Here is a 288,358-nt window from a genome sequence, read left to right as displayed (position 1 = left end):
TATTTACCTGGAGTGAAATCTGAGTCTGGGACCCTAGCACCATATTCACAGTGAGGTTTTAGGATCTGCCCAAGAACCATGGAAATAGGATTGGTCCTGAATATGACTTTATGGCTGGACCTTTAACAGAACTCTACATTCTAAGCTCAGAATAGCCTAGACACATACAATAACCATTCTACATGAATGTCCAGCTAATCATTTGAAAGTTGGGCAAGCATAAGACCATTCTTCATCATGTGGGGATGTCCTGTATCCTGCAGAACACTTAGCATCCATAGACTCTGCCCATAAATACCAGTAGTGCTACTAATCATTGGGACAACCAAAAATGTCCCCATGGATTTCCCAAATGGCCCCTTGGAGGCAGAACCATCCATGGTAAGTGTCACTGAAATGAAGTATTAGTAATAGAGATAAAAAGAAAGAGTAGACTCAGAATGTGTTTTGGAGGGACAACTTAACTAGTTAAGTTTCCCAAGGATTTTCCCTGTGAAATGGGAGCTAAGAATTACCTCTTTTTCTCTCTTATTTGATTCATGTAAATACTGAAAGTGACCATGCTTGTGGAAGTGAACTTTTGAACTTTAGCTTCTAATATGCCATACAAATGTACTGTAATCCACCACAGGTCTACTCTTGCCTTCAGTGCCCGGTGCTCCTGAGCCCCCTCATTTCCCCAAATGAAAATTTGCAAGTCTTGTGTCCCATTTTCTTTGGCACAAAATTTCAGTCAAGTGACCATTTGGAAAGCAACCTAATATAATAAATATTAAGCATAAAGGAGTGATAATTGCTCTGTGTCTCCCAAAGAATATTTGCATCTTAAGAGAGTAGTAGTGGAGTTAAAATTTGCTGAAACAAAAAGGAGATTCTCTAATGTGGATGTGCAAACGTATAGGAGAAATAACTGGGTTTCTGCTGCTGCAGAGGTTGGGAGGTATACAGGCTCAAGTGGACAGAGTCTGAATTTAGAGGCAGCTAGCCTTGGCTCAGAGGCTTCTTACTTCCGCATCTATTAGCAGATCATTTATTCTTTTTATGCCATAGCCTCCTCTTCTTCAAAATGGGGGTAAATAACACCCAGTCTAAAGGTTTTTTGAGATAATTGTATGTAAAAATGTTCTCCAAATACATACTGTAATTAAGAATAATAATGCTATATTACATGGGGAAACTAGCTACTTCATGTAGAAATAGAATGTTTTTGCTTCTCTGGGGAAATGCATATGGTAAAATTATATACAAACTGTTTATTCATTGGTGTCTATTAATAGTCCTGCTTAAACCAATCCCATGTATGTATTGGATATCCAGTAGGAAGGTATTAACAAATATTCTTTTAATGATTTATGATGACTTTACCATACAGCCATTACAGGGGGTGGGGGAGGTCAGCTTTAGAAGACACCATGATGCCCTGAGGACATTCAGAATGATGCAGTGGAAAGAGTCACAGGACCTGGTTTTCAATTCTGGCAAACTCCAAGTGGCTGCTTCTTCTCCTGAGAATCTGTAGGTTTAAAAGAGAAAAATCATGCAGAATGTATAGTGTTCCCACACTGTGCCCCCCACAGTTTCCACTATTATTAAGTTTTGCATTTGTGTGGCAACTTTGTTACAACTGATGAAGCACTCTTATTATAATTATATTATTAAATGTAGTCCATAGTTTATGTTAGGATTCCTTCTTTGTGTTCTGAGGTTCTATGGCTTTTAAAATTTTTATTCTGGGAACATATATGCAACCTAAAATTTTTCCTTTTTTTTAACCACTTTTAAATATATAATTCAGTGGTGTTAATTACATTTCACGACATTGCACTTCCATCATCACCATCCATTACCCAACTTTTCCATCAGCACAGAAAAGAAACTCTGTAACAGTTAAGCATTCAGTCCCCATTCCCCTCCCCATCCCAGCTCCTGGTAACCTGTGTAATCGATTCTGACGCTATGAGTTTGCTCATTCTAATTATTTCCCATCAGTGAAACCCTACAATATTTTTCCTGTTGTGTCTGACTTATTTTATTCAACATTATGTCTTGAAGTTTCATCCATGATGTTGTGTGTATCAGAACTCCATTCCTTTTTATGGCTAGATAATATTCCACTGTGTGTATATACCACATTTTGTTTATACACCATCAATTGATGGGCACTTGGATTGCTTCCATCTTTTACAAGGCTAAGCCTATCTATAATTTTGTATAATGCCACTATGAACATTGGCAATTGTGAATAATGCTTTCAGTTCTTTGGGTATATACCTAGAGGTGGGATTGCTGGGTCATATGGTAATTCTATGTTTAACTTTCTGAGGAACAGCCAAAATATCTTCCAAAAATGGCTGCATGATTCTACATTCCCACCAGCCATGCACAAGTGTTCCTATTTCTCCACATGCTCCCCAACATTGTTGTTTTTCATTTTTTGTTTTTCAAGTAACCATTCTAGTGGGGGTGAAATGGTATCTCATTGTAATTTTGATTTGTATTTCCCTAATGGCTAATGATGTTGAGCATCTTTTTATGTGCATTTGGCCTTTTATATCCCTTTTTTGAAGAGATGTCTATTCAGTGTTTTGCCTTTTTAAAATTGGATTGTTTGTCTTTTGTTGTTGAGTTGTAGGTTTTCTTTATATAGTCTGGATATTAAACCTGTATCAGATATGTGATTTCCAAATATTTTCTCTCATTCTTTAGTTTGTCTTTTCACTTTCATGATAAAATCCTATATACATAAAAGGTCCCTTTTTATCTATTTTTACTTTTTGTTTATATGTTTAGTATAAACTCATACTGCTTTTGAACCATGGGTATATTTCTTAATGTTTCTCAGTCCCAGGTTTCCTCATCTAAAAACTAGGGATAATTATTGCCTCAAAAATAATACCTAACATACAATGGAATATTGTGTGGCTAAAGAAAGGAATGAAGTCTTGTGAGGTATGCAACAAAGTGAATGAACCCTGAGGACATTATGTTGAGCAAAATAAGACAGAAACAAAAGAGCAAATATTATATGGTCTCATTTGGAAAATACTTATAAGAAAATTAGGGCCTAGATTGTAAGCTCTTACAGCAGTCACATTTATTACTTAGTTTTAAGTGTTATCTCTAAATTCTGAGATACTGTGCCCAAAGGGTATAACTTGCTATTTCCCTGGAACTTTGGGTATCTGTGTGACAATTAAAACTGTGAGTTAGAGTTCTGCAGCTCTGAAAGTCAGCATTACTCCATACAGCAACTGTTAAAGAAGCCAAAAAAAGAGATCAGTCTTCAATTAGAGATGCGAAGGAAGGTGATCTGGTTGGGACTAAGAATTCAGGGTAAAGGATGTTAATATCTATATTCTAGAACTTCACCTTCTGTGTAAGACCAAAGGAAGAGATGCTTATTTTGTCCAAAATTTAAATTTTCTGTAGCACACTATCTAACTTAACCTGTCTGGCCAGTTTATTTGAACAACCTAATTGCATGGAACTTAGAATAGGGAATGCGATTTTGTAATTCCGGATAGCTTAATGTAATACCATGATACATTCCAGAGTATGTTGAGTAGATAGTAAAAAGTTTTTGCAAAGTGCCTTAAGGACTGGAGAGAAAAAATGGATTAAACTTCCCCACCTGGGAAATTCCTGATACTTGGGAGTCAAGCATTAGGGACTCCCAAATTAATAGGCCAAGTCCTCAGTCTTGAGTCTGGCATCTACAAAATTCATTCTGTAACAGGGATGCTAAGCATACCTATAATTATGTCTGAGTAACTTCCAGAGAACCTCTTTTGTTGCTCAGATGTGACCCCTCTCTTTCTCTAAGCCAAACTTTGCAAATAAACTCCTTGCTCTCCCCACTACACGGGACATGACATCCATGGGTGTTAGTCTCCTTGGCAGCATGAGACAAGACTCCCAGGGATGAGCCTGGCTCTGGCATCATGGGATTGATAAAGCTTTCTTGATAAAAAGTGGGAAAAGAAATGTAGCAAAATAAGGTTGCAGTGGCTAAGAGGTTTGAAATAGAGTCAAAAGGATATCTTGGAGGTTACTCTTATGCAAATTCAGCTAGAGATTGCAAATCACCATGGTGGGCCAAGCTTCAACCAGTGGTATTCCTGAATACCCTAAAGAATACCCAGGGGTCTATCTGAGACTCAATATAGTTTCATTCAGTTTATTTTTCAGAAACCTAAAACCTCCAGATTGTTTCTATTCCAGAGAAGCCTTGAAACCCAGAGGTATCAGTCTGTCTAAGAACATCAAGCAGTTGCATCCCTATACCCTTCTCAACATGTGGAAGTTAGAATGGTCATTGTCCAAATATCTCTAAAGACTGAGAGAAGGATCAAATGAGAGGGAGGAGTTGTAGTAAAGAAGATAGGATTTAACAAATGAGTATGACTATGCATCATTATATTGATATTTCTTTTAAGTCTCCAGTGTATCAGAGAAGCTAGAAGGAAATATCTGAAATTGTGGAACTGTAACCCATACCGAACTTTGAAGTTTGTTCTATATCTACATGTTAAAATGTACCTTGAAATCTATCACTTTTCTACATATATGGTATATTTCATAATAAAAAATCTTTTAAAAAATAATAAGTGCTTCTTACTGTTGTGAGAACTAAATGAGATAACATATGTAAAAATTTTGAAGTAAAATTCGATCTTGCATAGAAGTATTTTTTTTAGCTTCAAAGCAGTGGTCTACAAGTATTTCGGATCTATATTATAAAACATACCAAAATAACATTTTTAAAAGAATCAGTTAAAGATTAGCTATATAATACTTTAAAATAATTTGGGTTGTTAAATTTATGGTATAGAAAACCTTTTTACATTGTACTAAAATAATACTATTATTCATATTAATATTTTTAATGGAGAGCAATCTGATTGAATTCTCTTAACTATTCTTGAGAATCTTGGTTTAACATTTTGTGGTACAGAATTTGAAGGTTTTAAATTTTAAATCCGGTTTATTTAATGCTTGATTTTAATGGCAGTCAAATTGTAAAAAGTACTTCTCAAAGATACACAGATCTAAATAGTAATGAATAATAGACTTTCTGAATTATGTTACTCATTTTTCAATTTCACCCGCCAATTATGCGTACTTTTTTGCTGAAACTCAGCTGGTAAATTTCCATCTTCTGTGATGTCAATTAGTTGTTCTTAAGATTTTTCAGAAGGCGTTACATTTTCATATTTTTAAACAAATGAACTCATAACCCACCGTTGTTTGGAAGAGTGTTAGAAATAGTAGAAAACGGTGTCTCTATTTTTTCAAGTATGCAGACACAATCATTTTAATAATGGCACACTATTTTTGGCAGCAATAAACCTATTAACATATCTATTTTCAAAAGATTCTCTCAAATTTCTTTAAAAAAAAGCTGTTACCTTCTTACTCATTCTTTTTTAAAACATCACCTTTATTTTGAAAATACACATTAATAGTGGGTTTTTTGTATCTGCAAAGATGCATCCTTCTGATAGCCATTCACTTTCCCTACAAAAGATCACAAATTTTGAGTAACTATTTGTTTTTGTAAACGAAAACTATATAATTCATCTTTAAATTTAAAACTTTTAAAATTACTTTGCCACAATTTAACCAGAGTAATTCTGTGTGGAACAAAATATTTTCATGACCACCCTGTACCTCATTATAAAGTATTATAAATATTCTTTTGTATTTTAATGTCTGCTTTTAAAAAATCCAAATAATAACATTAGTGATATCTTGTAAAAGCACGTGGAGCATTTCTGGCTCCTCAGCTTGGTTATTATAACTTGCTTATGACAGAAACCATAAATAAAGTTCATACAGGTTGTTATAACTGTAAACTTACCCCAGAATCTTTTTCTTTTCTCACTCTAGTTAATGAAATTCATTGCAGCTTTTCTATAAAAAATTTTACTTTAATAGATAAGCCATTTACTGTTAAGGATATATAGTTCACAGCACATCTTTCTTTAGAGATACAGAGAAAAAAGTAGATCTTTTATAAATATAATTTTTGAAATAGAATATAGCAACTACTGTGAGTCAAGGCAAATTGGAAACATATATACTTTAATGAGAAACACGATATCTGCATAGTCTCAAGTTGTCTACCCACAAGACACTTATTAATTACAAAAGGTAAAATATTAACTGTACAGGAGAAAACCTGACAGACAGAACCTTAACCAAGTAATTAAGTCTAACATCACCAGTAATGAGACATATCAACATCATGTATGCCATGAAATGATGCAATCATGCAAGGAAAAGGGCACAGCGTGGCTTCTTTGGTCTTTTTGCCAAAAATGCATATCCTCAATCAGTTTATGAGAAAATATCAGAAAGCCCAAGGTGAGAGACATTCTAAAAATTAACTGGCTAGTCCTGTTCAAAAGTATCTGTTCTAGTTTGCTAGCTGCCGGAATGCAACACACCAGAGACAGATTGGCTTTTAATAAAAGGGGATTTATTTTGTTGGTTCTTCAGAGGAAAGGCAGCTAACTTTCCACTGAGGTTCTTTCTTACGTGGAAGGCACAAGATGGTCTCTGCTGGTCTTCTCTCCAGGCCCCTGGGTTCCAACAACTTTCTCTGGGGTGACTTTCTGCATTTCTAAAGGCCTAGGCTGAGCTGCAAGTGCTGAGATGAGGAATGCTGAGCTGCTTAGCTGTGCTACGTTGCGATCTCTCATTTAAGCACCAGCCAATTAAGTCAAACGTCACTCATTACAGCAGACATGCCTCCTAGCTGACTGCAGATGTAATTGGCAACAGATGAGGTTCATGTACCGTTGGCTTATGTCCACAGCAACAAGACTAGGTATGCTCACCTGGCCAAGTTGACAACTGAATCTAACTAACACAGTATCAAAGTCATGCAAAGACAAAGAAAGACTAAAGAATTAGTGTCCCAGACTGGAGGACACAAAGGAACCAGGACCACAAAAATGCATTGTGGGATTCTGGATGGATACTGTGGTGGCTTGAAGCTATGCGTCCCCAGAAAGTTATGTTCTTAAACTTGGTCCATTCCTGTGGGTGTGAACCTATGGTAAGTGGGACCTTTTGATGAGGTTACTTCAGTTAAGGTATGACTCGCCTCATTCAGGATAGGGCTTGATGCTATTATTGGAGACTTTTATAAGGACAATGAAATTCAAACAGAAAGAGAAAAAGCCACAAGAAGCAAGAAGCTGAAATTCAACAGAACCAAGAAGAGGAGGGGAGAAGACAAGGAGAAACCACCATGTCCATTGCCATGTGTCAGAGGAGCCGAGGAGTGAAGATTACCACTAGCTAGCCCCAGGACGCCATTCTTCAGGAAGAAAGGATTGCCTTAATGATGCTTCAGTTTGGACTTCTGAGTGTCAAAACCATGAGCTGATAAATTCTTGTTGTTTTAGGTAACCCATTTTATGGTATTTGCTTGACCAACCTAGAAAACTAAGCAGCTCCTGATAGGAAAAGGACGTTAGTGGGACAACTGGCAGAATTCAAATAAGGCTTGTAGATTGGTTAATAGTATTATAGCAGTGTCAATTCCCTGGTTCCAATGACTGTGCCATGATTATATGTGTTAACATTAAGAAAAGCTGTTGACAGGTATATGGGAACTCTCTGTATGATTTTTTGCAATTTCTCTGTAAATCTGAAATTATTTTAAAGTAAAAAGTTTAGCAAATGTTTCACACTGTGTGATGTGTTCTAAAATATTTCTTTCAGTCTTCAGCTATGTTTTCTATATACATTACAAACACTATTTTATGGCAAAGGAATGCATTTTAGTCTGCTGCCATATGCATGTTCTTTGTATTTCAGCTATTTTAACCACAGTTGGAAGTGGTCAATGGTATTTGACTAAAATTTCTATGAAGTTAGAAAACTCAAAAGAGGTTTCTGGAAATTTACCAACCATTTAGTGAAATTTAAAAAGGTGCTGTTTTTAGGATCCTCTAAAATGCTAAAAGTTTGTCTTCATGTTCAGTATTAGCTCTTAAATGTCTTGCTCATCCTTAAGAGTTTGTAATATTAATAGCTATTATTTCAAGACATATTTTATACTTAGGGTGAGGTGAGGGTTGTTATTAATGATTGTGGATGTTAATCCATAATTCAGATAATCTCAATACTTTTGATTTTTGTGGACTCCTGGTCAGATATTATTAGATTGTCATTGTTTTTGCCCCATATAATAATGAACCAAGGAAAAGCTTGCCCTGGTAGAAGTGTCACCTTCAGCATTGTCTTGTTGTTTGTGTGGGTTTGTTTCCTTATAATTATCATCAATCTGTGATGTCTGTCAAGGAGTCTTTTCAAGTCAATGTTCCACTTTGTAAGGATTAGTTTCCTTAAAACCAGATAATATAATTTGTAAATCTAGTGAAAACAGATGCTACTAAGCTATTTACAAGATGCTGAGTGGAAACTGTTAAGATACCACCACAAACCACTTCTCCCCCAGAAAACTGGACAGCTATTGTGACAAATGACCCTCTTACATACTAACCCAATGAGTGTCCCAGGGCCACTCAGAATAGTAAACATTGGTAAGGTTAACTTAACTTTTTTAGATAAAAATGAAAAGAAGTCCAAACTATTTTCTCCCCGTTCTACACATGGCTATTAAAATTTAACTAATTTAATTGTGACCTTAAAATTCGGTTCTTTTTCACACTTGTCACTTTTCAAGTGCTCAATAACCACGAGGAGCTACTGGTTACCGTATTGCACAAAGTGGACATAAAACATTTCCATCAACACAATATTCTAGTGGATGATCCAGGTGTTGTCCTTGGCCCTGCACTAAGTGGCCAACTGCTCTAGAGTGGTGCTAAAGATCTACTTGGCATGAGCCCCAAGCTGATCATAGTCACTGCACAGAATGGGTCTGAAAATCCAGGGCTGGAGAAGTCTTCCATGCCAAAGACACTCCCTTTCACCCACTCTTTCCTTTGGAGTGTTTTCTTCACTACTTTTCAATTAGGAAGCCAGACAGCCCTACAGGACTCTCGTAAACTCTCTGCTGAGATACGGAGAGCCAGGCACACACCGCGAGGCTCCCTCTGATGCTAATTGGAAACTAGCATCCGCTTTAGAAACACCTGAAAGGACTCACAGTTAAGTTGGGTTCAATTCCCAATAAATCAAGGCAAAATAATAGCTCTAGTGGCCAAAGCAGAAAGGATATTGTCATAATTTGTCCCATGGTTTATTAAGGGGCAGTTTATTAAGATGTCAAAGAAATACAATTCCGGGTGGGAAACTTTTAGAAGGTGTGATTGAGTCAATGATATGGAAGGAAAAGAGTGTGTGCCAGGCACTTACCGGAGAGGGTAAGGATGGGGGCGATGAGGAGGTAATTTTAGAAGATGTGAGTGAAAGCTGCAATTACAGAGAACCAGAGGGAAAGGACAAGTTGAAGTATTGCCAAATAGACTCTGCCTACTTTACAATTTAGCTAAGGGCTGGACCCATGGTAAGTTTTTCAGGTGATTGAAAGTATCAAATTGGTATATTCTCATCTGTTTTTCCAGCATAAATTATTGTTTGCCTGGGCAAGGAGGCAAATGACACTTTCCGAAGCTGGAAAAATTAGATCTGTGGAAGCACAGGAACCAATCACACAATCAGCCAGCAGCCCCAACCCCACGCCTCATGAAAAAGCAAAGTCTTTCTCTGAATAAATGACTCATTCTCTGGAGTCCTTCTCTGAACATTCAGTAAAGAGAAGTCTTAGAACACTCAGTCATTACATTTCCATCTGTAGGGTGAAGGAAATGGAAACAATAATGAAATATAGTTCGGTAGGGGGAAAAAAAAAACAACTGTCCTGCTCATTTCTCATAAGGCAAACGACAGAGAATATGATGAAATTGGAATTCTCTTCTTTCGCTTTTGCCTTGTAGAGCTGATCCTGGAGGGAGAAAGAAATAAGTGAGATTTGAATGTCTTGCTGCTGGTATATGTCAGAAGATTTATAGTTCATTTCTGTAACAGGAAACATCTGTTTTTACTCAGGAACCAAACAATATTTTTCAAAATCTGGCTGAGCAACTGGGTTTTCTTTTACTGGCAAACCCAGCATGTTGCCTTATAAATTTGAAGCTAACACCTTTTTCCTAACTTGTCTTTTAGGCTGATGTATTGGAAAACAAAAAAGTTTACATTCTTCCTTCCATGAGTGGGGCTATAACTACCCTTCACACTAAAGAAAATATTCATCAGCTCAGGGGAGGAAAAATCCCGCTATGAGGTGGAGAAATCCATGCTGTCTCCAGCCTGTCTCCCAGGACCCGCGAATCTTTCCTTTGACCTTCTCCTCTCTCAGACCCCTTTTCTTCCCTGATTCCACTTTACCCTTCCTCATTTAAAATCACAGTCCCCTAGCTGACAGGGACCTTGTGACCAACTGGGGAAGAGAAAGGAAATTGCTTTTTTTATTTAAATCAAGTATATGACATGTAGTAGACTACATAGAGTGTACTAATGTAAGCGTACAACTTAGATTTTATGTATATTCCAAGCCAAGAGACAGAACATTTTTAGTATGAAAAGTTTCTCTCTTGGACCTTCCCTATTACCCACCCCACGCCCAGAGGTAACCACTATTCTGATTTCTATAAACATTAATTACCTGACAAGGTGCTCTGCCAGGTGCTTCACATACAGCATCTTATTTGACCTTCAACAAGCCTGTGAGATGGGTGCCATGTGAGGCTGAGTCATTGGCCCAAAGCGCCTCCACAAGATTGTGGCAGAGCCACGTCCCAAACAGAATTAATGGTCCTCACCCCATAATGGCAGCTTTGTGGCAGCATGAATCTCTGTGATAACCTTACCAGGGAGACACTTGTTATGTCCATTTTACATGGGAGAAAACCTGAAAGTATGGGGCTTTGCCAAAGCCACTCCATAAGTGGTAGATCAGGATTTTTACCCAGATCTGATTTACTCCTCCCCAGGCCCTCCTGCATTTGCATTCCTGGCTTCAGTTTTCTTGCTTTAGAAGGCACTGACCCTTCCACTGGGCCTCAAGGAAAGCCCCAACCACCAAGGAGATACTTAAGTGCCAAGAGGGAAGTGAGGAGCGCTCTCCCAGCTCCGGAGAGCTCAGGCTCGCTTTCTAACTCCTCTAACTGCAGTCCCTAGGACAGCCCCAGCAGGTGGAGACCAGAGGTGGGCTGGAGCCAGCTTATATAGAATCGCCAGGACTGAGTCTTAGAATCGTCTTGACCCTAAGTCAAGTTCATTGACTTCAGGTTGGGAGCTTGAAATCAGTAAATGCTGTAAATCAGGGCTTTTTGTTTGCTTTTTTCTCCCTCAAAGAGCCTGCAGTTAATCAATCAGGGCATACCACTGTGAAAGCCCCACCCAGTATGATGGTGAGCCTGAGGCCATGAGGTCAGTATCTCTGTCAGGAAATGCCCAAGTCTGATCTGAGATTTAACTCTCTGTGGACAATGGAAACCTGCTCACCAGTTTGCAGATTCTTTCCCACACTCCCCCATTTAAAACATTTGTTCTGGTCCAGAAATTTATCCCATGCTTTCCATAACCCAGGTAGCCACCCACCATGCAATCGTGTCTCAAGACACTGCCATCTTTTCCCCAACTTCCTTGGACTTGTCCTCATTCCTTAGTACAAGGCTTTCAGACACAAGTCTCCCAGCACTGTTCTCATACTGGAATTGAACCCCACTCTCATCTCACCTTTTAATATCAGCACATACCTCAGTTTCCATTTGATTCATGGGTTTCATCTGAGAGTCCCTGTTACTGTAAATGAGGACTCCCAGCAGCTCTAAGGACCCCTCTAGCCCTACCTCACCAAGCCAGTCAGAACCCCTTCACCATGGAAGGAAAGGAACTTTAGAAGCAAGAAGTTAGCTTAGGGAGTGGTATGTTAGTGGAATAAACTTTGGAGACACGCACAACCCACAACCATGTGGGTTGGAACACAGGCTTTGTCATTTTCTAGCTGTGAGAACTTAGGCAACATATAACTTCTCTGAGCTTCAGGGTTTTTATTGTTGTTAAAATAAATGAATTAGAATAACTGTTTCATGGGATCCTTGATAGAATTAGTTATGATGATCATTATGATATGATATGATATGATATGATATGATATGATATGCTTAACATATTCAATAGTTTGAGTAAATGGTCGTTATATTTCCTACTATTAATCTGTCTAAACATCTATTACCACATCTGTAAAGCAGGAATAATAATGTACAGAAAAATTCAAGATAAGAAATACGGTAAATTTGAAGCCCATGGAATGGGCTATGTGTAATGAAAAGGCATTTATTTTTTATTTTTTATGACCATTCCATTCTATATATATAATCAATAATTCACAGTATCATCACATAGTTGTGTATTCATCATCATGATCATTTCTTAGAACATTTACATCAATTCAGAAAAAGAAGTAAAAAGACAACAGAAAAAATTCATACATACTGTACCCCTTACCCCTCCCCTTCACTGATCACTAGCATTTCAATCTAAATTTATTTTAACATTTGTTCCCCTATAATTTATTTTTATTCTACATGTTTTATTCATCTGTTGGTAAGGTAGATAAAAGGAGCATCAGACACAAGGTTTTCACAATCACATCACATTGTGAAAGCTGTATCATTATACAATCATCTTCAAGAGACATGGCTACTGGAACACAGCTCTATATTTTCAGGCAGTTACCTCCAGCCTCTCCATTACATCTTGACTAACAAGATGATATCTATTTAGTGCGTAAGAATAACCTCCAGGATAACCTCTCAACTCTGTTTGGAATCTATTAGCCATTGACACTTTATTTTGTCTCTTTTCACTCTTCCCCCTTTTTGTTGAGAAGGTTTTCTCAATCCCTTGATGCTGAGTCTCAGCTCATTCCAGGATCTCTGTCCCACACTGCCAGGAAGATCCACACCCCTGGGAGTCATGTCCCACGTAGACAGGGGAAGGGCAGTGAGTTTACTTGTTGTGTTGACTGGAGAGAGAGGCCACATCTGGCAACAAAAGAGGTTCTCTTGGGGGTGACTCTTAGGCCTAACTGTAAGTAGACTTGGCCTATCCTTTGTGGGGTTAAGTTTCATATGAACAACCCCCAAGATTGGGGGCTCAGCCTATAGCTTTGGTTGTCCCCACTGCTTGTGAGAATATCAAGAATTCAACTTGGTGAAGTTGAATTTTCCCCCTTTCTCATCATTCCCCAAAGGGGACTTAGCAAATACTTTTTTATTCACTGTTCAAATCACTCTGGAATTTATTGGGGCATCACTCTGGACAAACCAACAAAATCTCGTGCCCTACTCAAGTTTCCACGTACTTATGGTATTCAATTAAGCTATATAACAACTACAGAAGTTACATTAGGAACTGCATTAGTCAAAATATAAATTTGTATCAAATAAACATTTTTTGCTTTAGTCTCATAAGTTAAAATTTTAAATATTAATTACCATCTATTTTCAACACCCTGCAGTAATGATATTCCTTTGTTCTTCCTCATACATGAAAAGGCATTTATTATTACCACATTTGGACTTTACCAGTACAAGTTTTAAAAACTTGACTTTATCAACTCATTATGTATGGACCAATGAATCTCTCAGGCTGAGTTGATATTAATCAAGTTCATAAGGCAGATGTATAAAATAGTAATGCCAATTTATTGATTTGTAATTGGAAACATATTTTTGCAGGAGTTTATTCCCTGTTGGCAAAGCCTCTTGCTCTCCAGTAGTACTACAAATACTAAAAGCTGATTTTCTAAGACTCTCATTCCCCTAGGGAATGTCTAGGTAAGTATTGCAAACATTTGTTACAGTGATTTACTTTTTGTAAGTTTATATACAACCAGTTATTTAGAAATACAATAGACCTTGTACAAGCAGGAAAAAGAGAGTTGGTGAGGATGTGGAGTAATTGGAACTCTCATACGTGCTGTTGGTAGAAGTGGTATAAAATGGTGACGTTTTGAAGAAACCGAATAGATGCCTACTCTATGACGAGAAAATCAATTCCTAGGTTTATACCTAACGAAAATGCATGTCCATGTTCACCAAAAGACATGTACTAGAATGTTCATAGCAGGCTCCAAAAACTGGACATTGCCCAAAGACCCATCAATGACAGAATTGATAAATATAATATGATACTGTATCGAAGCAGAAAGGTGATCGTGAAACATCTAGTAAGTGGCAGAACCTGAGTATATGGTGCCAGAAATTTGCTTTTAACCATTAAACTATGTTGCCTGTCAAGATAGTGAAATGTTCACAATTCTTTTAGCTATAAGCCAAAGAAACTCAGGCTAGCCCAAACCAGAGGGGGATTTATTTGGTGGATAAAAAGATCTATAAAAAAGAAAAGAAAAAGGAAAAAAGAGGATGCTTGGTCTCAAGGGAACATGGATGTAGGAAGCCATCCGAAGGGACTGCAGATGCTCCTCTGATATCTCTGGTCCCCTGGTTCTCCTTCTCGCTGTCACCTGCTCCCATTGCCTCTCTGTGGATTCAATTTCTTTCCTAGTCATGGTTCCTATGCCCTGTAATCCATTCGCCGTCTTGCTATGCTGATGGTTCTCCCTCTGAACCTGTACCTCCTTACTAAGTAGTAGTGCCCAGGAGTGACCAGCCTCAGTCATCATTGTTTTAAAGTATTAATGTTTTCATTTAAACTGTGATTGCAAGCATGTGATTTTTTTCTTTTTGCAATCAGGGAGATCTACTGTCTGATTCCAGCCCATAATTCCCTTCTCCAGAAGTGCAATTGAGTCCAGTAATTTTAAACCTTTCTGAAGATATTCTGTGTATGCAAAGACACTTTTTTTAAATGAAAAAAATAGTTTTATTTACACTCTTTGGGGAATACACTGAAATGAGCTGGAGAAATATCTTGTTAGCACAAATCTTTCAGAATTTTAACCACAAATGCAGTGACAATCTAAAAACAATTCATTTTGGGGTGTCCTGAAGGAGGGGGTATTATTTCAGAATAATCAGAGAAGATAACTTTGACATGCTTTATAGGCACATTAAGTAAGATCTTACCCTTTAACTCTTTTTTAATGCAATTTTATTGAGATATATTATATATTCACATACCATATAATCATCTCAAGGGTACAATCAGTGGTTCACAGGATCACCATATAGCTGTGCAGTCATCACAATTGATTTCTTTTAACATTTGTACTACTCCAAAAAAATAAAAATAGCAATAACAATAAAGTAAAAAAGAACACCCAAAACATCCTCAACCACCTATTATTTATTTATTGTCTTTTTTTACTTACTTATCTGTCCATACACCAGATAAAGGGAATGCAAAGGCACTGTTTTTTTTTTTTTGACACCCAGGTTGGTGGGAAGAAAAATACAGGATGGCCAATAAAAAGTTGAGGGGATGCCCTATTGGGGAATGGCAAATTAAAAATAGAAGAAGATTCCACTCCATCAGATAAGTAAAAATTTTAAATCAACTGTTAATGAGAATGTGACCAAAAACAGAATTTTATTTATTGCTGGTGGATATGTTAATTGAACACTCTTTGAAAAAGTGAGTTGGCAGCCTGTAACAAAAATATAATTGCTTTTATCATAAAATCTAGCAATTGGTCCACTGAAACAGATCCTAACCAACTCTCACAGTTTACAAAAGACATATATGACAGGATAGTTATAATAGAAAAAAAAGGATAAATCCACTATGGTGTAATCATGAGATGGAATACTGTCCACTCATTAAAATAAATAAATCCAATCTACATATGATTATTCAAAACATGTCAGAAGAAACCAAAAACAGAGAAAGGATTACCTAGGAAGAGTGGGCACAAGCCTCTTTTCTGATAAAGTAAATTCTTATGACCTACACAGGAGACTCACGAAGTTCTCGAGAACATTATATGGCTAGTATGGACTGAAAGGGACAGAAGGATCTATATTGTAAATCCTAGCTCAATCACTGAAAAGAGTTTTAAGGTATAAATAATAAGTCAACAGTGGAAATAAATTGGAATCACAAAAAATGCTGAATGAACCCAAGAAAAAGGAAATCAGATGGAACAAATAGAGAATAGCTTAATAAGATGATAGATTTTAATCCAAACATATAAATGATCATATCACATATGAATAATCTTAACACACTGATTAAAAGACAGAGACTCCCAAATTGGACAAAAGGCTAAACCTGGCCATGTACTATCTGCAAGAAACTATTTTAAATATAAAAGCACAATGTTGAGAGTAGAAAATATACTTGCAGAAAGATATGTACAATATGATACTATTGGTGTAAATTTTTAAAAATACATAAAATTATCGTACATTGTTTTTACATATGTCAGTGTATATTTATTTAGTAAAATTATAGAAGCGCAGACTGGAAGGATTTACACACCAGATACATGATAGCAATTGCCCTGGAGAGAGAAGGATGGGCATGAGATTGAAAGGCGATTTCAACTATATAACCATTAGTAATGTTTGTTTATTTTATTTTTTAAAATTTGAAGTACACGTTATGAAATGCTCATTTTAAATTCTGGGTGGAGGACAAAAGAATATTTATTATATTATGCTTAGTACTTTCCGACAGTTTAAGAATTGCTTCCAGGTTAAGAGAATAAAAGAAAAACAAATGGTTCTTGCTATACATACTCTTTAGCATGTTTTGATTTTTATTTTTACCTTATTTTTTACCATCAAAGCTTCAGGTTTATTGAAAGAGAAACTGCTTGAGCAGGAATATCTCAAACCAGGGGCAGTGAGAGTTTAAAAATTGCCAGCAGTTTACAGAGGCTTGTAGAGGCAATTAGGGGATTTCCAAGTGGGAAATTATGATTGGTTGATATTTGGTTCTTCATTATATAGGAGATCTTTGCATGTGAAACAGATGTACATTGGTTAGTATAGTATTCTTGTTCATTTTTAATAGGCTATCCCTACCAGAGACCATCTTATCACTAAATGTTATTCAAGTTGAGCATCTTTTTGTTTGTTTAATAATATAGCTTGGGAATATTTCCAAATAAGTATTTATAGAGTTTCCTCATTTTTAAGAGCTGCATAATATTCTATTATATGTATGTATTATAAACAATTTACTCAATTTCATATTAATGGCTATTTGAGTTATGTCAAATATATTATTATTTAAAACACAACACAATCCTAGTATATTCTTGACAAAAAAAAGAACTTATCAAACCTCTGAATCCAACTACCAATATACACAAAATACAGAGGACAACAGAATCTGTTAAGTGAAACAATGAAGATGCAATAAGCAAAATACAAACTGTGGGAAACTCCGTAAGACAAGCAACTGTTTTCTTAAAAAAAGGTGATTTAAAGATTTATAGTTTAAAAGAGACTTAAAAGTCATAAGAACCAATAAGAATATCTGGAATATTTTTGGATTTTGATATACAAAAAAACCTGTTAAAATTAATTGACATTTATAATACAATTAAAAATTCAAATGTTGATAGGATATTTAAAGGCATTAAGGAATAATTATAAATGTGTTGAGATTTCATAATGGTATGTTATTATTTTTAAGAGTTCATATTTTTTGAAGATACATTAATATCTAAAAAAGATACACTAAAATTCTAAAAAATATAAGGGGAAAAAGATATGATATCTGAGATTTGCTTCAAAATACTACAAGAAAAGTAGAAGTGGATGAGGGAAAGATGAAACAAGATAGCCTGTAAGTTGATAATTGTTGAAGCTTGGGTATGTACACATGGAAATTCATTGTGTTATTTTGTCTACTTTTGTACATGCTAGACATTTTCTATAATAAAAGTTAAAAATTATTTTGCAATAAACAGCCTTGTACATATATTTTTATCACTTGTGTGATTAAATCAATAAGATAAATTCCTAAAAGTAGAAGTGATGGATCAGATATTAATATAAATGTTGTTTTTTTGTTAAATGATCAATTATCCAAATATGTACTCCCACAAACAGAATTTGAAAGTGTCTGTTTCCTAAACCATTGCCAGAACCATGTGCTATGATATTTGCAGACCACTGACTATCCAGTAGGTTAAAAAATGCTATCTCTTAGTTTCAATTCTCATTTCACCAATTGTGTAAAAGTTGAGCCTCTTTGCATATGTTTAAAAGCCGTTTGTATTTCCTTTTCTAGGAATTGTCTGCTTGTGTCTTTCATATATTTTCCTAGTCATTGAAACTGTCCTTATTGGTTTCATTCAGCAGACACTGATATACCATGGAGGTATATGATGTTTTGGAGATGCAAAAATGAACAAAATAAAGCTCTATTTTAGTGAGGGATTAACAACAGCAAGCAATTACAGTAAACTAGTCAATTTATAATATATCTAGAGGTGATCAATTCTATGAAAAAATAAAGCAGGGAAAGACAGTATTGGAGAGGGCTATGTGTTTACTTAGAAAAACTGATCAGCGAAGTAGACACTTGACCAGAAAACTGAGTGAGGAACAAGGATATGTAGAAGTTGAGGGAAAGTTCTTTTCAAGGAGAAAGAATAGGATATGTGAAGGACTAAGGAGGACAAGCAGAAAAGCCAATGAGCATCAGGGAGAATGATAGGAGATGCAGGGAATCTTTATATATTAAAAAGCTAGCCCTTTGTCTATGACAGCCTTTGCTTATGATATTTTTCCATCCAGATGTTTTAAATATTTTATGATTTATTCATCTTTTCTTTTACAGCTTAGGCTATCAAATCCCAAGCGAGCTTTCCTTTCTTTTCCCAATTGTTCCTATTAATTGCAAAAGTAATACACTCTTATTAAAGTTCAAGCAGCACAAGATACAATACATTGATAAATGATATGACATATAAAGTATATAAGGCTTCTCCCCCATCAGTACCCATGCTATAATCACAATGAACCTCTTGGCAAAGTTGTCAAAAGATGGAAGGAGCCCAAGTATCCATCAATAGATAAATGGTTAAACAAAATACACACACACAAACACACATACACAAACATATACACACACACACAAAATGGAATATTATTCAGCTATAAAAAGGAATGGTATTCTAATATATGGAAGAGCATGGGTGAACCTTGAACATATCATGTTGAATGAAATAAGCCAGACACAGGAGGACAAATATTGTATGATCTCACTTATATGAAATAACTAGAATATATAAATTCATAGAGTCAGAGTGTACTGTTAAATGACTTCAGAAAATTTCCAACACAAACCATGACACAATTCTGACTCTTATCCACCTAGAGTTAGGCAAACTCTTGTAATTTTGTAATTCTCTACAAGACTGCCTTAGGACACCAGCTGTAAGAACCAGGATTTTAAGAACCACCTTCAATTCTGACCACCTGGCTACAAATTTGGGGATTCCCATCACAACCTCAGGTTTGATAATTCATTAGAATAACTCAAAGAACTATTGCAGAAAGGATACAAATAAGGGAAGCATAGGACAAGGTCGGGGAGGGTCTAAAATGAAAGTTTCCATGTCTTCTCCAAGTGGAGTCAAAACAAGTAACGCCCTCCTGCCTCCAGCACATGGATGTAAATTACCAATCATGGACAAATGCTGGAGCTTCAGTTCTCAAGACATATTTGCTTTGTTTTTTACTTTTTTGTGAGAAAGTACTTGTATTTAATTGTGCTAACATATCTACAATATAAAATTTCCAATTTTAACCATTTTCAAGTATGCAATTCAACGTATTAATTACATTCACAATGTTGTGCTGCCGTCATTAACCATCCATTATCAAAACTTCTCCATCATCTGAAACAGAAACTCTGTCCTCATTAAGCATTGGCTCCCCATCCTGCACTCCAGCCCCCACACCTGGTGACCTGTAATCTACATTCTGCTTTGTATATTTACATATTCTAGTTACTTATGTAAGTGAGATCATACACTTTTGGGTCTGGTTTATTTCATTCAACATGATATGTTTAAGGCTCAACCATGCTGTTGCATATATTAGAATGTCATTCTTTTTTATAGCTGAATAATATTCCATTGTGTGTGTGTATGTGTGTGTGTGTGTGTGTGTATACACCACACTTTGTTTAACCATTTATCTGTTGATGGATAAACATCTTTTGGAAACTTTGCAAAATAGTAATGCCTCAGTATATATTGCTGTGCAAATATCTGTTGGAGTCTCTGCTTCCAATTCTTTTGGAATACATACCTAAAAGTGAGATTATTTCTCTTTCTGAGGAACTGCCAACTATTTTACACAATGGCTGCACCATTTCACATTCCCACCAGCAATGAACAAGTGTTTCTATTTCTCCACATGCTCCCTATACTTGTTATTTTCCATTTTTTAAGCTGCCTTTGGAGTAGGTGTGAAATGGTGGTTTTAATTTGTATTTTCCTAATGGCTAATGATATTGAGCCTCTTGTCATGTGTTTTCTGGCCATTTATATATCTTCTTTGGGGAAATGTCTATTCAAGTCTTTTGCCCATTTTTTAAATTGAGTTTATCTTCTTTTGTGTGTATTCTAGGATTTCTTTATGTTTTCTGGGTGTTAAACCCTTATTGGATATGTGGTTTTCCAGTAACATACTGTAGGTTGTCTTTTTCCTTTCACAATAACGTCCTTCTTTTTTTGAAGATAAAACAGGCTTTTATTAAATTTAGCATGTAACAATAAGGCAAAAACATTGCTTCCTTTTTTCCATAGGACTTGCAAATAGTACACCATGAATAGTATATAATCACGGAGACAAAAATATTAATGTACAGCATGACCATGTTGATAGTGTTTTTCATATCCCTAAACTGATTACATGATTAGAATGTATAAAACAGCTGAAATATAGCCTTAATTGAGAAAATTAAAATTACAAATAGCTGTTTTCTTTCTTCCTTAGCAAATACCATGGAGGGATCAGAAATAATTTTTTTAATGTAATAATTAGAGTAACATTAGCTGCAATAACAAATACCCAAATTTCAATTACTTAACATATCAGTAGTTACTTTTCACTCATGTAATAGTTTAACGTGGGTGGTCCAGGTAGCAGGCAGCTTTCCTCCGTGTGGTGCTTTAGGGACCTTCAGTCCTTCCCCCTGTAGCTTTGCCATCAGAGTCCTCATCATCGTCTGTGTGATCTGGAAAAGTTCCTTTTCCTCTCTGTGCCTTAGTTCCTTCATAGTTTTAAAAACTGTGAATATTTTTCTTCATGCAACACTTGCCCAATTACCGCAATCCGTTAACTATTTTCCAGCATTTTGAAGTAGCAGGCTCTGTCAGTATTTGTTATTAGCGCAAAGATTCCGTGGAGGGATGGCACCCTGGAGTGTCTTACGCTGCCATTTTGGCCACCTGGTGGCCGGGCCGGCGTGGCGGGAGACCTGGACCCCCAGCAATGCCGAAGCTCTGCTCTTGACCCTGCGGGGCATCTCCGGCATTCGCCCCCACCCTCTAGCCAAGACCGAGCCTCTGCAGCCTAGAGACCCGCCACCTGAGAGCGGGATCAATCTACCCCACCACTGGCTGCGGCCACCGCTGCTGACCAAGGAAGAGCCATCTGACCACATTGCCACCCCCACGAGCCCCGCCTCACGATAAGGTCTTGTTATTTTATTTTTTCCTGTAATTTACAAAATAAAGTGCTTCTGGACTTTTTAATGTAAACAGACATTCGTGATTTACTAATTTTCAGAGCAGTGAAACAAATACAGATTTTCCTAGGAATGGGAAACTTGCTCGCTAGTTACTTCATTCTTCTTTCCTTTTTCAAAAGTGCATCTTGTAACGCTATCCATTTTCCTCTGAAGCAAAGTTTATTTTTTGACTGGACTTTCTGGCTATACATCATCATCATAAAATTCTTCTGGTTTTTTTCTTCTCTTTATTTATGGAGCTGGAAAATGGATTCATTTTGGCTTTCTTCCTCGCAAATTCTTTACAGTCTGTCTTTCCAGCCATTGCAATTGCTAGTCTCGTCTCCTTGTCAGACTCTGGCTTTTTATGAAGACGTTCACTATCCCCAAGGGAAAGTAATATCCCCATGTGCCCTGGTGTTCCTCATCACTGTCTATTCTGATATATTTCCTCCTTTCGCCTTTCCCAGGGGCAGCTATGAGTTCTTTCCATGTGGATTTTCTGGAAGTCTTCCTGAATTAAAACCCAACTGTGCTGACGGCTGCAGTTTTGACTTTCCGGTCTCCCATGGGCATGCTGTTCAGCTTCCTGGAAGTTTGATTTTGTTCTTCCTTGGGAGAGTGGTGCATGTGTACTTATTCACCGTTGGCACCCTCCTCCTCACTCACTGAGGCTGGCATTTTCCCACCCATTGTCATCATTTTCAGTATTCTCTTCCTCTTTCTCAACTTTCATAAAGCCTGCTCCTGGAAGGCAATGTTTAGCATGTAATTCTCCATATTCATGCTGTCTTTCTTCAGCTGAGACTTCTGAGGCTTACTCTGGAATTTCTTCTGCCACATTTGAGGATTTAGTATTCAGAAGAGCTGAATCAAAGTTCTAGCAGACATCTTCGCATTCTTGTCTTGGTGTGTTTTATATTTCACCAGATCTTGGAGAAGTTCTTCATTCATGGCTAGAGGACACCGAGCTGTAATCGATTTTTTTAACTTTTTTTATTGTATAGTATAACATATGTACAAAGCAAAGACATAAAAAAGCAATAGTTTTCAAAGCACTCTTCAACAAGTAGTTACAGGACAGATCCCAGAGTTTGTCATGGGTTACCATATGATCCTCTTATATTTTTCCTTCTAGCTTTTTCAGAATATAGAAGGCTAGAGGGCTTAAATATTTTTTATCATCACGATCGACTTATTTTCCTTCTTTTTTTGTGAAAAATAACATATACAAAAAAGCTATAAATTTCAAAGCGCAGCACCACAATTAGTTGTAGAACATATTTCAGAGCCCAATGTGGGCCACTATTACACAGTTTTAGGCCTTTATTTCCAGCCGCTCCAAAACACCAGAGACCAAAAGAGATCAATTTAATGATTCAGCATTCACACTCATTTGTCAAATCCCATCCTCTCTGTACAACTCCACTATCACCTTTGATCTTTCCTTACCTCTCTTTAGGGGGGTTTGGGCTATGGTCATTCTAAATTTTTCATATTAGAAGGGTCTGTCATTAATTTGGGGTAGGGACATGGAACTATCTGATGTTCTGGAGAGGCTGGGCTAGGTTTCAGGACTTATGTGGACCAGGGACCCATCTGGAGGTTGTAGGTTTCTGGAAAGTTATTCTAGTGCATGGAACCCTTGTGGAATCTTATATATTGTCATAGGTGTTCTTTAGGATTGGCTGGAATGGTCCTGGTTGGGCACTGGCAGGTTATAATAGGTGGCAAGGTCTATCTGAAGCTCAACTCTATTGGAACTCTCTGCCACTGATACTTTATTAGTTATACTTCTTTTCCCCTTTTTGGTCAATGTAATTGTTGATCCCACAGTGCCAGGTCTGGATTCATCCCTGGGAGTCATCTCCCATGTTACCAGGGAGACTTTCACCCCTGGATGTCATGTCCCATGTAGAGGGGAGGGCAATGATTTCACTTGCAGAGTTGGGCTTAGAGAGACTGAGGCCACATCTGAGCAACAACAGAGGTTCTCTACAAGTAACTCTTAGGCATGCCTATAGGTAGTGTAAGCTTCTCCACTATCTACATAAGCTTCACAAGACTAAGCCTCGTGATCAAGGGCATGACCTATTGATTTAGGTGTCCCTAAAGTTTGACACAGTATCAGGGGATTCCCTGATGGTAAGGTTTAATAGTTCCGTATTCTTTCTCCCATCCCTCAGGGGACTTTGCCAATACTTTTTGATTATCTGCTTAATATACTCTAGGATGTTTCCAGGCATTACAATAATCTATACAGGACCAAATGGCCTCTTTCTTATTCTGTGCTCCCTGTGTTTCAATTGTTCAAATGAGCTATACAGATAGGTTGAATTAGATTATGCACTACAGAAAATTTCAGTTGCGATCAAATAAACCTTTCTTCCATTGGTCTCAAAGTGTATGTGTGGTTCTAAAATATAGACACTGTCTTCCTTACCCCTATGTTCTGAATTACTTTAACCCCCACCTGTTCAGCTTCGTTCTTATCTCTAAATATCAGGTCTCTCAAAATCCAGAAATATTAATCACCACTCCAGGCTTACTGTGTCTGCTCTAAAAGCTTACAATCTAGGCCCCTGTTTTCTTATAAGCATTTTCTAAAGGTGACCATATCATTCTTGTTCTTTTGTTTCTGGCTTCTTTTGTCTCACCGAATGTCCCACATGTTCATTCACATGTTGCATGCCTCACGACTCTGTTCCTATTTGTAGCAGCACAACCTTCATTCATACGTATACAGCATCATTTGCCAATCTACTTCTCTGTCAGTGCATCCTTCAGCCGCCTGCATTCATCGGGCATCATGTAGAGGGCCCAAAGCCCACAGTCCATCAACATTCTCAGTTTTAGATAATTTCATTATCTAAAGAGACAAAAAACCAATAAACACACCCTCACCAAACAGGAAATCTAAACCTCCTCTTAACTCTTGTCTCTCCCCCCATTATTTACCTCTGCTGTTGCTGTGGTAGTGCTGATGGTTTCCTTTTGAACATAGCTCACAGCATGCAATAGCAGTTTTCCCCCTGTACTCTGGACTTAAGCACTTTTTCTATAAGAATTCCATCTTTGAAATAATTCTTGTGAGAACTCATTCATATGTCTAGTGTGAGTCAGTGGAACATGTAGGTCTATACAACCCTTTCAATCTTGCTCATCTTCAATATGGTAATATTACTTCTAGAACCACTAGAGAATCACCTTCACTTCTATCTATTCCCTTACATTGGAGTTCAACCTCATTAGCTAATGGTTCACCCATCTCTAGTTTCTATGTATCTCTAAGTCCCCTATATTCTATACTATAAGCCTCTGATTATATCTTTATGCTGGTCATAAAAGTGGAATCATACAGTAGACCCACTGATTGCTTAAGAGTATATTATTTAATCCCCTTATATTTGTGAATGTTCTCATTCTTTGGTGGTTATTGAGATGCAGCTTCATCCCATTGTGATCAGAGAAAGTGCTTTGAATAATTTCAATGTTTTTAACTTTATAAAGACCTGTTTTGTTCCCCAGCATGTAATCTATCCTGGAGAATGTTCCATGAGCACCAGAGAAGAATGTATACCTTGTGTTTTGGGATGCAATGACTTATATGTGTCTGTTAGGTCTAATTCATTTATCAAGTTATTTAACTTCTTTATTTCCTTGTTGATGTTCTGTCTGGTTGTTCTGTCTATAGAGGAGCATAGTGTATTGAAGTCCCCTATTATTACTGTTGAAACATCTATTGCTTCCTTCAGTTTTGCCAATTTGTCTCATGTACTTTGAAGTTCCTTGATTGGGAGCATAAAGATTTAAAATTGTTATATCTTCTTGATGAATTGACCCTTTAATTAGTATATAGTGTCCTTCATTGTCTCTTATGATGTCTTTACATTTAAAGTCTATTTGCCAGATATTAGTATAGCTACTCCTGCTTTTTTTTTGGTACAACTTGCATGGAAAACCTTTTTCCATCCCTTCACTTTAAATCTATTGTATCCTTGTGTCTATAAGGAGTCTCACGTAAGCAGCATATAGCTGGATTATGTTTCTGAATCCATCTAGCCAATCTGTATCTTTTAATTGTAAGTTTAGTCCATTAACATTCAAAGTTATTACTGAAAAGTCATTTCTTGAATCCACCATCTTATCTTTTTTATTTTATTTGTCAGATCTATATATTCTTTTCCCTATTTCCCTTTGTATTGTGTAGATTACCCTTAGTGGTATTCTTCAATTCTGTGCCATCCTCCTGACCTCCCTCTCCTGTCTCTTTTTTCAGCCAGCAGAATTCCTTTTAGTATTTCCTGTAGGGCCGGTCTCTTGTTGACAAATTCTTTCAGGACTTCTTTGTCTGTGAAACTTTAATCTCCCCCTCAGTTTTGAAGGACAGTTTGACTGGATACAGAATTCTTGGCTTGAAGTCTTTCTCTCTCAGGATCTTTTTTTTTTTTTTTAAAAAAAAAAAAAAAGACTTTTATATAAGAAAACAAACAATACACTTAGAACCACCAAAAATGGATGTCTTAGTTAGCTTGACCATAGGCATATTTAAATAAAGTATCCATATAATTGTTGTAAAATCTGTGTTGGCGCAATGTTTCATAAACCAATTTAAACTTATGATAACAGGAAAAATCTACAAGTTCAGATAGCGAAGTTCTTAAATTCTAAACAGTAAACTAACTTAAATACAGCTTGATCAGCTGTCAAAACTGTGAAGGTTGTCAAAATATCAAGTAGAAAGTTCTCACAAATATCTACATTGCTATAGTAATGACCTAGGTTACTAAACATTTTCCTGACTTCAGGAAAATATGAAGATACAAATATTTTTACAATTAACATATGAAAATCTTCACTGCCTAAAACAGATATCTTAGTTAGCTTATCCATAGGCATATTTAAATAAAATATCTACGTAATCATTGTAAAGCCTGTTTGTCTGTTTCATGAACCAATTTAAAATTAAAGCAAGGAAGGAAAAAAATCTATAGATACAGATATCAGAGTTTCTTCAATTCTAATGTTAAACATTATCTTTTTTTTTATTTTTTTTATTTTTTTATTAACGGAAAGAAAAAAAAAAGAAATTAACACAACATTTAGAAATCATACCATTCTACATATGCACTCAGTAATTCTTAACATCATCACATAGATGCATGATCATTGTTTCTTAGTACATTTGCATCGGTTTAGAGGAACTAGCAACACAACAGAAAAAGATATAAAATGTTAATATAAAGAAAAGAAATAAAAGTAGTAGTAATAGTAAAAAACAACAACAACAAACAAACCAACAAGCAAACAAAAACAAAAAAAACCCTATAGCTCAGATGCAGCTTCACTCAGTATTTTAACATGATTACTTTACAATTAGGTATTATTGTGCTGTCCATTTTTGAGTTTTTGTATCTAGTCCTGTTGCACAGTCTGTATCCCTTCAGCTTCAATTACCCATTGTCTTACCCTGTTTCTAACTCCTGCTGAACTCTGTTACCAATGACATATTTCAAGTTTATTCTCGAATGTCCGTTCACAACAGTGGGACCATACAGTATTTGTCCTTTAGTTTTTGGCTGGATTCACTCAGCATAATATTCTCTAGGTCCATCCATGTTATTACATGGTTCATAAGTTTATTCTGTCTTAAAGCTGCATAATATTCCATCGTATGTATATACCACAGTTTGTTTAGCCACTCTTCTGTTGATGGAGATTTTGGCTGTTTCCATCTCTTTGCAATTGTAAATAATGCTGCTATAAACATTGGTGTGCAAATGTCCGTTTGTGTCTTTGCCCTTAAGTCCTTTGAGTAGATACCTAGCAATGGTATTGCTGGGTCGTATGGCAATTCTATATTCAGCTTTTTGAGGAACCGCCAAACTGCCTTCCACAGTGGTTGCACCCTTTGACATTCCCACCAACAGTGAATAAGTGTGCCTCTTTCTCCGCATCCTCTCCAGCACTTGTCATTTTCTGTTTTGTTGATAATGGCCATTCTGGTGGGTGTGAGATGATATCTCATTGTGGTTTTGATTTGCATTTCTCTAATGGCCAGGGACATTGAGCATCTCTTCATGTGCCTCTTGGCCATCCGTATTTCTTCTTCTGGTAGGTGTCTGTTTAAGTCTTTTTCCCATTTTGTAATTGGGTTGGCTGTCTTTTTGTTGTTGAGTTGAATAATCTCTTTATAAATTCTGGATACTAGACCTTTATCTGATATGTCATTTCCAAATATTGTCTCCCATTGTGTAGGCTGTCTTTCTACTTTCTTGATGAAGTTCTCTGATGCACAAAAGTGTTTAATTTTGAGGAGCTCCCATTTATTTATTTCCTTCTTCAGTGTTCTTGCTTTAGGTTTAAGGTCCATAAAACCACCTCCAGTTGTAAGATCTATAAGATATCTCCCAACATTTTCCTCTAACTGTTTTATGGTCTTAGACCTAATGTTTAGATCTTTGATCCATTTTGAGTTAACTTTTGTATAGGGTATGAGAGATGGGTCTTCTTTCATTCTTTTGCATATGGATATCCAGTTCTCTAGGCACCATTTATTGAAGACACTGTTCTGTCCCAGGTGAGTTGGCTTGACTGCCTTATCAAAGATCAAATGTCCATAGATGAGAGGGTCTATATCTGAGCACTCTATTCGATTCCATTGGTCGATATATCTATCTTTATGCCAATACCATGCTGTTTTGACCACTGTGGCTTCATAATATGCCTTAAAGTCAGGCAGCGCGAGACCTCCAGCTTCGTTTTTTTTCCTCAAGATGTTTTTAGCAATTCGGGGTACCCTGCCCTTCCAGATAAATTTGCTTATTGGTTTTTCTATTTCTGAAAAATAAGTTGTTGGGATTTTGATTGGTATTGCATTGAATCTGTAAATCAATTTAGGTAGGATTGACATCTTAACTATATTTAGTCTTCCAATCCATGAACACGGTATGCCCTTCCATCTATTTAGGTCTTCTGTGATTTCTTTTAACAGTTTTTTGTAGTTTTCTTTATATAGGTTTTTTGTCTCTTTGGTTAAATTTATTCCTAGGTATTTTATTCTTTTAGTTGCGATTGTAAATGTGATTCGTTTCTTGATTTCCCCCTCAGCTTGTTCATTACTAGTGTATAGAAAAGCTACAGATTTTTGAATGTTGATCTTGTAGCCTGCTACTTTGCTGTACTCATTTATTAGCTCTAGTAATTTTGTTGTGGATTTTTCTGGGTTTTCTACATATAGTATCATATCGTCTGCAAACAGTGATAGTTTTACTTCTTCCTTTCCAATTTTGATGCCTTGTATTTCTTTTTCTTGCCTAATTGCTCTGGCTAGAACTTCCAACACAATGTTGAATAATAGTGGTGATAGTGGACATCCTTGTCTTGTTCCTGATCTTAGGGGGAAAGTTTTCAATTTTTCCCCATTGAGGATGATATTAGCTGTGGGTTTTTCATATATTCCCTCTATCATTTTAAGGAAGTTCCCTTGTATTCCTATCTTTTGAAGTGTTTTCAGCAGGAAAGGATGTTGAATCTTGTCAAATGCCTTCTCTGCATCAATTGAGATGATCATGTGATTTTTCTGCTTTGATTTGTTGATATGGTGTATTACATTAATTGATTTTCTTATGTTGAACCATCCTTGCATACCTGGGATGAATCCTACTTGGTCATGATGTATAATTCTTTTAATGTGTTGTTGGATACGATTTGCTAGAATTTTATTGAGGATTTTTGCATCTGTATTCATTAGAGAGATTGGTCTGTAGTTTTCTTTTTTTGTAATATCTTTGCCTGGTTTTGGTATGAGGGTGATGTTGGCTTCATAGAATGAATTAGGTAGTTTTCCCTCCACTTCGATTATGTTGAAGAGTTTGAGGAGAGTAGGTACTAATTCTTTCTGGAATGTTTGATAGAATTCACATGTGAAGCCGTCTGGTCCTGGACTTTTCTTTTTAGGGAGCTTTTGAATAACTAATTCAATCTCTTTACTTGTGATTGGTTTGTTGAGGTCGTCTATTTCTTCTTGAGTCAAAGTTGGTTGTTCATGTCTTTCCAGGAACCTGTCCATTTCTTCTAAATTGTTGTATTTATTAGCGTAAAGTTGTTCATAGTATCCTGTTATTACCTCCTTTATTTCTGTGAGGTCAGTAGTTATGTCTCCTCTTCCATTTCTAATCTTATTTATTTGCATCCTCTCTCTTCTTCTTTTTGTCAATCTTGCTAAGGGCCCATCAATCTTGTTGATTTTCTCATAGAACCAACTTCTGGTCTTATTGATTTTCTCTATTATTTTCATGTTTTCAATTTCATTTATTTCTGCTTTAATCTTTGTTATTTCTTTCCTTTTGCTTGCTTTGGGATTAGTTTGCTGTTCTTTCTCCAGTTCTTCCAAGTGGACAGTTAATTCCTGCATTTTTGCCTTTTCTTCTTTTCTGATAAAGGCATTTAGGGCAATAAATTTCCCTCTTAGCACTGCCTTTGCTGCGTCCCATAAGTTTTGATATGTTGTGTCTTCATTTTCATTTGCCTCTAGGTATTTACTAATTTCTCTTGCAATTTCTTCTTTGACCCACTTGTTGTTTAAGAGTGTGTTGTTGAGCCTCCATGTATTTATGAATTTTCTGGCACTCCGCCTATTATTGATTTCCAACTTCATTCCTTTATGATCCGAGAAAGTGTTGTGTATGATTTCAATATTTTAAAATTTGTTAAGACTTGCTTTGTGACCCAGCATATGGTCTATCTTTGAGAATGATCCATGAGCACTTGAAAAAAAGGTGTATCCTGCTGTTGTGGGATGTAATGTCCTATAAATGTCTGTTAAGTCAAGTTCATTTATAGTAATATTCAGGTTCTCTATTTCTTTATTGATCCTCTGTGTAGATGTTCTGTCCATTGATGAGAGTGGTGAATTGAAGTCTCCAACTATTATGGTATATGTGTCTATTTCCCTTTTCAGTGTTTGCAGTGTATTCCTCACGTATTTTGGGGCATTCTGGTTCGGTGCGTAAATATTTATGATTGTTATGTCTTCTTATTTAATTGTTCCTTTTATTAGTATATAGTGTCCTTATTTGTCTCTTTTAACTGTTTTACATTTGAAGTCTAATTTGTTGGATATTAGTATAGCCACTCCTGCTCTTTTCTGGTTGTTGTTTGCATGAAATATCTTTTCCCAACCTTTCACTTTCAACCTATATTTATCTTTGGGTCTAAGATGTGTTTCCTGTAGACAGCATATAGAAGGATCCTGTTTTTTAATCCATTCTGCCAGTCTATGTCTTTTAATTGGGGAATTCAGTCCATTGACATTTAGAGTTATTACTGTTTGGATAATATTTTCCTCTACCATTTTGCCTTTTGTATTATATATATCATATCTGACTTTCCTTCTTTCTACACTTTTCTCCATGTCTCTCTCTTCTGTCTTTTTGTATCTGACTCTAGTGCTTCCTTTAGTATTTCTTGCAGAGCTGGTCTCTTGGTCACAAATTCTCTTAGTGACTTTTTGTCTGAGAATGTTTTAATTTCTCCCTCATTTTTGAAGGACAATTTTGCTGGATATAGGAGTCTTGGCTGGCAGTTTTTCTCTTTTAGTAACTTAAATATATCATCCCACTGTCTTCTAGCTTCCATGGTTTCTGCTGAGAAATCTACACATAGTCTTATTGGGTTTCCCTTGTATGTGACGGATTGTTTTTCTCTCGCTGCCTTCAAGATCCTCTCTTTCTCTTTGACCTCTGACATTCTAACTAGTAAGTGTCTTGGGGAACGCCTATTTGTGTCTAATCTCTTTGGGGTGCACTGCACTTCTTGGATCTGTAATTTTAGGTCTTTCATAAGAGTTGGGAAATTTTCAGTGATAATTTCTTCCATTAGTTTTTCTCCTCCTTTTCCCTTCTCTTCTCCTTCTGGGATACCCACTACACGTATATTTGTACGGTTCACATTGTCCTTGAGTTCCCTGATACCTTGTTCAAATTTTTCCATTCTTTTCCGGATAGTTTCTGTTTCTTTTTGGAATTCAGATGTTTCATCCTCCAAATCACTAATTCTATCTTCTGTTTCTTTAAATCTGTCATTGTAGGTATCCATTGTTTTTTCCATCTTTTCTACTTTATCTTTCACTTCCATAAGTTCTGTGATTTGTTTTTTCAGTTTTTCTATTTCTTCTTTATGTTCAGCCCATGTCTTCTTCATGTCCTCCCTCAATTTATGGATTTCGTTTTTGAAGAGGTTTTCCATTTCTGTTCGTATATTCAGCATTAGTTGTTTCAGCTCCTGTATCTCATTTGAACTATTGGTTTCTTCGTTTGACTGGGCCATATGTTCAATTTTCTGAGCGTGATCCGTTATCTTCTGCTGGCGTCTGGGCATTTAGTCAGATTTCCCCGGGTGTTCGACCCCACAGGTTGAAAGATTTTTCTGTGCAATCTTGGTTCTGTTTTTCTTATCCTGCCCAGTAGGTGGCGCTCATGGCACACGTTTGTCTGTGGGTTCCACCAGTGAAAGTTGCTGTAGGTCCTTTAACTCTGGAAAATTCTCGCCGTAGGGGAGGTTCGGCAGCCGAAGCGTCTTGGAAGAATGCCAGCCGGCCTGGGGTTCCGAATGCGGGGAGGGTCGCCGGCCGTCGCAGCACAGGAGAGCGTCCGGCCAAATTAGCTAGTCGGCCCGGGGCACCAAGCGTGGCGGGAGGGCGCCAGCTGTCGCAGCCCGGGAGAGTGCACTGTTCCCAGCCGACGGGGGAGTCACGTGTTTGGAAGGGATCCCCCGGTCACTGTTCTCCTCAGTCTGGGGATTTCCGACCCAACTATCTCAGTTGTTCCGGGGGGCCTCGTGTGGTGGGGGCACCAGCCGCCGCGGCCTAAGGGGACCGCCTGTCCAATTCTACCAGCTGGCCTGGGAAGGTGGAAGGGAGGGACTCCGGTCGCTTGCCGTCCCACCCAGGAAAGCCCGTGCCCCTTGGTGATCTCACCGGAGCTGGTTCTCCCAGATAGTCAGCCGTTCCAGGATGGGGTACGCTGTCCCTTTGATCTCCCTCGTGGCTCCGGGAGCTGCTCTGTATTATCTCCACTCCCCCAGTAGTTGTTCTGGAGGAGGAAAGGTGAGGGCGGCAAGGCTGTCGAGGCTGGTGGCAGAGGAGCACGGTGAAGGCGGGGGAAGAGGGCACCGTGGTGGTTGGAGAGCAGCCGGAGCAGGAGGGGGAGGAGGGGGGGGAAGGAGGTCGGGCGGCTCGGCTGCTGCGGGGCGTGGGCGCCGTGCGGCGGGCCGGCGGAGAAAGAGGGGGGAAGGAGGTCGGGCGGCTCGGCTGCTGCGGGGCGTGGGCGCCGCACGGCGGGCCGGCGGAGAAAGAGAGGGGGGAAGGAGGTCGGGCGGCTCGGCTGCTGCGGGGCGTGGGCGCCGCGTGGCGGGCCGGCGGAGAAAGAGAGGGGGGAAGGAGGTCGGGCGGCTCGGCTGCTGCGGGGCGTGGGCGCCGCGCGGCGGGCCGGCGGAGAAAGAGAGGGGGGAATCTCTCAGGATCTTGAATATATCATACCACTGCCTTCTCGCCTCCATAGTGCTGGTTGAGTAGTCTGAACTCAGTCTTATTTGGTTTCCCTTGTATGTAGTAGATTGCTTTTCTCTTGCTGCTTTCAGGATTTTCTGCTTCTCTTCAACATTTTACAGACTGATTAGTATGTGTCTTGGGGACGGCCTATTTGGATTTGTTCTGTTTGGAGTTTGTCGGGCTTCTTTGACATCGTTTATTTATGTCCTTTATAAGGGTTGGGAAGTTTCCCCCCATTATATCCTCAACTACTCTTCCTAATCCTTTATTCCTCTCTCCTCCTTTTGGGACACCAATGATCCTTATATTTGTGTGCTTTGTTTTGTCTGTCGTTTCCCTGAGATCCAATTCAAGTGTTTCCATCTTTTTGCCATTTGCTGTTTTGAGTCTTCGAAGTCAGTTATTCTGTCCTCTATATCACTTATTCTTTCTTCTGTCTCTTCAAATATGGTGTTGTGTGCATCCAGTATGTTTTTAATTTGGTCAACAGAGTCTTTAAACTCTGTGATATCTGCTTTTTTTTATTTATTCTTTCAAATTCCTCTTTGTGCTCTTCTACTGTCTTCTTGATCTCCTTTATGTCATTTGCCATCCCACTTATTTTTTTAAGTAGAGTTGTGTGAGCATCTTTGATTAGTTATTCCAATGCCTGTGTCTCTTCTGGTGTTTCAATTTGGTCATTAGACAGGGCTATATCTGTCTGCATTGTGATATGCTTAGTGATCTTCTCCTGTCTTTGTGGCATGTAAATATCTTGATAGATTTACTTTGGGAGTTGATTTCTTTCAGTTATCTAAGGCCTTGTGTTTGCAGGATGGAGGTACAGCAGGGAGCAGTTCATGGGGTGAGGCACTAAGTGTGGTGATATGTTCGAGGACAGGTATAGGCAGGTATAGATGCCATTTGCACATGTTAAGCTGATGCTTGTAAATGTGGGCACCCAGTGACCAGGGAGGATGTAGCTGTCCGGGTGCACTGGTTTGGGGGTCATAACCCTAGTGTGTGCTGGTCTAAGGCACGGGGCCCTTTGTGCACGTGTGTAGAGCTGTGGCAGCAGGTCAGTGGTATGCCTTTGTGGATTGGGGGCAGATGTGATCCAGCTGCCCAGGTCAGCACTTTCTCAGAGTTGGGAAGTGTGGCTGAGGGTCATACACATGTGCAGTTCTAGGACTGCTGTAAACTGAGGTTCTCAGAGCTGAATGTCATGATTGGGGTCCCATGTGCATGCGTGGGTCTAGGAGGGCCAAAAACTGATGCCCTGAGCTCAGGGATGGGGGTGGGAGATGGGCAGGGTAAGGCTGTGCGACACTATGGGCAGGGGGGCTGGGGTAACCTGGGTATGGAGGTTAGTGCCTGCAGCCTTTATGTGCTGGCAAAAGCCTGCAGAAAACAAGGAGGGGGAGGTAATGCTTGGGAGGGGTGCAGGAGAGGTGGGTTGGGCTGCACATGGTGTGGGGGTGTGGGGCTGGTACATGCACTAGGGGCTGGTCGGGTGGGGGCACCTGGAGCGCAGGGAATGGGAACGGGTGATGGGGTTCGGGTGCAGGGGGTGTGGGGTGAGTTGCTGGTCACAGGGCTGCGATGGTGAGGGTAGCATACCCAAGGAACACAGTCTCCTTACTTCCTAGTCACTGGCTCCCGTCCATGTACTCCTGCAGGCTCTGTGCCTCTGCACCAGACTCTAGCTTTCTGCCTCTCAGTTCTTCAGCCTCTGTAAGCAGTGCTGCCCTGTTTGCTGCACAGGGCTCTCCCAGGTCAGCTCCACTCTCCAATCGCCACCTCAGTCCCCCACTTGTCTCTTCTCTATCTTTTCTGTGGAGCAGGGCTGATCTCGAGCTACTCTATTCAGCCATCATCCTGGAACTCCTGTAATCTGTTTTATACATTAATTCCTACTGTCACAACTTCCCCAGTGTTCTTGTTGGTAACAAAATTAGTGGCCACATTCATGAGCAATGACTGATCTGTGGGGTATCAGATAATGAGATGCTTGTGCAGCAAACAGAAGGATCTTTGTTACTTCTTTTTGGTGGGGCTGCAGAAACCTCTGCACAAAGGATAGATGCTAAGGAAAAAAGGATCATGAACTCCTACCAGTCTGGAGATAAGATTCATGTGCATCATCTTCACTTCAAATCTTTCCTTAGAGGTCTCTAGTTGCTTTAGTAGTTTTTCTGCAAAATCTTGGGGATCATGAATCAAGTGAATAGCTAAAAAGTTAAACACTTTGGCTTTTTCTTCTTCTGTTTCTTGAGCACTTTCATCACCTTTTCCAACCTTTTCTTGTGTTTGGAGCTTTTCTTCCCTGTGGAATACTGCACTAGTAGGTCTCTTGCTGTTGTTGGTCTTTCATATTTGGATTTTGAATCATGTTCTGTTTCTCCTCTTCATCTTTCCCTAGGAAGAGTATCAAAGCAGCAACTATATCTTGGTGACTTTGTAGAAACATGCAATTGTGCTAACATTGACAGTTTTGGCATCTTTCCAGATGTTTCTTCTGCAGAGTTCAATCATCATAACTAAAGATATTTTGGCTGCAGTTGCACTACTGTCTCTTAACATGATGTACATGAAATTCTGCTGTGCCCGTCTGAATCTGTGGTGGATCCCAGGAAAGCCATGCCCTTTGATCCACATTCAATATTGCTGGGTGGGAGCATTATGATTGTTTCCATGAAGATGTGACCCACCCAATTGTGGGTGGTAACTTTTGGTTAGATGATTTCCATGGAGGTGTGTCTCCACCCACTGAAGGTGGAAGCTGCTTGCTGGAATCCTTTAAAAGAGGAAACATTTTGGAGACAGTCCCTTTTTGGTAGAGCCACGTGAAAGCCAGCAGATGCTGCCATGTTCGCCACGTGCCCTTCCAGCTGAGAGAGAAACGCTGAACTTCATCGGCCTTCTTGAACCAAGGTATCTTTCCCCAGATGCCTTAAATTGGACATTTCTATAGACTTGTTTTGATTGGGACATTATCTCGGCCTTAGAACTGTAAACTAGCAACTCATTAAATTCCCCTTTTTAAAAGCCATTCCATTTCTGGTATATTGCATTCCAGCAGCTAGCAAACTAGAACATCTGTGAATACCAAATTCACCTTTCTATTTATACTTGGGTTTTGTACTTATATTCTTGATATCAGTCACAATATGAGTGTATAAAGTTTTTCAAAGAAGTTTATCATGGCAATGCAGAAGTTCAAAGAAGAGCGCTAGCAAACTTGATGGATTGATGAGACTGTTTTTTCTCAGCAAGATTAAAGATTTGCAAAATGTCATTTGCAGATCTGGATCCAAGACAATGTAATTGTAAGAGAGCAAATCTTTCAGCTATTGAGGAAAGTTACTTAGATGTTCTGGATAGCAATGACCAATCTGTGCCATAAGCATCACTAGCTCTCCCAGTTCTTTGCTGGGTTTATTTGGTTGTAATTTGAAAATCTCTACATTGGATTTGTAGTGATTATACTGCTATAGAAACTCCTCAATTTAGGCCAGTAGGTCCCGCTTGAGCAGATTCTGCAACTGTAGCAGGTTGTTGGGCAGCTTGTTGTTCTTATTGCTGAACACGCTGACTACTACAGACTGACTCGGCAGTGAACAGGTCTCAGAAATCCCACATCACAGACAAGCCTCCTCAGTTGCAGCTTGGAATGGTGCATATGGTACAACCAAAAACAGCATGTGGGACACTTGATAGGTGAAGCTATCTTAATTTTCAAAGAGCATAATAATGTCTTTTGATGCACATAATTTTTTTATTTTGATGAGGTCCCTATTCTTTATTTTGTTGCTCAAGCTTTTGATGTAAAGCCAAAGAAACCATTACCTAACACAAAGTCCTAAAGATATTTTCCTATGTTTTCTTCTGGGAGTTTTATTCTTTGGTGTGGTAGTTAGATTCAGGTGTCAACCTGGCTAGGTGAAGGTGGCTAGTTCTGTTGCTGTGGCAATGAGCCAATGGCATGTGAACCTCATCTGTTGCTGATTACATCTGCAGTCGGCTAGGAGGCATGCCTGCTGCAATGAATGACATTTGACTTAATTGGCTGGTGCTTAAATGAGAGAGATCAATGTAGCACAGCCAAGCAGCTCAGCAAACCTCATCTCAGCACTCGTAGCTCAGCCCAGGCCTTTGGAGATGCAGAAAGGAATCAGCCCGGGGAAAGTTTTTGGAACCCAGAGGCCTGGAGAGAAGGCCAGCAGAGATCACCCTGTGACTTCCCATGTAAGAAAGAACCTCAGTTGAAAGTTAGCTGCCTTTCCTCTGAAGAACTATATGTTTTTAGCTAAATAAATCCCTTTTATTGGAAGCCAATCTGTCTCTGGTGTGTTGCATTCTGGCAACTAGCAAACTAGAACATTTAGTCCTTATATTTGGGTCTTTAATCCATTTTTAGTTAATTTTTGTATATGATGGAAGGGTCCACCTTCATTCTTTTGCATGTAGAGTCTGCCCAGCACCATTTGTTGAAGAGGCTATTCCTTCCCAATTGAGTGGACTTGACATGCTTGTCAAAAATCAGTTTATTTATTAATTTATTTTTGTTTATTTTTGAACTCTCAATTTGATTCCATTGGTCTATGTCTGTCCTTGTGCAAATATCATGTTTGTTTGTTTGTTTGCTTATTACTGTGGCTTTGTAGTAAGTTTTGGTTTGTTGTTTCTTTATTTTCATTCAGCTCAAGATCCTAATGTTCCTTTTCATTTCTCCTTTGACCCATTGGTTGTTTAAGACTGTGTGGTTTAATATCCACATACTTATGAATTTTTCCACTTCTCCTTCTGTTATTGATTACTAGCTTCATTCCATTGTCATCAGAGAATATATATTGTATGATTTCACTATTTTTTAATTTAGTGGGACTTGTTTTGAAGCTTAATGAATGGTCTGTCTTGGAGAATGATCCAAGTATACTAGAAAGAATGTATATTCTACTACTGTTGGGCAAAGTGTTCTAGATATGTCTGTTAGGTCTAGTTGGTTTATAGAATCATTCAAGTCTTCTATTTCCTTATTAATCATCTCTCTAAATGTTCTATCCATTATTGAAAGTGGTGTATTGAAGTCTCCTACTATTAAAGGAGAACCATCTATTTCTCCCTTCATATCTGTCAATATTTGCTTCATATATTTTGGGTTTCTGCAATTAGGTACATAAATATTTATAATTATTACATCTTCTTGTCAAATTGATCCCTTTCACAGAATATTGTGACCTTCTTTATCCCTCCTAATGTTTTTGACTTAAATGTCTCTTTTATCTGATGTTGGTGTAGTTACCCCAGCTCTCTTTTTGATTACTATTTGCATTGTACATTTGTTTCCATTCTTTCACTTTCAACCTATGTGTGTTTGAGTTTAAGGTGCATCTCTTGCAGTCAGAATATGGTTAGGTCATGTTTATTATTATTATTATTATTATTATTATTATTTTTCTCCATTTTGTCAACCTCTGTCTTTTGACTTAAAAGTTTAATCCAATTGCATTTAAAGTCACTAATGATAATGCAGGACATACTTCTGATATTTTGTTATTTAGTCTTTGTAAGTTGTATGCATTGTCCCTCAATTCTTCCATTAATCTCTACATTTATATTTGTTTTATTTTTCATGTTGTACTATATTGAGTGTCTTCTCAAATCTTTCTGTATCTATTTTTCATATATTTTCTTTGTGGTTTCCATGGAATTTGTATTTAACATCCTAAATCTATAACAATCATATTTGATTTGATGCCAAATTAACTTCAATAGCATACACATACACTGTTCTTGTACCCTTCTCTGCCCCCAACCTTTTTGTTGTACTTGGTACACATTATATCGTTATACATTGCTTGTCAAAAAACATAGGTTTATCATCACTTTTTATGTATTTGCATTTTAGAAATTGTGAGAAGTAAAATGTGTGGTACACACAAAAAAATATAATGGTACTGGCAATTATAATTACCCACATGGTTGCCTCTACTGGAGGTCTTTATTTCTTTCTGCTGCTTTGATCCACTGTCTAGTGTCCTTTCCTTTCAATCTGAATAACACCATTTTGCATTCCTTGTAGGGCAACTCTAGTGGTAATGAAGTCACTTAGCTTTTGTTTTTCTGGGAATGTCTAATTTCTCCCTCATTTTCAAAGACAGTCTTGCTGGATATAAGATTCTTGGTTGGTAATTATTTTCTTTCAGCACTTTATGTATTTAGTCCCACTGTCTTCTTGCCTCCATGGTTTCTGATGAGGAATCAGCATTTAATCTTATTGGGATTATCTTGTACATAATATTATTTTTTCTTTTCTAGCTTTCAGAACTCTCTCCTAGTCCTTGACATTGAACAGCTTGATTACTATGTATCTGGGCATGGTTCACTTTGAGTTCATCCTGTTTGGGGTTTGTTGGGCTCTTAAATGTGCATATTCACGTCTTTCATTTAATTTAAGAAGTTTTCTGCAATTATTTCATTGACTATCCCTTCTGCCCCTTTCTTTCTTTCTTTCTTTCTTTTCCTTCTGGCACTCCTGAAATGCATATATTGTTAAGTTTTATGGTATCTCACATGTCTTCTATGCTCTGTTTACTTTTTAAAAATTATTTTTCTTTCTGTTCCTCACTGTGAATGTTTCAGTTGTCTTGTATTCAAGATCACTGATTCTTCCTTCTTCAAGTTCCTATGTGCTGTTGAAATCCTCTAGGAAATTTTTTATTTCATTTATTGAGTTCATTATATTGTTCACTCATTTTTTTTCCTAATGTCTTTTAGTTTTTCTCTGTGCTTTCCTTTATCTTCTTGAGAATACTGAGGATCTTTTAAAAAAATCTTTGTCAAGTACGTTTAAAGATCATTTGTTGATGGTTTCTGGATTTTTACCTTGTTCCTTTGGATGAGCCATCATTTCCTGTTTCTTTGTCTTATACTCTTTTGCTACAAATTTTAATATTTTAAAGTGTTAACTCTGGGATTTAGTCCTTGAGCTGCCTATCGGTTAAGTTTGTATCTACCTGGTGATATGACAGGAATTTCCTTGAGTGTCAGAGGCTAACAAAAATAAACTAACCAATGCAAAAAAACATCTTTCAAAGCCTTTGCACACTGGCTCTGCTTTGGCTGGTGTTCTCCTTAGCCCTCCTTTCAAGAAGAACTGAGTAGAGCCTTCTTGTTCTGGAGTTGTGCTCACTGGTGGCCTTAGGTATTTCCCCACTTATAGGAATTTGAGTCCCCCTCTATTCCATATAAAGTTGGGGGATAAAGGCTAACGCAGGTAATCCTTTGCCCCAGCTCATTTCGACTTGCTTGTTTCTTACACCGCTTTAGCTGTCTTGAGTTCTTCTGCCTGCAGCGCAAGTTGTGGGAGGTTGAGCCTGAGACTTGTTTCCTGTTTCGTTAGCTCAGGTTTCTACCCAATAGACTGGCTCTGACTTATAGACTTCCCAGTATGCACATAGGGGTTACTTTGATCCCTATGCTCTCTAGAAAAGAGTTAGGGGCTCACAATTGGAGCACAGGTTGGCTTCACAGTGCACTGGGTAAGAGCTGGGAAAGGGGCAAGCAAGAGCTCATGAACTTGACCTACGTTTATTTTTTCCACCTATCATTTTTAAAGCTGCATTTTCCTGATTCAGTACTGACCCAAATAAAACCATTTAACTGTTTTCTGATGTTTTGAAGAAGATGGCTATGCCAGTTTTTCTTAGTTTTAAGATTCTATAGGGAACAGCACTCTCAAGCTTCTTATGGCACTATCTTTGTCAACTGGAACCCTGTCTCTCTACAATTTTTAAGGTGCTTGTTTCTTAACTCAGTGCTTTTATTGCAACTCTTTATCTGTTTTATGGCACTCTGAGAAATATGATTATACCAGTTTCTGCTTGTTACTTAAAAATTCTGTTGGGAGACAGAACCCTGGGACATTTCACTCCATCATCAGGTGACATCATTCCTCCCAAGGGTTTTTATTGGAGCTTCATTACATAGGAATCATTCATGGAATAAATGTCCATGCCCCCCCACTTTCATCCCTGGAGGTCAGGGAGGAATGAAAGATGTTATGAAAGAATCCTGAGTTCTTTTGTTAGCATGATTTTTTTAAGGGACTCTGGGGACTACCATGAATAACAAAAGGCACTCTTATCACAGGAATTTCCAAAGATTTAGAAGGTATCTCCAGGTACTCAGGACAGACCACCCAAGTTCTTTATTATACAACTCACTGTATTAAATTTTAAAATAACAGCTTTATTGAGCTATAATTCACATATCATAAATTTCACCATCTTAAAGTGCACAATTCGATGGCTTTTAGTATATTCACAGTTGTGCAATTACTACCTCTAATTTCAGAATATTTTTGTCACTTCCAAAAGAAAACTTTTTCCCTTTAGCCATTACTCCCTAATCTCATTTTTCCATCCCCAGTCCTAGGCAACCACTAATCTACTTTCTGTGTTTATGGATTTGACTATTATGGATATTTCATATTAATGAAATCACACAATATGTGGCCTTTTGTGACTGACTTCTTTCACTTAACATAATGTTTTTGGAGTTCCTCCATTTTGTGACATGTATCAGTACTTCTAAATAATATATATATATATTTATTGCTGAATAATATACAATTGCATGGATAAGCAGACCTTTTCTATCGATTCATCAGTTAATGCACTTTTGGATTGTTTTTACTTTGAGGCTATTATGAATAATACTGTTTTTAAAAATTGTGTAGCAGTTTTTGTGAGAACATATGTTTTCAATTCACTTGGGTCTATACCTAGGAGTAGAAACCCTGCTCATGTGATAATTCTACATTTAGGTTTTTGAGGAACCACCAAACAGTTTTTCACAGTGGCTGCATATGGATTAATCTTTTTTTCTTTTTCCAAAGGGGGAAAATGTTTTTTACTAGGCACATAGTAGAAAAGCAGATGGCCTATCAGGCCAAAATCTGTCTCCCCAAACTACAGTAATTCTGATAGTTTTTTTAGAGAAAAAGATGGGCAGGGTTTAGGTTAATGAGCACAGTGGCCCCAGATAAAGTAATTAGAGGTGATCTAATTATTGAGCATGCGCAGATTGATTACTTGCTTGGCCATAGAACATAGGTAAGAAAATGGCGGAATGAGTTATGGGTGATTTGTAGGTTAAAATCTAAGGTTGGCCCATTTTAGTTAGATCCAATCTGTTATTAAGATAATTTTGGACTTGGGGTGAGTTACTTCTGGGCTGACCCAAGATTCATAAACTTTAGAGGCTGTCTTTAGTGATTATAAGACTCTAAAATTGAAAAACTGGATAATTTGGTACAAATGAAAGTTACTCACAAGGTTTTTGCAATCATAGAGGCAGAAGATAAGGGCTATAGAAGTATTATCAGCCGTAAAGGCACCTGGATTACAATTTAGAGATTTCAGCTCTTTCCCTCAGTCTGCTATAATATACCAGAAAGCAAAAAGGAATATCTATATAATGATTTAATAATCAAAATCATCCCTTAAATCCTGATTACTTGGTTGCAATTCTTCCCTCTCATTTATCTCATTTGATAATTCTCTCTCAGTCTTGAGGGATATTTAGGCAATGACCCTTCTAACTGCTTCAAGGCTGAAAAGGGGCACTGTCATTAAGGGCAAAGGGGTGATACAATTAGAATGGTTGTTCTTGGAGAGTCCAGTACTTCTAGGTTTCAGGGTTTCTCTGACATTGGAACAATCTGAAAGTTTTAAGTCTCTGAAAAACAAAGTTAATAAGTAAAATTTTGTAGAGCACAGGTTATCTTTCAGGCTTTCTAGGAATACTTTGGTTGGGGTTTGCCATACTGTGGCAGTTGGTAATATCTAGCTAAAACTCGCATAAGGGTAACCTCCAAAATGACCTCTCGACTCAATTTGAAATCTCTTAGCCATTGAAATTCTATTTCTTTCCCCTGTTTTGGTCAACTTATCCACAACGCCAGGGTCAGGCTTATCCTTGGAACCTATGTCCCATGATGCCAGGGCCAGTTATGCTTCATGATGCCAAGGCCAGGCTTACATCTATGGAAATTAAGTTGAAATAATCTTTAGTTTAGTTCTATCACAACTTTTCATATGAATTCTTATTCTTCTTGACAATTGAGCAGTATTACTTAGTGTGAATGTATAAATTTTATCATTTTCTTTATTAATGGATATTTAGATGATACTAATTGCTTACTATTATAAGTAATGCTTCAATGATTTGGGCATGTATCCTTGAACAGTTGTATAACTGTGTTTTAGTATAACAGAAACCTAAAATGACTGAGTTTAAATATGCATTTAGAATTTTGATGATTACTAATTGGCTTCAAGTCCTTTTTGATTCAAGGCTTCAGGAAGCTTGAAAAACTCTCACATACAGAAATCTTATGCTTTCATCCTGGGAGTGAATTTAGATTTCATGACTTCAACAGGGTTATTCATAAACTTTGAATAAATCGACAATGAATTGTTCTGATCTGAACACAGGTTTAAAGAAATTTAGCAGTGAACTAAAATTCAATTCAATTCTAATCCTTTTTTGTTAGACTGTATATTAGATGACAAAAATATTCAGTCTCTTAAAGAGAAGCTACAGTGTTTTGAGTCTGAATTGAAACTGGAGAAGCAGTCAACTCATGATGATCTGCCTTTCTGGAGCATGGACCTTATATACTAATCTAACATAATATTTGTTGACTCAAATAATATATAGACTATCTACTATAATGCTTGCTTATTCACAAACATTATCAGTCTAATAAGCAAAGAAACATTCACAAAGCAAACCTACCACTGACACATCCAAATGGTGTGTTTAAAGCATGTAGGAACTCTTTCACTGGGAATTGTCTTCTGAACCTATGGGGCATTCAAGATAGTTGTGTAGCTGCTTTCTTTGAAGTTAGGTCTTATTTTTTGAAATAGTCAAAAGTAATTGAGAATGAAATCTGGGTGCACAGGTGGTTCAAGAGGTAGAATGCTAGCCTTTCCCGCGGGAGACCCGGTTTTATTCCCAGACTATGCACCCCCCCCCCCAAAAAAAAATGAAGTCTGATAAATAAGGTAATTTATTATACAAAAGAAGGCATTTTATTTGGGAGCAGAGGACCTGGGAGAGAAGGAAGAAATGTAAGAATACAGCAAAAAGAGTGCTGTTTTGAAGATTTGCCCTGAAGAAATTTTCCAATGAAGAGTTTATAAAAAGCTGAAAAAAGGTATATATATCTTTGGAATAAATATGTACCTTTGCAAGCTGACCACTTGACAAAAAAATGCAATGTTTACATTTGTTCAAACCATCTTTACTTGTTTTTTACTTTTTAAATACTGAATATGGATGGTGGATTCATAAATAATGAGGGACTAAAATATTTTAGTGAATGACTTTTGCTTCCAAAAATGACTGTCTGGGTAATTTGCACCAGACTTTCTGAAAAGCATAGCTAGAAAAACTGGCAAACCATAAAATATATGCTGTATGGCTTTGGAGAAGTAACAAGTTACTGTACAGTAACTGGGCCAGTGGCGAGGTCTATACAGGTGAACCTGGCAACTAAGAAGCTAACAAAAGAATGATAAAATAAAAACAAAGTAGGTGGGAGAAAATAATAAAGATAATAGAAGTTCATGAAATAGTTGACACACAATAAAGATAATTAATAAAACCAAAACTTGATTCTTGGAAAGGTTACAAATAAGAAAAGATGGTGAGACAGAGAGGGAAGACACAACATCAGGAATGAAAAAGGGGACATCACTAAACATCCTGCAATAAGACAACATTTTGGACAATTTTATAACAATATTTGAAATTTAGAGATAATAAACAAATTCCTACAAAAATGCAAATTATTGGTTGTAGAATTCAACTTACTTGTGATATCTACCAAGTATTTGAGGTAAAAAAACAAAGCCAACTGTGTTGGTTTGCAAGCTGCCAGAATGTGATATACCAGAAATGGAACAACTTTTAAAAAGGTGCATTTATTAAGTTATAAGTTTATAGTCCTAAGCCTATAAAAATGCCCAAATTAAGACATCCGGGAAAAGATACTTTAATTCAAGAAAGGTCAATAGGTCCGGAACCCTTCTGTCAGCTGGGAAGTCACGTGGCTGGCATCTGCTGGTTCCTTGCTCCTGGGCTCATTGCTTCCAGCCTCTGTTCCTGTGGGGCCTCCTCATTTTGCTTCTCCAGGTCTGGCTTTCATCTCTTGACTTTCCTTGGCTCTCTCCATGTTCTAGTTTGCTTAACATCTCACGGTGATGTCTACTAGGCCCCAAGCTTCTCCAAACATCCGTGTCTCTGTTCTCCAAGTGTCGGCATCTATGCCATTTCTGCTCTGAAGTTTCTGTTGGCTCTTTCTCTGGCAGCTCTCTCTGTTCACTCTGAGGTTTCTTTGTTTCTGACTCTTTCCAAACTGTTTCCTCTTTTAAAGGAGTCTAGTAAACTAATCAAGACCTACCTGGAATGGGTGGAGTCACATCTCCATCTAATCAAAGGTCACACCCACAACTGAGTGTACCACCTCTCCGTGTAGATAATCTAATAAAAAAATTCCAACCTATAGTATTGAATCAGGATTAAAAGAAATGTCTGCCCCACAAGACTGAATCAGGATTTAAAACATATTTTTTCTGCAGAGTGTCTGGGGTAGAGTTGGATGGTTGGCTCCTGGTGATCTTGTGTGAGGGAAGGCCTGCCCCACTTGGGGTTAATAGACCAAAATGAATGAGCCCTCTTGAGGCTATATTTACATGGAAACATCGATATTATTTTTCCATACAAAGTTTCCTTTCCATTCCAAGTCTAAAACAGCAACTCTCAAGGATCAGTTGATTCTGAATCTTCTTAAGGAAGAACATATGCCTCTGAATAAGATTACAGTTGTTGGAGTTGGTACTGTTGGCATGGTCTGTGCCATAAGTATCTTAATGAAGGAACTGACAGATGAAGTTGTGCTTGTTGATGTCACAGAAGACAAATTGAAGGAGAGATGGTGGATCTCCAACATAGCAGCCTTTCCTTAGATACCAAAAATTATCTCTGGCAGAGACTATAGTGTGACTGCAAACTCCAAGGTGATTATTACCACAGCCAGGACATGTCAGCAAAGGGAGAAAGCCATCTTAATTTGCTCCAGCATAACACGAACATCTTTAAGTCCATCATTCTTAATGTTGTAAACAACAGCCCAAATTGCAAGTTGCTTATTGTTTCCAACCTAGTTGGTATCTTGACCTATGTGGCTTGGAAAATAAATGGCTTTCCCCAAAACTGTGTCATTGGAAGTGGTTGCAATCTGGATTCAGCCTGGTTCCAGTACCTAATGGGGGAGGGGCTTGGAATTCACCCATTAAGCTGTGGTGGCTGGGACCTTGGAGAACATGGAGACTCTAGTGTACCTGTATGGAGTACAGTGAATGTTGTTGGGGTCTCCTTGAAAAATCTGCACCCTGATTTAGGCACTGATGTTCATAAGGAATAGAGGAAAGAGGTTCACAGACAGGTTGTCGACAGTGCTTATGAGGTGATCAAACTGAAAAGTTAAACCTCTCAGGCCATTGGGTTATCTGTGACACATTTGGCAGAAAGTACAATGAAGAACCCATCCAATTTCCACCATGACTACGGGTCTGTAAAGAATAAAAGATGACATTTTCCTTAGGGTTTCTTACATTTCAGGACAGAATGGAATCTCAGATATTGCCACGGTGATTCTGACTTCTGAAGAAGAGGCCGATTTGAAGAAGAGCGCAGACACTTTGAGGGATCCCAAAAGAGCTGCAATTTTAAAGTCTTCTAATGTATCACTTCAATGTCTAGGTGACAACGGGATTTTAGTTGGGGGTTGTGCATGTTGCCCTTTTTATCTGATCTGTGATTAAAGCAGTGATATTAAGATGACCTAGTGAAAACAATTTCTTAAAGTTAAAAGTAGGAACGGTTCATAAAACCTTACAGCTGTATCCTGATGCTGGAGATGATACTTATCTTGGGTAGTCCCACCTAAGATAGTTCACGTCTGAGGCACCCATGCCAATGTTGCACATGCTGCAGTTGTCTTTCAAACCAGAAGAATGCATGGTTACTATTGTGTTATATACTTTCTGGTTCCTTCATCCAACATGCCTAGCCCAACTTCTTCCCCTCACCACATCAATCACATCCTGGACTCTAATGTATAAATCCAACATTGCATGTCTTGTGCGTAACTGCTCTAAAGATCTTACTTTGTGTACCAAATGTATCAAAGCAATACATTGCCATGTAATATGCAAAGAGATATCTTCCTATAAACAAGGCAACCAACTATCCCATGCTTCATTCCACCTAAAACACCAAATAAATCATGAACAATGACTACTCTGGAAAAAAAAACCCTGCTGTCACCATACCTAGTTGTGAAATATTGAATTCACAATTCAATATTTTGAGATTAGAAGGAGAAAAAAACTGCTCCAACCACTTCTGTTAAAATGTGCACTGAATACCTACCAGTGCAAGAAGACAGGAAAGGCATTAAATCCATAATCTCCCTTTCTAATCTATTTGGAAGGAACAAATAAATTGCAATTTTTCTCAGATAATATGATTGTGTCTGTAGACAAGCAAAAGTAATCTACAAATAAATTACTATAATTGATAAGTTGTTTAACTGGATATAAGTCTAAGAGGCAAAAATAAGTTTTTTTTCAAAATATCAGTAGCAAATAGAAAATCTAAGTTTTAGAAGATACCATTTAAAATAGCACCAAAAGAACATACTAAAGCTAGAAATAAATCTAACAATTGATATGTAATACCTCTAGACAGAAAACTGTAAAATATCATTATGACAAGTTAAAGAAAAACTAATAAAATAAGGAGTTCATCTACTGGAAGTTTCATTTCTGAAAAGATACCAATTCTCCCCTGAAGTATTCTATAGAATCACTGAAATTCCATCAAATTCAAACACCTTTTTGTGGAACTTGACAAGCTATGTGACATTCAGATCCTGGTTTTTAAATAACATTCTCCACTCACAGAAACCTGTGCTACTTGGAAAAATTGACTGATTTCAGGTCAGAGGGAAAAAAACGTACCATAAAGAAAAAGATGCTTCTTCTGGTCTACATTAGACTTAAGAACTTAAGAACTTCTGCCAATTATGAGAAAACTTAAGAGAGCAAAAAGGCAGGCCACAGAGTGGGAGAGATCCTTAACTGACAAAGAGATTGCATTGCAACTTTATAAAGACCTTTACATATAAGGAAATAGACAACCCTATGGGGGGCGGGGAGAACAGCAAGGGACTTCAACAGGCGCTTCACAAAGAAGAATATCAAGATTGCCAATAAACAAATGAAGACGTGCTCAGCCTCATTATTCTAGTTTGCTAGCTGCTGGAATGCAATACACCAGAAACAGAATGGCATTTTAAAAAGTTTAATAAGTTCCTAGTTTACAGTTCTAAGGACGAGAAAATGTCCCAATTACAAGTCTGTAGAAATGTCCAATCTAAGGCATTCAGGGAAAGATACCTTGGGTCAAGAAGGCCTATGAAGTTCAGGGTTTCTCTCTCAAGTGGAAGGACACATGGCGAACACAGTCAGAGTTTCTCTCTCATCTGGAAAGGCACATGCTGAATACAGTCAGGGTTCCTCTCTCATCTAGAAGGGCACATGGCGAATATGGTATCATCTGCTAGCTTCTCCTAGCTTCCTGTTTCATGAAGCTCCCTGGGAGGCATTTTCCTTCTTCATCTCCAAAGGTCGCTGGCTGGTGGACTCTGCTTCTTGTGGCTACGTGGTTCTGCTCTGCTCTCTCTGAATCTCTCCCATTCTCCAAAATGTTTCCTCTTTTATAGGACTTCAGAAACTAATCAAGACCTACCCAAATAGGTGGAGACATGCCTCCAGCTAATCCATTTAACAACCGCTCTTAATTAAATCACATCTCCAGGGAGATGATCTGATTACAGTTTTAAGCATACAATGCTGAATAGGGATGAGAAGAATGGCTGCCTTTACAAAATGGGATTAGAATTAAAACATGGGGGTGGGCCATGGTGGCTCAGCAGGCTAGACTGCTCGCCTGCCATGCCAGAGGACCTGGGTTCGATTCCCAGTGCCTGCCCATGTAAAAAAAAAAATTAAAAAAAATTAAAAATAAAAGAATTCAAACATAGCTTTTCTAGGGTACGTACATCCTTTAAAACCAGCACACCTAGGTTGGATGTTGTAAGGAAATAGAAATGTTCAGACTCTGCCAGTAGGCATGTGAACTGATACTACCACCTTGTAAAAGCTATTGGGCATAATCTATTAAAGTTGCAGGCGTGCATACCCTATGTTGAAGCAATTCCCGTGGTGGATGTATTCCCAACAGAAAGACGGACGTATATCAAGGTGAGAAGGACACACAGCTTGTGAGCTATTTGCCAAAATCCATAATCCCTGCCTAAACAGGAGAAAGATAAAACCCAAATAGAGAGACATTCTACTAAGTACCAGACCAGTGTTCCTCATCATTGTTAAGGCCTTGAAAGAAAAAGGAATGTCCAAGAAACTGTTAGAAACCAGCAGAGGCTAGGAGGTATGATGACTAAAGGTAGCGAAAGAACCTGGATGGGATCCTGAAACAGAAAAAGGACACTAGTGGGAAAAAACTAATGACATCTGAAGGAAAAGCATGAACTTTGGTTAATAGCAATGTACCACATTGGTTTCTTAGTTATGACTAATGTATCATTGTAATCTAAGATGCGGTGTGTGCAGAAACTCTCTTTGCCATCTTTGTAACATTTCTGAAAATGTAAAGCTACTCCAAAAATTAAAAGTGAATTTTAAAAAATGGGTTAATATGGATCCACCTTTATGTATGTATTCTCTTTGGATTTAATTTAAGGAGATAATTTCTTTCTTTCTTTTTTTAATCTCCACATTCATGAATGTTGTGAAATTTCACTATTAAGTGAAATTTTGTGGAAGGGTATTCATCATCTCACATTCGGGAACCATCTCAAATGCATGAATTTGTAAAAAGGACTTTCTACAGGTTTACATAACGATGCCATTTCTTTTTCTTTCACAATGGTAAACCCTTAATTCATAATTTAGAGAAAGGAAGCAGAAACATTTACACTGAAATCGTGTGAGCATTTGGGGATTAGAGGAAGAATTTCCAAAATGGGGACGTTCTCAAAAATCTGGTCAATAAAACACCAATTCCAATTAAGTGCATGAATGAAGAGAGACTTACAGCAAACTGAAGACTTGAGTCATTTAAATAATATTAAATCTTTTCCTGCAGTGAAAATATGACAGAGGGCCTTGTCTGTCTAAATCTCCTTTTATAAATCCCAGTAAAGGATTTCAGGATTGTTGTTGTTTCTATTGTTTTTCCACGTAGAACATCTACAGACACTCAAATAGTTGCAGCTCCTGATATTTTAATCATTCAGGGGCCTATTTGGATTTTCAGCCAGAAAAAAATAGGAACAAGGTTTTATATTAGAATCCAATTTCCTTTAACACATGCCAAGTTCCCGATGGTATCAATCAGGCATAGATACCTGGGCACAGTCCTGTCAGGGTCATGGCGAAAACTGACCTGTTATCAGCGTAAGGAAGAGCTTCCTGTGCTCAGTATCTGACCGTGAGTCCCTTAAGCCTCCTGTCTTGTCCAGTAATGGCTGTCGGAGGTTTAATTGTCAGCTCCAATTACTGAACCTGACTAGCGTTCAGAAATAAGCACCGTCTTGAGCTCTCTTTCGAATAAGAAAACTGGAGCACAATTTTCAGTATAAGGCTGGTCAGAGAAAAATGTTCCTGAGAAGGTCAGAATATTCTTTTCATTGGCACTTTGCAATTTTCCCCGAGAAGGAAGACCTAGCAAATTAATTCATATAATCTGCATCTGGATATGGATGAAGAACTGAATTTGGCTTGTGCCCAACACCTCTGAGACCTTAAAGGAGTATTATTTACAAATTCACATGCTTTTTAAAGTCACAGAACAACTGATAAGGAATGCAGCTAATTTAACAGCTGTACATGCCCAGCGAGGATAGTTGCAAATTTAAAAATAAGCTTGCTCTGGTGGTTCTCATACCATGTGCTAGGAATTTTGTTTTGAAGAAACACAGGAATTTTTGCAGGAACTACTAGCTTAAGGCAGTTTGCAATTTCAACATTAGATTGCAGCTGTGTGCCTCCAGATGACATCACATCTTTGCAAAGCTGAGTTTTCCTCAGCTGCCGTGAAAAAAAAAAAAAACAAGAACCAGGGGAAAATCAGTGGGGAACTGGAAACGAGTAAGTGGCTGTGCCCAGTGATTCCCAGGGTTGAGAAATTGTTAGAGCCCAATAATTGCATTTGTCCCAATGGAAAGTAATTGTGGTGAGGAATGAAATGAAACTATTATTTTTTCCAATGGCTTCTAAGTTGTGAGGACATACATACTTATTAAGTTGTTTGGACCTTACTACTTAATAAACAGAACTGTTAGGTATTTCTTTTGGCTTAGGGATGCTTGAACTGAGAAAGGTTTGGAAATTTTGGAGCAGGCTAATGTTGTCTTCAAACTACTAAAGAGAGTGAAAAGTGACTTTCTTATTTATTTTTGAAATTATTCTTTTTATTTTATCCAAGTTGAATGGCTCATTAAACTTTACCTCTCTATTATCCCAACCCCCAAAATACACTTTAAAATGTTATTAAAGAAAAACATCTCTTTAAAATGGAGAACATTTCCCAGTGAATAAAGCATAATAACTAGAATCAGATTTGAAATTTCTATTCTCTAGTTCCCTATTAACTAACTGGGTAGCCTTAGGCCAGTTATTTAGCTGAAAATCCCTTTTGCTGAAGACCAAATATATTCTTTTTCTTTCTTTTTTTTGTAAAATCAGAGATCCCTTACAAGTCAGAGGCAACAGAAAATTAACACCTGTAGCAAGGTTATAAATGAAAAGCAAACAAACACGAAAAACCCATAACCGTTTAGTGACATCTCAATTGTCGAGTTCTCTAGGAAAATATTCTTCAATGTGTAAACGTCTCTGATTAAACAACAGCAAGAACTAGAGATGGTAACCAAAAATCCCTCATGAATCATGTATGACAATGTTGGGTTGCATTTCATTATAGTTCAAGGACACTGTGGGTGGATTAACAAAAGCTCCTCCTTGCATGCCCTACAAGTATTTATGCACAGCTAAATGTGGGTTAGTAGCATTTAATTGTCCTCACCACATCTCCCTACCCTCCATCTATCTTGGAATTCAATTTTCAAGTCTCAGGATCCTCCTGCTTTGCAGACTCCAAATTCTATCAGAACTTGAGAGGATCTGCCATCAAGCATGTAGTCATATTGACTGATTGATTCTTTCCCAAGAAACAGTTACTTTCTGGTTGTGTGGCTATGGACAAATTCTTTGACTGCTCTGTGTTTCAGTTTTATTATCTGGAAAATGGGATAACAGTAATTTCTATCGAATAGTGTTGCTATAAAAATTAAATTAACAAGTACATGTAAAGCAACCACAATAGTCCTTGTAAAATTCCATAAGTATTTATTATTTTTTATTAGGATAAATATCTGATATAGAGTTGTCAAATAAAAATGCTATGGTTTATCACTATTCTAAGTGCTTTTTATATAATAAACTTTATGTTTAGAGTAGTTTTAGGTTTGAAGAACAATTGCACAGAAATTAGAGTTCCCATACACATATACATACACACACACAGTTTCACCTATTACTAACATCTTAGCATTTGTGTGGTATATTTATTACGACTGATGAACCAATATTGAGTTGCTATTAGTAACTTAAGTTCATCATTTACATTAGGGTTTGCTCTTTCTGTATACAGTTCTATGGGTTTTGTCAAAGGCATAATGTCGTGCGCCCACCATTATAGTATCAAACACAGTAGTTTCACTGCCCTAAAAATGCCCTGTGCTCTACTTGTGCATGTCTTCCTTCCATGCCCCTAACGCATGGCAACCACTGATATTTTTGTCTCTTTTGTTTTGCCTTTTCCACAATGTCGTGTAGCTGGAATGATGATATATGTAGCCTTTTCAGACTGGCTTCTTTCTTTTATCAGTCTTCATTCAAAGTTCCTCCATGTTTCTTCATGAGTTGATAGCTCATTTCTTTTTATCACTGAATAATAGTCCATTCTATTGATGTGCCACAGTTTGTGCATCCATTCATCCATGGAAGGACAACTTGGAGGCTTCCAGTTTTTGGCAATTATGAATAAAGCTGCAATAGACATTTGCATGCAGGTTTTATTGAACATAAGTTTTCAGATCCCTTGGGTAAATATTTAGAAGTTCAATTGCTGGATCAAGAAGTAAGTCTACGTCTAGCTTTGTAAGAAACTGCCAAACTGTCTTCCAAAGTGGCTGCACTATTTTGCATTCCCACCAGCAATAAAAGAGTTCCTGTTGCTCTACATCTGTGCCAGAATTTGGTATTATCGGTGTTTTGTATTTCAGCCATTCTAATAGGTATGTAGTTATACCTCATTGTGGTTTTAATTTGTTGAATCAAATGATGGGTGTATGTTTAGGCTTTTGAAATGTATATCCAAATTTTCCTAAATAATTTTTTTGGGGGGTGCATGCTCCGGGAATGGAACCAAGGTCTCCCGTATGCAAGGCAGTCCACCCATGCACCCCCTAAATAATTTTTAAACCAATTTACCTTTTTTAGAAAGGTCTGTTTACCTGAGCCCTCATCAATATTGTATATAGTAATTTTTTTAATTTTTGCCATTTGGTCTTTAGATCATTCTCTTCTATTGTGCCCTCCTCCCAATTTTCAGAGATTTTCTACAATATATTGAGGTCATTTTAAGTACTATACTAAAGTATTTTCTACCATGACTCCAGCCCCCATTTCTGATCATCTAGAACATTTCCTTGTCAGTTGTGTTCAAATGGAATCATAATGATGATTTGTAAACTTTATCAGTTTTAATTTCTAACAAAATAAGTATCAATAGATATAACCCACAAAATCTTTGGGATCCTCGGTAATTTTTAAGAGTTTGAAGTGGTTTTGAGAAAAAATTAAAAAAAACATTTTTATTGACAAATCTTCACACATACAATTGGTATATGATGTACAATCAATGGCTCACAATATCATCACATAGTTGTGTATTCATCACCATGATCAGTTTTAGAATATTTTCCTCATTCCAGAAAGAGAAATAAAAAGAAAAAACTCATATATCCCATACCCCTTACCCCTCCCTCATTGACCACTAGTATTTCAACCTGAGAAACATCTTATTTGACAATGAGTCTGACAATTTTGTTTCTCCTCCTTATTGCTCCAGGGCTGTTTCAGACTTGGTGTAGCAGACTCTGAGGACACATCAACAATATCTTCTTCTCTTAGATATAACCCCAAAATCCTTCTCAGATATTCACATCTCACCACTCTTCTCCCTTATACCCCCAATCCCCATAAGCCCTATGCTCTGAGATTGGAGGAACTCCAAACCCCACCCCTGTAACCACTAAGCAATATCATCTCAATTGTGCAAGGGCTGGGGGCACAGAAACAAGCACAGCAAAATGGGCTATTTCTATAAGGAGACAGAAAAATTTTAAAAATTACTACAGACCAAGGGAAGATACTAAGGAAACAATATGAATTTTTAAAAAATGAGAAGTTTTTAACTGAGAAAAATATATCTTATAGTAGCAAGGAAATATAGAAAATTTAGTTAAATATAAAAGGAGAACTAAATCAAAAGAAGGAAAGGCTCTGGGATTTGTCCTGTAACTACTTGTTGAAGATTGCTTTGAAAATTACTGCTTTTTTCTTTCTTTGCTTTGTATTATGTTATGTTAAAAAAAAAAGAAAGGAAAGGGAAAACTATACTATAACACATGCATACATAGATAATGGGAACCTTTTTATCAGGTGTTAAAAATGTTTAAATTATATGAAATAAAGAAATGTTGAGGTGAAAGGAATAAAGTAATCTCTAAAATATTTTATATTTCAATTCAAATAGTAGTCTATAAATAAACAGCCTTAACAAGAGGAGGAAAACCAGACTTAAGCTAAGGAACAGAATCAAAAATACAAGGATAGGGAAAAAACAATTGATGGCTAAGAGATATAAGAGAAGTTAAACATCTAATCCTTACGTAATGTCAATCAGAGAAGCACAATAGAGTTTGCATACTCTTAGTAAGTACCAAATAAGATGTTTCTCAGGTTGAAATACTAGTGGTCAATGAGGGAGGGGTAAGGGGTATGGGATATATGAGTTTTTTCTTTTTATTTCTCTTTCTGGAATGAGGAAAATATTCTAAAACTGATCATGGTGATGAATACACAACTATGTGATGATATTGTGAGCCATTGATTGTACATCATATACCAATTGTATGTGTGAAGATTTGTCAATAAAAATGTTTTTTTTAATTTTTTCTCAAAACCACTTCAAACTCTTAAAAATTACCGAGGATCCCAAAGATTTTGTGGGTTATATCTATTGATACTTATTTTGTTAGAAATTAAAACTGATAAAGTTTACAAATATTTATTCAATAATTCATTAAAAAATTAAAATAATAAACCCACCATGTTAACATAAAATATTTTTATGAAAACAACTATATTTTCCAACACAAAAAGAATTTATTGAGAAGAGTGGCATTGATTTCCATTTTTGTAAATCTCTTTTAATGTCTAGTTGGATAGAAGACAACTGGATTCTTCTATTTCCTCTTCATTCACTCTGTTGCAACATGTGGTCTTGGATGACGTATATGGAGAAAATCCAGCCTTACACAGCTATTTAGTTGGAAAAGAGAGGGTTCTTTTAATAGCTTGTTAAGATAGCTGTGGGTGTTCTTTGATATTATCCCAAAATCCAGCAAGTGGTAGTTTCTTAAAGGTTAGGTGCAGTATTGAATCTGAAACCACATCAATGAACATTTTGTGGTCTCTTACCTTTAAGTCTATAAGTCTGTTTTGCACTTTAAATGTATCTATTAACCCATGCATGATTCTGTAATACCATGGTCGTTTCTAAAATGTTGGTTCGCTAAGTTTTGCAGATTTTCCAAATGTCAACACACTTCATTACACAATGTCAAAAATCACATTGCTTAATATCACCACCTAGCTCATCATAAAATTATTTAAGGATTGGGAGGCTATCAAGCTCACAGTGCAGAATAACAGGCTTTCCAAAATTCTAATTTGGAAGGCTCAAATTTTATCAATGGTAACAATACTGTCAGTTATTTTCCTTCAACTGGCAGGCTTACTTGATATATTTTTGAGAAAATGGCTGCCAAGTATCCAAGTTGGAATAAATATAGTTTGTCATCAATTGTTCTTTCATGTAAAAATGGTGCTCCATGAAAAAGCTCAGCTTGCAACTCAGGCTATTGCATAAGTGCTTTTCCTTGAGACAACCAGTGTTCTAGTTTGCTAGCTGCCGGAATGCAACACACCAGAGACAGATTGGTTTTTAACAAAAGGGGATTTATTTTGTTAGTTCTTCAGAGGAAAGGCAGCTAACTTTCCACTGAGGTTCTTTCTTACGTGGAAGGCACAGGATGGTCTCTGCTGGTCTTCTCTCCAGGCCCCTGGGTTCCAACAACTTTCCCCAGGGTGACTTCTTTCTGCATCTCCAAAGGCCTGGGCTGAGCTGCAAGTGCTGAGATGAGGAATGCCGAGCTGCTAGGCTGTGCTACGTTGTGCTCTCTCATTTAAGCACCAGCCAATTAAGTCAAATGTCACTCATTGCAGCAGACATGCCTCCTAGCCGACTGCAGATGTAATTAGCAACAGATTAGGTTCACATACCATTGGCTTATGTCCGCAGCAACAAAACTAGCTATGCTCACCTGGCCAAGTTGACAACTGAATCTAACTAACACAACCAACATCCTTCAGAATTGCTTTTTGCACATTTCATCATGGAGGATACTAGAGTGACCTGTACTCAAAGGTTGAGATTTAATGAAATTATGTTTACTGCTTCATCAAGATATCCCTTAGTTACGTTGGCATGGCTGTTTAACTGCAAGTGGGTGGCAGTGAAGAATACAGCGAGTATTAACACAATTTGGTGCCATTACCTTGATTTGTGCTAAAGCACTGGCAGTTTTACCCATCATCAGGGCAAATGTCACATGGGGAAGAATGCAAGTGTTGTCTCAATATTTTGAATAGTTTTGACCAGCACTGGTTTCAGGGATCCCCAGGGCTCTGCAAATCACACCTTAAGACCTTTTGCCTGAGTATACTGAAAAACAAAATTGACTCAAATCTGAACTTGGGCAGAGCTTTATAGTCTACTGTGATTAGCAGCTCCATCAGAAAGAAATGAGCATCTTAGTAGAGTGTTTGTTAGACTGTTGGAATTTAAGAGCACTTTTGGGGTCTCAGGGAAGCAACCAATGATTTGGTCAGTGATTTTTTAAAACATTTTTAATTGTGAAATGTAACATATATACAAAAAGCAATAAATTTCAAAGTACATTGTAACAAGTCATTTTCGGACAGATTTCAGAATTTGCTATGGGTTATATTTCCACAACTTTAAGTTTTTCCTTCTTGCTGCTCCGAGGTACTAGAGACTAAAAAGAAATATCAGTATAATGATTCAGCAATCATACTCATTTGTTAAATCCTAACTTCTCTGTTATAACGCCTCCTTTTCCTTTGATCCTTCTCCCAATCTCTAGGGATATTTTGGGCTACGCCCATTCTTTTTTCATGTTGGAAAGAGATGTTGACAATATGGGTAGGGGGATGGAACTGGTTAATGTTCTTGGAGAGACTGGCACCTCTGACTTTTAGGGCTTATCTGGCCAAGGAACCATCTGAAGGTTTTAGGTTTCTGAAAAGTAAACTTAGTGTGTGCAACTTTTGCAGGATCTCAGATAGAGCTCTGGGTGTTCTTTAGGGGTTAACAGGAATAATATTGGTTAGGGATTGGCAAACCATGGCAACTAGCAATATCTTGCTGAAGCTTGCCTAAAGAGGAGCCTCCGGAACAGTCCCTTGACTCTACTTGAAATCTCTAAGCCACTGATACCTTATTTTGTTACATAACCCCTCCCCTCCTGGTCAGGAAGACATTATCAATCTCATGGTCCCAGGGCCAGGCTTGTCCCTGGGAGTCATGTCCCACATTGCCAGGGAGACTCACACCCTTGGACGTCCTGTTCCACATAGTGGGGAAGGTACTGATTTTACTTGCAGAGTTGGCCTTAGAGAGAGAGAGCTGACCAGTGATTTTCACAAGACTCTGGATATTTTGCAAGACATTTTTGTTTGTTTGCTTTCAGTCTAAAAACAGTTTTATCACCTAGCTACTCTCTTTTTCTACAAACATCTCTACCACAAGAGAAATCTCTGACTTGTAAGCCATTAACAGAGCTACTGGCCAAGGCAGAAGCAGTTTGCATCCAGAGGGAGACTGGAGCAGTCCTTCCTAACCTTCTCTAATCTGTGCCTATATTAGAGGTGTTTTCATCTCTTTATTGTCTCTTCATGTCTCTATTGAGCCTGGTATTTTTGACTAATCAATTTTTGAATTTTTGAGGGGAAGGAGTAGGAATGGATTCTTAAAGTCACTCTCCTATGTCTCAGGGCATTTCTGGTTTCTTTCAAAGTTCTCTTGAAGAGTGGCTCATTTGGACTTGGCATCTCTGGGGCTTCTCTGGAGCTTACTAATCAGAGAATGCAGAAGAATATGGCCTGAGAACCAGTGTGAATTGATTGCTAAATTCCTCCAGAAACAACAGCATGTAAATCTGAGCAAGACCAAGGCTTAAAGAGAATTTATTTAGGTGAGCAGTCACCTCACTGACCCCCTGTCACCCAAAGGGTTAACACCTCCTGTTCTAGCAGCCAGAATGCGATATACCAGAAACAGAATGGTTTCCCCTTTTAAAAGGAGAATTTAATAAGTGGCTAGTTTATAGTTCTAAGGCCATGAAAATGTCCCAATTAAAGCAAGTCAATAGAAATGTCCTATCTGAGGCATCCAGGGAAAGTTAACTTGATTCAAGAAAGCCGATGAAGTTCAGGGTCTCTCTCTCAAGTGGAAAGGCACATGGTGAGCACAGCATCTGCTAGTTTCCTTTCTGGGCTTCTTGTTTCATGAAGCTCCTCCAGGAGCATCTACTTCATCTTCAAAGGTCACTGGCTGGTGGACTCTCTGCTTCTCCTGGCTATGTTGTTCTGTCATCATTCTCTGCTCTCTAAGAATATCAAAGGAACTCTCTCCAAAAATGTCTCCTCTTTTATAGGATGCCAGTAAACTAATCAAGACTCACACAGAACGGGTGGAGACACATGTCCATCTAATCAAGTTCAATACTTACAATTGATTGAGTCACATCTCCATGGAGATAACCTAATCATGTTCCAATCTATAGTACTGAATAGGGATTAGAAGAAATTGTTGCTCCCACAAGATTGACTAGGATTAAGACAAGGCTTTTGTAGGGTACATAAGTCTTTTCAAATCAGCACCCCCCCGCCATTATTAATAATTAATTAATTATTAATAATTCCTACATCCTAAGCACTGCTTTTCCCTTACCTCAAATATATGACTTTTTATGTGGTCAGCAAACCTGCATCTACCTTCTCCATGTCAATCTCTCCTATGTGTTGGAATCCGTGTCCAGGACTTCCAAATATTCAAATCCACCACCACACCTGTCAGCCATGTGTTCCCCTGGAGACTGAGAAAAGGTGGCTCAAAATCTCTCCTTAGGGAACTTGGTGTAAACATACAACAGACTACAAGCAGCTACGAGAAGGAATGAAGTTGTGAGGCATGCAACTAGGTGAATGAACCTTGAAGACAATATGTCAAATGAAATGTCGGAAATAAAAAGACAAATACTATCATGCCTCACTCATATGGACTAATTATAATGTACAAACTCGGAGAATATAAGTCAAAAACGTGGGTTATCAGGTTGGGGCCGATTGCAAAGGTTCATAGATGATAAGCTCACATACATTCAGGAGTTGTAACTTTTATTTCTAAATTCTGAGATAATGAGCTATTTGTGTATATCCTGGTCATTCCCTGAAACTTCGGGTATTTGTGTGACACCTGAGTCTCAGAGTTAGAGCCCTGAAGCAATGAAGGTCAGCATTACCCTATAGAGTAACCGTTAAAGAAGTTGAAAAAGTAATCAGACTTTGACTAGAGATATGAAGGAAGCTGATCTGGATAGGACTATTGTAAATCAGAATATAGAGTAAAGAATGATATGGTCCATACTACAGAACTTTGACTTCTGTGTGAGACCAAAGGAAGAGATATTTATTAAGCACAAAATTTATATTTTGGGTAGTGTAGTATCTAATTAACTTATATGGTCAATTTATTCAAACACCATAATTACATGGAATCTTCAATAGCGCATGAGACCTTATTGGTTTGTACAGGTTAGTGTGATGCCCCGATACATTCCAGATTAATTTGAGCAGAGAATAAAAAAGTATTTCCAATGTCCACTTGGGGGACTGGGTAGAAAGGAGAAAATATTAAACATCCCTATCTGGGGAATTCCTGATATTTTCGCAAGCAGTGGGGACAACCCTTTCCACAGGCTAAGCCTTCAATCTTGGGGTTCAGCCTGTGAAGCTTATTCCTGCAAAGAAGCTAAACCTACTTAAAATTAGGCCTGAGTTATCCCCAGAGAACCTCCTGTGTTACTAGATGTAGCCTTTCTCACTAAGCCAACTCAGCAAGTGAGCTCACTGCCCTGCCCCCTACATGGGACATAACTCCTAGGGGTATAAATCTCCCTGATAACGTGGGACAGAAATCCCAGAATGAGATGGGACCCTGCATCATGGGACTGAGAAAGCCTTCTTGACCAAAAGGGGGAAGAAAGAAATGAGACAAAATAAATTTTCAATGGTTGAGAAATTTCAAATACAGTTGAGAGGTTATCCTGGAGGTTATTCTTAGGCATTATAGGGATTTCCTTTTTTAGTCTGTGGTGTAGTGGAGTGGCTAGAGGGAAATACCTGAAACTGTTGAACTGTGTTACAGTAGCCTTGATTCTTGAAGACAATTGTATAATGATATAGATTTTACAATGTGACCATGTGATTGTGAAAACCTAGTGATGCTCCCATTATCCAGGGTATGGACAGATGAGTAGAAGGATAAGGACAATAAATAAATAAATAATAAGGAGGGGATAAGGGGGTAAAAAAAAAAACAGTTGGATAGATTGAAATACTAGTGGTCAATAGAGGGAGCAGTAAGGGGTATGGGATATATGTTTTTTTCTTTTTTCCTGATATTTCTTTTTCTGGAGTGATGCAAATGGTCTAAAAATGATCATGGTGAAAATACACAAATATGTGATGATATTGTGAACCATTGATTGTATACTTTGGATGGACTGTCTGTGCATGAAGCTATCTCAACAAAAATATATTTTAAAAAATCTCTCCTTAACCTTTGCCGAAGTAATAAATGATAACCCTTCTACCCTAGAAGCTTCGAAACAGCTTAAACTCACTGACCCAAGTTATGATGGGCCATCACATGGTTCTCAACTCCTTCCTAGCTAACGAGGGAAAGGTCTGCAGCAGAACCAACACCTCTTGTTGCACTTGGATAATCACCACAGGTCAAGGAGAACAGTCATTCAGGAAACTGAAGAAAATGGTTGCTTAACTCTCCAAGATTTATCCAAATGACCTATCAGACATGTTTTTCTGACCAGAATTTGGAAATATTGGATCCTGGTTTCAAGTTACATTGCAAGGATTAATAATCCTTTTGTAAGTAATTTTATGCTTTGCAACTGAGCCATGCATTCTGGGTGAGTCTTAAATGCTACTCTGCAGCTATTGTCTTGACAAATGCTTCAACAATATATCTTGATTCAGCAGATCTGAGAACAACTCGGTTTCCAATTGCCTTTGCACGCAGAGGCCAAATCTGAGCTGACAACTTTACACACAGAGACGAATCTAGACTGACGCTAGTGTAGAGGTGAACTTCCCCATTGCCTCACTTCCAGACACCGTTGTTCAAGGACAACCTTTTGGTTGTCTTAAACGAGAGAGGAAATGAAAAGGCCAACAGAGACCCTTTCCCTTTTACCCCTAGCCAACTTTCTGTTCTTGGTCTCATGAGCTAAGATTGTAACTGTTTTTTCCCCTGAAACTAGCTAGACACGGAGATAAACATTTTCTGTTCAGCTGACAGAGATATACCCTAATTGTTAAAAAATCCCGAACTGTAAATCACCCTACCCCCATACCTCGTCTGCTGCACCCAAGAAACACCTAAGGCAAAACCAGCCCATATTAAGATGCTCTGATCTCCACATCTGGGCTGTACTCTCTATTGCCATAACCTGAATGAAATCAAACTTCTTACTTGTCCGGTGTTTGTCTTTGACACTGGTAATCCATTCATCTGAGAGGTTATTTTAACTACTCCAACCTGCAGTACAACTCCAAGTACAGTGTGGCCATTTAACAACCAGGAAAATAATGGTAAGTACAAAAGGTGGCTTCAGCATTTTGCAAAGTGATACAAATTGATGTTCAATATGCTTGTTGAATGAATTAATAAAATGCAATAAATCACCATATGAATAAAGGCTTATTTGAAAGAGCAACCCCAGTCCTCCCACTGCACATTTTCCTTTATAGGAGAATACTGGATCTAAGAATTTAACCTCATCCTGAAATGAGAGAAACAAATTCTAATTTCCAAGATACAGCTGGGGTTTGGAATGCCCAAAGAGCTGCAGTACAAAGGTAGACTTGTTAATGAACCTTCTTTCATGTACTCTAGGCCAAGCCACTGTCTGAACCACAGGAGGAACAAAGAAGAACTTGACTTTGTGCTGCATAATTCTGTGAATTGCTCTGCCATTTGTGGGCAGGCCGTCTTGCAGGTTATATTGCATTAAATAATTGTCTTTTTTCCTGAATATAGACATAGATTCCACTGTAGAAGAATTTGTTTACACTGTCAAAAAGAAAAAAAAAAACTGCACTTGACAATGTTAAACAGGCATGGATGCCTTTCATTCTGGGGCAGCACTAGCAGGGAGCAGAAAGTAGCACTCAACTCTGGTGAAACAAAGGTCAGCAAATGTTTTAACAGCTGAAGTGGGTTAGTGAGAAAGCACCAGAAGTTGATAAGGGCTTGATTTACTGAGGTTGCAGGTAGGATGGTTTGGTCCCACTGAGATGGGTGAGGGATTTACTGAGGCTTCAATTAGAACCACTTCACTTGGAATGTTCTTCTTTGGACTCATGCATCTGGAGCCTGGGAAGGCCAGGGGAGGGAGCAGGATAAGATAAGGAACTGCCCAATTCAGAGCCTCCCAGGTGCCTGGGTAACTTGGGGGCTGGAGAGAGAAGTAGTGGGGGCAGGGAGCTCGGGGGCAAGTTTGATAGAGTAGTTAGGGTTAGGGTCCAAAGCGGTCTTTTTTTCCTTTCCCCCCCTGCAATCTGAGTTGTTTTTCTCTGCAGTTCCACAGCTGCAAGTTGAGTTTCAGGGTAGTCAGGCAGGAGCGGGGAGCAGGGAAGGGAGCGAGGAGTAAGGCTGGCAGCTTGGTCAAGAGAAAGCAAAACAGCCTTGGTCAATCCCTAGGAGATGTGCATGGATATTTGGCCCAATCAGAAGACCAGGAGAAATGAAGAGGTTTTTCTGGACACCCCAAGGTAGGCAACCTGGAGGAGGACTCTGGGATTCGAGGCTCTTGAAGCCTTTCGTGGTTGCCTTGAAATCGAATTCCCCAGCCTCTACAGCAGGACGGCATTCCCCAGACTCCCAGACCAGGCAGGGAGGTGACTCACAGGACAAAAGTCACTCTTTAGTGACTGCTGTTATGACAGAAGGGAGCATTGCTAAGGAAGGAGTGGTGACTTGTGCTAAGGAGATCTGGTTAAAGAGGTGCAGCAAGAGGACAGGGAAGCAGCTCTAGCAACTGGGTGTGCCCAGGTGGATTCTAGCCGCGGTGTGTTTCTTCTGCCCCTTTGAACGTGGAAGCAGTCACATTCAGGCAAACACTTCAATGCCTCAGATGTTTTCTTTGTTTCTAGTTATATCAAGACAGAGCCCATCATTCCAATCCTCTCCCAACCTGCTTCTACCTGGGCAGATGCCCACCATCAGCCCCCATAAACAGCAAATCCTATTCATTCCCCTCTATAACGTTCAACAATTTTTCTCCAGCCCTACTCCAACCATCGTGGCTCAAACCCTCCCCTCTCTCCCTGGATCTCTGCAATAACCTACCTACTGTTTGTTCTCTTTGTCTCCACTATCACCCTCTATAAGTTGCATCTTTTATGTCTGAAGTGTGGTTGGAGTACTGGAAAAAGCACATTTATACTCACATTTTAAATGATATTAAATATATAAAACTTGAAACTTCATTTTCTTAAGCCTGTAGGCTCAACTTATTATATATTTGACAATTTTACTTATAAATCTATTAATTTTGCATTCACTTTTACTTGTTAGTTGAGTTATGCTTAATTAGCTTGTGTATTTGATGACTCGATCCCCTAAGCACTTGATACCATTTATAAACTGATTAAATATACCCCCATATTTTAAACCACATTCATGAATTTAATATGTTACCAGACAAAGGCAGTGGATTCTTTTGCCTGATGCACTCAAATAACCAATTCCTGAAACATTGGGATTTCAAAGAGAAAAAATTTATTACTAGACATGTAGCAGGAGATTAGATGGCCTATGGGCCCAAAATCTGTCTCCCCAAACTGGAGTAATTCTGATCGTTTTATAGAATTAAATGATGGGCAGGTTTTAGGATAATTAGCATGGTGACCCCAGATGATATAATTAGAGGTGCTTTAATTCTTGAGCATGCACAGATTGATTCCATGCTGAGTCACAGAATGTATGTAAGAAAATGGTGGCCTTAATATGATGATGGGTATGATATTTAGTATTATAATGAGGTATTTGTGACTTGTAGGTTAAAGTCTAAGCTATTGTGCATGTCAAACAGGCCGGTTAGATCTGGTCTCTGTTATCAAGATAACTTTGGTCATGGGGTAGTTAGTTCTGGGCTGACCCGAGACCCTTCATTCATAAACATTAGGAGTTGTCTTTAATGATTATAAGACTCTAAAGTTGAAAAACTGGATAAATGGATACAAATGAAGGTTAGTCACAAGATTTTTACAATCACAGGGGCAGAAGATAAGGGCTATACAATCATTATCAGAGATAAAGCAGCTGGATCACAATTACAGCTCTCAGGTTCTTCCCTCTGTCTACTCCAATATACCAGAAAGCAAGAAGGAATATCTGTATAATGATTCCGTTATCAAAATCATCCCTTGGGCAGGCCATGGTGGTTCAGCAGGCAGAGTTCTCGCCTGCCATGCTGGAGACTTGGGTTCCATTCCCAAATCATCCCTTAAATTCTAATTTCTCCATTACAAATAAGCCTGATATTCTCAAGTATTTAAAATATTGAATAAAGCAAATCACAAATTTTTAAAAACTTTCTGAAGTCTTTCAAATCTAAAAAGTCTAAACTTGTAGATTTTATGGATAATGTTTTCTTAAATCTGTAAACATTGAACTCAATGTGTTTAATTCACATAGCTATCTCAATTAAAATCATAAATCGGATGTCAGAGTCTATTAAATTCCTCAAACCTTTAAAAAAACAGACATGCAAATTATCAAAATTATTTCCAAAATATATTCCTACACCTGCCCCAAATCATGGGTTTGGTTCCTTTATGGTATACTTCTGAGGTTGCTAGTTTTCTTAACCAACAAAAGAAAGCAGAATTAGTCTCGGAGCTGAGGCAAGTTGTCAAAGATTCACAAGCAGGACAAGAGATGTGAATGTGTGAGGGGAGGGATGGAGTTGCTTCTTATGGACAAGCTGAATGTGCCTCTGCAGTGTGGCCAGCCGGTCCCTCACCTGTCACTTGCAACCTTATATTAGCTGGAATTTATTAGCCAGTCCGTCAACTGACCTCTGGACTTTTTAAGTTTATCCCTGGGCCAAACTTTGGATAATCCTTTTCTGTTTTTAAAAAAGTATAAAATATAATAGAAAAGTTGGGGGGAATTTTTTAAAAAAAAGAGAAAGAAAAACAAAACAAAGTGGGTAAGACCTACATTTTAATAAATAATTATAAAGCAAATAGCCAGGTCACAAAATGGAACATAGCCAGTACCCCACCCCTTTCAGAGTCCCCCCCACCCCTGCCACCATCAGAGTGCTGCCATTCCCACGAGTAACTAATATCCTAATTTTTGAAATAATTATTTACTTGTTTTTCTTTTTATTTCTGCAACATATGTGTGGATCCCTAAAGAACATAATTTTGGTTTTGTTGTTTATAAACTTTATGTGAGTGTTATCTGCTGGGCACTGAATCATATCCTCCACAAAAGGCATTTTTGAGTCTTACTCCCTGTTCCTGTGGGTGTGACTCATTTGTAACTAGGACCTTTGAAGATGTTATTATCAGGTAAAGCATAGGCTCATTTGCAAATGAGATGTTTGAAGAGCCTGCTAAGATGGAGCCAAATTGAATCAGGGTCGGACTTATTCCAGATGACTCGTGTTCTTATGAGCAAAGGAAATTCAGATGCCGCAGTCAGCAGAAGCCAGAAGTCTAATGAAGTCAGAAGTAGGAGAAGCGCTCAAGAGAGAAATTGCCAAGCGAGGTGGGGACTACCCTTAGCCCCCAGGCTGCAGACTTTGGGAAACACATGGCTTTGCCAACACCTTGATTTAGGACTCCAAGCCTCCAAACTTGTGAGCCAATAGATTCCTGTTGTTTAAGCTAACCAGTTTTATGGTATTTGTCATAGTAAACCTGGCAAACTAAGACAGAATTGTATTGTTTTTTCATATCATGCTTTTTTCACTCAACGCCGTGTTTGTGAAAGTCAGTTGGGTTGTTGTGGGGTCTTGTACATTGTTTTCCTTGTAGTGTGTCTTACACTGTATGACTGTAGGATGCATTATCCATTCTGCTGTGACAGGCTCAGTGATTATTTTCAGTATTATGTTACTATATATAACGCACTATTCCCTACTGTGTCCTGAGAGTCACTAGGGTTTATGCCCAGCAGCAGAATTGCTAGATTGGAGAGACTGTATCTTCAAATTTCTAGATAGTTACACTTTTTCCAAAAAGGTCCAAATTGCTCCATATCTTCACTAATACTTATTGTGCTGTCAGACTTGTTAATTTTTAACAATCTGAAGAGTATGCTGTGCTATCTTATTATAGTTCAGTTTTAAATTTCCCCAATTATCAGTGAGGACTAGCACTGTTTCATCAGGTCTATTGACCTTTTGGATTTCCCATGAAGGGCCTGTTCAAGGATTTTACCCACTTTTCTGACTCAGCTATTTGCTCTTGCTTATTGAGATCAATAGTTTATTACTTATTCTGACACATATTCCTTTGTCATTTATATGTTGCATAACAGTCAGGGTTCAATCAGAGAGGCTGAACCACTAGGAGACACATATACTAAGGGATTTATTATAGGGATTTGACTTTATGTAATTGTAGGAGCTGGTAAGACAGTGTCAGTCTGGCTATTTCTTCTGCTGAACTGAAAATCACAAGATGAGTACTTGAGATAGAAAGAAGTATGGGGTTAAGTACGAATACTTAATACAGTAAATATTAGTGAGGACATGGAGTAGAGAAAGTGACTGAGTGAGGAACTTGCCTGGGCCTGTCCCTGTTGCAGCTTCCAGCCTCCCAGGCTGGCTGACCTGGCGGGGAAGCTGGCTCAGAAATTGGAAAGAGATCCTACAGGGGCTGGAGCTGTGGGCCTGCTGCTGCCCCAACCAGATCTGCAAAAAATCCTTTGGGGGCTGTAACAGGGCCTGGCCTACCTCAGTGTTGTAAGAGTACACATGTCTATTGCTTCACTTCTGCCTTCCAGATCTTCAAGATTTCCAGAAGTCAAGATTTCTCTATGACTAACCCCAACTTGAAACATATAAGGTAGAGAATTCTGGGAAACAGCTCAGTTTGGCTAAGTTGCCACATGACAAGCTCACCTCATGTGTGTTGCAAACGCTACCTCTTGCTCTGTGACTTGTCATTTTTTTTGTTTTTGTATGCTGTATGGTGGAGCCACATTTCCTTATTTTTCCATGTGAGTGTTACGTTTTTGCAGCACCATTTGTTGAATTTTTGTTTGCTTGCTTGTTTTTTTGTTTGTTTGGCTTGTTTGTTTTTGGGGAAGTACATGGACCAGGAATCAAACCCAGGTCTCCCACATGGCGGGTGAGAATTCTACCACTGAATTACCCTCGCAGCCCTCTGTGGCTTACCTTTTAATGTTCATTAATGGTCTCATTGGTTTACTAACAATTCTTTATATTAAAGGTTGTTAATTTATCAAACTTTTCCTTTATGATTAGTGCTTTTTGTGCTTAAGAAATCTCTTCTAGAAATGGAGTTTTTAGGAACAGGTTATGTTCAGTTTGAGTGGTGGAACAGTTTTCCAAAGTAGTATCAATTTATACTTCCTCCTGACATGTGTGAATGTTCCAGCTATTCCACATATCAAATACTTGGCATTGTCAGTTTCTCTATTAATATTTCAACTGGTGGGGGATGGGTTGATTTGTACTTCCCTGGGCCATTTGGATACTCTCTTTTGTGAGGTGCCTGTTTATATCTTTCCCCCATTTCTTAAATAGGGTTGTTTGTCCTTTCTTATTGATTTGAAGGGCCTCCCTATTCCAGGTGTGTGTGTGTGTGTGTGTGTGTGTGTGTGTGTGTGTGTGTGTGTGTGTGTGTATTGCAAATATCTCCTCACTTTCTGTGACTTGACTTTTCATTTTCAAAATGTGTCTTTTGGTTAAGAGATTGTCTAACTTTTGTGATCTGTTTAATCTTCTTTTCCTTTTTGTGTCTTAAGAAACCTTTTTCTACTCCCAATATCAAGACAATATCCTCTTATGAGTTCCTCTAGATTCCTTACCATTTAGGTATACTGTCCTCCTAGGATTGATTTTTTTGTATGGTTTGAGGTAGATATTTTCCTATATTTTAGTGTTAGGCTGAATAATGGCCTTCAAAGATGTCCATATATGTCCTAATCCTATGAATATGTTGCCTTACTTTACCTTACATCCTGCAAAGGGACTTTGTTGATGCCATTAAATTAAGGATCTTGAGATGGGGGAATTATTCCACAATATCTGTGGGGCCCAATGTAATCACAAGGGTCCTTATAAGATGGAGGCAAAAAGGCCAGAGTTGGAAAAGGCAATGTGATGACGGATGCAAAGAGAGAGAGAGAGAGATTAGAAGATTCTCTGCTGCTGACTTTGAAGATGAAGAATAGGGTCTGTGTTAGTTTGAATTTGTTATATACTCCAGAAAAGACCATGTTTCATCTATTCCAGTGGGAGCAGACCTACGGTAGGTGGGATCTTTTGATTAGCTTGTTTCAATTGAGATGTGACCCAGTCCATTCAGTGTGGGTCTTAATCCCCTTGCTGGAATTCTCTACAAGAGAATAAAAGACAAATGAAACTCAGAGAGCTCAGAGAAGCTGAGAGAGAAGATGCCCCAGGAGGAGCAAGGAGGACTCACAGGAGCTGAGAGAGCCATTTTGAAACCAGAAGCCAGGAGAGGACCAGCAGACATTGCCATATGCCTTCCCATAAGTCAGAAAAATCCTGGATGCCAGTAGCCTTTCCTCAGAGAAGGCATCTTCCTCTTGATGCATTAATTTGGACATTTTCACAGCCTTAGAACTGTGAATTTGTAACCTAATAAATCTCCATGGAAAAAGCCAACCCATTTCTGATATATTGCATTCGGGCAGCTTTAGCAAACTGAAACTGGGCTGTAAGCCCTGAAATGCAAGTGGCGTCTAGAAGCTAGAAAAGGTAAGGAAGTGGATTCCCCTCCAGAACCCCACAAGGAACACTGTCCAGTTGACCCATTTTAGGCTTCTGACTTCCAGAATTGCAAGAATATTAATTTGTGGTGTTTTAAGCCACAGAGTTTATGGTAATTTATTATAACAGCCATAGGAAACAATACAGTTACACTCTAAAAGCTTTATAGATATGCCTTTTAAAATTTAGGTCTTCAATCTACCAGAATTTATTTTTGCTTATGATATGAAGTAAGGATATAATTTCACTTCTCCCCATATGGACATTCATTTATTCTATAACCATTTATCAAAAAGTCTGTGCTGTCCCCACTAATCTTGAGTGCCATATAGCACTAGTCTCTTTCTGGGTCTTTGACTTGTGTCCATTGATCTCGTTCTCTATTTCTACTTCATACGAACTGTATTTATATAGCTTTCTATACCTTTATAATAATTTTGTAATCTATAAAGCAAGCCCGTAGACATTGTTCCTCTTCAGTAATGTCTTGGTTAATAGTGTCTGTACTCCCACATACTTTTTTTATTGTGTAGTATAACATATATACAAAAAAAAGAAATAAAAAAGCAAAGTTTTCAAAGCACTCTTCAACAAGTGGTTACAGGACAGATCCCAGAGTTTGTCATGGGCTACCATATGATCCTCTCGTATTTTTCCTTCTAGCTGCTCCAGAATATAGGAGGCCACAAGGCTTAAATACTTTTTCATCATCACAGTTGACTTTTTTTCTTCTTTTTCTGTGAACAATAACATATGTACAAAAAAGCTATAAATCTCAATGCATAGCACCACAATTAGTTGTAGAACATTTTAGGTTTTTACTTCTAGCTGCTCTAAATATTAGCGACTAAAAGAGATATCAATTTAATGATTCAGCATTCATATTCATTTGTTAAGTCCTATCTTCTGTGTATAATTCCACCATTACCTTTGATCTTTCCATACCTCTCTTTGGGGTTGCTTGGGCTATAGTAACTCTAAATTTTTTATATTGGAAGGATCTGTCACTAATACGGAGTAGAGAGAAGGAACTATCTGATGTTCTGGAGAGGCTGGGCTACATTTCAGGACTTATCTGGACCAGAGACCATCTGGAGGTTCACACATGCTCTTTGAAATCATCTTCTCAAGTTCTACAAAACAGCCTAAGATTTTTAATTGCATTGTTTTGAATCTTTAAGGAAACATGACATCTTTACATTATCAAGTCTTCTGATCTATGATATATTTCTCTCTCAATTTCTAGTAGAACTTTGGTGAAGCCACATGTGCCTGGAATTACTTTTGTGGAGGAAGATTTCTAACTTTTGATTTAATCTCTATAAATATTAGAGGACTATCCACATTTTCTATTTCTTCTTGAGTAAGTTTTGAAAAACTATTGGTTTTAAATATCTTAGGAACATTCATGTAAATTTTCATATTTAGTTGCAAAATTTTCTTCATAATAGTTTCTTCTTATTTTTTTATCCCTCCATCTTTTGTAAATTTTTTGTCTCTTATTTCCTTCCTTCTTATAGATTGTTTGCTTGCCTTTTATCATACCATTTACTCCCTTTTCTAATTTAGAAATCTTTTAGGGCAGAAATTCTCAAAATAAGCTCTAGGGATTTCTAGAAGCCACTAAAAGCCTTATAGAAAGGTCTGTGAGGGAAAAGTATCCCCCATAATACTAAGATGCTATCTGCTCTTTTCAGTCTCATCCTCTCATGAATATAGAGTGCAGTTTTCCATAGGCTTCATGGTATATGATATCAGTGCTCTGATAACTAATGGAATGTGAGCATGTATGTTACTGTGTTTTAAATTTTTATATGGTAAATATCTATAGCTATAACCCACATAACCAATGTTATTTGGGGCCCACAATAATTTTTAAGAACACAAAAAGTATAAAAATAATTTATAAAGGATACAAAACTTGAAAGAGCGTAGAATATATAGGGGTCCTGAGACCAAATGTTTGAAAACTGCTTTTATGGATTACCCTTGTGAATAAAACATACATCTTTTATTAACCCAAGTTCAAAGTGAGTCAATATCTCTATTCTCTTCCAAGATAATACGATAACTTCAGAATACTGTACTGCATTTAACACATCCCACTATTATTATGCATTTAATTCTATCATTTGTTTATAGCTTCAAAAGAAATGATAGAAGTCATTACAGATTTGTTTAGCTTTTCCCACTTACTCAACTTTCTTTGCTTGGACTTTCCTTCTGAAATAATTTTCCCTTTGAATTTAGAATTTCCTTTATTAAGGGCCTGCTCTCTGTTTTTGTTTATCTGTAAAATCTTTATTTTATGTCATTATCAAAAAATTTTGCTGTATATAGACTTCTAGGTTGGCAGCTTCTTTCAGTACATTGAAGATATTATTCTATTGATATTTTGGTTCCATTGTTGCTATAAAGAATTCAACTGTCAAATTCACTGATACCTCATGAAAGTAATAATTTTTCTCTTGTTGCTTTTAACATTTTATTTTTATATTTAGTGCTCTGAAGTTTTACTAATTTGAGTCCATGTCTGGATAGGTTTTTATTTTATATTCCTTGATATTTGCTAGTTTTCTTGAATCTATAGATTCTATTCCAATTTTGCCTCCTTGTATCCTCTGGAAACATGATTCTCTATATATTAATTCTTCATCATATCATCTGTTTCTTAACCTCTTCCATTTTTCCATCGTTTTTTTCCTCCTTGTATTCCATTCTGTGTGATTTATTTTTACCAATCTTCCAACATATTAATTCTTTCTTCGGTTGTTTTATTTGTTATTAAATCCATCTATAGAGTACTTATTTTCAGGTATTGCAATTTTTTTTAGTTCCAGAAGTTCTAGCTGGGGTCTTTCAAATATTCTAGGTTGTTTTTTATGGCTTCCTATTCTGGGTTGATCTTTTCAATGGAATTTTTCTATTTCAGAAGCTTAATTATTCTATAATCTGTGTCTGATAATTCCACTTTTGGATGTCTTTACAGTCTGTTGCTGATCTATGCGGTCCATGATATGTGGTTGTTTATTTCTGGGCACTGCTCATTGACTTTGAACAGTTAAGGCCTATGATGGAAGAGAGGATTTTCATTTGTTTATCTAAGTGCCTGGAGATGCGAACAGTTCAATATCATCTTAAACCAAATCTATAGTATAAGGTTCCCTGAACCACTACCCCATACTAGTGATAGGAGCAAGTTATAAATCTTTGCGATTGTCAGTCTTAAGACCTCGTCTTCTCAGGCATCTATTTTCTCCCCTAGTTTTCTATTTTTTACTTTGTTTTACCTAGCACCAAGGCCACATATCCAGCGGTTCCCTGAGGGTAAGAGGATTGGTTGGGGAGGATGCAAGAGGAAGGGGTATAAGCAACTAAAATGTGCCAGAAGCATGAGGTCTACCAACAGTTGGGCCAATTTCAGCAAACTGAATAAATGAGTACAATTTCAAATATATAAAAAGCATTGCATTTTTCTTAGAATGTGGTGAGCTGAATATTCTTATTTGCTCTTACTCGATCCTTGTGATAAAGCTACATATTTTTGTAACTGTGATTTTCAAACTAATTTTTCTAAACAGATGATAATCATATATGGTTAAAAGGGTATTACCAGAAAGTAACAATCTCATGGCCTGTTGGCTGTCAGGTCTCTCAAACTTTAAGAAGATTGCAAAGAAAAAAAATTTATCCTGAATGTTTCGTCATTTCCTGCAGGAAATTTAGTCTTAATAACCTAGGCTCTGTAATGTCAAAAACAGAAATGTACTCTACCCTTACTTGGTTTTTATTACCCAGTTTGAATTTATATGATTCTTCACCTCTATACTTACATGCTTATATAGTATTCTGCACCCTATTTATATTTTGTTTCCTTCTTTTGTCACCGAACACCATCCTATAGCAATTTTATTAGCAACCCCTTACAATCAGTTCTCTACCCAAAAGCCAGATTAGAATTTTAAAAATAGATCAGATGAGATCAGATCACTCCCTTGTTTAAAATGCTGTGATGTCCACTCACACTACTTGGAAATAAATTCCAAACTCCTAATTGTGAAACTATTGGTGTGCTCTGTCTACAATAACAGAAACTTTCACTCTTGACTTATACAAGATAAAATTAATAAATGACCACAGTGGTTCTCAAAGTATGGTCGTGGGACCAGCAGCATTAGCATCACTTGGGAACGTTAGAAATGCAGACTTGGGGCCGCAGCCCAGATCTACTGAATCAGAAGTTTTGTGAGGATAAACCCAGAATCCTGTATTTTAACAAGCCCTGCCACTGTTTCTGATCCCACTTGAGTATAGAGGGTCCCCAAGACTACCTTTAGTTTTGATAATTCATGGGAAGGATTTATAGGACTCAGAAACTGTTATGCTCAAGGTTAAGGTATTACAGATCGGAATCAGCAAACAGCAAAGGCAGATGGTGCGGAGTCCAGAGAAACCAGGCACGAATTTCCAAGTGCCCCCACCCAGTGGGGTGGTACAGGTATGTGCTTAATTCTCCCAGCAATACTGTGTGAAAACATGGCAGTGAGGCTCCCCCAGGTCAGGGCTTTTACTGGGGGTCAGTCATGTAAGCATTCAGCACTTACATGACTGACCCCACTTACTCAGGCTCCACGACCCTCCCCACAATCCTACCCTCAGCCAGAATAAACACATGCATTCACTATAAATCATATCGTTAGGATAAACTGTACCAGTTTGGTCCAAGCCCTCAGGCATGCAAAAACACTTTGATAAGGCAGAATATTCCAAGGGTTGAGAGGTTATCTCCTAAGGGCTACCAAGGACCATTCCTGAAGACAGACCTTTCTTTAGAATGTGGAGGGTTTGAGCAACCCAGGCCTGTTAAGTTAACCCTTTACTTAATGCACACTGCTCGAGTTTGAGAACCACTGATCTAAAATAAAAGGGAATTCAGAAGTTCTGTAGACTTTTAAGTTAGTTCAAGGATATCAACAAGGACCAGGGTTCTTTTCATCTCTCTGCATTGACATCCTGGTATTGGCTTCGTTCATACTCAGGCTGGGAACAAGATGGTTCCAATAGTGTTAGGCATCACATCCAGAATTGACATCATCCAGAGCAATCTTTTTTTTTTTTTTTCATGGTTTTCTCTTTGGAATAAAGGCCCTGTTCCCAGGTGCTTTCTCTATGACTCATTGCCTAGAGTTTAAGAAGTATGTATTGAGCATCCATTATACACTAGACTCTCTTCAAGGAGTTAGAGTTATTGTAGTGGTGGACAAAACAAGCTTATATCTTTGAAGGATCACATAGTTGGTTTATATTATTATTCCTGAACCAATCATTCAAACAATCAGGCCCATCCCTGGCATTGAGGGTAGGATCAGCTTCCCCTGAGGCATTTGCTTCAAAGAAAAGGATGTCTGGATAAAACTTGGGCTCTGTTAGGAAGGAAGAAGGGATGAATTAGTGCTGGTTAGGCAAGCTATTTTACAAGTCAAGACTTGATCAGGAAACAGAAGCCACTCTATATATTCCAATGAAGGGGAACTGAGGCTTAAACAGCTATTTGAAGGCCTGGAGGGAAGTCAGGGAAACTCCACCAGTGGTCTCAGCCCATAGCACTGAGGCAGGTGTTCTCAAATGTTTACCCTGAAACTTCTGAGACTCCCAGCCTCTGAAAAATGTCCCCCAGCTGGTGCAGTTAGTAGTACTACTACATGTTTTTCTCAAGAAGCCTATTGGGAAGCTGCTTCGTACCACATCTGCAATGAAAATTTATTATCCACGCATTTTCCCTGGGTCAGAAATTTGGGGACAACTTAACTGGGTGGTTCTGGATCAGGGTCTGTTCTGAGGCTGTAGTTAAGATGTCAGCCAGGTAGAGCGAAGTACCTGAAAGTGCTGAGCTGTGTTCCAGTAGCCTTGATTCTTAAAGATGAGTGTATAACTATATAGCTTTTACAGTGAATGTGAAAACCTTGTGTTTGATGCTCCTTTTATCCAGGGTAGGTACAGATGAGTAAAAAAATAAGGAGAAATAAATGAATAAATAATAGAGGGGATAAGGGGTATGCCAGTTTGAATCTGTGATGGACCCCAGAAAAGCCATGTCCTTCAATCCTCATTCAATATTGCTGGGTGGGAGCATTTTGATTGTTCCCATAGTGATGTGACACACCCAATTGTGGGTGGTAACTTTTGATTAGATGACTTCCATGGAGGTGTGTCTCCACCCCCTGAAGGTGGAGTTGCTTACTGGAATCCTTTAAATGAGGAAACATTTTAGGGAGAGTTCTTTTTTGTAGAGCCACAAGAAAGCCAGCAGACACCACCATGTTTGCCATGTGCCCTTCCAGCTGAGAGAGAAACTCTGAACTTCATCGGCCTTCTTGAACCAATGTATCTTTCTCTGGATGCCTTTGATTGGACATTTCTATAGACTTGTTTTAATTGGGACATTTTCTCGGCCTTAGAACTGTAAAGTAGCCACTTATTAATTTCCCCTTTTTAAAAGCCACTCCATTTCTGGTATTTTGCATTCTGGCAGGTAGCAAACTAGAACAAGGGGTAAAAGAAATTGGGTAGATTGCAATACCAGTAGTCAACGAGAGGGAGGCATAAGGGGTATGGGATGTATGAAATTTTTATTTTTATTTCTTTTTCTGGAGCAATGCAAATGTTCTAAAAATGGCCATGGTGATGAATGCACAACTATGTGATGACCTTGTGAGCTACTGGTTGTATACTGAGGAAGGACTATGTGTGTGTGTGAAGATTTCTCAATAAAAATATTAAAAAAGATATCAGCTAGGGGTAGAGGCTTGAATGAAACTGGAGGATCACTTCCAAGGTGGTTCATTCTCATGATGGCAAGCTTGTGTAGGTTGCTGGTAGAAAGCATCAGTTCCTTACCACGTGGACCTCTCTATTAGCATTGCTTGACTGTCCTCTCATCATGGCAGTTTGCTTCCCTCAGAAGGAGTGATCCAAAAGAGAGCAAAGTGGGAGCTGCATCAGAAGTCACATGCCTCCATGTTTGCAATAGCCTATTGGTTATACATGTCAGTCCTATTCATTGTAGGAGGGGCCTGCACAAGAGCATTAGGACCGAGAGGCAGGGGTCAAGGGGGCCATCTTGGAGGCCACCCCAGGGGCCTGCTGGGCCCTGCATGATCTGCCTCATCTCTAACATTCTCCTTTTCCTCCCCCATGTTGCAGTCACACTGGCCTTCTTTTCATTCCTCAAACAAGCTAATTCTATTCCTGCCTTGGGACCTGTGCACTAGCAGATGCCTCCGCCCCCCCCCCAAAAAAAATTCCAACATTCTTATTTCTAGATCTTTGAAAATATAAGTTTTCCCCTCATTCAGCTCAGATACCTTTGAAAAATCTCCCAGAACACCCAATCTGAAAGAACTCCCCACCTCTCCACCTGTTTTGTTTATAGCAATTATCATTAAGTGAAATTTTCTCTGCTTATTTGTTTGTTTCCTGCCCATCTGTCCTTTCTAGAGTCTCAGTTCCATGAAAGATAAGGCCTGGGTTTCTCACTTCCTGCCAAATCCACACAACCTAGATCAGTGACCAGCACAAATGCAATACATAATAATTATTTGTTGAGTTATTGAACTGTTTCTTTCTGGTCCAGACATATTCACTGACCCCTGCAGATCCATTCTCCCCCTTCTACACTCTAGTCTCTGATGCAGGAGGTTGACTTATTTGTGCAACAGGGAGCCTGGCCAGTTGGGTTTGATCAGTGGAGTACCTTGGCAGGAAACTGCACGAAGGAAGGAGAATAAGGTCAAAGTACTTACTTCCCTGGCACCCTTGCTCTATGGTTGCCTTGGGTTGGTTGTGTCCTTTGATTTCAGGTTACCATCCTCTCAAGACAGCTGCCTCTACTGTAACTCTTTCATTCTAGGCCCAGTAAATACTCCCTTCCTCCATTTTCCATACCTGGGGATGGTTACGGTTTGTCTTCTATTAGATGGAGTTTATTGCTCAACTCTTGGGGTACCCCTACACAGCCAACCTTTGTAAATTGCCCTTTGGAATCAAGTCTCTCTTATACCATCCTACTTTTAAGTACAATGTGTTTTCCATTGGTTGCAGATCAATAAACCTTCTGTAAAGTCTGACAGACCCAGACTTGTATGGTGGTGTTAGGCCTGTGAAGAAATGGGGCCCGTAGACTTCCTTTCTCTATTGACCCCTCCTCTGTGGCCAGGCAGTGACAGTAGCCAGTATCAAAGGGGACAGTGGCCCACAAATACTAGGCAGTGGCCAGTCAGAGGTGAGCTTTGGCTCCTGAGACAGGAGAATGCAACACGGAGGGGCAGGTACAGTGGGGAGCTGGTTCAAGCATGGATGAGGGAGTGCTTCTTTTCCAAATACATCACAGAGATGAGTGATTTTTGGGTTATAAAAACAGGAACTGATTCTTCTTTTTTTTTTTTTTTTTCCATTTTCTCCAGCAAATGGAGGCCAATTCATTGGTGGTAAAATAAACTGAATTCCCCAGCCCTCACTGGCATAGCTTACTACTTGATCAGAGGGTGTACATACTGAAAAGCACACAGTAAGGCAGTGACAGGAGCAAACACTGACCCCACAAGCCAGAGCTTTCTCCCTTGCAGTCCTGGCTCACAAGCAGGAGTATATAAGAAGGAAGTAAGTCCAGCTAAGTAATTCCACATTTCTTTAAGGAATGTAATTAATGCAGAGCATCGGACATGACTGAGCTATTATGTTAAATCCAGTATACATGAAATTTCCTTGTAGAGCTGACCTTTGGGAAAGTCTCAGAATATTATGTACAAAATGTCTGCCTCTGGTTTTGAGGGGTGCATGACTTCTAGCTCTCCTCTGTCTGGCTGAATATATTTGGCCTCCAGGGACCAGCACACAGTGCCTTCTGTGGCTACTTTTCCATCTGTGAGTTTGGATAACTGCTAATCTAAGACTTAACTTATGGAAAAAGGCTTTGATTCAAAATTCAAAGCCATTGAGTTTCAGTCCTGTCAAAGTCAATTTTTTCATAAAATTTTCATTAACCTATTCCCATAAGAGTAACTGTAAATTGATTCCTTTTTTAAATTTTTGTTAATAAGACCAATCAACATTCAAACATGAACATTCTTAACATATGAACATTCCATACTTGGTGTACAATCAGTGGCTCACAATATCATCACATATTTGCATATTCATCATTATGATCATTTCTCAGAACATTTACATCACTCCAGAAAAAGAAAAAAGAAAAATCTCATACATACCATACCCCGTACCCCTCCCTCTCATTGATGACTAGTATTTCCCTTTTATCCAATTTATTTTGACATCTGTTCCCCCTATTATTTATTTATGTTTAATCTATATTTTTTACTCATCTGTCCATACCATAGATACCGTAGATAAAAGAAGCATCAGGACAAGGTTTTCACAATCAAAACAGTCATTTTGCAAAAGCTATATCATTATACAATCATCTTAAAGAAACATGACTACTGGAACACAGCTCTACAGTTTCAGGCACTTCCCTCTGGCCTCTCTAATACACTTTAAACTAAAAAGGGGATATCTATATAATGCATAAAAATAACCTCCAGGGTAAACTCTTGACTCTGTTTGGAGTCTCTAAGCCATTGACTACTTTATTGTGTCTCATTTCGCTCTTCCCCCTTTTGGTCAAGAAGGTTTTCTCATTCCCTTCATGCTGAGTCCCAGCTTATTCTAGGATTTCTGTCCCAAGTTGTCAGGGAGGTTTACACCCCTGGGAGTCATGTTCTACTTAGAGAGGGGGAGGGCAGTGAGTTTGAGGTGTTGGCTGAGAGATAGGCCACATCTGAACAACAAAAGAGGTTCTTTGGGTTGTCTGTCTTTTTGTTATTGAGTTGAACAATCTCTTTATACATTCTGGATACTAAACCCTTATCTGATATATCATTTCCAAATATTGTCTCCTACTGTGTAGGCTGTCTTTTTACTTTCTTGACAAAGTTCTTTGATGCACAAAAGTGCTTAATTTTGAGGAATTCCCATTTACCTATTGTTTTCTTCAATGCTTGTGCTTTGGGTATAAGATCTAGGTCTTAGATCTAATGTTTAGGTCTTTAATCCATTTTGAGTTAATTTTTGTATAGGGTGTGAGATATGGATCCTCCTTCATTCTTTTGCATGTGGATATCCAGTTCTCTAGGCACCATTTATTGAAGAGACTATTCTGTCCCAGGTGAGTTGGCTTGATTGCCTTATCAAACATCAATTGTCCGTAGATGAGAGGGTCTACATCTGAACACTCTATTTGATTCCATTAGTCAGTATATCTATCTTTATGCCAGTACCATGCTGTTTTGACCACTGTAGTTTCGTAAATATACCCTAAAGTCAGGTCATGTGAGACCTCCAATTTCATTTTCCTTTCTCAGGATATTTCTAGCTGTTTCTGAAAAGTAAGTTTTTGGGATTTTAATTGGTATGGCATTGATTTATAAATCTGTTTAGGTAGAATTGACATCTTAACTATATTTAGTTCTCTGATTCATGAACACGGTATGCCCTTCTATTTGTTTAGGTCTTGTGTGAGTTCTTTCAGCAATTTCTTGTAGTTTTGTTTGTATACATCTTTTGTATCCTTAAATTTATTCCAAAATATTTTATTCTTTTGCAATTGGTTGCAATTGGAAATTGAATTTTTTTCTTGATTTCCCCCTCAGATTGTTCATTGCTAGTGTATGATCTTAACTATGGGTTTTTCATATATTCCCTTTATCATGTTGAGGAAGTTCCCTTCTATTCCTATCCTTTGAAGTATTTTCAACAAGAAAGGATGTTGAATTTTGTCAAATGCCTTTTCTGTATCAATTGAGATGATCATGTGGTTTTTCTGCTTTGATGTGTTGATATGATGTATTACATTAATTGATTTTCTTATGTTGAACCATCCTTGCATACCTGGGATGAATCCTACTTGGTCATTGTTCTAGTTTTCTAGCTGCTGGAATGCAATATACCAGAAATGGAATGGCTTTTAAAAGGGGGAATTTAATAAGGTGCTAGTTTATAGTTCTAAGGCTGAAAAAATGTCCCAATTAAAGCAAAACTATAGAAATGTCCAATCTAAGGCATCCAAGGAAAGATACCTTGGTTCAAGAAGGCCGATGAAGTTGAGGGTTTCTCTCTCAAGTGAGAAGGCACATGGTGAACAGGGTATCATCTGCTAGCTTTCTCTCCTGGCTTCCAGTTTCATGAAGCTCCCTGGAAGGCTTTTTCCTTCTTCATCTCCAAAGGTTGCTGGCTCATGGACTCTCTGCTTCATGGTGCTGCAGCATTCTCTGCTGTCTCCAAATCCCTCATTTTCCAAAATGTTTCCTCTTTTATAGGACTTCAGAAACTAATCAAGACCCACCCAAATGGGTAGAGACACACCTCTACCTAATCCAACTCAGCAACCACTCTTGATTAAATCACATCTCCAGGGAGATGATCTAATTACAGTTTCAAACATACAATACTGGATAGGGATTAGAAGAAATGGCTGCCTTTACAAAATGGGATTAGGATTAAAACATGGCTTTTCTAGGGTACATACATCATTTCAAACCAGCACAGTCATGGTGCATAAGTCTTTTAATGGGCTGTTGGATTCAATTTGCTAGAATTTTATTGAGGATTTTTGCATCTATATTCATTAGAGAGATTGGTCTGTAGTTTTCTTTTCTTGTAATATCTTTGTCTGGCTTTGGTATGAGGGTGATGTTGGCCTCATAGAATGAGTTATGTAGCCTTCCCTCCTCTTCAGCTTTTTTGAAGAGCCTGAGCAGGATTGATACTAATTCTTTGAATGTTTGGTAGAATTCACATGTGAAGCTATCTGGTCCTGGAATTTTCTGTTTGGGGAGCTTCTTAATGACTGATTCAATTTCTTTACTTATGATTGGTTTATTGAGGTCATCTATTTCTTCTCAAGTCAATGTTGGTTGTTCATGCCTTTCTAGGAAATTGTCTATTTCATCTACATTTTCTAGTTTATTAGCATAAAGTTGTTCATTGTATCCTCTCATTACCTCCTTTATTTCTGTGGGGTCAGTGGTTATGTTTCCTCTTCATTTCTGATTTTATTTATTTGCATCTTCTCTCTACTTTTTGTCAACCTCACTAAGGGTCCATCAATCTTATTGATTTTCTCATAGTACCAACTTCTGGCTTTGTTGATTTTTTCAATTGTTTTCATGTTCTCAGTTTCATTTATTTCTGTTCTAATCTTCATTATTTCTTTCCTTCTGCTTGCTTTGAGGTTAGTTTGCTGTTCTTTCTCTAGTTCTTCCAAGTGGACAGTTAATTCCTTGATTTTTTGCTCTTTCTACTTTTTTGATATAGGCATTTAGGGCAATAAATTTCCCTCTTAGCACTGCCTTAGCTGCATCCAATAAATTTTGATATGTTGTGCTTTCATTTTCATTTGGCTCAAGATATTTACTGATTTCTCTTGTAATTTCTTCCTTGACCCACTGGTTGTTTAAGAGTGTGTTGTTAAGACTCCATATATTTGTGAATTTTCTGGCCCTCTGCCTATTATTGATTTCCAACTTCATTCTCTTATGATCTGAGAAAGTGTTTTGCATGATTTCAATCTTTTTAAGTTTATTGAGACTTGCTTTGTGACCCAGCATATGTCTATCTTTGAGAATTATCCATGAGCACTTGAGAAAAAGGTATATCCTGCTGTTGTGGGGTATAATGTTCTATAAATGTTAAGTCTAGCTCATTTATTGTATTATTCAAATTCTCTGTTTCTTTATTAGTCCTCTGTCTAGATGTTCTGACCATTGATGAGAGTGGGGAGTTGAAGTCTCCAACTATTATGGCAGATGTGTCTATTTCTCTTTTCAGTATTTGCCTCATGGACTTTGGAGCACTCTGGCTTGGTGCATAAATATTTATGATTGTTATGTCTTCTTGTTGAATTGTTCCTTTTATTAATACATGGTGTCCATCTTTGTTTCTTTTAATTGTTTTACATTTGACATTTAATTTGTTGGATATTAGTATAGCTACTCCTGCTCTTTTCTGATTGTCATTTGCATGAAATATCTTTTCCCAACCTTTCATTTTCGACCTATGTTTATCCTTGGGTTTAAGATGCATGTCCTATAGACAACATATAGATGGGTCCTGTTTTTAAACCCATTCTGCCCATCTATGTCTTTTGATTGGGGAGTTAAATCCATTAACATTTAGTGTTATTACTGTAAGGGCAGTACTTTCTTCTACCATTTTGCCTTTTGGATTTCTTATGTCATATCTAAATTTTCTTCTTTTTACCTTTACTGATAGTTTTCATTTCTACACTCTTCTCCACACATCTCTCTCCTGTCTTTTCCTATCTGTCTCTAGTGCTCCCTTTAGTATTTCTTGCAGAGCTGGTCTCTTGGTCACAATTCTCTCAGTGATTTTTTTTGTCTGAAAATGTTTTAATTTCTCCCTCATTTTGAAGGACAGTTTTACTGGATATAGAATTCTTGGTTGGCAGATTTTCTCTTTTAGTAATTTAAATAAATCATCCCACTGTCTTCTCACCTCCATGGTTTCTGCTGAGAAATCTATGTATTGTCTTATTGGGCTCCCCTTGTATGTGATGGATTGCTTTTCTCTTGCTGCTTTCAAAATTCTCTCTTTCTCTTCAACATCTAATATTCTGATTAGTAAATGTCTTGGAGTAAATCTACTTGGATCTATTCTGTTTGGGGTATGCTGCACTTCTTGGATCTGTAATTTTAAGTCCCATAAGAGTTGGGAAATTTTCAGTGATAATTTCCTCCATTAATTTTTCTCCTCCTTTTCCCTTCTCTTCTCCTTCTGGACCACCCACCACATGTATATTCATGCACTTCATGTTGCCATTCAGTTCCCTGAGTCCTGGCTCATATTTTCCCATTATTTTCCCTATATTTTCTTTCGTTTGTCAGATTTTAGATGTCCCATCCTCCAGTTCACTAATTCTGTCTTCTGCCTCTTGAAATCTAACATTGTAGGTTTCCATTTTTTTTCCATCTCTTCTACTGTGACTTTCATTCCCATAAGTTCTGTGATTTGTTTCTTCAGGCTTTTGATTTCTTCTTTTTTTCATCACTTGTCATCTTTATATCCTCCCTCAACTCATTGATTTGATTTTTTGATGAAATTTCCCATGTCTGTTCAAACATCTTGAATTAACTGTTTTAACTCCTGTATCTCATTTGAATAGTTGGTTTGTTCCTTTGACAGGGTCATATCTTCAATTTTCTTAGTATGATTCATTACTTTTTTGCTGGCATCTAGGCATTTAATTTTCTTAATTACTTTGTTCTAGAGATTGTTTTCACTTTTTTTACCTAGGATTTTCTTGCTGGGTGACTTTGTTGTCCACCTGTAAATTGATTCTTAACCCATTTTGAAAGAGTTAAAAAAGTAATATTCAATCCTGGGTGCTTCACATATTTGAGTTCCTTCCCTTAGACTCTCAAACCCACCATACTAGAAAACAGTCCAACTCCATAGAGAAGTAAGTCAGCATAATTTAAGAAATAACAAATATCCATGAATATGGAATACTATCAAGAGTTGTAGCCTTTCAGAGTAAGAAAAAAAAGTTGTCCCATCTCTACCGCTTACCAGAAAAACTTACTCACTTACTCTACCTATTAAATAAAGTTGTTCGGTTCCTTTTATTTTCTGTGTGTCAGGGTTCCTGTAGACCCACCTTGCCCTTAATAGGCTTGTAAAGGGTTAATAAAATAACTTAAAGAGGATGTTTCTCACTTTTTTTCTGATTATAAAACACTACATTTATTTTATAAGCAATTTAAAACTAGAAAATGACAAAGAAGTACAAGTTTACTTTCATAGAAAAATTATAGATACTGTATGGAAAAATTGTAAGAGAACCAGCAAATATACTTTTATATAAACTAATAAAGCATCCATAATAGAAGCACCAATACACAAATGAAAATGAAGCATAATGACAATTCAGTTTTCCAGCAAAATGACATAATGTTTAATAGGGAATTTTCTCTGAGAATAACCTGATATCTTGCACCAAAGAAAATGTAAAAGGCAGCTTGAAATAAAATGACTTTTTGCTAAACACATATGATTACCTATGTTCCATTATTTCAGAGATAAAATAAACCAAGTAAAAAAGTTTGTAACAAAAAGACAAATTACCTCATTTTTAAAAAGGGGCAAAGGACTTGAAAGACATCTTTCCAGAACAGATACACAAATGGACCATAAGCATATGAAAAGATGCTCAACATCCTTGGTCATCAGAGAAATACAAACCAGAACCACATTGAGATACCACTTCACACCCACTAGGATGGCTAGTAAAAACAAGTGTTGGCAAGGATGCCAAGAAACTGAAACTCTTATACATTGTTGGCAGAATTGTAAAATGGTACAACCACTGTGGAAATCAATTTGGTGGTTCCTCAGAAAGTTGAACAGAGAACTACCACATGACCTGGCAATCCTACTTCTTGATATACACCCAAAAGTATTGAAAGCAGGAACTCAAACAGATATCTTCACACCAATGTTCATAAACGGATATTATTCACATAGCCAAAAGATGGAAGCAACCCAAGTGTCCACCAACCAATGAATGGATAAACAAAATGTGGTACAGTGTGCATGGGTAGTGCAGTGGTAGAGTGCTGTTCTTTCATGTGGGAGACCCAGGTTCGATTCCTGGACCATTACCCACACACCCCCTAAAAAAAATGATGCATATACACAATTATATGTTATGTACCACAAAAAGGAATGAAATTCTGATACATGCTACAACATGGAAGAACTTTGAAGACATCATGTTGAATGAAATAAGCCAATCACAAAAAGACAAATATATGATCCCACTTACATTTACATTCATAGAGACAGATAGTAGATTACAGGTTAGTAGGGACTGGGTGGGGGCCATTACGGCTTAATTGGTACAGAGCTTTTGAATGAGGTGATAAAAAGTTGGAGTAATGGATGTTAGTGATGGCCACACAATATTTGGAATGTAAGTAATATCACTGAATTGTTTCCTTGAAAGTGGTTAAAATGGGAAATTTTGAGATGTATATATATTACTACCACAAAAAGTCTTAAGTTGTAGCCCAGAAACTTAAATAACCTGAACCGTTTGGTAGAGATGATCTCTCAGGACGTTTATTCAAAACTACGTTTGTTCACTGAAATAAATAATTATCATTTAAGCTTATTATGTTGAAGTCATCTTTGTGGCCTAATATAATCAAATTTGTGTCTCTTCAAAGGATGCTAGAAAAGAATGTGTTTTCTCTGTTTCAAAATACAAGGTTTCATATGTAACAATTGGATCTACCTCATTAATTATTCTCTGATTGTTCAGTGTTCCAATTTCACACTGATGACATATCATACATCTAGTGTCTCTTTGTTGTTGGGTCATTTTTACATAAGAAGGTTAAAATTTTTTTATTTATTCTGTCATTTAAATTGGTCTTCAGGAGGAAAGAGAAACACAAACTGAAAATAGCATCTTGAAATTAAAACATTTATATGACTTATGTAATCTTTTTAAAAAAATTTCACATTATATACATTTCTCCATTTCGTTAAATGTTTGCCAAATAGTCAATTCTCAATAGCTGTACATTATTAGCATCATATGACTAAGCATGAACTTTTACTCATTTCCCCATTTTTAATAGTCTGTTTCTAATTTTAATTTAAAATAATAATGTAAATTACAAGTAATACTGTGGTGTATGTCTCTATATTTAAATATTTCCAAATATCTCAGACTATTTCTTAAGAAGAATTTCTGGAAGCTATGTTGTTGGGACAAACAGTAAGCACATCTTAAAGGTGTGAAGCGTAATGTCAAATCACATTCTATATTGTATCAATTTACAAGTCCCACCATCAGAGGAAGAAGTACTTTCAGAGAAGTAACCCGGAAGTTTCTCTGAGCTTGCTAAAATAAAATTCTAAAATAGGATTTGGCTAACGATGAATCCAGATGACCCTGAGTTGCTCGAAATTCAAAGGCTGAAGATGCCTATGTAGAGTCTTTTGAAAGTTATCTCCCATATTCAAAGATATCTTCTTCCCTGATCTAGAAATCCATTGCATTTAAGTTATTGCTTTGGGTAAAAACTTTAAAAGTAAGACCATTAGGAAAAGGTACGAAGAATAAGCTTTTCAAGGAGTTGGACGTGAGAAGAGGACGAAGAATCCTGCAGTGGATTGGTACTGCCCAGACAGGGCAAGTTTGGGTGGATACCCCCACAGTGACCTTTGAACCTAGAATTTCCTACACCAGGCACTGAGAATGAGTAAGGAAGAAACAGCTTCCTGAGGCTTGTCATCTTCACAACACTGCCTAAAGCCAGTGTGCTAGTTTGAAAGTGTTGTGTACCCTGGATAAACCATGTCCTTTAATTCAGATTCAATTTTGTATGGTGGAAAACTTTAATTTGATTGTTCTTTGGAAATTAGCTCACTATATTTATATAGTGATATTAATTATCCCAGCATGACCATTTGCCATAATATGGTTTATTTCAACACTAGTCAAAACTAACCAAGCCCCATTTGACCTGACAGAAGGTGAATCAGAATTAGTATGAGGATTTAATGTAGAATACACAGCAGGACCTTTCACCCTATACTTTTTAGCTGAATACGCCAATATTATAATAATAAATTATTATAAATAATAATAATAAATAGGTATGACCTTTTGATTATTACTTCCATGGTGATACGGCACACCCAATTGTAGGTGTGGTCTTTTAATTAGATAGAGATGTGATTCCCCCATTAGAGGTGTATCCTGGTTTGAAAGGATTTACGTACCCCAGAAAGGCTGTGTTCTAATCCTCATCAGTCTTGTGGGAACAATGGTATCTTCTAATTCCTATTCAGTACTATAGGTTGGAAACTTGATCAGGTTATCTCCATGGAGGTATGACTCAATCAGTTGTGGGTATTAAACTTGACTAGATGGAGACGTGTCTCCATCCATTCTATATGGGTCTTGATTAGCGTACTGGAATCCTGTAAAGGAGGAGAATGACTGGAGAATGAAGAGAATGATGAGAGAATGAGGAGATTCTGAGAGAGCTGAGAATGCTGCAGAACCACAAAGTATAGAGTCTACCACCCCGCAACCTTTGGAGATGAGGAAGGAAAATGCATCCTGGGGAGCTTCATGAAAGAGAAAGCTAGCAGACTGTCATCATGTTTGCCACGTCCCTTCCCAGTTGAGAGAGAAACACTGAACTCATTGGCCTTTCTTGAGTGAAAATAACCTCTTGATGGTGTCTGGTTTGGACATTTTTAAAGACTTGCTTTAATCTGGAGATTTTTCATGGCCTTAGAAAAGTCCCCTTTTTAAAAACCATTCTGTTTCTGGTGTATTGCATTCTGGCAGTTAGCAAACTAGAACTAGGTCGATATTGATTATTTTACTGGAGTCCTTAAAAGGGAGATATTTTGGAGAAAACACAGTTGCTTCAGAGCTGACAGAGAAGCAGACATTTGGAGATGCTTGGCATGCCAACAGAGCAGATGCATAGACACAGACGTTTGCAGAAGCAGAGCCCAGCAGACATCACCCTGTTGCCATCCCATGAGATGCTAAGTGAGCCAGAAACTGGAGTTGTTCCCAGAGGAACCAAGTGAAGGCCCACAGACACTTAGAGAGAAAACCACTGATGTCAGAAGCTGGAAGCAACAGAATCTGGAACAAGGACCAGCAGACACCAGCCACAGGCCTTCCCAAGGGACAGACTTTGGCCTTTCTTGAGTCAATGTATCTTTCTCTGGATGCCTTAGTTTGGACATTTTTATGGCCTTAGAACTATAAACTTGGAATTTAATAAATTCCCTTTTTAAAAGCCATTCCATTTCTGGTATATTGCATTACAGCAGCATTTAACAAACTAAAATGGCCAGGCTCCACCCAAGCAGTCTAGCATGTGAATTTTGCACACTTAATTAGCTGCGGGAATTAACTTGAAATATTAAAACAATTTGAGATGATAAACTTTATAACTTACAAACTGCATTTGTTCACAATTTTTTTTGTGTTTAGTTCTCACAATAACACGATTAGATTAAGCATGACAGGTGTAATTCATTCCCCTGTGCATGAGGGCAAGAGGATATATATTCATAGCTAGCAACACTTTAAACACAGTTTTGGCTGTACTTTTTCTTGTATGAAATTATGTCACTTACATTTCCTAAGTAGAGACCATGGCAAATTAAATTTGCATTTATTTAAAGTGATAAATTCCAATTTAGTTCTTATAATAATGGAGCTATAGCAAGGAACAGCAATATTCTATAGAAAAGAAAGGAATGAAGGAGGTTGGATGCAAGGGAAGAAGGAGGAAGGGGGAGGGTTGGGGAAGAAGAAGCAAGGAGGGAAAAAAGGGTATGGAAACTGGACGGCAATAAAAAATTCACACATTATCTGGAGATATATTTATTTGGTTATGTAAATATCACCTCAGGAGGACCAGGGAACATGTTGACACTGACTGGGGAGATGAGGTCAGATGCTGTTTCATGTTTCCCTGGTCCTACACCCCTTGTCTGATTAAAGCCACTCTTTATTCTGCTCTCAAGACAGAGTCTCTTCTTCCGTGAAATCTTCCTAGTTGCTCCTAAACATAGTGGAACACTCCTTTGTGCTCTGTACCCCATACATGACTCTACTGGTGGTATTTTTTACCATATTGCACTTAATAACCTTAGTCTCTCAGTGAACACATTGAGGGCAGAGAATATGCCTTTTCTCTGTAACTCCAGGGTTTAGCACAGCGTACTTACTATGCACTCAATAAAGACATTAAAGATATGAATGCTGAATTATGAAGAATGAATCACTGAGGTAACCCAATGATAATGGAAAATGTCAATACCAAGGATGCAATGTCAAATATCATTAGAAAGTAGTAAGAGATGTGGCAATATTTTTATGCTAAGAATTTTTTTGTAAACCTATGTAATCTGATTTATATAATCGTGAAGTTATATAACATAAATTTGTCTACTGTTCTACTGGATTGAATCCATGAGATTGAAATTGAAGTACAACTGGGTGAGTTTCTGTTTAATTCTACTAAAACAGCACAAAATTTGATTAAAAGAGGGAATGTAAGTGAAGACCGACTTCCCAAGGAATTCTCAGAACCAGATGATGGTGTTCAGTTGCAGCCTTAAGGGTTTTCAGAAAGGAAGTTGCTTTGGTTGTACTTAGAATTTCAAACCAATTACTTTAATTTGTAATGTTTGTTTTTGGCATTCATTCAATCATTCATTTAAATAATGTTTCCTGTGAATACACTAATGTGTGCCAAGTCCTAGGATAAAAGGATGAATCAGTCATGGTTCTTGGACTCTAGGAACTCAACATTTAATGAACAGGAGGAGTTAAATGAATATTTCTATATCTGGCAATATGGCAGGTTAGATATTCTGAACAACCCTGAAGATTGAAATGATTAACATGTTAAAAATAAGTTTTAAATGCATTGCTGAGAAGGCATGAGATAAAAGAAAAAGAAAATCCACAGAGGCCAAAAAAGAGTGAGAGCAAAAATACTTGAGAGTGCAAAAAATGGTTCACCTGAAGCCAAACCTTGGCGGCCTTGGACTACTGCCTATATGACTATGCTTGGCCCAAGGTGAAAAGTGGGGATGGGGAGACCTAGTCCAGAGCAGAGCTTCCTAATATTTCTCATGGCAGGGCTTACAAAAGCAGGAATATTGCTTTGGGGGTTCTGGCCCAGAGTCTGCACCACTTAGGAAGTCTAACAGTAGTCCATTCTCATAAAGCTAGAACTTCACTTCCAGGTAAAGGTAACTGAGAAACAAATTTGCCATGCAGAAAAGGACAGCAAGGAAACTTGTATTTTTCAACCTTGATACTGCATGGAAAGGGGAAATAGTTCTCCTGGATAATCTGAAAACAGAAGCCAGCTCTCATGTATTATTGTAGTCTGAATTTATACTGGTTATATTCCAAGTAGAAATTTTGATTTAACGTAACCTTAAGTAGTTGGTAGAAGAAAAAGCAAATTCCATTTGAAAGAAATCACATTCAACCCAGACCTACAAGTAAAATTGCAAAGGTATCGGCAGCTCAGAGTATATATAAACAAATGTATATATGAGGAAACAAGGTACTACAACTGAGAACTGGACAACAGCAAAATAAAATTCTCAAAGACTTCAGATATTTGAACTTCCAGGCATAGATTATAGAACCTTTAATATGACTAAAAAATGAGAGACATTCAGCCATAAGATCAAAGAACAAACAAATTTGAAAAATAATTAGTTTTAAAAATGGAAAATATAGCTGAAATTTAAAAAACTAGCAATAGACTGAAGAAACAATAGATTAGATATTACTGAAAACAGAATTAATGATCTGGAAGATAGAGCTGAAGAAATGATCTAGAATGGAATGTGGAGAGAAAAAAACAGAAAATGTGTTCGAAAGTGAGATTGAGGTAACGAAGAATAGAATGAGAAGTATGTCTTTGTAATTGGAATCCTAAATGGCGATAGAGAAAATGTTGAAGAGGTAAAATTAGAAGGTAAAAGATAGGTATTTTCAAACACTGTTAAAAAGCTATTACAGCAGTGATGCCCAGTGACTATTTAAAAAGATTTTTTTAAAATTGGGGAGAGGGGAACTTAGCTGAGACAGGGGGACTGGGTGAGCCCTAGGCCATGACCTGTGCCATGACCTGTGTCCCATGACTGCACTACACTTGGGTATGCCAACATCAGCCCACATTTTATCCCAGGTAGCTCCACTCACTTGGACAAGGGCTGTAGTGGGAGAGAAGATTCCATAGTCTGAGTCCTGGAAGACCTCAATTCCGAGCTGGAGGTGTCTGGTTTTGAATACCAAGGATACTTAATGAGAAAATAGCTGGAAACTACTGAAAGGAAATTGAAAACGGCTCCTCAGCTATGCTAGATATATAATGGGAGGTGTCACAATTTGATATTTTTGCTATGACTGACTTTTACATCTATGACCTGAATGGCTTTGCTTTTTGTTTATTTCAACTTCAGTGAAGTGACTCAGTCACTTGAGAATGTGCCCGTCAGGCAAATGTTCTAAAAAAATGATCATGGTGATGAATATACTACCATATGATGATATTGTGAGCCATGATTGTATACTGTGCACCAAATGTTTGTATGTTAAGAATGTCCATGTTTGTATATTATTTTGGTTTGATAGTAAATAAATAAATAATTTTTTTTTTTTTTTAAAATAGAATATTCCCTTCAGGGAGTCTGGGCCCCATGGACCATTACCCCCAAAATTCTGCCCTTAAGGCCCAAGTTGAGTAGTTCACAGCAAACAAGATTGGTGACATGATAGATAATCAAATTGATGATCCAGGAAAAGACAACATGAAATTCTCCCTTGAGTTGCTGGAATTAGTTTTCCTTGTGATAGACTTTGAGAAATACTATCACAAAGCAGTTGTTCTTTGAGGAGAGGATAAAGATTTGATATGGAAAAAAGAAAAGAAACGAAGACTTTCTCATTCTATGTAAAGGTATGATGTCTAATAAACATGATCAGGAGTTGACAGACTTGGGCTATCAGACACATGCCTCTAAAATGCCTATTCATAACCTCTTGGATTACATAGAGAGTGCCAGAGGTCCACTGAATCAGAAGGGCTATGCTGCTGAGGTAGTTTGTGATGACAACTCCTCACAACCCTGGCATTTGGAGGGTTAAGGTGGAGCCCTCAGATGGAATGGTGCAATTCACTAGGCTTTGCCTCCTCTGTAACGTGAGGGACTTTACAAAGAACATTGATAGTACAAGAAAAAACCTGAACTGATTCCCTATTTGGATAGAACCATTTTTCAGAGGATGAGCATTTTCTTGTCCTGTGGAGATGCTTGTGAATGTTAGCAGATGTAAGACAGCAAATAAATTAGAGATTGCAATCCCATGTTACCGTCAGTAGATGACGGAGGACATTTCACCAAGATATTTATGTTGTTTCTGAGCTGCAGTTAAGGAATATCTTGCTTACAGAATTTAAATATCTTGCTTACATCTTTAAAAACTTGGTTTATACAAAGACCCAAATTCAGGAGATTAGAATTTCTGTTCAAATTCATTTACGCTTCTTTTTAATCCCTTTTAATGATGGGATGGCATTTAGTATGAAAATTGTTATGATTTCCTTTCTTAGAAGACTTCATAGGATACAAGTTACATTTTTAACTTAATATCATCATTGGTTGAGTGTGTCCTAAATTGATAACTTTAAAAGCCTTTTGTTACTTTTAACTTAAGAAAGCATCACTCATAAGACAATATTTAAGAAACAGGTGTTACAAATTATTTTGATGTATTATGATATTATCTACATTTAAAATAAAGGGTCATTTTGATTATTTTTAAAACCCAAAATTAGGCAGATCAAGGTGAAGTTACAGAATTCCAAAGAAAAAGAAATCTTAAAAGCTACCAGAGGGCAGTGCGATGCTGGCTCAGCAGGCAGAGTTCTCGCCTGTCATGCCAGAGACCCGGGTTCTATTCCTGGTGCCTGCCCATGAAAAAGAAAAAACTACCAGAGATGAAATATAAAAAAAACAATAATAAAAAAAAAAGTTCCCAGAAAGAAAATATAAACTGCCACAAAGGAAGGGAGACTATACTTATTATTCACTCTGCACAGCAATAATGGAAGCCAAAAGTCAGTGGAAGTCTCTCTCAAGGTGTTGAGATGAAAAAAGCTATCACTTCAAAGTTATTTGCCCCTAGAAACTGGCTTATGAGAATAGGAATGAAATGTAGATAGTTTTAGACCATTCTGAAAGAGTAAATCACCAACAGATTTTCATCAAAAGAAATCCAAAGAAGTTTCTTAAGGCAAAAAGAAAAAGGAGAACCCAAAACAAACAAAAAGCAGAACTTCTGATATGCAAGAAAGAATGTGAGGGAAAAATACTAAAATACAGGATAACAATGCATATAAATTGTTCTTTATATTGTTAGCTAACTTTAGGCCTTGCTAGAGATGCAAGTTTAATGACTAGGGTAAGTAATAAAAGAAATCATCGAGTGTCTAACTACCAAACAATAAAAATTAAATAATTTTTTTTTAAGTTTTGAAAAGATAGGACTGTTGGATATTATACATGTACCTCTACACTCATTCTTTTGTTTTTTTTTAATTGTGAAAAATAACATATATACAAAGCAGCAATAAATTTCAAAGCACATCCCAACAATTAGTTATAGAACAGATTTCAGAGTTTTGTATGGGTTACAGTTCCATAATTTTAGTTTTTCCTTCTAGCTGCTCCAAGACACTGGAGACTAAAAGAAATAATACAACGACTCAGCAGTCATACTTATTTGTTAAATCCTATTTTCTCTAACTCCACCTTCTCCTTTGATCTTTCTCCCAATCTTCAGGGGTTTGTCATGGGCACCAAGCCATAGTCTCAGATTTTTCCATCTAGCTGCTCCAGAACATTGGAGGCCAGAAGGGGTAACTATTTATTTTTATCATCACAATAGATTTTTTATTCTTTTTTGTGAAAAATAACATATATACAAAAAAGCAATAAATTTCAAAGCACAGCACAGCAATTAGTTATAGAACAGATTTCAGAGTTTGGTATGGTTATAATTCCTCAATTTGAAGTTTTTACTTCTAGCTGATCTAAGATACTGGAGACTAAAAGAAATACCAGTTTAATGATTTAACAATCATACTCATTTGTTAAACCCTATCTTCTCTGCATAACTCTTTAGGGATATTTGGACTATGTCCATTCTAACTTTTACATGTAGGAAGGGGCTGTCAATAATATAGGGTAGGGAGATGGAACTAGCTGATGTTCTGGAGAGGCTGGCCCCTCTAGGTTTCAGGACTTATCTGGTCCAGGGACTCATCTGGAAGTTGTAGATTTCTGGAAAGTTAATTTAGTGCATGGAACCTTTGTAGAATCTTATATATTGTACTAGGTATTCTTTATGATTGACTGGAATGGTTTAGGTTGGGGGTTGGCAAGTTCTGATAGGTAGCAATGTCTACCTGATGCTTGCATAAGAATGACCTCCAGTGTAGCCTCTTGACTCTATTTGAACTCTGTCAGCCACTGACACCTTATTTGTCAAACTTCTTTCCTCCCTTTTTGGTCAGGATAGCATTGTTGATTCCATGGTTCCAGGGCCAGACTCATCCCTGGGAGTCATCTCCCACGTTGCCAGGGAGACTTTTACCCCTGGATGTCATGTCCCATGTAGGGCGGAGGGCAATGATTTCATTTGCAAATTTGGGCTTAGAGAGAGTGAGGCCATATCTGAGTAACAAAAAAGGTCCTCCAGAACTAACTGTTAGGCATGCTATAAGTAGGCTAAGCTTCTCCGCTACATACATAGGCTTCACAAGAGCAAGCCTCAAGATCAAAGGCTTGGCCTATTGATTTGGGTGTCCTTAACATTTGATACAGTAGCAGGGATTTCCCCAGTGGTAAAGTTTAATAGTTTCATATTTTTCTCCCATCCCTCAAGGGACTTTGCCAATACTTTTTGATTACCTGCTTAATATATTCTAGGATGTATCCAGGCATTATATTAAGCTATTCAGGATTAAAGGCACTCATTCTTATTCTGGACTCCCTGCATTTCAATTGCTTAAATGAGATCCAGACAAGTTGAATTAGATTATGTGTTACAGAAAATTTACGTTGCAGACAAAAATAAACCTTTTTTTCCCTTGGTCTCAAAAAGTAGGTGAGATTTTAAATATAGACAATGTCTTCCTTACCTCTGTGTTCTGAATTACCTCAATCCAGACCTGATCAGCTTCATTCTTATCTCTACATACCAGGTTATACATACAAAACAGCCTCTTAAAATCCAGAAATAATAATCAACAAACACTCTGGACTAAATGTGACTGGTATGTGAGCTTACAATCTAGGCCCCTGTTTTCTTATAAGCATTTTCTAAAGGAGACCATGCAATAATTGCTCCTTTGTTTCTGGCTTATTTTGATTCACCAAATGTCCCACAGGTTCATTCACCATGTTGCATGCCTCACAACTTTGTTCCTTTTTGCAGCAGCATGATATTTGATCATAGAGTGTACACCATCCTTCGCCAATCTACTTTTCAGTCAGTGCATCTTTCAGCCACTGCACTCATTAGGCATCATGTATAATATCCAAAGTCTACAGGCCATCAATATTCTCAATTTTAGATAATTTCATTGTTCCCAAGAGAAAGATAACCAATAAACACACCCTCACCAAATAGGAAATCTAAACGTCCCTTAACTCTTGTTTCCTCCCCCCATTATTTACTCCTGGTGTTGCTGTGGTAGTGCTGATGTTTTCCTGTTAAACATAGCCCATAGTATGCAACGGCAGTTTCCCCCTGCGCCCTGAACTTAAACACTCTTTGTACAAGACTCATACCTTTGAAATAGTTCATGAAAGAACTTACTTATATTTGTAGTGTTAATTAGTGGGACACATAGGTCTCTACAACCCCTTTCAATTATTCACCTTCAATATGGTGTGTTAGATTCAGTTGTCAACTTGGCCAGGTGAGCATACCTAGTCTTGTTGCTGAGGACATAAGCCAATGGTGCTTGAACCTCATCTGTTGCCAATTACATCTGCAGTCAGCTAGGAGGCGTGTCTGCTGCAATGAGTGACGTCTAACTTAATTGGCTGGTGCTTAAATGGGAGATTGCAACGTAGCACTGCTAGCAGCTCAGCCCAGGCCTTTGGCGATGCAGAAAGAAGTTACCCCAGGGAAAGTTGTTGGAACCCAGGGGCCTGGAGAGAAGACCAGCAGAGACCATCCTGTACCTTCCACGTAAGAAAGAACCTCAGTGGAAAGTTAGCTGCCTTTCCTCTGAAGAACCAACAAAATAAATCCCCTTTTATTAAAAGCCAATCCGTCTCTGGTGTGTTGCATTCCAGCAGCTAGCAAACTAGAACATATGGTGATATTACTTATAGACCCCCTAGTGAACCACCTTCACTCCTATCTATTCCCTTACATTGGAGTTCAACCTCATTTTCATTCATCTCCAGATAGTTACCAATCTCTTCTTTGACCTACTGGTTGTTTAAGAGTGCAGTATGTAATCTCCATATATTTGTGAAAGCTCTGGTTCTTTTATGGTTATCCATTTCCAATTTCATCCCCTTATGGTCAGAGAAAGTATTTTGAATAATTTCAGTGTCTTTAAATTTATAAAGACCTATTTTGTGCCCCAGCATATGATCTATCCTGGAGAATGTTCCATGAGCACTAGAGAAGAATGTATATCCTGGTGTTTTGGGGTATAACACTCTATATATGTCTATTAGGTCTAATTCATTTAGCAAATTAAGTTCTCTGTTTCCTTGTTGATCCTCTGTCTGGTTGTTCTATCTATTGAGGAGAGTGGTGTATTGAAGTCTCCCACCACTATTGTTGAAAAATCTTATTGCTCCTTTCAGTTTTGCCAATGTTTGTCTCATGTACTTTGGAGCACCTTGATTTTGGGCATAAACATTTATGATTGTTACTTCTTGGTGATTTTCCCTTTTACTAATATGTAGTGTCCTTCTTTGTCACTTATTACTTCTTTACATTTAAAACCTATTTTGTCTGATATTAGTATAGCAACTCCTGCTTTCTTTTGGTTACAGCTTGCATGGAATGGCTTTTTCCATCCTTTCACTTTCAATCTATTTGTATTCTTGGGTCTAAAATGACTCCCTCGTAAGCAGCATATAGCTGGATTACATTTCTTAATCCATTCTGCCAATCTGTCCCTTTTAATTTTTTGCATGGGCAGGTCCCGGGAATCAAACCCAGGTCTCCAGCATGTCAGGCAAGAATTCTGCCACTGAGCCACCTTCACACCACCCAATTTGTACCTTTTAGTCAGTGAGTTTAGTCCATTAACATTCAAAGTTATTACTATAAAGGCATTTCTTGAATCTACCATCTTATCCTTTAGATTTTATTTGTCAGATGTATATATTCCTTTTCCTCTTTCTCTTTTTATTCTTTAAGTTACCTGGTACTCTTCAATTCTGTGTCCTCCTCCAGACCTCCCCCTCCTACCTTTTTTATTTCAGCCCACAGAACTCCCTTTAGTATTTCTTTTAGGACTGGTCTCTTGTTGACAAATTCTCTTAGTATTTATTTGTCTGTGAAAGTTTTAATCTCTCCCTCACTTTTTGGCTTGGTACAGAATTCTTGAAGTCTTTCTCTTTCAGGATCTTTTAATATATCATACAACTGCCGCCTCACCTCCATGGTGCCTGCTGAGTAGTAGTCTGAACTCAGTCTTATGTGGTTTTCCTTGTATGTAGTAGATCACTTTTTTCTTGCCACTTTCAGGATTTTCTGCTTCTCTTTAATATTTGACAGGCTGATTAGTTTGTGTCTTGGAGTAGGCCTATTTGGAGTTATTCTATTTGGGGCTCATTGGGCTTTGATTTGCATATTTATGTTTTTCATAAGGGTTGGTAAGTTTCCCCTAATTATCTCCTCAACTAATCTTTCTAGCCCTTTACTCTTCTTTTCTCCTGCTGGGACATCGATGACTCTAATATTTGTGCAGTTCCTGTTGTCCACTGTTTCCCCGAGATCCAATTCAATATTTTTTCCATCTTTTTTGCCATTTGTTCTTTTGTGCATTTGAAATTGTCCCATCATCTAGTTCACTTATCCTTTCTTCTTCCTCTTCAAATTGCTGTTGTGTGGCTCTAGTATATTTTTATTTGATCTACAGTATCTTTCCTCTCTGTGATATCTGCTATTTTTCTATTTGTTCTTTCAAATCCTCTTTATGCTCTTCTAGTGTCTTCTTGAGCTCCTTTATTAGGCAACTGTTTTAATTCAGTTATTAGGCTTGGCTATAACTGTCTACATCTTCATATACTTTGTGATTTTCAGTTGCCTTTGAGGCATTTAATGATCTTAATAGGGTTACTTTGGATGTTGATTTCCCTCAGTGTTCTAAGATTTTGTATTTGTGGGATGGACATGGGGTAGCACGTGGCATATGGTGTGGGATGCAGCAGTTCAGTGGTAGGGTGCAGGGGTGGGGGTGCTATGCTGTTGCCTGGAAGTATGGGGTGTAGGTTTGTGTGGGGGTGGTGGTGGCATGGAGGCTGTAAGGGCAGGGGGCAGCCCAGGCGGGCCTCAATGGTGACATGGAGGACACGGAGGCCGTGTACAGTGGACAGCGGTTTGGGGGTGCTGAGTGGGTGCACAGAGGGGTGCAGCACAGGGAGTGAGAGGGGAGGGGCAGAGGGGGCAGGAGGGGAGGGCATGGCATGGGGGAGGGTGCATAGGTGGGGGGCTGCATAGGCAAAGGCAGTGCAAACATGGAATGTGGTTGTCATGGTGATCAGGGTGTGGAGGTCAGGACACGGGCAGTGTGTGGGTGCACATGTGTGGGGGCGCAGGGGTTGGGGGTGCTGAGGTGGGGGGCAGGGTGCTATTCTGGGGAAGCAGGGTGCGAGTGCATGCATGTGGGGGGGCATAGGCGTGCGGGTCAAGGGTGCATGCATGCGTGGGGGAGGGCTAGGGTAGAAATGCACAAGTGCCTATGGCAGGAGGGTCAGGGGCCGAGGGGCCAGGGCGTGGGGATGTGGTTTGGGGAGGGGCAGGGAAGGATGAAGAAGCCCCAGGGGGTGGGGTGCTTGGAGCATAGGTAGGCAGGTCACAGGTCTTGGGAGGGGAGGCTTGGGGGGGCAACAGGTGCATGGGGCATGGATGGTGGCCACACGCATGGTGTGGCACATTCAAGGAGCACAGCCTGGCTTACTTCCTAGTTTCTACCTCCCCTGTCCACGCATTCCTGAGGGCTCTGGGCCTCTGGAAAGGGACACGTTTAGGCTCTTTGCGCTAGCCGATGGTCTCCAGTTCTCTGAGTCTTAATTCCTCAGGTTTTTTCATCAGGACCTCTGAATGTAGAGTTGAAGACATTCTCAGGTCATTTGCTGGCTGGAATTGCTGTCCTGGTCCTTTTTCTGTCACTTCTCTAGCTGTCCTTTGAGCAGGGGGGACTCTGCCATTCTGCTTCTCTGGTTGGAAATCGATGAAAGAAAGAGAGAGAGAAAATATAGGATAGATAGTTCATAATCAGAAATAAATACAACTTATATAAATTCTCAAGTTAAAAGACAAATATTGTCAGATTGTATTTTAAAGAAGAAAGACAATCTAGCTATATGTCATTAACTAGGAATATATGTAAACCATAAAGACACAAAAATATAAGTAAAGGATGTAAAAACATATACTGGAAAAGCAGAAATTTTAAAAAGTCTTTTGGCTATATTAATGCCAGATAAAATACACTTTAAGGCAAAACTAAAATACTGAAGATAAACAGATTATCACATAATGATAAAAAATTCAGTTCAAGGGGGGAAATCTAACAGCTCCATGCTTGTGTGTACCTAATAACATAGTCTTAAATATGCAAGCAGCAATTGAAAAAATAACAGGGAGAAATTTAAAAGTCTACAAATATAGTAAGAAATTTTCATTTTCCTCCCTCAGTAAATGAGGGACCAAGTCAAAAATTAGTAAAAATATAATAGATTTGAACAGCTCAATTAAAATTTTGATCCAATGGACATATGAGAAACTTGTACACTTGATAGTTATTTCTGTTCCCCTCTCTCAGATCCATTCTCTGCCCTTCTTTGTCATGTACTATGTAATGGAGGGGCTGATCCCACAGATGGAATCCCCCAGGCTTCTTTCATCTCTAGTTCCAAATTGAAATCAGCCAAGGGGAGCGCTTAAAAGCTCTGATGGAGGAATAGAGAAATCAGGATGTTTTCCTCTGCTTCCTGCCTGCTTCAGAAATGCAATTCTAGCAATGATGTGTTTCCCTATAGGTTCAGGTCACAAGTGGCTCCTATCTCACCTCTCCAACCTCACCAGGACCTAGTAATGTTATTTATTCTTCTGCCTGCTTCAGGCCTAAAGTTGGAACTAGTTCTTAAAAGTGGTAGTGACTCAGAGCCTCCACATCCCATATTGGTTGCCTTAACTCTCCATACCTGTTAATGATCATTCATTAACTTATCTTCAGTTAAACACTTAAAAGTTTCTTTCTAAGACCTTCACTGACAGTATTTGATAACTGGAAAACACACTCCTTTGAAGTAGAGAAAAAAAAATTTACAATATTTTTTAGAAATTTACACTTGTCAAGTGTGCTAGTTTAAAACTGTTATGTACCCCCCAAAAATCCATGTTCTTTTCATCCTAATCTTGTGGGGGCAGACTTACTGTAGGGTGGGATCCTTTGATGAGGTTGAATCCATGGAGATGTGACCTACCCAACTGTGGGAGTGACCCAGAGTTGTGGCCCCACCCATTCAAGATGGGTCTTAATTAGTTTACTGGAGTTCTTAAAGGAGCTCACAGAGAGAAGAAGAGTTCAGATCTACAGATGCCTAGATGCAGACACCTGGAGATGCTTACAGAGCCGACACAGAGCAGACACCTAGATGGAGATATTTGGAGAGGTTTGGAGAACCCATACGGAAAGCAGATGCCTAGACACAGACATCGGGAGATGCAGAAGGAGCTGAGAGAGCCATTTGAACCCAGAAGCCAAGAGAGAAGGACCGCAGACATTGCCACGTGCCTTCCCATGTGACAGAGAAACCCCAGAATCAGCATTTCTTGAGAGAAGGTGTCCTCTTCTTGGTGCCTTAGTTTGGACACTTTTGTGGCCTTAGAATTGTGACTTGTAACTTAATAAATCCTCTTTATAAAAGCCAATCCATTTCTGGTATATTGCATTCCATCAGCTTTAGCAAACCAAAACACTAGGCCAAAACCTAATCTTTTTTTTTTTTTAAATGAGCAGGCACTGGAAATCGATCCTGGGTCCTCTGGCATGGCAGGCAAGCGTCCTTGCCTGCTGAGCCACCGTGGCCCACCCTCAACCAAAAGCTAATCTTAAAAACTATGCAAAGATTAGAATCTCTAACTGTACCACAAATAGGTTTAAAAAATCAACACTAAAATAGAACAAACATCTCTCATATATTTAGACATTAAAATATACTTTTAAACACCTTATGTATCAGAGAATAAATTTTAAAATATTTAAAAGTGAACAATAATGAAAAATACATAAAAACATGGGGATTCAGATAAAGTATTACATAGGGTACTGCCAAACAGCAGAATGACCAAGGCGTAGGAATAAGGTATGGATGCCCACTATCCTAGTTCTACTAATCCTTGTGTAAAAGTTCCTAGCCAGCTCTCTTCCCATGCCAACTTGGCAGGCCAACTCACTGTTCTCCTCCCTAAGTGGGACATGACTCCCAGGGGATATAAATCTCCCTGGCAATGTGGGGCAGGACTCCCAGGATGAGCCAGACCCAGCATCATGGGATTGAGAAAGACTTCTTGACCAAAGGGGGAAGAGAGAAATGAGATAAAATGAAGTCTCAGTGGTTGAGAGATTTCAAACACAGTTGAAAGGTTATCCTGGAGGTTATTTTTTGCCTAGAGGTTTTTTTTTAATGCATTATATAGATATCCCTTTTTAGTTTGTAATATATTGGAGTGGCTAGAGGGAAGTACCTGGAACTGTTGAATTGTGTTTCAGTAGCCTTGATTCTTGAAGAAGACTGTGTAACTATATAGCTTTTACAATGTAACTGTGTGATTTTGAAAACCTGTGTCTGATGCTCCATTTATCAAGGATATAGACAGATGAGTGGGAAAAAAAATAAGGATAAAAAAATAAATAAATAATAGGGGGAGATAAGGTGTAAAAATTGGGTAGATTAAAATACTGTGGGTTGGGTGCCACAGTGGCTCAGCAGGCAGAGTTCTCTCCTGCCATGCCGGAGACCCAGGTTCAATTCCCAGCACCTGTCCCTGCAAAAAAAAAAAAAAAAAAAAAAAAAATATATATATATATATATATATATATATACACACACACACATATAGTGGGTCAGTAAGAGGGAGGGGCAAGTGGTATAGGATGTATGAGTTTTTCCTTTTGTTTTTTTTTCTTTTTATTTCTTTTTCTGGAGTGATACAAATGTTCTAAAACTGAATTCCTAACCCTGCATCCTTCACATCCTAAAAAGTAATATTAATCTCTGCAATCCCTCCAGGAATCCAGTATTGCTTTTGATTTACTATTCTAGTATTTACTATTTAGTGTTTAGTATTTACTATTAGCATTTACTGGTTTAGTATTATAGCAAATAAGACTATATTATACTAAATATATATTGCACTAAATATTAGTATTTACTACTTAGTATTTAGTATTTACTATTCTTTACTATTTTGACCTTCTATTTTAGGGGCAGTTCTAGTGGCTTCCACTTGGCCTTTCCAACCATAATAGCCCTCACTCTACAAATCAGGGAACCACTGTGGGGATTCTGCCAGTTGCTGAATATGTTGATTGAAACTATGCATTCCAGAACTAGGGAAATGACTACAGAATGGATTGGGGGACCCACTGGACCCTCTGTGAGATGGACCTGAGCTCCATAAGACCCTACTCTGGTGGACCAGAGTGACATTTTGGCTCTCCTGGAATTCATGTTACTTCTGAACCAGTGTCTATTAATCTCAAAATATCTGATCATTTCCTTTTCCCCAATGCACAGTTACCCTAATAAAAGGCCATAGGTCCCTTTGGGGAAGGCTGGGAGGTAGATTAACAGTATAAATTTTTGGCAGCATAAATGGTCCTTCCCAAAGGGTACCCAGCCTTTCTGTCATTCAAGGGACTCTGGCTCTGCCAACTCTGGGGAAACTGATTAAGGAATTGTGACTCTCTGTTTTTGTAATTCATGTTAGACTTCTGTTCCCTTGACCTAGAACTCTTTTTCTTATACAGCGCAAACAAGAATTTAGTGGACTGTCCATCTATTTTGCTTCTAGGTGCCCCATGATCTATTAGCCAATGACATAAGTTCCTGCAAGTAAGAGTATGTTGACAGCTGCTTTGAGTCTGTTGCCCATTATGGTAACCAAGCCCACCTTTTCTTTGGTGATTAAGTGCTGCCCTGTGGCTTCTGCCAAGTTGGGATCTGATCATTCCCCATTGTGTTTAAGGATTCCAGCTCAGTGACAGCAGTTCCCATAGTAATATCTGACCCACAGAGATGGGCAACTTAAGAGCTCTGTAGGGATGACAGAGCTAGTCTCACAAATTTATTCCTCACAGTTCTGGTAAAAGATATGTCCTCTGGACATCTGGGAGTGTGTGAGCAGGTTTTCCACGATAAATCCACTCTAACATCCTACTCTTTCTAAGTCTTTGGGTCCCCTCATCTCCAGTATTCCAGGGCAGTGCTGGCATTTCAGCTTCAGGTCATGTCAGCCACCTTTTCGTCCATGTTTCAGCCAACCACACAAACTTTTTAGGGCCCTTCTAACCCCTTGATCTACAACACGGAAGCCAGAATCTTGGCTTAGTGGGGCCCATATCAGTAAATTCAGCCTGACCCAACTTTATAACCTTTCCACCATTATCCCACAACCTTAATAGAAAATTCCCACACGTATTCCCATTATTTCTGTCAATATAAACTGAAAAACTCATGCGGTTCCTTTGCAGTATAGTATACTTCCTCAGGAGTCACACTATGCATCTCACCTTCATGGACTTTTGTGACTTGAATCTAGTTATAGGCCTGAAAGAAAAGAAGGGCAGTGAGCATGGGTCATGAAAAGAATTAGAAGTGTCTTTCAAACCGATTACCCCAGGGAATTCCCTTGCAGTTTCATCTGGTGAAACAGAATTAATTGTTTCAGACAGAGGAGTGCGAGCTGTTTCCTCAGGGGAGGTGGTTACAGGGTCAGCAGGCAGTGAAGGGTTAATCTCTTCAGACAGCCATGCTTGGGAGACTCCTCAGGGCAGGCTGGAGGTGGAGTGGCTGTTTCTTCAAAGCAGACCATTCCAGGTCTATCTAGCAAAGACTCAGCAGAATCTAGGGTTTATGTATCCCCACTGCAATAATTTTTGACCCATATGTCTGTGCCCCAATTTTCAGGATCCCATCCTTTCCTACCAATGTCTTCACTTTAACAGCGGACACCTATAAGGTTGAGAATTTAATTTATGTTGTAAATCTGCTACTCACACAATGAGAAGCAGATTTGGGTTTGGTTTGGTTTTCAGCAATCTGAAGTCTGCTGCCACAGAAAATATGCTTTTCTTTCAGGCACACATTAGAAATTTTTATATCTTTCATATGGCATTTAAGTTGCAAATTTGAAGCCTTCAGCTCATCCCTTTCTTTTTTTAACTGTATCCAGCATATCTAGGAACTAACAGTCAATATCATTATACCTTTTAACTCCATAAAACTCTGTTAAGGTGCTAAAAACATTGTCATCCAGAGCCTTGCCTCATATTAAGCGTATAATTAGCAGAATCAAACGGTGATATTTTGCGTATCTATATTGCCAACTTATGCCATGGACTGTCAATGCCATCTTGATTACTGGAAATAGAATCATTAGTGCCTTTGAATCTAATCAGAGTAGAGAACCAATTGCAAAAAACCCATTTTTAAGATTCAGTTTCTCAAGAACCATACCTGGTACCAAAGCTATATTAGTGTTCCCTAGGGAAATAGAACCAACAGGAGATATCTATAAATATAAGATTTTATAAAACTGTCTCATCAAAGACCTTCATTGGAGTTGCCAACTTAAAACCTGCCCGATGGGATTTGGATCATGTCTCCCCACAGTGGGGATGAATTCTCCAGGAGAGGCTGGCTGGCTAAAGTAAAGATGAAAATTCTCTCTTCTGACTTCTCCTATTAAAGCCTTTAATTGATTTGATTAAATGCCTCTCACTGCTGAAGATACTTTCCTTAGTTGATTGTAGATGTAATCAGTCATAGATATAATCAATTTAGTGTGAAATGTTCTTGCAGCAAATGTTATGCCAGTGTTTGCTTCACCAGACAACTGAGCACCATTTCCTGACCAAGTTAACACATAAACCTAACCATCACACACACTATGTACAAAAATTAACTCAAATTGATCAAAGACCTCAATATAAGAACAAGGACTGTAAAATTCCTAGAAGAAAATTCAGATAAACACCTTAGTACATTGTGGTAGGCAATGGTTTCTTAGACCTTACACCAAAAGAATCTAGAAAGAAACCTTACACTTCAACCATGAAAAGAAAAACAACTCAATCAAAAATGGTCAAAAAGTCTTCAATAGGCATTTCTCTAAAGATACAAATCACCAAAAAACACATGGGAAGATGCTCAACATCATTAGCCATTAGGGAAACGTAAATCAAAATTACAGTGAGATACCACATCACACCCACTAGAATGGCTATTATTTAAAAAAAAAATAGAAAACTACAAGTGTTGGAGAGGATATAGAAAAATAGGAATATTCATTCACTACTAGTGGGAACATAAAATGGTGCAGCTGCTGTGGAAAACAGTTTGGCAGTTCCTCAGGAGGCTTAGTGTAGAACTGCCATATGATCTGGCAAACCTGCTACTAGGTATATTACCCGGGAACTGAAAGCAGGGACTTGAACAGACATTTGCACACTGAAGTTCATACTGGCATTATTCATAATTACAAAAAGATGGAAGCAACCAAAGTGTCCATCAACGCCTGAATGGATAAGCAAAATGTGGTGTATATACCTTCAATGGACTATTGTAGCCATGAAAAGGAATAGCATTCTGATAAAGGGGACAGCATGGATGAACCTTGAAGATAAGATACCTTGTTAAGAGAAATAGGACAGACACAAAGGGACAAATATTGTATGATCTTACTGGTATGAACTAATTATAGTAGGCAAATTCATAGAGTTAGAAATGAGAATACAGTTTACCAGGAGCTGGGGAGGGTTAGGGAATTGGGATTTAAGGCTTACTTGGTACAGATTTTCTGTTGGGGTGATAAATAGTGTGATAATGAATGATGGCAATGGTAGCACAACATCATGAATGTAATTAACCCCACTGAATTATTTCGGTTATGGGGGGAAATTTTAGGTTATATATGTGTTACTAAAATAAAAAATAATAATGATATAAAGACATTTTCAGACAAACAAAATTTAGCAGACTTCATCTCCAGCAGTCTTGTGCTAAAGTAAAGTATTATCCAGATGGAAGTCTGAAAGGCAGGAATGGATGAAGACCAACGAAAAGAGTAAATAAAATAATGACTGAGAAAATTAAAATGAATGTATAGATATATTAAATCAGATAAAATAGCTTTTAATGCCTTCTGTGGATCTAGTAATGAACCATTTGTTGACCTGAGGGTGGCACTTGAGAATTACTTTGTGATAACTCAACAAGCTGTTCATTAAGGTTTTATGCAGTTTTCTATGTATACCTTATACTTATATAATTTTTTAAAATGCTGTTTATAAAGGCAACTCAAAACATAAGAACTTATATAAATGGATTGGTATAGAAACATGTATTTACTTGCTCTTAGCCAAGAGGACTTAAAAGCAATGACACGCAGGCAACAATGAGCATACCTAGCACTCCAAGCTTGGTTTCTAAAATCATTCTCCATAAAAGAAGCCTGGGTTCCTTGGCTAATTCTATGTCTGGGGCAGGAAATATAAAGATTAGCGTGGAGCATCTTATAGTTACAGAAAGTAAGGATGTGTTCAAAACACACACATACATATATATATGATGGGGTATGTCAAAGGGGACACAGAAACCAGTTGAAAGAGTGTCCAATGGCCAAAATGAAATAATTTGAGCAACAAAATAAAGTAGTATTGGATTATAACCAAAAGAATGAAATAAATATTCATGAGTCCATAATGTTTGAAGTAAATGATTGAATGAATGAACAACAGGGCAGAAGAGACAAAGCTCCTGTTCAGAAGCCTAAATAAATTATGTAGATACACCACTGTAAAAAGTGGAGCATAACTCCCCACTCTTTAAGTGTGGGCTGTGTATAGTGACTTCATTTCAAAGTGTACGGAAAGCAGGAAAGGAAAAGTAATTTTACAGAAGGGAAACCTGATAAATATTACTTCAGCCAGGCGATCAAGGTCAACATTTACAAATCATACTGGTAGCATGTATCCTTGATGTGATGTGATGAAAATGGCACTTACAGTTTATAAGCTGCCAGAATGTGCTAAACCAAAAACAGCACAGCTTTTAAAAAGGGGAATTTATTAAATTGTAAGTTTATAGTTCTAAGGCTGTGAAAATGTCCAAATTAAGGCACCAACAAGAGGTTACCTTCATTCAAGAAAGGCCAATGAAGTTCAGGGTTTCTCTCTCAGCTGGAAGGGATTATGGCAAAGTTTGCTAGCTTTCTTTCCTGGATTCTGTGTCATGAAGCTCCCCCAAAGGTGTTTTCCTTCTTCATCTCCAAAGGTCTCTTGCTACATGGGCTCTAAAGCTTTTTCTAAAATGGTTCCCTGTTGGGTGGGCCATGGCGGCTCAGTAGGTAGAGTTCCCACCTGCCATGCCGGAGACCTGGGTTTGATTCCTGGTGCCTGCCCATGCCCATGTGAAAAAAAGGGGGGAAAAAGAGGTCCCCTGTTAAAGGGCTCCACTAAGCAACCCTGCCTTGAATGGGTGGAAACACATCTCCATGGAAACCATCTAATCAAAAGTTACCATCCACAATTGGGTGGGTCACATCTCCATGGAAACAATCAAAAAGCTCCCACCCAGCAATATTGAATGAGGATGAAAGAACTTGGCTTTTCTGGGGTACACAACAGATTCAAACTGGAACAGCACTTTACTGCGATCTTCCTCCCAAATCATCCAAAACTCCTGTATAATCATGAGAAAAACATCAGGCAAATTCTAATAGGGGATATCTTACCAAATACCTGACTAGAATGCCACAAAATGGTCAAGGTCATCAAACTGAAGAGAAGTTTGAGAAACTATCACAGCCAAGAGGAGCCTAAGGAGACATGATGACTAAATGCAATCTAGTATTTTTGGGGTAGGATCCTGGAAAAGAAAATGGATATTAAGGGAAAAAATGAGGAAATCTGAATAAATTATAGACTTTAGTTAATGATTATCATGTGTTGAAATGTAGCCCTCCAGAAGATATATTGAAGTCCTAAAGCTCAGTACCTCAGGGTGTGCCTTATTTGGAAATAGGATAGTTAATGATGAAATGGTTAAATTAAGATGAGATCCCATTTGAGTATGGAGTGCCCTTAATCCACTGTGTCCTTATAAGAAGGGGAGAGGAGATGAATAGACACAGAGAAAAGAGGGCAGAGGTTGAAGTGCTGCAAGCCAAAGAATGCCAAGGATTGCCAGGAAACTACCAGAAGCTTAAGGAAGAGGCGAGCAATGATCCTCCCCTAAAGATCTCGGATGCAGCATGGCCCCACTGGCACCTTGATTTCAGACCTTTGTCTTCCTGAATTGTGTGACAAGAAATTGCTATTGCTTTAAGCCACCTAGTTTGTGGTACTTTGTTACAGCAGCCTTAGGAAACTAAGATAATGATAATACATCAATAATGGTTAATTGTAACAAATGAATTATACTAATATAAGATGTTAATAATAGTGGAAACTGTGTGCAGGGATGGGTGATGGTGACATATGGGAATGCTCTGTACTATCTGCTCAATTTTTTCTGTATATTTAAAATTCTAAAAAATAAAGTTTATTAATAAAACCAAAACATAAGATTTCTAGGAGTAAACTCAACAAAAAAATGTACTAGTCCCTTACGAAGAAAACTAGAAAATTAAAACAAGATTTAAGTGAATTAACAAACATAATATGTTCAAGAATGTTCTCTTAATTTAACTACATGTTAAATGAAATTACAGTTGAAATCTCAGTAGGGTCTTTCATGGAATCTGATACATGAGTCTAAAATATACATATGGAACAGCAAGAAACCAAGGATTACCAAGGCAATTTCAAAAATCATACTGAAGAGACTTGCTCTTCCAAAAATAGATATAAAGTCATAGTAATGTAGACATTTTGGTATTAGAGGAAAGATAAGTAAAAGTATATAGATTCCAGAGCCATGTAGCAATTGGCTGTTGAAATCAGAAATTAATGGCACGAATAGGAGAAGGAAGGACTAGTCAATAAAAGGTACTGCATGATAATTGGTTATCTACATAGGAATAAAGTTGTTAGATGTCTACCTAAAACTTTTCCAGGTGATTAAAAAATTTCAATATGGGGCGGGCCGCGGTGGCTCAGCGGGCAAAGTGCTTGCCTGCTATGCCGGAGGACCTCGGTTCGATTCCCGGCCCCAGCCCATGTAACAAAACGGAGAAACAGAATACAATAAAACAAGAAAAAATGTTTCCCTTTCTTCCTTCCTTCCTTCCTTCTATCCTTCCTTCCTTCTCTCTGTCTTTAAAGATGTTTCCCTTTCTTCCTTCCTTCCTTCCTTCTCTCTGTCTTTCCTTTAAAAAAAAAAAAAAAAAAAAAAAAAATTTCAATATGCAAAATAATACAAATTTTAGGAGAAAAAGGGAGAATATTTTTTGACCTTGGTAAAGAAGAATTGATTACGTAAGACAAAAAAAGCACAAACTCTAAAGAAATTTGACTATATTAAGTCTATAAAATTGTATTTCTGAGTGAGGTGTAGGACATATGGGTGTTTAACATATTATTCCTTATACGATTTGGCATGTCTAGAATAATTCATACAAAATGAACTACCTGCATGTGGAAACTCAGAGTGTGGCTGCAGGATTTTAACAGAATAAAATAAAGCTTAAGCTAATGGTGAACATTTGCAAAGGACAGGAGTGAAGAAAAGATATCTCAGACAAAATTAGAATGACATTGAAGTTCCCCACCCCCAGAATAAATCCCTCATCGTTAAAAATGAAAGTTAAATATTATAATGGGTATGGCTAAGTTGGAAACATGAAAGATAAAATTGGAGAAATCTTCTGGAATATCAAGAAAAAAAAATAGAAAATAAAGTTAAAAGATAATTCTTTTTGCATGAGAAGAACAAAGGAATGTCATTACTGCGGGGTGCTAAAAATAGATGGTAATTAATATTTTTAAATTTCAACTTATGTGTGAGAATAAAGCAAAAAATGTTTATTTAGTACAAAATTTATATTTTGACTAGTGCATTTCCTAATATAACTTATATAGATAGCTAGGTTGAACACCATAAGTACATGGCCCTTGGGTAGGACATGAGATTTTGTTGGTTTGTACAGAGTGATACCCCAACAAATCCCAGAGTAATTTGATCAGTGAGTGGGAAAGTATTTGCAAAGTCCCCTTAGGGGAATGGTGAGAACGGGGGAAAATTCAGCTTTCCCAAGTTGAATTCTTGATATTCTCACAAGTAGTGCGGGCAACCAAAGCTATAGGTTGAGCCCCCAGTCTTGGGGTTTGTTCATATGAAACTTAACCCCACAAAGGATAGGTCAAGCCTACTTAACATTAGGCCTAAGAGTCACCCCCAAGAGAACCTCTTTTGTTGCTCAGATGTGGCCTCTCTCTCCAGCCAACACAACAAGCAAACTCACCACCCTCCCCCTGTCTACGTGGGACATGACTCCCAGGGGTGTGGACGTTCCTGGCAACGTGGGACAGAAATCCTAGAATGAGCTGAGACTCAGCATCAAGGTATTGAGAAAACCTTCTCGACCAAAAGGGGGAAGAGTGAAATGAGACAAAGTGTCAATGGATGAGAGATTCCAGAGTTGAGAGGTTATCCTGGAGGTTACTCTTACGCATTAAGTAGATATCACCTTGTTATCCGAGATGTAATGGAGAGGCTGGAGGGAACTGCCTGAAAATATAAAGCTGTGTTCCAGTAGCCATGTTTCTTGGAGATGATTGTATAATGATACAGCTTTCACAATGTGACTGTGTGATTGTGAAAACCTTGTGTCTGATGCTCCTTTTATCTACCTTGTCAACAGACGAGTAGAACATATGGAATAAAAATAAATAATAGGGGCAACAAATGTTAAAATAAATTTAGTTTGAAATGCTAGTGATCAATGAAAGGGAGGGGTAAGGGGTATGGTATGTATAATTATTTTTTCTGTTTTCGTTTTATTTCTTTTTCTGTTGTCTTTTTATTTCTTTTTCTGAATTGATGTAAATGTTCTAAGAAATGATCATGATGATGAATATGCAACTATGTGACGATATTGTGAATTACTGATTATATATATAGAACGGAATGATCATATGTTAAGAATGTTTGTGTTTCTTTCTTGTAATTTTTTTTAATTAAAAAATTAATAAAATTTAAAAAAAGATAAGTAATTCTGAAATCCCAAGCATTCACCTAAAGTGAATTCCAGAAGGAATACATTTAAAAAAAATAGAGGAATTTTTATTAAGAAATGGAGGGAAGTACCTTTGAGCAAGGATACAAAATTTGAACCATCTAAGCAAGCATCCTCTCTGAATTAACAGAATAAAGTATAAGTAAAGTTTGATGGATCTTGTCTATTGAGAACAAGTTATAATATACCCCAAATATAAAACAATAGTGAACTTTCAAGCACCTAATAATACAGTTTAAATATATTTATACACATACTAAAGTAAAAATTAAGGAGAACGTGACAAATTCACAATAGTAAATTTATGTGTATACTTTTACCAGAAATTGGCAGATCTAATAGATAAGTGAAAATATAGAACGCCTAAATAGTACTTAAGCAGACTGCCCATGTAAAAGACCATCAAAAAAAATCTAAACACTTTCTGAAATGCAGAAGTAGACCACATTCTCTGAACACAGCATCATTAATTAGTGATAAGCATTAAAAAATCATTGGAGAGGGTATATTTATCCATGTGAAAATTTTAAAACATGCTTCTAAGTAACTAATTATAGAAGAAATGAAATAAAAATACAGGTTATCAGAAATCAATAATATAAATAATATACATGAAAATATGTGAGCTACAAATAAAGGAATATTTGGATTCATTTATTTATTTATTGGAAAACCAGAAAAAATGAAAATACATAAACTAATCTTTCACCTCAAGAAACTATGGAAAAATTTAAATGATAAGAGAAATCAATAAAATAAAAATAACAGATTTGATCAATAAAACCAGATACTGTTTTCTTGAAAAGACCATTAAATAGACTAATATCTAAAATGCCAATCTAAGAAACAAGAGAAAAAATAGAACAAATGATGTTAGAAATGAGAAAGACATAACCCAGTCATCAAGGAGACAAAAACACAAATGTAATATCTTCAAAAATATACCAATAAATTTGAAAACCTAGATGAAATAGATTTTCTAGTAAAATATATAGAATATATGAAGTCAAGAAGAAGTAGAGATTATGAACAGAAGAAATTAAAAAGGTAATTAAAGATTTACCACTAAAATTATCACTTGCCTAGCTATATTTAACAAATTTTCAAGGAACAAATAATTCCTTTATTATGCAAATGCTTCCAGAGCATAAAATAAGCAGTGAACCTTCTAAATTTATTCTATAAGGTTAATGTAACTCGACACCCAAACAAGAGCAGAACAGCTTAAAAAAGACCAATCTCACAGGCATAAAAATACTGTACTAAAATATTACTAAATCAAATATAGCAGTGCATTAAAGAATAACCTGTCAGGACCAAGAATAATTTATCTAAAAAATGCAAGGATTATTAAAATTAGAAATTTTATTAAATTAAAGAACCACAAATAGTTACCTGCAGTCCCATCCCCAGGAAAAAGAAAATTGAAAAAATTCAACTCTAATTTCTGGTTATACTCTGGAAATACCAGAAAACATAGGAGGAAACTTTCCAAACCTGTGAGTCAGTATTGAATAGAAATCTCTAGCAATATCAGAATTGTGGTGAAAATACTCCACGCATTTCCATTAGAATCAGAATAAGAATGATATGTACCATCACCAGTCTTGCTTAACATTGCACTGAAAATCCTGCCCATTTCGTAGGATAGGCGAGGGAAAGAAAGAAGGGAAAAGAAAAGCTATAAACTTTGGAAAGAAGCAGGAATTCCTACTGTTGGCCATGGAAATGTCCTAGGCACTAGTGATACCACAGTGATGAGAATAAACTGACAAACTTATAGCACCGAAAAGAAATTTCAGCAAGGTAGCCAAATCTAAGATCATTATACAGAAATTAATTTCTTTCCTACATGCAAATAATCACTAATAGAAAGTCATAGAAAAAAGTATTCCTTTATGGTAGCATCTAAAATATCAATAAACAATATGAAAAAAACTATAAAACTCCACAGACGGCCATAAAAGATATCAGGAGTAAATGTAAATATACCATATGCCTGAATGAGATAGATCTGGCAAATATATAGGTCTTTTCCAAATGAATCTACAACAGTCAGTAGAAAAAAATGGTTTACCCAATTAAATATATATTTTAAATACTACAAAAGCCATTCTGACAAAACAATTTTTTGTGATTTTTTTTGGTAGGGATAAACAAATGGATTGATGGAAATTAATTGAGATGCTCATTTACATAGGAAAATTTAAGGGGTTAATGTATAACATTAGAGTAAGTTCCACATACTTTCACACACAGTATCTTCTTTGAACTTCATATTAACACTCTTAGTGACAGCTATTATTGCCCATTTTACAGATGGAAAAACTGAAACTGAAAGATGAAGAAACCCCACCAGGCTCACACAGCTCAGCAGTATCAGAGACTTTTTTGGCTCAGGTCTATTTCGGCTTCAAGGCTCATATTCTTTCTCGCATACCACATGACACCACTCATACTCTCCCATCATATTCAAAGAACTTTAGTAACTCCTTACCTTAAATACCAAAATAAATTCCAGATGAATTAAAGATATACAAAACAAGATTGTAAAGTATGGCAAAACATGGAGTATTTTATAATCTTAAGGTGGAAAACACTTTGTTAAGCAAAATACGAAACTCTGCAAAGAAAATTTAAAGCTTCCTTATGACAACTTGCCATAAACAAACATAAAATAACAATAAACTGGGAGAAAATATTTGCAACATAAAACAATAAGAAAATGAACACTTTTTAGAATAAATACAAATGGCCAAAGCATGTATGAAAAGTTGTACGAAATCAGTAGAGACAAGAAAAATGCACATTAATGACATTATATATGTATGTATATACATAGATTTAAATCCATAGATTTATATATAGAACACATAATATAATGACTTATTGTATTATATATGATATTTTACCTAATTGTGTACAATTATGTATAATTTTTTTGCAAGATAGAAAAAAGTTTTATTTGGTAAATATCCAGTGAAAATGAAGGTAAGGGGAAACAAGTATTTTCATATACTGATACACAATTGGTGCAAGTCTAGAAGAACACAGCTATCACTTCTTAGCCTTTTGGATAAGTTCAAGGGCAAAATAACAGCTGGGTTTTTGTTGTTGTTGTTTGCTTTTTTTGGCAATTTGGCAGAAAGATAAGGCATGAAAACCTTGTTTGCTAAACTTTTATTCCCATTACCTATCATAGAGAAATACACATACTTATGTATGATAAGACCAAGACAAACATATTCATTTCGGAATGTCTAACAATAAAGAAAAATTTAAGACCCCACTATTGACCAATAGAGGTTTCAACAAATTATGGTATATCCATAGAACATAACAGTTTGCAGTAATTAATAAGAATGTGTTAATTATCTGTGTTATTGGCATGGAAATATCTCCATGGAATATCTTCCTATTACATAGGGAAATAATTAGCTAGTTGAAATTCCATACGTAGAGCATTACTCCATTAATATAAAAAGCAAAGCAAAACTGTTAGCTTTACTTAGGTATTTTCGGGTTATCGATTGCTAGGTAACAATTCACCCCAAAATTTAATGGCCTAAAACAATGAAATTATTTTGCTCACGAATCTGCATTTTGGTTAGGGCTTGGTGGGGACAGCTCATCTCGGTTCCACGCTCATCAGCTGGGCTGCTGGACGGCTAAGGGCTGGAAATCGTCTGTAGCCCGGGTCACTCACAGGAACAGGGGAGTGATTGACACTGGTTTTCCGTCGGGACCACAGCTAAAGTTGTGGCTAGAATATCTATATGTGGCCTTTCCATGCGACTGCTTGTTTCCTCCGAACATGGTGACTGAGTTCCAAGGGTGTGCATCCATAGAAAGAGATCCAGTCAGAAGCTGAGTTGTGTTTTGTAACCTAGCCTTGGAAGTCTCCTGGTATCATTCCAGCTGCACTCTATTCCTTAAGGCAGTCATAAAGGGCCAGCCACATTCAAGGAGAGGGAATTAGACTCCGCCTTTTATGGGGAATAAAAGTATGCCAAATTTGTGCACGTTTTAAAACAGTCATAGAGGTGTGTGTGCATAATTCCATAGAAAAAGATGTAAAGATAGATACCCAGCAACTGTTAATTGCTCTTGTCTTTGGGAGGGCAGTAGGATTGAGAGACGGAGGCAGTGGTAGGCTGGTTTGGTTAGTATGCAAACCCAACTTGAACTGGCTTAAGAAAAAGCTGTTGGCTCCCATAACTGATAATTCCACATGGTTGGCATTCTCCATGTAGTGGGCAAGACAGCCACCAGCAGCCTTAGGCCCAAATCCTGACAGCTTAGCAGCTCCGAAGGAAAGAGAAAATGAAATTTTTCCATCCCAGCAAAAGATTCTTAGGGATTGGCTCAGGGTGCTTCCCCATCTTTATACTCACGGCTTGGGTTGCAGGATGGGGAACTTTGACTGACAGGGCCCCCCATCACATGCCTATCTCTTTAGCAACTGCTTAGTATTCCTGCTTTGGTTTTCTTTGTTTTGGCCCATGGGGACTTCACTTTCTTTTATTTGCTCTTAGATATGAATTTAAACCTCCCCCCACCCCTATTTCATACTTTATATTCTGGGGGAGCTAGCTCAGTCTACTATACTTACAGAAGTTTGCATGTCTTCTATAGATTGAAATGATGGAGAAGTTCATCTTTGTATATTATTACCTCCAACTAACTGACGTTTTGTTGAAGATCTTTGTCCCATAAAAGTACTTCACTGTTGATCAATTTCTAATTTTTCATATTAATGGAGCAGACCAATGATGTGGAGAATCAAATATATTTTGGCAATCATGTTTATTGACCATGGGATATTTATAATTTTTCCTCCTATCTAATTTTTACTTACCTGAAAATATAAAAATTAATTTCCATTCCCTGAGCACATCCAATCAGTGGAAAAAGAATGAAGTCAGATCTAATCTAGTTGCCATACTGGCAGAAGAACTATCCATTTTAAACATGGCATCTATGAGAAGTATTTTTAAAATGGGAAAGTTTAAATATTGTACCTGAATGCCCAGGACAGACTCCCAGCAGTTCAGTGTCTAGCATGCCATCTGCCCCCTTGGCCGCAGCTTGATGATGCCAGGTGGGTCCATCTACGTTGACCTGGGCCAAATTCTCCAGGCAATTTGAAGTTTGAACTGAGAGGCAGAGAGGCTGGGAGTTAGTTTTTGTAATCAAGTCAGTATATCAGGGCTGCCAAAAGAAAGCCTTACTGTTGTGTTCCTAGTTATTGCTCTGGAACCCAGTTTCCATGAGACCCTCCTATCTTTCCCATCTTTGCTTAAGGCACTGTCAGAGTAAATTACTAACACTGGAAACCAAATGAAGCTTCGTAGAACAATATAGCAGTGTGAAATAAGTATTCTTCAAGCAATTTTCTCATGTGAAATAAACAAAACAAACTTGGGAGACGCAAACCACTTCTGAGTATCTTTGTAACTTGATAAAGTGCTATTAAACCCTGTGGACAATTATTTACATTTGTTTTTACAAAATACTTTCAGGAAAATACAAAACTCTTTGGGTGATCAAAATCTAACCAAATTCGATTTCTTAGATATTAATCATTTAGCAATTTTATATTTCTAATGACTTATACAATTCCCCTAAAAATAATTCCTTCACACAGATCAATGTGAAATTCCTTTTTAGGTCTGTTTTCAGAACCATTTTAAAAGTTGAGAAGGAAAATATATCCTTTTTGAACATCAGTTGTTAGATTAATTGTTTACTCAACAAATACATACCGACAGCCGTTGATTTGCCATGAAGTGAGCTATGCTAAGGCCCACCTGAATGAGCCCAGGTGCACATGAGAAGCAGGATAGCCCAGTGGAAAGGGCACTGGGCTGGAATAACCACACTTGAACATGGTCTAGTGGTTCCATCATCAACTTGCTGAGTGCCCTTGAGTAAGATATTTAATAATTCTGGACCTCAGTTTCCTCTAGATTTTCTATCTGCTCTCAAATTCAGTCAAGAGGCCAGTCAACAAGAAGTTTGATAGGCATTGATTGCTACTAGAAAAAGAAAACTTGATTTCTCTATTTAGTTCTGTTTTCTACAAAGAGGAACAGAATCAGTTATGGAAAAGCAGCTGCAGACGACTGACTCCTAATGTAGGATGAAGTAGAAAGTGACCACTTTGTGCTAAGGCTGGACATGATTGTTTCTCTCCAGTTGTAGGGAAACTCAATTCTAAACCCCCCCCCCCCCCAAAAAAAATTGAGTCCATCTGTTAAACTAGAATAGTCAACAATGAACCAAAAATAATACTCAGTTGTATTTATATGGTACTTTAGCATTTACAAAGTACTTTCACATTAGCTGAGCTGTTCCTCAAAACTGTGGGATATACATTATTACTGACCTTATTTTGCCTGTGAGGAAACTCATACTGAGAAAACCAACTTCCCTAATGTTAGACTATAAGGAATAAACTAGTTTCTTGATTCAAATCTTTTGACTTCAAATCTCATGCTGATTCTAGCATAACATGCTGTCTCTAGTAAATTGCTTAAAATCTTGTGAGTAAAGTACATTGTGCTGAAGTGTATTATAAGGCAAAACAAGAAGCTTGCTGTTTACCTAGAAAAGAATCAGATGCATACAATATGCTTGATAGAATATGTGGTTATCATAGATGCATTTATTTAGGGAAAAAAGCCCAGCAATTAAGACCTGAGGCTCTGACTGCCTTGAGTTCCTCACCAGCTCTACTAGTAAGGTGGATGGAAGGGCAGAAACAGATAAATGATCAATAAAAGACACTTAGCACAGCTCCTGGCATATGTTAAACATCCAATTAATATTAGCAAACAGATGGACTGTTAGCACAAAGTGGTCGCTTTCTACTTCATCCTAGGGGGGTATCCTGGTATACATACAGTATGGTGGTAAGAGGATGCAGGTTTTGGAGCCAAGTGCAGTATGTGATCTTATGCATATCAGGTCCCCTCCCTTCTCTGAGTTTTAGCATCTTCACCAGGAATAAAACTTTCACCTAGCAAGGTTCTTATAAAGATTTAACTTGAAGTATACAAATTACTTAGCAGTGTCTGACACATATAGAAAATAAATGGTGGGTATAATTCTTTTATCTGCCAGTTACACTGAATGATGTACAATTTTGATTCAATTTTCCTGCCTTGAGTTCCACTAAATATCTTCTTGTTTAACAGAAAAAAACTGGTTTAATGAAGCTTTGAAGTACAAAGCCAAGAATCATAGTGTTACAAAGTTTACAGTGACTTCATTATTATTATTGTTATTATTATTATTATTATTATTATTATTGGCATGAATAGGCTCCAGGAATCAAACCTGGGTCTCCCGCTTGTCAGATGAGAATTCTACCATGGAGTTACCTTTGCCCCAGCCAGTGACTTCTTTTTCAGTTGGGATTTTAACTTGAGGATTATCAACCCCATCTTTAATCTTTATGAAGAAATCAGGCAATACTGAAAAGTCACCTTTTCTTCTAAATAAAACTATGGTTTTCCTTCCTTCATTTTTTTTTTTTTGAATGGGGGTGCATTATATGGTACTATGGTGCTTGGTTAGTGAAAGAAAATAGATAAAATAAATATTCTGAAATAAAATCCCTCATACAAAGCCTCAGAAGGCTGTTCTGACTTAGCTATATAACATATATGCTGATCTAATTACATAGCACTCTATTTGTCCTTCTACTTCTTTTTCATTAATTATTATCTTCCTGAACTCTCCATGTTTAGAATGAGAAAGAGTGATGAAAGATTATGGTTGTCACAAGAAAAACAATAATTGATTAACAATTTTTCCAGATTAAACAAATGCACAAATCTATCTTCCAAGCTGCCTGAAACTGCCTGGATCCCAAGATTAAAGGCAAGTGGATCACATGCTAAAACAAAGAGGGAGACGGAAAAACAATAACTGTATATACAAAATCTTGTTCTGGAGTTTGCAAGTGATTCCAAAGAATTATAAATTACTTTAGAGAGAACACTGGAGAAAAGCTAGAAATCCTGCAAGAACACGTTTTATCTTTTATAAAAGTACAAATACAAAAAGATTTTAAATAATTTTGCCTAATACTAAGGTTTAATCTTTTAATAAATTTTGCCTGGAACACTACAAGAACTTGAGATACAAAAGGCCATCTCAAGTCAAATACCTACTTCTAAATATAATGTAATAACAAAATGGATTTTATTTTGATAAATGTCTTGTTACTTCAGCATTTGTAGGGCATTGATATTCTCAAGTATCAAGATGACTTACATATATCTCTAATCATACAGTGAAAGAATCACTGGGGCTCTGATCAAGATGGCAGAGAAGCTTCAGGATCCATTCCCCACAGAAGTTTTGAACACCTAGTAAGAACTACCAGAAATGTCTTTCTCAATGTTCCAGAAAACAATTAAAGGACTGCAGTAACCAAAAGTACCAGATCAAGAAAATAGCCACTCCAAAGTGGTTGGACCTCGTGGTGCCCTGGCTGGTCCCTCCCCAACCCATCATCTGCTCCACATGGAGCTGGAACAGATCCCTGGTCCCAGTTCCAGAAGAAGCTGAGTAACCTTTGTGCACATACTAGGAGCATGTATGTCTGGCCCAATCTGTCTAGTGGTAGCTTGAGGGATTCATTGCCACAGAACTTGCCCTGCATGTTGCACATGGAAGATAGCACACAGGACTCTGTAGAATACTGTGTGAGAGCAGTAAGTGGCTGCTAGAGGTTAGGGACTGCTGGCTACAGGGCATGCAGCAAAGTGAGGAAGCTGTTTCTTAAAGAAGAGGGGATATTTGTATCCAACAGGGGAATTGTGAGGGCCAAATGCACATGCCCAAGACGGGCACAGATAGAACCAGGGAGGTCCCTAAGCTTTGGCCTGGAGCTCTCTAAACTCATTGTATGGAAGAGGCCCTAAGGAGCGCTCTTGAACAGGTCAATCTGCAAAGACTGGGAGAGGTGTTTTTCTTCTTTTTAATTGTTTTTGTTAGCTCCTTGCAAAGAAAGCTCTATGACAATAGTAGTGGCTATAATAAGGAACAGACACCTCAGAGTCCAAATTCCAGCAATAACACATTAAAATATGAAAATATCATTATGCATTATGCTGAGTGAAATTGGCCAGAAACAAAAGGACAAATACTTTATGGTCTCACTGATATGATCTAACATTAATGAGTAAACTTGGAGAATTTCAGTTATTGAACACAGGTTATCAGGAGATAGAAATAGGGTAGAGATTGGATAACTGGTGCTGAAGGGATACAGATTGTGCAGCAAGACTGATTGTAAAAATTCAGAAATGGATAACACAATACTACCTGATTGTAGCACAATAACGTAAGTACACTGAACGAAGCTGAATGTGAGAATGATAGAGGGAGGAGGGCTGGGGAACAAATGACACCAGAAGGAAAGATAGATGATAAAGACTGAGATGGTATAATCTAGAAATGCCTAGAGTGTACAATGATAGTGACTAAATGTACTAATTAAAAAGTGTTTTTCCATGAGGAAGAACAAAGGAATGTCAGTATTGCAGGGTGTTGAAAATAGATGGTCATTCATATTTTAAAACATCAACTTCTGTGTGAGACTAAAGGAAGAAATGTTTATTTGGTGCAAAATTTGTATTTTGATTGAAAGTTGAAAATTCAACTTCCCCATTTGGAGGATTCTTGATATTCTCGCAAGAAGTGGGGACAACCAAATCAATAGGCTGAGCCCTCAATCTTGTAGTTTGCTCCTATGGAACTTATCCCTGCAAAGGAAAGGCTAAACCCACTTAAAATTATGCCTAAGGGTCATTCCCCAGAGAACCGTTTTTGTTGATCAGATGTGGCCTCTCTTTCTCTTAGCTGACATAGCAAGCAAACTCACTGCCCTCCCCCTGCTACATGGGGCATGACTCCCAGGGGTATAAATCTCTCTGGCAACATGGAACAAAAATCCTGGGTTGAGCTGAGACTCAGCATCAAGGGATTGAGGAAATCTTCTTGGCCAAAAGGGGGAAGAGAGGAATGAGGCAAGATAAAGTGTCAGTGGCTGAGAGATTTCCAGCAGAGTTGAGAGGTTATCCTGGAGGCTTTTGTTATTCATCATATAGATACTCCCTTTTTAGTTTATGGTGTATTAGAGTGGCTGGAGGGAAGTTCCTGAAACTGTAGAGCTGTGTTCCAGTAGTTATGTTTCTTGAAGATGACTGTATAATGATACAGCTTTTGCAATGTGTGTGATTGTGAAAACTTTTTGTCTGATGCTCTTTTTATCTAGGGTATGGACAGATGAGTAAAAAATATGGATAAAAAACAAACAGGGGAAACAAAGGTTAAAATAAATTGAGTAGATTGAAATACTAGTGGTCAATGAGAGGGAGGAGTAAGGGGATGGCATGTATGAGTTTTTTTCTTTTTTATTTCTTTTGCTAGAGAGATGCAAATGTTCAAAAAAAAAAGATCATGGCGATGAATACACTACTATGTGATGATATTGTGAGCCATTGATTACGCACCATGTACAGAATGTTTGTATGTTTGCTGTGTTCAATAAAAATATTTTTTAAAATATGAAGTTTCAGCCAATGATTACAAACCATACTAAGGAACAGGAAGTGATGTCCTAGGCAAAAGAGAAGATTAAAGCATTAGAAAGCATCAATGAGGAGGATCAGACCTGAGACATTCCAGACAAAACCTTTTTTTTTTAAATGGCCCTAAATATGCTCATAGAGCTCAAGGAAAACATGGATAAAGAACTAAAGAAAACTGTGAAAATAATAGATGAACACAAAGAATTGCAACAGAGAGATGGAAATTATGAAAAGGAACCAAACAGAGATGACGATCACAGTAACAAATTTAAAAATTCTCTTGAGGGATTCAACAACAGATTGTAGCTGATAGAAGAAAGAATCAGTGAATGTGGAGGTAAAACAACTGGAATCATCTAGTCTAAGGAGCAGAAAGAGGAAAGAATGAAGAAAAGAGAGTGGCAGTCTCAGGACTGGCTCTGGACCTGATGGACACAGGAGGAGAGGCAAAGTGGCTGTACTTGTGGGTCCGGCAGTGCCAGAGATGCAACACCACTGGCTGGGGCTGATTTGTGCAATGTGCATCCAGCACAGTGATTTTATCTACCTCAACCACTGTGACCATGAGAGGTTTATTGACAAGAAGGAAAGGTTAAGCTGACTTTAGAGCAAGCGAGAATTTAAAACAGAAGCGTTAAGAGGTGTGAAAGGAAAATGGATAGCACATCAGTTAAGATGGAAAATAATGTCCTGCAAGATGAGGATTGAACAACTGAAATAAACAATATGTACAGGAAAGGAAGAAATGAAGAAAACATCTGAAGGCCTTCTCAAAGCCGAGGAAAAAAATCAGCACCTTTACAGTTGAGCACAAACAGCACCAAGAGAAGATTCAGAGACACAATCACAAACATGGTGATGTCGTGGAAAAAAACAAACATGGACTTAAAAAGTCATTATGAGTGTCTGACAAATATTTGGCAGTCTTACATGTTAAAGCTCACCTCTGTCATTTTTCCAATAGAGGAAGGAAAGTGAAGACAGGTTTGAGAGATGCCCCTGACGTGTCTTCAGAAAGTGACAGTGCCCTGGCCTTCTGCAGTACAAGTTTGCTGAGGCCTGGTGAATGGACTTGCCCTTCGGGAGGTGGAAGGGGACACCAGCATTCGCATAACTGGGTCATGGATTAGCCTCCGAATCAATGGGGACTACTCTGCCTGCTACAATCGGGTGGAAGAGAAGAAAACCAATAGGGAGCATAGTGTTTCTATGTACAGGATCAGTGCTGCATTGTGCTATGAGACTCAACTGGTCAACATTTTCTCACAGGTGCTCAATGTAAATCTTCCCCCAAAACTGAGCAATAGTGACTTTTGTGGGGGAAATATCAGCAGACGGAAATTTACTGGAGCAGTGAGGAGACTGAATGCATATATCCTGTACCTTTGTTTTTCTCGGCATATACATTTAACTCCACTACAACCACTGCAACACCCTCAGAAATCTCATGTACCTGGTCTGTCCCAACTCAACACCTTGGCTGGTCAGGACCCTCAGAACTGCCTGCAGACCTTGAGGAGACGATTGAATTCGTGGATCCCAGGGTTGTTGGAGAATCCAATGAGAGTGGAGACCAGCACTTCAGAAAGGAGGGAAACCGCCTTGGGTATGGACTGGGAGAAACTGTCAAGCCCCCAGTTTTGTGATATCCCTTCCCAGCCGGTAAAATCTCCACCAAAGCCAGAGTGCCCAGGAGTTGCCACCCATCACCAGCAGTAGTGTGGATGGGATGATTTCCTCCGCTGCTACCTCTGGGACCTACTGGTCTAAAGCCTATACTAGACACAGTTAGTGGGCATGGAAGATTTTCCATCAACAAATTTCTCCCATTACAAGGTAGTAAACCTTACCTGCTCAACTAAGATAGTGCCTGGAATAAAACAGATTTAACTGTTTTCTTTAAAACAGGGAGACCAACATTTTTATTGGGTGGCCTGTGATGATGACTGCCATATTATCAATGGGTAGATCTATGTTTATGAATACTAACAGAACAGATGGGTTAAAGGTCCTTGACCCTTGTTGGTGGAAGGACCTTGCATGTGGCCAGTTCCTGATTTTGTTAAAGAAGAAATTCATGTGGACTCTACGTGATCACAGGGGTAGGACCCACATTATCCACAGGGGTGGGTTTATGTGTTGGTCCTTGTGATGCTGAAACTGCTTCTGATTCTTAGAATTAAGTGTTAGAGGTTGAATCACAAGGATGGGATTCTTGCTGTAAGGACCTGAAAGCTAAAAACTGTTTAATATGAGTCTGTTATTTTTATGCCATCATTTATTATTTTTTATTATTTCATTTCATTTTCTCTGACTCTATGAATTTTCCACTTAAGGAATAGACAGATTTGGTTTTTCTGGGCTCTTATACAACAGATATTTCTGGTCTAAGCACTCAGCTAAGATTGCTGGGCTTGCATTTTACCATCCAGTTCTGGAGTTCATAGAGAGTGAGTATGGTAGACTTCAATAAGTACCAAATGAATTTAAAATCTTAGGAGATAAAAGTTGTCTAGTTATTTCAAACCCTTAGAAGGAATAGCTTGGTCTCAAAAATTAGAAGAAAGGATTGGGGATAGAAGATTGACTTTAGCCATGAGATGCTTCATAGTCATGGTTTCCCAAGTAAGCCACTAATGAAACCATGAATGTGAGATGAAACTAAAGACAAGAATCCAGATACAACTCACGTCTACAGTAATTTGATAAAACTTACAAGGGTGTGGGAAATTTAAGGATTGAAAAGGGGTATATTTTGTTGTTATTAATATCACCTAGAGGCATTTTACTTAGGGGTAAGTGATCAAACCCTTTAGTGGTTTTGAATACTGTGCCAGTTTGAAAGGATTTATGTATCCTAGAAGAGGCATGTTTTAATATTAATCAATCCTGTGGGAGCAATGGTTTCATCTAATCCTATTTAGTACTGTATATAGGTTGGAAACTTGATTAGGTTATCTACACAGAGATACGGTTCAATCAATGTGGGTATTAAACTTGATTAGATGGAGATGTGTCTCCACCCATTGTATGTGGGTCTTGATTAGTTTACTGGAATTCTATAAAAGAGGAGAGATTTTGGAGAGTCTCTTGAGAATGAGGAGAGATCTGCAGAAATATGTCAGAAGAACGACAGAGTCCACCATCCAGCAACCTATGGAGATGAAAAAGGAAAATGCCTCCTGGGAGCTTCATGAAGCAAGAGGCCTGGAGAGAAAGCTAGCAAATGCTGCCATGTTCGCCATGTGCCCTTTCCAGCTGAGAGACAACTGCTGAACGTCATCAGCCTTCTTGAACCACTGTATCTTTCCCTGGATGCTTTAGACTGGACATGTCTATAGACTTGTTTTAATTTGGACAATTTCACAGCCTTAGAACTGTAAACTAGCAACTTTTTAAATTCCCTTTTTAAATTCTCCTCTGTTTCTGGTATATTGCATTCCGGCAGCTAGCACACTAGAACAAATACCAACATAATACTGGCTTACGTTGCTGAGATGTTTTTGTTTTCATTATTTTGTACTAGATCAACTCTAAATATTCTTAAATATACATGTCAACCAGTTTTTTCCTAGTCTTTTGGCTGTTCATTAAAATTTTTTCATAGACATCAGAACCAAATGTAAAAAGCTTTTTTTTTTTTAAAAAAAATTGAAGCTGCTTTATTTTTAAAGAAAAAGTCACAGAACTTGGTCATATTTTCCACTTATAAATGATTAACACTAGGTAACACTAACAAAAAACGCACGGGTACCAAACAGGCTGCTGAAAATGGTCTGTTCAAGACATGTTTTTGTAATGGGCTATAATGAGAAAAGTTTGCACATCTAGAGGTTAAGGGAAAAACTGTATGTCAGCATCAAGTATGGTAGACAGGGTTCATTTAAGGACTCGTATAGATAATTTGGCAAAGAACATTCAGTAGCAGGTGTTAAAAGAAGTACAATGTCTGAGAATCTCTTCACAGTGTAACTTTGCAGGAATTTCCCTTCCTCTACAACTTCCAAACCAGTTTGAGTCATACAAATGTTTTCTAAACTTTTATTGTATAATTGGACTAAGTCTTTTAACAGTACTTTGCTACACTGATGGCATTAACTCATAGACCCACACTGTGCCATGTTATAATCAAACTATGAAATGCCAAAGATAAAGAGAATTCTGAAAGATGCAAGAGAGAAGCAACATGCCATGTACAAAGGAGCCTCAATAAGAATAAGTGCTGATTTCTTATTGGAAACCACAGAGGTAAGAGGGCAGTGGGATAATAAATCTACAGTGTTGAAAACAAAAATCCTGCCAGTTCTGTATAGAATTCTATTTCTGGAAAAACTGACTTTCAAAAATGAGGAACAGTAAGACATTCCCAGAAAACAAAAGCTGAGGGACCACTATACAACCCTGATGAAAAATGCTAAAGGGAGATCTGCAGGTTGTAAGGAGAATAGAGAATTGACTGAAACCACACGAAGAAATAAAGATCTCTAGTAAAGACGACATGGGTAATTATAATTATTAGTACTATTTTATTTGTAACTCCACTTTTTACTTCCTAAAGGATCTAAAAGGCAAATGAATAAAATGTAATGATAAATCAGTTTTGGGCTCATAATGTGTAAGCATGTGATTTGTGACAATGATTATATAAAGTGGGGGCAGGGATGTAAGGGAATAGAAACAGTTTATGTATATTGTTGAAGTTAAGTTGGTGTCAAAGCAAATGAGATTGTTGTATGTTTAGGATGCTGAATTTGAGCTCTGTGGTAACCACAAAAAATATATATAGATTATGAAAGCTCAGAGACAGAAAAGTACCAGTTACTATTGGTGGGGGGCAGGGTAATAGGGAGCTAATGCAAATTGAATGTAGGAATCTGTGTGTGGGGGGGGCAGGGAATGGAATATATACATATATATGTATATATATATATATATATACAAGAAAGGAATACAGCAGTGACAGGGCATTAGCTACATGGACTTATACTGCAATGATTATACATATATAAACTTTTTACTTTAAAATAGCTTAAAACTTTCAGAACAGCAAAAATAATTATTTATTATATATTTATTATTATTAATTAATAATGATTAATTTATTATTAATAAATAACTGCTTAATAAATACTTGAGTGAATGGAGTTATGGAGTTTGCTAAGTCCAGTTTAAAATACAGTTATATTCTTTTTTTTTTTTTTTTTTAATTCCCACTCAAGGGAAACTTTTTTTTTTTTTACATGGGCAGGCACTGGGAATCAAACCCGGGTCCTCTGGCATCGCAGGCAAGCATTCCTGCCTGCTGAGCCGCCGTGGCCCGCCCTAAGTACAGTTATATTCTTAATAGAAACACTTTATTCCTTTTATCTGAACTGCAATAACTTGATTTAAAAAATATGTATTGAATAAATATAAGCAATTGCTTACATTAGATTGCTTTCTGCCAATTTTTTTAAAATTCAATCTTATTTTCAGTAAAGTTACCTGAGATTACCTAAATCAAATTACAATGTAAATACTACATTTTGATGCTTCTAAGTAGGTTGGTTTTTCAGCTGTCCACTAGAATTAATGAAAATGATTTTAAAAACTGCCAAATCCATGCAATTTTGTGTCTCCAATGTTCCATTCTTAAGAAAACATAGTTGATCACTGTTCCTTAATAGAGTTCATTAAAATTAGGGGAAAAACATCTGAATAACAAGCCAGTCCCTTATTCATTTACTTCTCACAACACCCTATATCTTTTAAAACAGATACTTTAAAAGTGATGAAGTGTGATCAAAATTTAAGCAATTTATTTGAAAGATCAAATGCCTAAGGAACACAGGTAGGATTCAAATAGACCAAGACTCTGGACTGATTATGCTTCTCCACTATAGAGCTGTCTACAGCAAAACCAAATAAATACGACAAAATCTAGTATTACCAACTGAGTTCTACTGGAGTCTTCATTCCCCTAAAATTTTCAGTATTAGCCCCAACTAAAACAAAAGTGAGAAACTAGCAGAAGATAGAATTTAATATAAGCAACGGTCCTTGAACTATTTTTACTGCCACTGGATTATTATCAAGTACTATGTTCATCACTAACTTTTTAAAGGTAATCTTTAAAAGGTTAAAGGTAAATCTCATTAAATTTAAAATAAACGTTCATTCAAAATTCTTAAATTTAAATGTTCTGGGGTTCTGCTGGTAAGCAAATATCTATTTCTAAATATTGATATGCAGAAAATTCATTTTATGTATGATCAACTATAACATGCATTTCTCTGATCAAATAGTCCTCTATAATGGACCTTCACTAAAACCAGATAACAGGAAATTTATGTCTGGCAGAAATAAAATTTACAGTAACTATTTATCATTGAAGAAAATGATAAGGTGACAACTTACTGTTTTATTTATTTAAAAAACATGCCATATGAATCCTTAGATTATACAGTGAAATGACTCAATTATTCTTTGTGGTAGCTCTATATAAACTATAAAACAGACTATGGGTAGAAACTAATTTTACCATGTTGATTTGAGTTAGTGAATCATACATTGCTTAGAAGGGAAAACTGCACTAACCCTTTCAATATGTGGGCATTTAAAAAATAAAGGACACAGATATCACACTAGATGTTATTCTCTATCAGGAGTCAGCAAACTTGTTCTGTAAGGGGTCAGCAAATAAATAATGATTTAGGCTTTGCAGGCCATATAGTCTGTCACAAGTATTCCAACTCTACCATTGTACAAAAGCTGTCATAGACAATACACAAGTGAATGAGTATGGCTCTGTTACAATAAGAAGTTATGAACACTAAAATTTAAATTTCATATAATTTTCACATGTCAAAAAAATATCCCTTTGAATTTTTTTTTTTAACCAATTTAACACTGTAAAGACCATTTTTAGCTCACAGGCCATATAAAAGCAGGTGGTGGGCTGGATCTGATCTATAGGGCTATAATTTCCAGACCCTGGTCTAATTATATATCCATTAGGTAAATTCTACTTCATTATAATTAAGTGAGAATGATAATAAAGACTTTGCTTAAGGCTTTGTGTAAACTGCTGGTGTATAAATTTTAAGACAGAATTTTGAAAATTAGACCTAAGTCAAAATTAAATATACTGCTAGAGGAACAAACTGGCCAAGTTTCATTTATTAATGTCACATCTGTACAACTCTCATACATACAAGAGGAAACACACCTTGGTTTCACAATAGCATCTGGCTGCATTTCCAGTTATAATACAGCAAGTGCAAGTTCACTTGGAAATGTACATTTATACAGCTTATATAAATTAAAGACTGCTATACTGTGATCTGTGATGTAAAAGCATGATTTGACATGACTAGACCACTTCCATTTGGCTTAATATAAAATGTACTCAAATCATTTAAAAATGGCCATTTGGGAAATGGGCCAATGTATAAAGTATTTGTCAGTAAAATTTAACCATTTTTCCTTTTAAAAAATAATCTAACTTCAAACCTTTGTTACTGAAATATCATATGGATATACATTATGGTAGCAAGGAACAAATTTGCTATGGGTTTTATTTTTAACCACATGGCTAATTAAAAAAAAATGTGTTCATGAAGTGATAACATTTTCATTAAAATATCAAGTGAAATATTCTTCTTTCTGCATTTTAATGCTTTAGGTTGCTTCCAGTCACAAAAAAAAGAAAAGAAAAATCAGTCTGAGACTCACTTGATTGTTTAATTCAAACCTATATTTGTAGTTTCTAAAATGTTGATCCACAGGTCACTTTCTTGTTACACGTGTGTACCAATGAAAACAAATGGGGGAAAAAAACCACTGCCATCCCTGTAAAAGGAATGGATCCTTTTCTAACATTCTTTAAAAATATACATTTTACAATCCTTACACCTCAACAAAGATGGCAATGTTATAATAAATACACCAGTTTATTTTGTTTTCCTCACTATTAAATGAACGTCCACAAACTACCTGTTATATGCTCTCTCTTTTTTGGATTTCTCCAGTGCTTTGTCCATTGTTTTTTCATTTTCTCCTCTACATTTGGGACAGTACCACTTGCCCTTTGGTTTATGATTTAGTCCCACACAGGAGAAATGAAACCACTCAATGGGGCACTCGTCATTGTCACAGCCTATCATTTCTCCATAGGAGACCTGATTGCACAGACAGTACGTTGGTTCATTCGGGTCAATGGGAAGATCTGCAGGGGATGCTTCCCTCTCTGCTTTGGCCTTAGAGCGTTTCTTTTTCTTTGACGTTTTTGCTTTCTTCTCCTTCGGTGTTCCTGAGGTGATGTCATCGTGATCATGATTATTAGATGCATTCTCTCGATTCTCATTGTTGCGTTGTCGCCGAGATCTTTTATTGTTGGGCTTTTCTGCTTGAGTGATTGTCTCATTCTTCGACTTGTCTTGGCTGGTTTTGCCACTGTTGCCAGTAGTGTCATTGATCTCTTGATGTGCCTCAAAAAGTTCCACATGACTGTCCACTTGTCTGGTACGGTTCTCCACTAGTTCTACCATCTGACTCACAATCTGAATCTTTTCATCGCCCAGTTCCTGGCTCCGAATCAGAGCTCTCTGAATGCAATGCAGAACTCTCCTCTTCTGCGTACTGTCGGTCTCACGCTTAAATTTCTCATAATAATCATCCAATTCCTTTAGAATTTCTGCAGAGGAAAAAAATATGTTACATCTATGCTATAAACACTACAGTGACAATCCACCCTAATTAAATTATCCTTTTATTAATTCTCTGTTCTATAAAAAAGTAATTGCAAAGAGCAGAAATGATCAATGTGAGGTTGCCAGTATAAAAATTTTATAACCTGAAGGCTTTATTAGCACTTTTTTTCCTGTTGAAAGAGACCTCTGGAATTAAATACAAAGGAAACACAGTTTCCATTTAGCAAAGTGCCATTCAAAGCATCCCAAGGAACTCTGTGCAATTCAGTGACAGGTAAACATGGGGAAAGTTCAAATTTAGGTAAATTGCTTAGGCCTAAACTTTTATTTTCTACTAAGTTAATGATTTATTACCCCTATTTTCATCATTTTTACTCAATTATTTAAAAAATAATTTAAAGGCCTTTATTCCCCTTCTTTAATGTACCAACATCTAGAATACTCTTGTTAACCTAGAGAATTTATACAAATTCATATAATGGCTCAATATGGTTTAAAGACTGAGGTTAACAGGCCAGGGTCCAGACTACTTAGTGACAGCAGGACCTCAGTTACTTCTTTATTCTTGCACTTATTTCTCTGTATATTGAAAACAAGAATGCTTTGGCCACAACAAACAAAACCTAGCCCTGCTTTAAAACAAAGGTGGCAGATTTTACTTTTTATTTACTGTTTAAAACAATAACATCTTTATACCTACATAAAGTCAACAGATTTTTAAAACATTAGATAGCAGATCAGACATTGGGGAATGGCAATGGGGCGGGGGGGGGGGGGGGGCGCGGCAGCAGCATTCATCCCGTGTATTTATTTCTTTGAGAAGTTTATAGACCCAAACTATTCTCTGGAAAAATTGCACTGCCATTAAACCCAACTGAGAGTTAAACCAAAAAAAGAAGCTGATGAGAGTAATAATTTGTCTCAAGGTCAGAAGTAAATGTTCAAATGGACAATTTGTGAATCTACAACCACCCTTTCCAAGCACAAGCTTTTTGATTTCCTTCAACAAACAAATACCCTTGTACTAAATTTAAACCTTACTCAGGTTAGAAGACAATGCATATGATTTGAAAATGTAATTAAGTAAATGTAATTAGTTAATTTCTTAAGAAATAAATGCTATTAAATGATATAATTTAAATAGGGAAAGCCTATTTAGATACATAAATAAAAGTCTCTTTATTTTTTCCAAAACAGTAACCATTACATAGTATCAGATTTTTCTTCTGAAACTCTTCCCAGTCTCAAGAAAAGCTACTATACTCTCCAACTAGGAAGTGTGTGTGCTTGTAGAGGAACTTATAAAATGTTCCCATCAGTCTATCCAAACCTTACCTCCAAGCAGTTATAAGATATAAACCTAACATACTGGAGTAAACATTTGAAGTAGGCCAATATTCAAGCTGAACTAAATGGTAAATATTATTTTCCAGCCTACATTCTCAAAATGATGATAGCTCTGAAGATAATTCCTAAAGGAACAATGCAGACCGTCTGCCAGACAGGAAGAATGTCACAATCTCTTAGAGTAATTAACTCTGAAAATAAATAGCTGTCCTCAATATACTCAAGTTCCCTTTCATAAATTTAAATTAGTTTCTGTCATTTTTAAATGAATTTCAAGTTACAAAATGATAGTCTAGTTTAAAATCAAATTTCTAAAGATGATGTTGACATTTCATAGAAAGAGACCAATTCTATTATATTGCTAATTTTAAAATATACAGCATCTTTTATATCACAAATTAACTTACTTGCATGTGAAGCATCACTTTTGAGGAATCAAATATCACAAAATTACTAAGTAGTTGTGTACTCTCTCAATGGCATATAAAGCAAAGTACTTTATCAACAAAGTCTGAAGTATAGACATACACAAACAAGAACAATAACAACGATGCTAAGTTGGAAGGGCATTTTTCCAGTGACACTGCTGCTCTGCAGGTCCATCAGCTCAACTGAAACCAAAGCTGACCCTTTTCTAAAAGCGATGCACATCAACATTACTACAGGAAAGCAATGGTATGGAAAGAATCTACAAAGTGTTATCCAATGGATTAAATGAGAGTGCCACAAAATCTAATCTGCCAAATTTTTACAAATGGAAAATTAAAGAATTGAAGTTCTTTATGAATCAGAATTCCCTGGGGTAGGTGGATATTTTATTATAATACTTGAAAAATAATTCAAGCAACTTTAAACACCATTTACAATTGGTAAACCAATTAAAATCCACTTTTATAGCCTAATTTCCAATTTATGATTACTAAGCAAATGGTTGCTAACCAAGTTTGACTTGCAACATAACAGCTTTTTAAAAATAATAGCTTAATATTTTAGAACGATGTTACACCTCAACATTATAGCAAGTTCCAAACAAATAAGTTACCATTGTTGTGATGGACAATTATCTATGCCCTCTGGATATTTATGCTTTAGACTTTACTCTTAATAGCACTAGCTTTAAATATACGTAGGGTGGGAGATGGTGGGAAGGATTGTGGATTTTCTCCGCCTGAGCCAAATAAGTTCATCATCTTACATTAACGTACTGGAAAATATTTTTTGTTCTGAAGCAGCAGGTCAGATTTCATCATAGTAATGGAAGGAACGATAAAGCAGCATTATGGGGTATACTGACATGAAGGCCAGAAAAAAGATAAACATTTTTGTCATCTCGAAAGTATCCTAAGAGTGGTAATGAGGAGTGCTAAACATGCATAAAGACTGTGAAAATCCTTAAATTCTTTTTTTTTTCTTTGTCAAATACTAAAACTAATAGAATATTTTCTGATCCTCACTTCCTTTTATTTCAAGAGCTCTACAGAATTCGTGGGAGATTCTGGAATTTAGAGGATCAACAGCAGGAGACGGTCCTTCCAGGTTCCCTTCATCCCCAAGTGTGGTGGGGTGAGGGGGATGCACTAATCATCTAGAATCGAAAGACACCTGGATCCGTGGGGTAGCAGGGCTGGGGAGGCGGCAGAAAGGCAGTGCTACGAATAGGAGCTCAGACAGTGATCCACAGACCGCGCTCCCTCCCCCGAACGAGTCGCCGCGGGAGTCACTCACGTTTCGCGAAAGGACAGAGGCGGAAGCCTCGCAGACCCCACGGCCACCAGGAGGAGCCCCATTCCGCAGGCGTTCGCGCAGCCGAGGGCAACGTCCAATCTCCCGCGGCCGAACATTGGGCCAGGAAAGAAGCCGAACCCTGCAATGTGCGGGGACGCCCTCGCGGCCACTGTGGCCCAAGCAGCATCGGCCCGGTACTCTGGCAGGGCGGCCGGGGCTGCGCCGTCAACCTTCCCAGCAGCGCGGCTCGGCGGCCTCCCGGCCACCCGCCTGCCCCTACTCGCCGCCATTGCTCTGCGGCCGGAAGTGGCCGGGACTCTCCGGCGCTAAGAAGGAACCAAGGCGGTGCCGAGCCTAGTGCCACCCGGCCAATGGGGAGCGAACCAGGCAGGCGGCGCGTCCCGCCCCGGGAGGTGCTGGCCTATGGGAACTGACGACCGCGAGGGCGGAGGCTTCGGTACCGACCCCAGTCCGGCCGAGACACCAATCACAACGCTGGGGTCCGAGAATACTGTCCTTCCCAGGAACCCCAAGTGCCAATCGGAGGCTGGAGGCCGGACGACCAAGAGATATTCAAATCAACACGACCTCCTCCCTTCTCCCCGCTTCCTCCTTGCCCCTCTCCGATAGAGAAAAAAGAAAGCAGCGGAAACAGAGACCTGTGCTAGTCACTGCACACGGCCCTCCCCTCTCGAAATCCGAGACCAATCACTCCGCAGTGAAGTGATAAGGACATTCCATGGGGGACGTCACCGCCAATCACAAGGAGGCCGAGGCGGGGATGTTCCGCAATATGCTAATGACCCCTCCTATAAAAAACGCAGCGAAACCGACTCTGGCAGAGCGCGCAGGGGCGCCTTGCGAGGAAGGGGTTTTTGTGTAATTGGCAGTGAGCGATCGCTTTCCGCCTACCCCCACCTTTTCCGTTTCACTGCTGCGCAGCCCTGTAAACATTAGTAAACTCAGAGTGATGATCCACATTCAAAACAGAATCCCCAATGCTTTTGCCTGACCTCGAAGAAAAGTTTCCCCAACAGTCAACAATTCCCAGCGGACATTAACCCTCAACCTCCTCCCTGACACACTCTTCGCGGCCGGGTCTGCAGAAAACCCACAGGTTCTCTCACCTGCCATATTCTCCTTCATTCTAACAATTTTTTATTCCCCCCCCCCCCCCCGCAGCACAAAACAGATCGGCGATTTTCTCGCCTTCACTCCACCTCCTGCCCTCCCCCACTGCACACACACACACACACACACACTGAATAAAGCCCTCATCTTCGGCAAACTACACCCAGCAGCGTCTTCCCCTAGTACATCGGTCTTTACTAAGTGTCCAGCACTAAAGAAGGGCCAGTAGGGGGGTAGGGAGAGAGGAGAAGAGAACGGAGACTACACCAAGCAGAGTATCTACCCTCCGATACTTTATATAACACTTAGATTTAAAGACTGAGGGTGGGCCGATGGTTTTGGAGGGTGGAGAGAAGGGGGCTTAGGGAAGAGGCATTTCTCGGGACCGACGTAGCCCGGGTTTGGATGAAACAACCTTGCTAACAGCCACCTCTCCTCTAACAGCCTCTACTATCAGCTACGGTCTCTGCTGCGCCTACAGCCATAATGAACAGTGTACATTCCTCAATGTTGTGCTGTAATCTGTGTCCACCCAGCATTTCCCCCTTTGCCACCCTTTTCTAAAAGACACAAATTAAACCCCGTGTCCCCCTCCCCCCGTCCTCTGCAACACACCACCACCTCATCACTTCACTACAAAGAGCTGCTTTTGTAGCGCTGCTTTAAATTAAGACCTTTCTTTCCACCTTCTTCCTTCTTGTCCCATGTTTTACACTGAAGGACCTTAGTGAATAAAAGAAGCTGAAGACCTTTTGTTCCACCCCATGACAAGAGCTACCGCTGCAGATCCCCCTGTGCTGCTTTCTCCAGTTCAATAACATTACTTGCTCCCTCTGCCTCCGCCAGCTCCCAATGAAAATAAAACTACCCTTCCTGACGAGTGAGAGGAGGGTAAGAGAGCAGAAAGGGGAGACGAGCTTTACACATTTACACACACAGACACACACCACAGATTAGCTAGGAATAAAAGACAAGGGATCCAACCAATCGCCCCATCCATCATCTCCGGCCCTTACCTTGGTATTTCGCGTCTATTTCCCTCATCAACGAGACGTTTCTCTGCAGATCGAAAGGCAAAGACTCGATGGAATCCAGATAATCCTCCACATAGTTCACCAGGTGAATTTGCTCCCCGTTTGCAGGACTCAACATGGTTCACCCGAAAGGTCCCCGGCGACTCTACACGGCTTTCCGCTTCCTCCACCCCCCCCCCGCCCCCCTCAAATAAAAAAATAGCACTGCAAAATGCAAAGCTCTTTCTCTCGCACTCCTCTGGTTCCCCCCTCCCCTGGCTCCGGCTCTCAAGCCCCCAGGAAAGCTACATCTGCCGTGGCTCCTCCGCTCGTCCCTTCCTTCAGCTAAGCAGAGACCGAAGGAGACACCTCCCCCCGGCCGCCTGCTCCGCGGCGGAGATCGCCGGTCGCTCCGGTAACTCGCGCCGAAGGGCTGTACGAACCAGCGGAGTGTCGGCTCGGTAGGAAGAGAAGCCGGGAGGCGGAGAGGAATTAAAACGACCGCACAGGTCCCCCCTCCCAGACGGCGGGGAGGGGGGGGGAGGAGGGGAGCGGGGAGAGCAGAGCGTACGAAACGCGCACACACACCCAGAAGGGAGGAGAAAGGGAGTCTGAGTAGCAGCCGCAGCCGAGTTGCCTTCTCTGGGGGGTCTGCGTGTGCCTGCCTCCCTCCTGCGGCCAGTGCCGTCCCCGGTTCCGAGTCGGGGAGGAGAAGGAGGAAGGAGAAGAGAAGGGGCGCGAGCTCCCCGCCGCTCGATGCGCCGCACTTATCCAACGTGGAAAACCCAAATACCAGTTTCAAACACTTGGGAAACATTCAGCCCCGCCACGCACTACGCATGCGCCCCGCGCTCCCTCCCTACCCCCCCATCCCCGCTTCACTCCCCCTCCCCCTCGCGGGAATCCGGCGGTGGCTCCGCCCTCTCCCGGCAGCATTCACGCCCCTCACCATTCTAGGGGTGGTAAGGCAGCGAGGGTCGCCCCATGATGCTTGGCCCACGCTAGCGACCGCGTCGGCAGTTTAATTTTGTCATTTTTTGCTGTGTGGCTGAAGGGTCGTAGGGAGGACAGCGGCTGGGAAGCCTGGGGCAAGAGGGCGGGCGGGGTGAACAGCAAACTTTACTAGGAGTTTCGCACTTGGTGGCAGAGCTTGTTCGGCGGCGCTGAACACCCGCCGGGAGACGCCGGAGTGGCTGCCTCTTTCACTGAAGAACCAGCTGAAACTGGACGGCCGTAGATCCGTCACGAGACAACTGGATGTATAAACCACTACTTTCTCTCCACAAAGCCCCCTCATTCTCCTCATCTCCCGCCCCCGCAGCGGTCTTTAAGTACAGTAACGGACAGAACTGACAACTTCAAGAGCCTATCCACCTGCCACCTTAACCTTCGTTGCCCTATCAGGACGGAGAGGAGGCGGGATGAGTATTGATAAGTCCTCTCCGGCTCTTACTACCAGAAAACCACGTCTTGCGAAGGGCGGCGGTATGAGGATTGAGAGGGAGAGGGCGGGTCGAGAGAAGAGCGGAAGGGGTGGCGCATGCGCATTTCTACCTCATAGGCTGAATCAAAAGGGGGAGGCTGCTGGCCCGCGCTGGAGTAGACCTACCATTCCACAGCTGGACCACCACTCCCGGCAGCCTCGACAGCTCTTGCGCTTGCGCCGTTAATCACCGCCCTCCCTTTGTGTCTCCTCATGGAGTTCAGTTTCGAACAGCTTGGAGACAAAGGGGCCCGAGAGCGAAGCCGCTCTCCAGTGCCCAGAGGCCCTGCAGAGAGCGGGTGAGCCATGCGAGATTCCTTCCCCTCTTCTCCCTAGGTCATCCACTTTCTTCCAAGCTCGTTCCTTAGACCTCTATCCCCTTTCCTGTTCTAGGTCATGGAATCCGCTTTTAACGTCTGCCTCACGCACTTCAAAAAACCACCCAAAACAAGGCGGGGCAAACATCCAGTCCGTGAGGATCCTGAGGCCCTTTGGCTTGCCGGGCTCTTCTCTCCCAGTCCTCCTTCTCTTTCTCTCCCCCCCCCCCCCCATGTCTTCTCTTCCCACCCCAAACTCCCGGATTTAGGGCTTTCAGAAAAGCTCCAGCATAGAGCAAATCCGTTGCCTAGACAACAGGGACTGGAGCGTGCGCCTGGCCTTGCCCCTTCCGGTCACGAGGCCCCGCCCACCTCCTGGCCTCCGAGGGCGGCCACTAGCCCGCAGCTCCCCGCAGCGACCGGCAACGCGCTGTGTCCTGCCTTTGTTTCTGTTACCCTTCAACCGCTGCAGTTTGGGGTTGAATGTCCGCTCGGCCCCCGGAGTTGCGATTGAGGAAGGCGACTCCGCGGGGCCATACCTTCACATCTTCTGGGTTCCTTCTCCGTGGTTGCTCCAAGAGCTGCATTTGCCCCGCGTGACTCTCTCTCTTTTCCCGGTTTGATTCTAGTTTAAACCCACTTCTGGTTTGTTATTTGTATCGTCTTTGATTTGCTAAGGTGGAGAGGGATGCCATGCCAGTTTTAACCCTTCTCACTAGGGTTTCTTTTTTGGGGGGTGGGGGCGTCAGTGAAACTGTATATTGTGTTCTTTAAATTAACCTCAACTCCCGACTCTGGTAATGTTTCTGTGTCAACTCAGGGCGGTTCTCCATTTTTTCTTATCCTCTTTAATTTGGACAGTGTCGGAGATCAGTTTGTATCTCCTGGGTTTATTCGCTTGCATTACCAGCATACACACCACGTCAGGTATTAAAAAAAATTGCTTTGCAGTTTAAGTGTATGCACATCCTGGCAAGATTTCGAATGTTCGGTCAAACAATGTTTTGACATATAAAACCATTTGGGATTTTTTTTTAAGTATTATATGTATTTCAGTAAAATTTCGTGCTAATCCAAAATTTATAAAATGGATTGCTTCAGTGGTCTTATTTCTTACCTGTAAGAGTATTTGATGATGTGGATGTCAATAAGCAAATGAGACTCAATTGAGCTGTTTTGCATTTTGAAGTGATTCACTACTTTGGAACATTGCTGTAATGCTACTCTCTGAATAATTAAAGTAAATGGATTTGCTCTTTACTTTTAAACCTTCTAACCCTACCCCTACATCAAGAGAATGTGCACTTTGATTGATATTCAGAAAAATGGCTGTTAATATCCTTATAACTCACACTTTCATTCTTGGCCCAGTTAAAAGCAAAAGTGTAAAATTGCACTTTATTTCAGACAACATACATTTATTGGCCACTACTCTGCACAAAGGACTGTAATGCTATGACATATGCAAACAGAGAGGTAAGAGTAGAGGGTAGGGAGTCTTGTAAGTTTGTGTAAGAAAAATTATGCCCTTAACTCAGAGATCACGCAAGTGATTTTAAAGTACAATAGCAAGAAAGAAACAGATTCTTTTCATCCTTGTATTCAATAGTTCTAGAATGAGTAGTGTTAATTTGAACACAGGAATAAAGGTTATAAGTAACAATTTATTTCTTTCAAAGGTAAGTAAGTTGGAGTTTGACCTAGGTTATCGTTTTTAAAAATCATGGATACCACCTGAATACTTATTTCATTCATCTTTTTTTTTCATGGACTTCACGAACATAAATAAAAAGAGGTATCTTATTAAATTTAATAAATACTTAATGAGTGTCTACCATATGTTAACATGCACTGGGGATACAGTGTGCATAAAGAACTTACATGTAGTCCTTACATTGTAGAACTTACATTGTGGTCCTTAGGTTAAAAATATTAGAACTTTATTATTTATTGACTTTACAGAGTTCTTCAATGATTTCACAGTTTTCTGAAGAAAATTTGAACACCAATAAATGAAATATAATTAACCAGTGATGATGCATTTAAAAATATGTCAGGAAAAGTGCCTAAATTTTCAAGATATATTAAAGAATCCTGGTCCTTTATGTTTGGCTCTTTGGGTTGTGTTGTAAAAATAGATGTTAAAAGTTTTTCTAAAAAAGTGTTTTTGTAAAATTAAATTTCTGCCTAACAGGAGATGCTTTCAAACTTATGGGAGTAAAAGATAAGGGATGAACATACAATTCTGTATCTTCTGAGTTAGCTTGGAAAATAAATGCTAACACATTCCCCTCATACTCAGAACTTCGTATTTACAAAAATTTTGTCTTGCAAAGAAAATACAACACTTAAAACTACATTTTTGTTGTTGTAGTTAAGGACTAAGAAGTGGCATATTTTAGAGCCACTGATTTTCATACACTTCTTTGGTCTGACCTAGACTGGGGAGGGGTCACTTCAAATTAACAGGATTCTCTTTTAAGGTCAAATATGCTTATGCATGTTCCTAGTCACTTTTACTTTGCCTAAATCTCTGTCTCTGCAAAACGAATCATGTTTTTAACTATCATTGAATAATGTGTTATTTCTTAGTATTGTTTTGATGATCCCTACGTGCCTTTAAGAAAGAGTAGAACAGGCAAGGGCTGAACACTGTTTCCTGAAGACAAAAGATGGCATTGTTAATTTAAAAGTCATGATTTTCTGCAGCCAGTTCAAATATGCCAGCTATCCAGATTTATGTACAGGATTTGGTGTTCAGTGTTACTAACTGCTTCCAAAAGAACTCTTCTAACCCTTTCCTTGTATTCTGCATATTGACACAGATTGCAATTAAACTGTTTGGGGGGGGAGGGGCGGTTCATGGCCTGTGAATCAAACCTGGGCTTCCACATGGAAGGCGAGCATTCTACCACTGAACCACCCTTGCACCCCATCATGTACTGGTTTAAACTTTTTGTGCATTTTCTTATTGTAGAGGCACATATAATAGCTGCTTTATCTGATAGTTTACTGATCAAATATCTTGGACCTGCACAACAGGTGTACTCCATGAGATTAACTCAGCAATATTCAACAAGCCCTTTTCTGAACTCAGTGCTGCATATGGTGAAAGAGTTAAGAAGATTTTACAATCTAAAATATTCTGTTAGAGAGAAAAGCACACATTGTACTAATTAGAAACAAAAGACAATTACAAAATAAAATCAAGACAAGTACTGCACAGGCAGAGTGATAGTAAGTAATCCAATAGAATTTAGAGTAGTCAAGGAGCACATGCAGTCAGTATTAATGAGTCTCTTCATTCTGAAAAATATATTTTCTGACATCTTAGCGTTTCACATTAGACGACAGATGAGACTAAATAGTGCAGCTTGAAACAGAACTGCAGAGTTGGACTCCAGGGACCTTGAAAAAAGTTTTTCTCTACTAAGTACTCTAGGGACATAGTTGTATGTCTCTACTTTTTATATTCGCCTTTCAATAGAACGACCTAAACAAACTTAAAAAAAGAATTGAGGAACTTCTGTGCAGTTTTGAGGAGTGCAAAAGCGATTGGGGATTTTTTTTTTAGACGCTGTTTTGCAAGATACTAAAGGAGGAAAATAGGGGCACTTTTATTGAGATAGTTCGAAAGTTAGCTTCAGGTGAATTCGCCTATTTAAAGCGTCCGTTTAAACCGCAATTCAGAATGTTCTCAAGAGATGGAATGGCAGAACTTTAACCTAATAATGAATCCCAGGTGGAAATTTCCTACAGCACGTGCATAATAATGAATGGATAGTTTCTTGCCTTTGGTCTTTCTATAGGAGGCCCCGGGAGGGATGTAAGTGCTTAAGAGTGTTGGAGATGCAAACGTGCTTAACAAGCAGGTTTCAGATGCTGCCGGGTGAGCGCCCCGCACTGTGATCTCTTCCAGGCTGAGAAAGCACCAACCTGGGGGCGGCCGCTCGGTAACCGGTCCAGCCACGGGGGAGGCTGGATTTCGAATGGCACCTCGTCCAAATAGATGCCCAGGAGCGACAGGCGCTGATTAGGACAAAGTCCCCTTTCTCTGTGGACCGAAACGCCCGGCAGCACGGTGCGGGCCGCGAACCCCGCCTCTTCCTGCGACCGCCGGGTGGACGGCAGCCTGGCGCCCGCGCCAAAGCCCCTCCGGCGTGGCCGGGCTCTTGTGCCGCCTCGGGCCACGGCCCGCCCTTTCCTTCCAGGGTTCGCTCGTGCCCGTCCTCCAAGCCTCGGCGAACCCCAGCCCAGGTCAGGGGTGGGTGGTGCCGACCCGCCCCGCACAGACAGCAGTGCTTCCCGCCCGCCCCTTCCGGGAGTGGGCGGGACCACCGTGGGGTGTGGTCCTGGGCGGGGCGGGGCCTGCGGCCTCGGTGCCCTCCCCTTTCCGCGGCCTTATCCGGGTAGCTCCCGCAGCCTGCAGACCATGCTGTCCACGCGCCGGGCCCACCTTTTTCCGGCCGCTTGCCCGCTGCGGTCCAGCCGCCTCTGGCTCCCGCTCCTCTGGGCTTCCCGGGGTCTCGGGCCGGGGGAGCGGGGACAGCCCACAGGTCGGGCTGTGTCTGGAGGACGCGGGCGGGATTGGCTGCAACCTTCGGGCCATGACACGGGCGTGAAGGTCTACAACAGTCTCACGCGAAGGAGAGACCCTTTAATAGTGGCCAACGCGGAAGCCGTCTCCTGGTAGCGTCTTGACCCCCCCGGTGGGGTTTGAGACGAACTGTTGGGAACGCAGCGGTTTGCGAGGAGTAGAGGAGCCCGGAAAGGATCTGTACATTTTACATTTTTGGGTAGACAGGGCTTTCTGCTGTTGAAAGCAGGCTTGGGTTTTCAGGTGGCAATGTATTTTAGGTTAAAAAAAGCATTGGAGGGCTCCGTTAAAGACATTGGGATATGTTTATAATGAATTTACAGATTTTGGTTATTAATTTAGGAATTCAAATAATAGAGCTCCAGTTAGGCATTCCCAAAACGTGATCGCTTAAAAAAAATTATTTGATAATCATAATTAGAAATCTAGAGTTCTCTTGCAATATATTTCACCTGATCGTTCTCAATTTTGTTCCCAGGTATAGCTGTGGACCAACTGTGTATGATCACGCGCACCTTGGGCACGCCTGGTGAGTTTCCTGGATTTGAATTTCCCCACTTCAAGAGACCGTTTGTTTTTGAAAGAATTGGCCTTTTGCAAGTTTCTTCCTCACTTAAGTGGCAATTTAGGAATAATTGCTATGTTCCCTGCGTTGTGTGAAGCACTTAATGTTAGTCTCGTTTGGTTCTTGTACCAGTTCTAACCCATTTAACAAATGAGGAAACACAGGGAGGCAGTGTGGAGCAATGATGAATGACCTGTTGTGGAAGCAGGTAATTCTTGGTGGGTTGAGTGAGATACGGAGGCCCTTCCAGGCATTCTGGAGTCTGAGAAGAGTCATTTCTAGCCCCTGCCGTTTGTTTGCTTTCCAACCTTAGACACATTACTTTATTGCTTTGAGTCCTATTTTTTTTTTTCTTTGAAATGGGTATAATAATAATATCCGTCCTTCTGAATTTTCACTACAATTTTATGACATAATGCCCATAAAGTGCAGCTTGACATAAAACCTGACATGTGTTCAGGCTCAACAGTTACTGAGGATAAGTAGCTTAATACAGGGTCACATATTTAGGAAACGTTGCACCTGGGATGGAGCCTGGGTTTAGCTGACTGCCAAGTGCTTGCTGTTTTGCCCTCTTAACCATGCACTTCCTACATTTGCCAGGATTACCGCCTTTCCTGATATATATTTTTTCCTAATATTTTGTATGTATTCTTGTGCATTTTTTCCTTGTTATTGTTTAGACTAAAAGTAAAACATTTCATTTGTTTATTTATCACTGGCAAAACTGAAAGCTTTTTGTGTGTTTTGTTGTGACGAAGTAAATGGTCCAGGAGTTATTTTTCCCTTCACTTTGGGCTAATTTACTGTTAATTTTTAAAAGTATATATTTGACCTGTTTATTTGAAGTGTAAAATGCAAAAAGTGCAAATCTCAAGTGTACAGCTGGGAGTAATCTAGTCATCTAGATTAGCATTGTTATTTTATTGATAGGAAAGCTAAGCCCTACAAACAGTGAAGTGATCCGGCCAGAGGTCCCATACTTCACCATCTGAGGAATTGAATGCTGCCTTCTCTTTAAGCTCTTGTCTCTGGCTGTCTGGCACTTGCAGGTGTGTGTGTGGGCGTCCTGGCAGCAGCACAGCTGCAGGCTCACCAGGAGGTCAGGTAGCACAGGACCTTACTGAGCCCCTGGAAGCTCTGGAGAGCTGTGCCGCAGCTCTCAGCCTGAGCTCCTTATGGTGAAGGAGGTGATTTTTCTCATTTTCACGGTCTCCTTTCTTGCGGCATCTTTGCCAACTCAAGACTCACGAAGGGCATAGTGATGGTAACAGTACTACCAGCTTCTGTTTGTTGGAATTAGTGCTTCCCGGGCACTGAAGATTATCTTATTCAACCCATGGACTGGTAGAACTTTGCCTGATTTATCAATCAGCAGACTGAGGCTTCAAGAGGTTGTATATCTTGTCAGGGAGTTTTGGAGATAGTTTTATCACACAATCGAGATTTGAACTCAGCTCTGTTGGCGGTATGGTGGGGCTGGGTGAGTGTGGGATTTCAATGTGGTATAATAATATGGCTAGGATTTTTTTCCAAGGAAAAACGGTTTTCTGAACTCAGATTTAGAGAGGCCCTATAGATGATAGACCTGAGCAGGAGATTAGTTGACCTTGAATTTTAAGGTTGTTTTTATGGGAAACGAGGATTTTCAGATTTTTAATAGAATTCACATGTTCTCCCCTTTTGGTTTTAAAAGTTTGAGTTAACCCAAAGTAATATATAAATAAGCTGGTATTTTAACATTCCGCAGTAGTGTAAACATTTCGTAAATATAATCTTGTACAACTTTGAGACTTGCACTTGTCTTGATTTATTATTATTTATTTCTATCTCTTTGTCATAGTGAAAAACTGGAATTATTCTAGAACATGAGTAAGGATGGCAAAAGCTTTCAGTGCTGTAACTACCTAATGAGATTACATTCCAAGCAAATTTTTATACAATTAAGTAGATGTAAACTCACTTAAATAACAGCTCTAGAATAAAAATGCTAATATTGTATCCTGTACTTAAGGCAACACCATTGTTAGTTTTTTGTGAGGAACTCTATGGGCCAGTCAGAAAAAGACTTTTCCTTTATTATTATTATTATTTTTTTAGCTCTGCTTGACTGTCAATTGCATTACACAGTTTAATTATGCAGCAGCTTCTTTAAATATAGAACTTAAAAAAATAGCACAATGATGACTTTCTGTTTTAAAGATATCCTAACCTTTTTTTTCCCCTTTTAGCTCATATGTTAGGTTTGATATAATTCGAAGGATCCTAACCAAGGTTTTTGGATGTAACATAGTGACGGTGATGGGAATTACAGATGTGGATGATAAAATAATCAAAAGAGCCAATGAGGTAAATGTGGAAGATTTACATTTCTTGATAACTTGATTGATGAGTGTTGTGACCCTGATGTGATAGTTAATCTTTTTTAATCTTTGCATTTTTATAAGTAGTTTTTGTATCTTATTCGTTTATGGCCTAATAAGTACAATTTAATAAGCAAAACAGTGACAGGCTATCAGAGTAATCTTTGTTATCTTAGTAAAGGAAATTAAGGTCTATTTAATTTTGGTCCCTGAAGCATTTTAATAAATGGCCTCACTCTGTGGTGATATCTTGGCTTGAACTTTTAATCCTCTGCCCCCTCAGCCTCCAAGATAAACAACTTACTCATTCTCTGCAGAGGCATCAAGTCCACTAATACTCTACATTGTACGTGATCATATTTCTGCTAATGATTCCTTTCTTCTGGTTTTTGTGACAGCTTAAAAAGTAGGGCTTTTTGTTTTTTTTTCTGTCTTTATATATTACCATTTGAGTCTGTGATCCTTTGTGCTAGGCAGACCAGACCTTATTGTGCCTTTTTTAACAGGTGTTCAATTTAGGATATTTTAAAATTTTGAAATGATTTTGAGCCACGAAAAATTGCGGGGACAGTACAAAGAACTCCTGTATCCCCTTTACCAGGTTTTCCCAGTTGTTACCACTTGACTGTATTTGTGCCATCATTTTTCTTGTAATGATATTTTTCCAGCATGAGGCCCCATCCTCCCTAAATACTCCACTGCTTACCTTCCTGAAACAGAGACTCTCGCGTTGCTACCGTCTATCCCTTCCGATCAGAAAATCAGCATTCATACAACCATCCAGTTTACAGGCCCAATTGAAATTTTGCCAACCGTCCCAAAGTGTCTTTTTCTTTTCTGATGCAGGATCCCTTCTTGGGTATTTTAGTCGTTCTGTCTCATCAGTCTCCTTTAGTCTATTACAGTTTCATGTTCCTCACACTTGCCCTTTCTTAAGTGTCTTTTACAGTCCAAAAGATTAGAGGACTTTCATTATGTAGGATGACCCTCAACCTGGATCCGCTGGCTCTTTCTGCTGTTTACAGAAGAGTAATGAGAGGTTAAAGTGATTCCCAAAGATTCCAGAAATCTAAGTGGCAGGGCTGCAAGCCCAGGTGTTCTGACTTCTGCCTCTTCTGGTACTAGGCTACCACGTGTGAGTAATTTTGGTACTTTGTGGCAGGTAGTAGAAAGTCTGTCTTTCACAGTCAGGGTTGAGGGCCCTATAAGAGGCAGGTCCCCACACCTGGAGTGTGGGGCTGGTAGAGTCTAGTCTGGGGAGGGAGGCCATGGGGAGAGCATATTTTCTCTTCATTCATGTCCTCTTAGGTGAGGCGGGGAAGTGAAGGAGTTTCCCTGACTCAGACAGCTGGGGGCTGGGTGGGGATGAAGAGGTACAGAGTGAGCTGGAGACAGCTGCCCTCCTTGCAGAGGGTTTTTTAAATTGCCAGATTTTCACACAAGACAGTCCACACCTGGCGTACAATCAGTGGCTCACAATATCATCACAGAGTTGTGTCTACATCACCATGGTCATTTTTAGAACAGTTGCATCCCTCCAGATAAAGAAGTAAAAAGAAAAAAGAAAACTTGTACATCCCTCACCCCTCCGTGTCATTGATCTCTAGTATTTCCATTTACCCAATTTATTTTACCCCTTGTCTTCCCTATTATTTTTTATCCATATTTTTTTACTCATCTGTCCATACACTGGTTTAAGGAGCATCAGGCACAAGGTTTTCACAATCACACGGTCACATTGTAAAAGTTACATCTTTATACAATCATCTTTAGGAAACAAGGCTACTGGCATGGTGATGAATATACAATTCTGTGATAATATTATGAGCCATTGATTATACACCATGTATAGAATGTACGTTAAGGATATGTGCTTATATGTTGTTATACCAATCAAAATAAAAAAAAAAAAAAAAGAATCAAGGCTACTGGGACACAGCTCTACAGTTTCGGGTACTTTCCTCCAGCTACTCCAAAACTCTGTAAACTAAAAAGGGATATCAATATAATGCGTAAGAATAACCTCCAGGTTAAACTCTTGACTGTTTGAAATCTCTCAGCCACTGACACTTTATTTTGTCTCATTTCTCTCTTCCCCCTTTGGACAAGAAGGCTTTCTCAGTCCCTTGATGCCAGGTCCCAGTGAATCTCAGGAGTTCAGTCCCACATTGCCAGGAAGATTTACACCCCTGGGAGTTATGTCCCAGGTAGAGGGGAGGACAGTGAGTTTACCTGCCTAGTTGGCTTAGAGAAAGAGCTGGCAGAGGGGTTTTGTAGGGTTCTTTGCTGTTACATTTTGGTGAGGATGTCTTTTCTAAAAGTTACTCTGGTCAAATGCTGTTGCTCTTTGCCTGACATTTTTACTTCTAATAAGTTTCTCCATGGCTCAACACTTTAAAGATGCTTTTTCTCATTGCCTTCCTTTCCAAACAGTTTGCCCATCTTCACAATTCAGTATATATAAGCTAGAATGGTTGGCTGTTGGTTTCCCCTTCCTGGATCTGACAATGGAATTTTAATGTGAAAAATTTCACCTAAAATGGTCTCTAATATTGTCATTTAACACTACTTTCTTTGAACATTTTTTATTATGGGAAGTTTTAAACATATATGAAGTAGAGAGAATAATATAATGAGGCTGTATACACATCACCAGCTTCAGCAGTGAGCAAAATTTTGCCCATATTATCATTGCCTTTTGTGGAGATTGTTATGCAAGGTATCCAGGAAATGAAGCTGCTATCTGGCAGTTATAACACTATAAGAACATATACTTCCCTTTCAATTTTTAAGGTGGTATTTTTCTAAACTCTGGTTAGTTAGAAAGTGTAGTGAATTTTTTAATTTACTGAATTTCACACAGTGAGCACAGAATACGAAAGAAGTCCTTTAATCCTGTGTAGATTATCGTAATGCCTAGATATATCCTAGAGTATAGTAAGGAGATAATCAAAAAGTACTGGCAAAGTCCCCTGAGGGATGGGAGAAAGAATACGGAACTATTAAACCTTACTGTCAGGGAATCCCCTGATACTGTGTCAAACTTTAGGAACACCCAAATCAATAGGCCATGCCCTCGATCATGAAGTTTACTCTTGTGAAGCTTATTTAGGTAGCGGAGAACCTTACACTACCTGTAGGCATGCCTAAGAGTTACTTCTGAAGGACCTCTGTTGTTGCTCGGATGTGGCCTCAGTCTCTCTAAGCCCAACTCCTCCGCAAGTGAAATCATTGCCCTCCTCCTACATGGGACATGACATCCAGGTGTGAAATTCTTCCTGGCAACTTGGGAGATGACTCCCAGGGATGAATCCAGACCTGGTGCCATGGGATCAACAATTCCATCCTGACCAAGAGGGGGAAAAGAAGTGTAATCAGAGAGAGTTCAAATAGAGTCAAGAGGCTACTCTGGAGGTTGCTCTTACGCAAGCTTCTAGTTAACCTTGCTACCCATCATAACCTGCCAACCCCCAACCAGGACCATTCCAGCCAATTCCAAAGAACACCTGGGGCAACATATAAGATGCCACAAGGGTTCCAGGCACTAGAGTAACTTGACAGAAACCTACAAGCTCCAGATGGGTCCCTGGTCCATTAAAGTCCTGAAACCTAGCCCAGCTTCTCCAGAACATAGACCGTAAGATAGTTCCATCTCCCTACCCCATGTTAGTGACAGACCCTTCCAATATTAAAAATTTAGAATTGCCATAGCCCAAACACCCCTAGAAACAGAGATGGATAGGTCAAAGGTGATGGTTGAGTTATACAGAGAAGATAGGATTTAACAAATGAATTTGATTGCTGAATCATTAAATTGGTATCTCTTTGTCTCCAGTATTTTAGAGCAGCTAAAAGTAAAAACCTAAAATTGTGAAATTGTAACCCATGTCAGAGTCTGAAGTGTGTTCTACAACTAATTGTGGTGCTGTGCTTTGAAATTTAAAGCTTTTATGTATATATCATTTTTCACAAAAAAAGGAAAAAACGATGGTTGTCGTGTTAAAAAAAAGTGTTTAAGCCCTCTAGCCTCCTATATTCTAGATCAGCTAGAAGGAAAAATATGAGGATCATATGGTAGCCCATGACAGACTCTGGGATCTGTCCTGTAACTACTTGTTGAAGAGTGCTTCGAAAACTTGCTTTTTTATTTCTTTGCTTTGCATGTATGTTAAAACTATACAATAAAACAAAGTTTAAAAAATTTTACTGAATTTCATTAAAAAAATTTATTAGTGGTATTTGAATCATTGTATTATGTCTGTCTTTATCTCTTTCTTTCCTCTTTAACATTCTCCCAATTCACATCCTACCCATCTTCTTTCCTGTAATGCTTGAACATCCTCAGGCTCTCCTTAAAATAATCATTTTGGCAAGGAGGTTTGTGGCAGACTAATAAAGAGGTGGGACAAACTGGTGAATAAAGTATTGAATCAGAAGTCAAAAGGCCACTTTGTGGTTGAGGGCATTTAGCTCATATGTGGTTTTATTTTCTCATTTGTTAGATGAAGAGAGGGATTTTCTTGTATTTCACATGGAGGGTTAGAGGAATAGTATGAGGAAGTCCTTGGGAAAATTCCTGAGGAATTAAATAGTATTATAGTTATATTTTAAACATTTCTCCTTTCAAAGATTCATCTCTTGCTTTTTATAATTAGCAGCTTTAATAATTATATATTTCTGTAAACAATGGTTAAATTGTCAGATTTACAGAAAAGTCTAAATTGAGTGCTTTAGAGTGTTGTGATTCTTAAAGATTTGTGTCCGTGAAGGCAAGAAGCCAGTGGGATGGCATATTTAAAGTGCTGAAAGCAAAAAATGCCAACCAAAAATTTTATATCTGGCAAAACTGACTTTCTGAAATGAGGAAGGGATTAAGACGTTCCCCAATAAAGCTGAGAGGCTTCGTCATCACTGGATCTGCTCTATAAGCGATGCTAAAGAGAGTTCTGAGGCTGTAGGTTAAAAGAAAAGGAGCTAGAAAAGTTTCTAAAGCTGCATGAAGAAATATCTCCTAGGAGAGTAACAATGTGGGTAAATGTAAATGCCAGACTGTTGTAGTTTTGATATGTAAATCCACTGTTTACTTCCTACAGGATCTAAAGGGCAAATGCATAAAATGTAGTAAGTCATGGCTTTGGATTCACAAGGTGTAAATATGTAATTGTGACAAGAACTGCATAAAAGTGAGGGGATAGAGGGATAAAAGAACATGCCTTTTGTTTGCTGTTGAGGTTAAGTTGGCATCAGAGGAAGCAAGATTATTATAGATTTAGTATGTTACATTTAAGCCCCATGGTCACCACAAAGAAAATAACAGAATATGTGACCCCCTAGAGACAGAAAGTAGAGAACAGGTGACAGGGCAGGGGCAATGGGGAGTTAATGCAAAGTGATTGTAGGGTTGGGTTGATGGGAACATTCTAGTAATGGATGGTGGTGAGAGTAATGCAGCGCTGTCAGTGCAGTTAATCCCTCTGAATGGAATGCTTGGGAGGAGTTGGATGGAAGATTTATGTTGTATATTGGTTGCTACAATTAATAAGGAAGGAAAGAGAAGTGAAAGATAATGACACTTAAATACAATGCATGCTACTAGATGGTATCTAAGAATGGAGGAGAAAAAGCTCTAAAGGGTATTAGGACATAAAAAAATTGGAATGTAGGGGGTGCAATGGTAGTTCAGTGGTAGAATTCTCAACTGCCATGTGGGAGACCTGAGTTCAATTCCTAGCCGTGTACTTCACCCCACCCCACCTCAAAATTCAACAAATGGTACTGCAATAATGGGATACTCGCATGGACAAAGAATGAAATGTGACTCTCACCATAAAGCATACAAGAAAAAAATTGGAATATAGAGTGTAAACTTTATATCAGTGTTAAATTTCTTGAACTAGATCACTCATATTTAAGCATTTAAGTACAGTTAATAACATTGTAGGAAATGTACATGAAATACGTGTTCAAGGAGGATGATGTATGCAGCTTGCTATCAGATGTTCAGAAAATAGATGATGGAATGATACGGGAAAGGTGGCAAAATATTTAAATTGATGGATCTGGGTATCTGGGGGAGGAAGTGGGGCTTGTTGGAGTTCTCTGTGTGGGGTTTGTGTTATTTTAGCAACTTTCCTGCATATTTGAAGTTGTTTTAAAGTAAATAGTTTAAAAAATAAAAGCTAGTAAGGACGTCTATGGGGAGAAAAGAGCATGATGAGAAGTAAAGAAACAAGCATTGTTCTAGTTTGCTAGCTGATGGAATGCAATATACCAGAAGCGGAATGGCTTTTAAAAAGGGGAATTTAATGAGTTGCTAGTTTACAGATCTAAGGCCGAGAAAATGTCCCAATTAAAACAAGTCTATAGAAATGTCCAGTCAAAGGCATCCAGGGAAAGATACCTTGGTTCAAGAAGGCCGATGAAGTTCAGGGTTTCTCTCTTAAGTGAGACGGCACATGGCTAACACAGTCAGGGCTCTCTCTCAGCTGGAAGGGCACATGGCAAATACGGCGTCATCTGCTAGTTTTCTCTCCTGGCTTCCTATTTCATGAAGCTCCCCGGAAAGCATTTTCGTTCTTCATCTCCAAAGGTCACTGGCTGGTGGACTCTCTGCTTCGTGGTGCTGCAGCATTCTTTGCCCTCTCTGTGTCTCTCATTCTCCAAAATGTTTCCTCTTTTATAGGACTTCAGAAACTAATCAAGACCCACTCAAATGGGTGGAGACATGTCATCCCCTAATCCAGTTTAACAACCATTCTTAACTAAATCACATCAACCAGGGAGATGATCTCATTACAGTTTCAAACATACAGTATTGAATAGAGATTATTCTACCTTTATGAGATGGGATTTATATCAAAACATGGCTTTTCTTAGGGGGCATACCTCCTTTCAAACCAGCACAAGCATTAAAAAGCATGTCTGTGTGGGGAACTAATAGTCCAATGTTATTATTTTCTAATAGAAAATTTGAGGTGGGGATTGGCAGATGAAGCTGAAGAAACAGCAGAGTCATCCTGGGCCTGTTGTGACTTCCTGAGGAGCTTGGCTTTATCTTTAGATTAGTGGAGCATTGTGAGCAGGGTTGGTCAGATGTAAATGTTCACTCTCTCCTGTGTGAACAGGTGTAAGGTGGTGGATGGTGGGACTGGGCACATGACTAGAGACCGAGACGATTTAACTTGGGGAAATGTTGAATTTGAGTTAACTAAGAAAGCCAGACCAACTCCTCCAGGCACTTGGATATATAAATCTGAAGGTCAGTGAGATCAGGGTTGAAAATAAGGATTTTGTAGTTAATTGCACTTGGTGTCATCACCCCATCCCTGACTCTGACGTTAGTTAGACATCACTAAACTTAACATTTTAGTTCAAGTACTCATCAGCATGTGACTCTGTCGCTGTCCCATTTCTAAATCCCTAGTCTGACTTGGTTTCCCTAAGGTCAAGTATCCACCCTAGTGCCACCTAAAGCAATGGAGGCCAGGTTGTGTGATTCTCACGTCTCCTTGTTTCGTTCCTTTAACCTTTATCGGAAGCTGTGAGTAAGAGGCCAGGGACAGAAGTCATAAAGAGATCTGTCAATTTCTAAAGAGAGTCTGCAATGGGGAATAATAAAATGATTGACACACAGCTATGGCATAGTGTCACTCAGTGTTTAATGAGCTCCTGCTGTGTTTGATGCATTGCCTATATTGTTTGTGATCTTTATAGGATCCCATCAAAGTAGAACTTATTTTCTCCATTTACAAATGAGTTCTGAGATTGAAGTAATTTACCCAGAACTACTTAATTAGTGAATAACTGAGCTGGAATTTGCTCCCAGAGCTTTCTGACTTCATAGATTATGCTCAACCACTTGTTGAGGTGATAGATCTTGAATTTTAGGATGATAGGTGAGAGGTAGTCACTCTTAAGTTTTGAGCAAACATGATGAAATTAGTTTTCAGAAGGAATATCCTATAATGTACAGTTCAGATGCATTAAAGGGTGGGGTGGGGTAAGGAGTCATGATATCAGTTTAACATCTGTTGGGATAATCCAAGCATGAGCTGCAGATGGGGTACACAGAGGTAGTTGTTGAGTAAAGTTAATCCAAGAAAAGTTGTCCGGGAGCACCTTATAGGACTTGGACCTAATTGGCTGGAATTAGAAGGCAAATGAAAGAAAGTAGTGCTCTCTTAACTGTGTGATGGATGAATAGTTACAAAGTCACACCATAACAAAGATGGCATTTGGAGATGCAGGTTGGTTAAAGAGAAAGACAAGTAGTTCAGTTTTTGACCTGTAAAATAATCAGAACCTGAAGTTTCTGTAGATGTGTCTATACAGTTGGTGAAATGAAATCTGTTGTGAATCTTCAAAATCAGAGCTAGAAATGGAGATCTGAAAGTCATTAAATCATGGAAATGTTGATTGAGGCCCTTTTGAAGGAGCCGGAACATAAAAGGGGTTCTCAGTAGAAGGAGCGGGAGCGGGAGAGGAGAGTCAAGAATTAGGTTGGGGTAGGATGGACTTGGAGGAGATGGGGCAGGAATGTTGGCAGTTAAAGGAGTAAATGAAGAGCCAGGAATCAGGAGGAGAGAATTTAAGGAAAGTGGAGGTAGTCAAAATGAAAATATAGGAAGGCCAAGGAGTTATGTGGAGAATTTTCAGAAATACAATGAGGAGCAATTTTTTTTTTAATCGCAAATGGTTCTTAAACGAGGGAAGAGATATTTAAAGTCACTCAGAATTAGAGAAGTGAAATCAGCAATGCTGAGAAAGCATTGTTCAGCTGTCATGTTGACAGTCTAAAAGTTTGATAACACTGTTGGTAAGGGTAGGGGAAATGAGTGCTCTGTGCGTTGCTAGTTAGGTTTAAACTAGTATTAGTTCTGTGGAAGGCAGTTTGATAGTAAAGGTACAAGTGCATGTAGTCTTCGGCCCAGCAGTTTCACTTCTAGGTGTATAGCTTTGAAATATACTTGAACTTGTGTGAGATGATGGGTATACAGTGGTGTTTATAATAGCAAACAATTGGCATGTACTTCCGTAGAGGACGGTTAAATGGTTAACGATGCATCTGTAAAATGGAATATATGCAGCCGTTGAAAAGAATGTGGCAGCCCAATATAACCTACCATGGAAAGATCTCCTGAGTTACTGTGTGTTATTAGGTAAGTGAAGCAAGGTGCAGGCCGCTGTGTGGGGTGCTATGTTTGGGGAAAGGATACAAATGTATATATACATAAATACATTTGTACTTACGAAAAAACTAATAACGGTGTTTTCCTTCTGGGAGGGAAACTGGGTTCTAGACACAGCCCTTTCTGTCATTTGAATTCTGGGAATGTACTACCTATTTGGAAAACTAAAATTAAGGTAAATAAAAACAATTTGGTGACTTTAGATCTAATTTCATAGGATTTGAAACTTCTTACATGGCAAGATAAATCAATAAGAGCAATTTGGTGATTTTAGGTTTTTTTTGTTTGCTAGTTTGATGTGATTTTTTTTGGTCTTGTTTTCTTTTGCCTCCTGAGAGTTAATGGATAATATAGGAACTCTGATTTCTTGTTATTATGTAGAGTATTGATTTTGTCCTTGTCTTAGGAAAGCAGAGGGTGTTGTTTTAGTTTTGGTTTGCTTTTTATTATGTAATAAAAATCATGGCATTATTTCCTTTTTTTCTCTAATCAGATAACGGAGTCAGTAAACCTTTTTGACCAGCTGAGCAATGATATGTTTCATAACTAAATCCAATTCCCCCCTTCATGAGTGGGCAGTGCTAAACCGAGGCCACAGTGGGACCACATGACACAGCTCTTCTGTCTGCCTAGGATGGTCCCATGGAAGAAATTAGCTTCCTTTGGGTGCAGAGGGGCCATTGTGCCTCTGTTTGGTTCTGTTGTTGATATTCCAGACTTATTAATATGTTTACCTGTTAATCTTGCAGATGAATGTATCACCCACTTCTCTTGCCAGACTCTATGAAGAAGATTTTAAACAAGATATGGCAGCCTTGAAGGTAAAATTTGTTGTTGATTTTTTCCTGCTGCGAGTATAAAAAGCTTGAACAATGAAAATCAGTTGTGGCTGACCTACAATCATTAACTAAGGAAACACTTTATTTTATAATTTCAGGTTCTTCCACCCACGGTGTACTTGAGGGTAACTGAAAATGTTCCTCAGATCATTTCTTTCATTAAAGGAATAATTGCTAATGGGCATGCTTATTCAACTGTAGAAGGTAGGGTTTCTGTTAAACCTGATTGTTGGTAGGATTTTGAGAAACTAGACGCATATTTATGAATTGTTGGAACACTCGTCAAACATTTTATTGTCTTTCTTGATATGACTCCAAATTGAAAATGTTACAGACTTTTCTGCAATTACTGTATCTCTTTGCAAATCCATTGACTCAGTTCTTTTTAAGAGTATGTCCCACAGACACGAGAAGAGACAAATAACTAGAGATCTAGTCTAGAGAAAACACCTTTGGCAAAATATTATCAATCATAGATGTTGATGAATCTAGATGTTAGGTATACAAGTGTTCATTGTATGCCTTCAACTTTGTTTACAAATTTTCATAACTGAAAATTGGAGACAAAAGTAGTACCTCTGAAGACCCACACCCTTTTTGTTCTAGATATTACTCGAGACATTCTCTCTGTGTGGGTGGATAACCTTTTTTATGGACCTTTGGAAGTAAGTTTCAAACATCATGACTCCACCCCTGGATGCTTCAACATGCATTTCTGACTAATAAGGATGTTTTCCTACATATCATTATCAGATCTAAGAGAGTTAACAGTAATTCCCTAGTCTCATCAAATATCCTCTCCATTACCCAGTTGCCGCCCAAATTTCTTTCATGGCTGTTCCCCCTACCAGCCCCAAACAGTCTCTAATCAAGATCATGCATTGCATTTGATTGTTGTGCCTCTTTGGTTTAAAACGGTTTCCCTACTTTTACCCCATTGTTGTAGACTTTTTTTCCCATGCAATTTTATTGAGATATATTCACACAGCATAGAAATCATCTGGTTATGGACTTTTTCAAGAGACTAACTGATCAGTTGTCTTATAAAAGGTCTCACATTCCGGAATTGTGTGATTATTTCCTTCTGATAGGGTTTAATTTGTTTAAGCAGTTACTCTGAAAGCTATCTGACAAAAAGAAACGTTTTGCTATTTTACATGATTAAGCATTATTCATACTTTTCTCATTTCCAGCCATTTTTCCTAAATCCAAATCCTACCCTTCTCTCAAACCCCAACCAAAGACTTATCTCTTTGATGAAGTTTTTGCTTTTCAACTAGAGCTGAAAGTGAACTTACTTTCGTACCTTTTATGGCTGTACTATATCATTTGGTAGCCAGATATATGTTGCCCTGTTTTGCTGTTTCATGTTTTTGTGTTTGGTCCCCATCTAAATTATAAATTCTTAGGCCATAAATACCTTTTGCTTTTATTAAATAATACTTTATGGTATCCAGCCCAAGGTTGGGGCTTTGTAGGCATTGAAATGCTTATTGCAAGTGGATAAAAAACTATAGAGCATTATCATAGGCACTGTATAGGAATTACTGGACTGAAAGCATCTTTCTTTTACTGGTACAACCTGAGAGCCAAAGATAAATGTTAGGGATCCTCCAGACTCCAATAACTATGTTACTGAATTTAGTCAATAGCCTATGCATGTAGAAATACTTATTGTTTTATACGTTATCTAAGTTGCCATATTTAGATTTTATTTCCAAGCCAAATTTCTTTTAAAGGGTGTAGGTGACTAAACTGGAGTTTGCTCCAGAAAATAAAGAAATTATTTGTCTTCTCTTGTGTAACTTGACATAAGAGATAGCCAGTTGGTTCCAGTTTTTTAAAATGAACTGATGAATGCTCGAGGTGTTTGGAGCTTCTCATCCTAACATACTTTAAAACTAGATGCTGTTCTATTGTTTTATTACTATGTGTCCTAGTTTTCTCACTGCTAAAGCAAATACCATGGCATGGGTTGGCTTAAACAGTGGGGATTTCTTGGCTCATAGCTTTGAGGCTAGAAGTCCAAAATCAAGACACCATCAAGGTGATGCTTTCTTCCCGAAGATGGGCGTTGTGGGATGGTGCTGGCAATGCCAGGTTCTTGGCTCTTTTGTCACATGGCAGTGCATGTGGCGGTCTCTCCTGGCTCCTCCCTTTTCTTCTGGGTTGACTTTTAGTCTCTGGCTGCTTCCTCTTACTCTCTCTCTGTGACCTTCCCTTTAAGGCCTTCAGTAATAGGATTGAGACCATCCTAATTCAACTGGACCACACCTTAACTGGAGTAACTTCTTCAGAAGGTCCTTTTACAAAGGTTCACACTCACAGGAATAGATTAAGTTTAAGAACGTGTTTTTCTGGGGTACTAGCTCCAAACTACCACATTATGTTTTACTGTAAATTCTTAATAATGGTTGAATTCTCGCCTGCCATGCAGGAGACCCAGGTTTGATTCTTGGACCATGCACCTCCTCCCCCCCAAAAAAATGAAAGAAAGAAAGGAAGGAAGGGACAATTAAAAATTTAAAAACTAAAATTAATGAAGATTAAAAAACTGCACCCATCATTGGGCCCCCATGATGAGCATGTGCATTAAATATGGTTTTTGGGTACACTGGTTTGACAGTGCAGATCTGTGATATTTCCCACCCTTAATTGGCACTGTCTCCTTCCTTGAGAGAAATGTCAGGCTTGGAATACAGAACAGCCTTTGCTGCTGTGGTGTGACTCTGAGTTAGCATGGGTTATTCTGTCTTCTAGACAGAGGTCTCAGCTCCGAGCATTTTACTTCTCAGCTCTGCTTCTTTCTACTTTATGTTTGGAGATAGGAAAGGGTTAAAACCAACTATGCGTGGTTTTGGTAACTGTTATCTTTTACCATCAATCCAAAAAATGGACCATGTATATTTCTGAAAAAGAACAGTTGCATAGAAACTTTGAGTGTAGAGAGATTTTCTTTTTTCTTCTTACTTTTTATTGTAGTAACATATGTACAACTCAGAACTTCCTATTTGAGCTGGTGTTTGTATTCTAAATAAAAAATAACTGTTGATACTTAAAGAAATGGTTTCTTTATTAATTGGTGTGTAACTTAAAACCCAAAATCTGAATGAATATCCATTAAACTTATCTTCTCTTTTCCTGTTAAAAAGTACCGTCTAAACATTTTACAGAGTTGACACACTTGTGTTCTCACTTTCCCATCCATATGATTTGTACAAATGCATGCTTTTATAATACAATAATTTTTTTAATTTCTGGCTTTAAAATTTAATAAAAGGGACCAAAGTAAGGCCAAATGCCACATTCTAACTTTTTAGATATTAAACTTATGTAGGTACTGGTTTTTAAAATTAAGAAATGACAAATTTCCTAATTATCTTTTAAAAACAGGCAATGTCTACTTCGATGTGAAGTCTAGAGGAGATAAGTATGGGAAACTAGTCGGAGTGGCCCCTGATCCCCTTGGAGAACCAGGTGGGTGGACTGTCCCTAAGTGAGCCCTCGGGGTGCACCTAACCTCTTCCTTGTGTCTTAGGTTCCGGGGAGGCTGAAATTTAATTCGTTTTCTAGAGTGCTTAAAACGTGGGGCATATAAATCAAAAGAGCAAGTGGAACGTCTTCTTCCCACTCCCGCCGCTTGTCCCCCAGCTCTTCTCCCTGGAGGTGACACTTCTCGCCCATTTCCCATGTTTCCTTTCTGAGATCTTTGCATGTGAACAAAGATGTAGCTCCTTTACATCTTACTTTTATTGTATATTAAATTCCCATATGTATTTGAATCTATTTCTGTACTCTCTTCCGGTCTAACAGTGTGTTAGATCAAAATCATTTTTATAGAGGAAGAAATAAGAATTTAGAATGAAATTAAGCATAACTTTTAAAGGCTCCTGTTTAAGGAAACTAAACCAGAACAGCAGCAAAAAACCCTTTAAGACAAATTGTCCAACTATGTCTGTCTTCAAGTTTTAACCTCCTACTTCATAAACTGTGCCATTTAAATCTAATTAAAAGGATTATTTGTGTTCTCAGAAATGTTACTTTTACCCAATCATTAGTTTTCTACTGACCTCCCTACTAGGGCCAGAACAAAAAATTCCTCCATCAAACCAAGTGGGTGGTTGTTTTGTGCCTCATGAAAGTAGAGGAGGAGTTTCTAATAGTTACGCATTCTCTTATCAGCAAACCTTTTGACAATGAAAATTATTTGCTTATGCAAAGGCAATATACAAATAGCAGTAGAAAATTAAGAGATATAATTATGCAAAGCAAAGGTAATGAAAGCATTCATGCCCTCACAGTGAAAAAATTTAATACCTTGATGTACATTATTTGAGAAGCAATATATATATATTTTAAATGTATATCGTTACAGTAATGTAACAACATAAAACAGGCATAGCGCAGTGATTTTTGGAGAGTGAGCCATGTGTACAGACACACAGGCCCTCACTTCTTACTGCCCTAGCCCCAGCCCTTCCTGCCCACCTCCTCAGTAGGAACCACATTCCTATTACGTATGCACCTCCTTCTTTAGTGGTTTTATTACACAAGCATGTATCCTTAAACACAAAGCTTAGCCTTACATGTCTTATATTTTTTTAGGATGTTTTTAAATCTCTGGCTTCCCCTTCCATACTTGTTCCCCTTGCACATTATTTGATGAAGAAACCTCATTTGTCTTACAAAGTTCCCTCAGTTGAGATTTTGCTAATTCAGTTCTCCTCGTGGCATGTAAGGTTAGCCTCTGTCCTGGGTAGTTTTTGCAAATTGGTAGTTTAATCTGGAGGTGTAATCAGATTCTGAATTTCTGAAGAAGACTAGACTTTATAGCTGTGTTGAATTCTTTATCAAAAGATACACATGGTTTGATTGTCTTTCTGTTATCAGCCATCGATGTTCTAGGCTTAGATCCTCAATTCCAATAAGAGGCTGTACAATCACAATATCCCAATTCTATAATTTCTTCTTCATTTCTTTGTCAGAATACTTTTATAGAGACAGATTGCTATTGGTTTATACAAAGGAGGAGTTTTCATAGAAAAGGCAGGGTAAATGCTTGAATCTGTTTTTTTTTTTTTTTTAAGTTCAGATATCCCCAGCCATGTTTTAATGTTTTATTAATAGGAATCAGAACAATCTCTGAAGTTTCCAGGTTTTCCTCAATTCAAGTTTATAGACCCTGTGTCATGACACTTTTTCTGTACACTCAGGATTTTAGAGATAAATTCAGATTGAAAGCTCACTTTTAATATATTTCCTTCCTTTACAGTATTCAGAATATATACACTTTTTTAAAAACATTTTTTTAATGAGAAATACCCACATACGTACATTCCAACCATATTATACAATTAATGGATAACGATATCATCACATAGCTGTGTTTTCTTCACCATGGTCATCTTTAGAACATTTGCATCACTCCAGAAAAAGAGATAAAAAGGAAAAAAACTCATACATCCCATACCCTTTACCCCTCCCTCTCATTGACGCACAATGTTTCAGTCTACGCAGCTTTACCTTTTATATCCCCCTATTATTTATTTGTATTTATCAAAAAAACTCGGCTATCTTGGATAAAAAAGCATCAGACACAAGGTTTTTATAATCACACAGTCACACTGTAAAAGCTGTGTAGTTATACAGTCTTCTTCAAGAATCAAGCCTACTGGAACACAGTTCAGCATTTTCAGGTACTTCCCTCTAGCCACTCCAATACACCATAAACTAAAAAGGGATATCTATATAATACATAAGAATAACCTCCAAGATAACCTCCTGACTCTGTTTGAAATCTCTCAGCCCCTGAGACTTTATTTTGTCTCATTTCTCTCTCCCCCCTTTTTGTCAAGAAGACTTTCTCAATCCCATGATGTGGGGTCCTGGCTCATCCCCAGGAGTCCTGTCCTGTGTTGCCAGGGAGTCATGTCCCACGTAGTGGGGAGGGCAGTGAGTTCACCTGCCATATTGGCTTAGAGAGAGCAGCAGCCACATTTGGGCAACAAAAGAGGTTCTCTGGGGTGGTTCTTAGAATTACCAGTGGGTGTAGCCTCTCCTTTGCAGGAATAAATATGTGAGTCTTTTACGTTATTTGCCAATTTTCTTAGGAAGGGTCGGTTTCCATATCATCCTTGAAGGAGACCAATTAGATTTTTTTTGTAATCGTAAAGGACATATGGACACAAAGATATATTTGATATATTTCAGCTCTTTGCCATTATTATTATTATCCTCAGTGATTCTCAAGTATTCCCTTCGTTTAGCATTGGAAGCTTCTTTAGGGTGGCTCCTAAGTCCTTGAACACAAACCTACTAGTATTTGCAGGTTTTGTTGTGATCTACCTGATAGGGCAGGGTTTTACTGGCTCATATTGTACATTTTCTGTCCCAGATATGGAATAAATAATTTTGCCTGGAAGCCCTGATTTCTTCTGGTAGTAAATGGTATTTTGAGAGTACAGTATGAGCACCAAGGATGCTCACTGTTACAATCAGTCATTGTTTCTAGGTCTTTTCAGTGGGCAGAGATAAGAAATAAACACACACACACACACACACACACACAAGATATCACATAAGGTCATACTGATAATCAAATTCAGGACTACAGGAATTTACTTAACTGTTCTGTTTTACATTAGTTCCTCCTTTTTCCCTATATGGGAAATGCTGGTATTTAAGAATACCAGGTGTGATAGAATATCCAGTGATAATTCATTTACTTTATCCCACATGATAATCCAGCAGTTTCAGAATAACAGTTCTTACACTGCTACCAACATGATTGTTGAAAACGGCTAAAAAGAGTTTGTTTGGGATTTTTTTTTTTTTTTGGCTTATGTCCTTCTCGTTTTCTTTCCATTTTTTTTTTTAAGAGGTTTACTATGTCTCCATTGTCAGAGCATATAGCCATTACATATTAGTACATTTACTCCCTTAAGTCTCTTACGTAGTCTTAGCTCTGCATAAATATGTTAACACCCACCACTAGTCTGTAAGTTGATTTCTCTCCGGTTGGTTGGTCATGAAATTCGTTCTGTATTAGATTCTGAAGGAAGAACCCTTTCTTGGGAAGAGTAATCTGAACTTTTGCTTTTTTTTTTTTTTTTTTTTTTTTTTAAAGACAGAGAGAAGGAAGGAAGGATGGAAGGAAGGAAGGGAGGAAGAAAGGGAAACATTTTCTTGTTTTATTATATTTTGTTTGTTTGTTTGTTTTTTTTTTTTTACATGGGCTGGGGCCGGGAATCGAACCGAGGTCCTCCGGCATGGCAGGCAAGCACTCTTGCCCGCTGAGCCACCGCGGCCCGCCCCTGAACTTTTGCTTTTTAATGGCAGTTTGCTGCCTTCTTCCTTGAAAGTCAGTTTGGCTGGATACAAAATTCTTGGCTTAAATTTTCTGTCCATATAGATACTTAACAATCAGTCATTGTAAACCAGCAGCCCCATTGGTTTTCACTTTTCTGACTCCTGAATCTTCAACCAATCCCTTTCTACCAGCTTTTTCGTCTCAGGCAACAACATGTATCTTAAACATGTCTTTCCATTTTCTTCTGTCATGTGTTGTTGCAGTCTAGTGATTATCTAATTTCTCTTCCATTATGAATGAGTTGTTCTTTTTCACCCGGGTACCCAAACGATTGTTTATTTTTTTATTCTTTAAGCCTAGTCATGGACTAGAAGTGAGAATATGGTACCTCCAGTCTGACCTAAAAAGTATCAGCGTCTGCATACACACACAGAAGTTCAACGTCTTTAAATTGACGGCAGTTTAAGAAATGCCTGTCCCGTGTGCACAGGTGAGAAAGGTGTCCGGGAAGGCGCTGGGCACATGCTGCTTGTCCCTCCTCTTCCACCTGGGAAGTCGATTTTGGTGAATACAAGGCAGCCTGGCCCAGGGGCAGAGGGCTTCACAGTGGCCTGACACTGAACCTCAGTCATTTCCTTTTCTTCCCTTTAACAGGGCCCTGCAAGCATATCTTCCTTGTCAAGGGTGATTACTTTCATTGAGACTATTCAAAGACAATCCCTACAGAGCAGTTCCAGCCTTGAACATTCCCAGGAAAAGTAAATCACCTTGTGTGAGCAGCACTTCAAAGGACTAGCTTGATACTCTGTGCATACATCCTAATCCTGCCAGTAGGGAAGGGAAATCATGTTCCACACTTAGAAATGTGGAAAGTAGAATGTACTGTAGGAAATGTGGTTCTGTGTTAAAATCACATTCCTATGGGTGATGCATTTCTTATCACACCCAACACTTTCGCTTCTCTTTGTTCCCACTCATGCCGCCCCTCCCACCCGGAATGCTTGCTTTTCTCTTCCATTTGCCTGGTTTCTGTTCCATTCTTCAGAACTTTGCTCTGGTATCTGCCTCTGTGAAGCCTTGCCTTGTGTGTGTGTGGGGGGGGGGGAGTCAGGTAAGTATAACTTATGTTCTGTGCTTAGTCTTTGGGAATATTGATTTACTTGTTTGCCTTGGGCACTAGCCTGTGCACCTGGAAGGCAGGGCTTGCTCATGACGGTGCTGATCTGACCTTCCTGGTTTCTGTTACTTCCTTTCCGTCACTGTGTATGCGACAGCTAAGATAGGGATGATCAGCTCATTAACAGTTGAGCAGAATTGCCTTGAATCTGAACAACCAACATTTAAACTATAAAGAGAAATAGTATACTATTCTCTTATGGGGATGGGAAACCCCTTTAAAGACTGGGTGTAATACGTCCTAAAAGGTAGACAAGGTCCTAAATTTTATTTAATCTTTATTTGTGGCTTGAACCCAATATTCAGTCATTGTATAAATTTTAGCAGCTCTTTAACCTTCCTCTTCTGAGACCTTTTGTTTTTTTGCTTTGAATGTGATTAATACCTTTTGGTAATCCCTTTACTACATATGATTATTATCTCATTTAGAAAACTCACACTGCAGTTCACAGTTATAGATCAGTATAACCTTTCTCACACCATAGAATAAGGAAAAATGAGAATACTCAGTTTAGTACATCCCTCAGAGGCAGGCATCACTTGGTGTGCATTTGAAATCTTTGCTTATTTATTTAATTTACTGAAACTGGCTCTTACTGTTGCTATACCTCTTGCTTCTGGCACATTTCAGATAGAAGTATTTGGTAGTAATTCCATCTATCATGTGGGGAAAGAGAAAACTATATGAATGAGTAATGTGAAGTTACTTAAAAGAGGGAATAGAATTTTTGGAATGTTTGTTGTCTTCTCAGTTTCATAAAAGAAGTGTTATTTGCTTCTTTTAACTTTTACCCTGCTAATTAACCCTTTTTTTTTCTTTTGGCAGCTGATTCTGACAAACGATATGCCAAAGATTTTGCCCTGTGGAAGGCAGCTAAACCCCAGGAGATCTTTTGGGCATCTCCCTGGGGAAATGGAAGACCTGGCTGGCATACTGAATGTTCTACCATATCTAGGTACGGTTTTTCTGAATGCTTTGTGCATTATATATTTGTGTTAAAGTTCAAGCAGTGCATGATTTCGTCAGCAGAGGGTGTAGATGTAAGCAAGTTTAGTCTAAGAACCAGTGCAATGAAATAGAAGAAAAATTAGCCCTAGAGTATGACTAGCCATAAGAAGTAAAACAACGAAATCCATGACACATTTTTATTTCCATACATCGGCCCTTCCTCTTTTTAGCAGAAATGGCTGCTTTAGTTGCTCAAGTCTTGGTTTCCTAACACATACCTGCACATTCCCTGTTTATCTTCATTGCCATTGTGTGCTGGGTTTTGGAAAATGTTTGTCCAGGAGCACAGAGTGTCACCAGAATGACTCCGTCCTCCAGCTGCACCCAGCAGCTTGAGTATGCGCATAGAGCAGGACCTCCTTTGATATACAGAATTCTCAGGCACTTCTCAAGGACAGATGACTATTCAATGACCTTATTTTTACCTAGTCTGTCAATCAACAGACCGGCTCTTGTGCCTCCCCTACATCCTTACTACCACCCCAAAGCTGGTTCTTTATCAAATCCTGTCCAGCAGCCCCCATCGGTTTTCACTTTTCTGACTCCTGAATCTTCAACCAATCCCTTTCTACCAGCTTTTTCATCTCAGGCAACAAGTTTACATAAGACTTTTCTGTATTAATCTCCAGTCAAAGATCCTGTTTTATGGTCCAAACAAGCTACCATCTTGTTTGCCTTCTTTTCTCAGTGAAGCTTCTTGGAGAAGTAGCCTCTTCTCTCCGCTTTTCTCCGTCATCTGCTTTCATCCCCACTCATCCCTACTGAACCTGCTCTCCCTGGGCCACCAGTGACCTCACAGTCAGTGCCCAGTCACAGGATGCTACTCAGTCCTGTGCAGTCCCCAGGCTGGACCTAATACTTCCTCCTCCTGGAAACTCTGCTCTCCTTGGCTTCTTTGGAACAATTTTCTTCTGCTTTTCTACATCTTCTATGAACCTCCATCTCCTTTGTGCTCTTCTCTTTTGAGTATCCCTTAAATATCATCCCTCCCTGGCCAAATTCCCCTTTTCCTACGTTCTTCCTTGTTATCCTTCTTTCCTTGGTTTTAACTGTCACGTTTTTACCTGGCCGATCCTCTGACTTGTGGGTCCAGCTGCCTGCTGGGCAAAGACAACTGGATGCTGCAAAGGCACCTCAAAATCAATATCACTAAAGCTAACTTCACCTTTACCTTCTCCCATACTTGTCCCTTTTCTCTTATTCCCTATCTTAGGTAATATCTACCTAGTCACTCGAAACAGAATTTGAAAGAAACTCTGGAGATGTGCTGTCCATTGTAGTAGCCTTTACTCACACATGGCAGTTTAAACTTAAATTAAAAATATGTAAAACTTAGTCCCTCAGACACACTAGCCACATTTCATTGCTCAGTAACTACACATGTGCAGTGACTACCAAACTGGACAGTGTGGCTATAGAACATTTCCATCATCGCAGAAAGGTATTGGGCAGCACTATCTAGACCCTCTCCTCACCTGTGTCCAACTGGTCGATTAGTCTAGCTGATGGTTTTTTGTGTCCCTTCTGCCCCCACTATGACAGATTTACTCAATCTCTCCTCCCTCTTGTCTGTACTCAGTTCTGCTGGTCTGGGTTCCTTCAGCCTGCATCACAACTATTACAATACTCTCTTAAAGGACCTCTCTCCTGTTCAGACTTCATACTGCCATCGGGACAACACCAAAATACAAACTTGAGCAGTAACTGTCCTGCTTAAACTGTCACAGAGCTTCTTGTCATCTGTAGCATGAAGTGCATGTGCCTTAGCTTGTTCTTTCTGGCATGGCCCCTTAACAAATGTTCCAGCTTCCTTTCTCACTACTTCTGCTTTGAACCTATACTCTGGCAATACTGAACTCCTGTGGTCCCCTCCACCCCGTCCATCTGTTTCTGCTCATGCTGTTACACCTCTGGGAATGTCTTCTCATTGCTAAATGGCTCCTGTCTGTTTTTCAAGGCTCAACAGAGTATCACTGGGCTGGGCAGAGACCTCTTTCTTTGCTCTCCTCACTTTCTTGAACATCCTTCTCTCTGAGCCCTTCTCTGAGCCATATTATTTTGAAGCCATTAAACTGTAAGCTCCTGGAGGGCAGGAAGTGTGTTGTTTTCAACTTCTTTGTCCAGTCCTTTCCTCTCTCCCTCTGTACCACCCCCAGCCTCCCACCTAGAGCCTGGCACAGTGCTTAGTACATAAGTACCCACATCTTGGTTGTATTGAAGGGTGTTCTATTCAATTTCTCAAATGTTTTAATTGGACTTTCCTCCTGGATTGCTAGGTGTCAAATATGACAGTATTCCTTACCTAAGAGTTTGAGGAGGGAGTTTGACATTCATACAGGTGATTCTTTTTTTTTCTTTAAAGCATTTTTATTGAGATATATTCACATACTGTACAATCTAAATTGTACAATCTGTGGCTTTTAGTATAATTACACAGTGGTGCATTCATCACTACAATCAATTTTAAAACATTTTGATAATTCCAAAAACAAAAAACCCATATCCCTTGGCAGTCACCTCTCAATCCTTCTATCCTTCCCCAGCCCTAAATAGTGACTAACTTAATTCTAACTCCATAAATGTATTTATATTTATATTTTATAGAAATGGAATCATATAAATACAGTACATTGTGTCTGGTTTCTTTCACTTAGCATAATGTTTCATGTGGCTTTGAAAACATTGCAGTTTTTTTAATTAAAGAAATTGTAGGTTTACAGAAAATTCATGTAAAAAATACAACAATCCCAAATATCCCCCATTGTTCCACACTTTGCATTAGTGTAGTTCCTTTATGATTGATAAAATAATATTAAAATATTACTGTTCAATTGAAACACAGAGAGCACAGAATAAGAGGTCCTTTAATCCTATGTAGATTATTGTAATGCCTGGATATATCCTAGAGTATGTTAAGCAGATAATCAAAAGTATTGGCAAAGTCCCCTGAAGGATGGAAGAAAGAATATGGAACTATTAAACCTTACCATCAGGGAATCTTGTGATACTGTATCAAACTTTAGGGACTCCCAAATCAATAGGCCATGTCTGTGATCATAAGGCTTGCTCTTCTGAAGCTTATGTAGGTAGCGGAGAAACTTAGACTACCTATAGACATGCCTAAGAGTTATTCTGGAGGACCTCTGTTGTTGCTCAGATGTGGCCTCAGTCTCTCTAAGCCCAACTCTGCAAGTGAAATCATTGCCCTCCCCCCTGCGTGGGACATGACATCCATGGGTGAAAGTCTCCTTGGCAACGTGGGAGATGACTCCAGGGATGAATCCAGACCTGGCACTGTGAGATTACCAATTCCATCTTGGCCAAAAGGGGGAAAAGAAGTGTAACTAATAAAGTATCAGTGGCAGAGAGAGTCCAGATAGAGTTGAGAGGCTGCTCTGGAGGTTGCTCTTACACAAGCTTCAATTAGACCTTGCTACCTATCATAACCTGCCAATCCCCAACCAGGACCATTCCAGCCAATCCTAAAGAACACCTGGGGCAATATATAAGATTCCACAAGAGTTCCAGGCACTAGAGTAACTTGACAGAAACCTACAAGCTCCAGATGGGTCCCTGGTTCAGTTAAGTCCTGAAGCCTAGCCCAGCCTCTCCAGAACATCAGATGGTTCCATCTCCCTACCCCATATTAGTGACAGACCCTTCCAATATGAAAAATTTAGGACTGTCATAGCGCAAACAACCCTAAAGAGAATGATGGAAAGATCAAAGGTGATGGTCGAGCTAGACCTAGAATATAGGACTTAACAAATGAATATGAATGCTGAATCATTAAATTGATATCTCTTATTCTCCAGTATTTTAGGACAGCTAGAAGTAAAAACCTAAAATTGTGGAATTGTAACCAATGTAAAACCCTGAAATATGTTTTACAACTAATTGTGGTGCTGTGCTTTGAAATTTATAGCTTTTTTGTATATGTCATTTTTCACAAAAAAGTAGGAAAATAAGTCGATTATGATGATAAAAAAATATTTAAGCCCTCTAGCCTCCTATATTCTGGAGTGGCTAGAAGGAAAAATCTGAGAGGATCATATGATAACCCATAACAAACTCTGGGATCTGTCCTGTAACTACTTGTTGAAGAGTGCTTTGAAAACTATTGCTTTTTTCTTTCTTTGCTTTGTATATATGTTATACTATACAATAAAAAAGTAAAAAAAAAAAAAGTATTTACTATAGTCTGTAGTTGACATTAGTTATGTTTTTTCCCACATATACACCCTATTTTTAACACTTTGTAATAGTTATGTACATTTGTTACAATTCATGAGGGAACATTCTTACATTTGTACTGTTAACCACAGTCCATTGTCCACAGCAGGGTTCACTGTGATATACAGACCCCTGTTTTGTCGCCTGACTTTCCTTCTAGTAATATGCATGACCCAAAACTTCCCCTTTCAGTCACGTCCACAGTCATAATTCAGTGCTGTTAATTACACTCACTATAACATGCTACCATCACCACTCTGCATTGCCAGACACTTACAGTCTAAATAGAAATTCTGCCCAAACTGATCATCAGCTCCCCATTCCCTATCCTGTTTGTCCCCTAGGAACCTATAGATTCTGACTTTGAGTTTGCTTATTATAAATAGTCCATGTCAGTGAAATCATACAATATTTGTCCTTTCTTGTCTGGCTTATTTCACTCAACATAATGTCCTTAAGGTTCATCTATCTTGTCGCGTGTATCAGGCTATCTTGTTGTGTGTATCAAGATTCCATTCCTTTTTATGACTGAATAATATTCCATTGTATGTATATACCACATTTTGTTTATCCATTCAACTTTTGATGGACACTTGGGTTGCTTCCATCTTTTGGCTATTGTGAATCATGGCGCTAGTATTCATCGGTGTGCAAATAATCTGTTTGAGACCCCGCTTTCACTTCTTCTGCACATACATCTAGTAGCGGGATTGCCAGATCATATGACAGTTCTATGCCTAGCTTTCTGAGGAGCTGCCAAACTGTCTACCACTGTGACTACACCATTTTACATTCCCACCAGTAGTGAACACGAGTCCCTATTTCTCTACAACCTCTCCAACACTTGTAGTTTCTTATCTCTCTTTTTAACAGTGGCCATTCTGGTAGATATGAAATGATATCTCATTGTGGTTTTGATTTGCATTTCCCTAATAGCTAGTAATATTAAGCTTCTTTTCCTGTGCTTGTTAGCCAGTTGTATTTCCTCTTGGGGAAAGTGTCTATTCAAGTCATTTGCCCATTTTATAATTGGGTTGTTTCTTAATTGCTGAGTTGTAAGATTTCTTTATATATAGTGGATATCAAATCTTATTGGATATGTGCTTTCCAAATATTTTCTTCCATTGAGTAGGCTGCCTTTTCACTCTCTTGACAAAGTTCTTTGAAGCACAAAAGTATTTAATTCTGAGGCGGTCCTATATGTCTGTTTTTTTTTTTTTGTCATTGTTTGTGCTTTGGTTTAGGGTCTAAGAAACGGCTGCCTACCACAAGATCTTTTTTTTTAAATTTTTATCAGTAAAACCAGTCAGTATACAAACATGAACATTCTTAGCATATGAGCATTCCATACTTGGTGTGCAATCAGTGGCTCACAATGTCATCACATACTTGTATATTCATCACCATGATCATTTCTCAGAACATTTACATCACTCCAGAAAAAAGCAATAAAAAGAAAAATTCATACATACCATACCCCTTACCCCTCTCTCTCATTGACCACTAGTATTTCCCTCTACCCAATGTATTTTAACATTTGTTCCCCCTATTTATTTATTTATTTTTAATCCATATTTTTTACTCCTCTGTTCATACTGTAGATAGAAGGAGCATCAGACACAAGGTTTTCACAATCACACAGTCACATTGTGAAAGCTATATCATTATACAATCATCTTAAAGAAACATATCCACTGGAACACAGCTCTACAGTTTCAGGCACTTCCCTTTAGCCTCTCTAACACACCTTAAACTAAAAAGGGTATATCTATATGATATGTCAGAGTAACCTCCAGGATAACCTCTCAACCCTATTTGAAATCTCTCAGCCAGTTACACTTTATTTTGTCTCATTTCTCTCTTCCCCCTTTTGGTCAAGAAGGTTTTCTCAGTCCCTTGATGTTGAGTCCCAGCTCATTCATCACCCTAACATCAAAGCCAGATTAAGCTACTACAAGAAAAAATTACAGACCAGTTACTATGAGTACAGATGCAAAAAATCCTCAAAGGAGTCAGGAATAACGTTCTCCCTCTTGTTTTTTATTTTATTTATTTGCATCTTCTCTCTTTTTTTTCTTTGCCTGTCTAGCTAAGTAAGGGTTTGTCAATTTCATTGGTCTTCTCAAAGAACCAATTTTTGGTTTTGTTAATTCTATTGTTTTGTTTTGTTTTAAATTCTCAATTTCATTTATTTCTGCTCTAACCTTTGTTATTTATTCCCTTCTGCTTGGCTGTTCTTCTCCATCCAGGTGTGCTGTTAGGTCACTGATTTTGGCTTTACTTTTTCTTTTTTAATGTGTATGATGGGGTTCACAGTTCATTGTTTTTCCATGTGAGTATCCTGTTATTTCAGCACCATTTATTGACTTTTTGTTTGTTTGGGGAAGTGCATGGGCTGGGAATCAAACCTGGGTCTCCCACATGGCAGGTGAGAATTCTACCACTGAACTACCCTTGCACTCCTCTCTTCTTCTTTAATGTAGGTTTTAGGGTTGTAAATTTCCCTCAGAGCACTGCCTTCTCTGCATCCCATAAGTTTTGATGTGATGTATTCTCATTTTCATTCATCTTGAGATATGTACTGAATTCTCTTGCAGTTTCTTCTTTGACCCTCTGATCGTTTAAGTGTGATGCTTAACTTCCATATATTTGTGAATTTTCCAGTTTTCTTCCTGTTACTGATTTCCAGCTTCATTCCATTATGGTCAGAGAAATAATTTTTATTTGTTCCTTTAATTGGGACATATCTTCCTGTTTCTTAGTAGAGCTTGTGATTTTTTGGTGATGTCTAGGCCTTTGATTATCTTGGTAAGTTTACTCTGAAGGTCAGTTTCTCTCTCTTACCTAAGGTTTTATTGTTGATTGGCTTTGTGTTAAGGCTCTTCTTTGACACTTGGTTCAACTTTTTCTAGACCTTTAGAATTGCCCATCTTTAACTGATTAGATGTTTCCAGCTCTTTTTTCACTTGATTCTTGTCCTGGATATAGGATACAGTTTTCAAGATTATACTTTTTGTGCAATTGTTTTACCCCTAGGATAGAGCTTCTGTTCCTCTGTTTCTTCTCCAGGAATCTTAATCTGTTTGTTTTTCTTTTGCCTCTGTTTATTTGTTTTTTGGTTTGTTTTTTTTTTTCCACTCCTTTCATTGCCTCTATCTGCTTTTTCCTAGACTGCAAATTCTGGGAGGAGGGTCACCTCAGAGTGAACTTTCCTAGGTCAGTATTTTCCAGCCAAAGCAAGGCAACAACCCATGAGGCATTAGAGCGCAGAGCTACTCCAAAGAGCCCAGGGGAGAGAGTTAGGAAAGATGCCAGATGCCTTTTCGATGACTCCCTGAAGCTGTGCTTTCCTGGCCTGCTTAGCTGTTGGTGCTCTTCAGCAAGCATGCCCTCAGCCCTAAGGAGAAACTGTGTCTTTAAACCTCTACCTTCTCTGCTCTCATCCAGGGCAGGGTTGAAACAGTGACCATGGGCAGTCCCTCCCTAGGGAGAGCAAAACAGCAATTCAGAGCAGGGACCCAGTGATCCAAATTCACTGATCAAAAGCTGTGATCAGTGTTCAGCCATGCCCCACCCGGTTCCTAGAGAAAAAGAACTTCCAAGTCCCTCTTTATCCACAGCAGCCAGGCAGGCATCGAGACTTGGAGATGGTTGCCAGCATAGCCCACCTTGAGGCTTGGAGATGGTCGCCAGCAGCTGCTGCGGAGCAAGTTACAGTTCTTTACTACAGTTTCTCAGCTGCTTCTTCCTACTCTTCCAAGTCAATACCCTCCGGGCCTCTGCAGCCCCCAGAACTGTTGTTTCCACTAGCTTTTTTTAAGGAGTCCTGGAGCTCCCTACTGCACCATCTTCCTGTAAGTCTCCTGCATTTGTGATTCTTGACGAGTCATAGGACAGCATCTCCATCTAGGACTGCTTCGAATGAATGAGTCAGGAGCATGCGGCTCCCTTCCTCAGAAACAGCGTCTGAGTCCCAACTGTCTCCTGCTCCTTTCCTTCCACAGATCACACCAATTTAGCCTATCCTTGTTTGCTGAAAATAAGGTAATTATTCATTTGCTTAAGAGGAAAAACTAGTTATTATCTTAAGCAGGAAGCAAGAAAGGAGACAATAAAAGTACAGTATGGATGATCTGAGTCACAGGGTAAGCATCTTCTTTCTTGGCTAGTCTTCTTGGCTCTCCTAGGACTCAACACTGTGATTCTGCCTCATGCTGTGCCTGGGTCCAAGTCTGCCTGACTCTTAGAATGTGGCCAAAGAGAAATTGAGAGTAGAGAAGATGCTGTTCCTAAGTGAAAATCTTCACATGACTCAGTTTTATGGTTTTGATAAGTTCCATTAGCTCAGTGAAGAACAGCTATGGCTCATTAGATGGGCTTCTTGCATGCTGGCACAGAGAGTAATGGTGAATTCTGTTATTGGTTAGATTTATAGCCTTGGACAGTATCCTGAGAAGGTAAAAGATACCAGCACATAGGATATAAATGTCTTTTTCTCTTGAATGGGCAATAGCATAAGCAGGCAAGAGAGAGCATGAGCATGTGAAAATTACATTCTAGGAAAGCCAAATGGCATGGATCAAGTGGGCAGGAGAGAGGATCATATGATGGTGGGCAGTGCCCATGAGACCTTAAAGCAGTGAGCTGTAGGCTGCCTTATCTTTATTACAGCAGTGACTTGGTAAAGCCAAAAGGAAGGCAACGGACATTGTGCAGTACATATATGGAAAGCTTCTTTGAGGATACAAGAAGAGTGATTACCTTAGATTGTGATTGCAGGGAAGGTCTTACCAAAGAAGATGACTTGGAGAAGGAATTTTAAGAGGAGGAGATAAAGGAAAAAGGTCCTTACCCCAACAGAAAATAAAGCAAGCAAAAGGCTGGAGGTCTGATGGCCTTTTGTTCAACTTGACCAGAACAGTCATCGAGTGTGTGCTAGGGCTGCATGGATGTTAATTTGTGCAACTTGCACATCTCAGCATCATCCCTGTTGTCACAGGTGAAGGAGCCAAAGTGTGGACATATGTCCTGTGTCCAGAAATACACTTAAATAGCAACCTCCATAACATGTAATAGTTTAGGCTCTCAACAACTCCCAGAGAGGGGGGAGTTAATTTGTCATCACGATTTTACAGATGAGAAAAAGGTTGTGAGAGGTCAAATAATGTACCCGAGGTTTCACAACTCATAAGTGGTAGGGCAGTCATCTGAGATTGGTAAAGCTTTTTTCTTAGTATAAAAGATATTATTTCTGATTAAAAAGCAAAGTTGACCAGTGTGGATTTGGAGTCTTGCTCTCTGACTCTTCCTCACCTTGATCTTCCCAATAACATCATGGTGCCCTGTCCGTAGCCCACTGGCTGTAGTGCAGGGTGTGATGGTCACCTTCATGTGTCAGCTTGGCCAGGTGATGGTGCCCAGTTGTCTGATTGGGCAAGCGCTGGCCTGTTTGTTGCTGTGAGGACATTTCATGAACTTAAATCATGACCATGCTGGCTGCATCCACAGCTGATTACATTTGAAACCAGCTAAGGGGAGTGTCTTCTGCAATGAGTGACACTTAATCTAATCGCTAGAAGGCTTTTAAGGAGGATTCAGAAAAGATAATCACTCTTCCTGCTTCAACCAGCCAGCTTCTCCTGAGAGTTCATTGAGGACCTCCATTGGAGCTGCCAACTCACAGCCTGCCCTCAGATCTCGGACTCACGTAATCCCCATGGTTACATGAGACACTTTTATAAATTTTATATTTACAAATATCTCTTGATGATTCTGTTTCTCTGGAGAACCTTAGGGCATGTGAAGAGGAGAGTTGGGGTGTGCCTGGCCTGGCAGTAGGGCTGGACTGGGAGTTGGCAGAGATTGGGGGTGGCTGCTTCCCACATGAATTCAGGCCAGAGTCTCTGGTACCTCGTAGTCCCTGCCCACTTCACAGAGTTTCCAAACATCATTCAACGTGAATCAGCTGTAGGATAAAAGGGTGGCGCCTCCTCTCTTGATATGACATTTACCACATGGGCGTAAGACATGATCCTAACTCAGGGAAGCACTGAATGACTCAGCGCCCCGGAAACCTTGTCAGCGATGATAAGATGGCCTGCCGAGAAAGGGTTTTATATTGAGTAATATTTCTTTACTCTTGGTCTGAGGTAAGTTGGCTACTCATTTTTAAATTTTTTATGCTCCCCCCCTTTTTTTAAAAAGAATAATTATGGAAAACCAGACTTAGAAATGTTTAGTTCTCCTCATATGCAAATGAACTTGCATCTGTTCCCCTTTTTGCCTCTGGGTCCATCGGCTGCCGTGTCCTGATGTGTAGTAATGATAGAGATACATTGGATTGAAGTAATGTTTAGTGACGTGTTTCCACATCTGTGAGATGGGCTCCCCTCCCTCAGGCCTGAGGGTGGTTAGTACGGAGTTTCTGGTCTGTTACACTTTTCCAGGAGAGACTATGTTTAAGGTAGAGGAATTTTAGGCCAGCTCAATTGCAGTTTGCAATCATACATATTTTTCTTTGGAGTGTGACCTTACTCTCTTGTTGAGGTTCAAAGTTAGGGAGTCGAAGCAGCCACATGCAAGTCCTGGTTCTGCTCCTATTAATTTGTACTGAATTATTATTGTAAAAGGAATACCATCAAACTTACTGATATTACATACAAGGCATAGATTATATGAAAGACTAATGTAAAATATCCAGGGTGAATAGCTTTATGTGCATGTATATACTGATATGTGTGTATATGAATTTCTATCAGTTTGTTTCTTACTGAGAAGAATTTGGTAATCAAAAAGGATTCTTAGAAAACCATGCTACTAACCAGATACCTTACGTTAAGCCATACAGTATATTTTCCTGACTGTTTAAACACCTTTTCTTATTTTGACATTAGAAAGGTTGCAAAGATATTAAAAGAATTCCCATGTACTCTTCACCCATATTTCCTAAATATTAACATTTTGCCATATTTCTTTATTGCCCTCTTTCTGTCTTTCTGTACATACACGTATTATTTTTTTCTAAACTGTTTGAGAATAATTTGCAAACATGATGACCTTAACTGTGTACTTCAGTGTGTCTTTCCTTAAAGCACTCTTATTTAGCCACTATGCAATTATCAAAATCAGAAAATTACCCAATATAAGACTATTAGCTGATCTACAGACCATATTCACATTTTACCAGTTGTCCCAATAATGTTCTCTAAGGAAAAGAAAGTCCTGGAGCATGCAGCATTCACTTGTCTCTTTAGTTTCCAAAGCTTTTTTTTTTTTAATTACATGGGCAGGCACCGGGAATTGAACCCAGGTCTCTGGCATGGCAGGCGAGAACTCTGTCACTGAGCCACTGTTGCCCCCCTCTCAAAGCCTTTTTTTTTTTTTTTAAAAAAAAAAAAAAACAGCTTTTGTTCAGGTATAATTCACATAGCATACAGTTCACTCTTTTAAAGTGTACAATTCAGTGGCTTTTAGTATATTCATAGAATTGTGCAGCCATTACTACGATCAATTGTGGGACATTTCTGTCACTCCAAAAAGAAACTGCATACCTAGAAACAATCACTTCTCATTTCCCTTCAACTTCCTAGCCATTGGCAATCACTATTCTGCTTTGTCCCTATAGAGTTGCCTATTCTGAATATTTCCTATAATAGAATCATATGGTATGTGGTCCTTTGTGGCTGGCATTTTTCACTTAGCATAGTGCTTTCAATGTTCATCCACTGTAGCATGTATCAGTACTTCATTCCTTTTTTATTGCTGAATAATAGTCCACTGTGAGAATATATTGAAGTTCATTCCTTCATCAGTTGATGGGCATTTGGGTTGTTTCCACTTTTTTGTGATTGTTACGAATAATACTTCTGTGAACACTGGTGTATAAACTTTTGTGTAGAGGTATGTTTTCGATTCTCAAGGTTGTATCCCTGTCCATACCTAGGAGTGGAATCGCCAGGGCCTGTGGCAATCGACGTTTAACTTTTGAGGAACTGCCAGATTGTTTTTCAAAGTGATAGGACCGTTTCATGTTCCATGAAAGGGTAGAGGGTTTCAGTTTCTCCATGTCCTCCCAAATTTGTTATTGTCTGTCTCTTTGATTATAGCCATCCTAGTGAGTTTGAAGTGGTATCTCATTATGGTTTTGATTTGCATTTCCCTGAGGTCTAATGATGAGCATCTTTTCATGTGTTTTTCTTCTTTGGAGAAATGTCTATTTAGACCCTTTGCTGAGTCTTTAATTGTATTATTTATCTTTTTATTACTGAGTTGTAAGAGTTTTTTATGCATTCCAGATACAAGTCCTTTTTCTGAGATATGATTTACAAATATCTTCTCCCATTCTGTGGGTTGTCATTTAACTTTCTCTATGATATAATTTTCTCTATGATACCCTTTGAAGCACAAAAGTTTTTAATTTTGATGAAGTCCATTTTGTCTATTTTTTTCTTTTGTCACTTGGGTTTTTATTGTCATATCTAAGAAGGCTTTGCCTAATCAAAGGTCATTATGATTCGCTGCTATATTTTCTTCCAATAATTTTATCGTTTTAGCTCTTACATTTAGGTCTGTCAAACATTTTGAATTATTTTTTTTGTATATAGTGTGAATAAGTTAACCAACCTCATTCTTTTGCATGTGGACATCCAGTTTTCCCAGCACCATTTGTTGAAAAGACTGTTCTTTCCATTGAACTGTCTTGGCAACCTGGTTAAAAATCAGTTGACTGTGGGTATAAGGGTTTCCTTCTGGACTCTCAGTTCTATTTCATTGGTCTGGATGCCTAGCTTTATGTCAGTACCACAGTGCTTTGATTGTTCTCCCTTTGTAATAAGTTTAGAAATTGGAAAATATGTGTCCGTCAGTTTCGTTTTTTCTTTTTCTTTTTTTTTGTCATTCTGGGTCTCCTGCCTTTCTTTTTGAATTTAGCATCAGCTTATTGATTTCTGTAAGAAAAAAAAAGGCAGCTGGGATTTTAATAGGGATTGTATTGACTCTATAATTTAATTGTGGGGGTATTGCCATCTTAACAATATTAAGTCTTCAAGACCATGAACCTGGGATGTCTTTCCATTGGACTGTCATTCACTGCTAGTGGCAATGTAATTGGTATAGCCACTTGGAAGACAGTTTGGCAGTTCCTCCAGAAGCTAAGTATAAAATCACCATATGATCTGGCAATCTTACTACCAGATATATACCCAGAAGAATTGAAAGCAGGGACTCAAACAGATACTTGTACACCGATGTTCATAGCGGCATTATTTGCAAATGCCAAAAGGTGGAAGCAACCCAAGTATCCATCATTTTGATAACAAAATGTGGTATATACATACATAAAAAGAAATGAAGTACTGATGCATGCAACATGAATGAGGCACGAAGAACTGATACTTGTGCAGAATTTCTACTTAGGTTGATGGTAAAGCTGTGGTAATGGATGGTGGTGGTGGTAGCACACTCGCATTGTTGTGAATGTAATCAATAGCATTGAACTAGAGAGGTAAATGTGGTCAAAAGGGGAAACCTTAGGGTGTATATATTACTAGAACAGTGAACCCCATTGTAGACAATGGCCAATAGTTAATATTATAACTATAAGAATGTTCTTGTAGATCCTGTTTTTTGAATAGTGATCATTCTAGTGGGTGTGAAATGATATTCATTATGGTTTTGATTTGCATTTTCCTAATAGCTAGTGATGTTTAATATCTTTTCATGTGCTTTTTAGCCATTTGTATTTCCTCTTTGGAAAAATGTCGATTCAAGTCTCTTGCCCACTTTTTTTTTTTTTTTTTTTTGTTTTTGTTTTTGTTTTTTTATTAAGGAAAGACAGAGAGAAGGAAGGAAGGATAGAAGGAAGGAAGGAAGGAAGAAAGGGAAACATCTTTTAAACATTTTCTTGTTTTTATTGTATTCTGTTTCTCCGTTTTTGGTACATGGGCTGGGGCCGGGAATCGAACCGAGGTCCTCCGGCATAGCAGGCAAGCACTTTGCCCGCTGAGCCACCGCGGCCCGCCCTCTTGCCCACTTTTTAAATGGGATTGTCTTTTTATTGTTTGAGTTGTTAGGATTTCTGTATATATTCTGTATAAGTGGTTTCCAAATATTTTCTTCCAGTGCATAGGCTGCCTTTTCACTTTCTTGACAAACTTCTTTGAAACGCAGAAGTTTTTATTCTGAGGAAGTCCCATTTGTCTATTTTTTTCTATCATTGTTTGTACTTTGGACGTAAGGTCTAAGAAACCACCACCTACCGCAAGGTCTTGAAGACACTTCCCTACATTTTCTTCTAGGAGTTTTATGGTCCCAGTTCTTATATTTAGGCCTTTGATCTGTTTTAATTTTTGTGTAAAGTGTTTAATAGGGGTCCTTTTTCATCTTTTGCATATGGAGATTCAGTTCTCCCAACACGCCTGTTGAAGGGACCATTCTGTCCCAGTTGTGTGGATTTTGCATCCTTGGCAAAAATCAATTGACCATTGATGTGAGGGTCTGTCTCTGAACTCTCAATTTGATTCTGTTGACCAATATATCTGTCTTATCCTTCATAAGATTTTGACTTTCAGGTACTCTTAGGGACACTCTAAACCCCATCACTGAAGATAAAAAATATCATATGTGCTGTTGTCCTACAACATATTTCTGTAACACCACTTAGCTTAGATCGGTGGATATTTGGATTTTCCTAAGTGACAGGAGGCAGATGAGTCAAAATGTTCAATAGGAAATGACCTCAGCTTGACCATTGGAAGTGGCACCCTTCCAATGCTTTTTTTTTTTTTAATTTCTAAAGAAATTCATGAGCGTCTGCATCCCAGCTTTGCTGAGCTCTGCTGGTAGAGGTTGTGCTTCCTCTTGCAGTGCCAGCATTTCCACCTTGTTTTTGCATTTTTGAAGCAGATAACCCCCATCCCCACCCCCACCCCATCAACCTGGACAATTCAAATTTTGCTTTGGCTAGTGCCCTAGTGAGAGGGTTGCATGGGTTTTGAGTGGTCTAGCCCAGCCTATCTATCTTTTCCATCTATCCTGTTAATTTTAATGCACCCTTTCGGAGAACATGAGGTTTTTCAAGAATGCATAATACAGAGTTATAGCAGAAATGCTGACAACCAAAATGTGTTGCTTTGACTCCTGGTAAATAGTTAAGTTTTCAAAAGACAAATGAAAAGCCTTATGATTTTATAATTCTATCTCTTTTGTTAAAATAGGAAACCCTCTAGACTCTCCTTAGGGAAAGTGAGAAAAGGTGATAATTTTGTAGCTTTCTAAAAAAAACTATGTATTGAATCTGGAACAAAGAAAATTAAGTCATTACATGGAAGAAAAGTTCTGAATTAGGGATTTTATGATGAAGGAAAAATAGAATATCAGTTTTCATTTGTGTCAGTTAAATTACCATGCAAATTGATTTAAAATTAAGATCCATTTATTTTATTCATTGCATGAAAAAGGATGGAGGATTAAATATAAGATATGGCTTGAAGAAATACGTTATTTGATTAGATTAATCCACTGCACTGTCTTGCAGTTTGGTGTTTGGAAGTCAATTGGATATCCATTCAGGTGGGGTGGATTTAGCTTTTCCACATCATGAGAATGAAATTGCACAGTGTGAAGTCTTTCATCAGTGCCAGCAATGGGGAAATTATTTTCTACATTCTGGTAAGTAATGACTTGAAATTAATTTATTCTATTTGAATTCTGTCTTTATCGGTGAAAAGCTACAATTGGAAATGCCTAAATAAGCTGTAGGTTAAGAAACAGATTTGTCTCTTAAGTTGCTTTTGAACTTCAGTAGTTGGACATGAATTTTCCTTGGTTTGGAATAATCAGTATATCTTTTTTGGAACTGAAATGCCAGCAGACTGGAATATGGAAAATGTTCTGCAGTCCTGTTCTATATGTTTTTTCCAGATAAAATTATTAAAGAGGAATTAAAAATAGTATAACGCAATAGTAATTATCTATAATTTATAAGCTTTTAATGTCAGCATACATATCTTATCATCCTTTGAGAGCACTGCCTCCTCTTCATTGTTCAAAAAATACAATTGATTCACACCAGACAGCGGTGCTCAGAAATGGAAACAACGTTATGAAATAAGTGATACCGTATTTCATAGCAATTTTGGAGTTTCCTTTGAGTCACAAGAAGATTCATATGTTCAAATTTTGATAAAGGTTGTGAGGCTGAAGTTATCCAGTTTTACTACCTTTTTGGAATGAGCAGTTAAACTATTTGAGAGAAAGATAGCATTTGACTGGGGGATGTAAACAGTCAATATTTAAAATATAGTAAATTATAAATAGCATTATATTTGAATGAAGGAAATTAGGTTGTCACCAGTAAGGTGACAAAGACACTCTTGTTTTAGAACATGCAGTAGGATGCTTAAATTCTGCAGCAAGGGTTCATTGCAGTTTCTTTGTGAAAATAAAAAGATAAGGCTGCTGGCCCCATGGTGCACTTAGTGTACTTGTTCCTTTGTACCTCCAAGCTTTCCTTAGGAGTCCTGGAGACCCCGAAGTGGATTCCATCCTGACCATTACCATGTACCTCCCTCACAGCACCCTAAGATTGTTTATCTCAGTTCTCTGAAATTATCAGCTCATTTCTATGATGCTTTCAAGTTGTCTGAAAATAAAGCAGAGGGCGGTGCGATGGTGGCTCAGTGGCAGAATTCTTGCCTGCTGTGCTGGAGACCTGGGTTTGATTCCTGGTGCCTGCCCATGCCAAAAAATAAAATAAAATAAATAAATAAATGAATAAAGCAAAAACAGAGCTGGCTGAATAGTTACGTCTTGAACTTAGGAGCCAATTTTTACTATTCTACTGCATTTCCCTGGGTACAGCCGAGCCGTACCCAAAACCCGCTTATTTTCTACTAATGATGTAACTTGCTAGGTTGATTCCCTAAATATAAGATGATTCCCTAAATATTATCTTATCTTTTATTTTCAGCTGATGTTCATGTGGGAAGGGTAGGTTGGCCACCCCCTTTGAGGTAGAGCCCGCTGTATTTCAGCAGTCAGATGCCTACACTTTAGAAGTCATGCCAAATGAAGTCTATTCTCCTTTGACCTGAGGGGTTCTGAATTCTGTCCTTAGCAAACTAAATGTGGTCAGAGCCTTTCTGGTGCAGAAGTCATTTGTGGGTCTCTTTACTGCATCTCAGTAACAAAGAGATTTGTATCTTCTGTCTCAGACTCGGTCATACTTATCTCCATGCTAACTGTCTGAAAAGTTACAGCATCCTTCCTCTGCAGATGCTTTAACTGTCCATGACTAATTCTCTTGAATGGGTTGTGATTTGTGATTAGAAAATGAAATGCAGTATGTCCTTTAGCATGTGAATTCAAGGCATCAGAAGAAAACTCTCAGCATTACTGATGCTCAAACTACTTCAACCTCTGTGGGTTAATAATGAGGTATTTTTTATATATATATATATATATATATATATATATATATATATATATATATATATATATATATATATATATATATAAAGCAGCACATCTTGTTCACCTTTGAATTTGAGAAAGGGAAGGGTTTTCTTTGTTGTTTCTTGTTATGACTTTTACCACTTATTTTAAGACAGTAGCCATCATATTGATATTACTTTAACTCTGTCTTGAAAAATGACAGTCTCCTGACACAGAGGAGAATTAATACTTTCTGTCTGAAGTAAATGAATGGGAGGTAGAGTTAAATAGTTAGACTTGTTCTCCATATATTGCCCAGCTTAAAAAATTACATAGAATTATATTTTTACGGTTTCCTTTCATTTTTTTTTTTAATGCTATGTGGTGGGGGTCACATTTCATTCTTTTTCCATGTGACCATCCCCTTATTGCACCACCAGTTGTTGAACTTGGGTGTGTGTGTGTGTGTGTGTGTGTGTGTGTGTTGGGGGTGAGGGGGTGGAAAGTGCATGGGCCGGGAATTGAACCTGGGTCTCCCGCATGGCAGGCAAGAATTCTACCACTGAGCTGCCTGTGCACCCCCAGTTTTATTTCTTTTTGAAAGCCACATTGTAACCAGTTCTCAGGAAAAACTGACCTTGGATTAATCTTATTTTTTAAGTAGTGTCAGAAAAAGAAGAATGTTCTCTTCAAAAAAGGCCCTCCCATGGAAATAAATCTCTTAAAATTATAGTTGAGAAAAAATTCTAGGCTCAAATTTAGGAGTTCCTTAAATTGGTCTGGTTTCCCTATCTTTCATATGCGGAGGGGGTGGAAGCGATACTAAGGTCTTGATAAATCTGTGAAAGCAAATTGCAATAGAAAGTCTAATTAATCATACTCTGATTGCTCAACCTGCAAGCTCGACTCTTCAGTTCTGAGCAACTGTAAACAAGCCTTTATTGCCCTATTACCTTGTTTGTAAAATGAGAGATTTATCATTTCTTCATGTGTTTAGATAGAACAGTGTTTCTAAATTATAGAAAGGTGAAGAAAGGTGAACTATTGCCGTCATGTCACCGTTGTACACTGTTGTCTAAATCCTGAGTAAGCCGGTGGCACCCGTGTCATATGATGGTTTCATGATACACCTGAAACCAGTGGACGAACATATGCATGTTCCTGAAGGGTCAAAATGAAGGCTGGGGGGAGGGGAGGGGGAATATCTTTTACATCAATATATGCATGGGTATTCACTGATTATAGAACACGAATTTAAATATTAAGTATTTTACAGCGAATGTGAGGTTGGAATGCAGGCTTAGCTCCGTGGCTCAGGAGTCAAGTTTGAGAAGCACATACCTAGCACTTCTTATCCTCTTTTGAATGAAAGTCTCTTTCTTCCTATCCAATACAGAATAAATGATTTTGTTTTTATTTCAGGGCATTTGCATGTTAAAGGCAAAGAAGAAAAAATGTCCAAATCATTAAAAAACTACATTACTATTAAGGTAATAAACTTTTATGCTTTCTGAGTTGGTGCCAGCCTGCTGACAACAGTTGTAAAGGCTGAAGCAGACCCAAGTCTGGGATTCCTTTGGGTCTCCAACCTGTTTTCCTTTTAGCCCCAACCTGTGCTTGCTATCTTCTCATATAAATTGCTCTGCCTTAAACTGTGGCATTTCTACTTGCTAGCTAGTCTCCTTTCAAGGGTATTGGTGCCCCCTGCCCTTTCTTCTGTGTGTCAGCTTTCTTTGTTGTCTTGCTCTTTTTGCATTCCATATTTACACTTTCTTCTTTACTCCCTTCTTTATTTTTTTAAATAACAGTTTTACCTCTTGAATCATTTTTGCTTATTCCTTCCCTTTCCTTTGCCTTTCCCACTACCAAGTGTGGTTTGGGGAGTGTTTAGTTTTTGTTTTTTTTTTCTTGAGATGGCTGGCTTCTTAACGTACCTGAAATATGTCATTTTGCTGTGGTAATGAAGAATGGAATGTGATTTTCCATATTAATGGAAAAGAAATGAACTAATAGATGAATACTTTTAAAAATAGCTTGATTGGTGTCCTTTTTGTCTTTGGGCCTATAAAGCCAAATTTAACGTTAGTGGCAAATTAAATTGCAACAATTATAACCAAACTTTTGCCACCTAAATTTCCAACCACTAAAATCTATTACTGGGTGAGCAACGGTGGCTCAGTGGCAGAGTTCTCGCCTGCCCTGCCAGAGACCCAGGTTCGCTTCCCAGTGCCTGCCCATAAAAAAAAAAATCTATTACCATTAGATTTAGAATAAACCAAAGGTGGTATGCTCCTCTCAAAATAATTTTTATACATTTATCTTCAATAGAATTTTCCATATTATGCAAGTTTTCAAATATAGTAAAGTTGAAAGAAACATTTGTATACCACTGCATAAAGTCAATAGTTGTTAATATTTTGCTATAGTTTCTTTACCTATATGGGGTATGCCTGTGAAAGTGTGTGTATGTGTATATGTGTGTGTATATGTATTTTGTTGTTGAACCATTTGAAAACACGTTGCAAACATCATGAGTTTATCTAAATAATTCAGCTTGCAACCTCTAAGAATAGGGATGCTTTCCTACATAATCAAAGCACCTAAAAAGTTAGCAATAACTTCTTAATATAATCTAGTCCATACTCTGATTTCTCTCTGTCCCCAAAATGATTTTTAGGGCTTTTTTCCCCTTTAACTAGGAACCAAGCAAGGTCTGTGCATTGCACTTGGATGTCCTGTCCTTTTTGGCTTATAATCTGCCACAGTTGCTTTTGACTTTTATTTTCCCCATGATGTTGACTTTTTGAAGAGACCAGGTCAGTTGCTTTGGATAAAGTCCTGCGTTTTGGACGTGCGTTCTCTGTGGTGTCCTTTAACTTGCTCTTTCATCTCCTGTATTTCCTTTAACTGGGCGTGAGGTCTAAAGGCTTGACGTGGTTGAGGCTAAGCATTTTTGCACGATTCCTTCCTAGGTGTCGCGAGGTGCTTGATGATGAATTCCTTTGGGAGACCACAGTGCCAGTGTCCTTCAGTACTGATGATAGATGTGGTCTCTTGGTGAAAGGATCAACACAGATCTCTCTGTTATAAGGATTTTTAATACCTGTTTGTGATATTATGATTCCAAGAGGTGATATTTGAGTACCACGTGGATATCTTGTTGCCCAATGATCTTTCACTTTGTGGTTTTAGCATCCATTGACAGACCTCACCTTAATCATTTATTTCATTGATTATTGCAAAATCTTAGTTGTACGGGCATTCTTTTTTTAAAAGAAAAGAATTTTTATCTTTTTTTTTTTTTAATATTACTCTGGAGTCAAGGATTTGTAGTCATTCATATATTATTAATTCAGTCTTATTCCTTTTGGTGCTCAATTGATGTTTGGCCAGTGAGGTCTCTTCAGGCTGGCTCCCTTGTCCCTTTTGAGCGAGCCTCTTATTCTTTCTGTGCTTTCCTGGCTTTCTGCTCATGCTTACATTTTACTTCCCCGTCCCAGACTTGCCATTTCTCTAAGGAGCCTTGCTCCTTGTGAGAGGGTAATGGAAGAGCTTGGCACTGGGTATCTTTATTGCTCCTGGAAAGACCTTGTTTTTAGGCTTTTTCAAGGGGCAGAGCTATAGAGAGGAAAACAAGTATATACGTACGAAATAGATCTTGTATTTGAGTTCATTTTGAAATAGCCAAGAAAAAGTAATAATACAGGGATTTTATATTTTAGCTTTTTTCCCCTCTTCATTCCTTATATTAGCTTGTTGCTTTATCCTAAAATATGCACAAAATAAATAAGAATTTTCAAATAGTTTTGTTAACAGTAAAACAGTTAAGTTTAAGATTTCACTCCATTTCTTTTTTTTTAAACAGCAGCTTTACTTAGATATAATCCACATACCATAAAATTCATCTTTTTAAAGCCTGTTACTGAATTGTAACCCATACAAACCCTGAAATCTGCTCTACAACTAATTGTTGCAATGTGCTTTGAAACCTACTGCTTTTACATTAATATGTTATTTTTCACTAGAAGAAAAAAGCCAATTGTGATAACAAATAAGCACATTACTCAGTATTTTTTAGTATATTTACAGTTGTATAACTATCTCTACTATCTAATTAAGGAATATTTCATCACCCCAAAAAGAAACCCCATACTCACTGCAGTCATTCCTAATTCTGCCTTCCGTCCAGCCCCTGGCAACCACTAATCTACTTTCTGTTTCTATAGAGGTGCCTATTCTGGACCTCTATTTCTTTTTACTCTTATCATATCTCACTGAAGTTATATGTACAGAGGACATGGTCAAAATTCTCTTAAAATGTTTATTTTCTCTGTGTGATTGTTTCCCTTTTGTTACAGTTAGGTTCAGTGTTCAGTTTGTATTCCATTTGAGAAATACTGTTTCCTCCTTTTTTTAATCAACTTTTATTTTTCAAATATGTCCAGTGTTTACAGGGTTTGTTAGTTAACATTTAGAGACGACCATACTCTTAGAGAAATCTTACTTTGAGCCTTTCCCTGCACCCTGTTACACCCATCCCTGTATTTAATCATTATGTTTGTTTATTTCTGGATTATCCTTGCAGTACTTTATTTTACAAAAATAAGCAATCATGTATATAAATTTTCATTTTCCCTTCATGTAAGGTAGGATACTATATATAGTGTTCTGTATTTGCTTTTTTTTCACCTAACTATTTAAGTAATGTTTTAATCTGATTATAGAAGTAATATATTTCATTGCAGAACATTTGAAAAGTATAGACCAGGCAAGGAAGCACATGATATAAAACTAAAGGCACAAAATAGGAAGAGAAAATCTTCTCAGCCATGTTCTTCTGTTGCACAATTTTTCTCTCCTAGAGCAACTGTTACCAGTTTCTTAGGAATCAAAGTGTGTGTATATTTATATTTATGTGTCATAACTATATTTCTCTTGTTTTCCTTCCACACAATGGTAGTACATTTTCTTAAGAGGTAAAACAGTTTTATTGAGAAATTATTCACATACCAGATAATCCAGCCATTTAGAGTGTACAGTTCAGTGGTTTTTAGTATATTCAGAGTTCTGCAACTAGCACCATAATCTAACGTTAGAACATTTTCATCACTCCAAAAACGAACCGCATCCCCCTTAGCAGTCTCTCCTCATTCCCTGCCCAGAGCCCCTGGTGAACTCTAATTTACTTTCTCTCTATGGTTTTGCCTGTTCTGGACATCTCATATAAGTGGATATATTTTTTCTTTTGTGTCTGGCTTCTTTCGCTTAGCATCATGTTTTCAGCATTCATCAGTGTTGTAGCAATTATCAGACCTTCACTCCTTTTTATGGCTGAAAATATTCCATTATACAGACAGACCATGTTTTCCTTATCCAGCCACCTGTTGATGGACACTTGGCTGGTTTCCACTTTTTAGAGAATAGTTGTACTGTTTTGCACTTGCTTTTTTCATTCGACCAATCTTTTGGATTAGTCAGTTTTCTACCTTAAGGAACTGTTTCATTCTTTTGAATGGTTATATGATAGTCCATTGTATGGGCAAGCCTTACTAATTTAACAAACTCCTACTAATGGTCATTTATATCAAATTTTCTACTAGAAGATAGGCATTTTAAATTTTCATAGATATTTCCAAGCCAGCATTTTTTTTTTAACTTTTTTTTGTGTGTGAAATATGACATATATACAAAAAAACCCACTAAATTTTAAAGTTCGGTATAAGTTATAGTTCTACCATTTCAGATCTTTCCTTCTAGCTGCTCTAAGATACTGGAAACTAAAAAGAAATATCAGTATAAAGATTCAGTTGTCATACTGATTTGTTAAATCCTAACTTCTCTGTTATAACTCCTCCTTCTCCTTTGATCCTTCACCTAATCTTTAAAACCATCTGGAGGTTTAGGTTTCTAAAAAATAAATTTAATGAGTGAAGCTTTTATAGAGTCTCAGAGCCCTGGGTGTTCTTTAGGGTTTACAGGAATACTGTTAGTTGGGACTTGGCATACCATGGCAATTAGCAATCTAGCTGAAGCTTGCATAAGAGTGACCTCCAGAATAGCCTCTTGGCTCTATTTGAACTCTCTTAGCCTTTGATACCTTATTTTGTTATATTTCTTTTCCCCATTTTGGTCAGGTAGGCATTGTCAATCCCCCAGTGCCAGGGCCCAGGCTCATCCCTAGGAGTCATGTCCCACGTTGCCAGGGAGACTTTCACCCATGGATGTCATGTCCCGTGTGGCGGGGGAGATAATAATTTTACTTGCAAAGTTGGGCTTAGGGAGAGGCCACACTGAAGCAACAAAAGAGGTCCTCTAGGAGTAACTCTTAGGCATAACTATATGTAGGCTTAGCTTCTCCATTACAGAAATAAGGTTTTCACAAGAGCAAGCCTCAAGATCAAGGGGTTAGCCTATTAACTTGGGAGTCTCTAATGTTTGAGAGAGTATCAGGGATTTCCCAGGTGGGAAAATTTAATAGTTCCATATTTTTGCTCCTGTCCCTTTAGGGACTTTGCCAGTACTTTTTAATTATATGCCCAACATATTCTGGAATGTATCCATCTATTACTTTAAGCCATACAGAATTGCAAGACCTCTTTCCCAATTCTAGGCTCCATGTGTTTAGGTTGTTTAATTGAACTGGCCAGATAGGTTAAATTAGATTGTGTGCCCCGGAAAATTTAGATGTTGGACAAAATAAACCTCTCCTCCTTAGGTCTCATAAAGTAGGTAAAGTTCTAAAATACAGACAATATCATCCTTTACCCTGTATTCTGGTTTACCTTAATCCCAACCAAATTGGCTTCATTCTTATCTCTGATTGAAGCCTGATCTCTTTTTTTGGCTTCTTAACAGTTGCTGTAGGTAGGAATGGCTGGCATTAGTTTTAATGATCATTTAGTGGCTCGTTGTTGTGATATACCATGACCCACTATTTCCCTGTTGTTGTCTTTTATGGGAATCCCGAGTTCTGTAGTCTGCAGTCCTGTGATGAATGTCCTTTAGCTAAATATTTGTGCACATCTCATGATTAGTTCCTTTGGATAAATACTTCAGTGTAGAATTGGATATCAAGACATATACATTCAAAGTGCTTTGGATGCAGCTTCTGCTAATTTAATATCAGTTTACAGTCCCACTTGCAGTCTTTGCAAATGTCCATTTTCCAGATCCCTTTCAATGTCATTAGATAAATCCTAACGAGTTTAACATGTGTCTTGTTAATTTGGTAGAAAATGGTATCTTGATTTTAAATTTCTATCTCTTTGTTTATTAGTTAGATGGAATTTATACATGTATATATATATTTATTGGCTATTTTATTTTGTATTTTTTGGCTAGCCTGCATTTACCCTTTCCCCATTTTTCTCTAGGCCTGTTAAGCTATTGCCCTGCATGTTAAAAATATTTGTCAGTTTTGTCTTTTTATTCCTATTTCCTGATTTCTGATAGAAGACAGTGTTCTCGACAGTCATTTTTTTTAGAGACCATTGATAGGGATTTATAACTGTTTGCCTGGAAACTCTTAATTCTTTTGTTCCTTAGAGGAGACAAGTTGGTGTGGAAAGAGCTCAAACTTCAGAATTCAGTTATGGTTTCAGAATTGTCCTTTTCTGGGTTTTGATTTAGAACCAGTTACTTAAAAACCTTTCAAAGACTTAGTGTTTTCCCTCTCTAAAATGAGGGAACACCTTGTTTTTTAGGGTTCCAGTGCAGGTTAAATTACATAAGGTGCTAGGTAAGCCAGGGCCTGGGCCGTGCAGAGGTCCAGTGGCAGCTACCCCTTGGTCACCCACTGGTCCTGGTGACACCTCAGATGGCTCCGTGCCAGTAGGCATCTCCCGTTACCCGCCACACTCCCAGTGGCTCGGAGGGGGTTGCTGCCGGCCCCTCCTAATGTCCGTGCAAGGGCAGGCAGCCCAAACTGGGAGCACTTGGTTGGCTAAGAGACCTCTTAGCTCACTCTCAGATCCTTCCAGCACAAACTTACATGAGTGGTGTCACATTTCCCCCTCTAAAGAAGCCTGGAGCCAAGTTGTATGGTGGAACCAGAGTCAAATGGAAACTTAGGTGATTGCAATAAGCATGAGTACTTTAAAAAAAATTAATGTTCGTAAAACCAATATAATTGAAGACCTTATCATACCCATATCAGAATATAACTCGAGCATTAATAGAAACAAAAGACATTTTAATAATATGTTTTCCCTCCTTTTGTTATTATTTGGAAGCATTCCATAGACCCTGAATGTTCTAGAAAGATGACACTCCAGATTTATATTTGCACTACTAAACCTAACTCAATTTGAGTGCCCCAAAGTGGGGGAAGGAAGCCCTCTTTAATGTTGCTAGGGTTTCAGAGAAATATTGACTTATATTTGTGAACACACGTGGCAGTTAATTCTGAACAAGTCCAGATTCTGAATGAAAGGCAAAACCCTTTCTTTTTTTAAAAAAAAAAAAAAGAAAGAAAGCACCTAAGATCCTTTTTGGAGTGTAGTAGACAACATGGCTGCCCAGAAATACTAAATACAGTATTTACCCCAGTTCTAAAGAAGAAAGAAATTTCTTTTAGAAAAACTAGAGAACTTCATCAGGCAGAAAATATTCACACATGTTACAATTTTTAAATTTCATAACTAAATGCAAACAACAAAAAAGCAGAAAATTGAACAGAAAAAGGATTTACTAAGAAACTAACAATATAGAGAGACTTGATGCAACTATATAAGATTCTGCTTGATACGTGGTCAGGTGAGTACAAGGACAGGATAAGGCATTATAGACAGCAAGTCATTAAGGAAAAATCAACAACTTTTATTTTTGTTGAAGATAGGTCTATCCTCATAAATGTCAAACATTTGGCAACAATTTATAAAAAGCAAAACAAACAAAAATTTAAAACACACAAAACCTCATCCTGTCTTGGCATGGCAGTTGGGAAGCCATTCCAGAAAAAAAAAAAAAAAAGAATTTCCAGCAATAAAGTAACTTGTAACAAGCTCTAAAGCAGTTTATGGGCTATGCTTTGGGGAATGAATTCTGAAGAAATAATTTTAAAATAAGGGAACAAAGAAAAACATGTGTCTAGTTAGAATTCTTCTCTTTGTTCCTTTGCATTCTGTAGGGGTGCCCCTACACAGTCACTTGTATTGTAAAGCCTTACCCAGAAAAAAACATAACGTTACAGCTAGAAGACACAAACTTATGACTAGGGACTCTCGCCACTTTGTAATGTATGCAAATAACTATTCAGAGGAGCACTATTCAAAATAGAAAAGTTGGAAATTAGCAGTACCACCATGAGGAAATGACTGAGCAGATCAAGACATAAGAATGATTTAGTAATGGAAAAAAATACAGGATTTGAGTGACATTAAATCTGACATTTAGTGGTTTGGTTTTAAGGTCACTAAGCTTCTCTGTCACCTTCTAAGGACTGATGCTGTGTTATATCTTAGCATTTTGTAAATGATAAAGTCTTATGTAAAAGCATTATTTGTTTATATTTGTGGTATATTAACTTGGGACACTGCATTGCACTTCAAGTAGTATGTTTCTACACTGACACTTCAAAATTTGAATAGAAAGTAACTTGAAGTGGAAAAAGTAGGAAGCATCACTACAAGTATGTGTTAATTAAAACTGCAGAAGTGTACGTGTAGGCCTGTGGGACGGTGGCTCAGTGGCAGAATTCTCACCTGCCATGCCGGAGACCCGGGTTCGATTTCTGGTGCCTGCCCATGCAAAAAAAAAAAAGAGGTGTATGTATAGAAATTAGATGAGCCTAGTTTGAGGGAGATAAGAAACCAATAAATAACATTTCTTTTTTCACAATTTGGAAAACTGCACAGACAGAATTGGAATACCAGCTTTATTACTAATAAAAGTAGGATTAGACAGGGGTTCTTCCCTTTTTGTGTGTGTTGTGGATCTCTTTGACAGCCCAGTAAAATCTATGGGGCCTTTCTTAAAATAACATTTGAAATACATCAAGTGAAATACATAGGATTACAAGTTAATGCTATTGAAATGTAGTAAATATGAACTTCTTTATTAGCATATTTAACAGAATCTAGCAGCAAGTCTAATAGCCCCCATTAGTAATATTTGGGACATTTGGGAGGAACTGCAGCAGCCAAAATGTGACATAGAAGTATCTGTGATTTCTACAGGTGACAGAGTAGTAGGTGCTGATAATCCGACTGTGTTTTTTGTTTACCATGTTGATTGAAGGAAATACCGTATTTGACTTACAGGTTAGTGGGGGTAAATAAATAACTATTTTCCCACCCAGATTCCTGGGGCACTGAATTCTGTGCATGGCCCAGTAGGAAGTTACTGACCTGGTTGAGAAATCCTAGCCTGGAGGGTTGGCTGTGCATTGCCTCCAGCACAGCCGGAGAGGCTGGAGAGAGGAGGGGAAGGGGGGGGACAGACCTGCTCTGTAAGTTTCCCACCTGCTAGAGGCCAGACCACAAACACCCTGGCTCCCTCCGAAAACATAGAGCCCTGAGGAGTCGGAGCCAGGCAAGTTCGTTCCTTCTTGCCAGCTCAGCCAGGAGCACGTCCCCTCAGCAGCCTTCAGGCCAGGGGGCTGCTGAGTCTGCTTGCTGTTGAGCTTGTTTGCTTTTCAGTGAGGTTGTGCAGCGATATGGTATTGAAACAGTGTTTTACACCACACAAAATATTATATATTCTGATAAAATATTTTGAGCCAGGCTACATTGTTCAGCCACCTAGGTTTTTTTATTCTCTTGCTTTATATACGTGTGGGTCACCTTATTAATTCTTTCAAGCCATTATGGTTTTTATTTCAGTGACAAGTAGCCTAGTTACTCTATGTGGCATCATATCGAGGAAGAGGAGTTTGCTTTGTCCCAGTGAGAAGGTGCAGATAAGTGTGTATCTGGACGAGGCATTATAATCAGCATGAATAGTGAGCGTTCATGCTATTTTGTATTGCCTCATTGTTCAGGGGTCTCAGGTTGGTCCCGGTGGGTCAGGGATGAGAGGAAGACTGGCTGTCTTGTCGCTGCTCTCGGTTCCCCCTGCAGCCAGGGGCCCGGCTGCTGCAGGAGGGGAGAGACTGTGTTTGGGATTAGTAACCAGCTACATCTTCTGAGATGTTGCCAAGGGACAGAGTGCAAAGAGGGTCAGTCCCATCCGTGCAGGCTCCAGGGGACCTCTCAGGGGAGGCTGGGGCACTCTGGGCACAGAGGGGGCCAGAGCAGGGATGCACCTAATAGGATGTCTGCGTTGGAAGGCACCTTGTTGTGCCTTTTATTTCCAGCCACCCTGCCTTTGCTGCCTAACTTTTACAGAGAAACAGAAACTTGTGGAGGTAAAAGAAGCTCCTGGAGCCCAGCCTGGTGTGACCCCCATACCCCAGCAGCTGACGGATAATTTATATTGTTAGAGGAGTAGTTTTTGTTTTTAATTTTTCCCTCAAGTTAAATTTTTACTTTTCCTGCCTTTCAGATGATTTTCTGGCTTTTTTTCACTCATTTGGACCCAGTAGCCGTTTCCTCCCAAATCCCTGGAGCCTGAAGTCCGTGTGGGGGAGGAGGGGGCAGAGTTAAGGGGCAGCTCTCCTCTCTGATTCGAGCGAGCCTCCTTAGAGGCAGGAAGCCGGGCTGCCAGCGGGTATGCCCCTGTGCCATGTGGCGCCAGCAGAGCTGTGGGCATGTACAAGTTGGAAAAAATAAATTGCTTAATGTGGTTGTAATAAGCCTGAAATGTACTAAAATCTGCTGTGGTTAATGGACCAACTTTTTGTTAGGCTCTGGGGAATCCCTTCTTATTTTCACCGTGATATTTTATTTAATATCTACCAAATTAGAATCCGCGCCTGCAATTTAATTTGGCCTCATGGTAGCTTTGGTGTTAGCCTATGAGCTGCAGGATGGAGGGGGAAGACTTTTTTTTTTTTTAAATAATAATCAGTTTATGCTCAGAAGAAAATGAGATTGCTTGGAGTCTGAACCTGCTGGCACCGTCCAAGTCCAGGCATGTGAGTTTGGCATCGAGGTCTCCTGGCCAGCACGGGCAGCTGCCAGGGCAGAGCTGCCCATTACTGAGGCGCTTGGCACCCACTAGGGAGGACTTTCTCTTGACACTGACATGGTGGGCCCAAGCGTCCCCTCCTAGTGTAAATCCCCCTGCAGTGAAAACCAGGAAGCCACGGGCCACAGCAGATCCTTCAGGGTCTTTGTTTCTAAACAGCAATTCTGAAGTCCCCACATTGGAACAAACTAAACCCGCTCTTTTCACAGGATCATTTAATGGGTATTTTATGACCCAGCTGTTGTACTTTGTGTTATTTTTGCCGCCTGGAGGACAGAAATAACCACCAGAGAGGAAGAGGGATAGCCAGAACAAGCAGAATGGTTAAAAACGCTCCCTTTCTTAACTTAGAATCCCTGGAAGAAGGTTGCAGAATATTAGGGTCTTTAACCTAAACTCATTGTGATCAAATGGCAACGTCAGAGCCAGGTCAGTCTCTTTTGTAGCTAGTGTTGGGCTGGGAAGTGGACAGCGTTCATCCCTTGCCCTGTGCCCGGGCGCCTCAGGAGGTGTGTGCGTGTCCTACGCCCTGGCCTGCGTGAGGAAAGGTGCTGCTCGGGGGTCCCCTTTTTTCTCTTTGGCAGTGTTGGGCTGCGGGCTTTCCTGGCAGAAATTGAAGCCTGAGCTTGTGCTTCCTTTACTCTCATCGTATTTGAAGACCTTGATTAAGCTGAGCCCTTTTTCCTACTGTTTGTTTTCCCCAACCCCTGTATCTGATCTCTTTAAAATAATTCCCAGAAAAAGAAAATGAATAAATAAATAATTCCCAGGACTTTAGCAGTGACCACCATATACAGACATTTTCTTGAATGTTTGTGTTGTTTTAACAGTTATTTAACAGATTATTTGTGTTAAGTTTTTCCCAAGTTATCCTGTTTGGTATAGGATTTTCACTTTTGTGCCCAGAAATTTTAGAAAGAATCTTTAGGGTGATACCAGTTGGATTAGGTAAAGAAATGAGTTCTTTCTTAGAAGACTGTTTTCTGTTTTTACTTAGAATTAATTATGTTAAACCAGAGGCAGGCTGATTTATGCTTTGAGAGAGATATTTAGGGCTTCCCTTAACCTCACTGTCAGGCCATGTCCTCAAATAGGATGAGATTGGCTGTTTTCTCCGCAGTCGGACCCTGAGCTGGGATGCTGGTCTGCTCTGTCCTTTAACCTCTGCAGAAGTTCTCCTGGAAACTTTGCTCCCTGCTCCTAGGATCCTCTCCTTCCTCACTCGGCCAGGAGATGATGTGTTTTACATCTCCCATCACCAGCCCTATCCCCTTCCAGAGCACGGCGTCATTCTCTCAGTCCCCAGACGTCTGGCAGGCTCTGGTTGTGTTCCTGACTTCTTACCATGAGAGCCATTAAAATTGTGCCATGGGTAAATGAGCTCCAAGGTTAACAGAAAAGATTTCTCCCTGCACTTTATTAGAGTAGATTTTTCAGGGCAAAGGGCTTTTTTTCTCTGCCTTTCCCACAAGTATCGAGACTAAACATTGATAGTCTAGTGGGGGAAAGTGCCAGGGAAAAGGTGATTCAAATTGAGTTTGGAAACAAAGCATTTCTTAAAAATTTTTGATTTCTTGGTATGTGTTTATCGACTCACATGATGGTAGTAAATTATATAAAAGTAACCTCCAAATGACACAAAATTTAAAAGAAGAATATTACAAATGTGCTTTATTTCTTATTTTATTAGGACTTTCTAAAGAATTTTTCACCTGATGTCTTCCGGCTCTTCTGTATGCGGAGTAGTTACAGGTCTGGTAAGAAAACAGCTAAAAATCTTCATATTCTAGGATCTGACTACCACATTATTTATTCCTTTATAACTCAGCACATAGACATATCGACACTATTTGGGAGAGTACAAAAATCTGGCTAAAATAAGCATATTCTTATTATATGTGATTGCTTTTTATGCCTTAAGGTTTAGGTTCTGAAAGTAAATGCAGAGGCTCATAAATTTATGAAATTTACTATGAAGCCTTTAATTATTAGGAAGCATTATTACAGCACTGTGGGCTGTGAACCTGCTGTAAGATCCCTACAGCCACACGCATTCCTGAGTGGGAATCATCTTGTACTGGATCATGGGTTTCCAAGTCAGACTGAAGCCCGTGCCCCCCACTCCTCACCCTGTGAGTTCTGGATCAAGTTACATAACCACGTAGCACCTCGGCATCCTATTTTCTAAACTGGGAAAGCTCAAACCAGCCTTGCAGAGCTGTGAGGACTGGCCTTAATATGTATCAAGTGCCTGAAACACAGGTACACAGAGGTACCCCCAGCCCACCGCCCGCCCAGGGTGCACACACCATACTTCCTGTGGTGGGTGGCACAATGGGACTGCTCTTTAGAGTAGTGCCGAGCTCTCACCATGTTGCATTACTGCATGTTGTTCCAGGACTAGACTCTTTGGGCATGGGAATTATCTAGTGATAGGTCCCTCCAGGCCAGCACTCTCTTCTCCTTCCAAGCCAACCAGGAAGGTGAGGTTTAGGTTTGGGGACACTAGGCATTGCCTGGTGTGGTTCACCAATCTAACTGGCAACAGCAGCCTCCAGAGCTTATCATTACAGATGTACAAGGAACCGGGCCCTCGGGTCCTTTGGGGAGAGTTGGGGCTTCTCTGTAGGTGGCCTAGAGTAGGTGAGTAATGTAAGGATTGGGAGATGTCACCAGCCCTGTGGTGCTCCCCTCATCCCCACCTGCTCTGTGAGGGCAGTTTAGGTGAGGGTTGGATGAGTTAATGTTTTCCAAAGTGCAGTCAATGGGCCTGACTGGGTGCTGGCAAGATGCTGTGTGGCTCAGAGAGGAGCACTTTTTATTTTGAGAGCTCTGTTGGATCACCTCCTACTGATGGGAATTACAGTTTTCCATTTGCATGAGTGATATGCAATTTCCTTTCAAAATTACTTTTACTGAAGTTTAAAGATTGGATTGATCATAAAGAAAAAGATTAGATATTTAATGGTTAGTACTTGGATTTGGCAAGATTCTCAGGTGTTAGCTGAGCTGTGAAATCCTGGATTAGAAGGTCTCTCCGGGCCATTGCTCCATGACAAGTGGGGTTCTCCCCCCATCCAGCTTCTCCAGCAGCCTCATTAGATACAGCAATCTGACCTTTTGTTCCCTGTTGCCATTTGTTCACCCAACACTTCTTCCTGGTTGTGTTGACATTCCTTCTGACTCCACTCTGAAACTGACCTTGGTATTTTCCTCCTACAGTTCTCTCCCTAATTTGCAGATTAACCTTTGTTGAGTTGGCCTTAGTCTTACATAATGCCTTTCATTTCTAAGCCACCACCCCATCAAGGGAGCATACTGATTTCTGTACCTTTAGCCTCTTATTGTTCCCTTCTGTACTGTACTCCATTGATACCGAAATTTTCCTTAGCTGTTATTTCTGTCATACCATCTCCCTCTATCCCTCTTCTTAAACCTCCCACTCGCTTCCCTTGCCCTAATTTGCTTCTTTCTTGTTTTGTATGAAGACAATGGGGGTGAGGGATGGGCAACGGAAACATAATTGAATCTTATCTCACCAACTGAGTGAATCTGACCTGACAATATAATTTATCTCATGCACCAAACTTTCTAAGTCTTCCGTAGATGGTCTCCTGCGCCTTTTAGGGCAGCAACTGTTCAGCTACATGAGGACATGGACACCTGCCTGCTCAGATGGTCTGAAAGTGAGACACCTGCACACTTTGATCACATGCCAATTCACACACTTGGACACACAGACACACACACACACATGCAACTTCTAGTCCCCAAATTTCTTTAGCACTTAGTCACTTGCCATGTGCCCTTTTCTGCTTGGTATTGTTAGTAGGAGATAATGTTCTCCTCAGCTATATGGCAGGCTTTTCAAAGGGAGAGATTATGCCTTTTATACCTTTTATAGTCTCACTGGGCATGGTACCTTGTATATTGCCATTCCCTTTAAATATTTGTTGATTAATTAACATTTCTTCATCAATCAGATTTTTATGATTCTTCTCAAGCCAGGGATGCAGTCTTATGCCTGGATTCTGTGAGGAGATGCAGATATCCCTGGCTTGAGAAGCTTATATACTACATTCAGTGCCCACTGATAAAATGGGATCAGGAAATGCAAGGCCATCCCATGTAGCCAGTCCCTCAGCACCCAGCTGATGCTTGATCAAAGACAGCTCTGCTGCACGGGATGTGTGGGGAGCACAGATAATGCCGAGCTGGATGCAGTTGGCTTAAGCATGACGTACGGAAGAAATACTGAGCACATACTTTCAGCCACTGAAGAATAGCTGGCCTGTTTGGAAAGAACATCAGTGGCATTCCAAGGCAAGGTTTGTCCTTTGGAACAAAGACAAAATGAGAGAGTCTGAAAAGGCACAGCCGGAAATAGTGATGGACTTTGCAAATAGTGCCCCAACTTTAAATCAAATCCCTTCTGCCTGCGGGATGTGCGTATGTTTGCTCCTTTTGCCCAAATCTTTATCCTGGCTCTGGTGCACACATAGTAGTGTTGTTGGCCTTATATTACTAAATCCAGGTTTTCTGTATTATGGATTATCCTAGTCTTTCTCCCCTTTGGGTAGAACTACAGAGAATTGGCCAGGGAAACTGAGTTCACTGAAGCAGTGAGACGCACCATTCTCAAACGTTAGGGTGACTCTAGGTTGACTACCTGGTTTCAAATTATTTTCAGTTGTCAGTCTTGACACACATAAAGTAACCAGTAAAGTCACTATTCATTATTGAGTAATGTAATATCTGTAGATAGAGTATGCTTGATTATATGTGCATATGAACCCAGCCTAGCCATTTGTATGAGAGGAAGATTCAGAAAGGTAGATTGATTTGAGAAATTCATTATTTCCATCTTGCTCAAAGATACAAAAGGGAAGAGAATGTCATTCAGAGAGAAAATGGTGCTGTGAATCTCATATACACAAATGCTCCTTGTACATGCACTGTGCAAAATTATTTCCTCCTAGCTTGTGCTTATTCCTCCTTGTTACGTACTGTTTCCATGATAGAAGAGTAGCAGCTGGCTATAGTGAGTGGCATTCGTGGTAGAGAGTGGTGACGTTGCCTTCTGTTCACAGGTGAAGGAGAAGTGAGATGATGTGACTTCCCAGGTCAGATGATCTGGATTAGCATTTTCAGCAGGGCCCAGCTGGCGCGTCCTGGATAGATGCCTTCTGAGCCCTTCCTGGTGGCTGTTTACCCTGGAAAGCCACTGCTCCCAGCTCCTTTTCATAGATTGTGGAAATTTTTAGTTTTAATTTCTGCTCATGTGTGCAGTTCCTTTTGAACTTTGGAAACCAAGTTGGTCCGAAAAGAGACTTTCTCAAGCAGTGACAGCTATTTCACAAACTTATATTACTAAATCCAGGTTTTCTGCATTATGGAATATTTTAGTCTTTCTCCCCATTGGGTAGAACTACAGAGAATTGGCCAGGGAAATGGAGTTCACTGAAGCAGTGAGAAGCACCGTTCTCAAACGTTAGGGTTTTATGTGTGATAATTTTTTGGTGGGATATGGGGGGCTCTTACCAGTGAGAGAGTTCTAGAAACACTGGTGCATCTTTGAGTAGGGAGTTAGCAAGATGTGGACTCCCATGGCTAAAGCTCTAAAGCTCTGAATAGTCTTCTAGAAATGTGAGGCGCCTGCAAGCTCAGAAATCAGAGGCCTCAGGTGAGGCTGCAGTCTGGCCACTCGCTGTCTCAGCTTCCCTACACGCCACAGGTCCCAATGGTTTGGAAGTTCAGTTTCTTCTTTTAAAACACTGCTTTTTTCCTTCGGAGAGACGTTGTCAAGTAGATGGAATGTGATCCTTGGCAGCGAGTGTCTAAGCCTTACTCGACAGTGCTGCTTAAAGATTTGGGAAAAGCCACTTTGTTCTCCTGCCTCAGATTCCCCATTTATAAAATTGACTATGTGGACTGTGTATGGAAAATGCTTTCCTCGGTAAACTCAGGTACAGCGTAGCTTGCAGACAGCCTGTCTGTCTCTGCCCTCTCTGTCTGGGATGATTGTTCTTTCTGAGTCATTAGCTCTCATTTTACATCAGAGGCTCTACCTTTACTACCTCAGTTCTGATTTTATCTTTATTTTAAACTTGGTCAGATTGTTTGTGGCCTTCTGGGTCTTTCTGTTTTGAATCAAGCTTCCCAAAAGCAAAACTGCCAATGGATTTTTTTTTTCTCTTTTTTTTTTTATTAATTAAAAAAAGAATTAACAAAACAATTAGAAATCATTCCAATCTACATGTACAATCAGTAATTCTTAATAACATCACATAGTTGCATATTCATCATTTCTTAGTACATTTGCATCGATTTAGAAAAAGAAATAAAAAGACAACAGAATAAGAATTAAAACAATAATAGAAAGAAAAAAAAACAAAAAAAACAAAAACAAAAAACCTATACCTCACATGCAGCTTCATTCAGTGTTTTAACATAATTGCATTACAATTGGGTAGTATTGTGCTGTCCATTTCTGAGTTTTTATATCCAGTCCCGTTGTACAGTCTGTATCCCTTCATCTCCAATTATCCCTTCTCTTTTTTTTTTTTTTTAATTAACGGAAAAAAAGAAATTAACCCAACATTTAGAGATCATACCATTCTACACATGCAATCATTAATTCTTTTTTTTTTTTATTAATTAAAAAAAGAATTAACAAAACAATTAGAAATCATTCCAATCTACATGTACAATCAGTAATTCTTAATAACATCACATAGTTGCATATTCATCATTTCTTAGTACATTTGCATCGATTTAGAAAAAGAAATAAAAAGACAACAGAATAAGAATTAAAACAATAATAGAAAGAAAAAAAACAAAAAAAACAAAAACAAAAAACCTATACCTCACATGCAGCTTCATTCAGTGTTTTAACATAATTGCATTACAATTGGGTAGTATTGTGCTGTCCATTTCTGAGTTTTTATATCCAGTCCCGTTGTACAGTCTGTATCCCTTCATCTCCAATTATCCCTTCTCTTTTTTTTTTTTTTTTAATTAACGGAAAAAAAGAAATTAACCCAACATTTAGAGATCATACCATTCTACACATGCAATCATTAATTCTTAACATCATCACATAGATGCATGATCATCATTTCTTAGTACATTTGCATTGGTTTAGAAGAACTAGCAACATAACCGAAAAAGATATAGAATGTTAATATAGAGAAAAAAATAAAAGTAATAATAGTAAAGTCAAAACAAAACAACACAAAACAAAACAAAAACCTATAGCTCAGATGCAGCTTCATTCAGTGTTTTAACATGATTATTTTACAATTAGGTATTATTGTGCTGTCCATTTTTGAGTTTTTGTATCTAGTCCTGTTGCACAGTCTGTATCCCTTCAGCTTCAATTACCCATTGTCTTACCCTGTTTCTAACTCCTGCTGACCTCTGTTACCAATGACATATTTCAAGTTTATTCTCGAATGTCCGTTCACATCAGTGGGACCATACAGTATTTGTCCTTTAGTTTTTGGCTGGATTCACTCAGCATAATATTCTCTAGGTCCATCCATGTTATTACATGGTTCATAAGTTTATCTTGTCTTAAAGCTGCATAATATTCCATCGTATGTATATACCACAGTTTGTTTAGCCACTCTTCTGTTGATGGAGATTTTGGCTGTTTCCATCTCTTTGCAATTGTAAATAATGCTGCTATAAACATTGGTGTGCAAATGTCCGTTTGTGTCTTTGCCCTTAAGTCCTTTGAGTAGATACCTAGCAATGGTATTGCTGGGTCGTATGGCAGTTCTATATTCAGCTTTTTGAGGAACCGCCAAACTGCCTTCCACAGTGGTTGCACCCTTTGACATTCCCACCAACAGTGGATAAGTGTGCCTCTTTCTCCGCATCCTCTCCAGCACTTGTCATTTTCTGTTTTGTTGATAATGGCCATTCTGGTGGGTGTGAGATGATATCTCATTGTGGTTTTGATTTGCATTTCTCTAATGGCCAGGGACATTGAGCATCTCTTCATGTGCCTCTTGGCCATCCGTATTTCCTCTTCTGAGAGGTGTCTGTTCAAGTCTTTTTCCCATTTTGTAATTGGGTTGGCTGTCTTTTTGTTGTTGAGATGAACAATCTCTTTATAAATTCTGGATACTAGACCTTTATCTGATATATCATTTCCAAATATTGTCTCCCATTGTGAAGGCTGTCTTTCTACTTTCTTGATGAAGTTCTTTGATGCACAAAAGTGTTTAATTTTGAGGAGTTCCCATTTATTTATTTCCTTCTTCAGTGCTCTTGCTTTAGGTTTAAGGTCCATAAAACCGCCTCCAGTTGTAAGATCCATAAGATATCTCCCAACATTTTCCTCTAACTGTTTTATGGTCTTAGACCTAATGTTTAGATCTTTGATCCATTTTGAGTTAACTTTTGTATAGGGTGTGAGAGATGGGTCTTCTTTCATTCTTTTGCATATGGATATCCAGTTCTCTAGGCACCATTTATTGAAGAGACTGCTCTGTCCCAGGTGAGTTGGCTTGACTGCCTTATCAAAGATCAAATGTCCATAGATGAGAGGGTCTATATCTGAGCACTCTATTCGATTCCATTGGTCGATATATCTATCTTTATGCCAATACCATGCTGTTTTGACCACTGTGGCTTCATAATATGCCTTAAAGTCAGGCAGCGCGAGACCTCCAGCTTCGTTTTTTTTCCTCAAGATGTTTTTAGCAATTCGGGGCACCCTGCCCTTCCAGATAAATTTGCTTATTGGTTTTTCTATTTCTGAAAAATAAGTTGTTGGGATTTTGATTGGTATTGCATTGAATCTGTAAATCAATTTAGGTAGGATTGACATCTTAACTATATTTAGTCTTCCAATCCATGAACACGGTATGCCCTTCCATCTATTTAGGTCTTCTGTGATTTCTTTTAGCAGTTTTTTGTAGTTTTCTTTATATAGGTTTTTTGTCTCTTTAGTTAAATTTATTCCTAGGTATTTTATTCTTTTAGTTGCAATTGTAAATGGGATTCGTTTCTTGATTTCCCCCTCAGCTTGTTCATTACTAGTGTATAGAAATGCTACAGATTTTTGAATGTTGATCTTGTAACCTGCTACTTTGCTGTACTCATTTATTAGCTCTAGTAGTTTTGTTGTGGATTTTTCCGGGTTTTCGACGTATAGTATCATATCGTCTGCAAACAGTGATAGTTTTACTTCTTCCTTTCCAATTTTGATGCCTTGTATTTCTTTTTCTTGTCTAATTGCTCTGGCTAGAACCTCCAACACAATGTTGAATAATAGTGGTGATAGTGGACATCCTTGTCTTGTTCCTGATCTTAGGGGGAAAGTTTTCAATTTTTCCCCATTGAGGATGATATTAGCTGTGGGTTTTTCATATATTCCCTCTATCATTTTAAGGAAGTTCCCTTGTATTCCTATCTTTTGAAGTGTTTTCAACAGGAAAGGATGTTGAATCTTGTCGAATGCCTTCTCTGCATCAATTGAGATGATCATGTGATTTTTCTGCTTTGATTTGTTGATATGGTGTATTACATTAATTGATTTTCTTATGTTGAACCATCCTTGCATACCTGGGATGAATCCTACTTGGTCATGATGTATAATTCTTTTAATGTGTTGTTGGATACGATTTGCTAGAATTTTATTGAGGATTTTTGCATCTGTATTCATTAGAGAGATTGGTCTGTAGTTTTCTTTTTTTGTAATATCTTTGCCTGGTTTTGGTATGAGGGTGATGTTGGCTTCATAGAATGAATTAGGTAGTTTTCCCTCCACTTCGATTTTTTTGAAGAGTTTGAAGAGAATTGGTACTAATTCTTTCTGGAACGTTTGGTAGAATTCACATGTGAAGCCATCTGGTCCTGGACTTTTCTTTTTAGGAAGCTTTTGAATGACTAATTCAATTTCTTTACTTGTGATTGGTTTGTTGAGGTCATCTATGTCTTCTTGAGTCAAAGTTGGTTGTTCATGTCTTTCCAGGAACCCGTCCATTTCCTCTAAATTGTTGTATTTATTAGCGTAAAGTTGTTCATAGTATCCTGTTATTACCTCCTTTATTTCTGTGAGGTCAGTAGTTATGTCTCCTCTTCCATTTCTGATCTTATTTATTTGCATCCTCTCTCTTCTTCTTTTTGTCAGTCTTGCTAAGGGCCCATCAATCTTATTGATTTTCTCATAGAACCAACTTCTGGCCTTATTGATTTTCTCTATTGTTTTCATGTTTTCAATTTCATTTATTTGTGCTCTGATCTTTGTTATTTCTTTCCTTTTGCTTGCTTTGGGGTTAGCTTGCTGTTCTTTCTCCAGTTCTTCCAAATGGATAGTTAATTCCTGAATTTTTGCCTTTTCTTCTTTTCTGATATAGGCATTTAGAGCAATAAATTTCCCTCTTAGCACTGCCTTTGCTGTGTCCCATAAGTTTTGATATGTTGTGTTTTCATTTTCATTCGCCTCGAGGTATTTGCTAATTTCCCTTGCAATTTCTTCTTTGACCCAGTCGTTGTTTAGGAGTGTGTTGTTGAGCCTCCACGTATTTGTGAATTTTCTGGCACTCTGCCTATTATTGATTTCCAACATCATTCCTTTATGGTCCGAGAAAGTGTTGTGTAAGATTTCAATCTTTTTAAATTTGTTGAGACTTGCTTTGTGACCCAGCATATGGTCTATCTTTGAGAATGATCCATGAGCACTTGAGAAAAAGGTGTATCCTGCTGTTGTGGGATGTAATGTCCTATAAATGTCTATTAAGTCTAGTTCATTTATAGTAATATTCAGATTCTCTATTTCTTTGTTGATCCTCTGTCTAGATGTTCTGTCCCTTGATGAGAGTGGTGAGTTGAAGTCTCCAACTATTATGGTATATGAGTCTATTTCCCTTTTCAGTGTTTGCAGTATATTCCTCACGTATTTTGGGGCATTCTGATTCGGTGCGTAAATATTTATGATTGTTATGTCTTCTTGTTTAATTGTTCCTTTTATTAGTATATAGTGTCCTTCTTTGTCTCTTTTAACTGTTTTACATTTGAAGTCTAATTTGTTGGATATTAGTATAGCCACTCCTGCTCTTTTCTGGTTGTTATTTGCATGAAATATCTTTTCCCAACCTTTCACTTTCAACCTATGTTTATCTTTGGGTCTAAGATGTGTTTCCTGTAGACAGCATATAGAAGGATCCTGTTTTTTAATCCATTCTGCCAATCTATGTCTTTTGATTGGGGAATTCAGTCCATTGACATTTAGTGTTATTACTGTTTGGATAATATTTTCCTCTAACATTTTGCCTTTTGTATTATATATATCATATCTGATTTTCCTTCTTTCTACACTCTTTTCCATATCTCTCTCTTCTGTCTTTTTGTATCTGACTCTAGTGCTCCCTTTAGTATTTCTTGCAGAGCTGGTCTCTTGGTCACAAATTCTTTCAGTGACTTTTTGTCTGAGAATGTTTTAATTTCTCCCTCATTTTTGAAGGATAATTTTGCTGGATATAGGAGTCTTGGTTGGCAGTTTTTCTCTTTTAGTATTTTAAATATATCATCCCACTGTCTTCTAGCTTCCATGGTTTCTGCTGAGAAATCTACACAAAGTCTTATTGGGTTTCCCTTGTATGTAATGGATTGTTTTTCTCTTGCTGCTTTCAAGATCTTCTCTTTCTCTTTGACCTCTGACATTCTAACTAGTAAGTGTCTTGGAGAACGCCTATTTGGGTCTAATCTCTTTGGGGTGCGCTGCACTTCTTGGATCTGTAATTTTAGGTCTTTCATAAAGAGTTGGGAAATTTTCAGTGATAATTTCTTCCATTAGTTTTTCTCCTCCTTTTCCCTTCTCTTCTCCTTCTGGGACACCCACAACACGTATATTTGTGCGGTTCATATTGTCCTTGAGTTCCCTGATACCCTGTTCAAATTTTTCCATTCTTTTCCCTATAGTTTCTGTTTGTTTTTGGAATTCAGATGTTCCATCCTCCAAATCACTAATTCTATCTTCTGTCTCTTTAAATCTATCATTGTAGCTATCCATTATTTTTTCTATGTTTGCTACTTTATCCTTCACTTCCATAAGTTCTGCGATTTGTTTTTTCAGTTTTTCTATTTCTTCTTTATGTTCAGCCCATGTCCTCTTCATGTCCTCCCTCAATTTATCGATTTCATTTTTGAATAGGTTTTCCATTTCTTTTCGTATATTCAGCATTAGTTGTCTCAGCTCTTGTGTCTCATTTGAGCTATTGGTTTGTTCCTTTGACTGAGCCATATTCTCAATCTTTTGAGCGTGGACAGTTATCTTCTGCTGCTGGCGTCTGGGCATTTATTCAGATTTCTCTTGGTGTTGGACCCAGCAAGGTTGTAATATTTTTCTGTGAAATCTCTGGGTTCTGTTTTTCTTATCCTGCCCAGTAGGTGGCGCTCGTGGCACACGTTTGTCTGCGGGTCCCACCAGTAAAAGGTGCTGTGGGACCTTAAACTTTGAAAAACTCTCGCCGTCCTGGGGGTTCGCTAGCCGAAGCGGCTTGAGCCGGCCCGGGGTCCGAACGCAGGGAGGGTGTCCGAACGCAGGGAGGGTTGCTGGTCGCCGCAGCCAGGGAAAGAGCCCGTCCGAATTTCCTAGTCGGCCCTGGGCGACAAGCGTGGCGGGAGGGCGCCAGCGGCAGTAGCCCGCCCGAGAGAGTGCACGTTCCCCGGGAGTCACGGGGTCACCGTTCTCCGCGGCCTGGGGGTTTCCGATCCAATTCTCTCAGTTGGTCCGGGGGCTGCACGTGGTGTGGGCGCCAGTCGCCTTGGTTTCAGGGGACCACCTCTCCAATTCTCCCAGCCGGCCCGGGAAGGGGGAAGGGAGTAACTCCGGCCGCTTGCCACCCCGCCCGGTAAGGCCCGCGCGCCTCGGCGATCTCACCCGAGCTGCTTCTCTCAGCCAGCCAGCCGTTCCAGGATGGGGTACGCTGTCTTTTTTATCTCTGTTGTGGCTTTGGGCGCTTTCGGTATCGTTTCTACTCCCCTAGTAGGTGTCCTGGAGAAGAAACTAAGATCCGCGTGTCTTACTAAGCCGCCATCTTCCAGGAAGTCCCTCTGCCAATGGATTTTGACAACTCATCCCAGATCATGAGTTGCATTTAGTTTCATGTCTCTTTAATCTTTAATCTATGATTAAAAGAGGGAAGAAATTGTACGACATTGGAGAACCTAGAGGAAATTTTTCAGTATATTGCTCCCCAGTTTGAATCCATGTCTAATTTTGGAATCCTCATCTCGAAACTGTTACCTTTAGGCCTGTCAGGATGTCATTTCTGGCATATGTGTTCTTTCATTCTTGTGGCTTTTAAAGTGTGGGCTGTAGACCCATAGCCCCTGTGAGCTGTCCCAGGGCTAAACCAGAGTAAGTACAGGATGTAAACGTTTAGAAATGTATAACAATTTGAAATCTATAACAATTTGTAAAATGTCAAGTGTGACCATTTGCAAGTGATTCATTCTTTTACTGCATTTTACATATCAAATCACAATGGACTGGGAACCTAAAAAAAGAAAAAAACTTGGGAAATACTAGTTTAAAGTGTACATCAAAATGTATTCTGGGGCTTAGAGTATTAAATTTGTATAAGAATATCAAGGGCTCTCTGAGTAAAAGCATGCCAGAAAAATAAATCTTTTCCTTTTATTGGCTTGTTCCTGTTTCATTGGACATTAACAACAGGATAAACTTCATGGATGGTTGAGGTATTCTTTTTTTAATTTTTTAACTTTTTAATTTTAAGTTTGAAACTTTAATTTCGTAAGTTTGAAAATAATTTCAAACTTATAGAAAAGTTGCAAGTATGGTACAATGAATTCCTAGATGAAGGATAATTCCTGTGTATCTTTGACCCAAGTTCTCCAACTGTTAACATTTTATAACATTTACTTTGTCATTCATAGTCATGCGCGCGTTCTCTCTCTCTCTCTCTCTCTCTCTCTCTCTCCCCCCCCTTCCCTCTCTCCCTCCCTTCCACTCTCCCTCCCTCCCTCTCTCCCTCCCTCTCTCTCAATCAATTCAAAGTAAGTTGCAGACATGATGCCCCATTTTCCCTAAATACCCGTATGTCTTCCTAGAAGACCAGGACATTCTTCCAAATACCGCAGTATTGCTACCAAAACCAGGAATTTAACATTGATGGAATCATACTATTTAATCCACAGACCTCATTAAAATTTTTCCCTTTGTCCCAATAATTTCCCTTATAGGAGAAAAATATTTTTTACTTAGAATTGGGAGATCCCAATCCCGGATCATGAGTTGCATTTAGTTTCATGTCTCTTTAATCTTTAATCCATGATAGTTCCTGAGTCCTTCCTTGTCTTTAGTAACCCTAATATTTTTGAAGATGTTAGGCATCTATTCTGTAGAATGTCCCTCAGTTTTGGGTTTATCAAATTGGGTTTCCTCATGATTAGATCCAGATTATACATTTTGGGGAGGAATGTGACAAATGATACTGTGTTCTTCTCAGTGTATCATATTAAGAAATGTACAGTGTTGATTTGTCCTTCTGCTGGTGAGGTTAACTTGGATCACTTGGTTAGGGTGACAGCTGTCAGGTTTCTCCATGGGGAAGTTAGTATTTTTCCCTTTATAATTAATAATCACTTTGTGGGGAGATAATTTGAGACTATGTAAACATCCTGTTCTTTAACCAACTTTTACTCACTTATTTTATGATTCTCAACTGAATAAATTATTACTGTGATGATAAGCAAATGTAGTTTTTGTAATATCCAGCATTTTTAAAACATTTACCAGTTGGTATTCTGTTGTAAGAAATAGCTTTTCCTTTGTCCTTATTACTTATTTACATCAGTATGGACTTGTGGCTTTCTGCTTTATTCAGTGGATTATAACCCATCAATATTAATTGATTTGATGCTAAACTTGTCCCACATTTGGCCATTGGAATCTCCTTCTAGCTGGTTCCTATGTTGGTTTTTTGGGGGGAAAAATATTACATTTATTTTCATTTTAAGTAATATTTTGACATTTTCTTTTAATTGCAATTAGACCTATGTCCTTTTTAATTTATTTTATTTTTTGTTCCTGAGTCCTTTTGACATATGTGTATCATTCTTTTTTTTAACATTCTTTTTTCTTTTTTATCACATCATTGTATATTCATCAACATGATCATTTCTTAAAACATTTGCATCAATTCAGAAAAAGAAATAAAAAGAAAACAGAAAAAAGATCATATGTAACATATTCCTTACCCCTACCTTTCATTGATCACTAGCTTTTCAATCTACTAAATTTATTTTAACGTTTGTTCCCCCTAGTATTTATTTATTTTTAATCCATATGTTTTACTCATCTGTCCATTAGGTAGATAAAAGAAGCTTCAGACACACAGTCACATTGTGAAAGCTATATCATTATACAGCCATCTTCAAGAAACATGGCTACTGGAACACAGCTCTACATTTTCAGGCAGTTCCCTCCAGCCTCTCTGTTACGCCTTAACTAAAAAGGTGATATCTGTATAATGCGTAAGAATAATCTCCAGGATAACCTCTTGACTCTGTTTGGAATCTCTCAGTCATTGACACTTTATTTTGTCTCATTTCTGTCTTCCCCCTTTTGGTTGAGAAGGTTTTCTCAATCCCTTGGTGCTGAGTCCCAGCTCATTCTAGGATTTCTTGTCCCATGTTGCCAGGAAGGCCACACCCCTGGGAGTCATTCCCCAGGTAGAGTGGGAGGGCAGTGAGTTTGCTGGTTGTGTTGGCTGAGAGAGGCCACATCTGAGCAACAAAAGAGGTTCTCTTGGGGGTGACTCTTAGGCCTAGTTTTAAGTAGGCTTAGCCTGTCCTTTGTGGGGTTAAGTTTCATATGAACAAACCCCAAGATTGGGGGCTCAGCCTATTGCTTTGGTTGTTCCCACTGTTTGTGAGAATATCAAGAATTCTCTACTTGGGGTAGTTGAATTTTCCCCCTTTCTCACCATTTCCCCAAGGGGACTTTGCATATACTTTTTTATTCACTGTTCAAATCCTTCTGGGATTTATGGGGGCATCACTCTGGACAAACTTACAAAATCTCATGCCCTACTCCAGGTTCCATGTACTTATGATGTTCAATTAAGCTGTCCACATAAGTTATATTAGGAAATGCACTAGTCAAAATACAAATTTTGTACCAAGTAAAAATTTTTTGCTTTAGTCTCACACATAAGTTAAAGTTTTAAAATATGAATTACCATCTATTTTCAGCATGCTGCATTACTGGCATTCCTTTGTTCTTCCTCATTGGTTGAGCTATTCTTGACACACTCTCTGGCCATTCCTTACACATTTCATCAGTGCTTGAGTGAAACCAAGCATAGAGCATCTTTTCCATCTTACTCCAAGGTACCAGTTCAGCCAGGCACCAAGATCTGCAGGTGGAGCCCTGATCCTGCCCAGCTCCTGGCACTTGTGACTGCAGGCACCTGCAGGGCTAGATTAGAGCACGGAGGTAATTTGTAGTCAGAACCTCCGAAAGCAACTCCCTCCTTTCTCACCTCCCTCCCTTGCACGAATACTTGTTCTTGCTAGATACAAGGCTACAGCACATTTCAAGCAGCGGTGGGTTAGCAGGACCCCCTTCTTCTAAGGCCATCTGAATATACTACTCAAAATCATCCGTTCCCTGGGGCCTTGGTATAGCTGCATTATAGTGGATTTTCAGGTGCCCCACAGCAAAAATAAAGAAGTGGCAGATGATACAGAAATTGAGGATATACTTGACAAAAAATTCAGAGGATACCTCATTTAATTTTTTAGAGGTTTTTTTGGGGGAAGAATGTTTAAAAAATTTTTAAAAATTAAAAGTAGTCTTGTATTCTTCAAAATACATATTGATGTTCTGCAAATACCAAATACCATTTGAAATAACTTTAGTTCTTTTTTAAGGCATGGCATGGGCCACCTCATATCTTTTTTCTTTTTTGTTTCCAAATTTTCAGAATCTTCTGGGGAAGAAACGTGATTTGCAGAATCCTGTAGATTGTTTGTTTTTTTTTCTTTTGCATGGGCAGGCACTGGGAATCGAATCCAGTCTCCGGCATGGCAAGCGAGAATTCTGCCGCTGTTTCTGCGATAATCTCCATTGCAGGCATCCTGAATTTAGCTCATTAACTCTTAATCCTTCGTTTTGTTGTGATTCATCTAGAGCCCAGCTAACACTGAAATTTAGTTCATCATGGCACATCAGTCTCTTGAAGATGATTTCATACTCACTCTGCTAATACCCAAGAAAATGACCACTGAATTTTAGTTTTTATTCTTTGTGTCCTCCTTACCTGAGGGTGAGTGTCCTGGCCTTCTTGGAAGAGTTGGTAGCAATGCCATCTTTTGGTAGAGTACAGTCTTTGGCATGTCTTGCTCTAAAATACTTGGGAAACATGTCAGCATTTAATTGAAACTGTACATGAATAAAAGACATTATTCATACTCATTAATCATTTAGTCTTAAAATGTAAATTTCTAATAATTGGGGTTAATTATTTAGAAATTCCATTTACTATTTCCTAAAAGTAGGTTTTGGAGCGATAATTATTTTTACATTTCTTTGTCTCCACTGCCCCATAATTCTAGGATTTATATTAATATAAATATTTTAATATTTACTCTTATTAATATTCTTTTGGGCCATATATTGCCATTAATATTGTCTGTATCTTTTATAAAATGTTTTTCTGAGCAGTAGCTAATGTATGTTCACTGCTACTCTAGACATTTTACTTCATATGTATACAGGCATTCAGCTTCACTAATCTATGGATATGGATCCTATTATAGCTCATACTTTACAGATGAGGAAATTGAGGTCCAGGAGGCTTAGTAATTTGGTTACTTTGAGAAAATGGTGGAGCTGGGATTCCAACTTTGGCCCTTAGGCCACAGAGCCCACATCCCTAAACTTTACACTTAATTCACACTCTCAGGGTGCTCAAGGGCTTGTTCCTTTACCTCATCTCTAAGTTTTCTTTTAGCTGAAACTTTGATTTCTAGCTGGACTGTGGTTGTAGCCATGTTTTCACTCCTTCCCACAACCAAATAGCTCTTTCTCCTACACAAATTCAAGAAATTCTGCTCCTTGCACCCACCCCCACCATACTCTCCTAAGAATTCCTGAGCTTACTGATCTTTCTCACTGTTCCCCACACCCTGTTTTCTCGTATTCATCTAATGGAACAGATGACCCATAAAAAGCAATTCCTTTACGGGAAGATAATACACAAGTAATTGAAGCTGGGAAATTTATTTATTTTAGAGAGGACATGGCTCATTTTGAACGGCTGCCAGAAGAGAGAACTCTCGCTTTTTGCTGGGTGCCCAGAAGAGATGTTTCTAAAGACCTAGGCAGGCCGGTTTTACTCAGTAGACTAAGTATTCTTAAACCTGTTTGAAATATTATAAAACTTTGACACTTGAACTATGCAAATAAAATCCTTACCCTCCCCCCTATGTGGGACATGACATTCAGGGGCAAAAGTCCCCTGGCAACATGGGACATGACTCCCAGGGATGAACCTGGCCCTTGCACAGTAGGATCGACAGTGCCTTCCTGACCAAAGAGGGAAAAGAAATGTAAGAAAAGGAGGTATAGGTGGCTAAGAGAGTTCAAATAGAGTTAGACGTCTATTCTGGAGGCTACTGTTAGGCAAGCTTCAGTTAGGTACTGCTAATTACCAGGATTTGCTAATCCCTAACCAAAACCATCCCTGTCAACTCTAAAGAACACCTAGGGCTTTATCTGAGATTCTACAAAAGTTTCATGCACTGAAATTACTTTCCAGAAACCTACCACTTCCAGATGGTTCATAGGCCACATAAGTCCTGAAACTCAGAGAGCCCAGCCTCTCTTAAGAACATCAACTAGTTCCATCCCCCTATCCCATACTATCAACAGCCTCTTCCAAAATGAAAATTTAGAATGGGCAGAGCCCAAATATCCCTAAAGATTAGGAGAAGGATCAAGAAGGAGGAATTATAATAAAGAAGATAGGATGTAACAAATGAGTATGACTGTTGAATTATGTTGATATTTCTTTCAGTCTCATTGTCTTGGAGCAGTTAGAAGGAGAAACCTGAAATTGTTGAACTGTAACCCATGCCAAACTCTGAGATCTGTTCTATAACTAATTTGTTGCTGTATGCTTTAAGATTTGTTGTATACACATTATATTTCACAATAACAAATGTAAAAAACAAAAAGCATAACAACAAAACTTTGACATTTGAAGACCATTTCTCTTTATATCTTTTCTGAAACATTGAGCTAAAGCTCCTCATAGCAGCCAGTTGGCAGATTTCTTCATAGGAGCTTCTGATATTCCAAAAGGCAGCCAGGGTGAGTGCTCCCCAACTTTTCAGAGTTAGCTGTTCTCTGTGTCTGTCAGTGAGAATAAGCCCCCTTGGCCAAAAAATATTCTGAAAGCCAAAAAATATTCTGAAAGCTTTTCTGTGGACTACCTTGTTTCTTCCAAGGTGGCATGACATATTGATTAGGATACTTGAGGAATTAAGGTTATAGGAAAATGGCTCTTTTTTCTTCTACTTGGTTTTTGAGTAGCGTGAGGGCAGGCTACAGCTTGCAAGGCTCCTCTGGAGGAATGCAGCCAGGAGACTTGAGTGTAATTGATGTCACTTGTTGTAGGAAACGTTAGATGTAAACCTCACCTCAAGGTGCTATCTCTTCTTTCTTAGCTGTAGACTATAGTGACTCCACCATGCATGAAGCCAAGCATCTCCTCCTTGGGATCTCCTCTTTCCTTGAGGATGCGCAAGCCTATATGAAAGGGCAGCTTGTGTGTGATTCCATCAGGGAAGATCTATTATGGGAAAGGTAAGCTGCACATGCATGTTTTCCACAGGTATTTCTATTTGCTAAGCTGTTGAAAGCAGATACCATAAGAGGGGTTGGCGTTTAACAATGGGAATTTATCAGCTGACAGTTTTGAGGCTGAGAAAAATGTCCAAATCAAGGTATTATCAGGGTGATGCTTTCTTCCCAAAGACCGGCTGCTGGCGATCCTTGTGTGCTCTGCCACATGGCGAGAAGCATAGCAGCATCTGCTGGTCTTTTCCTTCTCTTCCAGATTTCGCTGCTTTCAGCCTCTTTATTCTGTGTTTTTCTCTTTTTCTCTGTATTTATCCCATTTTTAAAGGATTCCAATAAGAGGATTAAGACCCATTCTGAATGAAGTATATCACACTTAACTGATGTATCCTCCTCAAAAGATCTTGTGGGTGGGTTCATTTTCCAATGAATCCAACCTGCGGGCATGGATTAATTTTAACAACATGCTTTACTGGGGGTACAGACAGTTTTAAGTCACTACAACCAGGAATGCCCAAACATTTTACTTTTTCCTCAGAAGCCAGATAAGGGCTGCTACTTTAAGAAGTGTTTGAGTTGCTATGGGTTTCTGAGAAGGCGGGCAGGAAGAAGACTTCCTACAAATTGAAGCTTTTTTATTAGAAAGTGGTAGTTTAGAAGATCCTTGGACTTTGGACCCTGATAGACCTGGCTTTGCATCCTGGTCCCCAACTTGCTGGCACTGTGGCCCTGGGCAAGTCCATCTGTCTTACTGGGTGAGAACTGAGGAGACCCCGCCTTCATGCAGTGGTTGTGAAGCTTGTGGGTAATGTACCTACGAGGACCAAAGTGTTTTCCCTGTGCTTGTCAAAATTTATTCATTTTAATAAAAGATAGAGCTTATCACTATTTCATCCTTATAGGAAGATTTACAGGTCACTACATGAATTAGACCTTTGAGGAACGAGCACATTTCATGAATGTGTAGGGGGATAGGAATTACCAAACCAATCTGAAAGTGAACGTGTGCCACATTATCCACCCCCATCAGTTAATAGTGAAACTACTGTCAGCCACAGGAAGAAACACAAACTTATGCAGTGTACAGACTGCTTAGGACATATGCATTTCCAGAACTAAGAAGAAAGGTATTGTAAAAGATAAGAGAGAAAGATCACCTTGGATCTTGGATCTCTCTTGGAGGAGGGGCCAAAATGTTGGCTTAGCAATGTGCACATTTTAGTTCATCCTCCAGAACAACTACTAAAAACCAGAAACAGTGCTGAACAGCTCCCAGAGCCACGTCAGTGACCAGACACACAATGGACCCCAGTCGGGACCAGCTGGACTGGCTGCAAGCCTCCCCAAAACCATGAGTTCCCCAAGCCGCAGCAGCTGGCGCCCAGAGCCCCTCCCCCACAGACGGCTTCCCAGAGGGAAAGGAAAGAGACTCTAAACCTGGTCAAGGTGGAGTTCGCTCATTGGGCTCATGGAAAAAGAGGAAAGGGGAGGAAACAGAGGTTTTACTGGCTGTGTTTCTACGGAGACTTGCCAGCCTCTGGATTCAGCGGCGGGACTTCTCAGGCTGCAACTGCCCCAGGTATAGGCAGAAATGGGCTGCTTTCAGGGCTGTCTCCCACCTGTGCCTTCCCCAGGAGAGGGCTGAAGCCCAACTCAGGGGAAATCCTTCCCTCAAGGAGTTCAGACCCCAGGGCTTGGCAATTTGAAGCCATTAAAACCAGCCTACAACCTCTCCTCCATCTCCACCACGCCCCCAGCAGGGAGAGTCTTCCAAAGTTAAAAGTGCTGCAACATCTTTTGCTGGTGCGACCTGCAGGCAGACGCACCACATACTGGGCAGGATAAAAAAAACAGAGCCCAGAGACTTCACAGGAAAGTCTTTTAACCTTCTGGGTCTCACCCTCAGGGAAAACTGATGCAGGTGACTCCTTGCCCCTGATAGGAGGCCAGTTTAGTCCAGGAAAACCTGGCTCGAGTCTATAATACCTACATAGACCCTCCTAAGGGTGGGGAGGGAAAAGGCACCATACAAGCAGGGCAAGAAACAAGAAAACAAAAACTGAAAAATTATCCTCTGTTAAACAAAACCTAAGCTAGAGGTCAAGAAAAAGCTGAACTGAAGGTCAAAAAACAGGTAGACAACAAATTCATCTAGCAAGAAAACCCTAGGTAAGAGAAGTGAAAGCAATCACCAGAATAAACTAATTAAGGTAATCAAATGTCTAGACGCCAGCAAAAAATAACAAATCACACCAGGAAAACTGAAGATATGGCCCAGTCAAAGGAACAAACCAATAGTTCAAATGAGATAGAACAGCTGAAACAACTAATTCAGAATGTGCGAACAGACATGGAAAACCTCATCAATGAATTGAGGGAGGATATGAAGAAGGCAAGGAACGAACAAAAAGAAGAAATGGAAAGTCTGAAAAAAACAAATCACGGAACTTATGGGGATGAAAGATACAGTAGAAGAGATGAAAAAAACAATGGAAACCTACAACGGTAGATTTCAAGAGACAGAGGTTAGGATTAGTGAACTGGAGGACAGAACATCTGAAATCCGGCAAGATATAGAAACTATAGGGAAAAAAATGGAAAAATATGAGCAGGGACTCAGGGAACTGAATGATAATATGAAGTGCACAAATATACGTGTTGTGGGGGTCCCGGAAGGAGAAGAGAAGGGAAAAGGAGAAAAACTAACGGAAGAAATTATCACTGAAAATTTCCCAACTCTTATGAAAGATCTAAAATTACATATCCAAGAAGTGCAGCGTACCCCAAAGAGAATAGATCAAATAGACGTTCTCCAACACACTTACTAGTCAGAATGTCAGAGGTCAAAGAGAAAGAGAGGATCTTGAAAGCAGCAAGCACAAAAGCAATCCATCACATACAAGGGAAACCCAATAAGACTATGTGTAGATTTCTCAGCAGAAACCACGGAGGCGAGAAGACAGTGGGATGATATATTTAAATTACTAAAAGAGAAAAACTGCCAACCAAGAATTCTATACCCAGCAAAATTGTCCTTCAGAAATGAGGGAAAACTTAAAGCATTTTCAGACAAAAAATCACTGAGAGAATTTGTGACCAAGAGACGAGCTCTGCAAGAAATACTAAAGGGAGCATTAGAGACAGATACGAAAAGACAGAAAAGAGAGGTGTGAAGAAGAGTGTAGAAAGAAGGAAAATTAGATATGACATACAAAATACAAAAGGCAAAATGGTAGAGGAAAGTACTACCCAAACAGTAATAACACTAAATGTTAATGGATTGAACTCCCTAATCAAAAGACATAGACTAGCAGAATGGATTAAAAAAACAGGATCCTTCTATATGCTGTCTACAGGAAACACATCTTAGACCCAAAGAGAAGCATAGGTTGAAAGTGAAAGGTTGGGAAAAGATATTTCATGCAAATAACAACCAGAAAAGAGCAGGAGTAGCTATACTAATAGCCAACAAGTTGGACTTCAAATATAAAACAGTTAAAAGGGAAAAAGAAGGATACTATGTACTAATAAAGGAACAATTCAACATGAAGACATAACAATCATAAATATTTATACACCGAACCAGAATGCCCCAAAATACATGAGGCAAACACTGCAAACAATGAAAAGGGAAATAGACACATCTACCATAATAGTTGGAGACTTCAATTCGCCACTCTCATCAATGGACAGAACATCTAGACAGAGGATCAATAAAGAAACAGAGAATTTGAATATTACAATAAATGAGTTAGACTTAACAGACATTTATAGGACATTACACCCCACAACAGCAGGATACACCTTTTTCTCAAGTGCTCATGGATCATTCTCAAAGATAGACCATATGCTGGGTCACAAAGCAAGTCTCAACAAATTTGGAAAGATTGAAATCATACACAACACTTTCTCAGATCATAAGGGAATGAAGTTGGAAATCAATAATAGGCAAAGCGCCAGATAATTCACAAATATGTGGAGGCTCAACAACAAACTCTTAAACAACCAGTGGGTCAAGGAAGAAATTACGAGAGAAATCAGTAAATATCTCGAGGCAAATGAAAATGAAAACACAACACATCAAAACTTATGAGATGCAGCAAAGGCAGTGCTAAGAGGGAAATTTATTGCCCTAAATGCCTATATCAAAAAAGAAGAAAGGGCCAAAATACAGGAATTAACTGTCCACTTGGAAGAACTGGAGAAAGAACAGCAAACTAACCCCAAAGCAAACAAAAGGAAAGAAATAACAAAGATTAGAGCAGAAATAAATGAAATTGAGAACATGAAAACAATTGAGAAAATCAACAAAACCAGAAGTTGGTTCTATGAGAAAATCAATAAGATTGATGGGCCCTTAGCAAGATTGACAAAAAAGAAGAAGAGAGAGGATGCAAATAAATAAGATCAGAAATGGAAGTGGAGACATAACCACTGACCCCACAGAAATAAAGAAGGAAATAACAGGATACTGTGAACAACTTTATGCAAATAAATACAACAATGTAGATGAAATGGACAACTTCCTAGAAAGGCATGAACAACCAACTTTGACTCAAGAAGAAATAGATGACCTCAACAAACCAATCATAAGTAAAGAAATTGAATCAGTCATTAAAAAGCTTCCCAAAAAGAAAAGTCCAGGACCAAACGGCTTCACATGTGAATTCTACCAAACATTCCAGAAAGAATTAGTACCAATCATGCTCAAACTCTTCAAAAAAATTGAAGTGGAGGGAAAGCTACCTAATTCATTCTATGAAGCCAACATCACCCTCATACCAAAACCAGGCAAAGATACTACAAAAAAAGAAAACTACAGACCAATCTCTCTAATGAATATAGATGCAAAAATCCTCAAGAAAATTCTAGCAAATCGAATCCAGCAACACATTAAAAGAATTATACATCACGACCAAGTAGGATTCATCCCAGGTATGCAAGGATGGTCCAACATAAGAAAATCAATTAATGTAATACACCATATCAACAAATCAAAGCAGAAAAATCACATGATCATCTCAATTGATGCAAAGAAGTCATTTGACAAAATTCAACATCCTTTCCTGTTGAAAACACTTCAAAAGATAGGAATACAAGGGAATTTCCTTAAAATGATAAAGGGAATATATGAAAAACCCACAGCTAATATCGTCCTCAGGGGAAAAACTGAAAACTTTCCCCCTAAGATCAGGAACAAGACAAGGATGTCCACTATCACCACTGTTATTCAACATTGTGTTGGAAGTTCTAGCCAGAGCAATTAGACAAGAAAAAGAAATACAAGGCATCAAAATTGGAAAGGAAGAAGTAAAATTATCACTGTTTGCAGATGATATGATACTATATGTCGAAAACCCTGAAAAATCCACAGCAAAACTACTAGAGCTAATAAACGAGTACAGCAAAGTGGCAGGTTACAAGATCAACATTCAAAAATCTGTAGTGTTTCTATACACTAGTAGTGAACAACCTGAGGGGGAAATCAATAAACGAATTCCATTTACAATTGCAACTAAAAGAATAAAATACTTAGGAATAAATTTACTAAAGAGACAAAAGACCTATACAAAGAAAACTACAAGAAACTGTTAAAAGAAATCACAGAAGACCGAAATAGATGGAAGGGCATACCATGTTCATGGATTGGAAGACTAAATATAGTTAAGATGTCAGTTCTACCCAAATTGATTTACAGATTCAATGCAATACCAATCAAAATCCCAACAACTTACTTTTCAGAAATAGAAAAACCAATAAGCAAATTTATCTGGAAGGGCAGGGTGCCCCGAATTCCTAAAAGTATCTTAAGGAAAAAAAACGAAGCTGGAGGTCTCACGCTGCCTGACTTTAAGGCATATTATAAAGCCACAGTGGTCAAAACAGCATGGTACTGGCATAAAGATAGATATATTGACCAATGGAACTGAATAGAGTGCACAGATATAGACCCTCTCATCTATGGACATTTGATCTTTGAGAAGGTAGTCAAGCCAACTCACCTGGGACAGAACAGTCTCTTCAATAAATGGTGCCTAGAGAACTGGATATCCATATGCAAAAGAATGAAAGAGGACCCGTATCTCACACCCTATACAAAGTTAACTCAAAATGGATCAAAGATCTAAACATCAGGTCTAAGACCATAAAATAGAGGAAAATGTAGGGAAATATCTTATAAATCTTATAATTGGAGGCGGTTTTATAGACCTTACACCTAAAGCAAGAGCACTGAAGAAATAAATAAATAAATGGAAACTCCTCAAAATTAAACACTTTTGTGCATCAAAGAACTTCATCAAGAAAGTAAAAAAGACAGCCTACACAATGGGAGATAAAGGTCTAGTATCCAGAATTTATAAAGAGATTGTTCAACTCAACAACAAAAAGACAGCCAATCCAATTACAAAATGGGAAAAAGACTTGAACAGACACTTCTCAGAAGAGGAAATGGCCAAAAGGCACATGAAGAGATGCTCAACGTCCCTGGCCATTTAGAGAAATGCAAATCAAAACCACAATGAGATATCATCTCACACCCACCAGAATGGCCATTAACAACAAAACAGAAAATGACAAGTGCTGGAGAGGATGTAGAGAAAGAGGCACACTTATCCACTGTTGGTGGGAATGTCAAATGGTGCAACCATTGTGGAAGGCAGTTTGGCGTTTCCTCAAAAAGCTGAATATAGAATTGCCATATGACCCAGCAATACCATTGCTAGGTATCTACTCAGAGGACATAAGGGCAAAGACACAAACGGACATTTGCACACCAATGTTTATAGCAGCATTATTTCTAATTGCAAGGAGATGGAAACAGCCAAAATGTCCATCAACAGACGAGTGGCCAAACAAACTGTGGTATATACATACGATGGAATATTATGCAGCTTTAAGACAGAATAAACTTATGAAGTATATAACAACATGGATGGACCTTGAGAACATTATGCTGAGTGAGACTAACCAAAAACTAAAGGACAAATACTGTATGGTCTCATTGATATGAACTGACATTAGTGAATAAACTTGGAATATTTTGTTCATAACAGAGATCATCAGGAGATAGAAATAGGGTAAGATATTGGATAATTGGAGCTGAAGGGATACAGACTGTGCAACAGGACTGGATACAAAAACTCAGAAATGGACAGCACAATACTACCTAACTGTAATATAATTATGTTAAAACACTGAATGAAGCTGCATGTGAGAATGATAGAGGGATGAGGGCTGGGGGCGTATTGAAATCAGAAAGAAAGATAGATGTTAAAGATTGAGATGGTATAATCTAGGAATGCCTAGAGTGTATAATAATAGTGAAATGTACAAGGTACAATTTTAAAAATGTTTTTGCATGAGGAAGAACAAAGGAATGTCATTATTGTAGGGTACTGAAAATAGATGGTAATTAATATTTTAAAATGTCACCTTCTGTGTGAGACTAAAGCAAAAAATGTTTATTTGTTACAAAATTAATATTTTGACTAGTGCATTTCCTACTATAACTTATGTAGATAGTTTGATTGAACGCTGTAAGTACTTGGAATCTCAGGTAGGACATGAGATTTTGTTAGTTTGTCCAGAGTGATGCCCCGATGAATCCCAGAGTTATTCGATCAGTGAGTGGAAAAGTATCTGCAAAGCCCCCCTTCGGGGAGTGATGAGAACGGGGAGAAATTCAACTTCCCCAACTTGAATTCTTGATATTCTCACAAACAGTGTGGACAACCAAAGCTATAGGCAGAGCCCCCAGTCTTGGGGTTTGTTCATATGAAACTTAACCCCACAAAGGATAGGTCAAGTCTACCTAAAATTTAGACCTAAGAGTCACCCCGAAGAGAGCCTCTTTTGTTGCTCAGATGTGGCCCCTCTCTCCAACCAACACAACGAGCAGTCTCACCACCCTACCCCTCTCTATGTGGGACATGACTTCCAGGGGTGTGGACCTTCCTGGCAATGTGGGACAGAGATCTTGGAATGAGCGGAGACTCAGCATCAGGGGATTGAGAAAAACCGTAGAATGAGCTGAGACTCAGCATCAAGGGATTGAGAAAACCTTCTTGACCAAAAGGGGGAAGAGGGAAATGAGACAAAATGTCGATGGCTGACAGATTCCAAACAGAGTTGAGAGATGTTATCCTGGAGGTTATTCTTATGCATCAAGTAGATATCATCTTGTTCTTCAAGATGTTATGGAGAGGCTGGAGGGAACTGCCTGAAAATGTAGAGCTGTCTTCCAGTAGCCATGTTTCTTGAGGATGATTGAATAATGATACAGCTGTCACAATGTGACTGTGTGATTGTGAAAACCTTGTGTGTGATGCTCCTTTTATCTACCTTGTCAACAAAGGAGTAGAACATATGGAATAAAAATAAATAATAGGGGGAACAAATGTTAAAATAAATTTGGTTTGAAATGCTAGTGATCAATGAAGGCAAGGGGTATAATAGGTATCTTTTTTTTTCTTATATTCATTTTATTTCTTTTTCTATTGTCTTTTTCTTTTTCTGAATTAATGCAAATGTTCTAAGAAGTGATGAATATGCAACTAGGTGATGATATTGTGAATTACTGATTATGTTGTTGTTTTATTCTTATTTTTTAATTAATAAATTTAAAAAAAGATGAGAGATCAGGTATTTGAGTTACTGAGATACCTATAAAGTAAATTAAAAATAGAATAGCAAGGATGAAGAAAAACTTGGACTCCTAACACTCCTGATATTTAATATGGGAATTTCTTATTAAAGGTTCTGTTCTGTTGCTTTGTTAAATGATTAAACATGTTTGCTATTGCCCGGTACATCAAAAAGTTGGAAAGATTCAGGATGGATATTAACAGAGCTTTCCTCAGGAAGGTGAGAAACTGGAGTGGTTTATGGAACCATGGAAATACCTCCCTGGGAATTAGGAGCGAAGAGTACAATGAGTTTATCAGACGTTTATTGGCTGCTGATTGTGTGTCTGGGAACAGGGGAGCCAGAGGGTTATAAGCCATGTTCCTTCTCTTGAGGAATTCATGGGAAAAATAAAAAGAAGAAGAAGAAAGAAGTGGGGGCTCTTTGTGGGTCAGTTGAGGAGAAGGGGCTTGAGCTGGACCTTTAGGATGAGAAGCCCTTGATTGGAGCGGGCGGGGCTTGGGGGCGGCACTCAGGGGACTGGGAGAGCCGTGCCGAGGCCTGGGGTCTTAGTGGTTGTGTGTCGCGGGGGATCCGGTCAGCAGGACTTAGCAGCCATCTGTGTGGCTGGTGAGAGAAAGGAAGGGATACAGATGATGCTCTTTTCTCAGGTGGCTGGTGGCATACCTCCCTAAGGTGGAGAATCCAGCAGGGAGAGACAGGGCGAAGGGGAAGGTGAGTTCCACTCACAGTTCGTTTAGGCCAGGCTATGCTTTGGAATAAATAACCAAATGGCCTGAAATTACACAGGGTTATCCTCGTTGCTGCGACCTGTCCATTGTGGGTCAGCAGAGGACCTCTCGGGGAGGTCACTCGGGGACCTGGCTGGTGGAGCTCGGTGACAGCTGCCATGCCCGAAGGAAGAGAAGAGTTCCAAGGAACCTGGCATCAGCAGTGAGGGACTGGTCACCTCAGCTCACGGGTTAGTGGCCAGAGGTGGCCACAGGGCCCCACCCGAATGTGAGGGAGCCAGGGAGCACAATCCTGTGTGGCCACGGTGGGGAGAGGAATTGGGGCAGACAGCACCGATGACTACTGCAGACCCCACATGGATATTTGTGGCAGGAAGTTAGACACCAGAGTCTACACTCTGAGGAGAAGTTTGAGCCAGAGATAAAGATTTAGGAGTGCTTAGTGAGTGAAGCCACAAGTATGCCCGAGGAAAACGTCTAGAGCAAGAAATAAGGGCAGGTGGGGTCCTGGGGTGATGCCCAGCATTCTGGAGCTGCTGGGAACTGGGGGTGTGAAGTGGGAGAGAAGGAAGGGGACACCCAGGAGGGAGGGCGCCTGGAGGCCAAGAGAAGTGGTGTTTTTTTCAGAGATGTGGCCATCGTGCCAGGGGCTGCAGGAAGCTTACTAAGAGGAAGGCTGAAAAGCACGAGGTCACTGGTGACCCAAAGCAGGAGCAGTTTCCTTGTCACTGTTTAGAGAAAAAGGCGGCCGGGGACTGAGCCCATCACTACTCTTTGGGGTAAGCTTGGCAGCGAAGGAATGGAACCAGAGAGGGCTGTGGCTAGAGGGTGACAAAAGTAAGAATCAGGTGCTTGTTTATACGCTGAGAGGAACGAGACGAGGGCAGGGCCAAGGTGGGCCAGGAGGGCTGTGGAGCCTGAGCCGGGCTCGTGGACGCCTGCAGAGCTGCCCGGCCGGTCAGGAGGGCAGCCCGCAGGTCTCTAAGTGCCAGGTCAGGCAGTGAGGGGTTCCCATCGGTTGATCTTGATTTTTTATTGGTGACCCTTAGAAATGAGACAGTTTTACCAAAACCCGAATCCAGACAGGAAGTAGTGGTTCTAGTCCCGACCAGGACACCCGGAATCCCACAATTCCAGGACTCTGGGCCCTGCTGCTTCGTCTGCGACATATTGGGCACATTTTCTCACCACCGTATGTGAGATTCTCATGTTTCCGAAGTTATCAATATGAGTTATTATGAATATTAAGTGAAATAGAGTATCTTATGGTTAAGAATATTAAATGACATATGAAAGCCTCTGATGCCGGGTCTGGCACATGGAACGCGTTTCCTCCTCCAGGAACCGTGAGCCCGCAGGCCAGCACGTGGGCCCTGATTTCCTTCCCCACCCCCTGCGGAATCTCCTGCTGCTTTTAAACAGTAGCACTTGACCTTTTTACAGCACTTCGTAATTCTCTGGATTCTTTGCTACGTCATCTCAGTACTTCCTCACAGCTTAGCACCACTGGACAGGGAGGGCAGCTGAGTGCTTGGCACAGTCAGGAAGCTGGTGACGTGCGAGGGCTGAGACCCAGGTGTCCTGACATGGTGCCTGGGCACCTGCCCGTGTCACTTCCTCTGTGCTGGGTACCTGATGAGTACTGGGACATGGCACCAGCTTTCCCTCGGCTTAAATCTTTGCTTGTTATTACTTGTTGCATAATACATTTGAATTAAAATTATGACGATATTTTCTACCAATTCTGCCTCATTTTTTTTTTTTTGTATGCTGTATGGCTCCCATTTCATTTTTAAAACCATTATGACTGTGCCCACCTGCAATCTGTGTGTTCAAAAGCAGTTTTTAATTTGGTAATATGACAACTGCCACCTGATCTTAACCAGTTTAGCCTCTGTTACACAGAGAACTAGCTTACTACCCCACAGAGTCCAGTTATTAGAAAGAGGAAAGGGTTAAGACTCTGACAAGCCTTTGAAACAAAGAGTCCCCCAAATTAGAATCACGAGGCTTCTCCTTGGGAAATGTTTCTGCTTCTGAAAAATTGGCACTAGGTGCCTTGAAACTGGTGAACTAATAGTCGTAATGTCGGGTGCCCGGGACTGAGGAATGCTGGTGGGTTTTCCTTCTTGTTCAAGTTCTCTTTTTGAATAATTGATTAATCTTTTTCCTTATTTTTCCTCAAAGACTAGCCAACACAAAGGTGGCTGTGCAGGCTGCATTCGCAGATGACTTTGACACACCGAGAGCACTGGATGCCATTATGGACCTCATTCACCATGGGAACAGACAGCTTAAGGCAGTTACTAAGGTAACTTGTTAGGCTATGGCAGCTCCTATAGTCCTGCTACTTAGTACTGACAGATTAGTTATACGTGTGTTTTCTAATAAAGAAAAACAGAAGAACAATCTGCTGACTCTTGGGAATGACTTCATTTTCTACAGCTGGTGTTTTCAGGTATTTACTGAAAACCCTTTTCTTCTTTAAGAGTTCCTGGAGCTTCTTTATTTTGTGTTTGAGGTCTGTCTCTGCTGATACGCACAGAGGCAACAGGATGCCCTAATGGAATATTAATAATCCCCACCTCACTGAGTTGTGAAAATTAACTATGGATACTATGGAGCACTTGGGGCAGTTCTTGGCACATTGGCCAGTGGGCATTGTGTGTGGCTGATAAATGTGCTGCCTCGCCCTCCTGTTTGGTGAAGCTCTGAATCTGAGTTTGGTTGCTAAGACATCACATGGGGGAGGAAGCTGTGGTTCAGGGCCTCTGACTCTGCTGCTCACCCAACCTGTGTCTTAACCCCTCTCCTTGGTGCTACATGGAGGATGCTCTTGAGAATGTTTCAACTTCAGAATTCTTTGATCCCATAAGATTCTAATTGTGTCTTCTCCTCTAAGAAAACATTTTTACTTATCCATTCCATTTCGGACACTTCCTTATAGAATAGCTTTTGTATGGGATTTTTTTTTTCAAAGCTCTACTTACCCAATGCAAGTTTTACACAATCTGCAGAATTAGTGTTTTGATTTCACTAAAGCAACCAAGGGTTTCTGAGTGTAGAATTGCCAAATAATATGAGGACCTTCTGAGTGCTGGACAAAGCCAATGAAGATAGTCTTCCAAGCAAGCATGAGTTTATGGTGTGCTCTCCACGCTGAGCTGGCATACAGAATGTTAAGGCAGGGTTCTTGCCCTTGCAGCTGTTCCCAGTCCAGGGAACCCATTTAATCATTAGCTAATATGAAAAGTTGAGGCTGTGGGAAAGACCTTATTTAAGGTCATCGTTAGGCCTTTCACTTCCTTCTAGTAATACATTAAGTCCTGGTTCAAATTCTTCAAGTCTGAGTCCTTCATTCCAGTAGTTCAGCATCTCAGTGGAGGTCTCTGCCCCTGGCCATATTCAATTTTGAATTTTAGAGCATGGATTCCCAGGCCTGACCCTATATCACATTCACCTGTGGATCACCAGATCATTGCATGTTTAGAAAGCAGCGCTAAACTCTGGGGCAGTGAAAGGTCCAATGGAAAAACACCTTGGATTATAGTTGAATCTGCTCTGTAATCAGGCTGAGGTAGTTACTTTTTGGGAGAAATGAAAAGTCAAAACTTGGTGCAGGAATACTTTGCCCAACATTGGAAGCAGTCAGGCAGAGATTCCCAGGGAAGAGTTGCTGTCATTAATGAGCACTCTTAGCATGTGAACATTTCCCATTCAACCAGCCAGACAGTATCTTTCACTCTTGGCTTAATTTGTTTTCTTCCTTTACTCCATTCGGACCCAACACATTCCCATGGGTCACAGCTCTCACTGCCAGCAGTGGTTCAGTGCTGGGAGGGAGGCAGGAGGAGGGCAATTAGAGAATGAAGCACAAACCTCTCCTAAGAGTGAGTCAGGGAACAGCCTACTAAATGGGATTGACTTTTGCAATTTTAACTAGCCAAGTGATTCTCTTCCTTTCTCTGTATAACTCTAGTGGCAAAGAAACTAAGGCTAAAGTCACCTGAGGGTCTCTATCCTTGTCAATTTGGAGACATGTAGCCAAACCTGAGGGGAAATGCAGGCCATTTTAGGATTTTCTCAATATCTGACTCAGAAATTCAGCCCTTTTCCCACTTGTTCTCTGCTTACTGTGTGTCACCTATTATATTACATTGTCACCCTGTAATCCTAAGTGTTTTATGACCTGCCAAGTACTGTTATCAGCCCCATATTAAGGGTGTTGGTAAACCTAGGTTCAGAGAGGTTAGGTGATTTACCCAGAGTAATCTGATTTGCTAGTGAGTGGTAAATCCAGGATTTAATCCGCATGTAGGCGCTTGCATTTTCATGACATAGGAATTTAAAAGAAAGGTGAGGATGGCTGTAACCTACTGAAGTCTTTGTTCTTTTACATCTGAGTTAAAGAGCGAAAAAATGCCTTTGTGCCCTGATGTCAAGACTGGTATTAAAGAACTCTATTGGGTAATTTATTGCAGGAAACAGGTGGTCCTAGAAGTCCTGCTGTGTTTGGCTCCATAATCTCCTACATTGAACAGTTTTTAGAGACTGTTGGAATTTCTCTGGCAAATCGACAGGTACATCCTTCTCTCTCTAACTTTTTTTTTTTGTATAATATAACATATACAAGCAAAGAAAGAAAAAAGCAATAGTTTTTAAAGCATTCTTCAACAAGTAGTTACAGGACAGATTGCAGAGTGTCATGGGCTACCATACCATCATCTTAGATTTTTCCTTCTAGCTGCTCCAGAACATTGGAAGCTAGGATTATATATTTTTATTATCATTTTATTCTTTTTTGTGAAAAATAACATATACAAAAAAAAAAAAACAGCAAATTTCAAAGCACAGCACAATTAGTTATAGAACAGATTTCAAAGTTTGGATGGGTTACAATTCCACAATTTTAGGTTTTTACTTCTAGCTGCTCTTAAGATACTGGAGACTAAAAGAAATATCAGTATAATGATTCAGCAGTTAAAATTGTTGGTTAAACCCTACCTTCTCTGTATAACTCTATCATCACTTTTTGATCTTCGTTCTACTCTTTAGGAGTATTTGGGCTGTGCCCATTCTACCTTTTTCATGTTGGAAGGGCTTTCAGTAATAAGGGGTCAGGAGATGGAACTATCTCATGTTCTGGAGAGGCTGGCCCTTCTAGGTTTCAGGACTTATCTGGTCCAGGGACCCATGTGGAAATTGTAGGTTTCTGGAAAGTTACCCTAGTGCATGGAATCTTTGTAGAATCTCATATATTCCCCTAGGTGTTCTTTAGGATTGGCTGGAATGGTTGGAGTTTGGCAAGTTATGATAGGTAGCAATGTCTAACTGAAGTCTGCATAAGAGCAGTAGCCTCTCAACTCGATTTGAACTCTCTCAGCCACTGATATCTTATTTGTTGAACTTCTTTTCCCCCTTTTGGTCAGGACGGCATTGTTGATCCTACAGCGCCAGGGCCAGACTTACCTCTGGGATTCATCTCCCAAGCTGCCAAGGAGACTTTCACCCCTAGATGTCATGTCCCATGTAAGGGGTAGGGCAGTGATTTCTCTTGCAGAGTGGGCTTAGAGAAAAAAAGTGAGGCCACATCTGAATGACAAAAGAGGTCTTCTGGAGGAGACTCTTTGGCACACCTGTAGGTAGGCTAAGTTTCTCTGCTCCATTAACTTCACAAAAGCAAGCCTCAAGATCCAGGGTTGGCCTATTGATGTGAGTGTCCCTAATGTTTGATACAGTAGCAGGGGTTTCCACAGTGATAAAGTTTAACAGTTCCATATTTCTGCTCCCATCCCTCAAGGAACTTTGCCAACACTTTGATTATCTGCTTAATATATTCTGGGATATACCCAGGTATTACATTAAGCTATACAGGATTAAAGGCCCTCATTTTTATTCTGGGCTCCCTGTGTTTCTGTCATTTTAATGAGCTATCTAGACAGATTGAGATTATGTGCTACAGAAAATTTAGGTTCCGGACAAAATAAACCTTTCTTCCTTTGGTCTCAAAGAGTAGGTGCGATTCTAAGATACAGACAGTGTAGTGTCCTTCTTACCCGTGTTCTGAGTCCTTAATGCTGACCTGACCATGTGGTGAAGTGGTCTTTGCAGAGTATTCACTCTGACCACATCAGCAGAGCATGGTCTTCGGATTCCTGTCATGACGTGGACCTAACTCTGATGTCTAGAACCTCGCTATGTAATGCCTCTTGCCTATATTAAGTTTATTTCAGGAGACAGCAACTCAGCTACTCTGCAAAGTGTGGTTGATGAGCTGGTTCAGTTTCGTCTGAAAGTACGTCAGTATGCCCTGGCCACCCAGGAGGCCAGCAGGGAGGCCCGGCAGCAGCGGCTCCTGGAGAGACAGCCTCTGCTTCAGGCATGCGATGCCCTGCGCAAGGACCTCGCTGTCCATGGCATCAACATCAAGGTGAGCCACTGGCCCATGGGGCTGGGTGGTCCTCTCTCCCTGCTGGTGGAGGGAGGATCATCACCCTGACACTGAGAGAGAATGCATAGTGAGATGCTTTGTAAGTTAACAGGCATCACACAGCTTTACAACGCCTGTTAGACTCTTATCATCATCATCATGCTGATGTTTCTTTATGAGAGAAAGCCCACCCCTTCTGGCAGATGTGGAGAGGAACATCATGGGAGCCAGACTTCCAAATTACTACGCCGTGTTTTATAATGATCTCTTGAACAAAATACTGACATCAATCCTGGCATGTCTGATCTGGAAGGGAAGTGTGTGTGAGCTCTAGGAGCCAAGGGCAGAGAGAACATCAGAACCTGGGTTCTTAGCTACACCCTCTTTCAGCCACAGCATCCTAATTTTATGTCACCTTCGTGTTAGACGAGGACACTCTGTACCAGGCCCTAGCCACGTGCCTTTTATTATTATTATTTTAAGCATACAGCAGTTTGGTGTGTATGGTTGTTTTTGTTTTTGTTTTAGCATTAAGGCGGGCAGCATGTTTTGCCTTGCTCTTTGAATTTTTACTGTGCTTACCCGTTAACCCCTTGTGAGCCAGCGTGATATCCTCATAGAGACTGTTTAGATCTTATTTTCCTTTTTATAGGATAGAAGCAGTACAACATCTACATGGGAACTACTGGATCAAAGAATAAAAGACTAGAAAGCAGGGAACTGAAGATTAAATAAAGCCACATGGAACTGGAGTCACACGTTCATGATATAGGTTCTATGTTTCATTGTTTGATAAAAACTTTACATTAAAGTTTTTATTGTAGCTAAGTCAATATTAAAATAAACTAATAACCTTCCCACTGGTGCTTAATAACTGTCTAAAAAATTAATTTTTATAGTTCAAGTGGCCGCAGGCACAAAGTTCACTTCAGTAAAAATGCATGCCAGATGTATAGTGGAGGCCAAATCAGCAAAACTTATTATGTATGCCTAAGAAAACACAGCTGCTCCTTGTGCCTAAGGACCTGACAATGTAGGACAGTAAAACCAGGAACTCAAAGAAGTATGTGCTCTGCTCTAAAAGAGGGTATAATACACATGACGCCAGGGTGGGGAATACTGCATGGCGTGGGGCTGGCTGCTGAGGGCCAGCAGGACTCATGAAGCAGGGGAGGATGTTGGCAGCAGCTCCAATGAGCCCTTCACCCACTGGGACTCACACAGGATATGGCTGTTCCCCTACCTTGTCTAACGCAGAGGGAAACAGGGAAAGGGAAATATTTCAGTATCTTGGGGATTCCAGGCAATGCTGAACATGGGGAGGCTTTTTCCCCCAGAGGTGATAATAAATTTTTACATTCTCCTGGTTACAAAAGTGATGAGTTCATCATAGAAAAAACAAAGGGAAATCTCCTGCAATCATACTAGCACAGCTAATACTGTGATAGCTATATTTCATCTTTTATTCTGTGTTTAACCTCTTTTAAAAAGTAAATTGTTTTTCATCGTGTGGTGGATTACATACCCTGATACAGACATGTTCTTAATCTTGATCTGCATTCCTGTGAGAGTGAACACACTATAAACAGAATCTCTTGAAGATGTTATTTAATTAAGATGTGGCCAACTGAAAAAGGAAAAGAAAGGAGAGGACAGTCCCATGTGATGGGAAGCCAAGGAACCCATGGACTGCCAGACAGCCAAAATGCTACCATCCCCAGAGGAAGCAAGCCTTCCAGCCTCTGAAACTGTGAGCAACAAATTTCTATTGTATTGCTCAAAACCAGTTTGTGGTATTTGTGATTGCAGCCTCACTAAAACTAAGACACATGGTATATGATACTTTGTTAACCCCGAAGAAATTTGAGCAGAAGTGATCAGTCAGGGTTGTGCTCCTGAGAAAGGTTAATCCTGAGGAGTAAGGATTGCATGGGTAAAGGCTAAACTGGTGAGATGGCATGAGGACCCAAGGTAGGACTGTGCAGGACAAAGGCGGGATTTGTAGATGGCATCAAGGACAACTGACCTGAGACTGGAAGAATGGTCACTACCAACAATAACAGCAAGAGTGACTGGGCCAGAGGAGGACAAATGATTTCAGGGTCATGGTAGCAAGCAAACAGTAGAGAACTTTACGGTGCAGCTTGTTGGTACTCTTTACTATAAAGCAGCCACCTTACTCTTGATTTCCTTACAACTGTTGTGTAATAGGTAGAATACAATCATTGCTAAGGAATAAAGAGAAAACTAGGTGATACTACCCACTTTTCTCCAGTTCTTCAATCCTGGGTCAAGCATGTCATTTCTTATCGTTTGCTAGTCATGGTCACTACTGAGCATTTAATACTGTGGATGAAGCTGTAGGCAAAAGGTAAGCAAACGGCCAGGATAATAGCTTGCATTTATTGAGTTAGTATGGTTAACTTTGTACATATTATCAGTCAATCTTCATAACCCTGCAAAGTCATTGGTTTTCCTGTCCTACAGATAAGGAAACAGGTTCAGAAGTTGACTTGTTAAAAGTTACCCAACTAATGAATAGTAAAGTGAGGTTCCCAAACAATATACTTCAGTGTTGTTACCCAGGTCACAGGGAAACTCCCAGAAAGAGAAAATATTTCAACTGCTCTAGCTGGAGTTAGTACAGACTGGTTTGTAAAAGAACAATAAGTAGTAAACTCATTTTTAAAAAATCAATGTGACTTGGATGTACTCCCTATCTTCTTTTTAAGCAAAGAGATTTTGTACTTATTTAGAAGAAAAACATTAATTAAAAAAACATAAATGCCTGTGGCTTTGCTACATTTATTTCCTATGGAAATAAATGGCTATTTATTTCAAGGTTATTCTTTAAATTACTTAATTTCAACAATACTGGTATGCATTGTGAAATACATCTTACGTGTATACAAGCCTTATGTATTTTTATCTTCCATAGTATCTGACAATGTCCTCACTTAGAAAAGTTGAAAAAATAGTTTCTATTTAACTGAGAAAAAAATACAAAACTCGACATTTAAATAAATCAGCTCTGTGTCTTTTAATAGTTTACTAGTGTTCAAATGTAATTCTCCAAAGGAGAAAAAAAATACCTACTGTCAATATTTCCAGAGTTCACATATTAAAGTTTCTAAAATTAAATATATAGTTGACTAAATGAATAGCAATTTTTTTTTAATCTTAAAAAGCTGATCACTGATTTTTAAGAAAGTAAAAGTCAGTTTAGGGTGAGGTAGTTTGAATCATCCAAAACATTAATCATCAAGGGCAAAAAGACTTCTAAAGAAACTATAAGTTTTGCATTTGTTGTAGAAAAAAGTAGACTCAAGTGCATGCGTTAGATACCAAATCCCACTGAAGAATGGCACTAAGAAAACCACCTATGCAAAGCCACTGAGCTGAGGTTAACATAAAATAAACATCTCCATTTACTAAAATGCTAGAAATCATTATCTTCTATGGATTATAAATATTCCTGAGGGTAGACCCACATTTACAACAAGGAGAGGCTGCTGTCCTGTTTCATAAGTAGAAGTAATGAGGCCATTAGTGTTTCCTCCTGTGCAGCTGTGGTGCCATCACCGTGCCGGACAGAACAGGCTTGAAGTCTTCCAGATGAGCGAGAACAGCAAGGCCAAAGTTAACTTACTCTGCCTTTCTTCCAAAATGATGCACTTATTCGACCACATGAGAAACAATGGGACTGCAATGATCCCGCTAATATTCTTTCGAGTCGTATTTAATTGGCTGATAACCTGTTGGCCATCTTGTGTACTTGTGTGCACGTAGAAATGGAAAATGAAGAGGGTAAGACCTGAGGCATTCAGACAGCCCTTTCCCACCCATCCATTATAAGTGTCAGTGGCAGGTTCTAAGTTTCCTTATCTGATGTCCCCATTTTGCCTCTAAAATTACAAATTTACCACTTTATTCTGAAGTACTTTAGTAAGTTAACGAAAACAACCAAATCACTTTAAAAGAAATAATAAAACTGGAGAATGGATGCTAATTTCCATGGTGGACTTCAATTAAAAAAACACACAACTCACTATTCATCTGAAAACAAGAACTGATCCCTGTGAAAGGAATATCAGATAAAAGAGCTGCTTTCATAAATGGAAAAACTGAACATCAGTGGAGAGAATGAGATATAACTACCGAAAGACTGAAAATCTGCTTATCTGGAATAAGTCAAGAAATTCAGTTGAGTGGTAAAAAAAATTTCATTCTTTCTCAGTTATTGGTGAGAAACTAAAAGTTTAGGAATACTTTTGTTTAGTTTCATGGTAACATCTCCAACTACATATTATTTTAGCCAAAAATTGTTATTTTCCAAATCCTTTAAAAGCCTCTCCATTAACCAGTTTATTCTTAAAAAGTCTACCAAACAATGTGTTGCCAGAATACCCAAATGATTCATCACATATATTCAAATGATTCATCACATATATAAATACCTATTTTGGGCCCACTATAAATGCAATTTCCCTTTACCAGTGGTGCCTGTTTCCTTCCTGTTTGCACTTGGCTCAGGTTTCAAAAAGTTTTTTGAATGCAGGTCCAACTTCTGCAATCATGTCGGTGGTGGTCGTAGCACGTCCATACTTCTGAAAGGCTTGGCTGTTGCACTGCCTCGTGAGAGAGCAGGCACCAAACCCCGCCACGAGTAAAGGATTTACACTGGAAAAAGGGAGAGGTATTAGCAAGAAGCTACCAAATTAATGGAAAGTCAGACGCCTCAGAGAAAAGTCAGAAGTCTCAAAGGCATCAGCCTTTTTAAGGTGAGCGGACTTACAACTACACAGGATTGGATTTTTATTCTAGTTTCAGCCTTGGGCCCCCAAATTGGCAATTTAATGTCTGTATATGTGTCTGAGCTATGTGTGTGTGTATACACACTTATGTATGGGCCTTAGTGTTCTCTTTTTCACCCTGATTTCAGTTAGCAACATTATACCTAGAGTCAAGCATTTAATAATTATTAGTTGGCAATAACTAGCCCTCTACTATTAATATTCCCTGACAAAGGCACATCAAAAATATCCATTTAAAGAGGTATTAAGATACAGCAGTGGAAAGTAATTTTCCCCTTCATTGAAAACTAGACAACTACTTGGTGGTCATAAATATTTTAAAAGTGCTCTGTGTTTGTTACCACTACTAAAAAAACTACATCCTAGTTGGGGGGGGGGGAGGAGCTACAGCTGTCTCTCTGCTTCCTTTACCCAGCAGTGGCAAATACCCGTGACTCTTCCCCAGTTCTACAGTGTAGGGAGTGACCACTATGTGGACACAAACAAATTTGGTGCCTGGCACCAGGCACAGGCAGTCTCAGCTCCATCTCCAGCCCAGTGCTCGCACAGAGGCGGGATGAGACATCGCTAGCAGTGCAGTGTTTACAAGGTGGCAATGAGGCACTGGAACATAGGCTTTCCAGGAGTCTGAGCATTTCACAGCATATGCAGCCACTGTTGTCACCTTATAGAAGATATATGCAGCCACTGTTGTCATTTTATAGAAGAAGCAGGCTCACAGAGATTGTATGGCCTGCCCCCAGTCACAAAGTTGCCTGACAACAGTACCTAGCCCAAAACCTGCTCCTCTTAAAGATGTGAATTTTTATTTTAAAGTATAAATGTCTAACATAAGCTAGCTATAACTTCACTCTGTATGTTTTCTGTTTTAATATTTCATTTTACAGAGGGAACTTGACTAGAACTGTGGCTCTCGAACTTGTATGCATGTTAGAAGGAACTGGAGAGCTTCTAGTAACACTGATGCCCCCACCCCATCCACAGAGAACGAACAGGATGGGGCCCAGGCTCCATCAGTAACTACAGCCTCCCAGGTGTTCTTAATATACAGACAGCATTAGCCCTGGCCTGGCATTTCTTGAATGTAGCACTAATATTTCATTTGGAATTTTCAAGTGACCACTTATTAAAGGTATGAGCTGCTAAAATATCTTATAAAATCCCGACATTTCAACACATTATAAATTAAGAGGTGACCATACCCGTTTGTTTTCGCAGATCCAGCAAGAAGGGCCCAGTGCACCAGGACACCAAGGGAGCCTGACAGGAGGTCTCCTTGCCCGCCACACCTGCGACTGCTTCCTTCCTGACTACATACAAGCACTAAACAAAAACAAACCAAGAGCCCACATTAGCTCCAAAGGTTTCCTCTTAACCAAATGCAAGACACTTCTACAGGGAATAGCTCCTTTCGAGGTAAACTTCCTGTGAGAACTTTATCTGCTGCCTCAGACTCGAAGTTCATTTTATATTATCGACTGTTTCTTCCCTGTTTATTTCTGTTAAGGATTTAAGGCAGCGTCTCTTTCACCAAAGAGGAAACTGAGGCACAGACAGGTTAGGCTGCCCCCATCACACCACTAATGTATGAGGAAGACAACTTGCTGTACGACAGGTAAGGCAATAGAGACACCTGGAGTTCACAAAACAGTGGTTGCAGCACAATGAGAAGGAAATGAAGAGTTTAAATAGAAACACCTATTTATCTGTTAAAATCAAAGATCCAAGAACACATTTATATAAATATGGTGAGTCCTTAGGTAACAGCTTTCAGTTGGCTCTCACACTTCAAAGAAGTTCATCTTAAATAAGACACTTGAAAAGTCATTCAGTGCCGCTCTCAACTGGCTCCTCCCTTAACCATTATAATTTCACTTACACCTATATATGCTGGATTTTTCTACTTCTTTGATGTTTTGAAAACAATTGTTATTAATAAAAAAGAATTCAACCTCAAGTTTCAGAGTCCCTTAGAGAACATTTATTCTGGCATTTCCTGTGCATAGCTCTGTACTGCATGCATATGTATACCCTAGCATTGTCTTTTTAACCTGGTTACAGTTACCTGGTGTGGTTTGGAGCTGTTTCCCAGAGAGCCATGTTCTTAAACTTAATCCATTCCTGTGGGCGTGAACCCATTGTAAGTAGGACCTTTTGATGAGGTTACTTCAGTTAAGGTGTGTGGCCCAGCTGAATCAGGATGAGTTTTAATCCTATTATTGAAGGCCTTATAGGGAAAGCCAGAGCATGTAGAGTCAGTGGAACCCAGAAGAGAAGGGAGAAGCCAGGAGAGGCCACCATGTGACAGAAGAGCCCAGGACCAAGGTTCACTGGCAGCCAGCCCCCTTCAGGAAGAAAAGCACTACCTTGATGAAGCCTTGATTTGGACTTCTTAAGCCTTAACACCATGAGCCAATGAATTCCCACTGTTTAAGCCACCCCACTGCATAGTATATGCTTTGGCAGCTAGGAAACTAAAACACTTAGTCAGAAATTTTAATACCTAACAATTCTTTGTTTTAAATCATTCTGTAAAAATAACTGTGGTTTCTGTCTCCCCAGAGGCATTAGTGAAGGGAGGATTTCTATTTTCAGAGAGCTAAAGATGTTATAAAATCCCTAGTTATACACCTTACTTTTTAGACAAGGGTGCTTGCTGATAATTCAGCAGCTCATCCCTGCTTTCCATTTTGCTCTCTGCTCAAAAGTCTCATCACATTCAGCACCTTGTTTTCCACCAGTGTCAGCGTCTCGTTTGTTCACTTTCCAGGCACATTTATAAGATAGGAACAAACTGCAGTAAAACATTCAAATAACTGCACACATGCTGTGGGTGAGATGACCATGGGACCACTGCAGGACTCCCTGAGATGCTCTTCACCTGATGCACCACCGTCATAAAATGGAGAATTCCAGATTTCAGCCGCTCAGGTACACAGGAAAGGTGAGGATCACTCGCATTTGAACAATCAACCCCCCACCCCCATACAGGGGAACTACTAGGCTACAATTATATACCCAGGTAATTATATAGTTAAAGTATTTACAATACTGCTTTTTCACATGCCATCAGGAAGAGATTGCATTCTTCTTGGTGGAAATGTTGCACAAAAGATAACTCCTTAACCTTACTGGTGAGTAATCTCATGTAATAAACATTAAAAAAAACAAAATAGTATACCTTGACCTTTAAAATACTCACATGCACTTATGAGATCATTATTTTTTATTATTATTATTATTTTTTTTTACATGGGCAGGCACGGGGAGTCGAACCCGGGTCCTTTGGCATGGCAGGCAAGTGTTCTTGCCTGTCGAGCCACCGTGGCCTGCCCTACATGAGATTATTTTTGATCTAGATATGCCCAACATAATTACCAACAGAGAAAGGCACAAAGGATTCTATCAGCTTTCTCTTGATAAGAGGGCATATATCTTTGTCAGAATGTCTTTCCCAGTTACCTTAGGAAGAAGAGCTCAAGCAGAAGTGGCCTATCTATGTCTGCTTCAACCTTCCCCTCACTTGCCCTCAGCCTTCTTCCCCACTAAGGTCGTTCAGGAAGGCCCTTGGAAACCTTTTCAACACTCTGAGCCAAGTGATGCTCTGGTAAATCACACGAAACCTATTTGCTATACTGGCTTAAAATTGTAACACAGTTTTTGAATGTCAAAGAAACAACCTCTCTGAGGTATAACTGCAAATACGGAGAAAAAATGTTCTTCATGGCTTTTTATACAAGGACTCATCGAATCAAGCATAGAAACAAATGAAAGTTATAATCATTCTATCACTAGGCAGTTTCTTATAAATCATTAATGGAAGTTTAGCTAATGCATAAAGACCAAGACATTTGTTTTGACTTCTAGTTTAATCTTTAAACACTTAATTCATTGCTCTTACTTCCTATTGCAAAATGTTGAAAAGTAAAGCAAAACAGGAACTCTGAACAAGCTGTGGTTAATATACTCACAAGGAAGACCCTCTTTTTTCTGAACAGGTATAAACATGCTTGATGAACCAAACTGAACTACAGAAACATGACCAAATCAGTACACTAAAGACCAGTGCTTCTGGGGTTCATCAACCATGGAAAAGTTAACTTACATGGTGCTGGCAGAAAAAGTTAACTTATACAGTATGACAGAAAAAAACATACTCACCCTTTTCACCATCTGAAATAACATCTCTCTCTCCTTTCTGAACAACTGTCAGATTCCCTAGGGCTTGGCTGAGTCTCAAGACAGATCCCTGATTATCACTGATGTCCACAGTATCTCTAAGCTATGATACAAGAAGACCACAGGAAAATCAAAATATTTATTAGAAATTTAATACAGGAGTCTGAAACATATATGAAGCAACTAGAGGAGAGTTGTCCTATGTATCAGTGATTCTCAGACTCGCATATTAAAGAATCACTTAGGTGAGGCTGCTTGATTAAATGCAGATTTCTGCCCTGTGCTCCCAGAGATTCATATTCTGTCAGTGTGGAGGGAGGCCTGGGGTGTGCACTTTAACTAAGTACTTAAGGTGACTCTGATGCAGGTGCTTGTGGCAGGAATACTGTTCAAGTTGCCTTTGCTCTATCTTGGTTAGATCAACTTTAAAAGAATATCACCAGTGGCTAGTTTTTAAAAGCTTTGCAGAAGTAAAATAAATATAATTATGAGAGAAAATATTTATTGGACACTTAATGTATACAGACAAACTGCTTTACATTTTTCATTTCTTCCTAATGAAAATGCAGCAATTATTATCATTAGCCGATAAGGCAATGCAGGATTAAGTATTAAGTGATCTGCCCAAAGTAAACAATGAAAGGACCAACTTCGTCATATCATATTTCATCTAATTGAAGATGTCAAGGATTATAAGATGTACCACTATTACGTGTACTGTCAATAAAGAAAAAATGGTTTGTTAATTAAACTGATGCACCGTTGATTGTAAAGCACAGCCCAATACAAAGATGTTAGCATGTAAAAAAAAGTGCATTTTAGAATCTGTGAAATCTGTGTCAATCACAGGTAAACTCACTGCAAAGATATACCCGAGGGGCAAAACTGCAGCATGCTTTTCTCTCCCTCCTCAAAGATGAGAAGGCTTGTTTCTTATCTTTTAGTTGGTTTACAGACTTACCACAGCCTCATAGAGTCTGCTGAACTCCATGTAGTTGGGTGTAAGAATGGCCTTCTGGTAACCCTGAATGAGGGAAGGCTGCTGAGCAATCAGCCACAATCCGTCCTGCACAAAATAAGGAAGGCAGCCATTTACTCCATGGGATTTGAAAGGGCTCCCTTGCTGTGTGCAGGAGAGGACATGGCAGCACTTACCGCATCAATGATGACAGGGATACCCTTGGCCTTTGATTTTTCTAAAATGCCCTATGAGAAAATAAAACAACCTGTGTTAGCTCTCAGGTGAATTAAGAGAAAACTAAGCAGTTTCTTTCAAAATGAAGTAACTATGCAATGAATTTCAATCAGCTTCCCAACTAATAAAGAGAAAAGAAACAAAAAATAATGAAAGGCCCAAATGAACTGAAAAGACAGGCCCTTGGAAGACATGTCATTTGGAACTTCAAACACATGCTCAATGAAAAGTAGTTAGGTTCCTGGGCTAACCCACAGAGGCCTCCCACAGATTGGCATTTCCAAATTCCTAACAGTTATTACCCTTCAGGATTTGGAGACAAGAAGTCTAAGAGATTTGGAGACAAGAAATCTAAATTCTTCCCAAGAATTTAGATTTCTTATCTCCAAACCTGAAGGATAATATCTGTTAGGAATTTGGAAATGCCAGTTTGTAGGAAGCTTTGTGGGCTAGCCTAGTGAACCTAACTACCTTTCATGTTTTCACTAAGCATATGTTTTCAAGTTCCAAATGACCTGTCTTCCAACTGAACCTTCAACCTGTGTTCTTGCCTTCATCTTGATATCAAGTGGATTTCTTCAAACCAGTCACAGCTCTTTATTTTTGAAGTTTAGTTCTCACAGGAGAATGATAGTACTTTTTCCTGCTATTCCAATTCCTAAACTTCAGTTTCCAGACGATGCCTATGAAGGAATCCCTACATACAAACAATATCCCAAACTATACCACATTGACAATATAAAAACAAATTAATCCTTCCAAAAAGTTAAACCATTTGTGAATACAATTAATACCACTGAATTATAAGTTGAAAGTGGTTAAAATGGGAAATAAAAGTTAAAAAGAAAAACAAAATAAAACCAGCATCTGAGTCAACAGGTACTGTTGCAGGTCAAAACACACCATCTGATTCACCATGAACATAAATACAATGCTCCCCTAAATATTCTAATGTTGTAGCTAAGTTAAAAATGTTTCTAAAATCTTATGTTCATTGTAGACATAATCTGAGAAAAAAACGCTCATGAATTTATTACTCCAACAAAACACTTCTTAACATTTCAGTGTTATCCTTCTGGTCTTTCTCCTTTGTACATCTCTTTAAAAATTTGCAAACCTATTGTAGGTATTTTATAACCTGTTTTTTTAAGTTAACGATAGATGAGCGCATGCTATTCTACACTTTAAGGAATTCAACCCACTTCTTACTGTTATGTATTATTTAATAAAAACTTTTCAACTTTTGGTTATGAATACTCTGTGATGAGCATCTGTGCTCATCTCATACTATTAACTTTCTCACACTGAATAAATTGCTCCTCAGAAAAATGACAACAATCAGACCAAATAAAAATAAAACTGATGAGAAGCTAGGATGTTTGTGCTTATAAGGAAAGCATTTTATTTATAAAGAGATGTGGGGATTAGATATTTTAAGGGGATTCCTGGGCCCTTTTTCAACACCAAGTAAGTAACCAATATAGTCCTTTATCCTAAAGATAAAAGCAGAAATTACTGTTTTCAAAGATAAACATGCTAAGTTTTTATGAACTTAAATTCATAGGGAAAACATGAAACATAAAGAACACTAGTATTTTCATCTGATCCCTCTTGATCTATATTTTTTACATTACCACAATCATTTTTTATTTTAGCATTTCTTATACAATTTTCCTTAGTTGAACACAGTCTTGTCTGTAATATGATTACAGAAAAATATATGGTTATAGTATTCCAGCTGTATAATATACCAAAGTTTGCTTAATTATGCTCCCTATCTGATCATGGACAGACACTACCATATCTAACCTTCTACAGATCACATTTCCCCCCCTTTGGATTCTTCTGTTCGAAATATAGTCTCTGAATTGGAATTAACAAAGGACCTGAACATGTTTAGTAGGATAGTTCATATTTTAAGATATTGCACAAAGACAGCACCATCTCCCATGTGTCTCTCTGCCCTGGGCTATTTCCTGGATATAATACTAGATTTGTGTCATCCCCAATGCATGACACATGATAACAGAATTCAATAGAAATAAATACTGCTCTTTAATTACACAGCCCTCTAAGGATGCTTTATATATAAAATCTCGTGCTCCTCAGAGCTGAGGTCTGAAGAGCTTCTGGATATAAAGCTTCCTACCTAGATGACCCTGGACGTCTGATACCTATTTAGACATCATCTGTTACACCTCTATCAGTTTCCTCATTTGTAAATTGGAAATAATACCTCCTTCATAAGGTTGTTATGAGAACTTGAGTTTAATAATACACAGTGCTTAGAAAAGAGCCTGGCATACAATAAATGTTAGTATATAGCCCTCATATTTTATTAATCTCAGTAATTCAATAACTAATATGTGGTAGTGAAAGCAAAGCTGATGAGGAAACCCAAGATCAAAGAGCACCAGGACCTGTCTTGAGTCACCCAGCCAACAGCTGTTCCAACAGGCCAGTGTTCCATATGACCTAGCAGACAGATCTGCCCCAACAGAAAAATGTTTATGAGGACTCCTAGTAAAATCCAAGCATATTTTCCCATTTGCTTAAGTGGTCATTTCTAAACTATATTCCTTATTTTTAATTAACCTTCAATTATCAGTCATTTCAAATGGATGATTTTCAATTTTTCTCTGTGCATTAAATCCTTTGACTGAATCATCTTTATGGCAAGTACTTAGAAATACCCGGTGAGTCTCTGGTTATGGGTGAAAATAACAGATTCCCAGCATGGTACAGTCTCTTAAGAGTTTAACAAACACAGATATTACCTAGTGGTCAGCAGCCTTAGGAAGCAGTACTGCCAAGATAGGTAATTTATCTGGGTGGGCTGACTGGGGTCTGCCAGGTAATCTTTTTTTTTTTTTTTTTTTTAATTTTTATGTGTTTTATTGAGGTTATCTTCACACACCATATGATCCATCCAAGCTACACAATCAGTGGTTCACAATATCATCACATAGTTTTGTATTCATCACCATGATCGTTTTTAGAACACTTGGATTACTCTAGAAAACAAACAAACAAACAAACAAACCCACACATCATATACCCCTTACTCCTCCCCTCTTACTGACTACTAGGGTTGCAGTCTACCCAATTTTAAGACTTACAATAGAGATAAGTTAACAAAGACAGTGTAGAATTGTCAGAGATAGAAATGTTTATCAGAGGAATAGAACAAAACATCCAGAAGTAGATCCACGCAAACACAGGCAACCATTTTTTTTTTTTAATATAGTTATACAATCACTATCCAAGATTAGGGCTACTGGATTACAGTTCAACAACTCAGATATTTCCTTCTGGGAATTAAAACACTAGGTTCTAAAAAGAAATATCTATATAATGAGTCAGTACTCGGTCATTTGTTAAATCTTTATTTCTCAGTTATATTTGATCTTTCAACCTTTAGGGACATCTGGGCAATGACCATTTTAACTTCTTTGTGACCTGCCAGGTAATCTTATATGAGGAGGGACAAGCAGGGAAGCATCAAACTTGGGGTTCTGCCTCTGACCATCATATCACAACGGTGGCCAAGAAGGCCTATGGTCAATGTCATGTTCTAGAAACACCCTAATAAATGGCTTCTGGAAGCAAATCCCAGTGAAACCCTCATATTCTCCACATTGTGATGGCATGATCAATCCTATTGAACCACCTATTACACAGCAGGCTTCTCCTGCAGGAGCCTGAGCCTGAATCTTACAGTTGCTGTTACAGCACTCAAACCTATTTACACCAATAGCATATATAAGTTTCCCAAATATGTGAGAAATGTTCAAGATGCAAGAATCAAGGACAATAAGGGCATTAATAATAAATGAAAAATGGGGGCCAGGGGTTAACTGGCAGATCCTAAAAGATTTGAATTCCTATCATCTCTAGGCTCATCAAGGAGTCAACTAGTCTGGGCTCTCACCTGGCAGGAAACCCTCATTTGCCCTTATTTCCAGTGAAGTGGCATAATTATCATGGCCGAGCTGCAATGACCTGTAGTAGCTAAGTCCCTACTGTGTGGCAAACAACTAATGCATTTGGCACCCTCAGTGCAGGAGAGAGAAAAGCAACCATGCATTTCAGACATGCTGTTTACAAATGGGAATTCCGCAGTGAACAATTTCGTCCCCCTCTGATGAAACCAAGGAACTATCATTCCTAAACCACTATTAACTTCTAATTTTCAGCAATTGGTAAAAATTTTCAAAGATCTGAATGGTGCCACCTGATAAACAACTTGCACTCACCATGCTAATTTCATGTCACTTCAAATCCAGTAGAATCCTAAATGCCTCTAATTTGCACAATGTGTCACCTAGAGCTACTTTTAAATTGTATTTGATTGCCTCGCAGATTATTTACCCTGAATGCACAACTGCTGGCTCATTAATCACTCACTATTCTCCTAGCTCTTTTTAAAAGGAATGAATAGCTGCTACCCTTTCTACCACCAGCACTTCTATTATCACAGCCTCTTATTCCAGAATTGAACCGAAACCTCCTTCTGAAACACACAGGCATTCTGTTCCTAAGAGCTCTAATCTTCCAGCTCTACCCACATATTTCAGTCCATCTTTCTTGTCGATGCCTTGCAGTTCTAGACAGCGGGCTCCTTTTCTTTGTTTAGAGAATTTTCATTAAACCAAAAGGTAAACCATTAAATCCAAAGTAGTATGAGGCATTATCCATCTTCTGCACGAAGAGCAAACTGTTGACAAACAAACAATTCACTGAATGAACACCCAAGCACCCAGGCACAAATCACTATATTTTTAAATCAACCCTTCTGAGAGGGCAGCATCAATTCTAAAGCAAAAAATACACTGTTTCATTTTGGTTATCTTGATCAGTGCCCCTTACTATGGTTACTGTTTCTCATCAGTGGTAATTCTGGAGTATGCGGATAATTCTGGAGTATGCAGATAATTCTGAACTACATCTGAGTTTCAGGGGATTGAAATTTCAAAACCCAATTTTCACCGTAAAAGCTGGAACTGGAAGATTTAGCATGGAAGATACCCTTAAAATGCATTATCTTGCTAACTTCTGGTAAAGCAAACATATTTCTACCTTTATAACAAAAGGTAGAAAGTGTAACTAACAAAGACAGCTCCCTATATATCTTTAACTTGAGCTTTAGTTCAACTAAATTCAAAAGGCAAAAGCTGAACAGAGAACAGTCACTCTCATACAGTTCTCTCTCCCTCATCATTATGGTTCTTCCCTCTCCCTGTTGTCTTCTCTTTCCATCCTGGCCTTCTTCCTCTCAAGTTTCAGTGCTGAGCTCTGGGGATTCCCACATGAGAGTCACTCCCTGCCTTCAAAACCTCACAGCCTTACAGACAGATGTCAGAGTTCACTGCAAAAGAGCACCATGATGATGGCAGTAGTAATATTTAGTGTGACTGCTAATCTTTCTGTGAACACAATGTGGCCAGACACCTTCTAAAAGCTCCATTTAAATTCCCTCATTTATTGCCCACCACCCCCCATTAAGTCACACTGCCATTTTACATTTGAGTGCACTGTGGCACCAAGGAATGAAATCACCTACCTAAGCAGCAGTGTTGAGACCTGAAACCAGACTGTACTTGATGTACTGTACTGTCTTCTTCTAGGACTAGAATGCAAGCAGGCATTATGGGAACACTGATTAGGGAGCCTCGTGGGGAACTCAGGAAAGATTCTTAGGACAGTTCCTGAGCTGTATTCACCGAGGAGAACAGACAATCCAGACAGAGAGAACTGCATGGGGAGTGCAGGTAGTGTCAGAAGAAGGTGAGCCAACTCAATGGAAGAGGGAATGCAGGAGGAGTTACAGAATATGAAGCCAAAATGCTCTTCCAATTTTTTATTTTTCTTGATCCTGATTGGCATTTTTTAAATCTGTATTTCATTTTCCAAATCTGTATTTCAATTTTTTATCATAAAAAGTAATTTTTTATCTTTTTAAGAAAAGCAATCATAAAATAAATATTAAGTCTCTTCAACAAGTGGTGAAAGTGAACTTTACCTCACATTATATATAAAAATTAACTCAAAATGAATCAAGATCTATTTAAAAACGAAAGACCATAAAACTCCTAGAAGATAACATAGGAGATATCTTCAGGACCCTGTGTTAGACAATGAATTCTTAGACTTTATAGCAAAAGAACAAGCAACAACAGAAAAACACAAAATTGGGGTCTCAACAAAATTAAAATCTGCTATGTATCAAAGGATATTATAAGAAAGGGAAAAGACAACCTACAGAATGGGAGAAAATATTTGGAGGCCATATAAAAAACAAGGGTTTAATATCAAGAAACGATTCCATAAGAAAAAGTCAAACCACTCAATTTAAAAATGGGCAAAGGTCTTGAATAGATACTTCTCTAAAAAATATATACAAATAGCCAATAAGCACATGAAAAGAGGCTCAACATCACGAGCCATTAGAGAAATGCAAGTCAAACCACAGTGAGATTCCATTTTACACCCAGAAGAATGGCTATTGTTTAAAAAAAAGAAAATAAGTGTTGGCAAGAATCTGGAAAAAACAGGAGCCCTCCTGCATTTCTGGTGGGAATATAAAATGGAACAGCTGCTGTAAAACACTTAGGCAGTTCCGCACAAAGTTAAGCGTAGAATTACCTCTAACTGGACAGTACCACTTCCAGTATATACATGTATGGTAGACAGAATTATGTACTCCAACCTAGAGACATGTTTTTTTTAAAGATTATTATTGAGAAATATCCACACATATACAGTCCAACCATATTATACAATTAATGGCTCACAATCATCACATAGCTACATAGCTGTGCATTCTTCACCATGATCATTTTTAGAACATTTGTATCACTCCAGAAAGAGAAAAAAAAAAACTAATACATCCCATATCCCTTTCCCCTCCCTCTCATTCACCCACGGTATTTCAATCTACCCACTTTTTACCCTTTATCTCCCCCTATTATTTGTTTTTATCCTTTTTTTAAAACTCATCTGTCCATACCCTTGATAAAAGGAGCATAGACACAAGGTTTTCATAATCACAAAGTCACATTGTAAAAGCTGTATCATTATACAATCATCATCTAGAATCAAGGCTACTTGAACACAGTTAAACAGTTTCAGGCACTTTCCTCAAGCCACTCCAATACACCATAAACTAAAAAGGGATATCTGTATAATGCCTAAGAATAACCTCCAGGATAACCTCTTGACTCTGCTTAAAATCTTTCAGCCACTGAGACTTCATTTTGTCTCATTTCTCTCCCTTTGGCCAAGAAGGCGTTTTCATTCCCGGGATGCCAGGTCCCAGCTCATCCCCAGGAATCAGGTCCCATGTTGCAGAGAGATTTAAATCCTTGGGAGTCATGTCTCACATAGAGGGTAAGGCAGTGAGTTCACCTGCCAAGTTAGCTTAGAGAAAGATACCACATCTGAGCAACAAAAGAGGTTCTCTGGGCGTGATTCTTAGGCATAATTATAAGTAGGCTTAGCTTCTATTTTCAGGAATAAGTGTCATCTGGGTGAGACCCAAGACAGAGGGCTCAGCAGGAATAAGTGTCATCTGGGTGAGACCCAAGACAGAGGGCTCAGCCTATAGAATTGATTGTCTCCACTGCTTACAAGAATATCAGGAATTCCCCAGATAGGGAAGTTTAATATTTCCTCCTTTCTCCCCAGTCCCCCAGAAGACTTCGCAAATACTTTTCTACTCTCTGCCCAAATTACTCTGGGATATATCCGGGCATCACAATAACCTGTACTAGAGAAGTATTCTTAATCCATATTCCTGTGGGTATGAGCCCACTGTAAATAGGATCTCTTGAAGATGTTATTTTAGTTAAGATGAGGCTCAACTGAATGAGGGTGGGCCTTAATCTGGATTACTGGAGTCTTTTATAAGCAGAAGAAATTCAGACATAGAGAAAGCTATGCGGAGACACCAGAATATGGAAGTCAGCAGAAACTAATGTGATGGGAAAGTCAAGGAGCCCAAGGATTCCTGGCCAACAGGACTACTGCTGACCCTGGTAGAAACAAGCCTTCTAGACAACGACTTGATTTGAACTTCTAGTCTCTGAAGCCATGAACCAAAAAATTCCTGTTGTTTAAGCCAACCCATTGTGTGGTATTTGTCATAGCAACCTGGCAAACTAAGATGACCCCAATGAATTGAAAACAGGGATGCAAACAGATACTTGTACAACAGTGTTCAAAGCAGCATTATTCACAATAGCCAAAAGGTGGAAGCAACCCAAGTGTCCATTAAAGGATGAATAAATAAGCAAAATGTGTTATATACATACAATGAAGTATTATTTAGCCATAAAAAGGAATGAAGTTCTGATACATGCTACATGTGGATGAATACTGAAGACATCATAGAGTGAAATTAGCCAGATAACAAGGGACAAATATTGTATGATCTCATTTAAATGAAAGGACTAGAATATGCAAATTCATAAAAGTAGATTACAGGTTACCAGGGCAGGGGTGGAGTGGGGTATGGAGAAATAATGTTTAATGGGTACAAAGCTGCTGTCTGGAGAGATGGAAGAGTTCTGGTAACGGATGGTGGTGGTGATAGCACAACATTGTCAATGTAATTAACACCATTGAATCGTATACTTGAAAGTGCTTAAAATGGGGTACTAATGTTGTACATTTGTTATCACAATAAATTTAAAAAAACAGAACTATAACACAAAGATATAAACTATGTAATACAACTAATGTAAACTATGGACTTTAGTTAATAATATAATGGTTCATCAGATGTAACAAATGTACCACACTAATCAAAATGCTAATAGGGAAAACATGAACTCTGTACTATCTGCATAATTTTTCAGTAACTTACAACCACTCTAAAAAAGACAGACTATCAAAAATAAATATTAAATAATAAATGAAAGAATGTGGCTATGAATTGCAGTCTCATACCTAATCCTAGTGATTCTACAACCATATCTCATCACTGTACCTGGCTGTGCTCTGTCTGCTGATGTAGTAGTTACATTCAGTTGTCAACTTGGCCAGGTGAAGGCACCTAGTTTTGTTGCTGCCAACATGAGCCAATGGTACATGAACCTCATCTGTTGTTAATTACATCTCCAGTCGGCTAGGAGGCGTGCCTGCTGTAATGAATGACGTTTGACTTAATTGGCTGGTGCTTAAATGAGAGAGCACAACATAGCACAGCCCAAGCAGCTCGGCATCCCTCATCTCAGCACTCGCAGCTCAGCCCAGGCCTTTGGAGATGCAGAAAGGAATCACCCCAGGGAAAAGTTGTTGGAACCCAGAGGCCTGGAGAGAAGGCCAGCAGAGATTACCCTGAGACTTCCCACGTAAGAAAGAAACTCAGATGAAAGTTAGCTGCCTTTCCTCTGAAGAACTAACAAAATAAACCCCCTTTTATTAAAAGCCAATCAGTCTCTGGTGCGTTGCATTCTGGCAGCTAGCAAACTAGAACAGCTGGTTTTATCTGGGAAGACATCAGGCAACAGAGATGTCAACAATGGTGTCAGCCACAACCAAAATGCCTCTAGGACCCTCAGCATCCCGGCTAAGAAACTGGGTTAACAGAAGATTTGAGAAAACCCAGCTGACAACACAATGCTAGAACCAACAGAGTATTTTTTGGACTTTTATCTAAACATACAACTTACAAAAATAATGTTTTTAGAATAATTTAGTCTCAGAAATATCATGCTCTAATTCAAGTCACTTTTGAGAATGACTTTCAACTTTTTTCTATGTCATATACTATGCTTAAAACTAGGCACTATGCAAAGTGTTTTACAAAATTTCACTCACAGTAACCCTCAGATAAGTGCAATTACCCCCTTTATAGAGAGGAAATCACGCCCTGGAGAGGATGAATAACTTGCCAGGGTCCCATAGCAAATGCAGAGGTTGAGCTGGAAAGTTAAGTTTAAGTTTGAGCCTTTGGCTCCAAATCTTTGTTCACTATTCAACACTCTCAACTTGGATGCTTGAACTTCTGATCACACAGAACAAAAAGACATATAAACTTGTGTCACCCATAAAAAGTTTGAATTGATTCAATATTTACTTTGTTACTATTCAGTATAAAATTAGCTAGTGCCCAAAGAGTGAAAAAGAGATTCATTCAGTCTGCTGTTGATTTATTTCATTTTGTTTGTAAGCACAGTTCATTTCTACCATTAGCCTATCTCCTCTTCTATCCCTCAAATCAATTTTTATCTATTTCAGTTATTTCAAGACAAGCTGCACAGAACACTAACCAACAATGTAATTTATGCCTGGAAAATCAAAGAAAAATGTTTCTATTCTGACTTCAAGAGCTTTAAGTCCATTATGAGAGGTTATATTTAATAATTATATACATTACCTTGACATTTTCTAGAAGAACATCATCTCTACCTAAGCCAGGTCCTATGACAAGGGTATGCAATCGGGGTAACCAGTTTTCCACGTCATGAACGGCATTTGGGCTGTCACTAAATAAGGAAAAGAAGGGCAAATAGGTTTACTTAAAATTTTTATTTACCTTTTTAAACTAATTATTTTGAAAAAGTTTTAGCTTTACAGTTACAAAAATAGTATATTAAGTTCCTATATATGTTTTACCCAGCTTCTCCTAATGATAACTTTTTACCACGTTTCAATTATCAAAACTAAGATGTTAAAATGTTGGAACAATATTTACTAGGTCAAAAACTTTATTTGGAGTTCATCAGATTTCCATTAATAGGCTATTCCTGTTCCAGGAACCAAACTAGAACTCCACACTGCATGTCACCTTAGTCTTCTCCATAGACTGGTTTACGTTTTTAATGCCCTAACTTAGATGTCTGATTTTCAACATATAAAACAAGTTAGAATAAGAATTATAGTAAATTTCAAAATTATTTCTGCCCTCCAAAATAACCAGTTTGCTTCTATCACATCTATATGTAGATATAAAGTATACTTTATATACTTATAAACAATATTCTACATTAAATGCATTAATTACATTAAATCCTTCTATATTAATGCCTTTATCATACTTTACAGTTGTATAGTATTTTGTTGTTTTTCACATCTTCATATTTATCATCTAACTTCATAAAACTCAAGACTCTCGGAACTGAAGGAATACTAGTGGTGACCTAACTAACCTCCCATCTAAAGTAGGAACTCCTCCTAAACGTCTCTCAGGCACTTCCCACCTCTGATTAAATACCGAGTTTGAACAGCTGTCCCACAGTTGACCAAGTTTTCATTTGTTTGTGCACTCCTGAGATTCAATGGAAATCTGCCTCCTTGTAACGCTCCTTTGCTCATTCAACAAATAGCTTCTGAGTACCTACCACATGTGGGGGACTGTGCCAGACACTTAAATTTGGGGTTAAATTAGGCAGACTTCCATTTCCTCCCAGGGCTCACAATCTGATGGACAAACATGCTGAAGAATAATTAAAAATCTGTTACTCCACTCATGCTAAAAACACAATGGAGCAGGGGAGAAATGGGAATACCCAAGGGTTGCATGTAAACAACCAACTCTGCCAAGAACATCAAAGGCAGTGACATTTGAATCAGGTCTCATGAAGTCACTAAGTGACTGCTGAAAGAACAGCATTCTGGGCAGAAGGCAGCCTTGTAGCTCTCAACTCCAGATTCAGGGCATGGCCCCTATCCCCTTCCACAGGACAGCCTATCCGATAGCTGGAGACAACCACTGTCATATTAGGGTATGTAACAACACCCTCAATGCCCAGGTTTTCTCTTCTCCAGGCTAAGCACACCCAGTCCTCAACCCCAGGTTCCCTCTCATGACCTCACTGGCTGATACCTCCCTACCTTTTCCCTCCCACCTTTGTGCCACACCCAGTTCTCTAGAATCTGACTAAATCTCTCTGCCCAAAACACACTTCTTGGGGAGCTGGGGAAAGTATTTTGACTCACATTTCATGGATGAAGAAACCCAAAAACAGAAAAGTAAATCCTTTCAAACAAACCAGTGTCTATGGCAAGCCTAAATGTGAACCCAGTCCTGCTTTAGGGTTCTTTCCATTACACCGTACTGCTTCATTTTTCTGTTGCAAGATGACTTTTACAAATGTAGAATGTGCTTATACAGGGGCATACTCTAAATAGAAAATCAAACAGTAAAGCAATTAAGTTATCCAAATTTCATGTAGCTAAAGTACTGTCAACACTCGGAGAGTCTTTGAAAAAAGTGCATGTTAGACTGTCCACATTATTGGCTGTAACACTCATTTTTGACCACTGAAGCACCCTGAAGGTTCATTTTCCAGGGGCAGGACTAGGAACCCTGAGACCAGGATGGTGGTGTTTGAGAACCAGTTTCCAGGAAGTCTAACTCCATCTCAGCAGCTTGTACAAACTACCCTAGAAAAATGAGCAACTTCTAGCTACTGCTGGTGTTGGCAGTAAAGAAATTCAGCAATGGGTACAGAAATGATGGTTCTCAGCCAGTAAAGCAAAGTAACTGAGAGCACAAGTTTCAGAATCAAATAAATCCATGTTCAAACTCCAATTATGCCACTTACCAGCTGCATGCCCTATGGCAATTTCTTTAACTCTCTGAGCTTCATTTCCTGAATTTGGAAAATGGGGCCAATAATATCTACATCTTGTAAAGATGTCAGGGGTGTCAAACAATAAAATGCATGCAAAGAAATTAGCATGGTGCCCAGAACTTAGTAAACATTCCCCTAAAGATCACCTACTATGACTACTATTAATTGCTATTATTAACAACAGTCAGTAAAGGGGAGCCCATCAAATGCAGTGGGGCTGGGAAGGACAATACAAGCCTATCACGTAAAAGCTACAGCAAGGTTCAAGACCTCACCTGCAAAAGGCCAGGTATACATACACCACAGAGATGAGTAGAGAAGATCATGGTGGAAGGTAGTTCATGAAAATTTATTACTACTCAGTAATAAATTTTCATTTATTTATTAAAATTTAGTAGTAAATTTATTACTACTCAGGAGATTACTGCTGTTTGTCATTGTGGGCTCAGTGGTGCCAGATCTTCCAAGTTTTCAAGAGTTGACAAAAATCTGTTTTTTTAAGTGTAAGATCTAATTTTATGAGTGCTCAGATTTTTAAAAACATAATGTAGAGAAGATTTATATATCTACAGATCACATCCGGTACACAAGCTGCCAGCCTGTAGGTCTATAACCAACAAGCTATAGGACAACACCGGCAAGTAAATAACATGTTTTAGTGACTCTGTTAAAAATACAAAAAGTGTTTAGGTGATAAGAGGTAAAACTTCATAGAAAGTTAAAGAGAAGATGAACTTGTAGTTTGCACAGGAAACACTGGACTCTTTAAGGTAGAAAAAAAATGCAGAAACCTTCCCAAGAAGTAAGATATTGAGAAGCGCCCAGCAGACCACCCATGATGTATTCTTTGCATACTGTGATGCTGACCCCATGGCCACAGCAACATCTCCTTCTTATTGAAGACAAACAGAAGGCTGAGTCAAGCATGAAAAGAATATGTAGCCAAGAAGAAGTAAGCATCCCAGTTTAAGAAAAGTCAAGGACAGACTACTGTAACATGTAGCAGTGCAGAATTTATGAATAAGCAGGGTTTGCTCTTCAAGAGTAAGAATCAGGGAAGAGGGAAATGAGACATAGTGTCAATGGCTGAGAGATTCCAAACAGAGTCGAGAGGTTATTCTTATGCATCAAGTAGATATCATCTTGTTATTCAAGATGTAATGGAGAGGCTGGAGGGAACTGCCTGAAAATGTAGAGCTGTGTTCCAGTAGCCATGTTTCTTGAGGATGATTGAATAATGATACAGCTGTCACAATGTGACTGTGTGATTGTGAAAACCTTGTGTGTGATGCTCCTTTTATCTACCTTGTCAACAAAGGAGTAGAACATATGGAATAAAAATAAATAACAGGGGGAACAAATGCTAAAATAAATTTAGTTTAAATGCTAGTGATCAATGAAAGCAAGGGGTAAGAGGTATGGTAGGTATCATCTTTTTTTTCTTTCCTGTGTTCGTTTTATTTCTTTTCTATTGTCTTTTTATTTCTTTTTCTGAATTAATGCAAATGTTCTAAGAAATGATGAATATGCAACTAAATGATGATATTGTGAATTACTGATTATGGATGTTGTTTTATTTTGTTTCTTTATTTTTTTAATTAATAAATAAAAAAAAAAAGTAAGAATCATGTACCTTCATCCTGGCAATGAACCAAAAGTCATACAACAGCTATCTTTAGCATACTTTCTCACTATCTTGATAATTCCAATAAAGTCATGGGAACTGTTAATGCAATAACATCATATAGAAATACATGAGTAGTGTAGATGAGTGTATACTTAAAGAATCTGATTTTCTTTTTAACATCTAATATAAGCTCATGTGTACTTCAATACTGTTTGGAAAAATACACAACAAAAAGGGCTATGAAGGCAGGCTATGGAGGCTCAGGACCCAGGTTCAATTCCTGGTGCCTGCCTATGCCCAAAACAAAGGCGGGGGCTATGAGTTCACAGTGATAACACAAACCAGTTTGCATTTTTCCAATGTCTACACACATTTGAAAAAGAGAATGTATTTATACAACACATCTCTTCAATCAATGCCTGGTCATTAACTCCCTGCAAAACTGCAGAATCTCAAAAGTCACAGAGCACAGACTGAGTGCAATGATCCAGAGCTGGGACTGGCAATCTTTTTCTGTAAAGGGCCAGATAGTACATATTTTGGGCTTTGTTATCTTTATAGTGTCTCAAAAATATACAACTTTGCCACTGCAGCGTGAAAGTAGCCACAGACAATGTGTAGACGAATAGGCATGGCTGTGTTCCAATTAAACATTATTTACAACGTCAGACAGTGGGCCTGATTTGGCCCATGGGTCCTAGTTTGCTAGCCATGGTCCAGAACAGGGCTTGTTTAATAGAAATATGTGAGTTATATATGTAACTTTAAATTTTCCAGTAGCCACATTTTAAAAAGAAACAGACAATATTAATTTTAATAAGATCTTTTATTTAACTGAACATAACCAAAATATTAACATTTTACCATGTAATCAGCATTTAAAAAATAAGTAATGAATTACTGTACATTCTTTTTCATAGTAAGTCTTTAAAAGCCCAGTATATTTTATACTTTTAGCCTATCTCAACTCAGACAAGGCACATTTTCAAGTATCCAACAACCACATGGAGTTAGAGGTTACCACATTGGTCAGCATAGGCCTAGGGTTGAAATCAACAGCCTAATTTTTAATAGCTAACCTCATGAAGACCTGAGGGGGTCACCTAAGTTTTCCAGTAATACTTTACTATATTTTATGGGGAAAACTATGCCAAATGACTAATTCTGATCTGGGAAATACTTAAAAGTCTCTACACATCAATCTTCTCAAATTCCTAATTGATAAAAACATTGTTAAAATTACTCTAATTAAAGGATGTGCAATAATCTTTCGGGTTTTTGAAAAACTGGACATCCAACAAAGTCCTCAACCTCCACATGGCCATGAACCAGGGGGCTCAGCTTTGAAAGAGCTCTGAGCAGCCAAAGTAAGGGTCACACAGTCCACACCCCACCTGTGGAAGAGAGCCACAGATAACCAACCTGCACACTCCTGTTTAGGATATAAAATGACCAGATTCTCACTTTAATAACTAAGAAAATATCTTCAAAATTCCACTGGTTATTCCTATGAAGCATCTATGTGTCAGACACTGAAACAAGACACAATTTTCTGCTCTGGAAAAGCTCATGGAGCAGTGAAGAGCACAGATGACCGAATACAGTGAGAATAAAGTGCCATCTGCGCTGTGGCACAGCCTTACCCAGGAGAGACATAGGACCCAGAAGAGACACACCTAAGCCAGACTAGGAAGTCCAGAGGCCTCGATGAGAGGCAGCCCTTTACGGGAAGATTAAAGGGTGACGGGGAACTGGCAAGGTAAAGTAGGTAGGGAACAATTCTGCCAGAGGCACCACACTTTCACTGTAGGAGAAAGGTGTGCAGCCCCTGAGGGGAGGAGAGAGCTGCCCTACACAGGTAGAAACTAAGATTTCAAGGCCAGGAGACAAGGCTCAGGAGCAGACTGGGGGCAAATTCTCAAAGGCCTTCCTGCTGCTCCGCAAGGTGATGGGAAGCCAGGAAAGCACGGAAAGCAGAAGACAAACATGACCAGATTTACCTTAAGGGCTGGCAATTTAAGAAAATTACCATGGGCTATACATAATAAATTCAAAAGAACACCCTCTCTGAAAATGTAAAAATTTATGAAATGTCGTTTTAATTGATTAAAACCAAGAAAAGAACTAGGACTACATTAGTTATGCTTGTAAGGAAAATAAAGAAAGCTATCAATTAAAATGTACGCTTAATGATTTAATTATTTTGAGCACAGAATTTCTTGGCTACAGAAGAAATGGCTTAGTTTCATCTGACGCCAATTAATTTTCAACATGCCTTAACTTAGAAACAAAAGAAAAACTTTTGTTTTTCTAAAGCAGATCCTTTTGGTTCAACAGGCAACATCACAATGTCAATAATAAAATACAAAAAGTTATCTAAGTATGAGGTTCAGCTTAATTCTAAACCAACTTATACATTTTAAAATAAGTATTGTACCTGAGTACAGTTTCAGCTTAGGGAACAAAAATACTGCCTATCATCTTAACTTGTCCTCAACGTACAACTTAACCAGAGGATGCACTTCATTTCATTTAACTGAGAAAAACTGATCAGAAGTTGTTCAAAGAAGGCTATAAAAAAAAATACACATTTATACCTGGAAGTGTGGTCAATATATCCCTGCAGGCAAGCAATCCCAACACAACACACCCTCTCCTCTGCTTCTCTTTAAGGAGGGTCAATTGTTCAGGCAGCTCAAACATCCGCTCTAGAAGCTCTTATACTAGACTGTAAACTCCTGTGGCCTGAGCCAGGAAACCTCCACCATCTGCTTAACCCTTAAGACCAGCCTGGGGGGAGGAGAGCAACCTCTAGGAGGGTTTCTTCAGGTATCTGGTCTGCACTGGGTGGCCCTGCGTGTCCTCACATCCTATGTACATGCTCATCACAGTCCCTAAACTGTCCTTACCTCACTAGGTTACAGGCATGTACCTCACTGTCCTTGGAGTCCCAGTGTCTGCACAGGGCTCTTAGACACTTGTTGCACACATGAATGGGTAAGATTTGTGCCTTGACCGGAGCTTGAATACAGGAATAATGTGGCTGTCCATATGTTAATCTTTCAGGGAAGCAGTGTTTACTTAAACAATTAGCTTTCCAAGCATAAACGGTAAGATTATTCATGAAGCCAATTAATCCTTCCCTGCTGGGATGACATATACAGTCACCTCAAAGGTGAGCTTTCAAATTCAAAATACTTGCACTGATAACATCTGTAATTATTCATAGCCACTTTTAATTAAGACTGGCACCTCCATCTTGTCACCCACAAAGAGGATGCAAATCAATTGCAATATGAGTCAAAGCAAGTTTCGATTCAATTTGACTACACAAATATTTGAGGGTCTATGATTTTCAAGGTAGTGTGCAAAGAACAGCAAACCTGGTCAAGTTGGACAAAACACTTGGCCTCAGGGGCTTACACTAGGGCTGCAAACCATTATTAGAGAGGTAATATCTGGCGGGAGAAATAAATACAATGAAATCAGAAGAACTGCTGTCCTTTGCACCTAGAATTATCCACTGCTTTGTTCTCTTCACATAAAAGAGATATGTACTGAAATACAGTGATTGGCGAATGCTATGCCTCAGAATCTGAATTACCAAATAATTTGAATTAAATTTAATAGTGAACATAATTTAGTTCTCATTCATACCTTAAGAAATGCAGACTACACATTCCTTAAGGAATGTATACGAAGAAATTCTGGGGGAATTCTCTGCCTGGATTCTGAAGATATTTAATATTGGTCACACCTTAAACATCCTGTTTAGAAGCTCTGGTACTATCTGAATTATCATTATATTCCTCATAGCTCCTAGTATAGTGTCTTATTCCTAATACATAATAAAGTTTGAGTAAATGAATGAAGATTTTCATTCAGTCAAAGATGAAAATGGAACTAAGTTTTGTATAGGCAGATACATGCAGGAGACAAAGAAACCATTAGTTTCCTCTGAGAAAAAAGTCATAACCTTCTCTTTGGCTAATTACTGTTGCAGTTATTCATTCACAAACACTTATTCATTTAACATTTACTTGGCTCTTGCTAAGTACCAGGTACTCCTTTAGGTTCTATTAGTACCTATCACTTTGAAGAAAAACAATGATCATGTAACAAATTTATTAATTTTAACAGCTGCGTATTAGGAAGATTTCTACCCTCATAAATCTAATGATGTGTGCAATGGATTGAAGAGTTTCCCCCCCCAAATTCATGTCTGCTGGAACCTCAGAATATGAAGTTATTTGGAATAGGGTCTTTGCAGATGTCATTAATTAAGCATCTTAAGAAGATATTACATTGATTTAGGGTAGACCTTAAATCTAACAGCTAGCTTCTTTAAAAGAAGAAGAGAGACACAGAGACATCAAAGAAGGCCATGTGAAGATGGAGGCAGAGACTGGAGTGATGCAGCTTTAAGCCAAGGAACACACAAGGACTGCAAGAAGCCCCCCAAAGCTGGAAGAGGCAAGGAAGGATTTTTCCCTAGGGTCTCTGGAGAGAGCATGGACCTGCTGATACCTGGATTTCAAAATTCTAGCCTCCAGGATTGTTTAAGAATAATTGTGTGCTTTTTTAAACCACCAAGTTTGCAGTACTTTGTTAAGCAGCCACAGGAAACTAAGACAGTTTGTCTGGTTACTGTGACTGATGATCTCACAAATAAATGTTACTATTTACAAAAAGGGAAGAGAAAACACAATTGACCTCGTGCCATCTCAGAGCCTATGCCCTAAAGAAAGGAGCCTTGAGGCATTAAAAGACAGCACCCTCTTCAAAGTGATGGGTGACTGTGGAAACTTCAGCCCATTCTTCCCTGCCACACCAGCAACTGCTTTCATTCAGTTCCTCCAACTAATAAATACCTGAGGATCCATTTCATGGCCCTCCTATCTGTTGCTTACAGGTGTGGGGATTGGTAATAGTCCCACGACTCATGGCGGTACAATGTCCTCTCAATCTAAGGTGGAAAAGTCTTCTAGCAGGTGAACTTACTGAGAATCTGAGCAGTTCCCAAAACAATTGCCAGTCCATAGGACAATGACTATTCAACCACCCCTTGCCAAAAGTCGTAAATTCTACTCCTTGCTGGCAGCAGGGTGGTGATGTAGCTTGCCAAAAGCCAGGAGCTATGTTCCTCGGGCATCACAGAGCCCTGATAGTGGGTAGGATCCAGTGACAAAATTCAGCTTCATGTGCCATTCAAAGTAACTGGCTAAGAAGCAGGTTATTTCCAGCAGACTTCCATGACTTAATTCTCCCACAGGATTACTGACAACCTGGAATTTCACACTAATGGTAAAGACAAGCTGCTGTTCATCTGTATGCTTTCACAAGATTTGTCTCTGGTCCTTAGTTGAATTCTGAGTCCATTGAAGTAAAATTTTTTTTTGTTTTCAAACCCATCCACATACAGAGTACCCTTTGGATTATTATAGCACCAGAAATTCATGGCTGGGAAAGCCTTGGAGACATCTAGTCTGATTCTTTTATTGTAAAATAAGGGTGTTAAAGCCCAGAGAAGCCAAGTGATGGACTCCAGATCACACAGCTAATAAGTGCGCCTGCTATCCCCTAGATGGGAAACCCCGATCTTCCATGTACTTTCTACCTCTTCTGACTCAAGTCAAATCTTACTGAGCACCTTCTAAGCACGGGCCTATGTCCTAAACCTCAAACTCTTCTGGTCTGGTTCTCTTCATGCCATTTATAAGCTCCAGGTTTCCACAAACAGCCGAACTCAAATTTCAACTTTAATCCTTCTATCAGGCACATAAACCAGCACGTAGCCAGGAAAGAGGCATTCAGGCATAATGCACATCTCATCCATACTCTATCTCCTGTAACCTTTACAATAGTCCTGTAAGACAGGCTTAAATTTCCATTTATGAGTAAATCTGCAATTCAGAAGAAATCTATTCACAGTCACATGACCAGTAGGAGTCCAGACCGTGAGCTACAGTCTAATAAACCAAGCTACTTGTTGGGGATTGAATAATGCACCCTATAAAAAACATGCTTTGAATTTTAATCTGTGTTCTTGAGGGTGTGAACTCATCATAAACAGGACCTTCTGAGGATGTTATTATTAGTTAAGGCATGGCCAAACTGAAATAGGTTGGGTCTTAATCCTTATTAATGGAGGCCTTATAAAGAGGGGAAATTCTGACTCAGTCAGTGAGGAGAAACTGCGAGAAGCTAGAAGATGTAGTAGAGGCCAGAGGTCAAAGAAGGCCAGCAGAGACCAAGGATAGAGATCACCATGTGACACAGGCCTGCCATCACCAGAATGCTAGCTGCCTACCCCAGGAAAAAGCATGACCTTGGCAGCACCGTGATTTTGGACATCTAGCCTTTAAAACTATGAGACAACAAATGCTTAAGCCAACCCACTGTGTGTTTGTCGTAACAGCTCTGGCAGACTAAGATACCACCTTAAAAAACTCTGAATTCATTCATGAAATTTAATGAACCAACTCTACTCTGCAGCTATTAATTTTTCCCATTTATCCCTGCTCCAGCCAGAGGCAGATCTTGAGTGGAACTGACCAACACAAACTTGCTCTGGATCCAGGAATATAATGAGAAACTTTTCACCAGTTTTAGCCCAAAGACTAAGAACATTTAAAGTTCTTGGAACTTGGAACAACCAATATAATTCCTAACAAAGATTAAATTACTTTTTGATTTAATGTGACTCTTCCACATTTTTGCATCATGCCTTTCTTCCTATCTCATAGAAATTTCTTTTTAAAATATTTTTATTAAGAAATATCCACGCATATACAGTCTAATCATATTATACAATCAGTGGCTCACAATATCATCACATAGTTGTGTATTCTTCACCATGGTCAATTTTAGAACATCTGCATCACTCAGAAAAAGAAATAAAAAGAAAAAAAAAGAATTCACACATTCCGTACCCCTTAACCTCTCACTGACCCACAGTATTACAATCTTTACCTTTTATCTTCCCCTATTACTTATTTTTATCCTTGTTTTTTATTTATTTTTATTGAGAAATATCCACATTATGTACAATCCAACCATAGTATACAAACAATGATCATCATATAGTACGATTCTTCACCACAATCATTTTAGAACATTTGCATCACTCTCATGGTAAAAATTTTTTTCCAATGGTTTTTAGGATATTCACAGATTTGTGCAAACATCATCACAATTTAAATTTAGAACATTTTTATTATGCCAAAAGAAACCCCATACCACTGGCAATCACTAGCCATTGAAGTTACCAATTATTATTGTTGATACCTATTTCACCCTTCAATTCCATCAGTGTTTGTTTCAAGTATTTTGGGACTCTATTGCCCGGTACATAAATGCCCCTCTTTATCTCTGGTAACATTTTTTTGTTTTAAAGTCTATTTGCTTGACAATTGTATAGTCACTCCTGCTCTCTTATAGTTACTGTTTGCATGGTATATCTTTCTACAATTGTATAGTCACTCCTGCTCTCTTATAGTTACTGTTTGCATGGTATATCTTTCTACAATTGTATAGTCACTCCTGCTCTCTTATAGTTACTGTTTGCATGGTATATCTTTCTACATCCTTATACTTTCAAACTATTTATGTTTTTTAATCTAAATTGTTTCCTGTAGACAGCATACAGTTAGATGCTTTATATAGTCTGACAATCTCTGCCTTTTGTTTGGATCATGGTAAAAATTTTTATGGAGTTTACTGACCATGTTCCCTGCTCTCAATTACACTGTAGGTGGCCTAAATTTATGTAAGTCGGTACAAAATATAAAAATGAAATGCTCTCAGGTAAGTTCAGAGAGGTCTATCTTTTCAACAGCGGAGGCAATGGTGAAATCCAGTAGAAGATGTAGCAAAAAAAAAAAATGTATTAGTAGAGGAACAAATGGTACTCTATGATCTTTAAAGAAAAGGCTTTTGCCTGTAATGACATCTCTTTAACTCACTTGCTGACCTTCAGAGATTCACAGAGCCATCAGCCTGTTAAAACAGACCAAGCCAGTTAAAATGGGGCACAAAAATCTTAGGAGAAATCTAAAAGGATATGGGCAGAGAGTGACAATCTAAAACTTAAAACAAATCCTTAATATTCGGAATCACTAAGATATCTTTACTTTGCAGAAGTTAAATGAGTAGCTCAAGGTCCAAGCCAGTCAGCCACAGAAGTAGAATGAAATCATTGTCCTTACAATTACTCATTCAAAATGACAATGCAGTAGTCCGTATTCAAAATAATACACGTTACACAGCTCTACAACAGGGAGGCAAAGGATTTCTGTAAAGGGCCAAGAGAGTAAATATTTTAAGCACTGGGGAAGCCACATCAGATCTTCATCTCATATTCTTCTTTGCTTCTTTTTACAACTTTTAAAAATGTAAAAACTATTCTCAGCATTCAGGACAGCTGGCTGGATGGGACCTGTAGGCTTCAGTTTTAAACCTGCCTACAATCTCATTTGCAATCATTAAACCTGTGAATGCTTCGGTGCCATGGAATCTAGGAACATATAATATCCTAATGCAGATTACAGTCTTGAACACTCACTTGAACATTCAAGAGCTATGTGAAGATCAAGAGCCCTGGATACAACTTCACCTCCACATACTGCAGAACAGACTATTGTGAATTTCAGTAAAGAACTAAAGACATAACAACATGACAAAGAATCAGGATATGGTTTTTTGTTTAGTTTTGTCTTTTTGCTTTTAAGGTAGAGAAACATTGAAGATATCTGTAGTCTACAGGGAAGGCATATTGATTTGATAATGTGAGAAAAAGATGAAGGGAATGCAGTCACGACATAAAAGATGGTCAGCAGTGGAAAGGAAAGATATTTCCTCATCTGAGAGTAAACAGCAGAAGTGAAGAGGGAGAATAACAAAAGGGCAGTTACAATCACAAGTTCATAGTTTACTTGTAAAAGAGGTCCTCCCTAAACACAGAGAACAGTGAGGTGAGGTGGGCAAGAGGAAAGTGGAGAGGATACTTAAGAATGAGATGAGAGAAAAAAGGAACAGGGCAGGAACACCTGCTCAAATACCATCTCCTCTGTGAAGCCCTCCCTGATGGCTCAATCAATAGGAACCATTCCTTTTTCTGTTCCTGCCTCATTTTTCTTATGTCTCTAATTCAGCATGTCTGTCTGTCCCCTGAGATTATCTGCTCCTAGAAAGCAGAAAGCTTCCTCTTATTCACCTTTTATACCCCGAGAAAGTTCTGGCTCACCTTAGAAATCTCAGCTAAAAAATTATATGAAGAAAGAAAATTATATTAAAATACAGTTAATAATAAGAGTTAATACTTATCCAGTGTGATAGGTTGAATTATGCACCCCAACACAGACATGTTCTGAATTATAATCCACATTCCTGTAGGTATGAACCCACTGTAAATAGGACCACTTGAAGATGCTGTTTTTAGTTAAGGTGTAATGAGGGTGGCCCTCACCCAGATTACCAAAGGGCAAATACAGAGGACCCAGGAGTCACAGAAGGGAGAAAGGAAAGGACGTCGCCCTGTGAGGTCAGGCGAAGACGAACGCCAAGAGCCCCAAGGATTACAGCAAGCCCGTCCCAGCAGAAAAGAGACTCCAGGGAGGAGGCACTACCTTGCCAACACCTTGATTTTGGATTTCTAGCTTCTGAAACCATGAGCAAATAAATTCTTGCTGTTTAAGTGAATTCATCATGTGGTATTTAACATAGCTGAATAGCAAACTAAGATATCCAGTTTTAAAGATTACAAGTAGTTCCTAACCTGTACAAATTATGTGTTTTTAAAAGGCCCCAATAGAAAGGAATGTAAATTAGAAAAAAAATCTTGGGATTTGTGCTGGTTTGAAATGATGTATGTACCCTAGAAAAGCCATGTTTTAATTCTAATCCTGTTTTGTAAAGGCAGCTGTTTCTTCTAATTCCTACTCAGTACTGTATGTTTGAAACTGTAATTAGAGCATCTCTCTGGAGACGTAATTTAATCAAGAGTGGTTGTTAAACTGTATTAGGTAGAGGTGTGTCTCCACCCATGTGGGTGGGTCTTGATTAGTTTCTGAAGTCCTATAAAAGAGGAAACATTTTGGAGAATGAGAGATTCAGAGAGAGCAGGGCAGAACAACATAGCTATGAGAAGCAGAGTCCACCAGCCAGCAACCTTTGGAGATGAAGAAGGAAAATGTCTCCTGGGGAGCTTCATGAAACAGGAAGCCAGAAGAAGCTAGCAGATGATGCTGTGTTCACCATGTGCCTTCTCACTTGAGAGAGAAACTCTGAACTTCATTGGTCTTCTTGAACCAAGGTATCTTTCCCTGGATGCCTTAGATTGGACATTTCTATAGACTTGTTTTAACTGGGACATTTTCTCAGCCTTCGAATTGTAAACTAGCAACTGATTAAAGTCCCCTTTTTAAAAGCCATTCTGTTTCTGGTATATTGCATTTCGGCAGCTAGCAAACTAGAACAGGACTATCATCTCTAATTTTAAGATTTAGGTTTCAGTTGAGGACAGTTCATTTCATCTATCACGATAGTGACAATCTATAACTGGCATCATTTTATACTGTCCTGACATTAGCTGACCTAAATTAATACTGGATCTAGTTTTCTGAGGCTTATTAGGGTTCACATTTTAAGAAGCACAAGTTTAGCCCCAATTATTCTTGGCAGTTATCTTTCCTTAAAAGAAGTTCTAAGCCCTGGTTAAGATGAATCCTCAGGGTGGGTCACAGTGGCTCAGCAGGCAGAGTTCTCACCTGCCATGCCGGAGGCCCGGGTTCGTTTCCCAGAGCCTGCCCATGCCAAAAAAAAAAAAAGAATCCTTAGCGTGCTCACCCTCCTATGCATTGCATCTTCTGTGCTTAACCCACTGCTGACTATACTTACACATCATTCAACACACAGTATGCCGTAACAGTCACCTGTATATACATGGTTTACAACTCTTATCACAGAGAATTACGAGTGTTTACTAGTAGCTCCCTAGGGGCAGGGCTGCCGTATTCCTATATCTCTTCCTAGGAATAGTTAAATAGAGTATGACTAATTATCAACTAAAAAATGAAGTGCAGAAGTTGCCATCTCATCTCCTCTATTTCTCCCTCAATTCCATCCCTTACACTCTGTAAGCCAAAGAACCCCTTGAAAACTTTATGAAAGCCATGGACTCTGCTCTCAGAGTGCAAGCAAGTGTCCATGCATGTATGCATGCATGCACGCACGCACGCACGTACACACACACACAACACACCATATGAGGAGGGAGTACACAGATACCCTTATGTTAGTCAGGGACACAAAGAGTTGTCTTTATTCAATGTCTTCAAACTCTGCCTCCTATTTGCTTTTAAATCCATTCAATAAAGCTTTTATCTCCTCTAGCTTCCCCCAAGTGGCCCTTATCAAGACCAAGGACTTCCACATTAAGTTGAATTACCCATCCTTAGTTCTCATCTCTCAACTGACCTATGTTACAGCTGATCACAACCCTCTTCTTGAATCATCCAAAAACAATTTCTTCACTTGTCCTCTGGGACACATCCCCTGGTTTCTTACACTCCACCCACCACCTTTTGTCTGATATAGTATACCTCTTCTGCCAGTGATCTGAATACTGGACCTCTTCTCTACATACCCCCATTCCTTGATTATCCCATCCACTCTCATGGCTTTAGATACCATCTACACATTAACGACTCCCAAATACAAGCCTTTCCTGACCCCCACACTCTTATGCACTGCCTACTAGCCATCTCCATTTGGGTATCTAATAGACAACCAAACTCAACACATCAAAAACCAAACTCCTGATCTTTATATCCACTCAAAACCTCTCCCCCATAACTTTCTCCATCTCATTAAAGGACAAATTTCTGACCAAAAATCTTAGTGCCACCCATAACTCTTCCTTTTCTCATGCTCTATACCCAATTCAGCAAATCCTGCTGGCTTTACTTTTCAAATATATCCACAAATCACTTCTCACCATTTGTACTATACCATTTGTCTATTACCAGGATTATTACACAGCCTCCTAACTGGAATCCTTACTTTCATATTTTAACCCCATAGACTTATTCCTAACATGGTAGACAGACTGACCCTTTTAAGATATCAGTCAGGTGATATAATACCCCTGCTCAAAATACTCCAATGACCTCCCATCTCATTCAGTGAAAAAGCCAAAACCCTTACAACAGACTACACAGCCTGTGGGTTTGGAGCTGCACGTACCCTAGAAAATCTTGTTCTGTAAGTTAATCCATTCCTGCGAGCATGAACCCATTGTAAGGAGGATGTTCTGATGAGGTTATTTTAGTTAAGGCGTGGTCCACCTCAATAAGGATGATTCTTAATCCCATTACTGGAGTCCTTTAAAAGCAGAATGAAATTCAGGCAGAGTGAGAGAAAGCCAGAGAGGAAAGTGCCAGAAGTTGAACGTCTACAGAACCCAAAGAGAAGGGAGACCAGGAGATGCTGCCATGTGCGCCTTGCCATAGAACAAGCAAAGGACCAAGGATGGCAGCCAGTCTCAGGACAGCATGGTCTTCAGGAAGAGAGCATTGTCTTGATGCCTTGATTTGGACCTTTTCCCTACCTCAAAACCTATAAGCAAATGAATTTGTACTGTTTAAGTCAAGCTATTGCATTGTTATTTGCTCGAACAGCCCAGGAAACTAAACACAGCTTAATAGGGTTTGGTCCCCTGAACCTCTCCCCTCTCTGATTACTCTCCTCTACCAAAGCCTGACGATGGTGTGTTCCTCAAACACACCAGCAATGTCCCATCTCAGAGTTCTCTTCCCTAAGTATGGCTGGGCCTTTGCCCAGAGAGTTGCAGGACTCATTTCCCTACCTTCTACAGATCTTTACTTGACTAGTCTATTTAAAACTCCAAGACACACAAACCCAGCATTTCCTAGGCCCTTTCCCAACTCAACGCTTCTCCACGGTTCTTATCACCATCTGACATGCTGAATCTTTCTTGTTTGTCTCCAGAGCTATGGAAAGAGCTGGAAGCACCTGAACTATGAAGGACCAGTTCTTGGTACATCACCTTGATGCTTCAAACCTATCTCACATATATTTTTGTTTTATTTTTACCACAGAAAAAAGACTATAGTTTTTATATTTCTTCTGATAGCCAAAAAAAACACTGTATATAGCATGTGGTGTACTGAATTGTGTACCGCGCTTTGGGCATGTTCTTGGTGTTGGTCCATATCCTGGTGGGTGTAGACCCATGTAAATAAGATCTCTTCAGGTAAGGTATGGCCCAACAGAATCGGGTTGGACTTTAATCGATTATTGGATCCTTAATAAGCAAAGGAAATTAGACACAGAAAAATAAGCCACAAGGGGCAGTCAGAAGCTAGAAGTCATTGGAACCTGGAAGATATAGATGCCGCCATGTGCATGGCCATACGACAGAAAACCCAAGGAACCCAAAGACTGCTGCCAGCTAGAAGGTACTCACCCAGGGAGGAAGCAACCTTTCTAGCCTCTGAAACCATAGGCCAATAAATTCCTGTTGTTAAATGAACCTATTGTAAGGTATTTGTTTTAGCAGCAAAGAAACTGAACTAGAGCAGGTACTTAATAAATGCTTCTTAGTTTGTTAGCGCAAAAATGCTAAGTGACTGAGAAAAGTTGCTGCAAGTAAAGAAAACCCAAGGCGAAGGTACTCACAGAACTGGGTGAACAATCAGCTCCGGGCTGTATGACTTAATCACAGGTGCGGCCTCCTTGGTACAGAACACGTGGGATAAATCTGCACCCTGAGAAATGAGGCATAAGAGGCAGACTTAAAACAAGAACTCACACAAACACCAAAACTGGTTTTTCAGGTACAACTCAGTTACTAATAAGATATATGACATTCAACAATTAGAATTTCTCAGCCACATGTGTAAGTGAAAAAAATTACACTACAGTAGTTAACTACGTGGCTTAGGAAAAGCATAAGTAATATAAAGGTAATGCCTATAAAGAAATACTTTTGCTGCCACCTAAGAGGCAGGGTCAAAGCCATCTAGCATCAACTCAGACCCGCTCAGCTTTAAAAGGTTACATTTTTCCTTCTAACTAGTAATCATCTAGGAAACGAAGGTTCACAGGAAGAACTACAGCTAAGGATTTCAGCCCACTTCACATTACCTGTTATGACTGAACAATTAGGATCTGATCAAAATTCATGGGAAATTACCTGGTCTAATAGATTTCAACTGTTTAAGCTAGGACTGTGCTGGTTTGAAACTGTTGTGTATCCCAGAAAAGTCATGTTCTTTAATCCTCATTTAATATTGCTGGGTGGGATCTTTTCAACTGTTTCCATGGAGATGGGTCTCCATCCCTTCAAGGTGGGGGTGCTTATTGGAGGCCTTTAAGAAGGAACCTTTTTGGAAAAAATTTCAGAGCCAACAGAGCCTATATAGCCAGAGACCTTTGGAGATGCTGAAGGATAACATCCCCAGGAAAGCCTTATAAAATGAGAAGCCAGGAGAGAAAGCTAGAAGACGTAGCCATGTGTAGCCATGTGCCTTCCCAGCAGAAAGAGAAATGCTGTTAAGGTATCTTACTCTGGATGTCTTAGTTTGGACATTTCTATTGTCTTAGAATTGTAAACTTGCAACTTAATAAATTCTCTTTTTAAAAGTCATTCCATTTCTGGTATATTGCATTCTGACAGTTTTAGCAAATTAAAACATTTATTCCAGGATAATTTTTGTGGCATACATACTAATAAAAATCTAGTTAAAAATTTTTTTTTAATTCAATCTATTTTGCTTAAATTCAAGCTATTTTTTTGCTGGACAAAACCAGGATAGATTTAAAGGTGTATTTCTATTACCTACAATTACCCTTAGAGGTTATTTATATTTCTGCAAGAAAATATTTGCTTAAATCATATTTAAATAACCCAATCCTTTACTAGGAAAATTCCAGTAAAGAAGTAAACATACCACTTTGAGAGCTGAGATTGCTGCAAAATACGGGGCTCCAGTGTACCTAAAAATGAGATGTTCAGAGTCAGAAAAACTTCTGACAATAAGGCAAATAATCCAGGTTTATTAATAAATAATAAAGACATGAAGTATTACGTGCACAGCACTCTCAACACCTAGTAGATGCTCAATAAATGTTCAATAAACATGAATCAGACCATTAAGTAAATCTTTTACATAAAACTTTTGTACAATTTCAACAGAGTCAAACTCTGGCTTCATGTTACTGCAGCCTCTCTTTAAAGTGCATGTTCAAACTAAAAGGTCAAGAAGAGAGTAAGAATATACTGAAGGCTTCTTCCAGGAAAGACACCAAGTGTTCAGAGAAATAAGAGGAGCAGACACTGTCCCAGAGGAGAGTGAACCCAATTCTAAGAACACAGCAGTGAGCAAAAGCAACAGTCATCTTGTAATAGGGACCAAAGTCAAACCCCTCTAAGACAAACAGCAAGAGACTACATATACATCTTCCTCTTGCTTCAGTCATAATGGTCCAGAATTCTTGAAACTTTATTTTTAATGTCACCTCAAGCAAAGAAACGAAAATCTTTGGACCTGGCATCAGACTGTTCCTTTTATATTAATTTCAAATGGTAAAGTGTTTACTAACCAAGTTAAACACTGAGGACAAGAAAAAAATAGTATACTTTACCTGCATGCAGCCCTCACACAAAGAAGTGTCACAACAGCCAAATAAAGGATATAACATACAATTTGCATATATACAGCCCACAGGATGAAGATAAACCTCACTAATAAAGGAAATGCATTAAAACAATGAAAAGCAGTTTGCTTTCTAGACTAGCAAAGGTTGATGATACCTACAGGGTATAAGGGGAATAGACATTCTTGAACATCACTGGTAGCAGTATACACCACAACAATTTGGGGAAGAGGGTAACTTGGCAATGTTTAAAACGTATATGCACTTTAATTATATACATATTAATATATAATATATTCATATACATAATGTATGTGTAATTTAAAATGTGTATGTACTGTGAACTAGTAAAAATTCTTCTAGGAACTGGTTCCTTGAAAATAACTAAATAGCAGCACAAGAATATATATATATATATATATATATACACACACACACACACACATATATATTTTAATTGTTTATAAATCCCAGTAATGTTTTTCATTTTAAATCAAACACTTAATTTTCTCTTCTTTACCTTAGATATTTAACTTTTTTATTGTATAATACAGCATATATTCAAAGCAAAGAAAGAAAAAAGTAATATTTTTCAACACACTCTTCAACAAGTAGCTACAGGACAGATTCCAGAGTTTGTCATGGGTACCATACCATCCTCTCAGATTTTTCCTTCTAGCTGCTCCAGAATATAGGAGGCTAGAAGGCATAAATATTTTATCATCATAATCAACTTTTTCTTCTTTTTAGGGAAAAATAACATATATACAATAAAGCAATAAACTTCAAAGCACAGCACCACAATTAGTCGTAGAACATATTTCAGAGTTTGGCATGGGTAAGAATATATATTTACAGGGATATTCGCAACTGTATTATTAATAGAAAAAAACAATATAATTGAAATAACCTGTTGTCTTTCAACAGGGAATTAAATAAATTATGGCTTACTCTTACAATGAATATCATACATCACTTAAAAAGAATAGATCATTCAAAAAGAATGTTTATGAACCAACATGGAAAGATATTCATGACACAGAGTTAAATAAAAGCTGTCAGATCACCAAATGGTATGTAAAACATGGCCCCATTTTTGTAAAAAATAGTTATATGCATAGAAAGGCCTAGAAAGTTAACAACATCAGTATTTATTATGATGTGGGCTACTGTGAAACTTTCATTTTACACATTTCAGTATTTGAACTTTCTTTACAATAAACAGATAATAATTGTATAATCAGAATAAAAATACTTCCATATTTAAAGTTTAGTCACTAAAATTAATTAACATATCTTAAGTTGAAAATTATACCCCCGAATAATACCTTACTAAACTTATCTCAAAAGCAAAGCTGATAGGCAACTCTTCCAATGTAGTCTTCCCAAAATAAAAGGCAAGACAAGGAGGATATTTGAGGAATCAATCCTTAATTTCCTTTCAAATCTCCCCAAAGGGCACACCTGAGCATAGTCCAGGACCTCTAGAAAAAAAAGAGCTCGAAATACTCAACTAAAATATAATTCAGTTCACCTGTCTCAGCAAAGATAATCAGTGAGGTCTGCAGTGAGCAGTGACTCAGAGAAAAAAATCACTCACATCCTCTGCTCAAAGAAAATAATCCCAAAGAACGCCAAGTATTCCTACCCAAGCTACAAACCATAAGGGAAGATGGGAAAATAAACAAATATATTTTGCAATAGTCAAAGTTAAATTCAATAGCTAAGAGTTGGGCTAGGAATTCTTAGTCTAACTTATTAACTAAGGAAGGTTGAAACCAAAAATCAGGCAAGGTGGGACTAAAAGTTATCTAAAAATTTCACCTTTATGGAGTGAAGTATACAAAGTGAAGTATACTCTCTTCCCAATGACAGGAGAAAGGGCAACCACTAGCTGAATTTGAAAGGATAATTTAATAAAACTTATTTTATTTAATTTAATAAAAATTTAATAAAAAGTAAAATTTGAAAGGATAATTTTGATTTCTAATTTAATAAAAGGAAAATTCTAGCAAAAATAAAGGAAGGAAAAATGGAAACACAACATAAAATAGAGAGCAAACTTTAAAAATTTTAGGATGAATACAGGCAAATACATCTTAGGAAGAATAAAGGCAAGTGGATTCTAAATGCAAATATTTTTGTTTTTCCCTAGTAAAAAAAGGAGATGCTGTCAGACTGGGTCAAGAAACAAAATCCAGCTATACATTACTTATAATAAATATACTGTAGTAGATTGAATCGTGTACCCCAAGGAAAGACATGATCTTTACCTTAATCCAGGTTCCTGTGGGTGTGAATCCATTTGGAAATAGGACCCTTTGAAGATATTACTATTAGCTAAGGTGTGGCCAAACTGAATCAGGGTGGGTCTTAATGCGTATGACTAGAGGCTTATTAAGAGAGAAAATTCTGACTCAGAGGGAGCCAGAGGCCAGAAGTCGCAGAAACTAGAAGAGCAGATAGGAGAGAAGCAGATGGCCATGTGATGGAGGGCTCCCATCACCAGATCACTAGTGATCTGGGGGAGAAAGGATGGCCTTGCTGATCCCTTGATCCTGGGACTTCTAGTCTCCAAAACCATGAGACAATAATTTCCTGTTGTTAAGCCAATCAGGGTGTGGTACTTGTCATAGCAGCCTGGCAAACCAAGACAAATACTTGACTACGTGATAAACAGTCGAAAATAAAGGGATAAGCAAAAATAAATCACATAAATGCAAACAGAAACAAAAGCAGTAATCAAATAATTTAAGTCAAAGGCAATAGGTATCATTCACAAAGAAGAACAAATTACAAATCTTTTTTGCCAAATAGCATGGCAGCAAAATAATAGAACCATAAGATAAAGCAGACTCGGAAGAAATCTAAGATCTGTTAAATTTCATCAATGGCTTCCAAGAATAGCTTTAAATTGATTTAGCAGACCAAGCAGATACAAAATGTTTGTTATCCTGATTTTAAAAGTAATACACATGTCCATCAACAGATGAGCGGCTAAACAAGCTGTGGTATATATACTTATGATGGAATATTACGCAGCTGTAAAACAGAATAAAGTCATGAAGCATGTAACAAGGCGGATGGACCTTGAGGACGTTAAGCTAAGTGACACTGGCCAGAAACAAAAGGACAAATACTATATGGTCTCACTGATACAAACTAACATTAATGAATGAACTTGGAGAATTTCAGTTAAGAACAGAGGTCATCAGGAGATAGAAATAGGGTAGAGAATGGTTAACTAGAGCTGAAGGGATACAGATTGTGCAACAGAACCGACTGTAAAAGTTCAGAAATGGATAGCACAATACTACCTGATTGTAGCACAATAATGCAAGTATGCTGAATGAAGCATAATGTGAGAATGATAGAGGGAGGAGGGCTGGGGGCACATGTGAAACCAGAAGGAAAGATAGACGATAAAGACTGAGATGGTATAATGTAGGAATGCCTAGAGTGTACAATGATAGTGACTAAATATATAAAAATCAAAAAACATTTTTGCATGAGGAAAAAAACATCCTCAATCTAGAGTAAAAAAAAAAAAAGGATTATATGCTTAAGGGGGGTGCAATGGTAGTTCAATGGTAGAATTCTTGCCTGCCATGTGGGAGACCCAGGTTTGATTTCCTGCCTATGTACTCCACCCACCGAAAAAGATAAATGAAAATTTAAAAATTCAACAAATGGTGCTGCAGGAACAGAAAAGCCAAATGGAAAGAATGAAATGTGACCCCCACCATACTAAAAAAAAAAAAAGTAATACATGCTTATAATATGAAGTCTGATACATACAGAAAGTATAAACTAGAAAAAACTATGTCTCACCTCACCAAAGGCAAAACCTTAACACTGACACACACTCATGAACAATTTAATCAAAACATCAATTGTTTTGATTAAAAAACAGATTTCTTTTAAAACTAACAAACATTTTACATTTGTAACTTACTCTTGACAGCCTCCAACTATGCCTATTCTTCCATCTTGTCCTTTGTGTTTTTTGGTAGTTAGAGGAGGTATAATATTTCTCACCAACTGAAAAGTATTTTCCATATCCTTTATAGAATGTGCCTTATGTAGTGAAAATGCTCTTTCTAAAACTGAAAAACAGGAAAATGAAATTCATTCAGAAAGGTAAATATCTACTAATATAAAGAACAGAAACTAAATATTCCATTAACCAAAATACTTTCCAAAGGTGACTTATCTATACTACAATTTTTTATCCAGTTGTTTCACTATTTTATTTCCGTAAGCAAATGATATTCAGAAGTTACAACATAACACTAATACATGCTATGTATATTGTTTACTTTTTAAATGCATTAGGCAATTTGAATGCATCAGACACTTTGAAAGACAACTTAATCTTCTAGAAAGTTGTATCAACAAAAAAAGCAATGTTCTTTGATAAACTATACATATTCATATTTCAATCTTCTTTTACATTTATTAGGTCTCTTCTATGTGCTCAATTTGGAGAAGTAAATTCCCATTTGTAACCTTCCACTGTCATCTTCAAACGTTTGACAGATTCATCATATTATTCCCAATTTTTCCAGCTGTTATTTCCAAAATTCATGTGGATATTAGACAACCTAGAAACACCATTCTAAATACAGAACATAAAATAATTTAAATTGGGTTCAAAGTGGCATTTTAAAATAATTTGATCAGTTTAAAATTATCTCTAAGTAGCTACATTTTATTTATCTTTAAAACTTTTTGCATTGCTGTATTTTGCCTTAACATTTAAAACAGCTCAGCTGTGAGAGATACTATGTTCTATTCAGACCAATATATGAACATACAAAATACACATTCTCCCTAAAATGATTCTGTAAATATAAACCATTTTTTCTCTAACAAGGCAACAAATATTTTTATCTTTGTAATTATCTCAGCAGCTAAGAAAATCAGAAAATCAAGAGTTCAACTAAAAGTTCAAGAGCTGACAGTTCTATCTGGTAAAACTTCAAAATTTACTTTTTAATTCAATAATATTATTCAAGTAATTTTCTTTAATGAGTTGAAGTAAATGTCTTAACTGATATATACATGCTTACACCCAAGATGAAAATATAATATTATTCACTATCAAACCAAACACTTTTCACCCCCAAGCCAACACGGGATTAAAACTCAAAACAATATCACTGTGTAAATCTTTGGCCAGGAAAAAGCACGACTAGGCTTGCTCAACAATAAATAGAGCTGGCTAATCCCTCTACTCTAGAAGTCTTTCATTATAACTGACATTCCGCTCCCAATGAAACAAGGAACCGCTTTTGCCTGCAGTACTACCTCCCACCCTTTAATTTGGAGGTAGGCCACAGAGGCAGGGCAGTGTAACACTGAGTTAACAAAGCAACCCTGCTCTAAATCTTTCTTTCCCTCCTCAATTTATTCAACTTCTAAAATTCTCATCCTATACCCCAAATTCCAAGATTATGCCTTGTCTTTTCACTGTGCATATTTAAAAGCACTAGACATCACCAGTTTTGAACAGCATAATTGTAAACTCCTTTTTCCCTTGCAATAAGCTACATGAAAGAAATTAGAGTTGCTATAATTAGATTTAACTACCATATAACTGAATGCTGATGAAGAATCTATGCAGCTATGAAAATGCTAACATGAGTTTGCTCCAAGTCTTAATATATTTGGTATAATAACAATATGACCAATCAAAAGGAAAAAACAAGAATATCAGAGAATGAATATTCACTCATTCAAATTCTCCAGAACATGCAATACAGTTGCTTTTTAAAGGCTAGGAATTGACATATCGAATCACCAGTCCCTCAAGGGGCATTGTGTGTTCTGGGTTTATTATAAATCATCACTTAATACTAAGTACTTAGCCACATATAAAAATATCCCTAACCATATTGATTTCTTTGTGCTATAGATACTGATACTAAAGATGCCTGGGTTTGGAGTTCTGCTGTTTCCAAACCAGCATTTCAATAAGTCTTCCAGGAAGTAGTTATTGAGATGATTATGTCATATTACTTAAGAATTCATTATAATCATTACTAAAAAGTAAATGGATGTCAAGTCGGTTTTTCAAAATATTTAAGAGCTTAAACATTTAGCAAGGAAAGACAGTCTGGGGGAAATTTAAATTACTTTTATTATTTGTCACTAAATAAAAACATATATAAAATACTTTGAAATGTGTACACCCATTTTTCCCCAACCTTTATGTCTAAAAATAGGCATTTAAAAAGATAGAATAAATATATCAAATTACCATTTCTTTCCCAGTATGCAGTAATTTAGGCTTTTGGTCTTAAAATAAAAATCAAGATGGAATTGTGGACCTTGCATTAGTGACAGAAGCAGCCACTTTATTAGAGTTTCTATAATCAAAAAATGAATCATGTTATTAGCAAAAACTCTGCCAAATAAAACTTTCTTAGACAAAGCATACAAGATTTGTAAAAATCTTTGTTCCCGAGTTTTCAAACACTTCTCTCTTTCTTTAAGGCACAACAATGTTTGCAAAGTTCACAATAAAAATTAACCCTAACATTTTCCCTGCTGAATTTCTACAGAAGGCCAGAGATGCTGTTAAACATGAAACTTTAAATATATCAGTGTTTCAAATTAAGTGATATTTAAGGTCATATAAAACATAAATTTAACTTATGAAATCAATTCAGAGAAAAATGACTTAAGTATCTCAATTTATGGCTATTAAAAATTAACATTTTATATCAATCTAATACACCTGATGAAAACTACTCTTAAATAGCAATGCTTGGAAAACTCTTATTTCCTACATTAAGAAAAGGAATTAAATCAGTCCAGCAGATAATTCACTTTTTAGAAGATTTCTTTCCCCAATTACCTGAGATTATATCTTAAAAACACCTCATTTATACTTTAAATTTCAGATTTTTAGCCTAAAAAAAACCAACACAGCACTGTAGACAGCACATGAAATATTTACTTTTGATATCAAAAACGGCAAATATCATAAATCAATACTTAACTTGCGCTTTGTACTTTAGATCATAGCAGAAAAAGCCCACATATTATCAAGAGACTTGGCACAGAACTAAGCTATATTCACATGCTAAAATGCAATACCTAGGGGAGGAGAAAGAGCTGCTGCCATAGCATTATAACTAATGTCATCTCCATACTCCTGGTGGTGTGTTCGCTGTGGTGGGCTTGGCGGTCTGGACTGTGCCCTGTGCGAGACGGCCGAGGAAATTCCAGCTAACACCTGTCCCAACATCTGGAACTCTCTGGTGCGCTCCCCTTCCCGGTGCTTGTTCTCCATTTTAAGCTTCTGTTCTTCATATCTGAAAAAGTTCTGTTTTGCATCCACACTCTGCTGTAAAAGTTTTCCCATCATCTTGTCCAGAGGTCTACTGGTATGGTGTTTTTTTGATCTTTTTGGTGGAGAAAGAGGAGGTGTGCTGGCCTGAGCACCGAAATGCTTAAAGCCTACAATTTTTAAAGCAAATAATGATTTTTGTTGTTACTCCAATTATGACTAGTACACATATTGTCATTTTTCCTCCACTTCAAGATAAACTTTATTAGAAGGGTAAGATAACAGAGGACTTAACAAATATACCATGCATTTAAACTATTCTCTATGACAGACAGATCTTGATAGTAGTTAAGCTTTTTAAAAAAAATTAAAGTCCATAACCCAAAAATATATGCTGTGATTGAATGAAAATATATTATATTAACATTGCAATTTTTATGGTTTCCACAAAGAAAACACAGAAAAAGAAATTCTGTTTTGAGCTTTTACTTCATCTCAAATAGAACTGCGGTAGTTGAGCCAAAGGCACATAAATGCTGTCACCTTCCATAGCAACTTGACCAGATCACCAATATAAAATTCATCTTTCTCCTCTATTATGCCTTAACGTTTTATTTAGACTTTATCAGTATTCCCAGTTTATGAGCTGTGACGTTACTACAAGGAATGAGTCTAGGAATCATTGAAGACAACAGGAAACCTCTGTAAAATATTTGAAGATTTGAGTATGAGAAATTATCTTTCAAATGTAGGTCGATTTTTAGATTGTTTTAAAAGCATAACTAAATTGATTGACGCTTTTTGTTATGTTCTTAAACATTAACAGATACTAACGGTAAAGCAACTATTATTACCAGTGGGGTTCTGAAACCTTTCAAAAACCCACAGAAAATACATGTAGTAGGGATTGAAATGGACATAAAAATGGAGTTTCATATCTGAATTGGTCGATAATCACTAAGCTACTAAGCTTTGCCTACACGGAGTGTGGTGTCTCTCCCATACTGTAGCTTAAGGGCAGGGGCTATGTGTTTTCCAAGTTTGGACACCCCATTCTCAATCACCTCTAACAGTGCCTTACACAAAATAAGACAATAAATGTGTGGTGAATCAAAGGTATTCTCATTAATAAAAATCAGTTTATCCTTCTTTTACAGATAAAGAAACTGAAGCTCAGAGAGACATACCTGTGAAGATGCCAAGTTAGTAATGGACAAGCCAGTAGATAGTGTTTTAGCAAGAAGACTGACATTTTAAGGCAAAAGAAACAATTTCTTTTTAATCAAATATTCACCTCTCCAACCAGAGGAAAAGTCAAATTCTTTACAAATGCCCTCCGAAACTATTTGGGAGGGAAAAAAATCATTGTCAAGAAATAAAGCACTTTCACTTTTTTTAACAGGAATTGTATGAATGCAAAGTAAAATCTGTACTGCCCATCAACTTTTTGTCCTGTTCACCTGAGACAAATACTTTGTTAGTCAAAAGTTCAAAGGAAGGTCAGTTAAATTCCTTTACACCAAAAGTTTCAGCTGACTTTCTGACATACACTATTTAGACCTATCAACAAAGGTATTTAAATATAAACATCAAAGTTCTGAAGGATAAAAAGGCCTTGACAAGAGGCAACTTGTAATTTATCCTATTCTGTAACTTGGTCTTAATGACAATTCTGAGTCTAGAAGAACAGGTCAAGTTTGTCTGGTTTTTTGTTTAAAGAAGTCTGGCTGAGAAAGACTGGAGAATGAAATGGATTTCTTAGTCAGGGCTGTTTTCTAGAATTACTTATGAACTGCAGCTTTCTGAGCTCACCATTATTTCTCCATGCCAAAAGTGCTTTTATGTGAGTTTATAACTAATTTAGAGCATGTATCCCCTAAAATCTGAGATGGGAAGTCAGTGATCTAGGTTGATGCTGCCTATTTTTTGGCAAAAGTTCAGCAAATCAGTTTTATAATGAAGCGTCAAACAAACCCAACGAAAATTCTTGCTAACCAACCATAAGTGTGTGAATTTAAGACAAGGAGCTACCCCAAAATCTCTAAAATGAAGTGGTGCTTAGAAGTCCCTCTGCAGATAGTTGATTACTGTCAGGTGTAGAAACCAGCAGAGAAGCTCCACCCAAGCAGCTTGTAGCAAGCCCTTCAATTCAAGTGGAATAAGTGTGCCAGAAAACAAAAGGCCAAAACTCCCTAAAGCTGACTGCTCTCTGACCATTCCCAACATACATATATATGTATACATATGGTAAAATCTTTCTAATAACTACTAAAGCTCCTAAAACTATTCTCCTTTACAGTCACAACACACAGCACTTTACCATTTCAGCCACTCACTGGCTGTAGAATTCTGGATAAGTCTCTTATTTTCTCAGAGCCTCTACCTTCTCATAGGAGAATAATAGCAGCCTTCCCACCTTGCGATAAATGGGATAATACAATACACATGCTACTTAGCTGAACAAAAGATATTAGAATACTGATACTCAAAGCTTAAAGAGAAAGAGAAAAAAACACATGAGGAGGTTTAGGGCTTCAAATAATTAAAATCCACTTGTTCGTTTTATGCCTAAATTCTTTCTCCGTATGTTGTCCTATTTAATAATGCATCTCAGAGTCCTCTAGGATCCATTAGTCAAAGCCAGGGATGCGGGTCCTCAGGGGCGCCAGGTCAACCCTCCAAGTCATGGGGTTCACGTGGGTTAACCCTCCCGGAGGAGACACAGACACACACACTGCACTCACCGTCGTCCGACGGCACGGGGATGGCGAGAGGGGGACACTCCACCTTGACGCGATGCTCCGCGAAGGAGGAGCCCTCCCCGGTCAAGTCCTTCTCGGCCGTCGGGTCCCCATCGGCTGCGTACCGGGAAGCTGGGGTTCCACGGAGGAGCGCTAGGCTGCCCGAAGGGACCCGAGCGCCCAGAATCCGGTCCATCTCGTCGAAGAACTTGCAGGTCTTGCGCACAGGCCCGCCCTTAGGGAGCCCGTTCCTCGCCTGGTAGTACTGGCGCTTCAAGCCCTTGATACGGATCCGGCACTGCTCCGGGGTCCGGTCGAAGCCCACCTCGGCCAGCCTGCACGCCACGTCCCGGTACACATGGCTGTTCCGAAAGTTCCCGTCCAACGCCGACTGCACGTCCGCCTCGCCCCAGATGCCCAGCAAGGCTCGCGTCTCCAGGTCGGACCACAGGAAGCCCCGGGTGTGGGTGATCATCATACCCGGCCCAGGTAGGCGCGAGGAAAGGGACCGCAACCGGACGACGACGAGGGGAAGGAAAAGTCCAAAGAAAACACCGACCCTTCGCCGGGAAGCCGGGGAGAGAGAGGGCAGCTCCCCGCGGCGCCTCACATTTCTCCAGCCACGCCCGGGGAACGCGGGCCGGGAAGCAGCTGCCCCTCACTCCGCTCCGCCCGCCGCCGAAACAAAGTTTAAAAGGGGGTGTCGAGCCGCGCTCTGCGCCGCCATTCACATGCAAATCCACACCGAGGAGACAGTCCCGCGCAAACGTCGCCGCCCGGCCGGGAGACTGTGGTGAGACCGCCCCGTGAAGCGTGGAATCCCGGCGCCTGCCACCGGCTCGGCCCAGTGAGCGGGCTCTGCCTGCCGCTCGGACGACCAGGCTCCGGAAGCCCGCCCAGCGCCCGCCCGGGGCCCGCTCTCCGCGCCCGCGGCGGCAACTGAAGCCTCCCCTCCCCCGAGCGCGCCCACGTTCCCTCTCACCAACACCCGCACCCCCGCCCGGAGCCCCGCGCCCCGCAGATACGCCTCCCCGCACCTGCCGGGCTCTGCACCGCGACCCTTCCCCACGCGCCCGCTCCCTTCCCGGAGCCTTCCTCCTCCCTTCGGGTGCCACTCACACACAACGTCCCCGCCTCTCCTCCGGTGACAGGCTGAGGCACCGCCTCCCCGGGCCTCGCTCGGGCGACCGCGCTCCAAGAATGCCCACGGCAGGCTCCGGCGGCCACCCACTCTGCCCTGGGCACGACGGCGCACCGACAAGGGGGTGCGCTCCTCGGAGGGCTCGCGGCTCTCCTGGACCTGCGCCGCCAGCTCGCCCGCCCGCCCTCAGGACTGGCTCTGGGGACCTCGGCGGCGCGTCTCCCGGAGAAGCCCCCACCCTCGCACGCAGGCAGCTCCATGGCGAGCGCCTCCAGCACGTCAAGAGGGTGCAGGCCTTTCACCTCCCTCCCACCCGGGAGAAACGGCTCGGCGGCCGACTATACCTGCGTTCAGGGGCGGCCAGTAGAGCGCGAGCGCGGCCGCCAGAAGCGCCGCAATGGCCCCGCACGTGACCACTCGAGCCCCAGTGACTGTCCCCGGCATGAGAGCGGCGTCTCTCTTCGGTCGGGATCCGGCGCCCTCGCCCAGCTCACGCCTAAATCGATCTTACCTAGCCTGCAGGTCGGGAACCCGAAGCTAACGCGGGTTGCTACACCACCCAAGCGGTGAACCGCAACCATTGGGTGCTCCTTCCGGGTTCGCGGCCGCCCCCACGTCGCCCCGCCGCAGGAAGCCGGCTCGCCGTAGCACAGGGTCGAGGCTCTGCGGCTCCGGGAGTCCGGGGCTCGCCCCACCCTCGTGCCAGCCCTCCACCAATCACCACCGAATCCCAGATGATTGACAAGCGCGACGACAAACCCCGCAGGGGGCGAAGGGGCAAGTGCTAGGGTTTCGCTGTGAAGCAGATCGCGGAGAAGCGAGATTATTAAATTGAGGCCTGGTTTGTTTTTCTGGTTTCTCGTTTGGTCGTGGGGCGTAACGGATGAACGAGGTAAAAATGCTGACCAATTTGCAAAGGTTTCCGTAAGAACAGCTGTCAGAGTTGGCAGACATCAGAAAACAAGTGCCTGCTTAGAGGAGGACTCTGTGTAGCCAGATACACTACAGCGTTTTCTCTGTTGGGTCTGAGATTTAGGTCACCAAGCACCACCGCTCGCCTGAACTCCAGATTGCTATATCCAACTACCTATCCACCTGCCCTTGAATCTCAAATTGTACATACCTAACACCGACTTCTTGTAGCCGGACAAAGGCAGTGGATTATTTTGCCTCATGTGCTGAAAAGACCAATTCCTGAGACACTGGGGTTTCAAAGAGAGAAAAAGTTTATTACTAGGCACCTAGCAAGAGATCAGATGGCCTATCAGACAAATATCTGTCTCCCTGACCTGCAGTAATTTTGATAATTTTAGGATAATGAGTACAGTGGTCTCAGATGATGTAATTATAGGTGATTTAATTTTTGAGCGTGCACATGTGGATTACATGCCTAGTTGCAGAATTTATGTAAGAAAATGGGGGACTTAATATGATGATGGGTGTGAATTTTAGTATTATAATGAAGTACAGATGACATAGGTTAAAGTCTAAGCTACTGCACATATAACATAGACCCATTTGATTAGAACCAGTCTCAGTTATAAAGATAGCTTTGGACTTGGGGTGGGTTAGTTCTGGATTAATCCAGGGCAGTTCATTAATATACATTAAGGGCTGTCTTTAGTGATCACAAGCCTGTAAAGTCCAAAAACTGGATAAATGGTTATAAGTGCAGGTTAGTCACAAGGTTTTTACAATCATAAGGGCCAAATAAAGGCAATACAATCATCAGAGATAAAGGCAGATGGGTTACAGTTAAGAGATTTCAGGTACTTCCTTTTATCTATTTTAATACATGTGCAAAGTAAAAGGAAATACCTATATAATAATTAAATAATCATAACAATTTGTCAATTCCCAACATCTTCATTACAATCTGAGCCCAACTCCCCACCATCTTCTCCCCTCACAGTACATGGCAGTTCTATCATTCCTGCTGCTCTGGACAAAAACCTTGAAGGCATCCTGACTTCTCACTGTCATCCATGTCCATCAGCACCTCCTTTCGTCCCTCCCCAGGAAAAAATGGCTGGCTAAAGCAGAGAGATTCTCTCTTCTGAATTCTCCTTAAAAGCCTTTGGGTGATTAGATTAAATGTCACTCATTGCAGGAAACACTTCCCTTAGCCAAAGGCAGATGTATCATGATTTAAGTCCATGAAATGTCCTCATAGCAGCAGATAAACCAGTGCTAACTTGACCAGACAACAGGGCACCATCACCTGGCCAACTTGACACATGAACCTGTCACAGTCCACGCCTTGTCAACTTGGCAGCTATACGCATCACCTTAAACCATGCTTAATCTCTAAATAGAAAACGGTAATAGACACATTTTCTTTTGCCTAACAATACTCAACTGCCCTGCGTACAACCAGAAACACATTATTAGTTTGTTAAAGCTGTTGGAATGCAGTATATCAGAAATGTAATAGCTTTTAAAAGAGAATTTATTAAGTTGCAAGTTTACAGTTTTAAGGCTATAAAAATGTCCAAACAAAAACAAACAAACAAAATGTCCAAACAAAGGCATCCAGAGAAAGTTACCTTGGCTCAAGAAAAGACAATCGGTCCAGAACACCTCTGTCATCTGAGAAGGCAACAGTGCCTGGCATCTGCTGAAGTGTTTGGTTTCAAACAACTTCCCCAGGGGCGTTTTCTTTCTGCACCACCAAAGGTCTCTGGCTGTGTGGGCTCTGAAGCCTTTTCCAAAATGCTACCCTCTTAAAGGACTCCAGTAGGTGACCCACCTTGAATGGATGGAAACACATCTCCATAGAAACCACCTAATCAAAAGGTCCTACCCACAATTGGCTGAGTCATAGCTCCATGGAAACAACTTAGTCAAAAGATTCCACCCAGCCATACTGAATCAGGATTAAAGAACGTGGCTTTTCTGGGATACACAGCAGTTTCAAACCAGCAGTTTCAAACCAGCACACCTAGAAATAGATGGTCCTCACCTCCACTGCCAACATATTTGAAGCCACCTAGATGATTGCAAGAGCTGTCTAAATTCACCTCCCTACTTCTCTACAACAGCAAAAACATCTTTCTTAAATGAAAGTTAAATTATGTAACTCCTCTAGTGATTTCCCATGTCACTCAGAATAAATTCCAAAGTACCTTCAGTGGTCTTAGAGCCCTTACATGACCTGTCATCCCAACCCCCTCAATGTCCTACCACTGTCCACCCGGCTCCCCCTTTCCCAGTCATACCAAACTCTTTGCATAAATCTAACTTACCAAGCATATTCCTACTGTTCTTTCTCCAGATATCAATATTGCTCATGCACTGATTTCATTTTGGTGTCTGCTCAATTATTCATTTGGTATCTGCTCAATTTTTGTTTGTTTGTTTGTTTAAATAAAACCACTAATGAATGTGGAAAATTATCATATTATCAGTAACAAGGCATCCCTAACCATTCTATATAAAATAATTCATACCCCTTCTCTCCCCTTACCCTCAATTCCCTGACCCTCCTTTATTTTTCTTCTTAGCACTTTTCACTACCAGACATATTCATTCAGTCAATGGCACCTGCCTCAGGGCAACTAGAAAGTAAGCTCCAGCAGAAAAGTTTTGTTTTGTTCCCTAACGTACCCTCAGCACCTAGAATCTGGCACATAAGTGTGCCCTCCCCCCTCCTTTCTCTCTCCTTACTAAAGTAGAATTCACATACAATAAAATTCACTATTTTTACATGTACAAGCTGAGTTTTAACAAATGTATATTGCGATGAAACACCGTCACATTCATGATATAGAATATTTCCTTCACCGCCCCAAAATTTCATATTTTTGATACTGATTGGTCTAGTTTGCTAGCTGCTAGAATGCAATATACCAGAAATGGAATGGCTTTTTAAAAGGGGAATTTAATAAGTTGTTAGTTTATAGTTCTAAGGCCAAGAAAATGTCCCAATTAAAACAAGTACATAGAAATGTCCAATCAAAGGCATCCAAGGAAAAATACCTTGGTTCAAGAAGGCCAATGAAGTTCAGGGTTTTTCTCTCTCAAGTGGAAGGTCACATGGCGAACACAGAGTTTCTCTGTCATCTGGAAAGGCACATGGTAAACACGGTCAGGGCTTCTCTCTCATCTGGAAGGGCACGTGGCTAACACGGCGTCACTTGCTAGCTTCCTCTCCTGGCTTCCTGTTTCATGAAGCTCCCTGAGAGGCATTTTCCTTCTTCATCTCCAAAGGTCACTGGCTTGTGGACTCTGCTTCTCATGGCCATGTCGTTCTGCTCTGCTCTTTCCAAATCTCTCTTGTTCTCCAAAATGTTTCCTCTCTTATAGGACTTCAGAAACTAATCAAGACCCACCCAAATGGGTGGAGACATGCCTCCCCTAATCCAGTTTAACAACCACTCTTGATTAGGTTACATCTCCAGGGAGATGATCTAATTACATACAGTATTAAATAGGGATTATTCTGCCTTTACGAAATGGAATTTTGATTAAAGCATGGCTTTTCAAGGGTACATACATCCTTTCAACCCAGCACACTGATGTAAATGTTATTTTTTATTTTAATTTCTGGTTATTCGTTGCTAGTATATCTAAATGTGATTGATCTCCATATATTGGCATTGTATCCTTTGACCATAATAAATTCACTTATTAGTTCTAGTAGGTTTTATTGAGATTACTTGGGGTTTTCTATGTAAGTGTTCATGACATGTGCAAATAAAGTCTTTTATTTCTTCCATTACAATCTGTATGCCTTTTCTTTTTCGCTGTATTGCACTGGCTAGGGCTTACTACAGTACCATGTTAATAGAAGTGGCAAGAAGGAACATCCTTACCTTGTTCTTGATCTTAGGGAGAAAATATTTAATCTTTCATTATGTATGTTATTACATTATGTATGTAATAACATACATTGCGAATTGTAGGGGTTTTTTTATAGATGCCCCTCCTCAGGTTGAGAAAATTCTGTTCTATTCCTGACTTGCTGAGGTTTTTGTTTGTTTGAATAAAACCACTAATGAATGTGGAATATTGTCAAATGGATTTTCTGCATCTTTAGAGATGATCATTGGGATTTTCTTTTAAACTATAATATGGTGCATTACATTGACCAATTTTCCAATACTGAACCACTCTTGCATTCCTAGTATTCCCCACTTAGTCATAATATAGTATCCCTTTCTATATATATATTACTGGATTCAATTTGCTAAAATGCTGTTAAGCATTTCTGCATCTAGATTCTGGAAGGATATTTGTCTGTAGTTTTCCTTTCTTATAATGCCTTTTTTATGATTTTGATACATATAATGACCAGCGTCATTAAAACTACATTGAGAAGTTTCATCCTCTGCTATTTGTGCCTGAAGTTTTCTTCGTGGGCAAGTTTTAAATTAAGAATTCAATTTCTTTGATAGTTATAAGCTATTCAGATGATCTATTCTTCTTGAGTGAGCTTTGGTAGTTTATGTCTTTTAAGAAATTTGTGTATTTTATTTAACTTGTCAAATTTAATGGCATAACAGTTTTGTTGATCTTTTCAGGAAATCAGCTTTTGGTTTTATTTGTTATCTATATTTTTTCCTCTATTTGATTAGATTTCTGTTCTTTATTATTTCCTTCTGCTTACTTTGAATTCAATTTACTTCCTGTTTTCCCTTTTTTTTTTTAGATCATTAATTTGAGGCCTTTCTCTTCTTATAAAAGAACATTTAATACTGCCGAGAGGTCCTTAAGCAGCAATGCAGTGGCAGCTGAAGGATGGCTTGCCATACTTCTATAGATTTGGCTGATAAGGAGACAATTACCCAAATGGATTTAATTAGTTTATCACTTAACACAGACAGAAAAAGCAGTA

General features: G+C 38.8%; 3 protein-coding genes, 1 long non-coding RNA gene and 3 pseudogenes across 18 annotated transcripts; 3 read left to right on the top strand and 4 right to left on the bottom strand.

Moving 5' to 3' along the window:
* Positions 1 to 21,761: 21,761 nt before the first annotated feature.
* Positions 21,762 to 36,765, bottom strand: LOC143679564 (protein SDA1 homolog; annotated as a pseudogene).
* A 9,156-nt stretch (positions 36,766 to 45,921) lies between these two features.
* On the top strand, positions 45,922 to 46,990 carry LOC143679562 (L-lactate dehydrogenase A chain pseudogene; annotated as a pseudogene).
* Positions 46,991 to 99,681: 52,691 nt separating this feature from the next.
* On the bottom strand, positions 99,682 to 139,062 carry LOC143681562 (uncharacterized). The gene is made up of 3 exons (XR_013174734.1): positions 138,650 to 139,062; positions 117,549 to 117,683; positions 99,682 to 100,277 (listed from the first exon to the last, which is right to left on the bottom strand). It is a non-coding gene; the product is annotated as an uncharacterized LOC143681562 (long non-coding RNA).
* Positions 121,295 to 124,926, top strand: LOC143679662 (beclin 1-associated autophagy-related key regulator pseudogene; annotated as a pseudogene).
* ING1 (inhibitor of growth family member 1) lies at positions 130,275 to 137,897 on the bottom strand. 3 transcript variants are annotated; one of them, XM_077158683.1, is made up of 2 exons: positions 137,629 to 137,897; positions 130,275 to 131,808 (listed from the first exon to the last, which is right to left on the bottom strand). In XM_077158683.1, exons 1-2 carry the CDS (start codon positions 137,855 to 137,857, stop codon positions 131,105 to 131,107), a joined length of 933 nt encoding a protein of 310 aa, XP_077014798.1. In that variant the 5' UTR covers positions 137,858 to 137,897; the 3' UTR covers positions 130,275 to 131,104. The 3 variants fall into 3 exon arrangements, with proteins under 3 accessions (XP_077014798.1, XP_077014799.1, XP_077014800.1); XM_077158684.1 differs by lacking the exon at positions 137,629 to 137,897 and adding an exon at positions 137,044 to 137,601; XM_077158685.1 differs by lacking the exon at positions 137,629 to 137,897 and adding an exon at positions 134,897 to 135,291.
* On the top strand, positions 137,940 to 232,125 carry CARS2 (cysteinyl-tRNA synthetase 2, mitochondrial). Of its 3 annotated transcripts, XM_077158682.1 has the most exons (16): positions 137,940 to 138,525; positions 138,615 to 138,822; positions 143,916 to 143,966; positions 146,234 to 146,351; positions 156,303 to 156,374; positions 156,491 to 156,596; positions 159,786 to 159,869; positions 165,704 to 165,833; positions 181,653 to 181,786; positions 184,973 to 185,040; positions 197,307 to 197,373; positions 215,330 to 215,468; positions 227,027 to 227,150; positions 229,321 to 229,419; positions 231,063 to 231,269; positions 231,922 to 232,125. In XM_077158682.1, the coding sequence occupies exons 2-16, from the start codon at positions 138,737 to 138,739 to the stop codon at positions 231,976 to 231,978; spliced, it is 1,542 nt and encodes a 513-aa protein (XP_077014797.1). In that variant the 5' UTR covers positions 137,940 to 138,525; positions 138,615 to 138,736; the 3' UTR covers positions 231,979 to 232,125. The 3 variants fall into 3 exon arrangements, with proteins under 3 accessions (XP_077014797.1, XP_077014796.1, XP_077014795.1); XM_077158681.1 differs by having other exon boundaries at positions 137,940 to 138,822; XM_077158680.1 differs by lacking the exons at positions 137,940 to 138,525; positions 138,615 to 138,822 and adding an exon at positions 143,241 to 143,529.
* Positions 226,131 to 283,202, bottom strand: NAXD (NAD(P)HX dehydratase). Of its 11 annotated transcripts, none has more exons than XM_077158670.1 (12): positions 281,385 to 282,280; positions 278,448 to 278,810; positions 275,299 to 275,449; positions 270,638 to 270,683; positions 269,364 to 269,452; positions 251,839 to 251,947; positions 241,418 to 241,468; positions 241,224 to 241,328; positions 240,245 to 240,365; positions 237,286 to 237,406; positions 235,764 to 235,949; positions 226,131 to 235,043 (listed from the first exon to the last, which is right to left on the bottom strand). In XM_077158670.1, exons 1-11 carry the CDS (start codon positions 281,857 to 281,859, stop codon positions 235,799 to 235,801), a joined length of 1,782 nt encoding a protein of 593 aa, XP_077014785.1. In that variant the 5' UTR covers positions 281,860 to 282,280; the 3' UTR covers positions 226,131 to 235,043; positions 235,764 to 235,798. The 11 variants fall into 11 exon arrangements, with proteins under 11 accessions (XP_077014785.1, XP_077014793.1, XP_077014788.1 ...); XM_077158678.1 differs by lacking the exon at positions 281,385 to 282,280 and adding exons at positions 275,797 to 275,961; positions 277,606 to 277,714 and having other exon boundaries at positions 226,131 to 235,949; positions 278,448 to 278,528; XM_077158673.1 differs by lacking the exon at positions 281,385 to 282,280 and adding an exon at positions 283,034 to 283,202 and having other exon boundaries at positions 226,131 to 235,949.
* Between the last annotated feature and the right edge of the window lie 5,156 nt (positions 283,203 to 288,358).

The sequence above is a fragment of the Tamandua tetradactyla genome, chromosome 4 (genome assembly GCF_023851605.1).
Source record: "Tamandua tetradactyla isolate mTamTet1 chromosome 4, mTamTet1.pri, whole genome shotgun sequence".
In the NCBI taxonomy this organism is placed as follows: Eukaryota; Metazoa; Chordata; class Mammalia; order Pilosa; family Myrmecophagidae; genus Tamandua; species Tamandua tetradactyla.
This window is presented reverse-complemented; position numbering and strand designations above follow the sequence as displayed.

Excerpts from the sequence above, each read along its gene's own strand:
- NAXD (XM_077158669.1), bottom strand. The coding sequence starts at position 281,859 with ATGATGATCACCCACACCCGGGGCTTCCTGTGGTCCGACCTGGAGACG. Across the intron at positions 278,811-281,384 it reads CCCCGTGCCGTCGGACGACG|GCTTTAAGCATTTCGGTGCT; the intron begins GTGAGTGCAGTG and ends TAAAAATTGTAG. Across the intron at positions 241,329-241,417 it reads TCCCTGTCATCATTGATGCG|GACGGATTGTGGCTGATTGC; the intron begins GTAAGTGCTGCC and ends TATTTTGTGCAG.
- CARS2 (XM_077158680.1), top strand. The coding sequence starts at position 143,273 with ATGCTGTCCACGCGCCGGGCCCACCTTTTTCCGGCCGCTTGCCCGCTG. Across the intron at positions 143,967-146,233 it reads GCGCACCTTGGGCACGCCTG|CTCATATGTTAGGTTTGATA; the intron begins GTGAGTTTCCTG and ends TTCCCCTTTTAG. Across the intron at positions 227,151-229,320 it reads AGCTTAAGGCAGTTACTAAG|GAAACAGGTGGTCCTAGAAG; the intron begins GTAACTTGTTAG and ends AATTTATTGCAG.
- ING1 (XM_077158683.1), bottom strand. The coding sequence starts at position 137,857 with ATGTTTCCCAAGTGTTTGAAACTGGTATTTGGGTTTTCCACGTTGGAT. Across the intron at positions 131,809-137,628 it reads CCCTTTCTCCTCCCTTCTGG|AAATTCTAAAGGAATTGGAT; the intron begins GTGTGTGTGCGC and ends TTTCCTCTGCAG.